The sequence below is a fragment of the Ovis aries genome, chromosome 10 (genome assembly GCF_016772045.2).
Source record: "Ovis aries strain OAR_USU_Benz2616 breed Rambouillet chromosome 10, ARS-UI_Ramb_v3.0, whole genome shotgun sequence".
Lineage (NCBI taxonomy): Eukaryota > Metazoa > Chordata > Mammalia > Artiodactyla > Bovidae > Ovis > Ovis aries.
In genome coordinates this window covers 19,252,547-19,509,726 of record NC_056063.1, presented here as the reverse complement: position 1 = coordinate 19,509,726, position 257,180 = coordinate 19,252,547, and the positions used below count along the sequence as shown (strand labels likewise).

General features: G+C 41.3%; 5 protein-coding genes, 1 non-coding gene and 1 pseudogene across 55 annotated transcripts; 4 read left to right on the top strand and 3 right to left on the bottom strand.

Moving 5' to 3' along the window:
* Positions 1 to 4,613: 4,613 nt before the first annotated feature.
* Positions 4,614 to 4,686, bottom strand: TRNAR-UCG (transfer RNA arginine (anticodon UCG)). Its single transcript has one exon. It is a non-coding gene; the product is annotated as a tRNA-Arg (tRNA).
* Positions 4,687 to 15,803: 11,117 nt separating this feature from the next.
* LOC101117088 (proteasome subunit beta type-6-like) lies at positions 15,804 to 16,616 on the top strand. The gene has a single exon (XM_042254745.1). It carries the CDS (start codon positions 16,168 to 16,170, stop codon positions 16,528 to 16,530), a length of 363 nt encoding a protein of 120 aa, XP_042110679.1. The 5' UTR covers positions 15,804 to 16,167; the 3' UTR covers positions 16,531 to 16,616.
* Positions 16,617 to 25,748: 9,132 nt separating this feature from the next.
* On the top strand, positions 25,749 to 90,720 carry RCBTB1 (RCC1 and BTB domain containing protein 1). Of its 13 annotated transcripts, XR_009595188.1 has the most exons (14): positions 25,749 to 25,805; positions 42,333 to 42,408; positions 42,521 to 42,690; positions 43,210 to 43,360; positions 51,222 to 51,388; positions 55,341 to 55,499; positions 58,198 to 58,305; positions 58,789 to 58,931; positions 59,927 to 60,117; positions 64,754 to 64,880; positions 66,930 to 67,081; positions 68,891 to 69,021; positions 76,455 to 89,106; positions 89,287 to 90,720. XR_009595188.1 is itself a non-coding variant. In XM_015098069.4 (13 exons), exons 3-13 carry the CDS (start codon positions 42,565 to 42,567, stop codon positions 76,593 to 76,595), a joined length of 1,596 nt encoding a protein of 531 aa, XP_014953555.2. In that variant the 5' UTR covers positions 25,749 to 25,805; positions 42,333 to 42,408; positions 42,544 to 42,564; the 3' UTR covers positions 76,596 to 78,740. The 13 variants fall into 13 exon arrangements, 12 of the variants coding, with proteins under 12 accessions (XP_014953555.2, XP_014953553.2, XP_042110669.1 ...); XM_015098069.4 differs by lacking the exon at positions 89,287 to 90,720 and having other exon boundaries at positions 42,544 to 42,690; positions 76,455 to 78,740; XM_015098067.4 differs by lacking the exon at positions 89,287 to 90,720 and having other exon boundaries at positions 42,524 to 42,690; positions 76,455 to 78,740.
* LOC101116843 (acyl carrier protein, mitochondrial) lies at positions 53,215 to 53,888 on the top strand. The gene has a single exon (XM_004012079.6). It carries the CDS (start codon positions 53,221 to 53,223, stop codon positions 53,689 to 53,691), a length of 471 nt encoding a protein of 156 aa, XP_004012128.5. The 5' UTR covers positions 53,215 to 53,220; the 3' UTR covers positions 53,692 to 53,888.
* SETDB2 (SET domain bifurcated histone lysine methyltransferase 2) lies at positions 77,854 to 162,160 on the bottom strand. 26 transcript variants are annotated; one of them, XM_060394339.1, is made up of 27 exons: positions 162,000 to 162,160; positions 161,423 to 161,512; positions 158,304 to 158,657; positions 153,699 to 153,815; positions 151,359 to 151,484; positions 150,278 to 150,343; positions 146,396 to 146,492; positions 142,120 to 142,683; positions 137,770 to 137,886; positions 134,576 to 134,745; positions 132,724 to 132,943; positions 132,099 to 132,198; positions 130,652 to 130,745; positions 128,184 to 128,509; positions 124,360 to 124,448; positions 119,432 to 119,654; positions 104,197 to 104,304; positions 99,518 to 99,651; positions 94,996 to 95,030; positions 94,728 to 94,799; positions 93,130 to 93,173; positions 92,240 to 92,407; positions 91,784 to 91,832; positions 90,635 to 90,766; positions 89,333 to 89,404; positions 80,318 to 80,414; positions 77,854 to 80,162 (listed from the first exon to the last, which is right to left on the bottom strand). In XM_060394339.1, exons 4-27 carry the CDS (start codon positions 153,718 to 153,720, stop codon positions 80,042 to 80,044), a joined length of 3,246 nt encoding a protein of 1,081 aa, XP_060250322.1. In that variant the 5' UTR covers positions 153,721 to 153,815; positions 158,304 to 158,657; positions 161,423 to 161,512; positions 162,000 to 162,160; the 3' UTR covers positions 77,854 to 80,041. The 26 variants fall into 26 exon arrangements, 25 of the variants coding, with proteins under 25 accessions (XP_060250322.1, XP_060250323.1, XP_042110646.1 ...); XM_060394340.1 differs by having other exon boundaries at positions 77,854 to 80,414; positions 142,120 to 142,337; positions 142,461 to 142,683; XM_042254712.2 differs by having other exon boundaries at positions 77,854 to 80,414.
* A 96-nt stretch (positions 162,161 to 162,256) lies between these two features.
* Positions 162,257 to 254,088, top strand: CAB39L (calcium binding protein 39 like). 13 transcript variants are annotated; one of them, XM_042254739.2, is made up of 12 exons: positions 162,257 to 162,319; positions 170,954 to 171,103; positions 171,736 to 171,807; positions 190,614 to 190,813; positions 203,620 to 203,760; positions 207,405 to 207,569; positions 212,895 to 213,013; positions 221,932 to 222,100; positions 227,434 to 227,493; positions 230,743 to 230,808; positions 241,732 to 241,875; positions 251,802 to 254,088. In XM_042254739.2, exons 5-12 carry the CDS (start codon positions 203,659 to 203,661, stop codon positions 251,979 to 251,981), a joined length of 1,005 nt encoding a protein of 334 aa, XP_042110673.1. In that variant the 5' UTR covers positions 162,257 to 162,319; positions 170,954 to 171,103; positions 171,736 to 171,807; positions 190,614 to 190,813; positions 203,620 to 203,658; the 3' UTR covers positions 251,982 to 254,088. The 13 variants fall into 13 exon arrangements, with proteins under 13 accessions (XP_042110673.1, XP_042110672.1, XP_060250347.1 ...); XM_042254738.2 differs by having other exon boundaries at positions 171,733 to 171,807; XM_060394364.1 differs by lacking the exon at positions 170,954 to 171,103.
* Positions 247,227 to 247,708, bottom strand: LOC114116600 (cytochrome b-c1 complex subunit 7-like; annotated as a pseudogene).
* Positions 254,089 to 257,180: the final 3,092 nt, after the last annotated feature.

The window sequence follows — 257,180 nt, the reverse complement described above, 5'->3', positions numbered from 1 at the left end:
TCTTTGCAACCCCATGGACTGTAGCCCACCAGGCTCCTCTGTTCATGGAATTCTCCAGGCAAGGATCCTGGAGTGGGTTGCCATTCCCTTCTCCAGGTTTAATCCAGGGGTTAAACCCAAGTCTCCTGCATTGGGGGCAGATTCTTTACTATCTGGGCCACCATATATATATGCGTATATATCTATAAATGAGTTGAGTTGATGACGGACAGGGAAGCCTGGTGTGCTGCAGTCCATAGGGTCGCAAAGAGTCAGACATGACTCAGTGACTGAACTACTACTATTATGTTAAAATTAGAAGTTTAAATTTTTATTTAAAAATTATAAAGCTGTGTTAATGTAGTTAAAATTAAGGACGATTAAGCAGCTTTGTTAATTTTTTTTTCCTGAACAGTGTCACTATATTTTTCCCAGTAGAAATGATGGCCCCGAAAAATAGAATTTTCAAAACATTGGCCAGTCAGAAGCCCTTGCTTCTGCAGCAGATCCTGATTTGGATCTGGAGCGTCAGTGGTTTGGCTCTCATAATGGGTGACAACTCCGCTTTCCGGCACATTCTTTCATTAAAATGTCAGGAACCAAGCTGAGGTTTGTGATTCTCTCATCTTACCAATGAAGAAACAGGCTCAGACGGGATAAATAATTCGCTCACGATCTTGCTGAGGTTTATAATTCATCTCTTTCTCTTTTATCACGCCGTGTTACTCACCAAGGAAGTGCTTTGTAAATGGCAAGCGTCTTATTGTGATGACTGATACCATCAGGTTGCTATGTTTAACAGGAGGAAGCAACTGGGAAAAACCAGAAACCTAGGCAGCACTGTGCTGTTGAGGTTACTGTTGCTTTGTTCTTTTGTGAGTCTGTGGTTGTGGCTCCCGCAGTCTTGCGTGGGCTGTGTGTGTGTGGTAAGGGGTACCACACCTTCCCTTTATCAGGAAGGAAATACTCCCCCAAAGCCTCCCAGTCAGTTCTAATATCTCATTGTCCGAGAGAATGAAATGACTTGGTTTGGCCAGGCAGGGTTCACCTCTGAACATACTGTCTGTTTCTCAACAGCTGAATAAAGTTGCACTATTCTAAGCAAGAAGGAAGTGAGAATAGTGTTCGGTGACCAGCAGCATCTACTGTATTGCCCCAGCATTCCATGGTAGAAGGGTGTCTTCTTACAGCGCATGCTTTCTTCCAAGATTGTCCTAATGAGAATTAACAGTGTGCGTGTGTGTGTGTGTGGCCGGGGCGGGGGGCGGGGGGATGCGGATTGGGGAGGGATGTCCCCAGTGTTCATACTTGGTTGCTTAGGTAGCTCGGTTGTCAAGTCCAAAGATAAGAAATCAGAGGAAATGCTGCAGTAATTCTTGCTTGCTGTCTAGCAAATGAGAGCGAGCAGAAGAGTGAGCCTGGAATCGTGAGGCAACATCATAGAATAGGAAGAAGGCAGATTGAGGAACTAGAGATCGGAATTCGAGGCCCAGATCTGCTGCTTCTTATCTGTGCTGCCTTGGGTCAGTTATTTAATCTTTCTGAACCCCAGTTTTCTAATCTGTAAAGCAAAAAGGTAGGATAGGTCATCTCTAAATTTCATTCTGCTTTAATAGTCTATAAATATGATGCGATTTTTTAAACTTTTTATTTTACCTTGGCATGTAGGTGGTTAACAATGTTGTGATGGTTTCAGGTGGACAGCAAAGGAACTCAGCCACATATATACGTGTATCCATTCTCCCCCACGTTCCTCTCCCATCGCCACATAACAGGTTCAATGCAACGCTTTATTGAGCAGCTATGAGCAGTGCTCTGTATAGTCTATCAGGTTTTGTTGTTTCTTTTTTTGGGCTTTACTGCTCAGCATGTGGAATCTTGGTTTCCTGACCAGGGATCAAATCCGGGCCCTTGGGAGTGAAAGCATCCTAACCACTGGACTGCCAAAGAATTCCCCAATTAAAAAAAGTAAATCTTTAAAAATGCACCTGCATGCTTTATGAATGGGAGAGGTCAACATTACTCATGCTTATGGAGACTAGGATATCACGTAATAGAATTAGATATAGAGTATAATATTGTAGACTCTTTAAATGTCTGTATTTAGCATTACAAATAGTACTTCGAGTTATCACTTTGGCTGACTTGTGTTTTACATTTACAGCACAGCTCATCTTCCAGACCTTTTCCATGTTTCTAGTTTCCATTTTACTGAAAACACCATCTCTCCACCGTGGTGGAGCTGGGGGAAATTTTTGTGCCTGTCTCTCTTTGCTCTCTCTCACTAGCTCTGAACAGAAATAGTATCTTGGCAGTGGATCTTTGTCACTTAAAAAACACACAGGAAAAGGAAACAGCAGTGGGTGATCTGCTTTTTGAAACTGTGAGAAAGATCCGAAGAATGTTAGCTTCGCACTCAAGCTCCTTCAGCTTCTGCTTTTACAATATTTGCAGGAAGTTTCCTGACACTTAAGGGGGAAAAGATACAGTGGCCAGAGGCTGCCTTGTGAAAATACACAGGAAGGCTAATATGGAGGCCAAGAGAGATGCATGTGGTGAGCTTCAGCCTTGGTCCAAACAGGGAGGTTTTGCTGCTTTTCTTCTAAGGTTGTTTTAATATGCAAAGTAGGTCGTTGGCAGCAGCTGCTATTCAATCAGCCACATTTCCTGAACTGGAGAGTGTATTTTTAGTTGGCAGGAAAAAAATCACTTGATTAGGAAGGAGTGTGAAAGGTCACTTCTCAGAAACTCCAATCAGCCCTTGAGGCTTCTCCATTTCCCAGATGACTTCCTGTCACTCTGGGCAGCAAGCAGCAAAGTGTTTTTCGATTTTCTTCTTTTTATTAAAAAGCATTACATAAGTGATGATGGATATATTCTTCTGTATGAGAGTCAAACAATATAAACGTCTACGAGGTGTAGTTCCCAAGCTCAACCCCCTAATCACTACTCGCCTTCTCAGAGATCATTAGAATCCACAGTTCAATGTACATTTTTACAGTTATCGTTCTATGATACGCTTATGTATTTTGGAGCACACGTCTATTTTATTATTCATTTTTGTTTGGTTGGGTCTTTTTTTAAAAGTAATTGTGATGTCTGCAACTTGTTTATTTCATCTAACAGTGTGTCTGTGATTTCTCCATGTTGGTACATGCACCTGATTATCTACTAGTTAGTCCATATACCTAGTTGTCTACCTAATTATCTTCTGTTATTATTTTAAAGAAGAATTTATTAAATAATGAGAAGGCTGTAAGAAGTATAATACTAAAATGCAGGAGAAATTATGTGACTCTGAGATTTGCTTGTCAAAGGAGAAGAAGTGGCTTGGAATACAAATATAACAAGATTGGCCATAAATTGAAAATTGTGAAGTGAGGTAGATCAGGGGTATATGGTATTAGTCTTTGCATTTTGCATACATTTGAACTTTTCCATAGGAAAATATTTAAAAAAAGTAGAAGAGGTATAAATTATATATAAAATTATATAAGAGATATAAAACCTCCTGATTCTGCCATAGCTCAGAAGCTTCTGGGACCTTGTCACGTCTCACAGTGTTTTTCTGCAAGAATTTGCAAGTTGCCCTCTCTGGAAGCCTCTGTTACCTGGGCAGATGCAAATTGCCCTTGCTTTACCCTCATTGTGCTTTGCATGTACAACCCTGAACACACAAAGCATAGTCACTCATATACTCACACCTCAAAGGAAATATCTTCCTAAACTGAAGTTTTTTTAAAAAGAGTTATCACTGATTAAGCCCCTCGCCTGTATCATACATGATATCTACATTAGTTTATGAAACAAGCACAGATCTCACTAAGAAAGAATATAGATGAGGGCTTCCAGGGAAAGATGAGCTATGGAGTTTCTGAACCTGACTTTAACTCCCTTGGGAGTTTTGTAAGAGCCCCTTCTGGGGCAGCTGGTGGGCATAGCCCTTCTTGGGAAGCATACGGCTCGCTGTGGTTGGGGTAGCTGGCAGGCCCTAAGTGTGGGCCAGTCTGGTTATCTGTGGTCACTAGGAATGGATGGCTCTGTAGTTTTAGTTCTCAGGAGCTGGCGAATCAGAATACCTCTTGGGGTATGTCCTCAGGGAGTGTCAGCTGATCCTGGCTGTGGGGCATAGAGAGAAGAGGGGAGAGACTTCATCAGCACGCATCCAAGGCCTAGCAGGTACAGACGTGAGTCTGAGCCAGGGTGGCCTGGGAGCATTTTCCTCCAGGTAAAGAGTGTGATGGCTGCAGAGAGCTTGATGGGAACAGCCCTCACTGAGCCTCTAAGTAACGCCACCTCAGTTGAACCTGGTCACTCTCCACTCGGTCCGCACATCCTCTGGGAGATCCCCTTGACCTCACTCCTGTGTTGATCCTCTGCTTTGGATTCTAGGTTTTCCCCTTTCTTGGGTCACTCTGTTGTCTTGATGGAGCACGTTTTCTTGGATGCGTGGGAGGTATCATTTTATGAGACCTTGAATCTCTGAAACTATCTTTGTTTTACTCTAGCAACTGATTTGACAGTGTGTCGATGGATATGAAAGTCTAGGATGGGATTATTTCCTCTCAGGACTTTGTTTTTTGGGAGGTTGTTGTTGTTGTTTTGGCCACATTGTATGGCACATGAAATCTTAGTTCCCTGACCAGGGATCAAACCTGTGCCCCTTGCATCGAAAGCACAGAGTCTTAACCACTGGACCATCAGGGAAGTCCCCCTCTTTGAACTTTGAAGGCATTGCTTCTTTGTGTTCTGGCATCCGCTGTCACTGTTGAGAATCCAAAACCAGACTGACTCTTGATCCATTAAGTGTGACCTTGATCCACTAAGTGTGACCTTGATCCATTAAGTGTGACTTTTTTTCTCTCTGGAGATTCATAAAATCTTCTCTTTGTTCCAGGAATTCTAAGATTTCATAATCATGTGTCTTGATATGAGTCTCTTTTCATCCATTACACTGGAAACTTAGCAGGTCCTTCACTCCGCTACCTACTCCTAGAAGTGAGTTACTCTCAGTTCTGGGACATGTCGATTCTCCTCTCCAATTTTTATGTCTCTTGCTGGAAATGTTATTATTTAGTTGTTGAGCTCTGACTTATTCTCTAATTTAAAAAAATATTTCCTTTTCTACACCTTTGCTCTTTTTTTGGCCACACCACGTGGCATTGGGAATCTTAGTTCCCTGACCAGGGATGGAACCCATGCTCCCTGAAGGGGAAGCTCGGAGTCTTAACCACTGGACCACCAGGACAGTCCCTTACACCTTTACCTTTCCACTCTACTTCCTGGAGGATTTCTTCAACATTATCTTTTAACCCTTCTGGTATATTTTCTGATTTCATCTATGATTTTTTAAAGTATTTTTAAGGGCTCATTTTTGTTCTCTGAATTTTTGAAAATAGCATGCTTATTTTGCATCATCTCTCTGAGCTTCCATGGAACCAAGCAGAATGACAACAGGAGACCCTGAATCAGAAGACAGATGTGGTAACAAGCAGAGGGGGCATGTTCTTATCTTTTGAGTTGGGGTCTGATTCCTTCAAGGGAGCGTGCAGTCTGTTTCCTAACAGGGAGCCTGCTTTTCCCTGGATCCTATTTGCCACTATGGAGCAGAATGCTGTCTTGTCAGTGTGCACAGTAATTACATGTGGACCAAGTGAAGGAGCACAGAACACTCACCAATGTAGCCCATGTGGTGGGCTATTAGGCATTCTAACATGTATACTATCATGTAAGAATCGAATCGCCAGTCTATATCTGACGCAGGATACAGCATGCTTGGGGCTGGTGCATGGGGATGACCCAGAGAGATGTTATGGGGAGGGGAGGTGGGAGGGGGGTTCATGTTTGGGAACGCATGTAAGAATTAAAGATTTTAAAATTTAAAAAAAAGAAAAAAAAAGGTCTCAATAATTATAAAAGAATTGGGGATTTCCCTGGCAGTCCAGTGGTTTAGGACTCTGCACTTTCACTGCCAAGGGCCTGGGTTCAATCCCTGCTCTGGGAACTAAGATCCCACAAGTTGTGCCTTGCAGCCAAGAAAAAGATGATAAAAGAATTGAAATCACACTGAGTATACTCCTTAGTGTGACCACAGGGCAAATAAGGTAGCATTCCAGGTGGCTTAGTGGTAAAGAATCCACCAGCCATCGTTCAATCCCTGGGTCGGGAAGATCCCCTGGAGAAGGAAATGGTAACCCACCCCGGTATTCTTGCCTGGGAAATCCCATGGACAGAGGAGCCTGTTGGGGCTACAGTCCATGGGGTCACAGAAGAGTTGGACACAATATAGTGAGTGAACAACAATAAGAAAGTAATGGGCTGATACGTAGAAAAGCACCAACCCCCCTACATTTTTGGAAATTAAACAACACACTTCTGGGACTTCCCTGGTAGTGCAGTGGATAGCAATCAGCCTGCCAGTGCAGGAGACTCGAGTCTGATCCCAGAAACAGGAAGTTCCCACACGCCGAGGAGTAACGAAGCCCCAGCGCCACCACTTCTGGGCCTGTGCTTGTGAGCCTGCAAGCTGCAGCTACAGAAGGCCACGAGCCCCAGAGCCTGTGCTCAGCAACAAGAGAAGCCACCGAATCGAGAAGCCCATGTACGACAACAAAGAGGAGCCCCTTCTTGCTGCAGCTCGAGAAAAGCCCACGCAGCAAGGAAGCCAAAAATATATAAATGAATATTTTAATGGAAAATAAATAAATAACGTACTTCTAAAAAACCCATGGAGCACCTAAGAAATTGCAAAGGAAATTAGAAAATATTTTGAGCCGAATGAAATACAATATATCAGGATTTGTGGGTTACAGCAAAAGCCTTGGAAAATGCTTATATTAGAAAAGAAAGAAAGATGTACAAATCAATGATCTGAGCGCCAGTCTTGAGAGAAAAAAATAAAAGTAGTTCAGTTCAGTTCAGTTCAGTTCAGTTCAGTTGCTCAGTCGTGTCCGACTCTTTGTGACTCCATGAATTGCAGCACGCCAGGCCTCCCTGTACATCACCATCTTCCGGAGTTCACCCAGACTCATGTCCATCGAGTCGGTGATGCCATCCAGCCATCTCATCCTCTGTCATCCCCTTCTCCTCCTGCCCCCAATCCCTCCCAGCATCAGAGTCTTTTCCAATGAGTCAACTGTTTGCATGAGGTGGCCAAAGTACTGGAGTTTCAGCTTTGGCATCATTCCTTCCAAAGAAATCCCAGAGCTGATCTCCTTCAGAATGGACTGGTTGGATCTCCTTGCAGTCCAAGGGACTCTCAAGAATCTTCTCCAACACCTCAGTTCAAAAGCATCAATTCTTCGGCACTCAGCCTTCTTCACAGTCCAACTCTCACATCCATACATGACCACTGGAAAACCATAGCCTTGACTAAAAGGACCTTGGTTGGCAAAGTAATGTCTCTGCTTTTCAATATACTATCTAGGTTGGTCATAACTTTTCTTCCAAGGAGTAAGCGTCTTTTAATTTCATGGCTGCATTCACCATCTGCAGTGATTTTGGAGCCCCCCAAAATAAAGTCTGCCACTGTTTCCACTGTTTCCCATCTATTTCCCATGAAGTGATGGGACCAGATGCCACGATCTTTGTTTTCTGAATGTGGAGCTTTAAGCCAAATTTTTCACTCTCCACTTTCACTTTCATCAAGAGGTTTTTTAGTTCCTCTTCACTTTCTGCCATAAGGGTGGTGTCATCTGCCTATCTGAGGTTATTGATATTTCTCCCGGCAATCTTGATTCCAGCTTGTGTTTCTTCCAGTCCAGCGTTTCTCATAATGTACTCTGCGTAGAAGTTAAATAAGCATGATGACAATATACAGCCTTGACACTCTCCTTTTACTATTTGGAACCAGTCTGTTGTTCCATGTCCAGTTCTAACTGTTGCTTCCTGACCTGAATATAGGTTTCTCAAGAGGCAGGTCAGGTGATCTGGTATTCCCATCTCTTTCAGAATTTTCCATAGTTTATTGTGATCCACACAGTCAAAGGCTTTGGCATAGTCAATGAAGCAGAAATAGATGGTTTTCTGGAACTCTCTTGCTTTTTCAACGATGCAGCAGATGTTGGCAATTTGATCTCTGGTTCCTCTGCCTTTTCTAAAACCAACTTGGACATCTGGAAGTTCACGGTTCACGTATTGCTGAAGCCTGGCTTGGAGAATTTTGAGCATTACTTTACTAGCGTGTGAGATGAGTGCAATTGTGTGGTAGTTTGAGCATTCTTTGGCATGGCCTTTCTTTGGGATTGGAATGAAAACTGACCTTTTCCAGCCCTGTGGCCACTGCCTAGTTTTCCAAATTTGCTGGCATATTCAGTGCAACACTTTGACAGCATCATCTTTCAGGATTTGAAATAGCTCCACTGGAATTCCATCACCTCCACTAGCTTTGTTTATAGTGATGCTTTCTAAGGCCACTTGACTTCACATTCCAGGATGTCTGGCTCTAGATGAGTGATCACACCATCGTGATTATCTTGGTCGTGAAGATCTTTTTTGTACAGTTGTTCTGTGTATTCTTGCCACCTCATCTTAATATCTTCTGCTTCTGTTAGGTCCATACCATTTCTGTCCTTTATCAAGCCCATCTTTGCATGAAATGTTCTCTTGGTATCTAATTTTCTTGAAGAGATCTCTAGTCTTTCCCATTCTATTGTTTTCCTCTATTTCTTTGCATTGATCACTGAGGAAGGCTTTTTTATCTCTCTTTGCTATTCTTTGGAACTCTACATTCAGATGCTTATATCTTTCCTTTTCTCCTTTGCTTTTCACTTCTCTTCTTTTCACAGCTATTTGTAAGCAAGCTAAAGACAAAATAAGTAGGAGGAATAATAAAATAAGAATGGAATCAATTAAATGGAAAAAACAGAGAAAATTGAGAAAGTTGAAAAGATTTATAAAGTCAATAAATTGCTGGTAAGACTGATGAAGAAAAAACAAATTTATGAGGAATGAAAAAAGAGACGTCACTGTCAATTTTAGACATTAAGAGGACTGATGAGATTAAAAAAAATTTTTTTACTTAAAGGATAATTCCTTTACAATGTTGCGTTGGTTTCTGCCATACATCAATACAAATCGGCCATTGGTATACATGTCCCTTCCCTCTTGAAGCTCCCTCCCACCCCATCCCACACCTCTAGGTTGTTACAGAGCCCTGGTTTGAGTTCCCTGAGTCATAGAGCAAATTCCCACTGGCTGTCTGTTTACACGTGGTACTGTATGTTTCCATGCTTCTTTCTCCGCTCGTCTCACTCTCTCCTCTCCTCCGTGTCCACAAGTCTGTTTTCTGAGTCTGCGTCTCCATTGCTGCCCAGCAAATAGGTTCATCAGTACCATCTTTCTAGATTCCATAGATCTGTGTTAATATACGATATTTGTCTTTCTCTTCTGACTTACTTCACCCTGTATAATAGGCTCTTGGTGCACCCACCTCATTAGAACTGACTCAAATGCTCTGATGAGAATATTATGGACACCCTTATGCCAATAAAATCAACAACTTAGATGAGCTGAATAAATGCTATTTAATGAATAAGCTCTCTTTTTTCCTGGCTAACTGAAGTATCACCTCTGTCGTATTCTAATTCATATATTGACATGGCAGCGTGGGTTTGAATGTTTCTGCCTTCTGTATTCCATTCCATCATTTGATTTCTTCCAAGAGCCAGAGTTCCAGGGAACAAGTAGGCAGCTGTATCACCCTTTCTAACCCAGCCTGAGAAGTCACACTAGGTCACTTCTGCTTTTTATTGGTTACAAGCAAATCATAAGCCCCACCCAGTTTCCAAGAGAGGATACACAAACTCCATCTGTCCATAGGAGAGGTACAAAAAAATGTGTGGCTATTTTTTTTTAATCCATGCTATCTTTAGAGGCAATACATCTAATGTTTTCATTCAGTATAATATTTTCTGTCAGTTTTGCACAAATATCCTCTTAGTAAAAAATGGAGGACCTCTCAGATTAGATTATGGTCAAAGGTATACATAAAAACGGTTATCATTTGTTTTTCTCATGGAGAAGTTAGCATACTTCACAGAGGATAGGTTTTTTTAACCATCTTATTTATTTATTCATTTTTGGCTGTGCTGGGTCTTCCTCTAGTTGGGGCACGTGGGGGCTACTCGCCAACCCTGGTGCTCAGGCTTCTCGTCTCGGTGGCTTCTTTTGTCGTGGAGCACATGTTCTAGGTACACAGGCTTCTAGGTCCACTGAGCTTGTGAGCTCAGCGGTTGGTGCTCCCTGGCTCCAGGGCGTGCAGGCTTCAGTGTTTGTGATGTACGGGCTTAGTTGCTCCGAGGCATGTGGATCTTCCCAGAGTGAGTGAAGTTGCTCAGTCGTGCCCAACTCTTTGTGACCCCATGGACACTTCCCTTGCCTAGAAGTCCATGGGATTTTCTAGGCAAGAGCACTGGAGTGGGTTGCCATCTCCTTCTCCAGGGAATCTTCCCGACCCAGGGATTGAACCCAGGTCTCCCACATTGTAGACAGAGGCTTTACCATCTGAGCCACCAGGATCTTCCGAGACCAGGGATCAGACCCTGCACTGGCAGCCTAATTCTTACCCACTCTACCGCCAAGAAAGTCCTGAACAACTTTATATATCATTTTTTTATATATCACTTTTATTTTGATAAATGCAGGAACAGGGGAGGGAAATGTCTGCCTGGCGAGTTACAACATATAAAGCTTGTATATTGCTGAAACTCTAGGAAATGGTGAACTCTGTCTAAATTCTGGCACTCCTTCTTCCCAGGGATGTGTTATCCATATTCAAAGAGTCTTTAGAAATCCCCATTGCATGATCAGGAATTCTGTCTTCTAATCTGGCTCATCAATTCACTTCTGAGTCGTTGTTGTTCCCTTGCTAAATTGTGTCTGACTCTGCGACCCCATGGACTGTAGCACACCTGGCTTCCCTGTCCTTCATCATCTCCCAGAGTTTGCTGAAACCCAAGTCCAGTGATGGCATCCAACCATCTCATCCTCTGTCATCCATCCCCTTCTCCTCCTGCCTTCACTCTTTCCCAGCATCAGGGTCTTTTCTGATGAGCCGGCTCTTTGCCTCAGATGGAGTAAACTGAGATAAATCTTCCTAGTTGTTAAATTTGTTGCTTTTTGTTTGTGAAACCAAAGTAAGTAACTCTCTTGTGAGAATGCCTAGGCCACGTTTTAAAAGTTGGTCACCCCTGTAGTAGGATTAGAAAGATTGCAGTGGTTTTTAGAAATGGATGAAGAAATGTATCCTGAAATTAAAAAGTACTTAAACCTATAGCATTGAGAGAGCTGAGTGTGAATTTCTTATCAAAAGCATCATCAAATCTAGGTTGGTTAAATAAACTAGAAGCAAACACAATAAATGCATTAACAACACAGTGAAAGCATTTAACAAATGTTGAGTTTTGGCCCATACCACACGGTGGCAGGCTTACTCTGTGTTACGCTTCCTGTTCATGAAGCAAATCTCAATGTTTGGATTTAAGTCCAGGAAACCACATCTTCTAGGAAGTTAACTTTTAGAAAGAATAGCATAAGTTGTTGGTTTGTCAAGACTATGTTTTCTTATAAAATGTTCTTTACAATCTTCCACAGGACATTCTGCCTTGAGATCTCAGTTTCTTCATCACTAAAAGTATGGGTTTGGATTACTTACAGTTCTAAAATCATCCTTTCCTTTTTTTTGAGCCTTCATTGGATTTATTACAATATGGCTTCTGTTTAATGTTTTGGGGGATTTTTTGGCCTCTAGGCATGTAGAATCTTAGCTCCCTGACCAGGGATCCAAACTGCACCCCCTTGGAAGGCAAAGTCTTAACTACAGGACCACCAGGGAAATTCTAATCAATTGCCTTTTAAACAAATTTAGATACCTTTTTTATTTTGATAAATGCAGGGAGAGGGCAGGGAAATGTCTGCCCTTTTATAACCTCTCTTAAATCTAAAAGAAAGCCTAAACATTCTTAATTTCATCCATATTGCAGTTAACTTGATAAGGAATATAACTTTTCAGTTAGATTGCCTAGATTTGAATTTGAATTTGTCCTTTATACTGTTCATGGGGTTCTCAAGGCAAGAATACTGAAGTAGTCTGCCATTCTGGAAACAGTGACAGACTTTTCTTGGGCTCCAAAATCACTGCAGATGGTGACTGTAGCCATGAAATTAAAAGATGCTTGCTCCTTGGAAGAAAAGCTGTGACCATCCTAGACAGCATATTAAAAAGCAGAGGAATTACTTTGCCAACAAAGGTCTGTCTAGTCAAAGCTATGGTTTTTCCAGTGGTCATGCATGGATGTGAGAGTTGGTCTATGAAGAAAGCTGAATGCTGAAGAATTGATGCTTTTGAACTGTGGTGTTGGAGAAGACTCTTGAGAGTCCCTTGGACTGCAAGGAGATCAAACCTGTCCATCCTAAAGGAAATCAGTCCTGACTATTCATTGGAAGGACTGATGCTGAAGCTGAAGCTCCAAGCCTTTGGCCACCTGATGCGAAGAGCTGACTCATCTGAAAAGACCCTGATGCTGGGAAAGATTGAAGGTGGGAGGAGAAGGGGACAACAGATGGTTGGATAGCATCACCAACTTGATGGACAAGAGTTTGAACATGCTCTAGAGTTAGTGATGGACAGGAAGGCCTGGCGTCCTGCAGTCCATGGGGTCGCAAAGTGTCAGACATGACTGAGTGACTGAACTGACTGAACTATGTCATTTGTTAACTGTGAGATAAGGGACCTGGCCTATCAAAATTCCAGCTTCCTCCTCTTTAAAGGACTATAAATTATACTCCTATCAGGTGGATTTGTTAGGATTATATGCGGGAAAATATATGTATGGCAGAGACTGGGCAAACTGTTCATTAAATCATTCTTTTTCTTCCTGGGCAACCAGCTAAACCACATTTCACATCATCACCTGCAGTTAATTGTGGTCCTATGACCACATTCTGGCTAATGGAATGTAAGAGGAAGAGGTTCCTGCTACTTCTAGGCTCAGCTCACAAAAACCTCCCATTGTGATCCTCACTGTTCTTTCAATTTCTGCAATTTCCCTGGAAGCTACTTCTTAAAGATGGCAGAGCCATCACCTTTAGGAAACGGAAGGGAGTTTGGTGCTTAAACGGCATAGAGGAGCGCTTCGTGCCTATTACCAACACTCATTATGAACTTTACGTGAGTGAGAAATAAACCTCGATTTTGTTAATCCACTGATATTTATATAATCTGGCAGCTGTCATTAACTAAAATAGCACTTAAAGCACTTATCACAATACCTGCTTAATTAATATTCAGTTCAATTCAGTCGCTCAGTCATGTCCGACTCTTTGAGACCGCATGAACCGCAGCATGCCAGGCCTCCCTGTCCATCACCAACTCCCGGAGTCACCCAAACCCATGTCCATTGAGTCGGTGATGCCATCCAACCATCTCATCCTCTGTTGTCCCTTTCTCCTCCTGCCCTCAATCTTTCCCAGCATCAGGGTCTTTTCAAATGAGTCACCTCTTCGCATCAGGTGGCCAAAGTACTGGAGTTTAAGCTTCAATATCAGTCCTTCCAATGAACACCCAGGACTGATCTCCATTAGGATAGACTAGTTGGATCTCCTCGCAGTCCAAGGAACTCTCAAGAGTCTTCTCCAACACCACAGTTCAAAAGCATCAATTCTTCGGCGCTCAGCTTTCTTTATAGTCCAACTCTCACATCCACACATGACTACTAGAAAAACCATAGCCTTAACTAGACAGACCTTTGTTGGCAAAGTAATGCCTCTGCTTTTTAATATGCTGTCTAGGTTGGTCATAGCTTTTATTCCAAGGAGTAAGCGTCTTTTAATTTCATGGCTGCAATCACCATCTGCAGTGATTTTGGAGCCCCAAAAAATAAAGTCAGCTATTGTTTCCACTGTTTCCCCATCTATTTCCCATGAAGTGATGGGACCAGATGCCATGATCTTTGTTTTCTGAATGTGGAGCTTTAAGCCAACTTTTTCACTCTCCTCTTTCACTTTCATCAAGAGGCTCTTTAGTTCTTCTTCTCTTTCTGCCATAAGGGTGGTGTCATCTGCCTATCTGAGGTTATTGATATTTCTCCCAGTAATCTTCATTCCAGCTTATGCTTCCTCCAGCCCAGCGTTTCTCCTGATGTACTCTGCATATAAGTTAAATAAGCAGGGTGACAATATACAGCCTTGACATACTCCTTTTCCTATTTGGAACCAGTCTGTTGTTCCATGTCCAGTTCTAACTGTTGCTTCCTAACCTGCATACAGGTTTCTCAAGAGGCAGGTCAGGTGGTCCTGTATTCCCATCTCTTTCAGAATTTTCCATAGTTTATTGTGATCCACACAGTCAAAGGCTTTGGCATAGTCAATAAAGCAGAAATAGATGTTTTTCTGGAACTCTCTTACTTTTTCAATGATCCAGCAGATGTTGGCAATTTGATCTCTGGTTCCTCTGCCTTTTCTAAAACCAGCTTGAACATCAGGGAGTTCACGGTTCACCTATTGCTGAAGGCTTGCTTGGAGAATTTTGAGCATTACTTTACTAGCGTGTGAGATGAGTGCAATTGTGTGGTAGTTTGAGCATTCTTTGGCATTGCCTTTCTTTGGGATTGGAATGAAAACTGACCTTTTCCAGTCTTGTGGCCACTGCTGAGTTTTCCAAATTTGCTGGCATATTGAGTGCAGCACTTTGACAGCATCATCTTCCAGGATTTGAAATAGCTCCACTGGAATTCCATCACCTCCACTAGCTTTGTTCATAGTGATGCTTCCTAAGGCCACTTTTCTTCACATTCTAGGATGTCTGGCTCTAGGTGAGTGATCACACCATCATGATTATCTGGGTCATGAAGATCTTTTTTGTACAGTTGTTCTGTGTATTCTTGCCACCTCTTCTTAATATCTTCTGCTTCTGTTACGTCCCTACCATTTCTGTCCTTTATCGAGCCCATCTTTGCATGAAATGTTCCCTTGGTGTCTCTAATTTTCTTAGTCTAGTCTTTCCCATTCTGTTGTTTTCCTCTATGTCTTTGCAGTGATTTCCTCTATGATTTCCTTTATGTCTTTGTATTGATTGCTGAGGAAGGCTTTCTTATCTCTCCTTTCTATTCTTTGGAACTCTGCATTCAAATGGGTAGCTTTTCACAACTATTTGTTAGGCCTCCTCAGACAGCCATTTGGGTTTTTTGCATTTCTTTTTCTTGGGGATGGTCTTGATTCCTGTCTCCTATACAATGTCGTGTACCTCCATCCATAGTTTATCAGGCACTCTGTCTATCAGATCTAGTCCCTTAAATCTATTTCTCACTTCCACTGTATAGTCATAAGGGATTTGATTTAGGTCATACCTGAATGATCTAGTGGTTTTCTCCACTTCAATTTCAGTCTGAATTTGGCAATAAGGAGTTCATGATCTGAGCCACAGTCAGCTCTCAGTCTTGTTTTTGCTGACTGTATAAATCTTCTCCATCGTTGGCTGCAAAGAATATAATCAATCTGATTTCAGTGTCGACCATCTGGTGATGTCCATGTATGGAGTCTTCTCTTGTGTTGTTGGAAGAGGGTATTTGCTATGACTAGTGGGTTCTCTTGGCAGGATGCTATTAGCCTTTCCCCTGCTTCCTTCAGTACTCCAAGGCCAAAGTTGCCTGTTACTCCAGATGTTTCTTGACTTCCTACTTTTATTAATTAATTTTATTTGTTTTATTAATTAATAAATTAATTAATATTAGATATTATTAATATCATGACTCTTAATCATATAGACCAAGTGGATTCAGAGGAGGGAGGAAGGGGAAGATTCTTCTGGAAAATATCTTTTCTTGCTCGAGGAAGATGGCGGCCACCCTAGTAGCAGCTTGGGGAACCAGGCCGGCACCAGCTTGGGGGCCTGAGGCTATTGCCCCCGACTGGGAGAACCGGGAAGTTTCCACAGGGACCACTATCATGGCCGTACAATTTGATGGGGGCGTGGTTCTAGGAGCCGACTCCAGAACAACCACTGGGTAGTACATTGCCAATCGAGTGACTGACAAGCTGACCCCTATTCACGACCGTGTTTTCTGCTGCTGCTCAGGCTCAGCAGCTGATTCCCAAGCAGTAGCTGATGTGGTCACTTATCAGCTTGGTTTCCACAGCATTGAGCTGAATGAGCCTCCGCTGGTGCACACAGCGGCCAGTCTCTTTAAGGAGATGTGTTGCCGATACCGAGAAGACCTGATGGCAGGAATCATCATTGCCGGCTGGGACCCCCAAGAAGGGGGACAGGTGTACTCGGTGCCCATGGAGGGTATGATGGTACGACAGCCCTTTGCCATCCGGGGCTCTGGGAGCTCCTATATCTATGGCTATGTGGATGCTACCTACCGGGAAGGCATGACCAAGGAAGAATGCCTGCAGTTCACTGCCAATGCTCTCGCTTTGGCAATGGAGCAGGATGGCTCTAGTGGAGGGGTGATCCGCTTGGCAGCCATTGCAGAACCAGGGGTAGAGTGGCAGGTACTTCTGGGAGACCAGATTCCCAAATTCACCATTGCCACTTTACCACCTCTCTGAATCCTGAGATCCTAAGATATAATGAGACACCCCATACATACCCCATTCAAAATTCAATAAACAGTTCATCAGTGAGAAAAAAAAAATCTTTTCTTGGCTCCAACACTTTGTGATATTTTAATGCTTTTGATCATGCCTATTCCTAGTTTTCTCTAATGAAATGCTGTCTATCCAGATCAAATGTCACATATTCAGTCAAAGATTTCCAAGACATCCTGGTTGGAAATGATCCTAGTTACACTGAACTGTAACAGTTATACAGTCCAAGCCTCTTCACCTTTGCTGTCTTCTACAGTAGGATGGCATCACCGACTCAATGGACATGAGTTTGACTGAACTCCAGGAGTTGGTGATGGACAGGGAGGCCTGGCATACTGCAGTCCATGGGGTTGCAAAGAGTTGGACACGACTGAGCGACTGAACTGAACAGTAGGGTTGGGCATCTCTGGTGGCCCAGTCGGTAAAGAATCCACCTGCCAATGCTAGAAACATGGGTTTCATCCCTGGGTCAGGAGATCCCCTGGGGAAGAAATGGCAACCCACTCCAGTACTCTTGCCTGGGAAATCCTATGGACAGAGAAGCCTCAGTTCAGTTCAGTGGCTCAGTCGTGTCCAACTCTTTGTGACCCCATGAATTGCAGCATGCCAGGCCTCCCTGTCCATCACCAACTCCCGGAGTTCACTCAGACTCGTGTCCATCGAGCCATCTCATCCTCTGTTGTCCCCTTCTTCTCCTGCCCCCAATCCCTCCCAGCATCAGAGTCTTTTCTAATGAGTCAACTCTTTGCATGAGGTGGCCAAAGTACTGGAGTTTCAGCTTTAGCATCATTCCCTCCAAAGAAATCCCGGGGCTGATCTCCTTCAGAATGGACTGGTTGGATCTCCTTGCAGTCCAAGGGACTCTCAAGAGTCTTCTCCAACACCACAGTTCAAAAGCATCAATTCTTCGGCACTCAGCTTTCTTCACAGTCCAACGCTCACATCCATACACGACCACAGGAAAAACCATAGCCTTGACTAGACGGACCTTAGTCGGCAAAGTAATGTCTCTGCTTTTCAATATGCTATCTAGGTTGGTCATAACTTTTCTTCCAAGGAGTAAGTGTCTTTTAATTTCATGGCTGCAGTCACCATCTGCAGTGAATTTGGAGCCCGCAGGCTACAATCCATGGGGTCACACAAAGTCAGACACGATTTACTGACTGAACCTCTACCACCACAGTGGAGTTTTTTTTCTGGTGGGTTTATATAGCTTGCTTCTCCCTAATTAGACTATAAACTACCTGGTAAGAGAGACTGTGTTTTTCTTTTTTTATTATTTTGTATTGCAACCAGAAAAGAGTATTGTGCAAATAGTTATTCATACTTGACTCACTGGTTAAAAAAAAAAAAAAAAAGCCCCAAGTAGTATATGAGATTCCTTCTAGCATTTTGTTTTTCTTTTGGCCACTGTGCAGTGTGTGGGATCTTAGTTCCTGGACCAGGGATGGAACCTGTGCCCCCTGCATTGGGGGCACAGAGTCTTAACCACCGGACCACTAGGGAAGTACCGCTCCCCAACATTTTCGTATATGTCTTTCATGGAGTTTTATAAGAATGAAGAACAACAACTGAGCACTAACTCATCGTTGGGGGACAATAGTGGTAGATGTGGGTATTTTATGGTCAGTGGTTTTGGCTAGAGGAAATTTATAAAGAATACAGTGATGCCTGATTTTCCATTTTGAAACAAGGATGATTTTATATATACTAAACTCTGCATATAGGTTAAATAAGCAGGGTGACAATATGCAGCCTTGATGTACTCTTTTTATTTGGAACCAGTCTGTTGTTCCATGTCCAGTTCTAACTGTTGCTTCCTGACCTGCATAGAGGTTTCTCAAGAGGCAGGTCAGGTGGTCCTGTGTTCCCATCTCTTTCAGAATTTTCCACAGTTTATTGTGATCCACACAGTCAAAGGCTTTGGCATAGTCAATAATGCAGAAATAGATGGTTTTCTGGAACTCTTCGCTTTTTCGATGATCCAGCGGATGTTGGCAATTTGATCTCTGGTTCCTTTGCCTTTTCTAAAACCAGCTTGAACATCAGGAAGTTCATGGTTCACGTATTGCTGAAGCCTGGCTTGGAGAATTTTGAGCATTACTTTACTAGCGTGTGAGATGAGTGCAATTGTGTGGTAGTTTGAGCATTCTTTGGCATGGCCTTTCTTTGGGATTGGAATGAAAACTGACCTTTTCCAGTCTTGTGGCCACGGCTGAGTTTTCCAAATTTGCTGGCATATGGAGTGCAGCACTTTGACAGCATCATCTTTCAGGATTTGAAATAGCTCCACTGGAATTCTATCACCTCCACTAGCTTTGTTTGTAGTAATGCTTTCTAAGGCCCACTTGACTTCACATTCCAAGATGTCTGGCTCTAGGTGAGTGATCACACCATCGTGATTATCTTGGTCATGAAGATCTTTTGTACAGTTCTTCTGTGTACTCTTGCCACCTCTTCTTAATATCTTCTGCTTCTGTTAGGTCCATACTATTTCTGTCCTTTATCGAGCCCATCTTTGCATGAAATGTTCCCTTGGTGTCTCTAATTTTCTTGAAGAGATCTCTAGTCTTTCCCATTCTGTTGTTTTCCTCTATTTCTTTGCATTGATCTCTTTAATCATGAGAAATGCTGGGCTAGATGAAGCGGACGCTGGAATCAAGATTGCCGGGAGAAATATCAATAACCTCAGATATGCAGATGACATCACCCTTATGGCAGAAAGTGAAGAGGAACTAAAAAGCCTCTTGATGAAAGTGAAAGTGGAGAGTGAAAAAGTTGGCTTAAAGCTCAACATTTAGAAAATGAAGCTCATGGCATCTGGTCCCATCAGTTCATGGCAAATGGATGGGGAAACAGTGGAAACAGTGTCAGACTTTATTTTGGGGGGCTCCAAAATCACTGCAGATAGTGACTGCAGCCATGAAATTAAAAGACACTTACTCCTTGGAAGAAAAGTTATGACCAACCTAGATAGCATATTGAAAAGCAGAGACATTACTTTGCCAACCAAGGTCCGTTTAGTCAAGGCTATGGTTTTTCCAGTGGTCATGTGTGGATGTGAGAGTTGGACTGTGAAGAAGGCTGAGTGCTGAAGAATTGATGCTTTTGAACTGTGGTGTTGGAGAAGACTCTTGAGAGTCCCTTGGACTGCAAGGAGATCCAACCAGTCCATTCTGAAGGAGATCAGCCCCGGGATTTCTTTGGAGGGAATGATGCCAAAGCTGAAACTCCAGTACTTTGGCCACCTCATGCAAAGAGTTGACTCATTAGAAAAGACTCTGATGCTGGGAGGGATTGTGGGCAGGAGAAGAAGGGGACGACAGAGGATGAGATGGCTGGATGGCATCACTGACTCGATGGACGTGAATCTGAGTGAACTCCGGGAGTTGGTGATGGACAGCGAGGCCTGGCGTGGTGTGATTCATGGGGTCGCAAGGAGTCGGACACGACTGACAACTGAACTGAACTGAACTGAACTGAATCAGTTAAACTTATTTTGGTTTTTTGTGGGAGCGGGGGTTGGTCATTTTTTCTTTTTTTCATATTTGCTTAAGATGTTTTCCTTAAAAATTTTAAAAGTTATAGGTGAATTTAACATTGTATATGCATCATAAGGAACTTAGAATATTTAATTCTGAATTTGCCTTTCATCTTCAATTTGATTGCTATGTAATATCCTAGTGTGTTTTATCCTCTAAAAATTAATAATGTTCTACAAGGATTGTTTACTTAGATTTACCAATGTAATCTACTAATTTCTTTACTCTTTTCGATTCCTGTATTCAAATCCTTCCTCCTTGGTTTATTTTTCTTCTTTTTGCAAGGGTCTGTCGGTGGAAAATTCGCTTAGTCTTAATTTGAAAAGGTCTGTAGTTTTTTAATTTTATTATCTCCCTCCTCACTGTCAATTATCACCTCTGAAGGTTTAGGTGACTTACCCAATGGAGGGACTCAGATTCTCAAAACTCATGAGTTCCAGTTACTGTTTATCACGCCCTTCTCAGGCTGTACCCACTGCTCTTGTCCATTTGTTATCACAATTGCCCAGGACAGTACTAAGAGAAGTTCAAGTTGATTCTCTGGTGCCCCAATATGGGTTTTCTTGACTCCATGGGCTTCCCTGGTGGCTCAAACAGTTAACAATCTGCCTGCAATGTAGGACACCTGGGTTCGATCCCTGGGTTGGAAAGATCCCCTGGAGAAGGGAAAGGCTACCTGCTCCAGTATTCTGGCCTGGAGAATCCCCATGGACAGAGAAGCCTGGCGGGATGCAGTCCATGGGTTGCAAAGAGTTGGACAGGACTGAGTGACTAAGCACAGCACAGCACACTGTGTAACAGCTGAGCACTAGCTCCATTGCCTCTTGGTGATGTCAGTTAATCTCACCAGGACCTTACTGTTGCCTGCTGGTCCCTGACACAGGGGCCGCAAGTGCCTGAGCGGTGGTGTAGCTTAAAGATCAATGAAGATGCTTGCTGTGTTCCCTGGTAGAAATGGTCCCCCTCTGGGAACCAAGACCTTCAAACCTGTGGTTATAGTTGTGAGGATGAGAAAGCAGAAATTCCCACGTGGGTCCCAGCATTGATGGTAAATAGGGACACTCCCGCTTCCACACACTGGCTCTCATTTCCAGGTTTCCTATTGAGGATAACAGCATCATATAATGGTGATTGATTTAGAGCATTTTGCATCCTGGAGGCGGTAGCAACTTGTCCTCACAGGGTGTCATCTCCAAGATGGCAATTCAGCCAAGCTTTCAACCGGCTGTTCTATTGTTTACCAGGCCATTCTCTTCTGGGTGCCATACCATGGGATAGGTCCACTGGATTCCATGCCCATGTGCCCACTGGTCCACCTCCTTGGCTATAAAGTGGTTCCTGCATTGGATTTCATATTTAAGAAGCTCCTTCATCTGACCAAGGGATTCCCTGGTGGCTCAGACGGTAAAGGGTCTACCTGCAATGCAGGAGACCCAGGTTCAATCCCTAGGTTGGGAAGATCCCCTGGAGAAGGCAATAGCAACCCATTCCAGTACTCTTGCCTAGAAAATTCCATGGATGGAAGAGCCTGGTGGGTTACAGTCCATGGGGTGGCAAAGAGTCAGACATGACTGAGCGACTTCACTTCACTTCATCTGACCAGGGACAAGGAAGCAATTCTAAACAGAGTGTGTTGGATCACTTGTATATGCAAAGGTGATCTTGTGTGGGAGTGGTGTTGACACCATGAGAGCAGCAGTCTCATGCCTGGTCTCCTGGCTGGTCCAGGGAGCGAAGCAGGTTTTATCTTTTTATGCCACCTGTTCAGCAAAGCATCTGCTTCAGCACAGGGGAAGATATGAATCAGGGGAGCCATCTCCTTCGGCCAGGGCTAAGGTGCTTATTTGTTTATTTAATGTGTTTGCGTGAGGATCACAGGGAAATCGTCTAGTTCCTGGGGTGAGGGTGAAAGGGAGTTAAAATTCTTTTCCAGGTCTCCATTACCACTCCTCTCAAGCTTTTCTCCCCATTTTATGCCATGTTTTTTCATCCCAACTGTAAGAGCAGAAATTACCCCCAAGGTAGTTTGATCACTAAGGACTGAGGTTATAGAGCTTGTTGTCACTGATCACGTTCACCTGCTTGGTTAAGCTCATTGAAGAATCTCCCTCTAGGTAAATTCTACGTTTTATTATATTTGCACAATCCTAGAAATTATGTCATCTCAAGTCTCATAAACAATGATGTTGTTTTTGAGAATGCCAGACAGATTTCCTGACTGTGTATTACATAAACAGGTAAGCAATCTTATATTGTGACCTAAATGTTCCCTAGTTAACCATTATAAGAGTTGGTGGTTCTCTGGTTTATTTCTCTGAATCTTGACTAACCACGAGAAGAGAGAGGGGCAGAGAAGAAAAGGCGGAGATAATCTGAGTGCTCCCAGCTGTTTTCCTTCTCTCAGGAGAAATAATATTCAAGTGTTTAAGGAAGTAAGTGAAATCCCTTTTAATTTTGCTTGCTGAATATCGAGAACTTCCCAGTGACCTGTGAAAGACACGTGTCTGCCTAGGGAACCTTTAGAAGACTTCCTTGGCCAAGAAAAGTGTGTAAGAGGTGCATTCAGTCAAGCATTAGATAGCCCAGCTGAAGGAAGTGGGGCTGGTTTGGCTGACCCACGCCTGACCCAAATTAGACTCGGAGTAGAGGAGTACAGGGGAGGGGAAGGGCGTAAACAAAAGATGATGTTCGGAGCTCCCATTTACCGAGAGATTGACTTTTGAAACGAAATTCTGCAGCCTCCGAGAGTGCTTAGAATGGCTCTCCTATGTCCCATCCCACCTTAAACCTTACATTACCTATATTTCATTAGTTTACTGACAGACACTTCTTATCAGCATAGTACTGTATTAGCAGGAACACCCGGATGGGGTATCCCCCCTGCCCCCACCTCTGGAGATAAGCGCCCAGTTTCTTCCTTAAAGAACTACTAGTGAATGGAGTTCTTTTGCCCTGCAGGCAAATTTAGAGGGCCCTAAGATAATCTCCTTTGGAACAAGTAATTTTGCTGTTTTTAGAAACAGTTACAGAGAGCTTTTGGAGCTGGAAAAAAAGAAATCACCCAGCACAGTGCGCAGGCCGATTTTAGGTGAAAAGACTGTAATTTGTCTGATGGAAACTTACTCAATCCAATAAATAGTCCTAATAAATATCTGATTCTTTCAAGTACCTTAATGTTAACCTAATTAGGTATCCTTTGTTCCAGGTGTAAACAAGGTCATCGAGTCCAGCTATGCAGGGTGACTCACTTTTCCTGAGTAAATAACACTGTTTCAGAGGCATCCCTATCTTTGAACACATTGCTCTCTCTTCTGGAAGGGCTTTCCTTCCCTTCTTCATCTAACTACTTCTTGTCCACCTGAATTTGGTCAAACTTTTTTCTTAACCCCCTGTCTAATTCTTGGTGCCTCATTTGTGTTCATTTAGCATTCTGTATCACACTTTCATCTTGGACTGGAATAACCAAACTACACCTTCCTTGAAACCCACAAGCATGTCTTACTAAACTTTTCATTCTCCAAGATTCTGGGAGCACAGCATCTGGCCCATGATAAGCAGTGAGTGCTCAGGAAGTATTGATGACTCAGACCCCAAACTCCCATTTTTTCCTCAAACACGTTTTACAGGAGAAACTGACTTCGGTGTCTTTGAGAAAAGTAGACCTCTTTTAGAGCACTCACTGAGTGTCTGCTACCTTGGGGTCAAGCCACTTCATTCAGTGCAGATTGAGGGTCTTTGTATAAACCTTCACTCAGGTACTGAGGATCTACCACACTGATCATCACTCAGGGGATACTGAGGGCATCAAAATAAGCCCAGAAGTCTTGCTTTAAAAGAGTTTATAATCTAGGAAAGAAGATAGGGATAGAGAATTTACTTCTTACCAGAATTGAATGGAACCTTTCTGAGTACTGTGAGATTTACGTATGAGAATAGGTACACTGTCCTGGAAACTGCAGCTGACACCTCTGCATGAACTTCAGTTGCTGTTTCATCAGGTGGAGGATGCAGGGTAGGAAGACAAGAGTGGGTTTTGACCTGGATTTTGAAAGATGAGTAGGAGACTGATACGTACTGATATGGGTTGTTAAAGATAACAAGAACTCGACAGTGGTTAAGGCAGTAAGAACAAGACTTTATTCAGCAACTACCGCAAAGGGGAAAACAAACCTCACTATAAAACTGGACTCAATTCCCTTGTGGCCAGAATCTGTTTTTACTTCTTTAACTACTGTTGGGCTCTGGTTTTCCTTATGGGAGGAGAGGGCATTCACGGCATCTCAGACTGAGGCCAAAGAATGAACAAAGAGGAGTAAAGCAACTTGGGGGGAAAAGTAAGTAATCCAAAGAAAACTGAGCAGTCAAGGGAAGCAGGAATTCTCTCCAGCCAGAGCATGGAGTCGTGTTGAGTTAGCCCTGGAAGATGAGGAAAAGTAGGCATCTTTTAGTAGATTAGCTGAGCTGTTTGGTGATGCTTAAAAAATGGTATGTTTTCCTATTTAAATGGGAAAAGTAAGTTTGAACAAAATTGTTTGGAAAGTTATGTTGTGCCAAGCAGTTGGGTCTTTATATTGTGGAGCCAGAGAGTTTCCCCAGAGCTGCGCAGTACTTTATAAAGGTGACTGCAGTCTCCATGCTTTCCCAGGTGGCTCAGTGGTAAAGAATCCGCCTGCCAAGGTAGGAGATACGAGTTTCGGATACCTGGGTGGGGAAGATTCCCTGGAGAAGGAAATGGCAACCCACTCCAGTATTCTTGCCTGGAAAATTCCATGGACTTGGCGGGGCTGGGGTGGGGGCTACAGTCCATGGGGTCACAAAGATTCGGACAGTCTGAACTACTGAGCATGCACGCGGGCACACAAACCACAGACGTGGTCACAACGGATGACAGGCTGGATGGAGCAGCAGGTCGCATACCCGCTCTCGGCCTCAGTGGTGGTGGTGGTGGTGTTTTTTTTTCATTTATAACAAAAATAAACTAATAAAGGGTCATTTGCCGTCTTAGGTCCCTTCGCATCCTGACAGCCTGCATCCGAGGTACCACTGCCTTGCTTCCATTACCGGGGCCCTGTACCTCCCTCCCTGCTTCCTTCTGATCTTGGTGCAGGGGTCACTTTATTCCTGGGCCTTAGGCGCTTGTCCACCAGTAGATTAAATGAGAGACGGATGCCTGGAGTTTGGGGGGTGCAGGGATAGACATCTCTGGCCTTTTGCTCCTGGCAGCACCCCCTAAGTAATGCCCCCGTGGGCAGGCGCGCTTTGGGCCCGGGAGAAGGGTTTCCAGCCGAGTATGTCCATCCTAGGTCCCTTTCGGATGGCTGGATGGCCCCCTCCCCACGGGCAATCATCCAGAGCGGGGGCGGCGGGAGCAGAAAGGCAGGACAAAGCCGCTGCGAGTGCCGGCAGTCACCGAGCGCGACCGGGACTCTCCGCAGAGCCTGGGGGCTCCACGCGGCTTCTCAGGAAACCCCGCGCCCGCTGGCCCGGGCCGAGAGCCTCGGGGCTCCCAGGCGGGCGGGCGGCGGCGTCACGTGAGGCGGCCCGGGCCGCGTGACCCGGCGGCCCGGCCCCCGGCGCCCCCTCCAGCTCCGCCCCTTCGCCCGCCACTCGCCGGAGGTTCTCGGGCCCCGACGCCTCAGAGGTCCCGGCGGCTGGGCCCGGCGGGACGGCGCGCGGCCGCGGCTGGCCTCCCAGGTACCCCGGCGGGGCGGGGAGGCTGGGCGCGGGCCCGAGCGCGCGGAGGCCCCTTCCCCTCGCTCCGCCTTCCCAGCGGGCCCGGCCGGCGCGCCGCGTTCCTCCTGCGCGCTCCCCCTGGCCTGGGTCCCCAGGCCCCCGGTCCGTCTGGCGCTGCGGCCAGGCGGGTGATGGGGCGGCCGGCGCCGCGCCGTTAGCGCCTCTGCTAGCGTTTCATCCGAGGAGGAGGAGGGACGGGGTGGGGGAGAAGCTCTGGAAAGTTTTCCCGGCTCCCTGTCTTTCGGGAGCTGCGGAGACGGCGTTTTGCTCGGAGCTGAAGTCTGGCACGGCTCTGGGCGCTGGTCTGCGCGAGAGGAGACCTCCCCGCCGACTCTCCCCGTCCTCCCTCGGCCCTTGCCAAGATCTTCGCATCTGTTCCTAAGCCTCAGTAGGTCGCCATACTCTGCACCGTCTCCCTTTCCTCCGCAACACGGAGTCCACCAAAGGGGTTTTATTTAATAGGGACTTTGGTCCGGGAGTGCGATGAACCGAGTGAAAAGACATTTCTCTAGTCCTGCGTCGGTTAAGCTGCCTGCTCTATTTAAGATGACCGTCTAGGCACGCTCTATTCTGCTCTTGTAAGTGACTTTTTATGTTTATTTGCACGTGAGACACTCCGAAATCATCTGCTGCAGAACTCTGCATCTGAGGATTACAGTTTTATAAAGCAGTTTCATAACATTTAAGAAAGCCCAGATTCATAGTCTTATTTGGTTTTGGCTTATTCTTTTTGGAGGGAGGATTATAGCTCTTGGAGGCAAAAACTGAGTTTCTGAAGCTGGTGTGTGTTGTGGGCTAGCACATGAGAGTATCGAGGTATATAATGCTGAAAGGAATGGGGAAAATGGTTTGAACCTGACAACAGTGTGTGGTGTGCTTTAAATTTTTTCAAGTATCTATTTGTAGTGAGCACTGGTGAATTTCACCTCTTTGGACTGCCTTCAGGGTTGAATAGGTATATTTAGAGTCTGTTAATATGGCAGTTAATCTGTGGTATGGATATCTTTTAATCCATTGTGCAAATACCAGTCCATTTATTAATACTTCTAGACTAGTCATTTTTTCCTACCCTCCCCAGCGTTTCTGTTGAAGAGGAAGGGTATTCATCTTTAAAGAGATTTCTTCTGCAGTGATTTTTATGTGATCCAAACGATCAAGTTCTGAGAACTTCAGAAAGCAGGTAGCTATAAAGATCAGTGCTATCAAGTTTGCGGCTTAAAAAATTCTTTAAAATTGTTTAAAGAGTTCGCTCTGTGTTCTCTGTCCAGCAGAAGCTTGGCTTCATCTTAATACTCAGCAGCTCAAGCTGGGAAGTCCAAGACTGTGTCTTCCTTTATCTGAAAGTCAGAGTGGGGAAAATGAAACAGAAGGGATGTGAAAGACCTTTATTATCATTATGACACTGTTCCTTCTGTGTGTCCTGCATTGAACAGTAAGACAGGCATGGAAAACAAGGTTTGGACCCTCAAGGAATGTCGAGTGCAGGCAGACATTAAGGAAGAATGTACATCACCTGTAACTTATATCATCTAAAGAGGACAAGTTAATATTTTGGGTGTAAGTCCTTTTTTTAAAAAAAAACAAAACTTTTTTTGAAGTCTAGTTGCTTTATAATGTGGTGTCAGTTCCTACCATACAGCAAAGTGAATCAGCTCTATGTATACATAGATCCCCTTATAAGTTCTTTTTAAAAACAGGTATACTGGATTGCTCTGTTCAGATAGTGAGATTTCATATTGTAAAAGGTACTGTGATACTCAAATTTAGTCCATTCCTGAACCTAGAAGAGCCAGTAGCAAGTTTGAGTATTGAAGTACTTAGCCAAATCTATTTGATTCTTGAGTTTGGATAGAAAGAGTTAAAATAGCTGGGGAGACCTCTCTTTATATATATATATATTTAGTATAGATATGTTTTTTAAAAATGAGATTGTACCCCTGCATACGTAATATATTGTAAGTTGTGAAATGACTTCAGAAAATGATGAATCACATCTAGGGAAGATTATACTTAGACCATTCCTGAAGTCTGATGGTCTGTCTCCATCCCACAGTCCTAGAAGAGAAGATTCCATGGCTTTTGTGAGCTTAGCATCCCAGGGGGGAAAAAAGAATATTTTTGCCCCAATATTCTTTTTGATGCTTAAGAAAAAGTTTGAGTTTTGGAAATAGATAAAGTCTGTACCCTCTCTAATGCTTCAATCCTGAATTCAAGTGGTATCTTGAAAATGTTCAGTAATACTGTCTACAGCTGTGGAAGAGTGTTCCAGAGGTGACTGCCAGCAATTTATCCCATCCCTCCATTATCGCCCCTCCTCCCCTCAAGAGATGGAGTCTGTTTCTGCTCCCTCTGAACCTAGGCTTTCCACATCACTCACTTTGACCAGTAAATGTGGTGGAAGTGCTGTGAGTCAGTTCTGGATATAGTCCTTAAGAGCCTGGCAGCTTGAGCATTTCCTCTCTTGGGGGCCAACAGCTGGTATAGAGGCTTGAGCTAGACTAGGTGGAGAAAGACCACCTGAGAAGGTTTATGTGAACAAGGCCTGGCCCGTTTCAACCCTGCTTAAGCGCCCAGTGCCTGCGATCCCAGCTGAGCCCACTTAAAACACAGCATTGAGTGAAATAACAAATTGCTGTTGTTTTAAGCCACCGAGTTTTGGGATGGCACGTTACTCAGCAACAGATAACTGAAACAGCGTAGCACCTTGTGCAGTGAAACCCTGGGTATGAATCCGGTTTGCGTATAAAGCTGTCCCAAGATGGGATCCATGAGCACAAGACTGTGGTCAACATACTCAGGGGCATGCTTTAAAGATAAGTCTCTCAATTAATTACATCTTTATTTCATATTACATAGGGATGCACTAGTTGAATTAAGTACAGTTTAATGAAGGCTATGGCTATGTCTGGGCTTCCCTGGTTGCTCAGCTGGTAAAGAATCCCCCTGCAGTGCAGGAGACCTGGTTGAATTTCTGGGTTGGAAAGATCCCCTGGAGAAGGGATAGGCTACCCACTCCAGTATTCTTGCCTGGAGAATTCCCATGGACAGAGAAGCCCGGTGGACTATAGTCCATGGGGTCAAAAAGAGTCGGACACAACTGAGCCACTAGGCACAGCATAGCACCTGGCTGGCTATATCTTGTATTCTCCTAGATGATGGTTAAGTCAAAAGACAGTTTCTTTTGTGTAATTGGGTATTATTTGTATATATGATCAGTCTTAAGTTAACACTTGGTGATAGCATTGTCTGACATGTTTTAGAGGAATTGCCCATTGTTGAGGTTGGATGTGTGGTGTTCCTTGAAGTTTGCCACTTGATGAACGTAGCACCCTCATGATCTCAGTCCTAAGTGCAGATGTAAGATCTGTTGCAGGGAACACAAGTCTGGGAAGTGCTTTGCTTTCAAGGGTCAAGGAGAGTGAATTGTATGCAAGCTGTCATTTCTAATGAATATGATATAGGACTTCAAAAATCCACTGATGGATTTTTCAGGGGCAGTTCTTACTGCCTTTTAAAATAATCATTTATTTATTTGGCCATGCAAGTTCTTAGTCTTGGCATACAGGATCTTAGTTGTGTGGCACATGGAATCTGTTAATAGTCCCCTGACCAGGGATGGAACCCCAGCCCTCTGCCCTGGGATTGGGAAGTCTTAGCCACTGGACCACCAGGGAAGTCCCCTTGTCTTTAAATGAAAAAAAAATCATCTGAGCAGCTTTTCATTCTAATTCTGGTTCAGTTAAAAAAAAAAAATCCAAAAACCCCTCTTTTCTGGAAAAGAAAATCTCATTGGAGATCAGGTGAGTGCTTTTATGGACTGATAGTCTCCACCTCTGCTGGACTCTGTATAACATCTTTGTAGGTTTCCCTGGTCAGTGTTCTTTCCCATCCTTCCTGGTGGCTACTTCAGTCTCCCCCCACCTCTTTTTTTTATTTTTTATTTTTTTGATGTAGACCTTTTTTTTTTTTTAAGTCTTTATTGAATTTGTTACAGTATTGATTCTGTTTTATGTTTTGGTTTTTTGGCCATGAGGCATGTGGGATCTTAGGTCCCTGGCCAGGGATCAAACCTGCACCCCCTGCATTGGAAGGTGAGGTCTTAAGCACTGGACCTCCAGGGAGGTCCTACCCTTATTTTTTATTGGTTCACTCCATCTTTTGTTGCTACCTCCCCTCTTACTCTCAGCCGAAAGCCTTCCCTCTTCGTTCACAGGGAGAATTTATGAAAGAGAATGCTCTCAGATGCAAGTCAAACCCACAATGAGATACTGCCTCACACCCACTAGGGTGATTATAATGACAAAGACAGACAATAAGATGGAGAAACTGGAACCCCCTACGTTGCTGGTGGAACTGAAAAATGCAGACCCTCAGCAGCCAAGAGAGGACAATAAAGAAGGAAATTACCTCCAGCCTTTTAAATTCCTTTTCATCAGGTCTGTCCTTCGCCTTTTACACGCTCTCAAACCATTGCAACCTGGCCTTATTCACCCATGGCCTCCCTGAGGCTTCTTACAATTGCCAGTAATTTTTGGTAAACCCAACAGACCGTTCTCAGTCCTCACTTTGTCTGGTCTCTCAGCAGCATTTGACCCAGACACTGCCTCTTGCGTCCCTAGGCTCCTGTGACACTCTCCTCTTGGTTTTCTTCCTGCGCTGCCTCTTCCTCCCGCCTCTGTCATGAAGCCCTGCTTGTCCCTTTCCTGTTGGAGTTCCTTTGAGTTTTTTCCAAGACCGTCCTGAGTGATCTCATGCCAGATTTCCAAGTCTCCAATACAGATCTCTTGCTTTTTAAAATTATTATTGTCATTTTTTGAACTAGGGTTGATTTGCAGTGTTGGCTTCAGGTGTACGGCACAGTGATTCGGTCATACATTTGGGTACGTATCTGTACAGCTCTCTTTCTTGATCTTCAGATTTATAAATCTGTCTATTCTACATACCCACTTTGATATCCCACAGGTAGCTAAAATGCCCAGAGTAGAATTCCTCATCTCCCCCTGAAACTTGCTGTGTTCTCTCCCACCATGAGTTGTTAAGGATCCCTCAGTGCCTGAGCCGAGCGTCTGAGTGTGAGCCTTGGCTCTCCCTTTCCCTTGTGTCGCCTCCTCCTCCCCCCGTTCAGTCAGTTATGCAATGCTTTTGAATTTGTCTCTGGGTTGTTTTCTCCACTTCCGTTTACCTGGCATAGACGTCCGTTCTTTCTTCCCTGGTTACTGCAGCCACCTTAGGCCCTGGGTGTGTCTCCTTCGTCATCCCCATCTAGTCTCTGCATTCTGTCGAAGTTTCCTTCACAGACACACATCTGATCATGCCACTTCCGTGCTTAAGTTCCTTTGGTAGTTACTTGTTGCCTTTTGGATAAACTAAGCTTTTCGGCCACCCTATGCGAAGAGCCGACTCATTGGAAAAGACACTGATGCCTGGAAAGATTGAGGTCAGGAGGAGAAGGGGATGACAGAGGATGAGATGGTTGGATGGCATCACCAACTCGATGGATATTAGTTCAAGCGAGCTCTGGGAGATGGTGAAGGACAGGGAAGCCTGGCATGCTGCGGTCCATGGGGTTGACTGAATAGCAACAAGCTTTTTGCAGCAAGTGTGGCCACGCTGTGGTTAGCATCTATTTCTGTGCCTCGAAACCGCCCCCCCTGCCACCCCGATTCCATGAAGTTCTGCTGGGGGAGAGACTGGCTCTGTGTCTTGTTTACCTAGAGGACATCCAGTTAACACTTACAGAGTGAATAGAGTGTGCTTCTGCCCATCCATTGCTGGAATTGTAGTTTGGCTTTAGGCCATCACAGGGCACAGGGATACTCTTCATGCAGTGGAGAGTAGTAGGTGAAATCATTTTAGAGATGTCCCAGGAGGAGAGGTTCATGACACCAGAGATAGATTTGAACTTGGGCCCATCCATTTCTTTAACTATTCACTTGTCTATTTTTACGTGGCCTATTTTGCTAAATCTGCATGCTTGATGCAACAAAGAATAGAAGCGTAGAAAAAAATTATTTGTAGTCATGGAGATTTCTTTTCTATTTCCTTTTGAAAATAAAAGTATGTCGTAAAAGCAGCATAACTTCACAACCCTGAAGTTATCCTCTTTTGTTGCTAGTGCCATGTCCACTTGGGTGGTTTGCTTTGCTAACCTGAGCATGTGGCTTCTGTAAAATGATTTCTTCACTTACAATGAATGGGCTGTCAGATTCCCAGGTGTCCTAGAATTGATTGCCTCAAGCTTCTGTGCAATGACATGAATGCAGCCTCTTGGAGGATGAAGCTTAAGAATCGCTTTCTGAGGCCATTATTGCACATTGAACTTCAAATCAGGTAACCTGTTGGGTGAGAAGTAACAGTTGTCTTCTTCAATGAGTAATGGACTTGAATGAAGCTGATGAGGCCAAAGGGAATCGCAGTATGTGTTAGGAAATTGCAACAGAGCAGTCATGTGGCCCTTCAATGAAGGTAGGAGGGTTACCTTGTCCCTTGCACAGAGGTGTCTTGAGGGATGGCAGAAACTCCTTTGGAGAACACTTCATTCTTAGGGTCCCATAGTCTTTGTGGAATTTATCAAGTATTCGGGGCATTCTTTCCTACTCTTTCATTCTTGAGTGAGTGAGAGTCGCTTAGTTGTGTCCGACCCTTGGAGACCCCATGGACTATAAGCCACCAGGCTCCTCTCTCCATGGGTTTTCCCAGCCAAGGATACTGGAGTAGGTTGCCATTTCTCTCTCCAATTTTCATTCTTGCCATACAGTAATACTGCAGAAAAGAGAAGTGAACGGCAGTTGCTCCAGCTGTTTCAGCATCAGTGTCCCAGCCAGTCTCTGAAACTTTGCTACTTTGCAAGATTTGTATCAGAATAGATGAAACAGTTATAGTGTATTTTTTAAAGGGTGAAGTAGTAAAAAAGAATACCAAATTTATTATTTTATAATTGTTTTTAATTTCTTATTAATTTGACTTGAATTTTTTAGCCAGTGCCCTTTCTTTCCCAGGATCAAGGCACCTGGGAAAGGTAATTATTAATGTTTCTTATGTGTATTAAATGATTTTAAGTAACTTTTGTTTCACAGAAGTAAAAGATATTTACCAGTTTTCATCAATTAATAGCCAGACAAAAAAATAAAAGATAATTACAATTGCAAGCCATGATGGAAACATGATTAACCTAACAGTATAAAATAATTACATAACAAAAGTGCTTTTGTATTTAAAAGATTTTTGAGCTCATTCTCTGGAGGCTTGTCTGGACCTGGGAAATACATTTGGTGTCGAGATCAGTGTTGTAGCATCTGCTGGGTCTCAAAAAGCTCATCAGAATAAGTGTGGAAGAAAATAGTAAGAGTAACATGCGGCTCTTCTGTAACTTCAGAGGTTTTTTGAATTGCTCGTGTTGTAGCATAGATACAAGACACAACAAGTTATAAAACTGTGCTTCAGAAAAGTTTACCCCGAGCCCTAGAATTCCTGTTTGAAAGCCTTCCTAGAATTGAAACATAATGTACTCCAAAATAGGGAAAGATGGCCACGCTCTGAATCTCTTGTGTTCAAATGGGAACTTACACGGGCGACAAGAGGAGGCTGTAAAGAAACACTCGTTCCTGCAGGAAACCCGGATGAGCTCCACCGAGGAAATGCTTTCATGTTGCCGTACGCTGGAGGGAATTTGACTTCTGGAACTTCATATAACCGGTTTCTGGGAGATGTACTTTTTATATAGTTGTAACTGCCGTGCACATAATTTTTTTTCCATTTACAGGTATCAGCTGGCCTGTGTTGCCGTGTTTGTCTCATTGCTTACTTAGTTATTCCACTTGTATTTGCATTTTAGCTTTCTACTTGCTAGGGTTGACTTCCCGTTAGTCCTAAAGTTTCTCAGAGACAGGGGTCATAATTGTATCGCTTTATGCTTTTCCCCAGCATTATTGGTATGTGGGGTCAGAAGAATGAATATATATTATCATTTTGTTGACATTATCAAATGGTAGTGCTTTCTTGTAAGACATCGTAGACTTTATCAGTAGCTCATTAACTATAAATAAATCCCTATTTTAAGATGGCCTAGCAACTAAACTGATAATTAAAATCATCACCCATCCAGTTTATGAAAAGACAGAAACCTTTACTAGGGATCTTCAGTTTATATATAAGTGCTCTAAAGATTTTTCAATTAAAAAATCATTTTTCATATTTGCCATGACTGTTTCTGGATGTCGTCTAAACCTGGCTATGGCTGGTATGGTGCGGAACACATAGGCCATTTTAGATGGATTGTTCCAATGCTCAGAGTCCTTCCTGTTTCCTGTGAGGATGTCAGCTTCCGTGATAAAGAGTGATGCAATCTCACTTCATGCCCGGAGGATGACGCCAGCCAGGGGAGTCAGAGTCGGGGAGCTGCCCAGTTCTGCTGCTGTCTCACTCTTATCATCTCTTTTCCTTAGGAAGCTTTCGGGTGAGCAGAAGACGGGTTGCAGGGGTGAAGTCCCATCGGTGACGTCAGTCTCTTTTGTGCCAAATACATCTGAGTAGAGTTCGGGGGTTAAGGTCTCTGTGGACACCAAGGGCTGGCTTACAAGGCAACCCCAAATTTCTGGTATCGTTTAGTATTGAGACCATTATTTGATCAGATGAAAGTTTTCCTGTATTATTTTCCTGTTTTTTAAAAATACTAAACATTTTCAAATATATTTTTGCTAGATCAGTAAAACAATGCCTTCCCCGCACCCTCCCTTAACACTCGGTTCTTAGGGGAAAGGAAAACAGACGTGCTTTTAGGGGAATCAGATGGGCTGCTGCGCACCCCTGTCTCCAGGTCTAATGCAGGTTTCTGTAATTGGAAGGTCTGTGTCTGTCCTCTTGATTGAATTTGCTTTCAGAGAGTACAATGAAACAACTTTTTCTTCCCCATGCCACCAACTCTGAGGGGCAGTGCCAGTTGCCAGGAAAAGCCAGCCCAGGGAATGTGATGCAGGTCTGTGGTGCTAGTGCATACAGAGTCAGTCCCTGGCAACACGGGATGTATATTATTTTTTTTTAAGGATGTGTTTTCTAGTGGCAGAGAGAATACAGAGATCTGAGTGGGTTGGCATATTATCCTTTGAGAGTGTGAAAGTGAAAGTGGCTTGGTCGTGTTCGATTCTTTGTGACCCCAGGGACTGTAAAGTCCTTGAAATTCTCCAGGCCAGAATACTGGAGTGGGCAGCCTTTCCCTTCTCCTGGGGATCTTCCCAGTCCAAGACCTGGATCAAACCCAGGTCTTCCGCATTGAAGGCGGATTCTTTACCAGCTGAACCATAGAGGAAGCCCTTGAGAGGGTTAAACTGTTTTCTAATCTCTGCTTCCATTTGTCTTTTTTGTTTTTTCATGTTTATTTTATATCCATGTAGCCAAGAAAACAAAACAAAACATTGATCCACCTATTAATGTACAGTGAATGATAATTAAGTCTGCACGTATCAGTGCTATTTATGAGAACGTATTTCCTAAATAAAATAATGGCTAAAAATAATGTTGCCAAAAAAATCACTGTCTTGTTGAACTTCATGAGTAACTGTTTAGCATAACGGGCATGCTAATTACAGCTCATTCTTTATGATTATCAATCAAGTCCTGGAAGGACCTGTTCATCATAGCAATTAGTTTGGTCTGGTTTGAAATGCTGTATGTACTGGAAAGTTCTAAGAAGGTTGTATTTCTTTTATGAGTAGAAATGTTCCATTCAGAATTTCCCTAATCTGAGTTTGCTTTTCTGAGACAGAATTATGACTATCCTTTTCCTAAACTCTTTTTCAGTTCTGAAACTCTTCTACATTTAACTTTTAAAAATACATGCTTGAGGTTATTAATACAGGCTTGATAAAAGCCCGTGGGACCTTTCTTTGATTTTTAAAAATTGTGGTTAAAACATGCATAACGTTAAATTTACCATTTTAAAACCATTTCTGAGTATACAGTTTAATGACATTAAGTCGTTCACATGGTCATGCCAGTGTCCCCACTCTCAATGTCCAGAATGTTCTCGTCATCTCTACTGAAATTCTGTACCCTGTTTACTAACACCCCATTCCCACCTCCCCCAGGCCCTGGCAACCTCTTTCTACTCTCTGACTCTGTGAATTTGAGTACTCTAGGTATCTCATGTACGTGGACACATACAGTGTTTATTCTTTTGTGTCTAGCCTGTCTTACTTAGCATAATGTCTTAAGGGTTCATCCTCATCGTGTGTTAGTATTTCATTTCAAGGCTGCGTAACATTCCATTGCATCCGTGTTTATTCATTCCAGTGGGTACATATTTTGTCTATCCGTTCATCTGTTGATAGACATTTGAATTTTCCATCTTTTGGTGGTTGTGAATAATGTTGCTTTGAACATTAGTGTACAGCTGCCTGCGACCCTGCTTTCAAATCTTCGGGGTATACACTAGCAGTGGGGTTGCTGCTAAATCACATGGTAGTTCTGTGTTTGATTTTTTTTGAGGAACTTCCATAATGTTTTCCATGTTGGCTGTTCAGTTCAGTCGCTCATTTGTGTCTGACTCTGCGACCCCATGGACTGCAGCACGCCAGGCCTCCCTGCCCACCACCAACTCCTGGAGCCTACTCAAACTCACGTTGGCTGTACCATTTCACATTCACACCTTCTACACTTAAGTTTATATTAAAAATTCATTTTACAGATTTGCCAGAAGCATTCTGTCCTCCTAGGTAGTGAATTGAAGGTACAAATACCTCTTAAAACTTGTAACAGATTAGGAGGATAAACATAGTTAAGATAACTATTATTTTCATTTAAAATGCTTGTTTATTTTTTATCACAAAATATGTATTACAGAAATTTGGAATATAATTAAGCAAAAAACAACAAAAAAAATCACCTCTATCTTTCCAGAGAAGTACATTGTACATGATACTTAAAAAATTATATTCTTCTTCTGTATACATTATACTTAAAATTGTATTCACATGGTACATATTGTTTTATTATATACCTAAGTCTTGCAGAGTGCTTTTGGGTTTTGTGGGTTTCCTGGTTTGTTTTGGTTTTTCTCTTGGAAATGAGCACATAGTTTAGCTTTTGTTAGCATCTTCCCTGAGTGCACACTGATGTCGGGCAGAAAAGCACTGGGCTATCAGCCTTAAGATACCTGCTTGTCACGGTTGTTGTTCAGTCGCTAAGTTGTGTCCGACTCTTTTGAGACCTCACGGACTGCAGCACGCCAGGCTCCTCCACTGTCCCAGAGTTTGCTCAGATTCATGTCCATTGAGTCAGTGATGCTCTCTAACCATCTCATCCTGTCACCCCCTTCTCCTTTTGTCTTCAGTCTTTCCCGGCATCAGGGTCTTTTCCAGTGAGTGGGTTCTTTGCGCATCAGGTGGCCAAAGTGTTGGCACTTCAGCATCAGTCCTGTCAGTGAATATTCAGGGTTGATTTCCTTTAGGATTGACTGGTTTGCTCTCCTTGAAGTCCAAGGGACTCGAGTCTTCTCCAGCACCACAGTTCGAAAGCATCAATTCTTCAGTGCTCAGCCTTCTTTATGGTCCAACTGTCACATCTGTATATGATTGCTGGAAAAAATGATAGCTTTGGCTAGACGGACCTTTGTCAGCAAAGTGATATTTCTGCTTTTTAATATGCTGTTTAGGTTTGTCATAGACAAGGAGGAGGTAATGGCAACCCACTCCAATATTCTTGCCTGGAGAATCCCATGGACAGTATAAAAAGGCAAAAAGGACACCCTGGCTAATCACCGCTGAATACTTAGCAAGGTACATTCCTATCCAGGGTGGCTTAGGTTGAGTGGACCTAGTGAACCTAACAGGTGTGAAGATTCTTCCCTATTAGTTACACATCTTCAGTCCATTCATTGGTGGAATAACTTCACAAGTTGCTATTTGAAGCGTTTAATTTGTTTTTGAAAACTCCGGAGTGATGATTTAAAGGAAACGTAGTTAAACTATGTTTATGTTCCTCTACAGTGAAGTCCATACGGTTAGATAAAAGCTGTTAACGCCTGTGCGTCACAGTTAGGCACAGTTGGTAGATACCACAGGACATCAGCATTGTCCTAACTAACTCCACTTTTCCTGTGATGGATCCTTGTATTTCCCAGTCATTGAAAGTCACAGGGTTCTTCAGTCTGATAAGTGCCTGGGTGCTAAGTTGCTTCAGTTGTGTCTGACTCTTTGCAGCCCTATGGATTGTAGCCCATCAGGCTCCTCTGCCCATGGGATTCTCCAGGCAAGAAGACTGGAGTGGTTTGCCCTGCCCTCCTCCAGGGGATCTTCTGACCCAGGGATCGAACCCGTGTCTCTTCGTCTCCTGCATTGGCAGGCAGGTTCTTCACCACTAGCACCACCTGGTATGTCTGATAACAGGTTTCATAAAAGGTTAAGTGGTTAATTTTTAGTTATTCTGCCTGCTTTGGCTTTTTGGATTAGCACTTTTATAATTTTGAGATAGAGGGTGGAATGTTAAGTCTTTGAAGTTGATAGAATGATGCTTCTTAGTATGATTTTCTTAATAACCAGCAAAGATACCACTGCCCCCAGGAAGAAGAGTAATTCAATGTCTCACCACAGTAAAGTAACTAATGATGATGGCGGTCATTCTGAGCTAATCAGAACATTCTGGTGGTATTTCCATTTGCATTGTGCTGCCTCAGTAAAGGCTCACCACAAGCCCAGGCTCAGGACTAATCCGTGTCATGGGCAGCACAGGACAAGTCCTGGGTTTTGATGGCTCCACAGAGCTCTTAGGGAACCTTGCTTCTGTTCTGAAGATCCCCTGTTCATGTTATCAGTTGGCCAGGTTGAGTCTAGTCTGATGAAGACCCACTCCATGCCTTAGTCCACAACCCAAGGGTATACTTTGTGCCACATGCTCTTGTGACCTCTCTGAGGATGAAGGACACATGTAGTCTTCAAGGCCTGCCTTCTCAGTGGTTTTGGGAGAATGAAGGTACCAATAACATTCCCAAGGTTTAACCAGGTAAATCCAGACAGAGGCATTTTGGGGAATTGGGGAATGGATTTTTTTTTTTTTTTTTTGGAGGTAAATTTCTTTTATATTTGAGGCATTTGAAAAGATGCTGGTGTACGTGTCTGAGACAAGGTAAAGACAGAAGGAAGCCGTGTTGGGAGCAGTTCAGCCCTTCAAGGACTGATGTTCTCTGTAAGAAGAGTCTCAGGAGTGGGTGTTGAATCCTGACTGCCCCTGACTGCCCCGTGACCTGGGGAAGTCATTTCACCTTTGAACCTCTTTCATTACCTGGTAAGCGTGGATTATGGTCTCTTCCTTGTGAGGCTATTGTGGAGATTAAATGAAATAATGTCTGTGAAGCTACCTAGCACAGAGCAGGTCCTTGATCCTTTTCGTTTCTGACTTCCTGCTCTGGCTGGTTTCATTACCAGGAGTAAATTGCTTGCTTGGAGTAAATTGCTCTGAAGCTACCTAGCACAGAGCAGGTCCTTGATCCTTTTCGTTTCTGACTTCCTGCTCTTGCTGGTTTCATTACCAGGAGTAAATCGCTTGCTTGGCTAGTGTCGCTGCCTTTGTGTTCAGAAATCCCTGGAGCTTATTCTTTGCATCTTGAACTGTAGATTTTTGCAGAGCAGCTTTTTGGAAAACCCAGGCTTAGGACGGTTATCACATCCCATGGATTGATTAAAAGCAAACCTGGGACTAAAACCCAGGCCTCAGGGCGCCAGTCCTTTCCACCAGGCCAGGGTTATTTGGTAATGCTTTCTGCTTTTCTGAGGAGTGTGGGCATGGAAGATACATGCTTTGACTTTTTTATTGACTCTCAAGTTACCAGCGTTTGGAGCAGTGTCTCATAAAGCTTCACATAATTTAAGCATGCATAAACTCAGTTCGTATGATGAGCTATCATTATGCACGTTAGCTTGATTTTTTTTTCTTTTTTTAGCAGATTACCAAACCCTTAGGGCAGAGCTGCCTGTAAACTGATTAATGACTGCAGAATAATTGCACTGCTGTCAGGAAATTGTATGACTTTGAATGGTAATATCCTTTTATGTTATAATTTTAAAGGTGGTGAATTGTATTTTTGGCTGATACAATTATTCCCCCCCTCATTTAAAATGTAATTGTATATTACCATTAAGTATTAAATTTTGACACAGTTTGGTACAGATTTTGATTTAGTTCATATTCTAGAAGAATGGTGTCTGGATTTTCTTGGAACTTATGTCCCTGCTTGTAGATATCCCCACTGGTTCATTTCTTGTGTTTTTCTCCCCTTGTTTTGTAAGGGGCACAAGGCAGACCATTTGCAGGGCGTCTTTTCTGTTACTTCTAAAAGCCTTTCAGACTGTCTTCTTAGCATGCAAAGAACACTTCTAAATCAGGAACTAAGAAAAGAATGAGAGTCCAGTAGAAAAAATACTGACTTTATGTAGTGGGATGACACCGGTCTCTTAATCATATGAGACCGAAAGGTGAAGGGTGCACACACTAGTTTGAGCAAGCTCTTAAAATCCCTTTGTCTCCATTTCCTCGTCTGTCAAGTGAGGATTAAATGAATTAAAAAATGTAAAACAACTTGGGACAGTATTTGGCACACAATACTCAAGAAGTGTTAGCTGTTGCTATGATTGTGATTATGTAAAAAAAAAATTATCCCAACCTCACTCATCCTAAGAGAAATTCAAGTTTAAGCAAAGCTGAGACACGTGAAAATACACTGTGAGCGAGGGTGCAGGTGAAGGGTGGTGCCGTACGTGGACGATTCTTTTATATGAATATATAGGTACTGCTTTAGCAGAGGACGAGTAAAAATAGCTGTTAAAGGTAAAAGAGCTATTAGATTTTGACCCTGCTGTTCCACTTTTAGGAATTTATCTTAGAAACATATATTAGAAAGACGTGTACGTATGCAAGCAGTAGTTTCAGTGTTGTTCATGTTAGCAACAGACTGGTAGGGACTCATCTATTTCTGGTGGGAGGCGTTGGAGTTGTTAAATTCATACAATGAAATGTGCTTGTGGAAGCACTGAAGAGAGACGACGTTCATGTGTTAATGATTCCAAAGATGTCCTATTAAGGGGAAGGGGGAAGCTTTCACCCCCACACCCCCACACCTGCCATGTAAGTCTGCACTGTCTCTGGAAGGAATTAGAATCGACTGTGGTAGCGGTTGCCTTTGAAGAGAGGGTCAGGGAGGGGTTGTAGGGAGACTGACTTTCCTGTATCCTTTTGTACCATCTGGAACAGGAAAATGTTAACATGCGTAAGTGTTAGTTTTTCCGCTCCCTGAAGTCCTTTGTGTGCTCCCACCAACACACACACGTGTGTGCGCATGTACATACACCCTCATGCACACTTTTCAGAACAAATGTTAGTCCAGGGGTCCAACTGTGCAGTGATAAGAACCAGCCTGTGCTGGTGGTGGTGAATGCTTACTGAATATGCGCTGTGATCCTTGGGGCATTGCAAGCATCTTACCCTTCTCATCCAAGCAGGTGCTGATGAGCAAAACCTCCCTGGGTGGTGGAAACTGAGGCCCTGGCTAAGTAAGCCCAAGACCCAGGGCTCTCCTGTAGTTGCTGGCAGAGGTGCTGGGGCCAAAAAAGACCTTGACTTGTGTGTCTGTTTTTAGACATCTGAGAAGAGAGTGAGTTGGAAGGACCATTAAGAGTTCTGTGCCTCATTAGGAAACCCTGGATGTGTCTATCAACTCTTTGATTCTATTTTCAGTTTCCAGAGGTGAGCGCCAGAATGGAAACTCACGAGGCTTGGTAGATTTTTGTGCTTCGTGCAGCCCCCTGGAATTTCTAGAAATACTTTTGAACCCTCAGAGAATTGGAGCTATGACCAAGATTCTTTGTGTGAAACTTCTTGAACAGATCAACTGTAGAGTTTTATGGAGATTGGTACATATCTCTACCTTGTATAGGATGCTCTTTAAGCTGATTGCTACTTGCCTGAAGGCTGTAGTTATCAGCTCTGACATCATGATGAGGGTGAATTGGCTTAATCCTTGTGCGTCTAACATTTCTCAATGCAGTGTGAAATGCAGTGTGGTCTGTATATATGTAGAAAAGGTAGTCATATAAATTACGCATTGAATATGGTACTTTCTTTTATGGTTTCATCCAGTAAATCTTAGGCTACTGCTTCTTAATATTTTTCCCATTCCAGGCTGTTGAGGGATGTTCCATTTCTATCAGTAAACAGTGGCTCATCCTGGGAGCAGTAGTGGAGAGTGGGAAGGTAGAGATAAATGATTCTGATTTTTATAACACACACACCCACACACACTCACACTCTCCTAGTTGAGATGAGAATTAACTCTCTTAGACAAATGAATATTGTAACCTTTAACTTTATCTCATTACCCTGGAGGCAGAAATACCTGATGAGACTGTCAGATTGCACGCAAAACATGTTCGTGACCTTTGAGCCCTGACTTGTAAGCAGGCACGACAGACAGCCGGTTCTAGCCAGTGGTTCTTCTCGTTACAGGAAAAGGCCCAGCTTCGAAGGTGGAGGAAGGATTCGACACTGTGCTGGGGAACGTGAGCCATCCATTTAACCGAGAGTAGGTGGTTTAATCTGAAACCAGCTTCCGTTTCCTCTTTATCAGCGTGGTCTTTTTCGGGTTCAGCGAGTGGCTGTTTAATCTCTTCTGGAACCCTCTCTGTTTGTTACAGCAGAGATGTCGGCTCCTTTGTAGGAATCACTTGAAGCCAGAGTCATGGTGGACGTGGGAAAGTGGCCCATCTTCACTCTGCTGTCGCCTCAGGAGATCGCGTCCATCCGGAAAGCTTGCGTCTTCGGCACCTCAGCCAACGAAGCGCTCTATGTCACTGACAGCGACGAGGTGGGCCTCTCCCAAACCCCAGAGCTTCCTTCTAGAGCTTTCCGGGAGGTTGAGTCTGCTGTGTGCAGACTGAGAAAAAAGGAGGGCAGGAGGAGAACCTGAAATCCAGAAAGATGGTGTGTCTTTGATGTAATTTGTCTTTTCCTTCAGTTTCTTGATTTAATACCCGTCATCCCTGCTGCCCTTCGAGTTTCATTGCTTGTTGCTCAGTAGCTTAGTCATGTCCGACCCTCTGGACTGCCGCACGCCAGGCTTCCCTGTCCTTCACCATCTCCCAGAGTTTGCTTACATCCGTCTCTATTGAGTCAGTGATGCCAACCAACCATTGAGTTTCACAGTACAGCCAAATACTATAAAACTTAAGTAGGCAGCAGAGGTTGGATTTTAACAGCCGTGTCAGTCTCTACCTATTTGCTGAGCGGTCAAGCTGAGCTGAAGCGCGTCTATGTTCAGGGTGGAGAAGGGACCCTTTGTGTAGCTGCAGGCCAAGTGACTCAGACAGAACTGTTTGTCTCCCAGGTCTTTGTATTTGGACTGAACTACAGTAACTGTTTAGGAACTGGAGATAACCAGAGTACACTGGTACCCAAAAAGCTGGACGCCTTATGTGGAAAGAAGATTAAGAGTCTTAGTTACGGGAGTGGACCCCACGTTCTTCTCAGCACGGAAGGTAAAGTGGCAACAAGTTCAGCGTCTTCTGTTTGTGGGAAATCGAGCGGTTAATTCTAATCTAAGAGGAGGTAGGGCTGTGCCACATACTGAGTTTCGAATGATTTGTTTAATTTCTGAGCGGAAGTACATAAAGCAGGTGAAAGTTGTTAAACACTTCAGGCTCCCCTTGGAACAGCCGTCGGACGACTTTCATTTTAAGCAAACTTGTGAGGTTTTAGGCGACTTCTGTAAAGTCGTGGAAGATGAACCGCAGCAGACGAAGTGGTCCTTCAGCCCAGTTTTTCAGTGAGTTTTGTTGTAGCGTGGCAACGTCCAGGTTTTACTTGGTACGTTTTTAAAAACACAGGTGATACTGCTTTTGCTTTACTGGTGTCATTTCTGTATCTTGAATTCAAGTCTCAGTTCATTTCCTGGCATTCACGTGGCCGCCATATAGGAAAAAGCTGGGGTACCTTCTTCCTGCCTCTCCGAGATCAGCAGAGAGGCCTCCGCGTTCTTCCCAGGCTGTTGATCTGTACCGTGGGCGCCCGGAACGCCCTGAGTCAGCCATGCATAACCCGGCTTCTTCCCTTCACGTTTGGGCACATGAGTTCCTGCTCTCTTGCTTTTGTTGGGTAAACTGTAGGGTGCACGGGAGTGTTTGCGTCTCTGCCTTTCTGTCTCTAGCCTGGGGAATCACGGCTTCCTTGGGTGTAACCACCAGTCTTAGTGTTGAGGTTTTTAGTTGCCTTTGACTCCCATTGGAATCCAGTTGGGTTCTCGGCATCTTCCTCAGGCTGTGAGGTCCAGATGTGAGCGTGAGTATCTAGTAAGAGTGTAACTGGCGTGGAGCATAATGAGGTGATTATTCCGTCTCTGAGTTGTGTGATCCGGCCTTCTGGCATCACATGGGCCCTTTCAAGCAGCTGCTTCTTTGCTGGCTGGCTCAGCTTGTCATCCATTGTGACCTAATGGTTTAATGTTTTCCTAACGCATTAATTTTTTAATGCGGCAGTTGACTTCCTACCATAAAGTACTGAAGCGGTTTTTTTTTTTTTTTTTCCCCCAAGAGCAAACTATTAAACCATATGCATGACCTTGGGGGGGTTAACTTTTGGAATTATTTTTGGAGTTCAGATCCTGCAGTTTTAAATATCTTGAATGTTATAATTAAGATATAAATAAGCAGAAAGCACAAATATAAGTAACTGATTTTCTTGTGGGAATAGTCTTTTTGTTTTTAATTCATTTTTGATTGTTGTAATACATTGTACATAACATATATGAGATATGTGATATATAGCATGTTTAATGTATGTATAATATATACATTTGTGTGTATTTTGTATCTGTTTCAAGTAGTCATATAGTTCAAACACAATTTAACACTTTAAACCATCAAATGTTGTATGACTTTTAGTAAAAACCAGCACGCAGTTTCATCCATCCTTACTCTTAAAAACCACTCCTTTTTAACTCCTTCAGGTGTGTTTTTCTGACTTAATCTCGTGTTTTTAAATTAATATGCTTATGCTGTTGGTTTTGAATTTTCATTTTAGACCTTCTCCTTGGACTTTCTGTATCAGCAGATAGGATTAGCGCTCTCTCTGATTAGCCTGATTAGCCTTCCCTCTGCTTATCCTGTCAGTATAGTGATGTCACCACGTCTCCATGTTCAGTTTCCACATTCCCAGGGCTCGAAAAGTGTTATTCTCAGCTGAGCCATTCTCCTTTCTTCCACGGCTACCTGCTTTCCTGGGCTTGCTTTTCTCTCCATCTGTCATTAGCACGAGCTGGAACTCCGCTGTATCGCAGCGTTGCTTCTGGGCACCTCTGAACCCGTCGGGCCGCTCCAGGTCATCCTGTGCCCCGGCTCCAGCTGGGACTGGTCACGCCAGGCTGCCGCACACCTGTCGTCCTAGATCCTCATGTCACCATCATCCTCGGAAGTCCCTTCACCTTTGTCCTTCTGAGTCACCTACATTTTGTGTCCCATGTCTTCCTCCTTGGATTATACCCTCATGTGGGTGAGACACATTTTCTAGCAGCTTCCCAAGAAAGGGATATGAGAGAAGTCTTTGAGACACCGTCTTAAAACGCCTTTTATCTTCCCCAGGCAATTGGTCCATGACTTGTCTGCACAAAAAAGACAAAACAACAACAAAACAGCCTTTTCCATTCCAGTCCTTTAATCGTGTTTTGAGCATTTGCCTCTACTGCCTGGTAGGCAGAGCTCAGTCCAGAATAAAGGGTCTCTTCCTGGTAGGACCCATTTATAGCCACCGGGGCTGCTGGCATTGTTCCAGCGTAATCCCCTTGCCAGCTCTGTTCGGGGGCATTTTCCCCATAGCCCTGTAGTCTCTCTTGTTGACAGAATGGTTCTTGGGCCTGCATTTTGTGCCTCTCAGGTGCAAGAGGAAGATGTCTAGATGCAACCTGTCTCTGCATCTCTGCAGCCCCTGACACCCACTCATTGCATGGCCCCAGGAGGCCACCCCAAGAGAGTGCACCAGACGGTCACTTGGTGGTTCCCGTCACCCTCTTGTGATGGGCGTTGACACGTCCTACTTTAATGAGCCTCTTTAATTCCCAGAGTGATCGCATAGGGCCATGCCCCATGTGGGCATCCCTTTTCCAGTCCAGTTTCCATTGCCCATCCACCTGACCACACAGCCAGGCCATTGGCTGTAGCCGGTGAGTTGGTAAAGACCCAAACATGGGGGGCTTTTCCGATTGCTCAGTTCTTGCATCACTGCTCGGAAAACAGCCTGCAGTTCAGCCACTGAGCTGATTGTTCTTGCCTCCTTCAGTCAGTCTTGCCATCCACTGGTTTTAATGTGGCCACTTTCCAAATGGGAGAGTGTCCATTTGCCTTGGAACTGCGTCTGTAAGGCCAGCAGCTCTTGGTCGCTTGGTTAGAGCTTCATAGGGCACATCTGTAAGGCAGAGGGTTCTAGCAGCTTCTCAGCTGGCTCCAGAGTTGGTCCTCAATGAACAGAGGCTGCCTGGTTCATGATATGGCGGGCACCTCCCCAGCAGCACGCCCCCTGGGTAAAACATTTCTGTTTTATTATGAAACCCTCTGGGTACTGCCTTCCTTATTAGAGTGCTTCTCCAACACCACCCAAGAAGTTGTGGATATCTCAAGTTTCATGATTATTTTATGTCCTTCAGTCACTGAGGGAATCTCAGTTACCACTCAGGCTACTGATTTCCTCTCAAACGGTGAGCAGCATCTGGGAAATTTCTGGTTTGAAATCCCAGTGGTCACTGCTGGGAGGTGCTCCAGGTTGGCTGTAAGCTCCTGGTGCAGAGTGCGGGTGGCGGATACTCTCAAGGTCATGTCTGAGTCAGTGCCTTCCCACCTTTCAGCAGTGGGAGAGCTGCCGCCCTCTGCTAACTCAGATATACCTGCTCTCATGCAGGACCCCACTCAGATCCAGCTGTCTTTTGTAATCTTGCAGATGGGGCTTCCCTGGTGGTTTAGTGGTGAAGAATCCGCCTGCCAGGCAGGAGATGCAGGTTCAGTCCCTGGATTGGGAAGATCCCGTGGAGAAGGGAACGGCAACCCACTCCAATATTCTTGCCTTGGAGATCCCATGGACAGAGGAGCCTGGTGGTCTACAGTCCATGGTGTTGCAAAGCGTCATACACAACCAAAGTGATTTAAAAAAGCCTGCTGTTAGTCCCCAGAAACCATCTGCCTTTCCCCCAGTGGCAAGCTTCAATCGTTCAGCGAGTATATTGGTCCCAGCGCCCCAGCTTGAATTACAGTGGTGAGCTCTTCTTGTCCACAGGGTGTTCTCTCTTTAAACACCTGTTTGGGCTCGGGCAGTTTTATGGGTTCCCAGCCAGCGCCCAGTTAAAACTGGCCTGAGGGTAGATTTCCACGCCTCATGTTTTAGGTAGGGGAAGCAGTCCCCAGTCAGAACTAATATCTACCCAATAATATCTTCAGGTAAGAGAGACGGGACCACCTCACACAGAGTCTGTTCCAAAACCCCAGTTTCCATCCAGACTGTCACTTGACTCCTGTCCACTGTGGCCTGTCCGCATCCTCCCATTCTAAGCTTGGCTGTTAAGACTTTACCCGCAGGCTGTGGAAGCACGGTGCGCTGGTCCTCTCCCCCCCTGGCTGTTTCACCCACACAGGTGCTTGTGCCTTTGGGTGCCTGGCCAGCGGTGGGGCCAGAAGATCCTGGCCTTTAGGTCAGTGTTCATCTTGATCATCTTCCTTATCCTCGCCCCAGGGCATTCTGGATCAATTTTCTTATCTTAATCATTACCTTCTAGCTTTTTGAAAAGTGAAAGGTTGCTCAGTCGTGTCTGACTCTTTGCGACTCCTTGGACTGTAGCCCACCAGGCTCCTTTGTCCATGGGATTCTCCAGTCAAGAATACTGGAGTGGGTTGCCATTTCCTTCTCCAGGGGATCTTTCCGACCCAGGCGTTGAACCCATTGGGATTGAATACAGGTGTCTCCTGTATCATAGACATTCTTTACCATCTGAGCCACCAGGGACGCCCTTCTAGCTTTTTAAATGCCTGTAAAACTGGGATAAGTAGAGTCGACTTGTTTGGGGCCCTTCGGTGTTGGAGACCAACATGGGGTCCCTTCGGTCCACCAGACTGGGACAGTGCCATGGGCATCCCTCGGCTGCAGTTCCATCAGCATCCCTCTTATTGACCCCGCTCGGTACTTGAAGACTTATTCTGCCGGGTTGGGTCCCTTGATGCTCTCGCTTTTGTCTTTCTCCATTTTCATAATTCCTTTCATGTTTTCTGTAAGATCCATATGAGGAAGTTGAGATAGCATATTGGATAAGGCATCTCAAGCTATTTGATTTTGTATTCAGGTGAATACCCCAGGTATCCTCAAGCCACAGTCCCACACGGCTTGCATCTCAGCTGCTTCATCTGGGATGTTCCATTTGCCATTAATAGGGGGAGCTGGGAAATCCGTCTTCTCAGGATAAACACACTACCATGGCTTTTATCCAGTTCACCACCCTGGCAGTTTCCTTGGGAATAACCTCCTGGGTCACGCACAGCCTTGTGTGATGGTTCAGTAAAGAGCAGCGGGTCCTGCCTCAACCCACACATGCTCTTCTAGCCTGCAGCCTTGAAAACCACACACACAGCCCTTACATCAGCTGCACGCACAGCCTGTGTCAGTAAAGGCTCCTCAGGAAGCCGGTGACATCAGCCCTCAGAATGAGCCAGTTCCTGCTCACTGTACCCCGTGCCTCCGGTTGTTTCTTGGTTTCCCCTTCCCCTACGTTAACTGTTTTCTCAGTTGACCCAGAGGTATTAGAGGTACTTTCCTTTGCTCCTGCATAATTTTCTTGGCAGCTTTGAGGAAAATGGCTGAAGCTCAGATTGACCCAAATCTGAGCTTGAATCAACGTCAAGGGCTCCACCCAGCACTTAATTTTCATTTTGGCTGTTATATATGAAATAAGCAGGAAATTGTTCATTTAGTATGCTTCTTACTTTGCATTTCCTTATGTATCTGTTGAGCCAGTTCCTTAGGAGTTGGCTCTACTCCCATTTCTAAATTGCATTGATAACTTTGACCTTTAGTAACTGATCACTAAAGATTTTTGACTGTGTGGATCATAATAAACTGTGGAAAATTCTGAAAGAGTTGGGAATACCAGGCCACCTGACTTGCCTCTTGAGAAACTTATATGCAGGTCAGGAAGCAACAGTTAGAACTGGACATGGAACAACAGACTGGTTCTAAATAGGAAAAAGGAGTACGACAAGGCTGTATGTTGTCACCCTGCTTATTTAACTTCTATGCAGAGTACATCATGAGAAACACGGCTGGACGATGCACAAGCTGGAATCAAGATTGCCAGGAGAAATATCAATAACCTCAGATAGGCAGATGACACCACCCTTATGGCAGAAAGTGAAGAGAAACTAAAAAGCCTCTTGGTGAAAGTGGAGAGTGAAAAAGTTGGCTTAAAGCTCAGCATTCAGAAAACGAAGATCGTGGCATCTGGTCCCGTCACTTCATGGGAAATAGATGGGGAAACAGTGGAAACAGTGTCAGACTTTGTTTTGGGGGGTTCTAAAATCACTGCAGATGGTGATTGCAGCCATGAAATTAAAAGACGCTTACTTCCTGGAAGAAATGTTATGACCAACCTAGACAGCATATTGAAAAGCAGAGACATTACTTTGCCAACAAAGGTCCATCTAGTCAAGGCTATGGTTTTTCCAGCGGTCATGTATGGATGCGAGAGTTGGACTGTGAAGAAAGCTGAGCACCGAAGAGTTGATGCTTTTGAACTGTGGTGTTGGGGAAGACTCTTGAGAGTCCCTTGGACTGCAAGGAGATCAGCCCTGGGTGTTCTTTGGAAGGAATGATGCTAAAGCTGAAACTCCAGTACTTTGGCCACCTCCTGCGAAGAGTTGACTTGACTCATTGGAAAAGACTCTGATGCTGGGAGGGATTGGGGGCAGGAGGAGAAGGGGATGACAGAGGATGAGATGGCTGGATGGCATCACCGACTTCATGGACTTGAGTTTGAGTGAACTCTGGGAGTTGGTGATGGACAGGGAGGCCTGGCGTGCTGCAGTTCATGGGGTCGCAAAGAGTCGGACACAACTGAGCGACTGAACTGAACTGATCACAGCACGGCTGCAGTTTCCTACCACGGTGACTAGGTAGCCATCCGGGAGTCAAAGTTTCCTCATTCTTTGCTCTTTAATCTCTTTGTCTTCAAAAAGCAAATGTCTGTGAGCCATTCGTGACATCAGCTAAATAGAGAGTTCTTGGTTGCAGTGTGTTTGTGAGTGAGAGACAGAGAGAGAGAAAGACAGGGAGAAAGTGTTAGTTAATTCCTAGACCCAATCTCTGTGTGCGTGTGTGTATATAGGCATTCCCACACCAAGAAGTAGTGCTTAGATATTATCAGGGTGTCCAGGAATTGCACACAGTTCTGATGCTGTCTACTCAGAGATAGAATCAGATTGCACAGGTGAGAGGCTCAGTCCTACGACACCGCCCTCCACTTGAGAGGCTGGTCTCGAGCCCAGGTTGTTCCCTGTGCTTCTGATTAACCTGCTGCAAATCCCAGGTTCCCTCTATCTCTCCTTGGGCTTTGTGGGTTTTTTTGTTTGTTTTCCACCATGCCATGTGGCATGTGGGATCTTAGTCCCTGACCCAGGGATCAAACTCAGGCCCCCTGCAGTGGAATCACAGATTCCTAACCACTGGACCACCAGGGAATTCGTGCTTTGGATTGGATTAATTTGCTGGAGTGACTCAAGGAACTCCAGAAAATTGATTTACTCACTAGATGACGGATTATTATAAAAGGATATGAATCAACAGCCTGAATAAAGGAGCCTCCGTCCTTGTAAGGCTTGGTGCCTAACACAGTGGCATGTCTAAGTGTTCTGGTTCTCCAACACGGAAACACTCTGAAAAGGGGCCAGAAAACTGTCCCCTGAGGTTCTTACGGAGGCTTCCTTACATAGTCATGACGGCTAAGCCATCGGCATTGGCAGTTGGTTCAGCCTCCAGCCCTCTCCCCTCCAACCCACTTACCTTATGGTTGGTTCTCCTGGCAGCAGAGATGCCAGGAGATGATGTTCTCATTATCAAAAGACGCCCTCATCATTGTCAACTCTAAGGAGATTCCTCCGGTTTTGGGAGCTGTGAGCCAGGGACTCTGGATGATGACCAAATATACAAGAGCAATGTATTTTTGTAATATGGATGCCCAAATACATACTTCTTACAAATCACAGTGTCACTAAAAGAAGTAAAGGTTGGAACACGAGTTGTACAGAGTCTGGGAGGAAAGTTGCGGGTCGGCTGTCTCTTCTCTGAGCTGATTGTGTGTGTGTGGCCCCCCTTGTGTAGATGGAGTCGTGTATGCCTGGGGCCACAATGGCTACAGCCAGCTTGGGAACGGGACAACCAACCAAGGCCTGGCACCCATCCAGGTCTGCACCAACCTCTTGATCAAGCAAGTGGTTGAAGTAGCGTGTGGCTCGCATCATTCCATGGCCCTGGCAGCTGATGGAGAGGTACGTGCCCTGCTCTTATGCTTTGTTTTTACTTTTTCTTATTTTTAATTTTTGGGGGGCCCATTCATCAAGGTATGGGAGATCTTAGTTCCCTGACTAGGGATTATGCTCCCTGTAATGGAGGTGCGAAGTCTCAACCACTGGACTGCCAGGGAAGCCTCTCATTTACTTCCCTGTAGCTCGAACAGTAAAGAATCTGCCTGCAATGCAGGAGACCTGGGTTTGATTCCTGGATTGGGAAGATTCTCTGGAGAAGGAAATGGCAACCCGTTCTAGTATCCTTGCCTGGAGAATCCATAGACAGAGGAGCTTGGTGAGCTACAGTCCACGGGGTTGCAGAAAGTTGGACATGACTGAGCAACTAACACACACAAAAGACATATAAAAGTTACCATCTTAACCATTTTTAAGTGTTTGGTTCAGTGACATTAAGTACATTCATGTTTTGCAACCATCACCACCATCCATCCACAGCACTCTTTTCATCTTGCAGAACTGACCTCTGTGCCCATTAAACACGAACCCTCTCCTTTCTTTCAGTTCCACCCCTGGCAACCCCCATTCTGTTTTCTAAGAATTTGACCCCTCTAGGTACCTCATATGAGTGGAATCACACAGTACTTGTCCACTGTGACCACCTTATTTCACTTAATGTCCTCAAGGTTCATCCACGTGGCAGCATGTGGTGGATTTCCATCCTTTTTTCAGGCTGACAGTGTTTCATTGTTTATCTGTTCTGTTTATCCATTTGTCTGTTGATGAACATTTGGATCATTTCTACCTTTGGCCATGTGAAAGTGCCTTGCCTTTTTTTTTTTTCTTTAAGACCATATTTGTACTTGAACTGAATAGCATGTGAACGTAGCTGCCCTGGGTACATAGCTAAAACCACCGTGAGAACAAGCTCCTTCTCTAACACAGCCTACAGTGTGTAATCTGGAGCACTGTTTTGAAGACAGTAGACTGAACTCAAGGCAGTTGAGTCTCGGTTTTAGCTCAGATTACAAATCAGATGTGTATGACAGTGTCCTGTACTGTCGTTTTTTTAATGACCTCTACCCGCCCCCCGCCCTCCCCAGGTCTATTTTGTTTTTCAGTAAATGTAGTGATGTTATAGCATCACTACCAGCATTCCAGTAGGTTCTGTACAGCTAGATTTCCTGCCCCACCCCACCCCCAACCAAGTTCCATGCATATCTTAACTGTTACTCATCCCGAGGGTTCTGTCGCCTGGTGCTTTGTGTCATTTCATCCGTCTCCATCTCTATCACCTTAGGTCGGGCTTTGCCATCTCCTGGACTGTTGCCATGGTCTCTTCTGTTTCATAGCTTTTTTTCCTTTTTTTAAATATTTATTTATTTATTTGGCTGTGCCGGATCTTAGTTGCAGCGTGCAAGAACTTTAGCTGTGGGATGTGGGATCTAGTTCCCTGACCAGGGGTCAAAGTCAGGCCCCCTGCACTGGGAGTGCAGAGTCTTAGCCACTGGCCCACCAGCGCAGTCCTCATCCCATAGCTTTTATGTTGGTCTAAATTGTGCAGTATAACTTCTCTGTCCACTGTGTCTTCTGAAATAAAATTCAGATTATGTTGTTCCCTGTTTAGACCTTCAGAGATGTTAGAGTGATTCCACTAAGTGGGGCAGGTTATAGCTGAGGAAACCAGAGCAGCTCGGTGAGATAAAGGTTTCGTGGCTGGAATGTGCTGGAGCCGGGCCTTGCGCACAGCCCTGGTGCATGGAATCTACCGTTCCCAATCTGTTTCTTGGTCAGTGGAACCCCAGTCCCCATTTTTTTTAAAAAAAAAAACAAAAGGCAGCTGGATCGGCGTAGCCATGGCGGCTCGTGTCCTTTGCGCCTGTGTCCGCCGACTTCCCACGGCCTTCGCGCCGCTGCCCAGGCTCCCCACGCTAGCTGCGGCCCGGCCGCTCAGCACTACCCTTTTCGCCGCGGAGACCCGGACGAGGCCTGGGGCTCCGCTGCCGGCCTTGGTGCTCGCGCAGGTTCCAGGCAGAGTTACACCGCTGTGCCGCCAGTATAGCGACGCACCGCCTTTGACATTGGAGGGAATCAAGGACCGTGTTCTTTACGTCTTGAAACTCTATGACAAGATTGACCCAGAAAAGCTTTCAGTAAATTCCCATTTTATGAAAGACCTGGGCTTAGACAGTTTGGACCAAGTGGAGATTATCATGGCCATGGAGGACGAATTTGGGTTTGAGATTCCTGATATAGATGCGGAGAAGTTAATGTGCCCACAAGAAATTGTAGATTACATTGCAGATAAGAAGGATGTATATGAATAAGATATCAGACCCTTTTTCCTCACTGAGAGAAGGCTCAGAAGATGCTGGCGAGTGTCTGGGAGTGAGAACATATTTCTGCATCACTGCTGACTTGGAGAGTAATTCTGTCTAGACTTGTATTTAAATTGTCTTAAGTGTTTTTGCCCTTTGAAAATAAATCTGTAAAACCAAAAAAAAAAAAACAAAAAAACCCAAAAGGCAGCTGCATTGGAAGAGAACTTGGGCTATTTGAAAAGAAGTGCAAAAGAACGACGGTTGAAGTTAGAACTTGCTAATTGCGCAGCCTCCATTCCTGGTTTATTGCAACCTTAAGCATATGCTACTCTGGGAAACTGGTAAAGATAAATATTTACACTAGCTGGTCCTGTGAATCCACTTAACAGGAAGTAATCACTTTCAGGGTTCTTTCTTTCTTTGCCTGTGAAATGAACCTGTGCCACACGTACTTTTTAAGACATCAGTGTGAGTTTCAAGACGGTCCGTGGGCAGCCTCAGACATGTGATCTTAGGTAGAGAATGCTGACAGAGGAGAGAGAACAGAGACTCATGGAAGCCAGAACTAAGGCTGTGTGAGGACCGCTTGCCACAGGCAAGTGAGGGGGCTGAGAGGGGTCCTCACAGATCTTCCTAGTGATGGAGGAAGTTATCTCCTCTGCAGCCAGCGTCTGCCCTTGGCTGATTCTTTTCTCTGGCCACACTCTGTTTGACAGGCTCAGTTAATAATTCACTTGAAGGGATTTTTCATTTTGTTTTTCATCTTTAGCTTAGAGATCCATCTGTGTCTCTCTCCATTAGGAATATGGTTTTCAGACTGTGGCTGATCACAGGCCAAAAGTAAACAGGATGCATTTGAGGGGAGCTGCTTGGAGATGACAGCCATGAGGACTCAGAAAACATTATCCAGAGCAACTCAACCTTCTAAAGCAGCAGTGCTACAGTTAGAAATAATTAAGAAAAAGAGCTTCTTAGCAACCCCATGTCATTCCTGTAGGGACAGACATCTCCTTAATACTTGTGAGTGTGACTGTGTTAGGAAGTGGAACTGTGATTAATAATTTTAGTGATGGTGGGCTTGTGTCATCAGGGAGGGTATATAGTATCGCGCACTGATGATTAATGAGATAGAGGAAAGTAAGTATTGTTTTGAAGGATTTTCATGGGGGAAAAAAAAAGACTACACCCAAAGAGTTAGGCTGATTTTTTTTCATATCACTGATACTTACGTGGCGCATAACCTCGTTTCCTTTAGATGCCAGATTTAAAAACCATAAAGAGCTACTGAAATTACAGTGGCGGTGTAACAGTGTGGAGAGCACTGCTAGACTGCTTGGGTTCGTATTAGTAATAAATCGTATTTACTAGCTGTGGCATCTCAAGCAAGTCACTTAACCTCTCTGTGTTCCCATCTACACGTATCCAGTGGGGATGATACTAGTATTAATACCGACCCCAGGGTCATCTTTCATCTTTTACTGTGAGGGTTAGATGGGTTCCTGTGTGTGAAGCACTTAGGACCATTAGCACACTGTAAGGACTCATTCAGTGGGTTTATTTTTGTTTTATGATGATTATTATGTAATATGATTATTGTGTGTTAGAATTTTCACCCTTACTCTTCTTTCTTTCTCTTTTCTCCTTCTGTTGCGTAGGTATTTGCTTGGGGCTATAACAACTGTGGCCAGGTGGGGTCAGGGTCCACCGCAAATCAACCAACTCCTCGGAAAGTGACAAACTGTTTACATATTAAGAGGGTGGTCGGCATCGCCTGTGGTCAGACCTCGTCCATGGCTGTTCTGGACAATGGTGAGGTGAGCGGTCTTCACAGCCCCCTTTCTCCTGTCCGTTTCTCTGTGAGGTACGGGCTTAAATCATGGAAGGAAGAGTGCTCTGATTTGATAGCTCCATAGATAGTTAGCTGATAGAGGTGTAACCACAGGCTGTTCGCTCCTCATTATGAATTTTTAAGTTCCAAGGTTATCTGCAAGTTGAAGTTTGAATGTGTTTTTGCCAGATTCACATAGCCTGATGCTTTCAGGCATTTGTTTGTGATTTAATGTAGTAGGTGAAAGAATTTGATGTTGCCTCTTTCTTCTAATGAAAGAGGACTCTTTTTTTTTTTTTTAAGTGAAAGCTGGTTTATTTAGAGAGATACACATTCCGTAGACAGAATACAGCCTGTCTCAGAAGATGAGACCAAGAGTGCGGCCACCTCAGAAGGTGAGAGGCGCTGTGTGCTCTTTAAAGTTAGCTGACGGTGTTTATAAGCACTGATGCTAATGGGCATGAAGGTTCTGTGCCTGCCTTTGTCTGCAATGCTTGCCCCCAGGAAGAAGCAACTTGCAAATGGAGAATTTTTCATCCTGATGGTTATTAGCTACTCTTAAAAAACCCACCTTTCCTCGACCACGGTCACCTTTGAGCTGATGGTGGTTTCTATAAAATTGTTCTGGTTGCAGCTTCTGCTTAAATGGACCTGTTACCACTTGTATGTGCCCCAGTGCACAAACTTTACTCCAGGACACTTCTCTGAACGCGAATGTACAGCATCCTGCATCGGGATGTGAGGGTGCTGTAGAGTTTACTGAGTACTCAGCTCTGTTAGCTGACTCTCTGAATCAAGCCTGATACTATGCTGGATGACTTCTGAATTCCTTGGGATAGTCATCCAACATCCTCCATCCCAGTATTTTCCACTTCTTTATTTATTTCTCTTTTTAAACGCTTTTTATTTTTAAAAGTAAATTTAATTTAAAAATTATTATGTGATTACTTCAACAAAGGAAAACAAATAAGACACGTGAAATAAAAAGTGAATACCTTTCCCTCAGTTTTTTAATGGTTTGATTTATGTCCTTTTGGACCTTTCTCTATAAATAGTTACATACAGGTGAGTATAATTACCTACCGCTTTTCTCTGCCAGTTTGCACCTTTTTTTGCTTAACAGCATAGATATTTACCAGAATCCATTGGCAGACCATTTATAGTTGCTCCCATTATAACAGTTGCTTAATTTTCTTGGTATGGATGTTCGTTTTCCATGACCCATATCCAGAACTCTTCTGATGGGCATTTCAGCTTTTTTTTTTTTTCATATTTGGTTATTAAAAACACTGTTGTGCTGATTTTCTGTTACTGTTTGTGTATATATCTTTGTACACACATACAAGTATTTCTATAGAATAATTTTCCAGAAATAGGGTTTCTGGGTCAGGGAATATACCGTTACATTTTTGGATAGCTCTTGCCAAATTTCTCCCCAGAAGGTTCAAACCTGTTAGACTTCCGACACTGAATGTGTGCTTCTGGCCATCCCTTGCTAGCACCCTGAGGCCTTGTCCCCTTTCCCCCTTTCACCCGGACGTGGAAGGCCCTCACCCGCGCCTGCTTGCCCTGCTTTGCCCTGGGGTGTGTTGCCACCACACCGCGTGTTTCTGATCTGAGCCAGGCCTTCAGTCTGTTCCTGGCCAGGACTTCACCCTGTCCCACGCTGGCTGTTCTCAGCCTTCAACACTCGCTGTCAGACCTGTGCCCAGCTCTGCTGCTTTGAGTGGTGACCCCTCTTGCTGCAGGTGTCTGAGGGGTCCCCACATTCTCCTGTGTCTCCTCCTTACACCTCTTTCCTCTGTCCCCTCTCCTGTGGTCCTGCCGTCACTGCCTTCGCTGGACCCCCATCAGAGCTCACCTATCTGCCAATGGGAGATGAGTTTATGTATTTGAGGTCTTCCTGCCTCTGGTCTTGCTCACCGCAGTCAACCCTTCATGTTGCTGCCTGCAAGATTGCTCCAGAATACAACTTTAATTATGTTAAACTCTGCTTTGGAGTATTTCAGTGGCAGATCCATGGATGCATTTCACGTTCCTTGATCTATGTTTGGGCACTTCATCCCTTGGCCCATACTTTTCCTTCTGGTCTTTTCCCTACCGCCACCCAAGGTGGGTCCAGCCAGCCCACCTGCTTGTCTCCTGAACCTGCCTCTCCCTGGGATACCTTCATCCCCATCTACCCTTCAGCCAGATCTGAGCATCTACCTTGCTCAGATTTCTGCTATCTGAAAAAAATCTTAACTTTCTTCCTATGGCTAAGTCCTTTCTCCTCTCTGTCTGCAATGCCTTGACTATATATGTACCCCAGCACTTGCTGTCTGGCTGCAGAAAAATTGCGTATGTCCATCCCCCTGTTCAACTGTGTCCAAAGATTTAATTCCTACTACTTTTCAAAAAATCCTGAAATACAGTAGGTGATTAATAGTTGTTAGTGAGCCTCAGGTTCCTCTTGTAGCAAGCAAGAATTACTGACTCGCCCAAGCCTATCCAGCTAGTAAGATCTGGAGCTGTCATCCCCACACCTGAAACATCTTCTGTTTGGAGATCAGTTGTAGGACCTCATTCAGTAGAATATGAGTGTTGGAAGTGAAAGAAATCTCTCATTTGTTTAGATGGGTTTTATTTTTATCTCTTTCCTCGCACCAGCAGTTTTAAAACCCTCTTCTCCCCCTTCCTCTAAGGTGTATGGCTGGGGCTACAATGGCAATGGTCAGCTCGGCTTGGGAAACAATGGCAATCAGCTGACCCCCGTGAGAGTGGCCGCTTTGCACAGTGTGTGTGTCAACCAGGTACGTGTGGTGGGCTCCCAGCTGCTGCTCCCTGTCTGTCTTCCCTGCTCCGACTTGGACTATCTGTGAGAATTTAGATCCCGGACCAGGGATTGACCTTGTTCCTCCTGCAGTAGAAGCACGGAGTCCTAATCATTGGACCGATAGGGAGGTCCCAGAAATTCACTCTTTTAATCAGACTTTTTGAACAGTGCCCTGTGGCTTCATCTGCCACATTTAATATTCTGTCCTCCCTAAATTCCCATGATGAGAAGCAAGGCCATGGTGCTGGCGCATCGGTCTTGATAATTTGAAAAGCTACTGGGAAAAATCCAGTAGTCTCAGGTACAGGCTTTTCTAATGCTTTTTTAATGTTCCGGAGAATGTCAGCCCACACCTGATGATGAACTGGCATTCTGCAGGAGCTGGCTGTAATCTTTAAGTAGATGTTTCCCCTGCCCTTCTGTTCTCCTGTTGATGGTAACCATGTAAATTTACTTGCAGATTGTCTGCGGCTATGCACATACTCTAGCACTAACCGATGAGGGCTTGCTGTATGCCTGGGGAGCTAACACGTATGGGCAGCTGGGAACTGGCAATAAAAATAACCTGCTAAGCCCAGCACACATCATGGTGGAGAAAGAAAGGTAACTTGGCGGTACCATGTCTTGGGACTGTGTGTGCGTGGGGACTTGGGCCTGTGTGCTCTGGAGCGCTGGTGTTTGGCTTTGTAACTCTTCCCGTCATTAACATTCTCATTGTGAACAAAAGAGTGCTGTGCCAGTCAGAGTGAACGTGAAGTTGACATGATTCTCTTGCAGCTTTCTCAGATGGCCACCCGAAATAACCACCGATAGGCATTCATGCATTTTGCTGTATTGCCTGCAGACTTCCTAGTAGGGTCTGTCACCATGTTGAAATTTAAAGCATATTATTTTCCCTTTGAGCCAACTAAACTTTTAAATAAATAAAATCTGCCCTTGAAAGGCCATTATCTGTTTAAATATTGATTTGATTTAATGTGTGTTACTGAAATAGATGCTTAAATGTTTTTTGAGCCATATTGTGAGGTCTTGCCCATTAAAGCTTTAGGATATTGACTTCTAATTCTGGGAGGCCACCTAAGAAGCATACAGAAAAATGTAGTAAGTTTGGCTTGATGTCCCTTTGGATTGGGATATTCAGAGCCCATGACCCCTGGACCACTGCTTAATCAGCCTAATGAGCGTTCTGAGCACCGATTGGGGGTAAGAGAGAAAGTTGTATTTGTAAGGAAATGGTTTATTGACTACAGGATTTTTTGCTACTGTTGAAGCCCCCAGAACTGCCAGGACATTTTTTTCAGTGTCTACTTTCCTCATTTATTTTGGTTGCTAGTCCGTTTTCCCAGGTTTTCCTCAACATTATGCATTACCTGTCCTAACTCAGAATGAGCTCCGGGTGAGAAAGGGGCACCAGGATGAGCGTAACCCAGAGCTGATGCCCCAGTCTTTTGGTTTTGTCCGTATGACCTGACAGCTAACTTTCCTGGATCCTGGGCTCTTTGAGGTGTTCCGAGCACAAAACTTTTTATTTACCGTGTGTGGTGCGCTTGGGCTTCTGCGAAGAAAACGTAACGTGCGTTTTTCTTAAAACTTTCCAGGGTGATAGAGATTGCGGCCTGCCACTCGGCGCACACGTCGGCCGCCAAGACGCAGGGCGGCCACGTGTACATGTGGGGCCAGTGCCGCGGCCAGTCGGTAACCCTGCCGCACCTCACGCACTTCTCCTCCACCGACGACGTGTTCGCCTGCTTCGCCACGCCCGCCGTCACGTGGCGCCTCCTGTCTGCGGGTGAGAGCTCCCGGCTGCCCGCCCGGACGAAGGGCACAGTCAGCCGAGCGCCGTGCCTGCGCGTCTGCTGGCTGTGGGCTCCGTCCGCTTCAGAATGCTTTACCCTCCTTTAGCTTTAATACCCTTCCCCAAATTAGATTTGCATGATACTGTTTATTAAAATGCAATGGAATATTATATGAATTTATTATTTCCTCCCCTTGGGTGTTTTCGGTTTGAGGTGAAATTCACATACAAAAATTAACCATTTTTAAAGTATACCATTCAGAGGCATTTACTGCCTTCACCGTGTTGGGCAGCCAGCATTTACATCAAGCTCTACAGCATTTCATCACTGTAGAAGAAGACCCTATACCCATTACGCAGTCACTCCCCAGTCTTTCTTTCCCCCAACCACTGGCAGCTACCAATTTGTTTGTTTTGTTTTGTTCCTATGGATTTGCCGGTTCTGGATGTTTCCCTTAAGTGGAATCTTACCAGGTACAACCTTTTGTGTCTGACTTCTTTTACTCAGTGCTTTTGAGACCCATCGAGGTAGTAACATAATACGTGTCAGTACTTCTTTTTATGACTGAGTCCTGTTGTATTATATATATAGACTACAGTTTGTTTGTCATCTATCTGTTGATGGACATTGGATGGTTTCCACTTCTTGGCTATTGTGAATACTGTTGTTTTGAACATTCATATACAGATATTTGAGTGTGTACAGATATTCTTAAGTCCTTTTGTTATACTAAATTTATTATATAATTTAATGTGAACTTAAAAAAATGAAGAGCTTGTTAACTTTGTGGAGTTAATTCCACTTTTTTTTCTCCTTTTTTCCTTTCAACCAGTCTCAAAAGTTTTTTTCTTTCCTTGGAGGAGAGCTAAGGAGAGATATTATGAAGGATAGTGGGGGACTTACGTGGTAGTTAAGACTCTGTGCTCCCTCTGCAGGGGGCCCGGGTTCGATCCCTAGTCAGGGAACTAAGATCCCACCTGCTGCACAGTGTGGCCTGAAAAAAAATAAAAGGATAGTGGAATTGAGTTATCTTTGGTTACGTCATCTGTCCCTTTTCTGAATACTGTCTTCCTTCACGGGCCTGTTGTTGATCGAAAATGTGAAGCTGTCATCAAGCTGAGTAGGCATTAGCAGGATAATCTTAGTCTCTTTTTATTTCTTATTTGTACCTTTTAGCCAGTGTATTTCTTCTAAATTGTTCTTTTGTTTATAGTGCAGAGGGAATAAAGTGAGTCATGATACCCTGTGCTTGAAATTTAATTCAGCTGTGACAGCATGGGGTTTGGACTGCTCAGCAGCTGATACTGAAGGTCTTGTAATACACATCCGGCTCAGGTGTGTCAGGTGGCTGGGGCTGTCCCATCAACAAGTGACCAGTCTTTGTGGTCATGGGGGCAAGATGTTTAGGGAAAGTAAAGCTGCTGCTCAACTTAAAGAAATGGAACCTTTCCAGGTTCTTTAACTGTAATTCAGTGATTGCAGTGCATGTTGTGATTAGAGAAAATTTAGTTCATAGGACGGGACTCCTTGGCCGTAGTCACACATACGTATAGACCTGTACACATCTTCAAAGTCTCATATACCTGTCTAACCTGGACCTGTTTATGAAAGGCTCCCCTCGGGTTCTTGCATCTTAAAATCCTCATCTTGAAAAGACATTCTTTTCAGACCAAATGTCCTACCATTTTCTACTATTAAGTTTGGAAAAAATACAATCACTAAGCATAACTCCCAGGTGACTGCTTTTCCTGTCCACCCTCTAAACGTCAGAAGTGTTTGTTTTCTCGCAGTTTCTGATCTCAGCAGGCCCCAGCATGGGACTTGCCCTGTTCATGTAGGCCACAGGCACCCTCTTGATGGGAAAAAGGTGCAGAGCACCTTCTCAAGAGGGTCTTAGAAGCCCGGGCAGAAAAGTGAACTCAGAGAGCTTCTGCACTCCAAGGGATCAGCCTGAAAAAGAAAGGGAGAGAGAAAAAATGACATGGGGTGACCAAGCTTCAGTGAGTGAGGCCCATAACTTTATTTTCAAAAGGAACTTTTATACCTTGACTTGTACATAGAGGGAAATGAAAGATGCAAAGTCATGCAGAGTCAGCCCAAACATTACATCTGTTTCGTCTTAATCAAGGTCAGGATTTTTGTACATTATCTTCTGGCCTTGGAGGCCTGTGGACATTTTATGACCCTCTTTTGATAAAGGCTGCTTAACCAGAAAACTTATTTTCCCTTGAAGTGTTTTTTCTTTATATTTCTAATCTATGTCAGCCTCAGAAAGTATTAAACAGAGTTACATTCTCATGGAGCAAAGGTACAGTGAGTTACAACAAAGAAAGAACCAAAGAGCTCAAAGGTCTGATGTGGTTAATTCCAAGGCTACTACTGTTTTTCTTACATTCCAGCTATGTTAACTGATGCACTCCCAGGTACACAGTAGATAAGGGATATGGGAACTTGGCAGCAAGCATTGGCTCAACAATGCAATCCTACACCAGCAGTACTCTTAATAGTTTTTAACTCTTTGGAAGGCTCTATATTTTTAGAATGTTTTAGGCTTCCCGTGTCTCTCACAGTTGGGAGGCTGTGGACAATCACATGCGTAGCTGCAAGAGTCTGGATAAACCTGCCAAGCAAGCTAGAATGCCGACAGAGGGGGTTTGAATTGAAATATTCCTCTCATGCCCTAGAGACTTATTAACTAAAGCCCTGAGTTGACTTTTTCCAGACAAAGGTGGTCGGGGATAGCCCCCTGTTAATGTCAGAAGAGTTGGTGAAAGGCACAAAATAGTAAGACAGACAGATTCTGGTTTTGGGGTAGATGCTCGAGCAGGTCCAGGGGGTCCCTTGAGTCCTGATCCGCCTTGTTCGTCAGGTCTCTTCCACATGACCTTGTGCCTTGTGAATGGGTGCCTCTGAAGAACAGTTTCTTCTCTGGAGGTTGGTACTAGTTGCCAGAAACCAAGGTGGTCCAGCCCTTAGGACGAGATGCAGGAGTTGAGGTACTGAGAAGAACTGTGCCTTGGGTATGGAGGGTGGGTAACAATCTAGGCTCTTGGACTCTTTGCCCATCTTAGTTATTTTCTGTCTTTTCATTCACTGGAGATTCAGATATCAGGATCAGGTTTTTGAGAGAATATCCACCTTTTCCCCAAAGCCAAGAGAGCTCGGCATCGTCAGGGTCGGAGGGAAGGCTGTAGATTAGAGTAACAGGGCTTAGGCAAATGGCATTTCCTTAGGAGAGTCTGATAATAGAGCTCATGGAAAGCTCGTTGTTAGGTTTCAGCCTAGCTTTTGGCAGTTGTCCCTCTGTAAGAGTTGCCCTGGTAACAGCAGCTGCTGCGAGTCTTGGGGGAAGTCCTCGTGTTGGAGGACTTGGAAATGGGTCTCCTGCATCAGTAGTGCCTTCATTCAGCAATGCCAGTGAGGGTCTCTGGAATTTTTAAGTTTTCCCGTTAGCCACCTTCTTCCTCTTTTCCTTTGTTCACACATGTAAAGCACAAGAAAGTGTTGCATGAGTTTGTACACCCGCCTTTAGTTTTCTTTATGATAACACAGTTCTACTTATAGGTAAGAATTATATGTCCTTATACCTTTTTATCAGGCAATGTGACCACGGTTTTGTAAAGCTACTCCTCTTAAGTACACATTCCTACTAAGTAAATTTGCTCTGCTTTTAGGTAGCGTGTAAGGATTATTGTTTGTGCTGCATTAATTTTTAAGGTTAAGAAGGATGTTTAGATGCCAGATAGAGAGGGAAAAGGGTCACCCTGGGAAACAACACCACTCTAGTGTGACCACTCAAATGAGGAATGTGTTTCTTAGGACTCCTTGAGTTGAATTTACCAGCTCCTTGAAACTACCTTAAAAGCAGAGCAAAGGTGTCCAAAGTGCTTCAGTGGAGGAAAACTGATCCATTCTCAGCCTTAGATGAATACTGCTCAAACTTTTGAGAGAAGAGTTTACGTAAAATGACAATCTATAACTTTTTCTTTGCAAAAAGACTTTTTTTTTTTTAATGTGGACCATGTTTTTAAAGTCTTGATTGAATTTGTTACAACAGTGTTTCAGTTTTATGTTTTGTTTTTTTTGGATTTTAGCTTCCCGACTAGGGATCAGACCCACAGCCCCTGAGCTAAAAGGTGAAGTCTTAAGTACTGGACTACCAGGGAAGTCCACGGAATACACATTTTTAATGTCTAGCTTAGTTTGGAAGACCAGTTTTTGGCCTTTCCAAATATACATTTTTTTAATTAATTTATTTTTTATTGAAGGATAATTGCTTTACAGAATCCAAATATACATTTTTTTCTTACAGTTTATACACTTGGCGACATTTAGGTATCACCAGCTGCTGAGACTCACCTTCTCATCTCGAGATGAGATCAAAAACTATCTCCTGTGTCTGAAGTACCTTCATTCAGTGCTGACAAGGGCCCCTGGAATTTTTTGTCTCCCTGTTAGCCTGTGAAATTTAATTTCTGTGACATTGATTTTAATACTGGAAAGTTGATTTGTCGAGTAAGGTGTGAACTCATGACAAAAATCTAATGGAATTATCCATCATGCTAGTCACTATCTTTGTGAAGTCTTTCAAACCTTGAGCACCTGTGTTAATGTGCTTGCTTCCTTCAGAGCATGAAGACTTTCTAACAGTTGCAGAGTCACTGAAGAGAGAATTTGACAGTCCAGAAACTGCCGATCTGAAGTTTCGAATTGATGGGAAATACATCCATGTCCATAAAGCTGTTTTGAAAATCAGGTATTTTCTCATGAGTTTAGAGTCATCAGTAACCTTACTCTTTTGCAATCTCCATTTCCTTGTTATTCCACACAATGGAGACTAATAGGAACTAATCCTGGGAGTAGGGTGAAACAGCGCACTTGATAATTTTGCATGTAGTATCAGTCCACTCATTACTGAAAAGTTTTGTGTGTATGTTTCTGTGTGTGTATGCGTGCGCGTGTACTCCTGTGCCTTTTAGAAAAAGCATAATGTGGGAGTATTTTTCTGTACTGTTTGTTAAATGAAGTAGCTCATACATAATTATTTCCATCAAAAAAATTGTATATATGTTTAAGAAAATACAAAGGCCCATCAGTGAAAAGTGTATATGTCTTCTTTTAATTAAAACTTCCAGAGAAGGCAATGGTACTCCACTCCGGTACTCTTGCCTGGAAAATCCCATGGACAGAGGAGCCTGGTGGGCTGCAGTCCATGGGGTTGCTAAGAGTCGGACAAGACTGAGCGACTTCACTTTCACTTTTCACTTTCATGCATTGGAGAAGGAAATGGCAGCCCACTCCAGTGTTCTTGCCTGGAGAATCCCAGGGACGGGGGAGCCTGGTGGGCTGCCGTCTATGGGGTCGTGCAGAGTCAGACACGAGTGAACTGACGCAGCAGCAGCAGCAGCAGTTAAAACTTCATTTTCCATAAGCAGAAAACTTAGGAATACTGGACTTTCTGGTCCTGAGAGACAGCTAATTCCCAGTTGAAGAAATATTCTCTAAATATGGTGCATGGCAGGAGTTCTTTGTATAAATGTGAGGAAACTTTGTATTTATTAATAACTGGATGATTGCTTACTGAGGCTGCCATTCAAGAGAGAGGCACATAAAATCTGACCATTGAGAGTTGAACTGGCCATTTATGAGTCTTTTTTCAAAATTTAGTTTAACATCCATTTACAAAATAACATGTTTTTAGGGAACTAAAATGCTATGTCATTCATTACTTTAAGGGAGTAAGTGTCTACACCAAAGTAGTAATAGAAAAGGGGAAGGGGAATTGTTTCTGTCTGAAGACCTGTGGTCAGCCCATCGGTCCCTTTCCTGCATAGTGTTCTGACCGAGTTTATCTATTAACCCTTGCCTAGACAACTGTAACTTTTTCCCTCCCAGATGAGGTAATTTCCTTTCTAATTGGAGCCATTCTTTCAGTATTCCGAATGGATATTGAAAATATATTTGTGTTTTTCTACTGTAACTCATTTTAAAAAGGATTTGTAAAGATGATTTTTAAAAAATTATGAAGTATGTTATACTTTAAGAAAATCAAATATTCAGAAATCAGTTCCTCATTTAGGTGTATCTGCACATGTAAATACAATACAAAAAGACCTATTTAGTTTTTCTTCAAATATGTGACTATCCTAGTGGGTGTGCTTTACAAATAAATTGGTAACAGGCTTGGGAGGAGAAGAAGGGGAGCGGATGAATGAAAAGGAACAAAGTTGGGATGGTGGCTGTTTTGAGGATGAGTGAGAAAAGAAGGAAAGTTGTCATGTATGGGAATGGAATAAAAGTCCTTTGAACATAATCCAGTTAACTCTTAAAACCATTTTAAGAATGTGCTGATTACAAAACTGCTGATTGCAAGAATGTGCTGGTAACATACAAACATTGAATCATTTGAGTGATATTAATACGTATCAAAAGTTTGAACAGTCACTTTTGAAGTTTTTTTCAATTTCATTGTTTGAAATGCCCTTCTGTATAACATCTTTTAAACAAAACAGGTAAGCAAAAACCTCAGTCTGAATGAGGTCTGTCAGATGCAAACAGTGGTGCTTGTTGAAGCGCTGGTTACTTTGAGGCTATGTGTAATTCTTACTGTTTTAATAGGCAATACCGTAAAGAATGAAAGTGAGTGTATGTAAAAGGTGAATATAAAAACCCTTGCATGTGGAATATATTTTGATTCTTGTACGTGGAATGAATGTACTATTCAAATAGGGTAAATGTCCCTGTAATACTTGATTATCCTTGCTCTCGCCGCCTTAAGCAGGTGAGTTTTGCTGTTCTGTTTCAGGTGTGAGCACTTTCGATCCATGTTCCAGTCTTACTGGAATGAGGACATGAAGGAGGTGATAGAGATAGACCAGTTCTCCTATGCTGTGTACCGTGCCTTTCTCCAGTACCTCTACACAGACGCAGTGGACCTGCCCCCTGAGGACGCCATAGGTACCAGCCATGCTGGGACTGGCAAGACACAGGGTCAAAAACATGTCTCCTCACACTCTTACTGGGCTCACCTTGTGGCTCAGCTGGTAAAGAATCGGCCTGCAATGCAGGAGACCTGGGTTCGATCCCTGGGTTGGGAAGATCCTCTGGAGAAGGGAAAGGCTACCCACTTGGGTATTCTGGCCTGGAGAATTCCATCGACTGTATAGTCCTTGGGGTCGCAAAGAGTCGGACACAACTGAGCAACTTTCCCATACTCTTATAGTTCAGTTCAGTTAGTTGCTCAGTCATGTCTGACTCTTTGCGATCACACGGACTGGAGCACGCCAGGCCTCCCTGTCCATCACCAACTCCCGGAGTTTACTCAAACTCATGTTCATTGAGTTGGTGATGCCATCCAGCCATCTCATCCTCTGTCATCCCCTACTCCTCCCGCTGTCAATCTTTCCCAGCATCAGGGCCTTTTCAAATGAGTCAGTTCTTCGTGTCAGGTGGCCAACGTATTGGAGCTTCATATTCAGCTTCAGTCCTTCAGTGAATATTTAGGACTGATCTCCTTCAGGATGGACATGTTGGATCTCCTTGCAGTGCAAGGGACTCTCAAGACTCTCCTCCAACACCACAGTTCAAAAACATCAGTTCTTTAGTGCTCAGCTTTCTTTTATAGTCCAGCTCTCACATCCATACATGACTCCTGGAAAAACCATAGCTTTGACTAGACGGACCTTTGTTGGGAAAGTAATACCTCTGGTTTTTAATACGTTGTCTAGGTTGATCATAACCTTTCTCCCAGGGAGCAAATGTCTTTTAATTTCATGGCTGCAATCACCATCTGCAGTGATTTTGGAGCCCCCCAAAATAAAGTCTGTCACTGTTTCCATTGTTTTCCCATCTATTTCCCATAAAGTGATGGGACCAGATGCCATGATCGTAGTTTTCTGATAGTATTGAAGGGTAAAAGGTTTCAGATTTATTGATTTTTAATGTGAATTTTAAGAACGATTTAAAGTACATGCCTTTAGAAATAGTATTTAATTTGGGTGAGAGATAAACTTCCAGTTTGGGGTTAGTAGATGCAAACTATTACATACAGGATGGATAAACAACATCCTACTGTATAGCACAGGGAACCGTATTTGGTGTCCTGGGATAAATCATAATGGAAAAGGATGTAAAAGAGAATATGTTGTTCAGTCGCCAAGTTGTATCAGACTGTTTACAACCCCATGGACTGCAGCATGCCAAGCTTCCCTGTCTCATGAATATGCTCTGGGAGATGGTGAAGGACAGGGAAGCCTGGCATGCTGCAGTCCACGAGGTCATGAAGAGTCAGACACAACCGAGCAACTGAACAATGACATGGTCGAGTACATAAGTGTGTAACGGAGTCGCTTTGCTCTGCAGCAGAAATTAACATTGTAAATCAACTATACTTCAATTTTTAAAAAGTTTAGAAAGTATATATAGATATCACAGTTTATTGTGATCTCATTTTACTCTTTTAATCTTGAAGTATAAGTTGCTAATGAATTAAGCACATCGTTTTGGAAACACAGGAGAATTTCGATTTTTTCCTCTTCCTTTGTACTATAGAAGAAATTGTATAAACGGAGTATAGGAGAGGTGTGTTTGGGAGGTGGAAAGGGGACGAACTTAGAGAATTTATTTAGTAAGATTCGGAGTACTGTTCCTTAAGAAGCTTCTGCTGACTTATCTGTATAAGTCTCTTCACCAAAATGAAATATGTATGTTTATAGATGATTGGAAACTATTAGAAGCTCCATTAAGCATCCCATACTTTACTTTCAGGTCTTCTGGACTTGGCGACGTCCTACTGTGAAAACAGGCTGAAGAAACTTTGCCAGCATATCATCAAGCGAGGCATCACCGTGGAGAATGCCTTCTCACTGTTCTCCGCCGCGGTCAGATACGACGCAGAGGTAACGTAAACCAGCACGCAGAAACACACACCGCCCGTAACTCCCCGTGGGCACCTTTCCCCCTTTTTTTCTCATGGGACAAGGAACATGATGAGGGACTTCACTTCTGTTTAGGGAATCATTGAATGAACTGACCCCTAAAAAAAGAAATCTGGCTGGCTTTATTCTCTGTTCACAGTTTCAAAAATGGTCGTTTCTCCTATTTCTACCTAAGATAGGAGACTGGAGTCCCAGCAGCTCCGCTGCAGGTTGGAATATAAAGAGCCACCTCTAGTGGGACTAGCAGACGGCACATGATACTCTCAAGTATTTCTCCAGGCGAGCTTAAAGTACCTTTTCTCAGGACCCGCTGTGCTTTCGCCCCATCTTTGCCCTGTCGTAAGCCGGGGTTGCCCTGTGATTTATACCTGTGTTTGCTCTGAAGTTCTGTCGTCATCTAACTGTCACTCACGGTTATTCATGGATGAAGAGCCTGCTCTGGACTCCTTTTTGTTTGGTGGTTTTTTATACTGGATTGATTCATGGATCTCTAGAGAGTCCTTGAGTGAATGGGCTGTTGGGAGCCTGAAGCTCTTTGACTGTGTGCATTTTCTGGACGTGCAGAGCCAGGGCACCATCAGAATGTAAGCTCCCTCTGAGCAGGAACTGGATCCCGTCCATCTGTGGCCTTGTGCCCAGCACATGGGTGGCCAGTGTTTGTTGAATTGAGTGAAGGTGGTGCCGTGGGAAGGATGCATTAAGCATAGCTGGGGAACTGAAGGCTGAGATGGTTGCTTTTATGTCTTCATGGAGAATAAAAGTCAGAGAGCAATAGCTTTGGCATCTGAGGTGTCTAGCCAAGGTTTGCACCCGAAATGACAGTCAGTCTTTCATCTTATCGTCATGTGACCAGGGAGATCACCTGGTGTCAGGATTTACCAGACTCATGCAAAGATCTGCAGCCACGGCCTTGGAGATGTGTTGGAGGACAGACTGCATCTTTGCCACATTTGAGGATCGAAATGGACCATTATGTCTTGGGTTTTCAAAATGCATCCTATTTTTATTTCAGATTATATTATGATTATAAATATTTGATAAGGTCACATATAGCTGATTTTCTCTGTGGCCTTTTCAACAGATGGAATGATGATCAAAGTAAATAATTTCTAATAGGAAATGGATGTCTAATTTTTTTCCTGCCCTTTCTTTGTCATCAAACAGCAACGCTCTTTCTTCAGATTTTATTTCCTCCCAGTGATATAATTTTAAATTGGTCTATGACTTTTCACTTCATTTGGCGGTTGACTTTGAACCTTCTGTGTCTCCTCCTCAGTGCTAATGAGGTCTGTGTTCTTGAGGTAAGGATCTTGCTGACCAAAACCAGTCAGGACCGCCTGTGCTGTGCTACGTCGCTTCAGTCGTGTCTGATTCTGTGCGACCCCATGGACTGTAGCCCCAGGCTCCTCTGTCCATGGGATTTTCCAGGCGAGAATACTGGAGTGGGTTGCCATGCCCTCCTCCAGGGGATCTTCCCCACCCAAGGATTAAACCCGTGTATCTTTTGTCTAACCTGCATTGGCAGGCAGGTTCTTACCACTAGCGCCACCTGGGAGCCAGGACCACTGGGGCAGCAACTCGACTCTAGTTGCTGGAAAGTTCTTCCTCACCTTCAGCTAAAATCTACCCCAGAAAGTTTACGGAAGATGCCTTATGCCTACCCAGGCCAGGTCATTCCCTTCACTAGTTTTCACTTTTCTGATATCAGGTGCATTAGAAGCTGTCCCTTGCTTGAGACCACAGATGTGCTTCACCAGAGTCGGTCCCAGTGCGGGCGTATAGTTGGCACTCAGAAATACATGCTGAGTCAAATGAACGAATCAATGTATTTGAAGCATGTCACCATAAAGTTGTACTTTAAAAAAAATTGTTAAACAGTAACTCATAATCCTGTAAATTTTATGTATTCAACGTAGAGAAATTAGAAAATAGAAGGCAAAAAGCCTTTTTTTTAGGTTGTATTATTTTTTATTCTGTTGGGAGTTATATAATTGACTAGTATAACTTTATATTTTATTTCCTTAATACTGTAGAATGTAGAAAGTAAATAAAGCTTTAGAATATAAAAATAAAGCCCACTTACTATATCTGTTAGTTGATGGGAAGCTCCTGCTAAGGGAGATTGGAAATGAGCTGCAAAATCTGTTATTTTCAGTGATTCAGCTTAGGGACCCTACATGACTTTTCTTTCATTCTGTGAAAATGCTAGGAGAGTGGAGACTCCCTGCCTCTCATATTTCTTCTTTTTTCTGTAAAAGTTACTGTGGTTCCTCCATGCTTCGTCAAGAGAATTTTGAAGCAAATGTACATATGTTAAAGGAACAAAAATGTATTGACTTAATAGTTGTGAAGATTTTTGAAAGTAAGCTAATTGTTGTGGAACCCGTATAGATGCATTGTCAAACTTTCTGCAAGTTTTTAAAAAGTGAAGAAGGACTTAGAGAAAGAAGACTTAAGTATTCCTATAGTACAAACCTGAATAAGTGTTGATATCAGGGGAGAAAATGTGAATAAAACATTGTCTCATGATAGTCCTGATCATGTTATAGGTATAAACATTTTGAAATGCTTCTATTTATACTGTTTGTTTTCAGGAAATTTTTGTTTTCTGTGTCTGGTTGAACATTAGAAGAAACAGTTGGGGAGGTTTTATTTTGTTTTGTTTAATCAGATTAGAGGACTTTCCAGAAAATTTTCAGAGCAACTATGTCTTAAATTTTTGCTTTTGGTGGGTAGAAATAAATATGAGCCAAGAATCTAATTACAGAATTGATTTTGGGATATGATTTTTTTAAAACTTAGTGCTAATGCCAGATGGTCAGCATTTACTACTTTTCTTAGAGGTTAATTAAACGTTTTTTGTAATCAGTAGACTACAGAATATTTTTTGAGTGTATATTCAGTCACTCAGTCATGTCTGACTCTTTGTGACCTCATGGACTGCAGCTTGCCAGCCTTCCCTGTCCTTCACTCTCTCTCAGAGTTTGCTCAAACTCGTGTCCATCGAGTCGGTGATGCCATCCAACCATCTCATCCTCTGTCGCCCCCTTCTCCTCCTGCCCTCAGTCTTGCCCAACATCAGGGTCTTCTCCAATGAGCTGGCTCTTTGCATCAGGTGCCCAAAGTATTGGAGCTTCAGCCTCGGTCCTTCCACAGTGAATATTCAGAGCTGATTTTCTTTAGGATGGACTGGTTGGATCTCCTTGCAGTCCAAGGGACTCTCAAGAGTCTTCTCCAACACCACAGTTCAAAAGCATCAATTCTTCGGCCCTTAGCCTTTTTCATGGTCCAGCTTGCACATCCATACGTGACTACTGGCAGAACCGTAGCTTTGACTCTACGGACCTTTGTCAGCAAAGTGATGTCTCTGCTTTTTAAAAATCTTTTCCAATATGGTGAGACACTGAAATACTTTCTAAAAGAGAAAAAACCCACTTTGATATGGAATGTTTTTGTACTTGATGTACAGTTGATCCTTGAACAGTGCAGGGGTTAAAGGTGTATAATTTACAGTCAACCCTCCATATCGGTGGTTTGTCCAAATCCCTGGAGTCAGTCAGCCTCGGATCCTGTAGTGCAGTTAGTATGCGCTGTTGAGAAATATCACCCTGGCCGAGTAGTCCTTCTGCAAAATGTCTAAGCACTCGTGTATTTTAGCCTTGGGCTTTTCAGACTGGATAAGAGCTCCAATTGAAAGCTGCAACATCATTTTAAAATGTGGGTTTTAAGACTGTCAATCTTCCATGTTTTGTTACTAAAGAAAATCTCTGGAAAGAAAAACTAAGTTATTTTCAGAGTGTGTACAGTGATTGGAATAATGCGATGTTTAAAGATGGAGAATGAATTTATAAATGTAGAATAGCAGTATTGTGTTTTGATCTTTTTCCTAATTACAACAAATCTGCTACTTGATCTACTTCAGAATCACTTTATAATAATTCCACCACAGAATGTCATAAACATGGACTTTGCTTTCTGAAACACCAAGAATACCATATTATGAGATTCCTTGAATTTACACCCTTGCCCGCTTTGATTTGATATTCCATAGCCTTGAGAAGGCACTTAGAAACTTTTTTTACCTGCTGGCCAAATACTCCTCGTCCTTCTTAGAATTTTTTTTTTTTTTTCCGTCCAGCAGTCCTGTTATAGTTGACTTGTTCGCTGGGTAAGAGTTGCATTTTTTTCCCTAGGTGATTGAAGATCTGATCATTTGCATATTGAGCTGAACAAATCATGTCGGTTCTTACACTATTTAAGAATTCTCAAGGGCATTTTTCTAATGCACATAGCAACATGAGCAGCACACGGGCTCAGGTGCTGATTGAATCTGCTTGACTGTGCAGCTCTCTGGTTCATGGAAGTGAACGTGCAGATTTTAATTCCTCCCTTCAGGTGTGTTCAGCGCTTCTTTTTCTGAAGATCTGCCTTAACCATAGTTTGATTAGTTATTTAGGCAACTCAGATTTAGGTTACTTTCAGTATTCTTTGGAGAAGGCAATGGCACCCCACTCCAGTACCCTTGCCTGGAAAGTCCCATGGATGGAGGAGCCTGGTGGGCTGCAGTCCATGGGGTCACTAAGAGTCGGACACGACTGAGCATCTTCAGTTTTAGTTTTCACTTTCATGCATTGGAGAAGGAAATGGCAGCCCACTCCAGTGTTCTTGCCTGGAGAATCCCAGGGACGGGGGAGCCTGGTGGGCTGCCATCTATGGGGTCACACAGAGTCGGACACGACTGAAATGACTTAGCAGCAGCAGCAGCTGTATTCTTCAGTTAGCGTTTCAGTGTTTGAAACTATTATTAAACATTTGTTGAATGCAGTTGACCCTTGATCAACATGGGTTTGAACTGCATGGGTCCACTTATACATGGATATTTTTCAACAGTAAATACTGCAGTACTGTTAGACCCATGGTTGGCTGAATCTGCAAATATGGAGGGCCAACTATAAATTATACTTGGGTTAACCCCCCTGTTGTTCAAGGATCAGTTGCACTGAGAAATCTTACTAAACTAAATGGAGGGGAAGACAAAGCAATTTGATAAAACTATTTTCCTAGAGTTGTGAACTGACAATTTAGAAGCCCCATTTGTATACCTGGGGTTTCCCTGGTGGCTCAGACGGTAAAGAATGCCTGCAGTGTGGGAGACCCAGGTTTGATCGCTGGGTCTGGAAGATCCCTTGGAGAAGGGATTGGCTACCCACTCCAGTATTCTGGCCTGGAGAATTCCACGGACAGAGGAGCCTGGTGGGATACAGTTCATGGGGTTGCAAAGAGTTAGACATGACTGAGCAAATAACACTTTTCACTTTGTGTGCCTGTATTATATAAAAAAAGTTCTTAAAAGTTTATATCCCAGGTAATCTATACAATTAATAAACTAAATAAACTCACTTTTTCATTATACTACAAAGACCTTTAATTCCAAATTAGCAGATATAGAAGTGGTAAGTTTTTGGGTTTTTTTTATTTTTTGCACTTCTTATTTTGTATGGGGTTATAGCAGAAGGGAATGGCAGAGGATGAGATGGTTAGATAGCATCACTGACTCAATGGATGTGAATTTGAGCAAATTCCGGGAGATGTGAAGAACAGAATAGCCTAGTGTGCTGCAGTTCATGGGGTTGCAGAGAGTTGGACACAGTGACTGAACAGCAACAACGAATAGCTGATTAACAAGCGATGCTGTGATGGTTTCAGGCGGACAGTGACGGGACTCAGCCGTACATACACATGTATCCATCTCCCCCAAACTCCTCTCCATCCAGGCTGAGAAGTGGTATGGTTTTGCAGTGTCAGAATTTAATTTCGCCTTTGAACTTGAAATTGTGTAATTAAAATTTAAATACCTAAAGATCCGTATCTGATATGTGACATGGTTTGAAGAACTTTTTACGCTGTGACTGGGTCCTTCTTTCTCATATATCTTATATGTAGATAAACTAGTTACATATTTTTTGATAAATTAAAAATGTGACTTTCATCTTTCTATGGAATATAATTTAGTCCCTAGAGCTGTTTAGTAACCATTGAGTTGTAATACCAGGAGTGTTATATTGCTTTTTCCTGACTAACAATGTGAGAGAGAATGTTTTATGTTGTAGGGCATTCAGCTTTCCATTTAGCTCACCAGGAATCTCTTACTTTAAAACAAAACAAAGCCATGGCTCCAGAGACTGCGCTAACAATCTAAATGTGTTTTCAATTATCTGGGAATAGAGCTCTGGCAGCAGCTGGCCGAGAGACTTCAGACGTGGTTTCTCTCTTCCTGGTTATGACTGGAGGGGGGGGCGCTTCTTTGAGCAAAGGACAGAGAGACGTGTAGAACGAGGAAGCATTTGTTTGCAGGGGTCTGAAAGGGGCATTTCTGTGTGGAAAGCAGCCCTTCCCCACCCTGCCTGATGTTCTCATTTGCTGGGAGCTGGGATGCAGGAAGCCAAGACCCTGCAGTTTAACTGTTGTTGGGATCCTGGTCTGGTAGAACCCTGAATATTTACCTTCAGTCTTGCTGGCCAGGTTGCAGAAACTGAGCTGTTAGACTTCACCTTTGTGTACATTCCAGGTTACCTGACTGGTGTAATAAATGTATGTTCCAACACTTGAAGGAACAGAGGTCACAGTAGCATTTTGCTGGGGGTGAAAGCATGTCTTAGCACAGGCCAAAATCAATTCTGAAACTGTTGGTTTGCCACTTGTGTATGAGACTTGCCCTGTGAATGTTGATAGCTGGTGACTCTTCTCCTCTGATTGACTATCTGAGAAATTAGTGTGGTGGAAATTATAGTATATTATTCCTTGTGGCTTTAAAAATGAAGACATTTTTATATAGGAGAGCATGAAAGTGATTTTAAGGTCTTTGGAATTTTTATTTAAAAAAATTTTAAATTGTTTTTTTAGAATGTTTAATGTGTCCCTTTAGGTTGACCAATTCTCTTCATCATTTTTCTGTTTCTTAAAAGTCTTTTCTTCCCTGGAACCAAATGACCTGCATCTTAAGGCTTTTCTCTGATGCTTGAATGTAGTAAAACATATAATATGGACTTAAGTTGCTTTCAACTCTTTAAAACCATGTCTTTGAGTGACTGGATTATGTGATAATTGTGAAGAAACTGCACCCCCACATCCCACAACTCTGTGTGTGTGTTTTGAAGAGTCAGACTTGAGTATGGGAACCATTGCTTTTACTGTGTGATGAGAAAATAAATAGTTTATATTTTTTCTGCCTTGTACCTGTGGTCACGTGTTTGCCGAGTTTGGGGTTTCTGGCCTCAAATCTCTTCTAGGGGAGGGTGAGAGCTTTGGGGTGAGGGATCTGGAGAGAAGTAATTCAGTCAAAGTTAATTAAAAAAAGGCCTCTTCTTGTTTTTATTTTTGTTATGTGTGTCCAGGATTTAGAAGAATTCTGCTTTAAGTTTTGCATCAATCATTTGACAGAAGTCACACAGACTGCAGCATTTTGGCAAATGGATGGCCCTCTCCTAAAGGAATTCATTGCTAAAGCCAGTAAATGTGGAGCCTTTAAGAACTGAAGCCCAAGACTGCTGGGTTTTGTGTGAGTGCTCTGGGGCTGGTGAAGGCTTGTCGTTTGTGCTCTATGGGGGATGTAATTCTGCAGGTAAAAAAAAAACAAAACCATCACATGTCTTGCTCACATGGGGATACAGTTCTCTGTGTAGGGATATGTGAAGAGTGCACAGCTCTTCCTGAACCCGATTAAAACTATTTCCAGACGTGTGTATTTTGAATGTGACCTTAACATGGCTGGGACATTGTAAAGGGGTGAAAGTTTTGCTGGTTGGTTGTTTTTTTGGTTTTGTTTGTTTCTGATTAGAGGAGCTTCTAAAGTTGGAAAGCGGATGTTTGTGGCAACTCTCCTGGCTCATGTATCAGCAGCCCTTTTGATCCCAGGAGTTGGGATAGTGCACAAATTGTGAGACGCGTAGCGGGGCCCACCCCCCACCCCCCCAGAATGAAAGGTGCTGGCTTGGGACTTGGCTGAAGAGCTGCGTTAGTTTCTAGGTCTGTAGCCTCACGTTGAAGGGATAGTTAAGATCGTTTGAGGTTTTGCTTGTGTTTTTTGCATCATTGATGACTTTTTTTAACTTCAAAATCATATTCAATTTAACATAAACCTATTGAAATGATAATTACGTGAAGACAAATTTCTCGGTTAGTCAGGGTTTCTCTTAAGACTTAAGTACGTTAAAGAGTAGTAATGTAGAATTATCTATGAAAAATTAATAATGGAAGGAACTTCACTTGGGTGAAGGTGAATATTTTATAAATCAGAGTCTCCACTTCTATCTAACAGTGTTTTATTAAGGCTAAATTTGAGAACCCAGATTTAAATGCCCCCACCTTTTCCCCTATAAATGCTAATCGTGTAAGAGGATAATAGTGATATATTCAGCATTCTCTTGCTTCCTAAATCATGGTTGCTGAATCATCAGATTTGCTATATCTGACTCAAATAAGTAGTTCTTAAACCCAAGTTTCTTACAGGACTTAACAGAGTTTGTTTTTATTGGTCTTTATCTGTGCCAAATACATTTTGCTTATTTGAAGTTTCACCAGCTTTCACATTTGACTTTCCTTTTGGTTGTGTTAGGTATAATATTTAGCACAACTTAACTTTGAAGAAGGATCTAAATTACGGGGCGGGTGGTCTGGTTATAAAATGTGGCTTTGGGCGTAAGAGTGTTCAGTGTGTGTCTTTTAAGCTTGCTTCATGTGTGTCTGTTGAGCTTGCTTTGAGAACAAGGCTTTGTTCTTCTCTCTGGTCAACAGACTCATTTCTCTCTGGGGAAGCTCCCTTGGTGAACTGTTTGCTGTTTGGAAGGTCTCCCATCTGAATCGAGACTAGATACATTTTCAGACTCAAATGAACAAGAGGGTGAAGAGATGCTGCAGCTACTGTTTTTAGCAAAGTTTCTGTGTGTGTGTTGGCGGGGGAGGGCCCAGAGATGGAAATTCATTGATGGGGGCAATAAACACAAGCCCAGAAATCCAAGCCCCCTTTTCTTGACCGTGTTGCAAGTGATCAAAGCCCAGTGAGTTACTACATTAGGATTATTACTGCAGCATGATAGAATTTTCTTACTAGGTTGAGAAATGTACATTAATTTGATTATTAGCTATGATGGGTAGTATTTATAACAATCACTGTCATAGGCTTATGATCCGGGCAAAACAAGAACTTCAGTGTGTTTACTATTGCTCTTACTTGAAAAAAAACACTTTAACAAAAGCACAAATTAACGTAGTATATCCATTTCCATAGATAGTTTATTCATTCAACAAATATTTGCCGAGTTCCTAATAGGTGAAGAACCACTTCTCAGATTACTGAGTTATTTGTATGAGTATGTATTCAGTGAAGAGGACAGGAAAAAGTCCTTCAGAAAGTACTTGTGTGTATGTGTTTTTTTTAAAATTATACTCTCTTATTTTTCTACCTGGTTTTGTTAATCACGGCAGGAGGCAAAAACTATTCTTTGAGTTGTTTTCTTCATCTGACATAATTATGAAAGCCGAAGTATTCGTATTTCTTAAAATAGCCCTAAAATGTACTCTTGAACTTCTTACGGGAACATTTGATACTCTAGTTATACAGGTTGTATTTATGCAGTGTTTAGAGTGACATGTTAATAAATAAAGCCGTCTGTTAAAATGGGCATCTAGAGTTATCTTTTCCCTCTCAAAAATCAATCATATGCAGCCTTAAAAAGGAAAGAAATTCTGACATGCTGCCGCTTGGATGAACTTTGAGGGTGTTATGCTCAGTGAAATAAGCCAGTCACAAAATGACAAGCCCTGTATGATCCCACTTACATGCGATCCCTCGAGCAGTCAAGGTAGATGGTGGTTGCCAGGGGCTGGGGGAAGGGGTCTGAGGGGTTATTACTTAATAGGTTCAGAGTTTCAGTTTAGTAAGATAAAAAGTGTCCTGTGCTCAGATGGTACACAACAATGCTTATGGACTTAATGCTGCCAAACTTAACCATGGTTAATACGGTAATGTGTATTTTGCAATGAAAATTTTTTTAAAAAGCAGTACTCTGATTCTTGGATATTATGCTAAAAGCAGGTATCACTGTGAGCATTTCCCTGGTGGCTCAAAGGGTAAGGCATCTGCCTGCAGTGCGGGAGACCCGGGTTCAATTCCTGGGTCAGGAAGATCCCTTGCAGAAGGAAATGGCAACCCACTCCAGTATTCTTGCCTGGAGAATCCCCATGGACAGAGGAACCTGGTCGGGCTACAGTCCATGAGGTCGCAAAGAGTCGGACACAACTTAGCGACTTTCACTCCACCATGAGCATGCTGTTTCTCAGCTATTTCCCAACCCCAGAAAATAGGCTCTAGTTTTATTCCTGCTGAAAGACACTACAGTTGAGCCGTCACAGCGGAAAAATATTAATAATTCCAGATCCTTTGGGGGACTAATAAATGAGGGGTGAGACATAGTCCCTGTCCTCAAGGAATGTAAAAATTGTTAGGAGAGAGGAGCAAGATTTAGGAGTAAACACGGTAACAACATTTATAAACAGCTTCTCGTAAGTCATTGAGAAGAAACCCAGTCTGGTTAGTGTGAGAAGTAGTTGTTCTGAAGGCCCTGTTTGTGTGGCACGGGGGCGCACACACAGTGGCCTTTTAGCTCATTCCCAAAACAGGTGAGCGGCCCAAGCAACGGCTCAGAGGTGGGGGCTAACACGCCTTCCAGGACGTTACCGTAAGCAAGCTTGTTTGGTCAGAATGGAGAAAATAAACCAGGGCTCCTCGGGCAGCAGTGTTGGCAAGGGGAGGGCGTGTGGACACGTGTGGTGTGTGCCTGTGTGTGATGTGGATGAGAGCAGTTATTTCCCACGATGCCAGGCCCTGTGCCTCACAAATACTTGGTTTTTGTTTTGTTTTCTGGCTGTGCCGAGTCTTCATTGCTGTTCGCGGGCTTCCTCTAGTTGCGGCGCATGGGAGCCGTTATTCCTGGTTGCGGTTGCACAGGCTTCTCATTGCGGCGGCGTCTCTGGCTTGGTAGTTGCGACACTGGCTTAGTCCGGCACAGGGAATCTTTCCTGGCCAGGGATCGAACCTGTGTGCCCTGAAATGGCAGGCAGATTCTTATCCACTGCACTACCAGAGAAGGCCCCTATGTTTTCTTTTTTAATGCCCACATTTTTGTACCATAGAGTAGGCAAAATTAGGCTCAGATTAAATAATTTTTTCAGCAGTAAGTGACTCTGCGAAAGTACAAACCCAGGTTCTGTTTTCACTTGTCCAACATCTGCCACTTGATGGCTGCCTCCTTGTTGCTCTGTTGTGCTGAGTTGCCACTGTGAATGACCAGTGAAATCTGAAAGTAAAGTGGAGGCCAGAGGGTTTTTTAAACGTCACAACATGAGAACTGTTCCTCAGATAAGCTTTGCTATAGGATGTAACATCAGGGAGGCAAGCTGAAGTTACAGCAGCATCTAGACCAGGGGAAATCTTTCTTTAGCAGGTCTAAGATGGAGTCTTGGCTTTTTTTATTGAGGTATAGTTGATTTATAAGGTCTGTCTAGTCAAGGCTATGGTTTTCCTGTGGTCATGTATGGATGCGAGAGTTGGACTGTGAAGAAAGCTGAGTGCCGAAGAATTGATGCTTTTGAACTGTGGTGTTGGAGAAGACTCTTGAGAGTCCCTTGGACTGCAAGGAGATCCAACCAGTCCATCCTAAAGGAGATCAGCCCTGGGTGTTCTTTGGAGGGAATGATGGTAAAGCTGAAACTCCAGTACTTTGGCCACCTCTTGCGAAGAGTTGACTTGACTCATTGGAAAAGGCTCTGATGCTGGGAGGGATTGGGGGCAGGAGGAAAAGGGGATGACAGAGGATGAGATGGCTGGATGGCATCACTGACTCGATGGATGCAAGTCTGAGTGAACTCTGGGAGTTGGTGATGGACAGGGAGGCCTGGCGTGCTGCGATTCATGGGGTCACAAAGAGTCGGACACGACTGAGCAACTGAACTGAATATTAGTTTTAGATATACAACATATTGATTCAACATTTTTATAGCTTATACTCCATTTATAGTTATTATAAAATCTTGGCTATACTGTGTATCCTAATAGCTTATTCATTATAAAACATAATAGTTGTAGCTCTTGATCCCCTAAGGTTGTGTTGTGTCCAGCCCCTTCTCTCACCCCACTTGTAACCTCAAGTTTGTTCTCTGTGCTTGTGAGTCTGTTTTTTTTCTGTTACGTTCACTAGTTCGTTTTAATTTTTAGGTTCCACATGTAAGTTGAAAACGTACAGCATCTGTCTTTTGCTCTGATTTCTCTTAGCATAATACCCTCCAAGTCCATCCATGTTGTTGCAGATGTCAGAATTTCCTTCTTTTTGATGGCTGTCTAGTACACAACACACACACGCCCCACACATCTTCATCTGTCCATCTGTTGATGAACTTAGATTTCTTCCATATCACGGCTATTGTAAATAATGCTGCTATGAATATTGGGGGATTGAACCTGGGCCATGGCAGTGAAAGCCCAAATCCTAACCAGGGAACTCCCCTATTTATGGTCTTTTTGAGGACAGCCATTCTGACAGGTATGAGGTGATACATCATGATACTTTTTGCATTTCCCTGATGAGTTAGCAGTGTTGAGCATCTTTTCGTGTGCCTGTTGGCCATCTATCTCTATGTCCTTTTTAATGAAATGTCCCTTTAGCTCTTCTATTTTTCATACAAAGTTGTTGTTTTTTTTGATGTTGAATTAGATGAGCCATTTACATGTTTTGTATATTAACCCTTTATCACTCATATCATTTGCAGATATTTTTCTCCCATTCTGTAGGTTGTCTTTTTGTTCTGTAGATGGTTAATGTGTCATTTAAGATCAGTGTTGCCTTATAGACTTTCTGTCTGGATAATCTGTCCATTGATGTAATTCAGCTGTGAAAGTTCTCCACTATTATTGCATGGCTGTCAGTTTTCCCCTTTATGTCGGTTAATATTTGCTTTATAAACTTGGTGGTCCCATGTTGAGTGTCTCTATATTTCCATTGTTATATCTTCCTTGATCCCTTGATTGTCATGTAATGTCCTTCTTTACCTCTTTAGCAATCTTTGTTTTAGAATCTATTTTGTCTGGTACAGTATTGTTTTCTTTTGATTTCCACTTGCATGGAACGCCTCTCCTTCTTTTAACTGTGTCTACACGTGTCTTTAGATCTGAAGTGACTCTCTTGTAGGAAGCATGTTTTTGTATCCATTCAGCCAGTCTCTGTCTTTTGATGAGAGCATTTAATCCATTTACATTTGTAATTACTGGTATGTTTGCAATTATTGCCATTCATTAATTGTTCTGTAGTTCTATTTGTAGACTGTTTTTATATTTTTTTTTTTTCCTTATTTTGTTCTCTTTCCCTTGTGATTTGATGACTGTTTTTAGTTTATGTTTGAATTCCTCTCTCTGTGACTGCTTTTTGGGGTTTTGGTTTATGGGTACCATGAGGTTTTTGTATAGCTGCTGCTGCTGCTAGGTCGCTTCAGTCGTGTCCAACTCTGCGACCCCATAGGTGGCAGCCCACCAGGCTCCCCGCCCCTGGGATTCTCCAGGCAAGAACACTGGAGTGGGATGCCATTTCCTTCTCCAATGCATGAAAGGGAAGTTGCTCAGTTGTGCAGTGACCCCATGGACTGCAGCCTACCAGGCTCCTCTGCCCATGGGATTTTCTAGGCAAGAGTACTGGAGTGGGGTGCCATCACCTCCTTTTGTATAGCAATCTATGTATATGTATATGTGATTATTTTAAATTGTTGATCTCTTAATTTCAGATGCATTTTAACAGCCCTACAGTTGTACTCTCCTCCCCTCATGATGACTGTTTTTGACATATATTTTGAGTCTGTTTGTCTTGTCTATCCCTTAACTTCTTTTTGTAGGCATAAATGATTTTACTGTTACTTTTGTCTTTTCTGGAGAAGGGCACGGCACCCCACTCCAGTCTTCCTGCCTGGAGAATCCCATGGACAGAGGAGCCTGGTGGGCTACAGTCCATGTGATCACAAAGAGTCCGACAGGACTGAGCAGCTAACACTAACACTTTCACTTTTTGTCTTTTATCCCTCCTGCTAACTTTGTTCATGAGTGATGTACTGTCTTTGCTGTATGTTTGCCGTCACCAGTGAGTTTTTTCCTTGTATAATTTTCATGTTTCTAGCTGTGTGGCCTTTTCTTTTCCACTAAAAAGTTTCCTCTAACATTTGTCGTAAAGATGGTTTGGTGGCACTGAACATTTTTGGCTTTTGCTAGTCTGTGAAACTTTGGATTTTCATCAGATCTGAATGAGAGCCTGTCAAGTGGAGTATTCTTGGTTGTAGGGCTTTCCCTCTCATCACTTTAAATACTATCGTGCTAGTCCCTTCTGGTCTGCGGAGTTTCTGCTGAAAAGTCAGCTGATGTCCTTGTGGGAGTTTCCTTATAAGTAACTTGTTGCTTTTCTCTGTTGCTTTTAGTATTCTCTCTCTACCTTCTGTTTTTGCCATTGTAGTTACAGTATGTCTTGGTGCGGTCCTCTTTGGGTTGGTCCTGTCTGGGACTCTGTGCTTCCTGGACTTGGGTGACTGTTTTCTTTCCCAAGTTAGGCAGGTCTTTAGCTTCTGTGTCTTCAGACGTATTCTCGGGCCCTTTCTCTTCTCTCCTCTGGATTCTCTATCATATGAATGTTGGTGTGATGGTTACTGCCTCAGCGATCTCAGCTGCCCTCTTTCCGTCCCTCTTTTCTGTTCAGTGTCAGTGATTCCCACTAGTCTGTCTTCCAGCTCATGGGCCTGTCCATCCGTATCATTTCAGTCTGCCATTGATTCCTTCTCGTGTGTTTTCATTTCAGTTATTGCACTCTGCATCTCTTTGCTGGTTCTTTATGTTTTCTAACTCTTTTTAAAGAACTTCTAGCTTCTCGCTCTGTTCATTGATTCTGACTCTCAGTTCTTCAGTCGTCTTCATGATCATGACTTGGAACTCCGCCTCTGCTTAGCTCTAGGATTGTATCTTTCATCTGAGATGGAGTGTTTCTCTGTCACCTCATTTTATTTAACTTCCTGTGTTTATTTCTATGTATTGGGGAGGTTGGTTATGTTCCCTGACTTTGGAAAAGTGGCTTTTGGTAGGGGGTGCCCTTCTGTGTGGGCTGTGCGGGTCTTCCTGCTGTGGCAGGCTCACCACTGTGGGCAGGGTGGAAGGTGTGGCTGGCCTCTGGTCTGATGGGTTGCCAGGCCCTGCCTTGGACGGAGGCAGCTGACCACTGGTTGACAGGTGGATCACGAGGCTGTGGAACCCTGCGAGGCTCGCCCAGGGGCTGGTGCTGGCTCGCTGGAACCAGGAATTGGGTCCAGGAGATTCTGGAGCTGGTTCCTGCCCCCTGGTGGCTGAAGCCAGGTCCTGGGGTCCCGCTTCAGGGTCCTGGGGTCCCAGAACTGGTGTCTGACCCCTGGTGGCTATGGTCAGTTCCTGACACAGCTGGCTACAGGGTCTGGGGTGTCTTTTTTTTTTTTTTTTTTTAAAGCTGTGCTGGGTCTTAGTTGTGGCATGCGAACTCTTAATTGTACCATGCAGACTCTACCTCTCTGAGCAGGGATTGAATCCAGGCCCCCTGTATTTGGAGTGTGGAGTCTTAGCCACTGGACCACCTGGGAAGTCCTGGGTCAGGGGTGTCTTGAAATTGGGTTTATCTCCTGGTGGGTGGAGCTTGGACCCAGCTAGTCCCGGGACTGGTACTGGCCTGCTGGGGGGCTGTGGTTGTCCTGAGGCGGGTGAGGCTGGTCCCCAGGCTGGAGCCGGCTCGCTGGTGAGTGGGCTGGGGCTCCGGGGAGTCTGGGGCTGCTGTCTGCCCACTGGTGGACAGAGCTGGGTCCCAGGGTGGTCAGGTCTGCTGTCTCCGCACCAGGGCCTGGCCCTCTGGTGGGCAGGGCTATGTCCAGGGGTGGCTCTGGGCTTGGGGGTCTTAAGGCGGCAGGTCTGCTGATGTGTGGGGCTCTGTTCCCACCCCAGTTGTTCTGCCTGAGGTATACCAGTTGCTGCTGCTGTTTACTCGCTGTGTCCAACTCTTGCAACTCCATGGATTGTAGCCCGCCAGGCTCCTTTGTCTGTGGAGTTCTCGAGGCAAGAATACTGGTGTGGGTTGCCATGCCCTCCTCCAGGGAATCCTCTTGACCCAGAGATTGAACCCACATCTCCTGCTTTGGCGGGTGGATTCTTCACCACTACACCCCCCGGGAAGCCCAAGGTCTCCCAGTACTGGTACCGATAGGCTAGCACGGGCACGGCTCATCCTGAGGCTAAAGCTAGAGGATTCCAGAATGGTGTTTGCCACTGCCAGCCTGCCCTGCCCACGTGGTAGAATGAGCTCCCAGAAACGGCCGGTCTCTGTGTTCCAGGTGAGCTCCAGTCGCCTCCCAACTCTCAGGGAGACGCTTCATGATGAGCAGGCAGGCCTGTCCTGGGCTCTTTTCAAATTGCTGCTTGTGCCCTGGAGCGTGCGTTCCTGTGTGCAGCCTTTAAGAGTGAAGCCTCCATTCTCCCCTGCCCCCTGGGACTCCCAAAGGCAAGCCCCACTGACCTCCAAAGCCGAATGTCCCGGAGGCTCATCTTCCTGGCACAAGACCCTTCGGCTGGGGACGCTGATGTGAGGCTCAGCCCGTCGTTCCTCGGGGAACCTCTCTGTGGGCCACTCACCCCAAGGGTGGGGCTTGACCGTATTGTGTTTTTGCGCCACGTCTGGTTTATGGTTCTTTATCTTTAGTTGTAGAAAAGACTGTTGGGTACCTTCGGTCTCTTGGATCCATAGTAGTGTGCGTGTGTTCACTCAGTCGTAGTCTCTTTGATCCATAGTAGTTCTTCGTGTGGGTGTGCACATGCTCAGTCGTGTCCGCCTCTTTGTGACCCTGTGGACTGTACCCTCCAGGCTCCTCTGTCCATGGAGTTTCCCAGGCAAGAATACTGGAGTGGATTGTCATTTCCTTCTCCAGGGGTTCTTCCCAATCCAGGGATCAAACCCACATCTCTTGTTTCTCCACCATTGGCAGGCAGATTCTTGACCACTGTACCACCTGGGAAGCAAGTTGTAATTTTGGTATACTCTGCCATCTTCTAAAGTGTGTGTGTGTGTATATATATATTTTTTGGCTTCTATAGTTTGTCCTCTGATGATTCTGATGTAGCCAAATTTGAAAACCACTGAGATTTTGCCCCCAGTTATTACTGGCTTGGGCTGGGGTTGCCATTACAGCAGGGATGGACGTGTTCTTCACTTACATCATATTCTTCAACAGATATTTTCTGAGTGTATTATGTGCCAGATACCGTGTTGGGGACTCAGACCAAACTCATGCTGAAATGTAGCACTGTTGTGGGTCAGACAGTGTGGTGAAAAGGTGGAAACGTGAATGTGAAGTTTTCAGAGGTCAGACGTGAATAGGACATTAACATCTGAACTATATATTGTTAGGTTGAGAAAAACCTCCAAAGAGGCCAGTTTTAAATGTTTATTTTGAAGAGGATATTGTACTCATGTGGTGACTGTGGATGAAAAGAAATTTCTAAAGCAGACAGGTTTGGTAATGTATAATAAAATTTATTATATCAAAGAGGCATTATGGGCTGGAACTAGAATCAAAGATAAAAAGTTTATGCATTTAACATTTACTGAGCATGCTAGCTGCTGGAAACGTGACAGGGAGAAAAACAGGAATGGGAGTTTCTGCCCACAGGCTGCTTACACCCCAGTGGTCTGATGTGCGACACAGTGGCTTGCACCGAGAAGAGACGTGAGGAGAAAGGACGATCTCGGTGAAGACCTCACAGCGGAACGTGCAAAGGCCCTGGGGCGGGAGCACCTGGCAGCCACTTCGCTCACTGGAGTGGGGGAGGGGAGGAGGCCACTAAGGGAATTTTAAGAGCCATGGGACACACGGTCTAATTTACTCGAGTAGACTCTGAGGAATATTTTACCAGTGGGAGAGAGGTAGAAGTGAGATGGCAGTAAGGAGGGGAGGCGGATGGGCTTCAGAGACCCATCAGCAAGAGCAGGTAAGAGCGGGCAGGGCCAGAGATGCCCCTCGGGCCCGGGGCTGACGGTGTGTGGCTTCACAGGCCGCTCTCCAGCTTTCACCCTGACTGCAGCTGTGCTCGACTCCTGGCTCAGGAAATGGCCCTTCTTAAGAAGACAGAGAAGAATCTGAAGTGGAACTTGACTGAAGCCCAGAGCACAAGGTTTGTTTTAAGTCCTGGAGCAGCTCAATCTCTTCCTTCAGCTGCCGTCGCCTCTCTTCAGATTCGTGAATGTGATTCTCTACTGCTGTGAGGAGGAGGTTGTTTCAGGTCATTTGGTAGTTCTATACATAACGTACCATTTCTAGCCTCTTTTCAAAGTTCTTAGTACACAGCACTGTGCCCCAGATGAACAGGGTCCAGTGTCCTGTGAGCCTTCATGCCTTTGCTCCTCTTCTAGTTCAGGATCAAATTCTAGTATTTATCACACTTAAGGCGGGTCCATACATCTTTAAAATTTTGTACACAATTAGAAAAGATAGCTTTTGTATCTCTCTGAGGACTTGAAAGCAGCGACTGTATAACCTTAATGCTGCACATTATCCATTTATTGGGAGAGGATGTGGTTAGATTACCGAGGGTACGGCAAACCTTTCAGACAAATGCGTTCTAGATTTAATGCTACAGAAAAGCTTCTGGCTTTATTTAGAAATAGGAGTGCTTTTATTGTGGCAACTTAGAAGCTACTTTAGTTAGGCTTTATGAATCTATAATAATATTCAATGGCAATGTCATTTTTTAAAAACCTGAAAATGGAAGAATATTAAAATATACATACATAACCTTTTCTTGGAGTATCTGTATATATGTAGTTAACTTTCTGGAACATTGGAAAGGCTGAATTAAGCATGAGAGTTACCCCTTGGAGTGTCAGAAATTAAATTAAATCTTCTAAGTTGGTTCTCATGCAATTCCAAATAGTGTCTCCTCCTAACAGTGTCTCTCCCTGGTGCTCACACCCCGCAAACAATACACTGTACTGCTCCCACCTGACTCACCTAGTGCTGACATGTGCTAAACGTGCCACTTTTATACGAAAGAAAAATAAACACAAACGAAAGTCAAAATACAAAAGAAAGCAGGTGCTTTCAAAAAAAAAGGTACTCCCATTAGAAGTATGCAGACATTCTCAAGAGACTGGTGAAAAAACACCACCACACCATTGTTGGTATATTAAAAACTTTCCTGCCAATTATAAATGTAACACAAAATTCAAACAGAAATGTGTATTATGAAAACAAAAATGAGAAAGGCTTATGCATACTGAGAGAGGAACATGAACCAATATTTTCTTCACGGGGAAAGTATTTTCTTAATACATTTGCTGGAAAGACAAATATACCTCCGGAAGAGAAAAGAGTATAGGCCATTGTTTTCAACTTCAGAGGGAGCCCTTTGCCCCAAACCCTCCGCTCCTGCCTGGGATGTGCAGGGCACAGCCTGCCAGCTGTGTGTGGCAGCCTTGGTGGAGAAGTCAGGCAGGACCCATCAGTGTGGAAACGTAGCCTCTTTCAAAGGCATCCGGAACAATGGTGAGAGGACCACTGCCCAGTGTCTCCTGGAAAAATTGTGTCTCTGTTTCCAGCAGGCTTTCTCAAAAATTTCTTGGCGGTTCTTTTTTGATGATGAACTTTAGAATCAATCACAACTTTCCCTCTCCTCCATTAGATTTGAAGATTGATGTTGGCAGAATTGAAATTTATACACGTCACACCAAGTGAGAGGGAGACGGTGGCTTCGTGATTTATCACAGCCTCACCCCCGTTCCTGCTGATGCCCAGGAATGGTGCCCAAATACTTCCATTCTGCAGTCAATTTTTTTTGTTGTTTCTACTTTTTTAAATGAGTTTTTTTCTGATGAGGGAAGTATTTTGTGTCTGTATTAAATGTGGAAAATACAATGAGCACTGAGACAAAAGAAGTTACTATAACCCGGCCACTTACAGGTAACTGCTGTTTCCCTCGCGTGCAGTCTCTGTGTGCGCGTGTGTGTCTCTGTGTGTCTATGTGCTCCTGCTGGGTGTGAGGGCACATGTTTGTAACGGGCTTTTTAACTGAATGAAGCGGAATCGAACGTTCTTCTAAAATAGGACTTTCATCACCTGACTAGTGTTGTATCATTTCAGTGTGGAAGTATTTATGAACTCTGCTGCTCAGTTATAACTCACATACCTGCTTGAAAGTTCACAAGTGTGTCTTCAAACAGTCTACAGTCAAAAAGTGAAGTCCCGATGTCCTCATAGTCTGGAAGGAGGAAAACATTTTCAGTTTTATACAGACAGAAACGCCTCACAGAGGAACCCCAAATAAGGAGCAGCACACACAGCAGGCACCCCCTGCCGCAGCAGCAGCCTCCCCAGGGACCCTGCTGGAAACGCAAACACCTGGCACCTTTACTGCATTAAAAAGGTCCCTGGCCCCTCCTGGGAAGGGGCTACCGTGTTAACAAGCCCCCCAGGAGGTTCACATGTGCTTGATCTAGAGACAAGAATAAACAAACAAAAGGATGTAATGAGTGATCTTTGGCAAATGTTTGCTTATAACTTCACTTTTTGGTTTTGTCCTATAGAAAAAAAAAATCCCTTTCAAATAATCGTATATTTTACATTGTTCCCTAAAATACAGTCAGGCCTTTCCTTTTAAGACAGCTATGCTGCTGACCTCCTGTGCCGTCAAAAATCCAGGCTAAACTTTATAGCCAGCCCCCCAAAATATGCGGTTCTTCGATCTGTGGTTTTGCATCCACAGATTGGGTAGTATTTTATTGTGTAGTATTTACTGAAAAAAAATTCAGGTATAAGTGGGCCTGTAAAGTACAAACCTGTTATTTGTCAGCTTTATTTATAATAGAGCTTTTAGGCTCCTAACACAGCTTATAAGACGGGTATGTGGTATATACCTGTGTGTACAGATGGAAACTTAACCTGCCAAAAGAGTTGTTTCTGAAACGCATCTTTAAACCAAAATCGACAAAAACGTTAAAATTTCTTTCTTCTATGTTTTATAGTTTAAAAAAGCAACTAGGTTTTTAATGAACAAAATCTGAGTCAAATCAAACCTATAGCTTTTTAATGAACAGAATCTGAGTCAAATCAAAACTAACATCATGAATGCCATTCTCAGATCTTAGTAGTAAACATGCTCAGTTGCGGGGAGGGGGCAAGTGTCTGAGTGAATCTAGTTCTGAGCTCTTGCTGGTCACTCTCAGTTATGAACCTCTGGGGAAAAAACATTAAAACTTCCAGGGCATCAGGCTATTTTTTTTTTCTTTTACTACATTAATGAGTTTGTGAATTACTTACATTCTGTTGACTTACAGAGATCTGGATCAATAAACTTTATTAAAGAATGAGATAAAGAAGGAAAAGAAAAACAGCATAGAAAGAAAATGTGTACTTTAGGGGGGTGTTTGTTTTGTTCCCGATGTAGGTCTGTGAGACATCTCTATATGTAGAAAATTTGTTATTTCAGTACCTGATTCCGCAGTGGTCTCATCCATGAGTCTTTCCTGAATCAAATGAAGTTTGTCTAATATTTCTTCAAATAAAGCATCAAGCAGCCCTGCTTCTTTACATTTCTTGAGAAAAGCAGCTTTCACAATTGCGTCTAAGAATAAGAAAAGAATTTCAGAAGGACATGGTACGTCTCAGGGCAGCCATCCTACACACACTCACTTCTTCAGACTTTCCCTAATGGTGGATGAGCATGATTAGATAACACATCACAGCACTTTTGGGCTTCCCTGGTAGCTCAACTGGTAAAGAATCTGCCTACAATCGGAGAGACCTGGGTTCGATCCTTGGGTTGGGAAACTCCCCTGGAGAAGGGCATGGCAACTCACTCCAGTATTCTTGCCTGGAGAATCCCCATGGACAGAGGGGCCTGGCGGGCTACAGTCCATGGGGTCACAAAGAGTCGGACGTGACTGAGTGACTAAGCACAGCACCGCACCTTTATCTTTTCTGTTAATTTTTCCATAGCTCGCTCTTTTTTTTCAAGCTGAAACAATGAAATGTTATAAAAAGGGAAAATAACTTCTCTGCTTAGAATAATGATGTAAATAGAATTTTCTAAACTTTAGCTTCAAGTCTTTGAGATAATAGTATCCCTCATTTTTTTTCTGTCACAATTGACTGTTTATCATTATGGAATATCTGTTTCCTTCACTGGACACTGGAGTAGGCAGCCTTTCCCTTCTCCAGGAGATCTTCCCAACTCAGGAATCAAACCCAGGCCTCCTGCATTGCAGGTCGATTCTTTACCAGCTGAGCTGCAAGGGAAGTCCATTTCCTTAACAGAAAGGTAAAATTACTGGCTTCAGCCTCCTGGGGTGAGGGTAGGGGATCACAGGGTGAGGGGCGGCCTGTCATTGGACTCTGAACTCGGGCAACCCTGGCTTCTATATCGGGAACTGTATCCTTTCCTAATACTGAAGAGCAGTGGGCCATCCCACCCCGTTACCTTGATCTGTTGAGATTCTGATGGAGTGGATAGTCAGGACAAAGATTCCCACTCTCACAGTTCACTACTACAAGTCCAGAAGAATAAAGTGGGGTACCAACTCTCAAATTCACGGTAATAAGTACTGTAAGTCATATTTGTTACCGAAAACTTATAGCAAACCTGTGTGTCTGCCGTCCTTTTCCTTCTTCAGTGCCATTCTCTCAGGTGGCTAGGAGAGAAGAATCAAGACTACTTAACACTGATTTTTTACTGCTGATATTTAATACAGTAAGTCCTCTACATATGAACAAGTTCCAGTCTGAGAGCACGTTCCTAAGTCCAGTTTGTTTGTGTTCCAACAGTTAGCCTAGGTACCCAACTAACACAATCGGCTATACAGTACTGTAATAGGTGTATAATACTTTCCACAAAAATAATACAGAACACACCAAAGAAACATTTTTAGTATTACAGTACCTTGAAAAGTACAGTAGTACAGAATAACAGCTGGTATACAGGGGCTGGCCGAGTGAAAGGAAGAGTTACTGACTGGAGAAGGGAGAGGAGGTGGGAGACGGTCTAGAGCTGAAGGGTCGGCAGCAGTAGGAGGTGAGGGCAAGCTGCAGCTTCACTCACGCCTGAGGTTGACGGCACAGGTTCTGGCTCCTTGCTGGGTTCAATTCTATCTACCCTCTTGAGAAAGCGGTCCAGTGTTGTCTGGATAGGAGCTCTCTGTTTCTCATCACAGGCGACAGCGCAGCACTGGACTGCATTCTGAACGGCTGCTGCAGCTACGTTCGGGTCCTGTGCTCAAAATAGAGACACTGTACTACTGTAGTCTCTAGTACTGTGAAGTGCACAACAGAACCAGCGCCTGTAGAGGCTGCACACAGGTGACAGTGTGCGCCAGACAAGTAAACCAGCTTATGTGACTGGACATGCTCACATCTTGGAAAGGGTGCAACTTGAAGGTTCATATGTAGGGACTTACTGTATTGCATAAAGTGAGAAATTTTATCAAATTCAGTGATATGCCTATGGTGAAAGTCATGTCTGTAGGCATAAACATCAAATGTATTTTTGTGTTGTCTAACAAAACCTTAAGAGGTGTAACAAGCCCCTCTTGTATAAAGGGTGAGAGGCGAAGGCTGCTGGCTCATATTAATTTAGCTTATATGAGCTAATGCAAATCCCCAAAACATTTTCATATGCTTTACCCATAACAGGAATCAGAAAATTATGAGTCATGTATTAGGGCAAATATGGATCCTGTAGCTGGGAAATACTTGGCTAGGTAAGGATGTTCCACTGTACCACGTGGGCTCAGATCCTCACTGATTTGGTACCAGGACACGTATTACAGGAACCATGGGATGGAGGTTATGTGCTTAGACACCCAAGACACATCTGACTTCTCTTTTGTATTCATCTTATCATGTATCACTGTGTCACCCAAAATTCAGAATGGTTTAAAAAAAAGACTATATGGAGAAAATTAAAGCTGTAATAAAATGAAGTCAAATTACCTGTACATGATGACGTTTACTTCTTCCTCTTTTTCTTTTCACTCCTGAAAAGTAGGGTGAAAAACACAAATTATGTAGACGTTGGAATTTGTAAAGGAAAAGACTAATGCTTGACTGCATAAAGTGTACAAAGTCAAACTTGGGTATGTCAGACTTAAGACTAAATGTCTGCAAAACAAACGCCAAAAGGGCAAATTTTAAAATGTAAAAAGACCATATAAATCAATATGAAAAAGGGAGCTTAGGTAGAAAAATGGGCAAATGGGGAGCTCTGGAGAAGAGGCTTCATTAAACAGAAAAACAAATTAGGTCATAGGACAACAGATGTAACTGATCAAAAGTAAGGGAAATACACTCAATTTCACCCAAAGTAAAGATATGCAGAGGAAAACAGAATTTTTCACTGGTCAGATTAAGATGAAGATGTTTAATACATAAAGTTTGCAAGGATTTGGGTCATTGTGTGTACTGCTGGTGTGGCCTCTAGAAGATAACTAGCCAACAGTTAACCCAGAGTTTCACTCTCCATACGCTTTGACCTAGCTATCTACTTACAGGAAGTCGAACAGTATTGTTACATACCTGCACAAGGATGATTCCAGAAGGTGGTTAACTACAGTATTTAATGTGATAGAAAAAGCTGGGAACAAGTGGTTCAGCTATACAACTGAGTAAGATACACCGTGGAAGACGAGGAAGCCCATTTTAAAAAATGAAGTAAGATCTACTCACAGCCACTGACGGAAGAATCTCTAAGATACATGAAGTGAAAAAAGCGAAGTACAGTATATGTTTGTATACACAGAACACTTTTGGAAGAATTTTAAAAAAAAAGATGGTTTCATCCAGGGAAAGGATTCATTACAAATGGTGTTACAGTTTGCTTTTTGAAATACATTATGGTCATCTTTTCCTGTCGATAAACTTTGATTGACAGCAGTATTTTTTATAGTATATCTGATCAGTTGAAAGGCTGATGGTTGAAGAATGAGGGTAGCTCTTTGGTTTAAAGAGCATTGTTTACCACCACACAGTGCAGCCGGCAGGACAGGGAGCTAAGCCTTCACCCGAGAGGGCTGACTCCCATGCAGACAGCATTCCAGATAAGTGTTGGCAAGACGGCTGTTCCAGCAGTACACAAAGGCTACCTAACTCTAGGCAGCCAGGACCCAACTGGCCTCAGAACAGAAATGCTGACCATGCATTCTTAGGGAAACTGCATTCAGAGAACATACAGCACTTTGTCAGTTTTATCTACTGAAAATTGACAGTCATTTTATAAGATGAATCGGAGAAGGCAATGGCACCCCACTCCAGTACTCTTGCCTGGAAAATCCCATGGACAGAGGAGCCTGGTAGGCTGCAGTCCATGGGGTCGCTAAGAGTCGGACACGACTGAGTGACTTCACTTTCACTTTTCACTTTCATGCATTGGAAAAGGAAATGGCAACCCACTCCAGTGTTCTTGCCTGGAGAATCCCAGGGGCGGGGGAGCCTGGTGGGCTGCCGTCTATGGGGTTGCACAGAGTCGGGCACGACTGAAGTGACTTAGCAGTAGCAGTTAGAAGACGAATAGTCATAAAACCCACAGCTTTTACCGTGTCTTGGTTTGGTCTGCTCACTGTAGTGAGAATGGAAGACACCAGACAAAGGCTTCATCAATGGTAGATCTAGTTACAAAGAGAAATTTAGTCCATTATATACTGCACACCGCACAGGGACCAACAACTTAATTTTAAAAGTATTTAACATTTTAACTCAAAAACTTGTATTTTAACTTACTGAGGCCAGTACATCAGGTTATTCCATGTCTTACCTAAATGTTTACCTTTTTTAAACTCACAACACTGAATTCTAGATACTTACCATTTTGAGGGTCAGCATGTTGTTGGCAAAACACTCTGAAAACATGAAATTTCAGAGAGTCAGATATTTTGATTTACACTTTTCAAGTATTATGCCTGTTGCTTTGTAACTTAAAAGGGAACTAACCTGTTTTTCATGAGGGCTTAACCCTAAGTATTTATTTTAAAAACAAAATTGCTGGGCTTCCCTGGTGACTCAGTGGTAAAGAATCTGCCTGCCAATCCAGGAGACACGGGTTTGATTTCTGATCCAGGAAGACCCCACATGGCCTTGGAACAGCTAAGCCCCTGTGCGCCAGAACTTAAGCCTGTGCTGTAGAGCCTGGGAGCCACAGTTCCAGGCCCCTGGGCCCCAGCTGCTGCGGCCTGCTTGCCCTACAGTCTGTACTCTGCAATGAGAGAAGCCAGCACAGTGAGAAGCCCCCGCTTGCCACAACTGGAGAAACGACCCTGCGGCGATGACGACGCAGCAGGGCCAAAAATAAATAAATATAATTATTAAGAACAGAACTGCTGGGACTTCCCTGGGTGTCGAGTGGTTAGGACTCTGCGCTCCCAACGCAGGAGGTGAGGGTTTGATCCCTGGTCAAGAAATTCAGATTCTGCATGCTACGGAGCACGGCCAAGGAAAAAAACCCCAAACAAAAAATGGCCGCTCAAGCCTGTATTCACAATTGACGCACATCAAGTGCAGATGGAGCCCATACCAGCGTCCCCGGTGCCCTTGAACCACATGGACCGTCAACGTGCTCTCTGCAGGGGTGAGTGCTGATGACATATTTCAAACAATATGCTTATTACATAGGAGTCAGTGGGACTTTACTGTATAAAGATCCCGAGCAATCCGGCAGCTAAGGCACACATTTTCATCTGACTATACAAAGTTCTGCTGCTTCTCCACAATAAGCACAAAGTTGGACTTCCCTAGTGGTCCAGTGTGTAAGAACCCACCTGCCATTGCAGGGGACACGGGTTTAATTCCTGGTCCAGGAAGACCCCACATGCCGTAGGACATCTAAGCCAGTATCCCCCAGCCCACGTGCTCCAGCTGCTGAGCCCACGCCCCCAGAGCCCGTGCTCCGCAACAAGAGGAGCCACTGCGATGAGAAGCCCGCGCTCCGCACAGCCAGGGAAGAGCCTACGCAGCAGCGAAGCCCAGGCGCGGCCAGAAAGAGACCAGGAACTGAGGCCGCAGACTGCACGCAGCAATCTGCGGGGCGAGGCGCTTTCTCACTCCACAGGCATCGCCCCCAGATCTTTGATTTGAGCTGCACAAGCCTGGAATTGATCAGCCATAGAAGAGAAGGAAGAAGTGAAGCTGCAGCAGAGGAGTGCTCTGAGTGAAGGAGCTGCTCTGGCTCCATTTTTTTCTGCAGCCTTTGTTCCTCCTCTGCCCCCAGATCTGTGTCTTTAAGGTGCTGACCTCCAGATGCAGGGTCCCCCGAGCCTAGGAGAATGTATGAATTCTTCCCGTCTTACCTATACCAGTGCCCGCTCCTCCATGCAGTTCTCCCAGCAAATCACCCTCCATCCCCAATCAATATTAATCTCATCCTTCGGATTCTGGTATCTCCAAGCACTTTTGTTTGCCAGGTATACTTAATTTTTTATGGAAAATTTCAAACAGAGAGAAGTGGAGGAGATGTGATGAACTCCCATGCCCCCACCCATTTTCAACAATTACCAACTGAAGGCCAAGCCAGCTGCATGCAAGTCCCATCCTGCCACAGGCTGATAGTTCTGACCTGGCCCTCCTATGAGGTGAGTTCCTCTTTACATCATAGCACCTAACAAGGGGTCTTGTGCGTGACAGGCACTCTGAATGTTTCAGTTCAATAAAAAAATCAAGGAAAGTTCACCTGATACTTGATAGTGTTAGTCGCTCAGTTGCGCCTGACTCTTTGCGACCCCATGAACCACAGCCCGCCAGGCTCCTCTGTCCATGGGATTCTCCAGGCAAGAATACTGGAGCAGGTAGACATTCCCTTCTCCAGGGAATCTTCCTGAGCCAGGGATCAAACCTGGGTCTCCTGCATTGCAGGCAGATTCTTTACTGTCTGAGCCACCAGGGAAGCCTGATACTTGATAAAAACTATGACAAAAAGGATTACTTTATGGAGTCTCTCTTCAGTGGTTCTAATATATGATCAGTATTTTTTCAGACTTTAAGGTATAGCAGGAACTTCTTTTTGTTTGACCTTGTAGCTCTGCTGATAATAGTCTTTCACAGTGGGTGTTTCAGGACTTTGGAGAAGTCATAATAAAACAAGCTCTTTGGGAAGGTAAGTAATAAAAGTGAAGTAGAATATTACAACCCATGGGTTTCTCCGTAAATCAAATATAGAAAGAATATAAAATTAACATATTCATACATTTCCTGTCTAGTCTCAAGCAAGAAAATACCTATGGAACTTGTAAAATCAGATATCAAATTATAAATTATTTTACACTTCTTGGAATGTTAGGTTTGCCCATATTTTAGCATATATGACCCCTAAGCTTAAAGAGGATGTGGTGGCAAAGAGCAAAGTCTCTGGAGCCCTTTAGCCCAGCCCTGCTACTTGCCAAAAGTGTGGCCTGGGTACAAATTACTGTCCCTCAGGGCCTCAGTCTTCTCATAATAGTACGGAAATAACAGTATCTACCTTATTGGGCTATTATATGAGTTTTAAATGAATTAACCTTTGCAAAGTACTTTGAAGTATTCCTGGCAAAAAGTAAATGGTTAATAAAGTAATAAAATAGTGTTGGAAGATTTTGATAAAATTGGGGGGGGGGCAAGTCTACCCTCCATATGGAATTTTAAAATATCATTTAGGAATGTAATAGATCTTATAAAAATTGTATTAAAAGTAACCCTCTGGGAGGGATAAATTAGGAGTTTGGGATTAGCATATATATACTACAAGGACCTACTGTATAACACAGGGAACTCTGCTTAGTATTATGTAACAACCTGTAAGGAGAAAGAATCTGAGAAAGTCTGAGCTGACTCACTTTGCTGTACACCTGGAACTAACACACCACTATAAATCAACTATATCCAATGATAAAATAATAATCCTCTCAGCACTGATCCTATTATTCAGACACCATGACTGAAAAAAATGTACATATCTCACTGAACTTAGAAATGTCCAGGACTTCCTTGGTGGTCCAGTGATAAAGAATTCACCTGCCGATGCAGGGAACACATGTTCGATCCCTGGTCCTGGAAGAGTCCGCATGCTCAGGGGCAGCTAAGCTTGTGCACCACAACTGCTGGGCCTGTGCTCTAGAGCCCGCGTACCCGGGGCCCGAGCTCTGCAACGAGAGGCCACCACAAAGGGAAGCCCTCTCAGCAACTCGAGAGTGGCCCCCCATCGTCACAACTAGAGAAAGCCTGTGCGCAGCCACGAAGACCCAGCACAGCGAAAATAAAATGGTTTGATCAGAATCTGTTCACATGCCCCAAAGAAGTGACAAGTGTCTGCCTTGCTTGCCCACGCTAGACCATCAGTTTCTGTTTTATTCCATCTCATAACATTAAAAAGGTCAAAACCGTTAAGACCATTATATAACTTTCTTCACCTTTATATAACATATTCTAGACCGCATCTATGTATGAAAGAGTTCACTTAAAGTGACCTGAATCAATTAACAACTGGCTTACTGATTTCCTCTGACTAAACTGTATAATGACTTAACTGACATCTTTCATCAGAAGGAAGATCAAGGTTCTCCGGGTAAAACAAATACACTTGTAGTAGACTTGAAATACGCCTCACTGCATAAAAATTAACATGACAGAATTATTTAAAGACAAGGAGCAGGATTTCAAAGCCAAAACAAGTTTTTCTTCAAGGACTTGATGTCTGATAACTTGCTGCCTAGTTTTCATTTTCAGAGGCTGTTTATAGTGAAGAGGGTGGTGACATTAGTGGGAAAATGCATCCATTTAGAGACAAGATGGGCATAGCGGGGACCTGTGACTAAGAAGGCTCCCTTCTGTTTGCAGACAAGCGAGAGTGAGAACTGGTTCCCAGCCTCGTGGCCAACTGTTAGGTCACTAGCGCCCCTATGACAAGCAGCACTTTCTACCAGGAAAGACACGATGCAGGGAGAGCAAACTCCAGACAGAGCCAACCTTGCTTCTTTCCTTCCTGTGACTATTGTTGCTGCTGTTCAGTCGCTAAGTCGTGTTCACCTCTTTGCGACTCCATGGACTGTAGCCTGCCAGGCCCTCTTGTCCGTGGGATTCTTTCTCCAGGCAAGAATACTGGAGTGGCTGCCATGCCCTCCTTCAGGGGATCTTTCTGACCCAGAGACTGAACCCACATTCATACACTGGCAGGTGGGTTCTTTACCACTGAGCCACCTGGGAAGCCAGGGATGGTCTTCTGAAGTCAGGTTCCTAACTGGGCATCTCCCAAACCACATTCCTACTTGGAAACAATTTGTATAAAACTAGCTTTAAAAAATCTTCTCTTACTTCCAATCCACCCTTCCCCCAAATGTGGCTTTAAAACAGTTTTATTAAATACTTATAAATTCCTGTACGTCCATCAGCTTGCAGAACTGCGTGGTCATTCTTGGCACAGAAAAAGTGGTAATTCTTGAAACAGGATTTTAAGTCACATCCCACGGTGGCTCCTTTTTTCCCACAAAACGTGCATTTCTACAGAAAAGGAGATTTACTGAGTAAACACCTGCTTTTTCAGATTTTTATAAAAATTAAAAGGCAAGAGGTCATCAAGTGCTATTTTTAAGCTGGCTGCCCTCATGTCCTCAGTTACAAACACTGGGTCCTGACATCTGGCTGCTCGTTTTGGAATCTCAGCACAACCTCAGCTAAATGGAATGTTTTGTAATGATCTGATTAAAAGCAGAAAACTCCTGTCCCCTCTCTTTAAGAGATTTCTAAAAAGCAGGGCTGGCAACACTGCCTGGCTCTAGGCAAGAGGTTCTGCCGGTGACACAGCCTGTGGCCAAGGGCAGCTCCAGGGGGTGCCCTAACAGCTGTGTGATCTCGAGCAGGCCCCTTCCCCTCTCCTAGACATGCATTCTTCCCTGGGGATAACAGCACGTGTCTTACAGATGCTTGACTGAGGAGACATGAGAGAGAGGAAGGGAAACCTCTTTGGCATCTGTGCAGAAAGGCCAAAAATGTAAAAAAAAAAAACAAACATAAAAAAGCTTCTGAAGAGTAAGTTTTTTCCTTACTTCAGTTCATTTGATCTCTTGCCTCTGTATTAGTCTGTTGGCCTGATAGGAGGGTGGGGTAGAGATGGCTAGAAGGTCCCGCAAAGGTCCCGTTTGCGGGAATCTGAGCCATGACCAAGGCTGGTTTATATCACACTCTGGCTGCACGAAGTACAAGCTCAAGGTAACCACCTAGCAAAACAGGAGAAAGCTCACACAGTATCCCAAGAGCAGCACAAACAACTCTAAATAAAATGCAAATATGGGAGAGCAATTAGATTGTGCGGAAGGCCGGATGTGAAGTCAGAGTACAAAGAAGGACCATTTACCATTGGGGGGGCATCTAACTAGATGTACAGAAAAGAAGTAAGAGGAAGATCCCTACCTCACGATATATTTCTCAGTAAATTTCATGTGGAAAAGGCTTTATATAAAAAACAGGTTATTTTTAAAAACGTACTGAAACCTGGAAAATATGAGAAAGAAGAAAAAAGTATAGCACTGAGGTCAGGAAGGCTGTCTAAGCAAGGCAGGAAACTCAGAAGCCACAAAGAAAAGACTGATCTGACTACATAAGAGAATGTAAGCGCCACCTTTAAGGTGATAAGATACCATAAAAAGAAGAAAGGAAGACTGTTTGCTGCCCAGTTGATAATGGGTTAAGAATCTACTAACCCACAGAAAAACAGGAAGAGGCAAATCACACCAGAAATACAATCAGCTAATAAACATCAAATTAGAAGACGCTTGCTCCTTGGAAGGAAAGCTATGACAAACCTAGACAGCATATTAAAAAGCAGAGACATTACTTTGCCGACAAATGTCCACATAGTCAAAACCATGGTTTTTTCCAGTAGTCATGTACAGGTGTGGCAGCTGGACCAAAAAGAAGGCTGAGTGCTGAAGAACTGATGATTTTGAATTGTGGTGCTGGAGAAGATTCTTGAGAGTCCCTGGGACAGCAAGGAGATCAAACCAGTCAATCCTAAAGGAAATCAACCCTGAATATTCATTGGAAGGACTGATGCTAAAGCTGAAACTCCAATACTTTGGCCACCTGATGTGAAGAGCTGACTCACTGGAAAAGACCCTGATGCTGGGAAAGATTGAGGGCAGGAGGAGAAGGGGACGACAGAGGATGAGGTGGTTGGATGGCATAATCAACTTAATGGACATGAATCTGAGCAAACTCCAGGAGAGAGTGGAGGACAGAGGAGCCTGGTGTGCAATTCATGGGGTCACAGAGTCAGACATGTCTTAGCAACTGAACAACAATAAACACTGACTCACTGAAAGTCCACAGAGTAGCTGCTGACCTGGCAGGCTCTCTTCTAGGACAGGGGAAACCGGAGTGGATAAGGCACCTGCCATTATGAAGTAAACTTTGTGGTGGAAACAATGATCAAATAAAGCCAACTTTAAAACAATGACATATGCTTTGTAGAGAATTAAGGCCACGTGATACAGTGTCTCTGGTTCCCTACTTCAGATTGGGTGGTCAGTGATACACAAGGCCTCCCTAAGGGCGTGACATCATAAGGGCTCCTAGTCTACATCAAAGCAGAGGTAAGGACATTGTCAGCAGAAGGCCTTGTGTTCTTGTGACAGGAATGAGCTTCCACACTGGCCAGCTTACAAGAGGGACGAGTAGTGTTGCTGGAACAGAGGGGAGGCAAGGGGGAGAGTGTGAACTAAGATCCAGCGGGTAATTGAGGGCTTGACATAGGGGCCTTATGAACCACAGTGATGAGCTGCAGTTTCATCTTCGTGCAAGGGGAGCATAAACTGGCGCATAAAGACACTGTTCTGGCAGCTGTGTGGAGGATGGGCTGGGAGGGAGACAGCAGGATGGGCACCTGCAGAGTTCAGCAACCGTTGAGAAAGCGGGGTCAGACCCCACCCTGGTGGATGGGTGGTGGTGAGAGAGAAGAGGAGGGCGCAAGGTCTATAGGGTGACGCTGATGGGCCGGATGCTGGGCTGGGGCTGCGGAGCAGATGATGGCGGACAAGCAATGTGCCGTTTGCAGAGGAGAAGCGGACAGGTGTGGATGGACCATGTGCAGGAATGTGCAGGGGGTGGAACTATTTTTTTCTGGGCCAGTTTAACGGGAGATGCAATTAGACATCCAGGTAAGTATGTCAGGCTGGTCTTCAGGGCTGGAGATAAGAGAGTCCAGGGACAAGAGTGGTCCTGAAGCCACGTGAACTGGATGAGGTCATGGAGGAAGGATGTTCAGATTGATGAAGGAGCCCAGGCCAGGGCCTCGGGCACTCCAAACCACAGAGGGTGAGCAGAGGAGGAAAAGCAGCCCAGGCACCTGGGAAAAAGCAGCCTGAAAGGTAAGACATCCCAGCAGTGTGTGCCCGGACGTGAGGAGAAAGTGCTGCAAGACGCAGGGCAGGGACCAGTGTGTGAGGGTCCTGCCGGAAGGGCACCTAAGTCAGACAGGTGACCCTGTAACTGACCAGCTTTTGGCGTATGAAGGAGGATTTTTTTAAAAAAGATGACATGATCAGTTGATCATGTTTATATGCTGACGGGAATAATCAAGTAGAAAGAGGGGACACTGATATGAAGGGGCGAGGGAGGAAAATGCAAGGAGGGGAAATGGTCAACCTCTCCAGGGGTCAGGGAAACGCAATGTAGAACTTGGTGAGACTGGCAAAAATCAACAAGGTCTGCGACCCTCATTTCTGTCTAGGACTGGGAGAAGCGCTCTTTCATCCACTAAGAACAGACGTGTCAAGTGGTACAGTCTTCCTGGGGGTCATTTTGTCAGCACATTTCAAAGATTTTAAAGGGAATTCTCTCTGACTCAGCGGTTTCTAGGACTGTGCCGTACAGTACCCCTCACACCAGCACACAAGGGTAATGCACAAAGACATTTACTACGGCTTTGTTGTTCCAGCGAAAACCAGAGTCAACTCACTATCTAAGGGCAAGGGAATGGCCTCACACCTTCTATTACATCTATGTAATTCTGTGAGGTCAGTAAAGAGAATGCCAGGGAGAGTCTTATGCTTGTGGTTCTATGAACACACCGCATCTTCTTTCCGGCCTTCCATAAGCTTTTGCACACCCTGTCCTCTCTCTCTGGAATTCCCCGCCTTCATTTTCACCCCCACCCCCAGCGCGGAAGGCTTCCTGAGCCCCAGCTGTGCTGAGCTGCCTGCTCACTGAGCGCCCAGAGCAGGCACATCTCAAAGTGCATCAGGTGCTGCGGAAACTGGCCCCGTATATGCTGACATCGCACAAGGACTGAAAGAGTTTGCTCTGGATCACTAAGCTGATTGTGGGTTGTGGTGGTGCTGAGCGTGTCAGTGCTTACGGTTGCTGCACTGCTGACTAAGCTGTGAAGGGTGCTGTCACTGGGGGAGTCTCCTGCAGCAGCCCCGGGAGGGTAACTACCCAGGGTGCTTCCTTCCCAAGGAGCTGACCCCAGCTCCAAGGGTAGATCCTGTTTATGTATGGTCGCCTCTAGCAACTGGTGCAGAAAGAGAAATATGGCCTAACTCAGCTTTCAGGAGGGCTCTTAGGCCATGCTTGGGGAAGAACTTTTTATAGACAGGAAGACGAAAACCCGATGCTTCAGCAGCTACCTGTGGCCACCCTAGATCACCAAGGGACCAGCTGATGCTGTGGACAGCAGGGTGGAAAGGATGATAGGCCCTTGATGATGTCATTGAGCCCCTGAATCAACCAACTCTGAAGCCAGTTTTTCCTCGGGCTAAGTGAGAAAATGAGCGTTCTTTTTTTTAAAAGCCAGTCTCAGCTGGAGTTCCTTCTTTTAGCCAAAGCATTCTGACTCCTTATCTATTGATACTTTTTGCTGATGAAACACATTGTAGCTTATTTTAAAATATTAATATATTCAATTGAATATAAGTTTCCAATACAGATCCTACTTCTTTCAGCTCTCCAAGATACATCTGTATCCCTGCTTTATTAATCAAACAGACTTTCTTTTGAAGGTATCCCCAAGCGTCTGTTCATCTTTCTGAGAAAATGATTCATACTTACCAACTTCCTTCCTCTCTTGATTTCTTTCTTTACTGATTCCACATCAAAATTTCTATCATTATTAGATGAATCATAGTCCTCACATTCCACAAGTGCAGAGGAATACAGCTGCATATTGGGAAAAGAAAAACAATCCAAATTATGTACAAAGAAATGTTGAGAGCTACAAGTCAGAAAATGGTACCAAAAAAGTGTTCATCAGGAATGGAAGCTGACAACCTTTTGGGGTATGTGAGCAGACCTCAAGCCAGCCAGCTTTTCTCTGGGAAGAGTCCTGATCCCTGGGCATGTTTCACACTGCCTAACCGGAATTGGTCAAGGCCCAGATCCCAAGCTGGGCCAACCAAAGTTCCTATTCTAGGAAAGTTAAATAGGCTCTGAGGCTCATGGTCAGAGAAGAGAAAGTCAGTCTATTGAGAGAGGGAAAACAAAAAGTGAGGGCCGGACAGGATATCCCAGGTTCCTAAGGGCTTCTCAGCTCCTGTTTCTTGGCTGCACCTCTGGACCTGCCTTCAGGAGCCACACAGTGGCCCTGCACCTCACTACGAAGCCGCTTGTGTATTCAGGTTGGCTCGAGTTTCTAAGAGCTTCTTGAGACCAAAAGAATCCAAACTACTTCCTAATGAAAGACCAACGTTACAGTATACTTAAATCATAAAGTGCATGGAAAACATAAGAAAAACATTCTGACCTGACAAGGCAAAGATTTCTAATAAAAGCAGAAACTATAAAAAAGGTGTCAAGTTGGTTGGGACTTCCCTGGTGGTCCAGCGGTTAAGAATCCACCTTCCAACACAGAGGACATGAGAGGACAGGGATCGACCCTGGTCAGGGAACTAAGATACCACGTGCCATGGAGCAGCTAAGCCCGTGAGCTGCAAAAAAAGGCTCCACATGTTGCAACCAAGACTCAACACAACCAAGTAAATAGATTAATATTTTTTAAAGTTATCAAGTTGGAATTCATCAAAATTAAAAGTTTTTGCTCTTTGAAAGACATTGCTAAGAAAAAAGAAAGGCAAGCCAGAAATTAGGAGAAAATATTTGCAATTCATATATCTGACAAAAAACTTATATCTAGGATATAGGAAAAACTGTTGCCACTCAATAAGACGATACAATTAAAAATGGCCAAAAGATCTGGACAGACACTTCAGAGAAGAAGAGTTACAAATGGTGAATAAGCACATGAAAAGATGCTCAAAATCGGTAACCCGCAGCCACAGCTATAATGAGAAAGCAATACACACTCACCAGATTGGTTAGAATTAAAAAGACTGAAAAATAGCCAAGTGTCAGTGCAGGTATGGAGCAAATGAAATGCTTACACATTGTTGGTAGAAGTGTAAAATAATGCAGTCACCTTTAAAGTTAAACATACACTTACTTTATGACCCAGCATTCCTCTTCTAGGTATTCACCCAAGAAATAAAAGCGTATGTCCACATTTAAAGAAGGCAAGAATATACAATGGAGAAAAGACAGTCTCTTCAATAAGCAGTGATGGGAAAATTGGACATCAACACGTTAAAAAATGAAATTTGAACATATTCTCATCATCCACAAAAATAAATTCAAAATGGATTAAAGACCTAAGTGTAAGATGGGGCACCATAAAACTCCTAGAAGAAAACACGGGCAATATTCTTTTTTATCTCCAAATGCAAGGACAATATAAACAAAAATAAACAAATGGGACCTAATTAACCTTAAAAGCTTTTGCATCAACAAACCATCAATAAGACAGAAAGACAACCTATTGAGTGGGAGAAAATATTTGTATATGATAATGACCAGTAAGGGGTTAATATACAAACAGCTCATAAAACTGAAGATCAAAAAATAACCTGATTAAAAGATGGGCAGAAGATCTGAATGGATATTTTTCCAAAGAAGACATGCAGATGGCCAAAAGGCACATGAAAAGATGCTCAATATCACGGATCATCAGAGAAGGGCAAATGAAAACCTGAAAGAGATGTCACCTCACACCTGTCAGAATGGCTGTCATCAAGGAGATTGCACACAAATGTTGGTGATGATGTTGGGAAAAGGGAACCCTGTGCACAGATGGTGGGAATATAAGTTGGTGCAGCTGCTATGGAAAACAATATGGAGGTTCCTCAAAAAAAAACTGAAAATAGAACTATCATATGATCCATTAATTCCACTCCTGGGTATGCATCCAAAGAAAATGAAAGCACTAATTCAACAAGATGCATGTACCACAGTGTTCATAACAGTATTATTTACAATAGCCAAAGTATGGAAGCAGACTGTGTGTCCATCAACAGATGAACGGATAATAAAGATGTGCGGTGTGTGACTCTTTGTGGCCCCATGGACTGTAGCCTGCCAGGCTTCTCTGTCCGTGGGATTCTCCACGCAAGAATACTGGAGTGGGTAGCCACTTCAGAAGATCCCTTCTCCAGGGGATCTTCCAGATTCATGGATCAAACTCGAGTCTGTCACACTGTGGGCAGATTCTTTACCGTCTGAGCCACCAGGGAAGCTCCTATATATATACACACACATATATGTATGCATGTATGTGTATGTTTAGTAGGTATACACACACACACACACAAACACACAATGGAATACTATTCAGCCATAAAAAAGAATGAAATTTTGCCATTTGCAACAACATGGATGGATGTGGAGGGTATTATGCTTAGTGAAATAAGTCAAAGATAGTACATGTCATCACTTATATGTGGAATCTAAAAAAAACAAACCAGTGATATAATACACAAAAAGCATGTCTACATGAAGACACATATTCAGATGTTCACAGCAGAGTTATCTTAAAATCCCCAGGTGATGCTGGTGGTAAAAGACCCACCTGCTAATGAAGGAGACACAAGAGAAGCAGGTACCATCCCTGGGCTGGTAAGATCCCCTGAGGAGGGCATGGGGACCCACTCCAGTATTCTTGCCTGGAGAATCCCATGGACAGAGGAGCCTGGCGGGCTACAGTCCATGGGGTTGCAAAGAGACAGACACGACTGAAGCAACTGAGCACAGCACATAGCATAGCCCCACAATGGAAATAATACCTATGTCTATCAACAGACAAATGAATAAACAAATTATGATAGATCCATACAATGGAATACTATGCAGAAATAAAAAGGTACAAAATACAGAAATGAGAAACACCATGGAAGAATCTCCAAAGACTGTTAATGAGCAAAAGATGCCAGACACAAAGCATACACACTGCTTCCTTTCATACGAGATGGAAAGACAGGCTCAGCCTAGAGGTGCTGGGGCTAGGGGGGAAGTGGTTACAAGGAGGCATGAGAGAACCTTCTGGGGTAATAGAAATGTTCTACATCTTGATGGTGGTAGCGGTTACATTGGCAAATACGTGAATTAATACTCTCTGAACTGTACATTTAAAATGAGTGCTTTTTAATGTAAATTATACCAGCAAAGTTAACTAAAAATAGAAAATGAACATTAAGAGTATATTAGGATAAACATCACAATCAAATAGTGTTATTCTCAAAATGGCTTTACAGCAGAAAATAAACACATATCTTATAGTAACAAATTAAAAGGAGAAAACTTGAGACATGAAAACCAAACATAACCGAATCTTCTGTTATAAAGCAAGTTGTTAGGACACTTGAACCTGAAACCTGAGTGGTCTGAGGATCAGGTGATAGTCATATATTAATGCTAAATCCCTGATTTTGATGTTTACATTGTGATTATGTAAATATCCTTGTTTGTAGAAAAGGTGCACTGAGTGTTCAGGAAGGACATCGTGTCTCAATTTCCGATGGTTCTGTCAATGAAAATAATCAATAAACCATCTATAGTAAGAATGGATTTGAGCCAAATGAAGGCCTAGCCCGGAAGTCCATTTCCCAGATTACTGTAAGAAACTGCTCTGCAGAAGCACTGTTTCTAGTACAGTTTTATACCTTGTCAGAACAAAGAAGGTTAAACAAGTCAGCGTTATATTTCTTCAAAATTATTAAAAAAAAAAAAGAAGAAAAAGAACAGACCAGCACATACGCAGTGAGTCAGTATGACCTTGGTACCTGGGAAGGGAGGTTTATCATCAAAGAAGGACCGAGGTTGGCATGCCAGGAAGAAAGACATTTAATTTTTATTTTTAACATGGACATTCTTTACTTCTGGTCAATGTGCCCTTATCTCTAACAAATAAACCAGATGTACAATGTATATTTGATAGGCCACAGAAAGACTATTTTAGTTAGCATAAAATTCTAGTTACCTCATGTATAAGCCAGAATGACTTTCCTTTATCTCAATATGTGAATATTTCTTTGATCAGTTCCAACAAAAAAGATTCTTTGTACTGTATGTGCAACTTTTCTATAAGTTTGAGATTTAAGAAAGTCAAAGTGTGTATGTAAAAAAAGAAAGCATCTAGCATTGTGCATGGCCAGAGAAAGAGAGGGAAAGAGCCCAGAAGAACATTACAATAGATGCAGAAAAAAGCACTTCATAATATTCAACACTTTAACTTGTAGAAAACTAGGAATAAAACGGAGCTATCTAATTTTAATAAATTGAAAGTATTAAAAACTTAAAGTAAATACAAATTTAATGATAAAACCTAGAAGCATCCCAGTAATATAAGAACAATCAAGGCTCACTAACATGCTTCTAATCACCAGTATAACACAATGTTCTAGAAAAATGTGGTAAAATAAGAAAAAGAATTTAAGAGGCCCAAAAATTTATAGGAAAAAAAAAGTTTTCATTTATAGATGAGGACTGTCCAAATAAAATATCCAAGTAACTGATTTTTAGATGCAAGAGTTTGGCAAGATTTTTGGGTGAGTTAAAAAAAAAATCAATAGTGTTTGTGTATATCAATTATGCTGTTGTCTAGTTGCTAGACATATCCGACTCTTTTGCAACCCTGTGGACTACAGCCTCCTCTGGTCATGGGATTCTCCAAGCAAGAATATACTAGAGCGGGCTGTCATTTCCTCTCCAGATTGAACCTGCATCTCCTGTCTTGGCACGTGGATTCTTTACCTCTGAGCCACCTGGGAAGCCTGTATACCAATAATAGTCCATTTTAAAAATGTATTAACAAAAACAAAACAAAAACCAACACAGGAATAGACCTAACCCAAAGTTCTGACAAAAATTGTTGGACATTTTTGAAATTCATAAAAGACCTGGCTAATATGTCTTCCCTGTTAATGGAAAGACATATTGTGAGGGTGTCTATTTTTTCCCAAATTTATCTATAAATTCCATAGAATTCCAGTTAAAATTCCAATAGAAATTTCTGTGAAACCTGATAAGCCGATCTCAAATTCAAAGTGCAAAAAAAAAAAAAAAAAGCTAAGGCTTATTGTAAAATCATAGTAATTAAGAGCATTGTACCAGCTCAGGGATACATTAGTGGCTAATGGAACAGAATGGACAGCCAGAAAGATATCTGTGCCTATATGACAATGCTGTTAAGAGCAACAGGTAAGGATGAAGGTTCAAGAACGAGACATCTAGGCGAGAGTCCTGGCTCAGTCACTTACAGCCCTGTGACCTTGGGCAAGTCACTTAATTTCTCCGTGCCTCAGTTGTTCCACCTTTAGTTTGGGCGTAATTACAAAACCTCCGTCTTAGGGTAGTTGTGAGGATGAATAGTTAAACACAGGTAAGCTCCCACCCAGAGTATTACCTTACACACACTGGACACCAAATCATAATAACAACAGTTACCGTTATTATCACTACAAATCAGTAAGGAAAGGATAGTTTGTTTTTTTTAATAACAGTGCAGGAAAGTGAAAGTGTTAGTTGCTCAGTTGTGTCTGACTCTTTGCAATCCCATGGACTGTAGCCCACCAGACTCCTCTGTCCATGGGATTCTCCAGGGAAGAATACCGGAGTGGGTAGCCATTTCCTTCTCCAGGGGACCTTTCCAACCCAGGGATCAAACCTGGGTCTCCCACACTGCAGGCGAGATAGAGCTGGGAGAAGTAGTTAATCACATGGAAAAAACAAAAAGAGGTGAGAGTCAATTCCTAGGCAGGTTGATGAGATGTCTGGGGTACTCAAGGAGGAGAGTGGGGTCTGGAGTTCCCAAAGAGGAGAAAAGGACAAATGTTTTTTCCTACACTGCTTTGTCTTAGTCAATGTAACAATGAATCTTGCTCAAAGACATGTTTCTCCTTAACAAGAACCTTCTGACTAATCTTGTTATCTTAAGATGTATGTTGTGGGAATGCATCTGGTAAGACCCTTTATTGTAATAAGGTATATAGCGCCCTTGCAAAGACCAGTGAGCGGGGTACTCTCCACCCCTCTTCTGATGTCTGTGTCAGAAGCTTTCTCTGTCCCTTTTTCACTTTAATAAAACTCTGCTACACAAAAGTTCTTGAGTGATCAAGCCTGGCTCCTGGTCCCAAAGCTACATCATCTTCAGATACCACGAATTCGACATTGTTCACCATTGTTCACATTGTCAAAAGTAGATCCTTGCTTTATATAGTGATCCAGATAAATTCAGTTGCATCAAAAATATCACTTCCCTTAATTATTTCGATCTTTCCTTTAGCTTTCTAATATGTTGTTGTTTAGTAGCTAAGTTGTATCCAACTCGTTTGTGACCCACAGACTGTAGCCCAACAGGCTCCTCAGTCCATGGGGTTTCCCAGGCAAGAATACTAGAGAGGGTTGCCATTTCCTTTTCCAGAGGATCTTCTCAACTAGGGATCAAACCCACATCTCCTGCATTGTCAGGTGGATTCTTCACCAGTGAGCCACCTGGGAAGCCCATAGCTTTCTAATTTACCTCAGTCCCAAATGAGCTGTTTCTAAATCCAAAGGCATTCTTATTATCAACAAAAAACTGATTAGCATAATTTTAAAAAAAAGCTAAATGAGAACAACACAATTTTTGAACTTTTTGGGAAACAGAAACTTAATATGGAAAAGAAATTCTTAGGGTGAAAATCCTACAAATTATAAAGGAAAATGACGAATGTTAATTACATTACAAGCTTCCATGCAACAGGAAGCACCATAAATAAAATCAAAAGCCAAATATATGATAAAGCATTGAATGTATTTTTATGTAAATAAACATATATAAGTGAAATTAAGATCTCAAAAATAAAATGTAGTCTCTGAACAGAAGTCATAGAATCAACAAACAGAACTGCATAAAGAAAGCAAAACAGAACCACACAGAAGAAGGAGGTGCAAGCCCACAAAGTCACCCAGGAACTGCAAATACAAACAAGAGACTATCGCACACCCATCTGAAAGGAAAACATTAAATTTCATAGTATCATGACAGACACCAAACCACAGATCCAAGGAGGAACTGTGAAGAGAGAAAAGAAGAGCTACAGGTTGGGGGCAAATACATAAAATATATCTGTCAAAGGACTTCTATCCAAGATATAAAGAGCTCTTAAAACTTAACAACAATAACAAGCTAATTAAAAACTGGACAAAAGATGTGAACAGACAACACCAAAGAAGATATACAGATGATAAATAAATACATGAAAAAATGTTCAAAATCTCATGTCATCAGGCCATTACTGATTAAAATACAAACAACATGAACTCACTCATTTCAGGTGGGAATGTAAAATGGTACAGCCACGTGGAGGACAGTTTGGCAATTTTCTACATAATTGCACACACTTTTACCAGACCAAAATGAATAAATAAATAAATCACACAGAATTAAGTGTTGACAAAGAAGTAAGAACAGTGGAAGTCAAACTTGGCGCAATCCCCTTTGGAGAGCAGTTTGGCACATTTCGTGAGGTGCAGAATGTACTCTTCCTGAGCCCAGCAGTTCTGCTTTTTGCTAAGTGCCCCCCAGATCAGAGGAAAGCTCCCATGAATTAGGAGACCTATCCAAGGATATTCATGGCAGCTGGTCAGTCACACAAAAAACTGGAAAACCCCAAATGATCATTCACTTTAATAGTGATTATGGGGACTTCCCTGGGGGTCCAGTGACTAAGAATGTGCCTCCCAATGCAGGGGACTCGGGCTCGATCCCTGATCCGGGAAGATCCCACATGTCTTGCAACTAAGCCTGTGCACCACAACTGCTGAGCCTGCGCCCTCCGGAGCCTCTGCTCTGCAACAAGAGAAGCCCCAGCATGGAGCAGCCCACGTACCGCCAACTAGAGAAGCCCCTGCCTGCTGCAACTGGAGAAAGCCCAGGCGCAGCAACAAAGACCCAGCACAGTCAAAAGATAAACAAACACTAAAGAAAGAAAAAATCATTTTAAAAGATAGTAATTATAGTCATAAAATGGAATACTGTAACATTTAAAATTAAAGATTAGAGGGCCTATCAACATGGATAAGTCTCAATAATCCACAGAATTTGATAGAAATTCTGTAAAGTCCAAGAACATGTAAAACAATATCATATTATTGTTTAGAAATACTTAAATATGTGGTGGAAGCATAAAATTAAAAAGAAGATAATAAGTACCAAACTTGTGTTGGTGAAGGAATGCCGCGAATGGGACAGAGAAGGGAGAGTCCTTAACTATCTACGTTGTTTTTCCTTTAAAAAAACAAAAAAGCTGAAGTGAGTATCATATAATATCATTTTATAAATCTGGGGTAGACATTTTATAAATGTCTATGGGTATCTGTTATATTTGAAATATTTAATTAAAATATCTTTAAAGAAGCTTCTTCACCATAATTCCTTACGTTTGATCAGTTATAAATAAAACCAAAAGTAATCAAAAAGTGTTACTATCTAACACTTTAAAAAGAGAAAAATATGCTCCCCAAATCCCCACTTCAAAGCCCAAATCATGAGCAGCCAATGTGTTGTTCTTTGTTGTATTCAAAGTACATTTGTCTATTTCGGGATGTCCTTCCCTGAAAGGACTCATGTGTGTTCAAACTTACCAAACAGTTTTCATGAGCAGCTATATTCTCTGACTGTGCAAAGTACAGGACACTACACTCGAGGTCTTTGGGGCAGAGCGCGCATATCCTTTTTTGCAACCTTTCTGCAACCTGGAAGACACCTACAAAGTAACATCCCTCGTGAGAAATGGAAAGTGGAATTTCTTGGTCTGCAACTCCTCCACCCATCTTAAAGGAGAGGGCCGGGCACTTGTTTTTAGAAGAGTCTCTCAGCTCCCGGGGAGAAAAAATTTGGGACCCAAGTAGAAAAGCACCTTTGCAATTTTTAATGGATTAATAAAAAAGAAAATGTTTTATTTAAAATGTCCAGGGACTTTCTATAACAAAACAAAAATAAATAAATAAAAGATTGAAACATGAGGAACAATGGGGTTCCCAGATGGTGCTAGTGGTAAAGAACCCGCCTGCCAGTGATGGAGACATAAGAGACACCGTCTGACCCCTGGATCGGAGAGACTCCCATGGAGGAGGGAATGACAACCCACTCCAGTCTTCCTGCCAGGAGAATCCCATAGACAGAGGAGCCGGGTGAGCTAAGAGTCCACAGGGCCACAGAGTCAGACACGACTGAAAAGCCTGAGCACACACAGGAGGAAACCCTCTGCCTAACAAACAGAAGTAGGAATTTAAATACAAAGTTCTCACATCACTTCCCTGCCCACAGGAAGCTCTCAATTATAATCGCTGACATTATAAATCAGTTGTATTCAAGAAATAATGCTCTGATTAACTACCTATAAAAAACAATTTAGATCCTTATACTATATTCAAAAATAAATTTGGGGTGAATTAGAGGTAAATGAACAATGTACTTTAATGTGATGTAATCTAGTATAATAAATTAGGAGAGTAAGATACATGATAGGAAGCAGTTTTTGTTTTTTTTCAAAGAGAAGAATGAAGAAAGGAAAGAAACAGAGAAGGAGAGCTAGGAAGAACAGGGAAGAGTCAGAGATGGAGAAAAAAGCCAGCTGTTCCCAACATCCCACTTGGACGCACCTGGGGGAGACAACCTTTACTTGCTAATCTATTAGTTTGCTGTTAGTTTGGCCACAGGCATCCATGTAATATTTCTTTGCCCTTTCCAATGCTCATCCTCTTTATTCATCTGGTTTTCCATAGCAGAAAGCACTTTCAATTTTACCTTCAAATTTTAGTTCTGAAACAAAACTTCATTTAACGGTGAAAGGGTTCAATTTAGATGAGGTTAAACTGCTTAAGCGCGTCTTAAAAGTCTTTTTTGGTTACTCCAAAGCGTAAGATCTCTCAGCACCTCTCTTAAATTAGACTTTTACGTCTCACACTGTCCAAAGTCCTCACTTTGGAGCTAGCATTTGTTTCACGTTCAGATGAGTTTCTTCTTTAATTATCATTTGTTTCCTGGATTGGAGTCCTGCTTAGTGGGGCTACAAACGAGTGATCCTCCTGCTCCTATCAACCAAGAAAACAGGAGTGGGGGAGACTGAGAGGAAACGCCTCAGATGAAATGGAACCGGCGAACTGCTGCTTTTCATTCCTCTCAAACTACCACCGAGCCGGGAGCGCCTCTTTGTACAAGAGTCACTGTGTTGAGGGCTCTACACCAGCGCTATCCGTAGAAACACCATGTGAGCCACAGGTGCAGATGAAGAATTTCTAGAAGCCTCATTTAAAAAAGCAAAGGAGGGACTTCCCTGGTGGTCCAGTGGCTAACACTCTGCTCTCCATGCAGGGTGCACGGGTTTGATCCTATTGGGGATCTAAGATTCCACATGCTACATGGCAGGTCCCCCTCAAAAGGAAGTTGGTGAAATTAATAGCCTTTATTCCATCAAATATATCCAAAATACTACCCTTTCAACATTTAATCAATAAAACAATTAATTCATCCTTTGTACTGAGTTTTGAAGTCCAGTGTGTTTCGTGGTTACTGCACGTCTCAGCTGGACAATCCACATTTTCAGTGCTCCAGACGCATAGGCAGACGGTGGCTACCAAATGGAAGATATGGTACAGATGGAAGAAGGCACAGCAGATGCTATAAAAGAAACATGAGACAGAACTGTTGCCTGCAAGAAGCTGACAAGGTAAACAAGGAGATGAAGTGGCAACTGGGAAAGTAAAATAACAGAATACATGGCACAGCGTAATGTAGCTGCTGAGTAGGAAATAAAATACATGCTATGGTCAGAGGAGGAAGTGCTCCCGGTGGGATGGGGTGCTGTCAAGGAGCCGGTACAACCTGGAGATGGAAAGGGGAGTCAAGGTGGGGGGGACGTTGCAGACAGAAGCACAGATGCGGGGAGAGGCCAAGAGGTGAGACTGGGAGACAGCTCATCAGCGGGACTGAAGAGGAGAGTTCATGCAAAGGAAGCGGGAAAAGAATTTGAGGAACAGATGGTGAAAGGCTGCCAGGAAGGATTTTTGAGGAGGGGAATAACACGACGAAAGAGTTGTTTTAAGCTCCATTTCAGTACAAGGAGAGAAATACGGTGCACCTGGACAGAAGGCTGGATGTCATAATGCTGTCTGTTCTAGCTCAAATAAGGGCAAACGAAAACATGCTGCCTGCCATCAAGCCATCAGCCACGGCAGCAATCCCCAGCCCCTAAAAATCCATCAAGCCACCAGCCACTGCAGCAATCCCCACCCCCTAAAAACGGTGTGCCCTCAGGGGGGTTCAGGATGGCAAAAACGGAATACTTGCTCTACATACTTAGGATGCACTTCTAAGGAATAATTTCCATGAGCCCAGATTCTTGCATCTTCCCATACTTAGAAAAGCTCTAAAATCATTAACTTAGCAGTAGCCTTCTGATGTTCAACCACATGTTTGTTTCCAGCAAAAACTTTATATCCTGGCTCCTCCCTCACCTCTTCAAAGCAGTTCCCCAGAGTCCGGCTCCCAGGCTACAGTCCTGAGTAAGGTCCCCACAGGAAACAAAACTTGCAGTTTTTAGGTTGTGTTTTCCTTTGGTTGGCATAAGTTTTAGATTTAATGCCATTTCAAGTTAAATCTCAAGAAGGTTATTTTCAAGAGGTTGAAAAATATATTATTTGGAAGAATAAATGATTATGGGCAGTGAACAAAACTTAGGGAAAAATGAGAGAGAGTCTGTCTGATTTTAAAACATACTATAAAGGTATAGCCGGGACAGAAAGTTAGATGACTGAGTCAAAAAATAATACAAAGTGCAGAGAGAAATGAATCATCATCTCTAATTGTGAATATAGGATATCACAAGGTGGCATCTGCATTTCTCCTCTGGCACTGACATCCTTAGCCCATTTTTCTACTGGGTTATTCACTATTTCCTGATTTATAAGAGCTGTACTATCTCCTGATTTATCCAGGCTCACCATCACACACAGGAATGACCCCCAGCAGACATGTTTGTACTAAGTGACTCTTTCCCTATGCACAGCTGACAGTCCTAGAGGACCTACCTGCCCGTCCCAGATATACAGAATTCAGAATAGAAGATTTTAGTTCAGACTGGGCTGGCTTCTTGAAGGAGATGTAAAAACCTGAGAAGCTGTGAGTGTGGCCATCTTCTATCCCATTAGCAGGAAAACTGGACCAAAGAAAGAGAAGAACAAAGCAGATATGCTGAGTGCTGTCAAAGTGTATGAAGACTTTTCAGGCCCTGGTTCCTGGCTCTTTCTGGAAAATACAACAGCATCCATGCTCCTGGGATGAGTCTGGTCTCCCTGCTTTCCAGTAACAAGCATCCCCGTTGCTTAAATGGTATCAGGTTGATTTTGCACTATTTGTAGCCAACAGGCCCTGATTAACACTGGCACTGCCATGACCTGATCTCTGTGTGTAGGCACACGTGCACCTGAGAGTGAGCTCTGGCAGCAGTGTGGGAAAGCCTTGCCCTCACTGTCTTTTATCTGGTCCATTCTGATAAGCTCATGGCCCTCCTCCTGCTTTCCCTTGTCACGCCTCCACTTCCTTCGTCACACTGCTGCCAGAGTGGGCTATCTAAAATGTCCACTGTCCGTGTTTCCTGCTAAAAACTCTTCTCTATCACCTGGAGAATAGAAGCCAAGCTCTTTACATGCAGACTCACCGGTTTCTTTAATACGTGATGAGCACCTATTAAGCATCCTTTTAGGCACTACAAGTAAAGCAGGGAATAAGATGTGAATTTCAACACTCATGAAACTTACATCCTAGTAGTAGAGATAGACCCTCAAACACATTATTTTCAGGTAGTAGTAAGTGCTATGAAGAAAAAACGAGCAAGGGAAGGAGGGTGAGACTGATGAGGGTCGGGGGAGGGCTCTTCTAAACAGGGTGGGCAGGCAAGGCCATCTGTGGAGGTTACCGCTGGGCAGAGATTTGAATATGGTGGGGGTTTAGAGGACTCGCAAGGCAGTGAGGGGTGGCAGTCATCAAGATGGGTAGGGATTGGATCAGATCAGACACGGGGTACACAGTAGCCACAGTAAGATTACTCGGAAAGCAATGAGACTACTGGAGGGCTTTGAGCAGGAGAATCACATTTGCTTTTGTTTTATAAGGTCCTTTTGGCTTCTGTGCAGTCCTGTCTGTATGACAGGCTACAGCGGAAGCCAGGAAACCCACAGTCTAGGTCTGAGATGATAGTGGCTTGGATGGTAGTGATAGAAGGGGCAAGAGGTCAGGCTCGAGATATATTTTGGAGACAGAACTGACTGGTCTGACTAACACGTGAGGTGGGAGGCAAGGAGGAGAGAGCGGCACCGAGTGTGGAACTAGGGTCTTGGCCTGAGCACCTGGGTGAACGGAATGGGAAGGCTGCTAGCAGTTGGTTGAGCAGGTCTGGAGAATGTGGGTGTGTGCAGGCAAAAAGGAGTTTGAGATCGCTCCAAGCATTGATTAAATTGGTGATAGGAGTCTGGAGTTTGGGGAAAAGGTCGGGAAACAACCTCATCTCCAGTAACTCATCTTGCATTCTGTATGATCAGTAGTGCTAGTGTTAAGTCACTCAGCTGAGTCCAACTCTTTGCAACCTCATGGACTGTATGCAGCCCACCAAGCTCCTCTGTCTATGGGATTCTCCAGGCAAGAATAATGGGGTGGGTAGCCATTCCCTTCTCCAGGGGATCTTCCCGACCAGGGATCAAACCCAGGTCTCCTGCATTGCTGAAAGAGTCTTTACCATGTGAGCCACCAGGGAAGCCCACTAGCTAAATGCTCGCCGGCTAAAATGAAAGTCAACATGTTGCTTCACTTGTGGCTGCCACATTTGATGTTTTGTGGCTGGCGCCTTTATTCGAGTCTTCATCTCTGGACTGCCCTTTCACCCTTTCTACCCCTGGGTGACTGACTCTTGCCTTTTAAAACGAAGACAGGGTGTCCCCTGAACACCAGGCTGAGCGGAAGGAGCCCCTCATTTGTGCCTCTGTGGTTCTCAGCAGCTCACACCCGAGTTGCCTATTAGATTCTCTAGGGCAGGGTCTGCCTAGCTCATCTCTGTATTCCTGGCACCTGGTCCTGAGCATGCACTGGGAAGAAGATCTACACGGGTTAGAAGATCCACACCTGTTGAACTGCAAGAAAGGTGCCCCCTCAAGAGGCTGCTGTCTCACTTAAAGACAGGGCCACAGACTTGAACTACTAAATGGAAAGGAGGGCATGGTTCCAAAATATCGCATTCTCTGTGGAAAGTTTCCAAACTGCTTCTTAAACCCAGCCAGCCCGCCCCGACCCCTCCTCCCCGCCGGGCTTCTCCGGTGGCTCAGCGGTTAAAAAAAAAAAAAAAAATCCGCCTGCCAAGATCCCCTGGAGGAGGGCATGGCTACCCACTCCAGTATTCCTGCCTAGGGAATCCCTTAGACAGAGGAGCCTGGCGGGCTACAGTCCATGGGGTCACAAAGAGTCGGACGCGATTTAGCGACTAAACAACTGATCCTGAGACCCAACTGGCCAGTTCTCTTCAAAAGGGGTCCACCTCCAGCCTAGCTCCCCTCTCCCCGGGGAACTTCTCCGACCGCATTGTTTGAGAAGCGGGCGGAGCCGCGCTGGGAAAGGAAACCCACAGGCTTTTCTTTCGCTTTCCCCAGCTGGCTGCATTCCTAGCGATGTAGGACCGCAGCAATGGGCTTTCCCATCTGCAGTGGGGAGAGGCAAAGCACACGGCAAACGGAGGCAAACGATCGCCCCTCCGAGGGGCCCCGGGTAGTGGTCTGGGCTCGGGGCCGCTGGCGGTGGACGCCCGGGGGCCGCGGGGCAAAGACTTCACCGCGGTCTTGGAGACCGGGCCGGCGACTCCCATAAGGCGGCGACCGCAGAGCGGCCCTGGGCCACCACCGAGCCCCACCCGGCCGCCCCCGGCGCGGTACTCACCGGTCGGGAGCGGGACTGTGTCCCGCGCGGCGTGGGCCTCGGACCAGCTGGCGCCGCGGGTCGACTCGGGCGCGGAAGGCCCCGCCGGATCCATGTCTGCGCGCTGCTTCCCCGCCGCCGGAAGTCCGCTTTGGCGAAATCAAGCTGATGGATTTCCCCTGCCGGGGAAGCGCACCGAGGCTTTGCAGACAGCTTCTCTACCTCCGAGTCTGAATTCGAACTGCTTTAAAAAGAAAAAACGAATCACGCCAGGCGCTCCCCACTCTGCGCCCACTTATCCGATGGTCGGAGGGAAGGTGGCCGAAGTCCCTGGACTCAGCTGGAGAAGTGATGGGTCTTCCTGAGGGATTACCCGTTATTTTTAAAAAGCCGTTATCACGTGGGGCTTCCCTGGCGGTCCAGTGATTGAGACTCCACACTTCCACTGCAGGGGGCCCGGATTCAATCCCTGGTTGGGGAACTAAAATCCCACATGCCATGCGGCACAATCAAAATAACACTCCACACACACCCACCCACCCAAGTATTAACCGAGTGCAATGCCAGTTTCCAGTGGTCAGCCATTATTTCACTCGCACACCCCCCAAGTTTGGGCTGAACAGGTCTAGCATAAGCGGAGGCAGAATTAACTGAGTGCAATGCCAGCTTCCAGTGGTAATTCTTTATTTAGCACCCGTAGTGTACACAGCACCATACAAGATGAGGTTTCTGGCGCATGGAACAAACACACAAAACACAGACGCGGGTAATTAAATCGCAGTTACAAAATAAGTTGCTCTGTAAAAAAGAAACATGTAATAGCTGGTGGTTTGCTGAGGCAATCAAAGGAAAAACTTCTCGAGGTCTTGCTTTTTGAGCAGGTTTTAAAGAGAGGAAAGGAGGCAAATTGGGGACAGAAAAGAGAAACTGTTAAAAAGGATAACTTAGTCTTGCCCAACACACATGAATTACAGCAGCAGACGTGCGGAGCAGCAAAACGAGAGAAAAAAGGGCAGGTTCTGCCAGCAGTGTTTTGCCTTCAAGCAGTAAGACTGACTCATTGCCAGGCCAAAAAGAGTCCTAAATAAGAGATTGAATAGCTCAGCTGGGCCAAGTGAAGCAGGTGAAGGGCCCCTTCCCCCACTCTCAGATCCTGATCTCAGCTTTTCAGTGTTCCACTCTTAGGGAGGAGCAGACTGCCAAGATCACTAAGGAAAGCCTAGAGCCTGAAAGACAAAGACCAAAGGAAACATACAAAGAAAACAGAAATCTTGGAGGTCACAGATACTCAGGAAGAAAACATAGGCATGAATGCCTGTGTGTGATGTACTATATAAAGTGTTTTCCAAGCGACAAGATACTGCAACCATGAACCAGTAAGTTACTACTGAAGAAAAACAAAATATTCAGAGAGCTCTAGAAATAAAAAAAAAAAGAGACCCTGCCCCCAAATAAACTAACAAACTGTCTTGTGAGCGTATGTTCCTCAATTCTTTGTCTCATCACAATAAAGATTTGGAGTGATGGACATTAAAGCCCCCTCGGCGTGTCGCAGCTCTTAAGTCTTGGATAGACCGTGTTATAGCTCTCAGGTCTCGAATGGACCATGTTATAACTCTTAGACAAATCAGTGTTACAGCTCAGTGTTACAGCTCAATTTTATTTAGAAGATGGCAGGAAAATCCATCTTCGAGGCGTGAGGGCACGTCGATCTAAAGACACGAGAAGAGTGCCCCAGAGCGCGGGAGACAGCGAGCTAGCTTTGGCTCCTGTATTTATGTTTCTCTCTCCCTGGGCCTGTCCTATATAAATTGGGCCAGCCAGGAGTGTTGTTTGTTTTACCTGAGGTCCTCACTCTGGTCCTCGGACCTTCTTTTGTTTCATTTTCATGGGCTTTTCCCTTCCTTGTCTTGTAGCCACTGCCATTTTGGACTCCTTTTCCCTGTTCTACCTACCTAACAAAACCAAAAAAACCACCACAATAGACAAATTGGAAGATTACGTTGAGGAAATCTCCCACAAAGTAGAGCAATAACACAGAGCTGGAAATTAACAGAAAAGGTAAGAAAATCAGAGAACCAATTCTGGAGGTCTACGGTCTGGGTAACAGGAATCCTAGAAAGTGAGAATAGATGAGGTATGATTAAAGAAACACGTCAAGAAAAGTTCTCTGAACCAAAGAACAAGGTTTTCAGATTAAAGACCCCACCAAACACCTAGTATCAGGTGTAATAATAGACCTTTACTGGGAACAGAACACTGGGTCAAAGAGATTGCTGTAACGTTCGAGAAAGACTGGTCACAAATATAAAAGAGAAAGAATGGCCTCTGACTTCCAACAGTCACTCTGAAGGCCAGAGGTGAGAACATTTTCAGATTTCAAAGCAGCAACACTGGAATGTAGCATGTATGTTCAAAATTGGGTATGAAAGCTACTCAGGAACTCTCTGCCCTGCCAAAACAGCAATCAAGTGTAAGGGCAAAAGAACATATTGAAACATATAGTCTCATTTTTTCCCTTTCAAAAGGTACTGGAGGATGTGCTTCACCCATAAAGTGAAAGTCATTCAGTTGTGTCCAACTCTTTGTGACCCCATGCCTATATGTGGCAGTAAATCAATCAAAGGAGAAATAAGGGGATTTAACTAGAAATAGACCTGACATCGGAAAGACAAAGGGAATCTCTAGGATGCTGACGGGAGATGACAGCTGGGAACCAGTACAGATGGAGGAGATCAGGATGTCAGATCTCTGTACAGATTTCCCATACTTTTCAAGTGTCATTTTATTTCAGTGCGTTGCCTAAAATTCCTGCATCTTTACTGTGAATAAATGAACTTCTCAGCTTTGCCCATTTGTCTATGGCTGTCTGGTTACAATTTCTTGCTCCCTTTCCTAGCTCTTTGGTTTCCCACTCTCTAACCCACCTTCAAGTTAAATTTTTATTTAGTTCAGTATTTTTAAGAAACTAAACCTAGTACAAATTTAAATTCTTGTTTGAAAGGTGCTGCTGCTGCTGCTAAGTCACATCAGTCGTGTCTGACTCTGAGCGACCCCACAGATGGCAGCCCACCAGGCTCCTCTGTCCCTGGGATTCTCCAGGCAAGAATACTGGAGTGGGTTGCCATTTCCTTCTCCATTGTCTGAAAGGTAACCAAAGGTAATTAAACCCAGAAGCTGAGAAAAAAACAAACCCTAAAAAACCCAGAACTACTTCAATTACTCCTTTTTGAGCTAGTATTCCCATGCTGGTTCCAGGGGCGAGGAGAATTTCCTGACAGCCAAATGTACATCTTTGTTTTAACTCTTGGAGACTCTCACCCCCTTTTCACTAGATGATCATGGTCAGGAAACCTACAGCAGAGTAAATCTTTCCCTTTTTCTCTAGGAAAATAATTTGCACATCATGCCCAGGAAACTCCAACGGTCTGTTTCAGACTCTTTCAACAGAATTGTTTTAAGTGAAATTCTTACCCAGCACCATCTCTTCTGGCAATAAATAAGCCATGTCTGACTATTCTCTTAAGTTTCCTTTTCTTACAGTTCTACTCTGTCTAGAACAAAAATATTTCAGCTCATCCAAATTTCTATTCTCGCTTTTCCTGTGTTTGTATAGAAGGAGTGAAAAGAATCTGTGGAAAAGAAGTTTCATTTCAAAAAATGTGCCAAAACTTTCCCCTAGGAGAGTTTCTCTTCTTTCTCATTCAAGTGGACTGATGGGACACTATTTCATGGAACTTATCCAATTAACTTAAAATACTTGGAAGTAATTTGCATAATATTAATATTCTTCAGGCTCTGATGCCCATCTTATGGCTCACAATGGTAAATTATTTGCCAGGAACTAAACATAAATAAATTTTGTAGGTAAAGAGGTGAAATTTGGCCCTATGGGGCCTTGAAAGTCAAAGATAATAATTACAAAAGCAGTAAGAAGTGCTGAAATCAACTGTGACATCTGTTTTTCTGAATATATAATTTACAAATAAGTTACAAATTATACAGTGGTGTTTCATATAAAATATACACATCCATTCTACTCATGTACAGTTGAAGAGCAGTAAGAATAAAGAGATAGGCTATGCATATGAAAATGTCCCTATTTTGTTCCAAGCATTTCTAAGTAATGCAAATAAACACTCCCAATAAGGGTAAACTGGGATCTCTTGACAGATCGTAATGTAAATTAATTCCACTGGCCACAGGGATTTCTTTTGCATGGCCCTAGTTTCAGCTTGATCAGCTGATTTCATGAGCAGGTATTAACTACAGATTTATAATATTTTTTTTCTACACTTATTAACCCCACATTGGCAGAGGATTTCTTTCTCAGGCATAGTTCCAGCTTCATAACCATAATCCCATGTTAGTTCTGTTCTTGCTTTCACATACCTAGAAAGTAGAAATTTTAAAAATAATCATAAATTATCCTGAATGAACCAAATTTGATTATAATCAATTTTCATATTAACATCATTAACCCTCCTCAACAATATCGTTTTCTCTCTCCAACATCCACTACTTAGGAATGCTCTATTTGAGTTTTATTTCAAATCTACTAAAATCCCAAATAAGAAGAAACTTGTCAATATCCACAAGGGAGGAAGTGTGTTTTTAAAAAGAATGGGCCCCAGCAAAGCACTGAGGCCCGGGGAAGTAATCAGGGGTAGTTTTGACTTAAAGATGTAGCATTCTGCATCATTTACTTTCTGAACTGAACTGGCTGAGACCTGTCATTCTTAGCCTTTTTGGACATTAATTCTAAGAGGAAATAAGAATTAAAATTTCAACTATTTAAAATTTTATTGCCTCTAAACAGTTTGGGATGACTGAGTATTCTAGGGTACCAGAGAGTTAGGGCTATAGCATATACCTTCTTTTAATATTTTTGTACTGTTATTTTTAAAGTCACAACTTCAAAATTAATCATATTAAAAAATTTTTCAAACCTGTTGGTGAAGAACGCCACCAAAGGAAAACTTCTGTCATGTGTTTCTACAAAAACATTCTGTACCAAAAGATTTGGGCAACAACTATGCTGTTAACAAAAATAGACAAACACATGTTAGATATAGCATAAACTCTGATACACTGTTCTTTGAAGCATTAGAACACCATTCTGTTTCCAACACATCTTATTTTTATTTTTTTTTTCTGACTAGTATGCAAAATATCATAGCTCATTACAATTTTGTTGATAGTAAGAATTCATTCAGAAAGCCCTGTTTTGACATTCTTACATCTTGCCAGTAGAAACGCAAAATAGTAAAAACTCCTATTTATCATTATTATAAATGCATTTATCTTTTGATTCAACAATCCAGTATCTGGGAGTGTATTTGACAGATATATCTGCATATATATCCATGTAAGATTATTTACTGAACATTGTTTTCAACAGTAGAGGTTTTGAAGCAATGCAAATGTCTATCTAAAGAGGATTATTTAAACTTCTGGATAGCCACACACTGGAATCATATGCACCTATAAACAAAAACAAATGAGGAGCTCGGTGTACTCATACAGAAAGATCTCCAGGGTATATTGTTAACTTAAAACACAAGGTGTAGGACACTGAATGTAATATGCTGTCTTTTAGGTAAGGGGTAGGAATAGGAACACATCCTTATGTTTACTTGTATTTTCATAAAGAAACACTGTAAGAATACACCAAAAAGTAATAAAAAATGATTTTACTATAGAGGGTGGATTGGGGGCAGGGTGAACAGGGGCAGAGTACATTATTTTTAAAATAAAACAAAAAGTTTAATATGAAGAATATGTTATGACCTGAATTTTTACATCAAACAGATCCTTTGGAAAGGGTATCTGTGTAAGTAATTGATTTCTCTGCTGAACACAAGCATTATTTATTGTTTTTCCAAGGCTTCTAACATGGTGATAACTATCTCCTATCACCACCATTTCAGTGTTATTTTGCTGCACATGAGCTGTTATTGCTACACAGTCATCTATCACCAGATTCATAAAGGGATCGAATCCCAGCAATATTCCTCAGACACATTTACCACTGTTAGATTTCAGTAATAACTTCCTATCATCCATACATTTTTTTCAGTTTGAGCCTGGTGAGCTTTACTCAGGGTACCTCCTTGGCAGGGTCACAGCTGCTGTGAAACAATTCTGTTTGTATGTATTTTCTAAGGTGTTTTATTTAAGTTTTTAAATCATGAGAATGGATTATCTATGTAGAAAATTAAATTTAAAAAGACAGAAAGGCCTTGTTTTTCTCTTCCTATAAACAACGGGAGATCCAGCTAGTGAGACCAACCATATCATTCCAGTGCAGCCACTATTCAACGTAACTGACTGGAAAGAAAGCCGCAACAGTCCTTTGCTAAGGATCATTCTTTACTGATCTCCTGGCTCTCCTGGCATGTTTAGTAGCTTCCAGCAGTTTGGCAATAGTGTAGAAGTAGTGAAAGTACAGGAGACCCAGGTTCCATCCCTGGGTCAGAAGATCCCATGGAGAAGGGAATGGCAACCCACTTCAGTATTCAGAGAGGCGTCTCTTGTTAACCAAGTATCCTTCTAACTAGGAGAGCGAAAAAGAAAAAGGCCAAACAGATTTCTCTAGCAAAGAAAAAAAGTTCTTTGGTTTCAAAGATTTTCTGACTTGAGAGTACTTTTTCTTCTGATGGCACATGAATTACATTTAAAATTATCACTAAACAGCAATTTCAAACCATTCAAATGTCATATTTTAAAGAGGTGTTGAGGGAATTCCCTGGTGGTTCAGCTCTTAGGACTCTACTTTCACTGCAGAGGGTACAGGTTTGATCCCTGGTCAGTGAACTAAGGTCCTTTGAGCCAAGTAGTACAGCCACAAATAAATAAATAAATAGGTCTTGAGTTTAGCAAAGGAAATACATAAAAGAATCTTGGGCTATGCATGCTTCCCATTATTTTAAGGGAAAAGTCAAAGCTGCCCATCCCACTAACTGAACCCCAGAGAGAGGAAGAAGCGCTCTGATGCAGAGCAAAGAGAAAAATTAAGGCCACATCCAGAAATCAGTGAACCTGAATGGACTTTTCCAAAGGATGTGTGGAGGTTATCATAAAGTTCCTGTCCTGCTTCCACGACTCCTCGTCACTCTCCTGGGTAGGGTAAGTCAGAACAAAGTGGAGCCCAGAGAGGAGGAGGAATGCAGGTGGTTTCTGCATGGTCTGGCTGGCCAAAGACAGGGCAGTCTATACAGACACTGGGACTAGTGGAGAAGGTATTTCTCTTTTTTCCCCTGGAAAATTTCTGGGACTATATACATTCTTTGAAAAGCATGTATGATGGTAGGAGGCAGGAGAGACGAGACTGGCAGTCTGATGGGAAAAGCTAACTCCAATTCCACCCTACACAGTAGTTATGGCCAACAATGCAAAGTATCCCTCTCATCATGAAGATGCCAGGAGTCTTAAGTGTCAATGAACCTTGTGAAGTGAAAGTCGCTCAGTCATGTATGACTCTTTGCAATCCCATGGACTATACAGTTCGTGGACTTCTCCAGGCCAGAATACTAGAGTGGGTAGCCTTTCCCTTCTCCAGGGGATCTTTCCAACCCAGGTCTCCCGCATTGCAGGCAGATTCTTTATCAGCCGAGCAACAGGGAAGCCCAAGAATGCTGAAGTGGGTAGCCTATCCCTTCTCCAGCGGATCTTCTAGACCCAGGAATAGAACTGGGGTTTCCTGCACTGCAAGTGGATTCTTTTCCAACTGAGCTAACAGGGAAGCCCAATGAACCTTAAATCAGAGAAATCATAAATATTCCTCTATATAAATGAAAATAAGTCTCATTACATATATCCCAAACATACACAGAAACAGCAAGTGACTATGGCTTAGGAATAAGAAAAGAGTTAGATAGTAAAATGCAATATTCTGATAAATGTACTGGTTTTCTGTACTAAGCCACTGCTGCCACTGCTGCTGCTAAGTCGCTTCAGTCGTGTCCGACTCTGTGCGACCCCACAGACGGCAGCCCACCAGGCTCCCCCATCCCTGGGATTCTCCAGGCAAGAACACTGGAGTGGGATGCCATTTCCTTCTCCAATGCATGAAAGTGAAAAGTGAAAGTGAAGTCGCTCAGTCGTGTCTGATTCTTAGCGACCCCATGGACTGTAGCCTACCAGGCTCCTCCGTCCATGGGATTTTCCAGGCAAGAGGACTGGAGTGGGTTGCCATTGCCTTCTCTAGTACTAAGCCACTAAATCACTCAAAACTTAGTGAGAGTAGTAAAACATAAGTGCTCCCAACTAAATTTTTTTAATAGAGGTATTTCTGAATAAGACATTGTATTATATGAGACACAAAAGAAAAACTTATTCTATGTGTCCCGTTGTTTTTTTGAAGGAATGCATCTTAAAAGCCTTTCAATAAATATATACGATTTTCTTATAATTCCTTATAGTTCCTTTAAGCAAATGTTTACTGTGTGCTAGATAGTTTAAGCACTTTATATATAATACATTTATATATAAATGGCCCAACAGCAATAACTACCGCTATGGGTTTTGTATATGTGTTTTTGCTAGATGATCATTCACAACATTCTGGACAGTTATTTACTCCATATTATTGAAGTGGGAAATACAGCATGGAGAGGTCAAGTAAGATGTCCAAGCCCATGTAAGTAGAGGCCTGGCATTCTAATCCAGGTAGTGTGGCTCTGGAATTTGTCAGTCATATTTTCCTCATGATTTTGTGAAGCAGCCTAGGGGAGAAATGTTTAGATATAGGAATCTCAGCCCATATACTCACATTAAGGAAGCGGCCCACATTTCCTTCTTTTGTGGCATCCAATAAAAACACATTGCCTTTATTGCACTTCTCTAGAGAATCAGATGAAGCATCCTTGATTTCATTTGGTAACTCTTTACCAAAAAAGACCTGCTGGTTTTGACATGCTGGAGATTTTTCCTCTTGGGGCTTTTGTATTTGAACCTCATTCTTGTTATCCAGTGTGACTGCTTGGTGACATGTGTCCCCTGGTGGAGTGTCTTCTCTACACTTGGTTATATCTATCACATCAGATTCAATCACAGGCTTGTCTTCACAATCTTCAACTTGGTTTGAGCTTGAGTCCTCTAATAAACATTTCGGAAGGAATTGTCAGGGAATATAAATGGCTGAGCAATACTGCTGAGAGTAACAATACTAATTAAGTGCAAGTTGTGTTAATTATTGCTAATCCGTACAATGTATTAAGGTACACAGTACTTCAATTTTACAAATGAAAACTCTGAGCTTCTGAAGGCTTAAGGGATTCACTCAACTAACTAGCAATAATAATGAGAAGTGGGGTAAGAAACCCAGAAATATCTGATTCTGAAGTCTACCTTCTTTCTACTACCGAACAACGGCTTTTTATGAATCTGTATACATGTTGCTTCCTGTTACTATAGTTAAGCTCTACTCCTTACAAATTGACTTCTCTTCAACTTTGTACTCTGCATTTAAATATATTCTAAGCAGCTGGAACAGAAAGGGTTTAGGGAGCATTTTAGGCCTTTATGATACCAATGAAAGGCTGGGGAGACCCTGATTAAGTTACCCGCTCTAAGGCCCAGTAGCAGTAACTACCGCTATGGGTTTTGTATACGTGTTTTTGCTAGATGATCATTCAGTAATCACACTTCTACAAACAACAATACTTTGACGAACTGCTTATTTTTCTTATCCAATAATGCAAGTAATTTTCCAAAATATTCAAAAGTATGGATGCATGTCAAATGGAATAAGTAAAATTATTTATTGTTAAAAAGTCACTTGTGCCTCCTAATTCAGTGGCAGAAAGAAATTACACTTTTCTAAAATTAATGTTGTTGATGTAATCATCACTGTTTCTGGCTGCTTTTTCCTATCATAGGTTACTTGCAGTAATATTAATAGTATATAACTAATTTTGTAGTGCCTGCTATATGTACTGTAGTGGTCAATGAAAACAACAAAAGAACCAAGAGCAACAGGACTCAGATGACTTTCATGCATTAAACGGTGATATATTAGAATGTTGTCCCCAAACACACATCTTTGACATAAGAACTATTTTGAGCTAAGGGCAATTTGAGCTAAGCAGTAATACAGGAAAAGCTCCAAGTCCTCTATTTGAGCTAAGCAGTAATACAGGAAAAGCTCCAAGTCCTCTCCCCTCTCTGCCTAAAAATAGGATATAAATTTACAAAGGTGTCCTTCTATTAATACTAGGAAGGTGGGGAGTTGGGGGTGTATATGTCTAGGAACCCCAAAGGGAGAAGAGGCCACGGTCAGTCAGTTCTTCATAAAGGGTCATGTCTCAGCAACATCTCTCCCTGAGGGATATACTGAAATGCAAATAAACTAAAGCCCAGTTTTGTCAGGTTTTAATATTAAAGTGGGCTTTCCTTATGGCTCAGCTGGTAAAGAATCTGCCTGCAGTTGCGGGAGACCTGAGTTTGATCCCTGGGTTGGGAAGATCCCTGGAGAAGGGAAAGGCTACCCACTCCAGTATTCTGGCCTGGAGAATTCCATGGACTGTATAGTCTATACCATGGCAAGACTGGTAACACTGAAAGATGAGCACTCAGGGTAGCAATATTTTCACTTTCTGCTAAGCATCCTCTGGGGCAGCACTGGCTGGAATACTGCAGGAGAATGTCATGTCTTTATTTTTAAAGGAGCCTAAACAAAGAGGAAATGGCTGCACCGGGCAGGGCTTCCAAAGCTGGAAATGGACTGTGAGTTGTCCATGCTATTCTCCTGCCCAGCATCAGGTCACGGTTGGCATCTAGACCAGGGGTCAGCCAACTTCTTCTGTAAGGGGCCAAACAGTAAACACTGTGGGCTACACCATCTCTGTTTTGAGTATTCAGCTCTACTATAGTGTGCAAGTAGAGACAATATGTAAATCAAAGAGTGTGGCTATCTTCCGATACAATTTATTTAGCAACACTGAAATTATAATATCCTGTAAGTTTCGAGTGTCACAAAGCATTATTTATCTTCTCATCTCTTCTCAGTTATTTTAAAAGGTAAAAATTATCTTAGCTTACAGGCCATACATAAACCGGTGGTGGGCTGGTTGTGGCCCACAGATCACGGTTTGTCGACCTCTGATCTAGACATACAGGAAGCCTTGTGCTGAATGCAGCATTTTTGTAATGGTGTCTGAAAAAATTAGCTACGAGTATTGAGCATGAGAGACAAAAAGGCAGAAGAGGCAGGCAACCACAGAATGAAACAAAGCCTACTTCTCATTTCCTTGGCTTTAGAGTTCAGATGTTCTTGAGCTGGAGTAAGTTCCCCATTATCTTCTGAGGTGACAGCCTCTGAGGAAGTAAATCCCTTAAAAGAAAACAAGGAAGATGTCTTCACTTTCTAGGTTAGGAAAAAGAATTTAAGTTAGCAGTAAGGCCTCTTTCATCAAGTTATCAATCTCCATAGGCTGCAGCAATTAGATTTGTTTTCAAAGACTCAAAGCTGATAGGCTGAGGAATCTCTGACACGTCAGAGCCCTTTCAGCTGTGTTCTACTCCCAAGCACTTTCGTGAGCCACAGCTATGAAAATTATAAGGACTGTCAAGACATTCTTGAGGCATTATAAATTCAAAATGAAATACACATGTATCTGTCGGTATTCCTCAATTCTGATACCAGATGATAAATTTAGCTTCCACTATAAGATGTGCAAAGATTAAAAACACTCTTTGGCTAGTTACTTGAAAGAAAAGGTTAAAGGAGCTGCCTATCTCCATGAGTTGAGGACACTGCAGTCACTTTATATGGTAATGATAACTTTCAAAAAGAGGTATTAGGTTTAGCACAATGCTTGGCACGCAGCACATTTGACCACTATTCTTCTTATCCATGTACTTCAACGGTCAACATGTGTTGAGCACTGAGCTGGGTGTCAAGCATTGTGCTACACTAAGTTTCTGACGTTATCTCATTTAACCCTCTTAATTCTGAGATAGATACTATTATTATAATTTTTCAAAAAAAGAAATGCAGACAGATGTTAACCAGCTAGTTAAGGTGCAGTGTTGGAGGGCAAACTAGGTCTATGTGATCTCCTGGCCCAATCTTCGCATAATGATGTGGTATTAAGGAGTTATCTTCTGTATGCTACTAGGCAGAGGGCAAGTATTTGTGTACCACCTACGTTAGTATTTTTCACTATGAAACTACCATTTTGTCTGCCTGTTCTGTTTCTTGCATCATTCTCTTAAGTTACAGTCTCTGACTAGTTATTCTTCTCAGGACAGACTGAAAAGTGTATCTTCAGAGGCTATCATGTAAAGCGCTGCTTTCTGGATGATCCTCTCATTAGACTGCTTCTGTTCTTTCTCCTACATCTCACAACCGTACCTCCTCAACCTAAATTACTCCATCCTTCTTTCTTATGTAATACTATCACTTCAGCTTCTTCCATGAATTCTTATACTGTATAGCTCTCAGTCTCAGTAGAATACACAGTCAGATCATGATCAACATTCTCCTTCTATATCTAAGTTGGGAACATGCCAACCATTACTTAGGATACAAAGTTATTAAAAAACATAGTCCTAACACTTTTAACAGCACCACATTACAAAATAATAAAAGAAATCCTACACATTATTAAGTAACACAAACAATTTGAATTAAATAGTAGTTAATGTTCTCAGAAAGGCACCATCTATGTTTTGCACTTTTTACCATATTTTTCCCATTGTGTTGAATAATGACCGTCTTGGTTTTAGGACTCCTAATGACTGAATGATATCGAATTCTTGCAATACTGTTATACTTCATTCCTCTGAAAAGGAAAACAAAGTTATTCTGTAAATAACTAAAAACGCTCTTTACTGTGCCCTGAAATATAGACAGCATCACTGTTATGTAAATATTCATTAGAAATTAATCTAAGCTATAACACTTATGCCTACTCCTCACTAGAATAATCATATTTTAAGGTCAATCATTCTGGAAATATATTTAAAAAATGAAGAAAATCTAAGAAAACCTTTGCAAATAAAATGGTGATAGAAAATAAAAAGAACTGCCAAAGTCATGACATCCATAAACAATCTGATGAAAGTCAAAGTTTTTAAAGATGAAGTTCCACAGATGGAAACTGAGGAAATTCAGTATGTTGGTTAGATTTTAAAATTTAAGTGCCCTAGATTTCTCAATGTGAAACATACAACTGGGAAGCAAATTGATATATAAGAGATCCAGAAGTTGGAGTGGAAAGTAAAAAATAAGAAAAAGAAAGAACTACTCTTAATTGGTACGAAACAGTATAGATCAATCTTGACTGGGTTCCTATGATCTCACTCACATAATAGGCTCTTTGGTATTATTATGGAACTTAGGTGGATACTCCTGAGTCTCCATACTTCTCGGACGTGCTTCCAGTTCTATTGGGATAACTTCAACCTCACAATCTGCAACTTCTATTTTCCTCTTTTTGGAAAACATATTTTTCATAATATTCTCTTCTTTTCCATTTTCATCAATAGCATCAGGTTTCTCAGTGTCAGATCTGCTTAGTAATCTTCCTAAAAGAAAAAGTAAAAGAGCTAAATATGACAAAAAGTAATAAGTTACTAGGCAACAAAAGGGCATCTCTTCTGCTCTATTACAACGGTGTATGGTGTACCTCATTTCTAGAATGAAGATAAACATTAATTCATCCTAGAAAACTACTGTGAGAAATAATAAAAATAAAAGACCAAGAAGAGATTTCGCATCTTCCAGTACATGAAAAAACATAGGAATAAGTATTTGTCTGAAGTGGGATAATACAGAACACAGGAGATTCAGCTACAATAATATAAAACAAAAATACAGATCAGAAAGCACTCTAGAAAATTAGAGAGGTGAACTCTAGTCTTACAATTATAGCTTTTGTGTCTAGTTATGAATGATCATTTAAAAACTTTATTTATAAAGTGATGTCTTTAAATCTGTGTTGATATGTGCCTATTCTCATCTTAAGCCTTAATGTAATCAAAATGTTAGTCTGAAGTTTATGCATTTTCTTTCAAGGAACTTCAAATTACAGTTAACAAGTCAAAATTAACAGCTAGATTAGAGAGATACCCTTAGGTGCATTTCCTAGCAATGCAGATAAAGTCAATAAATGACACTTCCTGGACACCATCTGGCATTTTATGGTAAGCTAACTTTTATCAAAGAGTTATTTTGAGAAATATGAGACAAATGTCCAGGCAAGTTGTGCAGCATTTGTGTCTGTAAGTGGGATGTGGCAGGGATCCAGCTGTGACTGTTCTGAACCCTGAGGATTCTTGCCCTCACTAAAGGGAACCTGAATTCCAGATAAGGAGGACTGCTCTGGTCCCTGCTGCCTGGCACATTTCCTTCAGACTGCCTTGAGAGCCACATTTCACCAACCTTTCTCACTTCGTGGTACACACAGAAAGTGAGGACTTTTGCCTGACACTCTGGGGTAAAAGGAAGAGACTACTAGAGATGGACCTGTCTGGCCTGTGGGCTATGGCCTGAATGAATCAGTAATTTGCACAACCGTAACACACAGTGGGGAGGCTTTGCTCAGAACATGGGCAACTCTCTATAGAATCCCTGAAATGGAGAGAACTGCCTTGACTGACTTGGAGAAGGCAATGGCAACCCACTCCAATACTCTTGCTTGGAAAATCCCAGGGACAGAGGATCCTGGTGGGCTGCCGTCTATGGGATCGCACAAAGTAGGACACGACTGAAGCGACTTGGTGGCAGCGGCAGCCTTGACTGAATCATTACCTAAAGGTATTCATTATAACATTAACTTGCTAAATTCTAATAGCTCAAGATGTTGACGAAGACAGTCTCTGACCAATAATCTTTACTTTAGTAAATCAGTCACTTTTCTATTTGAAAGTTTTCTTACTTTACCCCGAAGCATCTGCAGCCACAGAGACTAAAAAACACATCTCATGCAGTAACCCAAGTTTTATCCTTCAGCCTTTCTTTTCTGGAACACCTGGTACCTCCTAATGCACGTCATGCCTTCAGGGCTCAATTTCCCAGTCACTTGCCTTCCTCTGACAGTCCTCCTATACCGTCGCTCTTGTCCTTGCTATAAGATCTCGGTGGCCCTGACTAGTCAATGGAGATTCAGAAATGTAGATCTTACCACAGCGTAACGCGAAAGTAAGCCTTTGCTTTACCTGAATAAATGCAAACAAACGTCCCTCTGTCAATGTCATCTAGACAGCGCACTCCCCATCCCTTCTTCTCAGTTTTGAACACTTGTAGCCTCACTTGAGGTCCGTGCTGGACAACTCGGTTTTGACACATTCGTCGATCACACTTGCATAACAGGCTGCATTCATAAATGCTTGTCAATAAAACATACAAGAGAAAATCAATTAGACAAATTAAAAGCAAAAGCACTTTCTATTGCTACCTTGCTAATAATCACTGAGGGAGAGAGACCAAGTGTGAAGGCTCCCAGGGCTAGACTGCCTAGTTCCCATCACAGCTCCAGCACTCACTAGCTGCATGCCCATGGATTTAATCTCTTTGTGCTTCAATTTTCCATTTTTAAAAATGGGGATTATATGGTACTACCATATAACATGGATTATATGGCATAGGGTGGTTTTGTGAAGATTAAATGAATTGGGTAAGTCAGACAAAGAAAGACAAGTATCACATGATAATCTTTATATGTGGAATTTAAGAAAATGGTAAAAATGAACTTATTCACAAAGTAGAAATAGAGTCAGAGATGTAGAAAACAAACTTAAGGTTACCAAAGGGGAAAGTTGCAGGGCGGGGAGGGGGGATAAATCGGAGATCAGGGGTGACATATACACACTACTATATATGAAACAGACAGCTAATAAGGACTTCCTGCATAGCACGGGCACTCTGCTCAGTACTCTACAATGACCTATGTGGGAATGGAATCTAAAAGCAAGTGGAGAGATGTATAACTGAATCACAGCGCTGTACAGCCGCAACTAACACAACATGGAAATCAACTATATTTCAATAAAATTCAACTTTAAAAAAAGATTAAATAAGTCTATTTGCAAGGTGCTTGAGACAATGTGTGGCACACAATAAGGGTTAGCCCTTTTAAAATGTCGCCCAATGTCTAAGAAGGGAAAGTCTAGGAAGAATACTTTTCTGTTTGTCTTTTAGCAGTAACAACCTTGAAAAGAAAATTCCCAATTCTCAGACGACCTCTGCACAGTATATGTCTTAATGGGGAAACGTCTACCCAAAGTAAGCTAACCCAATAGGGCTAAGAGTCAGAGGCAAAGCAGATGAGTGTCAAGTACAGTCTGCATGTTACATGTGTGTACTCTGACTTCCATTTCCAAAAATGATATACAGGCTTTTAAAAAAAATTCTGTAATTTAGATTTTTGGTATAAGAAACTAATTCCAGCTGAACTATTTAAAATCCTAAAAGATGATGCTGTTAAAGTGCTGCACTCAATATGTCAGCAAATTTGGAAACTTGCCAGTGCCACAGGACTAGAAAAGGTCCGCTTTCATTCCAATCCCAAGGAAGGCCAATGCCAAAGAATGTTAAAACTACTGTACAAATGTGCTCGTTTCACATGTTAGTAAGGTAATGCTCAAAATCCTTCAAGTCAGGCTTCAGCAGTACAGGAACCAAGAACTTTCAGATGTACAAGCTGGATTTAGAAAAGGCAGAGGAACCAGAGATCAAATTGCCAACATCTGTTGTTGGAAAGCAAGAGAATTCCAGAAAAACATCTACTTCTGCTTCATTGACTGTACCAAAGCCTTTGACTGTGGGGATCACAACAAACTGTGGAAAATTATTAAAGAGATGCAAATACCAGACCACCTTACCTGTCTCCTGAGAAATCTATATGCAGATCAAGAAGCAACAGTTACAACCAGATATGGAACAATGGACTGGTTTCAAATTGGGAAAGGAGTACGTCAAGGCTGTTTATTTTCACCCTGCTTATTTAACTTATATGCAAAGTATATCATGAGAAGTATCAGGCTGGATGAGTCACCAGCAGGAATTAAGAATGCCAGGAGAAATACCAACAACCTCACATATGCAGATGATACAACTTTAAAAGCAGAAAGCAAAGAGGAATTAAAGAGCCTCCTGATGAGGGTGAAAGAGGAGAGTGAAAAAGCTGTCTTGAAACTCAAAACTCAACAAAGATCAAGGCATCTGGCCCCATCATTTCATGACAAATGCATGGGGAAAAAGTGGAACACTGACAGACTTTATTTTCTTGGGCTCCAAAACCACCGCTGATGGTAACTGCAATCATGAAATTAAAAGATACTTTCGCCTTCAAAGGAAAGCTGTGAAAAACCTAGACAGTGTATCAGAAAGCAGAGACATCACTCTGCCAACAAAGTCTGTATAGTCGAAGCTATGGTTTTTCCAGTAGTCAGGAATGGACGTGAGAGGTGGACCGTAAAGAAGGCTGAGGGCTGAAGAATTGCTTGAAGAATTGATGCCTTTGAATTGTGGTGTTGGAGAAGACTTGAGAGTCCTTTGGACTGCAAGAAGATCAAACCAGTCAAATCCTAAAGGAAATCAACCCTCAATATTCAATGGAAAGACTGATGCTGAAGCTGAGGCTCCAGTACTTTGGCCACCTAATGCGAAGAGCCAACTCAATGGAAAAGACCCTGATGCTGAGAAAGACTGAAAGCAAAAGATGAAGGGGGCAGCAGAGGTTGAGATGGTTAGATGGCATCACCGACTCAATGGATATGAATTTGAGCAAACTCAGGGAGACAGTGAAGGACAGGGGAGCCTAGTGTGCTGCAGTCCATGGATTTGCAGAGTCAGAAACAACTTAGCAACTGAACAGAAACAACAAATAAGAAATTCAGCATTCAGTTCGGTTCAGTCGCTCAGTCATGTCTGACTCTTTGCGACCCCATGAACCGCAGCATGCCAGGCTTCCTTGTCCATCCCCAACTGCCGGAGTCTACCCAAACCCATGTCCATTGAGTCGGTGATGCCATCCAACTGTCTTATCCTCTGTCATCCCCTTCTCCTCCTGCCCTCAATCTTTCCCAGCATCAGGGTCTTTTCCAATGAGTCAGCTCTTCGCATCAGGTGGCCAAAGGCTTGGAGTTTCAGCTTCAACATCAGTCCTTCCAATGAACACCCAGGACTGATCTCCTTTGGGATGGGCTGGTTGGATCTCCTTGCAGTCCAAGGGACTCTCAAGAGTCTTCTCCAACGCCACAGTTCAAAAGCATCAATTCTTTGGTGCTCAGCTTTCTTTATAGTCCAACTCTCACATTAAGAACATTTAGAAGACTAAATAGGCCACAGTGATAAAGCACCCTCCTTCAAAGGTATAAACACCCTGCAACAAATCCACAGTGTATCTTACCCAGTAGGTATCTGTCTCTCTAGTCTTTTATATTTATATCCAGTGGTTATTTTATTACTTGACAAGGGGCAAGTCCTGGCATTCCTTGCTGTCAGTTGAAGACATGCGCATTTTGTTCTAAGAGGAAGACAATGGATGGAGAAGTCAGAATAAAAAAGCATCAAGTTATGAGGCTCTCCTGACAAAAGTATTAAGAATATAATTGTATTTAAAACAGTTATTTGGCTCATGGATTGTCAAGACGTCTTCCCTAAATAAAACAGACCTCTTTGAAAGACAACATTTACCAAAAGTTTATAAATAATTATAAACTGCCCTGTATCTCGACTTGCTCATTAAATAGTTAACTATATGAGTTTTAACATTTCAAAATGAATTCCTTTCATTTCCTATTCAGCAGAAGCTTCACTGTAAGAATTCTCCCAGGTTTGCTCTCCTACAATGGATAAACTTAAACGTGTCAAGCTCAAAAGAACTCACATAGTTTTGTGTATGTTTTATATTATCTCTCTCTCCAATGACATAAAAATAGATTGAGGAGACTGATGCCACGTATCTGGCTGTTTTTCGTAGCGCTGCTAAGCAGTAAACATGAACACCTAAAAACAAATTTCCTCTCTAACTACTGAGATGACTACCTAACATGACAGGGACTTAACACTCGATAGGAGTAAGGAACCTGGGTATCTCAGTTATAAACCAGATGTGTGACTACTGGTTAAAAATCTCTGAATCTCATCTCCTGTGTTAAATGGCAAGTGACTTTAAGATTGTTTCCTCTATGATTCACTTCAGTATTTTTCTGTATATATACAATACGTGTCAGAGTGGTAACTACCGTTTGCAACAGACAAAATAAACAATAAATTGACTGACTTGGATTCTATTTACAGATGTAGAAATCTATTGTTGCTTTTTCAATACGAGTTTGTTTACAAAGTTTACAAAGTACAGACAACACAAACAATAACAAACACTCATTCTGACCAGACAGAATCAGCTGTCATCATTTTGTCTAGTCCTTTCTCTTATGTATATACAGCTGACCCTTGATCAGCACAGGTTTCAACTACACAGGTCCACGTATATGTGGATATTTTTCAATAGTAAATAACACAGTACTACATACATGTGGTCATGTATGGATGTGAGAGTTGGACTGTGAAGAAGGCTGAGAGCAGAAGAATTGATGCTTTTGAACTGTGGTGTTGGAGAAGACTCTTGAGAGTCCCTTGGACTGCAAGGAGATCCAACCAGTCCATTCTGAAGGAGATCAGCCCTGGGATTTCTTTGGAAGGAATGATGCTAAAGCTGAAACTCCAGTACTTTGGCCACCTCATACAAAGAGTTGATTCATTGGAAAAGACTCTGATGCTGGGAGGGATTGGGGGCAGGAGGAGAAGGGGACGACAGAGGATGAGATGGCTGGATGGCATCACCGACTCGATGGACGTGAGTCTGAGTGAACTCCGGGAGATGGTGATGGACAGGGAGGCCTGGCATGCTGCAATTCATGGGGTCGCAAAGAGTTGGACACGACTGAGCGACTAAACTGAACTGAACTGAACATAATCTACAGTTGGATGAAAACTTGGCTGTGGAATTATGGATGCGGAACCACTTATGTGGAGGGCCAATTATGTTACATGTTATATTTTCAAGGGCTGGCACCCCTAACCCCTGCATTGTTCAAAGGTCAACTATAATTTACAACATATATACTGTATATATGATCTTCCTTAAAAAAAAAAAGATAAAACTAAGCTCTCAAGAGGTTTGGTGAGGCATCCTTTAAACTTTTACATATATATTTATCCACAAACAATACAATGTATTGTTTTAAAAAATTACTATAGTTATTATCCTACAACTTGTCTTTTCATTCAATATAATGCTTTTGAGATTTACCTTTTTAACTTTTCCATAGCATTTAGAATCACAATTAAACTGCTTCTAGCTTTAATACAACAATGCTGTAATATCCTTATTCTTATGCCCTGTCTAAGCATCGCTTGGGTAGCAGCTTTCAAATATTTTTGACTATGACTCACAGCAAGAAATGTCTTACATTTCTAAGAAAAGATCCTACAGAGGCAGCATATTTATGTGTGTGTATATGTAAAGTAAGAAATAGCAGTCACATATTAAGTACCTTATCACTGTACTTCCTGTACACATGGTACTTTCTGTACAATTTAATTTTCAAGATTCTAGTTACAACCCTTTAAGTGATTTTACATCCTACTAAACTTAAGAGCTTGGAAAACAATGCTCTAGTATAAAAATACTATTGCTGAAAAATAGGAATGCATATCTTCAACTGCTGTGTAATTGTCTGAATACCCTCTTAACACCCCCACCCCCCACCATATAACTGTCTGGCTTGTTACAGAATTCTAGTTTTATATTTATTTTCCTTCAGCATTTTAAGCTAATATGCCTTTTTGTCTTCTATTATTTTTGATGAAAACTGCCTTGTCAATATATTTTTTCTCTTTTCCATCTGCTAGCATATTTATTCTTTGCCCTAGATACTTGCAAAGTTGCATCGTGATATATTTAGATGTACAGTTATTTTATTTCCCTTCCTAGGACAGTCGGATAGACTGAAGCGACTTAGCAGCAGCAGCAGCAGCAGTACACAGCAGGCTTTTTCACGCTGAGGACTCCTGTCTTTCTTCAGTTCTGGAAAATTCTCAGCTATTATCTCTTTGAATGATGCTCTCTTCTCAGAGGTATGTTGGAATTTCCCATTGACCTTTCATATTTTTCAACCTGTAAACTTTTCTTCCTTGTATTTTTATCCCTTTGCATTCTGGGAGAACCCTTTAGTTTTGCTTTGCTATTCACTGATTGTTTCTCCAGCTATACCAATGCTACCACTTAGTCCATCTACTTAGTTTTTTATTTCCATAACCATATGCTTTATTTCCCGTATTTCTAAATGGCTCTTTTACTTATATAGTATAGTTAAAAATGATCACCTCCTCATTTCATGGATATTAGGATCTTATCTCTTTGGACATTTTAGACACACCTATTTTAAAGTCTCCTTCAGTCACATTCTCCATCTATCTCTGACTCCTCAGGCGGGATCTCTGCCGTCTATGGGAACTTACGCTGCCTTCACGGTCCTGCCTGCCTGTGTGATCTGACTATGCGAGGTCATGCTTCTGCCCAGGTCACTCCTGGGCGCTCTTCTACACTGGCTGCTCTGGCTCCGACCTACGGGTTTCACAGCTCTAAGCCTGGTTGTTATCAGTACAGTTATACAACCGCAGGCCCTGTGGGTTATCAGCCAACCTCCTAGTCTTGGGTAGGTCCCTGTTTCTGCCCCCTTTCCCTGAGAGCTTGGTGCCCACTCTCCACCATGCATGGGACACGTTTAATTCCCATTCCCGTCAGGATCAGAATCCCTGGCCACAGTGCTCATGTCCAATTCCAGATTCCCGTGAGCCTCAGCTTTTTGCTTATTTTGTGACTTCTCTTGTAATTTGTGACCAAAAAACGAACATATGTGTGCTGGTGGTGCATGTTACATGGGGATTAGTTTCTATGGTCTAAGGCAAAAATCACACCCCATCAAAATTATGCTTGAAAAAAACCTTGTTAAACTAACCATAAAGTTCAGTAAACACTGTCCAACCCAACAGTTACTTTTCTCCTTTAGCACTGAAGGAGACTGGGCTTGGCCAAATGTAGACAGGTTAGAAGCAATGCTTAAAAACAACAACCTATATTTAAACAGAATAAAACTTGGCACAGTGAGAGGTTTCCTCTATGACAAAACCTAAAGGAAAAGGCAATGGCAACCCACTCCAGTGTTCTTGCCTGGAGAATCCCAGGGACGGAGGAGCCTGGTGGGCTTACGTCTACGGGGTCGCACAGAGTCGGACACGACTGAAGCGACTTAGCAGCAGCAGCAGCATAGGTTCAAATCCTGGTGCTTAAATTTGTTGACCTTACATTTGGTTTCTCAACTTCCTCATTTGCAACATGGAAATAATATTAACTACTCCATAAGACTTTGTGAGAACTAAACAAGAAAATAAATGGAAAGCACTTGTCACAATGTTTGGCACAGTTACACGGCATTAGCCCTAATTGTTGCTATCAATAGTTACAGTAACAGATTAAGGGAAAAACTTATCTCTGCAAGAAATAATTCCCCGATAAACAAAATAATAGGTGAAGAGTTTCTTTCCTACTGCTAAAGGAGAGTGCATCTATTTTCAATTCTTGATGAACTGGTTTTAGATAAGATAGACAAACTGATACACAGCAGGATTTCTTGACAAGTACCCCTACATTCAGAAGATTTTTTTTGAAATGCCATGTTCTTCTACTCACATGTCTACGCAGCCCTCAGAACAGTCACATGAATCAGTAAACATGCTGGAAAAGCTGTTTAGATAATATGCTCGTGGCCACATAGTCTTTCTGTATTTAAACTGTGGAAGTTTTCTATTGTCAATTTCATTACAGAAAGAAATGGGCACCGATTCCACTCCATTGCTAATATCCACATCAGAAACAATTTCTTCTTCCTTTGGGTAATTCCGAGTCAACTGAACATAGGTATTGAAAGAAAAGTTATCTGTAAATAGAAAGTTACACTCTGTCTCAAGCAGGTAACGAAAAACTTCCTCCATGTTTCGTAGACTCCTTCCACAAGGGGTTTTATAACTCACGTGGAGTGCTGAAGAATGAGAGTTTGTCTTTGCGTGTCGTCTTTGGAAATGGCATTTGACTGGTAGCTGCAGAGGGTTTTCCCCCTTGAAGGTAAATGGCATTTTCATCAGACAGGTGCCAGAGCACTCATGCTTTTGGTAAGATAAATTTAAAGAAGATTCTTTTTCTCTAAAGTCTGCATCTTTATTTTCCATAAGGGGAATTTCTTGGTTTTCTGTAGATCTGTTTAAAATTAATTATTTATTAGAACCTCAAATTTATAGCACAATTCCCCATATTTTAAAAAAACACTAAGATGATATTTAATTCCTATATTAGTTTCTTCTCAGACAACATGAAAATAAGCCAGACCCTGAAATAAATCTATGTTTTACAGTTATATAAAGTTACGTTTTTTTAATCTTCTGAGCACCAAATAGGTGGTGTTTTTTTTCTAGCACCACTTCTTCAATGAGTGTCCAATAATTCAGTTCAATTCTGGCATTATCCACCTGGAGTCAGCATCAGATTCCACAAATTAAAGGGTTCAGTCCCACAAAACTGCCCCTAATCCAGATGCAAAATGCAATTTCCAGGTCACCACACTTCCGACCAATCCATGAGTTTCCACAACCTCCTCCTCTTTGTTAATGGGCTGGAAAGACTCACAGACTTCAGGACAGCATTTTAACTACTATTACCAGTTTATAATAAAAGATGCACTCAGGAACAGCCAAATGGGAGAGAGGCATGGGGTAATGTAGGTAAGAAGGGGCATGGAGTTTCCATATGCCCTCTCCAAATGCAGCCCCCCTCCCAGCACCTCAAAGTGTCTGCCAACCAGGAAGCTCCAAGAGCCCTGTTGTTTTTTATAGTGGTTTAACTGCTTAAGCATGAAAGATTAAATCACTTGCGACTGGTGATTATCTTCACCTGCAGCCCTTCTCCCCTCCCTGGAGGCTGGGAGGTAGGGCTGCAAGGGCATCAAAGATTTCTTGAATGCCTGCTATGTGCCAGGTGCTATGAAAACAAAGATGAGAGCTCTGTAATCAAGGAACTTACATTCGAGGCAGAGAATTAAATATTTATAATAAAGTATAAATGATATTATGAATAATGCCATGTTAAATAATGTTATAGAAAGACATCTTTTATTTTTCTGACTTTAAGGGTTCTAATTTTATAACTAATTTTTTGGGTTTGAGAGTTCAATTTCATCTGGAGTTTATATTGATGTAACATGAATATCTAACTTAAATTCTCCAAATGATATCCAATTGTTCTAGAGTCTTTTACTGAATACTGTCAAGAGTCCTTTCACTTAACTTTGACTTACTAGCTTAATATCTCAAGTTTTTATAAATACACAAAAATGTTCTCTTATTTTCTATACTCATTTCTTTTCTTCTGGCCATGCTGTATGGCATGTAGATCTCAGTTCCCTGATCAGGGAAAAAACCCATGTCCCCTGCACTGGGAACATGGAGTCTTAATCACTGGACAATCAGGGAATTCCCTAAATAACAAATTTTTAAATGAAAAGCATGTATTTTCATTTTCTAGTTGCTGGAACCATCCTGAAGCCTAGTTTAGATACTGTGATTTCCTTCACTGGAGCTATGAGCAGCAGCACAGTGGCCCTAACTCTATCGTCTTAGCTTGAAACTCTTAACATTTCTAAGAAAACATTATAACATGGATAATCCAGAAAATATTTCTATAGTGTTCATTAAAATCATTGGTTTTCTGGTAATGGTTTCTTTTTTAAGAACACTATTCATCATTCTCTTCTTTTTCTCATCCATTTGCCCTTTTCTTCTACATTTTGGGTAATCTTATAGATTCCAGACTATACCTTTGAGTTCCTTAATAGCAACTTTCACAATGAATACTTCCTTAAAAGAAAGTTTAGGGTAAAACTGATCACTGTACTACTATTTACATTAGGTAATATTTGGAATGATCTATCCATCCTTAAAGGGATGAACAAATAAAATGTATTTTCACATTATGGAAATCCAAACAACAGTTAAAGGGAATGAAACAGATCTATAACACAGCAAGCAACATGGTTAGATCTCAAACTAATGCTGAGTAAAGTAAGAAGGTACATATATGAATATTTATGTAAAATTTAAAAACTATAAGTAATAGCACTAAATATTACTTATGGCTATGTAAATATTTTAAAAATGAACTAGAGAAATAAGTGATGACAGTGACTGCTCTTAGAAAGGCAGAGAGGAGAACAGGGTGAGAAGTTAGATATGGCTCAAAAGAGACTACAGTGTTTTGTTTTCTTTTAAAAAAAGACACTGGAAGCAAATACAATGAAATGTTAATAGCTGTTAGTTCTGGCTGGTGTTAGTATAGTTTTTGCTATATTCTTTTATATGTTTCAATCTTAAAAACTCTCAAAAAGATAGTAAAAAATATTGAATGACAATGCAGCTAAAAGATCAATGCAAATCTATCATATCCATGGACTACAATGCAATAGCACCTAATACATTAAAAACGACGGAAGGAACAACAACAAAAAAGAGGTAAGGTTATGTTTTCCCTTAAATAATTTCAATCTATTTTAGTAGTTTTTGAATAATACTGGGGGTACATTCCATAGTAAAAATATAGTCTGTAATGCATTTTTTGCTTTGTTCTTCCATTTTTCTTTGTTTTTCCATTTAATTTCTATCTTCTTAGCCTAGTCCACTTTAATAAGTTTTTGATTTATTTGTTTACTTTGGTATTCAGTATTTCCTTCTTTTTTAAAGACTGTGCCTGGAATTACTCTTTCCTTATTATTAAATGCCAAGTTCCTTTCTACCACTTTTTCTTATAAAGCATTATAGTATATTCTGAGCTATGAACACTACTATTTGTCTACCTGGGACATATATACCTTTGGTTTCATTCAGTACTTACTGAAATAAATTCTCTTAAGCTCTCATAGCTTTGTTCTTTGTTTTGTTCTAGACTAATTTACTCTTGAGTGATTTACATAGCTACAGTGTGGCTGAGAGGGTAAAGTGTCTGTCTGCAATGCAGGAGACCTGGGTTTTATTCTTGGGTTGGGAAGATTCTCTAGAGAAGGAAATGGCAACCCACTCTAGTACTCTTGTCTGGAAAATTCCATGGATGGAGGAGCCTGGTAGGCTACAGTCCATGGGGTCGCAAAGAGTCGGACACAACTGAGCAATTCCACTAGTGTTGGATAACCAGTAAACTGAGTGTTTCATTTCCCTTTTCAACTTGATTTTGAACTTTAAAACAAATAAATTATGTTTCAAGCTGGGTTCTGTGGCATTCTTTTCTACAAAATGTCATCAGTTCATTTCCTCTATTTTTGGGGAAAGGGAATATGAAATACTGATGATTCAAGAAGTTCTTTGTTATGAAGGGATTAACTCAGCATATATTCAAGAGAAAAAATTTTATCTGGGGTATCCTTAGTTCTAAAGTTTATTAAAAGATTTTATTACTTACAGATTTAACAAATAACCTATGTAGAGAATTATTAAGCTACATAAAATATACAACTTTTAAAACTTTTCAGGAAGGTCAGGGGAAATGGATAGTTAGAGAGTTTGGGATGGACAGCTATACACTGCTGTATTTAAAATGGATAACCAACAAGGACCTATTGTAAAGCACAGGGAACTCTACTCAATGTTATATGGAAGCCTGGATGGGAGGGAGTTTGGGGGAGAATGGATACATGTATATGTATGGCTGAGTACCTTTGCCGTCCACCTGAAACTATCACAGCCTTGTTTGTTAATCAGCTATACTCCAATACAAAATAAAGAAGATTTAAAAAAAAAAAACTTTTCATGGGAAAGAATCCTTTTTTAATATATTTTATCTACTCTTACGTCAAATGATTAGCAACAATAAATCACTTTCTGGGAGCAAAAGCACTAACAACATAAATAAATTTAACTTCTATACATACAGATAGGTGCAGTCTTTTGGAAAGAAGTCTTCATATGATGTCGAGGGCAATGAACTTAATTTGTTTTCTTCTGCATTCTGGGTCACAGATGTATGATCTACATGAAAAAATTACAAACAAGTTAAAAATGAGTCACTGTAATATCTAAATAATAACTTCATTGACTAGAGATATAAGAAGCCCTTAAATCTGAAACCATTAAGGTTTCAAAATTGAGGCAAAAATTAGGTATCAACATTTTTAAAAATATTAAGAAAATAAGATAGGATAAAATGAGATGTAGAAGAAATTTCTACTGCAGATATTCTAACTTGGCCCAAACTTTATCTGAATTTTAATCATCCTTTAAAGCAAACATCAGGTATCCCTATTTCCGCTTGTATTTTACAGAAAAAATAGTGTAACTCTCAGAGACTATTAAGGTCACAAAATGGGAGGCCTTCACATTTCTCTTGCTTTCTTGTTATTCTATTACTTTCTATTTTTGTAGAGGGAAAAGTATTTGGGTTGCTCTTTTTGTCTTTTCATTTGTTCCTTCATAGTTCCCTTAGTTTCCCCTATATCTTTCTGCACTTAATTTCATCTTGAACCAGGACGTCCCTGGTTCATTCTTGTCTCTGTGTTTTCCAACTTCACCTATTCTTACTCTCTAACATAACTTCACTATACAAATAAGCTATGCAGTTAATGAAAAAAAGTTATAGATTTCCTGCTCTTATTTTGGAAAAAAAAAGTGAATAGGCAGAGTAATCTGTTTTTAAAAAAATTGTTTTTAATCATGCTTTTTCCTATTAAGTGGTGGACCTTAATAAAAAAGTGATTCTCTTCCTGCCTTATTATTAACTTGCATTGGTCCTTTAGTGTAGACCAGTCTTATTAAACAGAAAAAAAAAGTTTAAGAAAATAAAGGAATAGTTTAAGTTATAATCCAGGGTCTTGTGTGCAGACAAATGCGTCGCTTCAGTCATGTCCAGCTTTTTGTGTCCTTAGGCCACCAGGGTCCTCTGTCCAGGGGATTCTCCAGGCAAGAATACTGGAAATGAATACGAGAATATTTGCCATGCTCTACTCCAGGGGATATTCCTGACCCAGGGATCGAACCTGCATCTCATGTTTCCTGCATTGGGAAGCAGGTTCTTTACCACTAGTGCCACATGGGAAGCCCTAATCCAAGGTCATCCTTGGCTAACTGGAAAGCAAATATCCCTCTTTAGTTATGGAGGTAAAGAAAGAAGATTTAAAATCTGACAGATGAAGAGAGCTACAATAACTGATTAACAATTAGTTTCGGCCGGTGGTTAAGACTGTGCTCCCAACGTAGTAGAAGGCAAAGTTCAATCCCTGGTTGGGGAAGTAATAACCCAATGCCATATGGCACAGCCTTTAAAAAAAAAAAGTAAGTTTTTCAAATTAAGAATTTCTGATTTTTCCCAGCAAATTTCTTTGAATGAGCCATATAACGCCATACTAACAGATACAAAGATAACAAAGGTGTATAAGCAGAGTCGGAAACAAGATTTACTAAAAAACAGGGAGATTTGATATCAACCATTAGATAAGAGGAGAAAGGAGTAATAATAATTTCTTTCAAGAAAACAGTATCCAGTTCTTTGTATAGGGATACAGCAAATATTTCTAGAATTACACACAAGCAAAGAAAAATCAAACGTATATTAGTGGTTTGGGGAATTCAGGCTGGATCTGGGATGGCTTGTTTTGACCTCAACACCAAGTCCTTTTGTTTCTCCCAGTCTTAGTATTCCTTTAAAAATAAATACTAATATGAAACCTAAAGTTTAATAAAGTTACTGCTGCTGCTGCTGCTAAGCTGCTTCAGTCGTGTCTGACTCTGTGCGATCCCACAGACGGCAGCCCACCAGGCTCCCCTGTCCCTGGGATTCTCCAGGCAATAACACTGCAGTGGGTTGCCATTTCCTTCTCCAATGCATGAAAGTGAAAAGTGCAAGTGAAGTCACTCAGTCGTGTCCGACTCTTAGCGACTCCATGGACTGCAGCCCACCAGGCTCCTCCATCCATGGGATTTTCCAGGCAAGAGTACTATGAAGTGTTTAATCCCTACATTTGCTAGCAATGTCACAACATAATTCCCTGATTACTTTAAAAACATTTGCTAGCTCTACCACTAGCAAACATATACTTCTATTTTGATAAATTAATTACACTTCAGATAAACATATAAAAATATGGAACTAGAATACTCTGCATTTCTACTAATGAAATCATTACTTTAAAAGAACCAAGACAAAAACCCAACTTACTTTCTTTTACTGGGAAAGATTATTTAGAAAGAAAAAAGCTGTTTAGAATTATTTCTTCTTACCACCTCTTGCACTTATAGGCTTCTCTCTTAGAAAACTAATCTAACCCTTAAGGTATGTTGATTCTAAGTGCTACTGTAGGCTACTGGGAGAAAGACTGTTTTCTTGAAAGAATGTTCTCTTTTCTAAAACTTTACGTTAGCGACTGAAACTGAAAACATTTCTGAAAAATAAAACCTTTAAAATAAACTGATGCATGTACACAATGGAGTATTACTCAGCCATTAAAAAGGATACACTTGACTCAGTTCTAATGAGGTGGATGAAACTGGAGCCTATTATACAGAGTGAAGTAAGCCAGAAAGAGAAACACCAATACAGTACCCCATATATATGGAATTAATAAAGATGGTAATGATAACCCTGTATGAGACAGCAAAAGAGACCAGTCTTTTGGACTCTGTGGGAGAGGGCAAGGGTGGGCTGATTTGGGAGAATGGCATTGAAACATGTATAATATCATATGTGAAACGAATCGCCAGTCCGGGCTCGATGCATGATACAGGATGCTTGGGGCTGGTGCACTGGGATGACCCAGCGGTATGGTACGGGGAGGGAGGTGGGAGGGGGGTTCAGGATGAGGAACAAGTGTACACCTGTGGTGGATTCATGCTGATGTATGGCAAAACCAATACAATATTGTAAAGTAATTAGCCTCCAATTAAAATAAATAAATTTATATTTAAAAAATAAATAAATAAAATAAACTGATGATGTTAAACCATATTTTCAAAGATTTAAAACTCTAAGGCTCTAAATTATGACAGTTAAAATGATTACAATCTGTTGAAAATATATGGCAGTATTAACTAAAATTTAGAAAATGTACTTCAACACTTTAGCAAATTGGTGACAGTCTAACATTTATAGGCTAGTGATTCTGATAACTTTTTAATAAAAAAAAGTTTTTTAATTGAAGGAAAATTGATTGACAGTGTTGTGTTTGTTATATAGCAATGTGATTCAGTTATATACACACACACACACACGTATGGTCTTCTTCATATTCTTCTCCATTATGGACTATTATAGCATATTGAACATAGTTCCCTGTACTATACAGTAGGATCTTGTTTACCTAAAATAACTTCTCAATTTTTCTTTTTCTAATCCTAGTACATTATCTTTGTTCAATTCCTTTAAAGTTGATACACTGATGTTCTAATAATAATCTAGAAATGAAAAAAGTTTCCATCAATTTATCTATACCAAAATATATCTTTGTAGCATTGTTCTTTACACAAAGCAGGTTTACAGTGGTTTGGAGTCTTGGAATTCTGTTTGTGCTTCTTATAGGAGAACCTTTTTTGAAGAAGAGAGACATTTGTTCTTCCCGAGAGGTTTAACAGGGTGTGCATTTCCTATCTCTGGATGGGCAGGACTTTTCATTGACTAGGAACACTGATTTCCATAACTTACCTATATGGATCTTGCAGTTTTATTTTAAACTGTCTTTGCTTAATGCAACATAATTAAGGCTGGCTTGCTTCAAAGCAAGAAAACAGCAGAGAATATTCTAGGTTAGGATTAGAAATGTACATACCCTTTATCAATGTTGAATTGTGGTTTATAGTTGCATCTTTTACTAGAATCATTGCTTGGATGTATTCTGTTAAGGAAGGGAAAAAAGAATGAAAACAATTGGCAACAGCATCACCTTATTCAAGATGTCAGCTACTGTGCTATGCAATTCACTGATACATACTTTATCTCATTCAATCTTTGTAACTCCTCTGAGAGGTTTTTATGAGTATCTACTTTAAAAACAAAGAAATTGAAGCTTATAGGTTAAGCTGTTTACTTCAGATCAATCCGATAGGAAGAGGTAGAAGTGAATTCAAACCTACATGTATCAGATTCATGAAGGAATGAGAATATTAAAATGAAAGACAGTATTAATTTTGCAGACAAACACACAACAGATTAATGTCATTGAATATCCAAAAAGAATTAAGAATATCCTGGGGAAAAACAAAGAATAGGAGGGTGGACGTTTTGCTTGAAAATCATATATTCTGATGTAACAAAGGAAGTTTCCATATAAAAGTCTATATTCTACAACTACCTGGGCTGAAGACAAAGAAACAGAAAAAATAAACATGTGGATGACTGAACCGACTGCCTATGTAAAACACAAGACTTGCTTTCTGAAGACTACTAAGGCAAATTCTGTTTAAAGCAGGCAAAACGTATCCATATACATCGAAGCTGTCTCTGAAAGACTGGGTGATGGGTAATCTGTTATATTTTACTGTATGTACCAAATGTTCTACAAGAAGCACATACTGGTTTTGTAATACACCCCCTCCACCCTGCATAAAGATACAATGAGGGAGAGAAAAGTAGCCTGAGATAAAGAGATTTATTTATTCATAATTTATTATTCAAAATAATCCTCTTCATCCACTTTTACAAATGTTCATAGTATGATAAAAATGAGTTTTTATAGAAACAGAGCATATACACAAAAAAAGCAAACAGAACTGATGTCAGGTTCTTAGAAAACAAAAGAAAATATTTTGCCAGTTAAAAAAAAAAAAAACACACTGGAATTAGAACTAAACTGTATTGCCAGTGGGCAATAGTTAGCATTAAATGTGTTGAAAGTTTTTATTGCTTCATACCTTTATTTGTGGCAGACCCATCTTTGATCTTTTGTTTCAGTGACTGCAGCACATTTTGCACTTGTTCAAATATGAAATCCACTTTCCCATCATCTTCCAGCTCCATCCAGAAAGTTTTTGCATCACCTAAAGAAAAAATAAGTGAATAGCCTAAGAGCTCAACAGACATAGGCTGTAACTTTCCTAAGGCACATGCTACTAAAAATCCACTTAGTTTCTAAATAAAATCAAGATTTAATTGGGCTATTACTTTCCTTCAGGAAAAAGATTTTTGTCACTGTTTCTTCTTTTCTCTTTCGGCCACATGATCTTAGTTCCCTGACTAGGGACTGAACCCAGGTCCTTGGCTGTGGAAGTGTGGAGGCCTAACCATTGGAGTCCTTGGTCACTGTCTCTTTAGAAAGAATGAAAAACAAAGATGACCTGGGCATCTCCCTTATTTCTGCTAACTAAAGAAACAGGTGTTGAAAACTGTAGTGAAACTATTTCTTGACTAGAAAACAGAAGGAATGACTTCACTCTGGGGTGGAAGCGGGCGTACCTATGGACAACTATACATTTAAAATTTTTCAAGGACATAACCTCCAATGAGTATCAAGTGGATGATTTCAGAATGAAACATCTCAACAACCGTTGAAATAATGAAATATCTAACACTAACGCTTTTAAAAATCTTTGCTACCAACTTTTTAATGGTTATGTTGACTGAAGAAAAACAATCTAAAAGCTGCAAATTATGTTTTATTTGGGGACCTACTGAGGACTACAGTCTGGGAGAGAGCCTCTGAGATAGCTCTGAGAAACGGCTCCCAACAGGTAAGGGAGGAGTCAGGATAAACAGTTTTTGCTGAGAGGAAAAAATAAAACATGTAATTAAAGATTGAATGATTACTGCCAATCACAAAGAACAGATGTCTCAATTTAATGATGTTAGTGCTTTTTTATGTCTAGGGAGATACAAGAGTCTGGGCTCGCTGAAATTATTCTTCGGATATGCATCTTAACTATCTGCGGTCAGTACCTAATTTTTCTACCTTTTCAATTCTCCTCAGGGAGTGCCACTGGCGGGGGGATGCAGATGTTGGCTTGATGGCAGGCAGCACTATTTTCTGAAGTGGCAGGCAATATTTTTTGTTCACAGAGACATGAGGCAAAATAATGTTTAAAGCTTTTATAAAGTTATATAGATAAACTAACATTTCAGATGCTCAGCAAACTAACACTGTAATCAAAAATTTCCATCCTTCCACAGTTGAACAGAAATATGAGAAATGCAATGAAAATAAACTGACAAAAGTCAAATCTCACACTATGTTTCAAAGTAACAAAAATACCCAAAATGTTAAATACAAATTATTTCTAAAATAGATAAGATTAATGCATACAATGCTTAAAATGAACAGGGCCTTAAGCAAAGGAGGAAATGCACTGAAGACAGGTCACTTGAGAAGCCACTGGGAGGATTAATGAGCAGACAGCACAGTAAGTTCACCAAAAAATACATTTTCCTTCATAAAAATTAAACCTAGAACCTCCCAGTTAGTAACAGTGGGGAATTCTTCAGTCTCTACTCTCCCTGGCAGTCATCTTACCCCAAGGGGACCTCTGGCTAACGAAGCGGCTGCTCTCCAGCAGCCTCAGGAGGAGCACTGCTTCCCTGTTACCTCTCTGGCCTATTGTGTACTACACAAGACTAAGCCTACTTTTAATTCCCCAAAGCACAGTTCAGACAAAGGTTTCAACACTTGAAAAAAAAAAAAAAAACACAATGTGAAAAGGCAAAAGGGATGAGAAATGTTTTAGAGAAAGGTAGAGGCTGTGACATGGAGGGCCTTGTGTGCCACACTAAGCAACCTTATTTTTATATGGAAAGCAATGGAGAGCCACTTGAGAGGCTTAAGCAGCTTATCGTTATGTCATTAATTTGTTTTTAAAAATATCACTCATGGGGCAGTGGGAAAAGGGAGTCAAGACTGATTTCTCTGTTCCTGATTTGGTCAACCACATGTACAATACTGGTATTATTTGCAACAGTGAATAAAGGCAGAGCAACAAGGGGGAAATTCAAGCAGCACAGGTAAAGTGGATACATAGGTTCCAGAGGAAGATCTGGTCCAGACAGACAAGTTAATTTTGGAGCCAATAATACAAAAATTCTTGATTGAAGCCACAGAGGAGATGTGATTAGAGAGAATGCGTAGAATGAGAAGGGTTTTCTGTAAAACATCAACATGTAAGTGATGTGAATAAGAGAAAGGAATCATGGAGACTGAGAAGGAATATAGCACCAGATACTTAAGCTGAAACTCAAATCAGTAAACGAATACTGCTGCTACTTGCCTCTAGAAATGAAGAATATCATCTTACGACTCCACTGTCTATCCAAGCTTGCTCCATTATTCAGCTAGATTTAAGATTTATTGCAAGAACATAATCATGAAGCAAGAGGTACGGCACCTTTGCAAAGAAGGAAGACAAGTAAACTATACAGTTATACTATGTCTTCCAATCTCACATGAGATAGAGTCTTTGTAAATAGGCAACAGTCATGAATCATGTTGACCTGAGCTCATTTAGTAGATGAATATTTACGGACTGCTTACTAAATACACTAATAATGACCTAGGTACATGTATATGTATGTATTTATCTTTCTCCATCCATTCCTTGAAGAGCTTCAGGGCAGTGGTCCAGAGAATCTCTAAGACACATTTGAGCCTGTTATCAGCAAAGTACAGTTTATGAATTCTTGGATGTTGGGGCTTCCTTGGTGGCTCAGATGGTAAAGAATCTACCTGCGCTGTGGGGCACCTGGGTTTGATCGCTGGGTGGGGAAGATCCCCTGGAGAAGGGAATGGCAACCCACTCCAGTATTCTTGCCTAGAGAATCCCCATGAATAGAGAAGCCTGGCGGACTATAGTCCATGGGTCAAAAGAGTCGGACACGACTGAGCGACTAAGCACAGCATAGCACAAATCTTTTCAGACAATACACTAGGTCAAAGTATTGTAACAGTAATACATTATTTGCCTTTTCTTCCCTATATTGACATTAGCTGATGGTTCAAAAGCTCTGGTGAATAAAAGTGCTGGAGCCTTAGTGTGAATCAAGGCAGTTGCACCAAACTACCAGTTAGCCATTGTATTGTTTACCACCAATTTCACTTAGGGTTCTTGATAAGGCAACATAAATAATTACCACAGTACAATGGCTCTTTCAAGGAAAACCACTAGTGAGACCGTTTTGAGTTTAAGATAAACTAGCTTTCTTATCCTCCCATCAGTTCAGTTGCTCAGCCGTGCCCGACTCTTTGCAACCCCATGAATCACAGCATGCCAGGCATCCCTGCCATCACCAACTCCCGGAGTTCACCCAAACCCATGTCCACTGAGTCGATGATGCCATCCAACCATCTCATCCTCTGTTGTCCCCTTCTCCTCCTGCCCTCAATCTTTCCCAGCATCAGGGTCTTTTCAAATGAGTCAGCTCTTCACATCAGGGGCCAAAGTACTGGAATTTCAGCTTCAACATCAGTCCTTCCAATGAACACCCAGGACTGATCTCCTTTAGGATGGACTGGTTGGATCTCCTTGCAGTCCAAAGGACTCTCAAGAGTCTTCTCCAACACCACAGTTCAAATGCATCAATTCTTCGGCGCTCAGCCTTCTTCACAGTCCAACTCTCACATCCATACATGACCACTGGAAAAACCATACCCTTGACTAGACGGACCTTTGTTGGCAAAGTAATGTCTCTGCTTTTTAATATGCTGTCTAGGTTGGTCATAACTTTCCTTCCAAGGAGTAAGTGTCTTTTAATTTCATGGCTGCAATCACCATCTGCAGTGATTTTGGAGCCCAGAAAAATAAAGTTAGCCACTGTTTCTGCATCTATTTGCCATGAAGTGATGGGACCAGATGCCATGATCTTTGTTTTCTGAATGTTGAGCTTTAAGCCAGCTTTTTCACTCTCCTTTCACTTTCCTCAATAGGCTCTTTAGTTCTTCACTTTCTGCCATAAGGGTGGTGTCATCTGCATATCTGAGATTATTGATATTTCACCTGGCAATCTTGATTCCAGCTTGTGCTTCCTCCAGCCCAGGGTTTCTCATGACCATGGAAAACCATTTTTAGTTAAAAGAAACACTAATAAAAATTATGGTTTTCTGACTGGGTGTTTGGTACACATTTTCTCAAACTTGAAGTACAAAACTAACTGCAGTCATTGCTAATGATAAAATTCAAGCTACCAAATTAAAATTGAAAATTTAGAAAACTTTCATCTGCCATGGTAAGTTTGAAAGGTTCTCACTAATTTATCAATTTTAGATGACTGATAGCGATATTAACAAATGTAATTTTAAAATACTGTGATTAAATGTGTCAACATTTAGAAAAATCTGCATAATTCATTGCACCAATGTTTTCCAAGTGGCCAATGCATGATGTTATAAAATCATGCCTGTGTAAGAGACCCATTCAAAGTGCAAGGCAAATCAATGGATTTTAACGTAACAGTGTAAAGAAAACTCACTGATATGAATTCAGATTTCACACTATAACTAATCTTGAAGGAATGACTACTTTTTGAGTTTTGTAGTTGTATCAAATAAAAATTTCCACGATTATCTGAGAGGCTATTAAAATATTCTTCCTTTTTCCAACTTCTTGTCTGTGTGAAGCTTCATTTTCTTTATACATTTACACTGAAGCCTCATTTCACAACAGACTGAAGGCAGAAGCAGATATGAGAATCTCTCTTCTATTAAGCCAATATCAAAGAGATTTGTAAAAATAAAAAACAGTGGTTTTCTAATTTTTTTGTTTCAGAAAATAGTTCTCTCTCACGTAATTTATATTAACATGTTGGGTTTATTATTTTAAAAATATAGATCAATTACCATTTTTGAAGCTTCTCAATTTCTTAATATAGTAAATATGAACAGATATGAACCACATAAACAAAAGCTATTGAGGGCTTTAAATACTTTGAAGAGCATAAAGTAGGCTTTATACTCTTTATACTCTGAAACCAAAAGAAGGCTTAAAACCACTGGCCTAGATAACTGTCCAGTGAAATAGGTACTACAATCTGTTTAGCAATTCACCTATTACACACACGTTAAAGGGTGGTGAAACTATTCTGTATGATACTGTAATGGTGTATACATAACATTATGCATTCATCAAAACCCACAGTACTTGAAAGCACAAAGAGGGACGAGGGAAGCTTAATGTATGCAATATCATTTAAGAGATCAGGGATCCCAGGAAGGCATGTATACACAACTTTGCTGAAGGGCTGGGTGGAAAAGATGTTGGTTGAAACAACTTTGGAAATAAGTGGACTCTGTAAAACTACAGGCAAAAGGAACTTGCACAAGCACTGAGGTTTCCCACCTCTGAATGAGTTTATACTTCTGATACTGCTATACATATATATTGGAATTAAGCAAATAAATAAGTGGGTAACAGATAATGGGAATTTACAGATAAGCAAGGAGACTAGGTTAGCATACCCATGTGGTAATGGATTAGAGCCAGAAACATCAGTATAAACTCATGTTTAACTTAATATAGTTAGAGATGGTTACATACAGAAATATTTATAGATACGTATAAATACAATTTATATATATCTTGCTCTGTCAGTTGAGAGGGCCTATAATCAAGACACCCCAAGAGCAACAAACACACCTACTGCCCAGATCTTGGTTTGTAATACCATTCTCCAATAAAAGGAACCTGGTAGGCACATTCAAGAAATGGCTCATTCTAGGAGGATGGCAGGAAATACATGAGATTAACTTGGAGCATCTTTTAGTATCAGAAAATAAGAAAGTGCTAAAAACCAAAAACGAAGAACAAAACAAAAACCACCTGCACTGATGGAGTATGTCAAAGGGGGAGGAGACTGACTGAAAGAGCTCCAAATGCCCAATCCTGGGATAATTTGAATAACAAAATAAAAAAGTACTGGATTAGAACCCAAAATATAAAATATGTATTCACGAATCTATACTGATATAAATACATGACTGATTAAATACATATATTGGAGAGAGGAGACCAATCTCCTTTGTAGAATTTTGAATAATAGTGTGAGTATCCTACTCTCAAAGAGGAGTATGACTTTCCGCTCCTTAAGTATGGGCTGCACATAGTGATTTCCTGTCAAAGAGTAAGTAGGGAAACGGAGGGGAAAGAGAGCAGTAATGTACAGTGGAGAAATCACTGAACACAATTCAGCCAGGATCAACAGACAAGAAATCATGTTGATAACATGTACCCTTGACATCATTTGGTAAAAAATGACACTTCACCGCTATGGTCTTCCTCCCCCAAATAAACAACCCCAGGTCTAATCATGAGAAAAAAAAATATCACTCAATAATTCCGATAGAGGAGCGTCTTCTAAGACACTTGGATACAAAATCTTACAAAAACAAGAAATGTCTGAGAAACTGTTATATCCAAGAGGACCCTAAGGAGACATGACAAGTAAATGTAATGTGGTATCCTGAATGGGACCCTGGAATAGAAAAAGACATCATGTAAGGAAATAAGAATAAACTATGAGCTTTAGTTAACAATAATGTGTCAGTAACAATAACTAACAAATGCATCAGTCAAATGTTAGATTTTAATCATAGGCAGAACTGGGTGCATGGAACTCTGTACCAGCCTTTCAATTTTTCTGTAAAGTTTAAAGTTTTCTAAAAAAATAAAGTATATATTTTAAAAGTACATTTAAGTACTGACTAAGCATTACAGATACACAATTAATTATAAAGAGTCAAAACTGTTGTTCCATGAGAATGAATCCTTAATTGTAATTCAGGAAAGTCACATGCAATGAAAAAACTTGAAAATTCGACAATTCAACTTCATTAAGAAGTCTATATACTTTTAAACATAAAGGTTAACAATGGTTTTTCAACCTACCATTTTTTTCTCCCATCTTTTGGTGCTGTTTCCAAACATCAAATTCTTCAAAATTAACTGTATCAAAGAACTGAATCACTTTGATTGTAGAATATAACTGGAATCCAACTGTGGTCTCTGAAATTTGCAGTACTCAGAGAAAATATATCATTATACTGTTTTAAGCCGAATATTCTTTGACACCTGAATTTTAAACTGTGCTTGAAGAAACTTTCCGAAATGATTACTAGTCCAACTTCATGATCATTCCATGAATCTTTATCAAGTGAATACGTACAGTTGTATCAAATCAACAGTATCTTTTTAAAAACAAAAATCAACTCCATCTTTTGGTCCATGAATACATGAAACATTCTGTAAGGAAAACAATAAGGAATGGTAAAAGACATATTTGAAAATAATAAAATATATCAGAAAAAGAGGGTTGTTGTAACAATAGCTCTATCTTTTAAAATAGCATGAACTATCATGAAAAAAGAATACATATTAACTGGAAAAATATGTAAAATATCAATATTAGGAATATTATAGGAAAATTCAAAATTACCTATTTAAAATATATGTTAATTAATATAAAGTATCTCCATTTCATAAACCTTTAAAAACTTTTAAATGGGGCTAATAATGTTAACTACTTCAAAAGACTGTTGTGAGGGTGACTTAATCCCTTAGAATAATACCTGGCACATTACAAAGGACTCGACGAACGCTAAGTTATTATTATTCTTTCTGTATATATACTTTAAAAACAAAATTTGAATTTTAGTATATATAAATTTTTATGATCTTTCATTGATAATACATCTTGCACTTTCTCTCATCATTGTTTTTCTATAATATGACCTTTTAAGTGACTGCACAATATACTTTGGTCAATAATCCATTAAGTTAAAGTATACTAAAGAATTTAAATAATTAGAATGTAGCAAGTTATTAAGTCAACCTCTATATCAGACGTTTAGATTATTTCTATTTTCCCAGTACAATGAATAATGATGGAACATACTTTACACCTATCTCTGATTATTTCCTTAAGATACACACCTAGAGGTGAAACTAAGGTCAAAAAGAGGTCAGCAGTTTTAGTCTCAGGATGTTAGTCAACGCATGGTGAATTCTTCTCCTACTCCCACACCAAATTCACAGAAACCTTAAGTTTTTAAATTAGAAATATAGAATCATGCTGAAAATAAAAAGGAAATTATCTATAGACTGAGTCTGTGGGACCTCTCTGTGGAAAGGAAACAGATGGGAAGTTGCAAAGATAATGCCAACCACAAACGGATCATGGCAAAATAAAAAGCAGATCCTCCCAGAGGAGACGAGTATGTACAACCAAGAGTCACCAAACAGCTGAAAAAAGTCACACCATGGAAGAGACTTAACAAGCCCACCAAACTCATGAATTGAACTGAATTAAAGAGAATTAACTGAGCATCCTGAAAATAATTTTAAAACAAGTATTACTGTATTTAATATCAAAGAGCTAAAGAAATAACATACAATTCTGAAAAATAATTAACTGGATATCTTGGATATAAAAGTAGTTGTTAAATAAACTCAATAATTAACGTTCATAGTAACAGATTCGGATAAAGAGCCAGGAGACAAAGTTGAGTAACTCACTCAGAATGCAGAGCAAAGAACTGGCAAAAAGAGGGGTAAGCAGAAAGAAGACAAGGCAATAATGATCAAAAAATTCTTATAACTGGACAACACATAGGCCACTAAGAGTCCACTGAGTAACAAAATAAACTTATTAATACAAACCACTAGACAAACCATGGATAAACTTCAGAATATCAAGAATAAAGACAAAACCTCAGAAACTTTCAGAAAATCTAGATGATCTAAAATGAACATTTATCAAACTGGTAATCAGACTTCTCATCAGAAATGTCGATGCAAAATGTTAAGGGAAAATAAGTCTGAATCCAGAATACTATTTCAGCCACCTTATGTTTCAAATAGCCAGAGTTAAAAAAAAAAAAAAAAAAAAGACTCTTACAGACATTCAAAGAGCCATCAGAGACTCTGAAAGAAATGAAGAAGTGCTTCATTAATAAAACTAACCTAGAGGGAAGTGCTGAGGTAAAAGAAACAAAAGTGAGCAAATTCAGAAATAAAACACATTAATGCCAGATAAAGAGAGATTAAAAGTGGGTTTTCATGACGAATGAAATAATGCTAGAAAATAAAACCACAGGAAATTAACGTGTTTTTTTGGAGGAGGGATGGAAGGGGATTGTTGTAAGATTACAGAAAGCAAAGTAAATCATACTAAGTTCTTTGTAGAGAGAATATCAATACGAACTAAATGTATGAATTGCATTAAAAATATAAAGGTGACACATTGTAAAGCAACTATCCTCCAATAAAAATTTTTAAACATGTAGAAGTACAGTATGAAAAAGAAAACAGAACAAAGAAAACTTGGGGCTAAGCTCATTTAAAAAGAAAAATAGAAAAATACAAGATACGAATAGAAACATGGTAAATAAAGAGGACGCGAAAAAGGCCAATTATGTTAGTAATCACAAAAAAGGTTTTCTTCAGTAAATTTGCAGAATATTGTAAAGCATAGAGACGAAAATTTAAATCATTCATAATTTCATCATCCAGAGACTACCAATTTAACTTTAGATTGTCACAGTATTTAAAAATTTGTTCATATTTTTCCCCCTTCTCACTGTTTCATTTTGGCAGAAAAACAGTTTCGCTTCGATTTATGGTTCGTTTTCACCAACAGGCTTTTGTGAAACTGTGACCATTTCTTCTGCTATGTTTTACCAGTGATGACAGTAATGAACATTCATTGAGTATAAACCATGTGTCAGGCAGGCTTCTAAACACTTGCCGTGTTACTGACCTGCATAACAATCACGAGGGACAAACTGTAGCATGCCTGGGTTTCTCTCACAAAGAAGCTCAAGCATGTTACACTGTAAATAGCAAAGACAAACTAAGGAACCAAGCAGCCTGGTTTCTGAGCCCGTTTTTGATCCTTCTAATCTACCGCCTCATTCGTAACACACACAACTCACTGCAGGATTCCACTTGCTAATGAGCACAATTACGTATTGTTTCCTATTTCCTACCTATTGGGAATAACTACTTACTGGGTTGTGGTTAATGAAAGGAGCTCTGAGGATCTGCTCTCAACTCCGTGATCTTGGGGAAATGATTTTACTTATTCAGCGTAGTCTTACCTGTGAAATGAGTCAGTGGATAAACCGTCAAGCTCTGCTTCTGGATTTTGAACCGCAGTTCATTTTCCGCAGCCCCCTTTACAGCTTCAGGTTCCCAGCTGCTTTAGGAATCACCGGATGTCAAGAGACTGAAATGTGGCGGGTGGGAACTCAGGGCGCCCGCGGTCCCCCTCTTCAGCCCGGGACTGTATGCGGGCGAAAGGGAGATGGGAGGTCCCAAGGGGTGGGATCCAGGCGGCAGAGAGCTCCGCCGCGTTCCGTGGTCCTGGGCCGAAAGAGCCTTCGGGAGGGCCACCCACGGCAGCTCCACTAGCTCAGCTAACGGTTTCCACGCAGCCCGCGACAGCCGAGAGCTGCGCTCCGCCCGCCCCACTGGCGAGGCTGAGTTCCCCGCGGGTCGGACTCCTCTCCCACTCCACGCCGCCGAGAACCCGCGGCCTCAGGTGCCCCCTGGCCGGGAAGTACTTCACCGTTTACTAGCCCTCACCTCAGCCAACAGTTCCGCCTCGCCTCAGCCGGGTAGGGAGGACCGCCCATATTTCTAAGGTCCATGAGCCCCAAATGGGAATAGAACACCGACAGCTCCCACTTCCCAGGCTCTAGCTCATTGGCTGCACACCCCTACCAGGTTCACGCCTTAGAGGTTCCGAGCGCGTACAGCCTGCAACGCGACCGCGCTTCAGCGCGCCGTTTTCCGATTGGCTGTCAGAGTTCTCGGGTTGTCTCGCGCTCTCCGACTGGACCAATGCGGATATCCACAGTCTAGAGGCCGGCATCGCTGGAGTGGTGGTTCGTCTGTTTCCTCTGGTAGGTGTTTGGCTGCCATCTTGTGTGTGGCTGGGACTGGGCTGCTGGGCCTTTGAAACCTACCTTAGCGGCTCAAGCTGTAGAGATGTCCTGAAGAAGCACTGGAGGAAAGAAGGGGCCTGAGGAAACAGACCTGGAAGCTTCTTACCTCCCTGAAAGGGAACGGTTTTCCTGGTCTGAGTCTCAGCCCTGGCTGGAAAGAGATAAATGATGGAGGTGATTAGGATCACAGGCTTTGGTTGGTTATTGTCATGGCTTGGCGTGGACTCTGATGTTTTAGCAGTGATCCCTTCGGTTCCAGGGAACTATTCTAGTAATCGTTGTCTGCGATTCTGACCATCAAACCGCTGTACTCACAAGGAAGGTTGTCTGATGGACTGCCTGATTGAGAAAGAAACAAGACTGGTGATGGAAGAGGAGAGAGGGAGATACGACTATCTTTACTAGTCGGAAGAGACGTCTTCGTTTTCTGTCGTTTGCGAGGGAGTGACTACTCGTGTTTTGCTTAACTTCTAAGGCCATCCTTTGAAGCCGTGCCCCAGCTTCTGGGTTAGGGCAGTTTTATTCATTAGTGTACAGCTGACACTCCTGCAGTGGTTTTTTTGTTGGTTTTTTTTTTTTTTAAGCTAGAACATGGATGGCCTTTGCAGAAACAGTGGAAGCAAAGGAAGAATTTTGTCAAATCTTGGTTTTCCTGATTACGATCTGCTGAAGATTTGGGAATCTCAGGGTTTGCTTTGGCATGCTTGGTGGCTTCGTCCTGGGTAGGCAGAAGTTTGTGTAAAAGAAAGTGTTTTGCCCAGAGTCCGAGTCCCCAAAACTGAGAGAACAAGACATACCCACCAGTGCAAAAGCATGAAAGGGTTTTATTTCTAGCTCGAGCCAGGGCCCCCCCACCACAGTGGAGTGGAGCGGAGCAGAGCAGAGCAAGAGCCCCGAGCCCAGATTTACAACAGTATTTATAAGTTTAGAACAGAGACAGGGAGTTGGCAAGGGTTGATTGGCTGCAGGGGTTTCCTGGTATTTACTGATTGGCCAGTTATCATCCCTCTGATTGGCCAGAGTTATCATCCCCGGAAGCCCCGGAAGCCTGACTCAGGGATTATTTTTGGCCTAGTGCACCTCTCTGAGCCTGTCATGGCTCTGGTGAGGTTGTAACAAAAGCATTTTTAACTCCCAAACTCTTTGAGATGGGAGGACGGAGGCAGGAATTACCTCTTTCTCCTCTTTATTATTTTTAAAAATCAAAGTAGAAAGCTTGCTTGGTTATTCATTTAAGGGGGAAATTATCTCGGATCCGAAAACCTAGCTAAAAGGCTAGTATTTTATGATTAATGTTACCAGTTTTGATACTCATGAGAAGAAGCGAAGATACTGCCTTGAGTTTAGAAATCAAATGGCAACCCACTCCAGTATTTTTGCCTGGAGAATCCCATGGACGGAAGAGCCTGAGCAGGCTACAGTCCACGGGGTCGCAAAGAGTCGGACACGACTGAGTGACTTCACTTCACTATCAAGGTTAACTGGTAACCCATTCAAGTCAACAGTGCCTTGTATTTTGTGGCAGGAATATCAAGGAGAACAGCAGTAAAATGTAAAATAAACAATTGAAAATTAATTTTCTTTAAAAATTTTACTTTTTATCCATGAATCTTAAAAGCTTAAGTTATAAGAGTTCAAATATCATTAATTTATTATGGAGTTGATGGCTTAGGTACTAGGTGCCTAAGGAATTTTGATGTCTGTGGGGAGTTTTGGAACCAGTCCTTGGCTCTGGAGAACTATATAGGCTATCAAAGGGATTGGTGGCTAACAAACATCAATAACAAAGTACCAAAAACAAAAAACAAAAAAACAAAGTACCTGCTCAGTAAATGTTTGTGAAAGCCTTTGGGTAATGATAACACGGTAATAGTTCTTGGCATATATTCAAAAATATAATTGTTGAATGAATGAATTTAAAAATATAGCAATTGGGAGGTATGGGTATACTTTTTTTTTTTTCAGTTCAGTAGTCACTCAGTCGTGTCTGACTCTGCGACCCCATGGACTGCAGCATGCCAGACCTCCCTGTCCATCGCCAACTCTCAGAGTTTACTCAAACTCATGTCCTTTTTTTTTTTTTTCTTTAGCCTAACTAAAAAATAACTTTTTAATCTGCTTTTCAAAAACTTGACCTTCAGTTTGTTTTTCTCTTCCAATTTATACATTAGAATAATACTAAGGACAAGTTCATAATCCTTTTTTTCTGAGGTCTGTTTATGAGATCCTACAGTAGAGATAATGAAAATGAACCCTTAAGTAATAATGCTCTATTTGCCATTTTTTTCTTGAAAGTATCCAGTCAGGGTAAATGATGTCAAACTTATTGCTTTCAGTCTCTTCTGCTGAATAAAATTTGTTACTCTACTATTTTCTTTTTGAGACAACGTAAAGTCAAAATACTGTGTTTACATTTACTATATTGCATAAATATGTTCTGTATATAAGTAATTTTAAAATAACAAATTAGGTATCTGCAGACTTTTGTTTGAAGAACATAATTCTCTAGATTTCATAATGATCTGAAGATCCATAGAAATGTTTTAAAATAACACTTTTGTGTGAACAATGTCAAGTGATGTTAAGTAAAAGTGATTTAACTTTGATTTAACTTGTATTAAAAGTTAAAGCCCTGGTGGGCTGCAGTCAATGGGGTTGCTAAGAGTCGGACACGACTGAGCGACTTCACTTTCATGCATTGGAGAAGGAAATGGCAACCCACTCCAGTGTTCTTGCCTGGAGAATCTCAGGGATGGGGGAGCATGGTGGGCTGCATCTATAGGGTTGCACAGAGTCGGACATGCCTGAAGTGACTTACCAGCAGCAGCATATATACAAATTTAGATTTTTTTCCCATTATCAAGTGATACATAGTTTCTAAAAGAAAAAATTTGATGACACCTTTTAAATATGTTTTGTAACTGAATGTAGATTAGAATATCACAGTAATCCAAGTCTATGCCCCAACCAGTAACACTGAAGAAGCTGAAGTTGAACGGTTCTATGAAGACCTACAAGACCTTTTAGAACTAACACCCAAAAAAGATGTCCTTTTCATTATAGGGGACTGGAATGCAAAAGTAGGAAGTCAAGAAACACCTGGAGTAACAGGCAAATTTGGCCTTGGAATGCGGAATGAAGCAGGGCAAAGACTAATAGAGTTTTGCCAAGATAATGCACTGGTCATAGCAAATACCAACAACACAAGAAAAGACTCTACACATGGACATCACCAGATGGTCAACACCGAAATCAGATTGATTATATTCTCTGCAGCAAAAGATGGAGAAGCTCTATACAGTCAACAAAAACAAGACCAGAAGCTGGCTGTGGCTCAGATCATGAACTCCTTATTACCAAATTCAGACTTAAATTGAAGAAAGCAGGGAAAACCGCTAGACCGTTCAGGTATGACCTAAATCAAATCCCTTATGATTATACAGTGGAAGTGAGAAATAGATTTAAGGGCCTAGATCTGATAGATAAAGTGCCTGATGAACTATGGAATGAGGTTCATGACATTATACAGGAGACAGGGACCAAGACCATCCCCATCGAAAAGAAATGCAAAAAAGCAAAATGACTCTCTGGGGAAGCCTTACAAATAGCTGTGAAAAGAAGAGAAGCGAAAAGCCAAGGAGAAAAGGAAAGATATAAGCATCTGAATGCAGAATTCCAAAGAATAGCAAGAAGAGATACGAAAGCCTTCTTCAGTGATCAATGCAAAGAAATAGAGGAAAATAACAGAATGGGAAAGACTAGAGATCTCTTCAAGAAAATTAGAGATACCAAGGTAACATTTCATGCAAAGATGGGCTCAATAAAGGTCACAAATGGTATGGACCTCACAGAAGCAGAAGATATTAAGAAGAGGTGGCAAGAATACACAGAAGAACTGTACAAAAGGATCTTCACAACCCGGATAATCACAATGGTGTGATCACTCATCTAGAGCCAGACATCTTGGAATGTGAGTTCAAGTGGGCCTTAGAAAGCATCACTACGAACAAAGCTAGTGGAGGTGATGGAATTCCAGTGGAGCTATTTCAAATCCTGAAAGATGATGCTGTCAAAGTGCTGCCCTCAATATGCCAGCAAATTTGGAAAACTCAGCAGTGGCCACAGGACTGGAAAAGGTCAGTTTTCATTCCAATCTCAAAGAAAGGCAATGCCAAAGAAGGCTCAAACTACCGCACAATTGCAGTCATCTCACACGCTAGTAAAGTACTGCTCAAAATTCTCCAAGCCAGGCTTCAATAGTTTGTGAACCGTGAACTTCCAGATGTTCAAGCTGGTTTTAGAAAAGGCAGAGGAACCAGAGATCAAATTGCCAACATCCTCTGGATCATGGAAAAAGCAAGAGAGTTCCAGAAAACCATCTATTTCTGCTTTATTGACTATGCCAAAGCCTTCGACTCTGTGGATCACAATAAACTGTGGAAAATTCTGAAAGAGATGGGAATACCAGACCACCTAACCTGCCTCTTGAGAAATCTGTATGCAGGCCAGGAAGCAACAGTTAGAACTGGACATGGAACAACAGACTGGTTCCAAATAGGAAAAGGAGTACGTCAAGGCTGTATATTGTTACCCTGCTTATTTAACTTATATCCAGAGTACATCATGAGAAACGCTGGACTGGAAGAAACACAAGCTGGAATCAAGATTGCCGGAAGAAATATCAATAACCTCAGATATGCAAATAACACCACCCTTATGGCAGAAAGTGAAGAGGAACTAAAAAGCCTCAAATGAAGATCATGGCATCCGGTCCAATTACTTCATGGGAAATAGATGGGGAAACAGTGGAAACAGTGTCAGACTTTATTTTGGGGGGCTCCAAAATCACTGCAGATGATGATTGCAGCCATGAAATTAAAAGACACTTACTCCTTGGAAGGAAAGTTATGACCAACCTAGACAGCATATTCAAAAGCAAAGACATTACTTTGCCGACTAAGGTCCATCTAGTCAAGGCTATGGTTTTTCCAGTAGTCATGTACGGATGTGAGAGTTGGACTGTGAAGAAAGCTGAGTGCTGAAGAATTGATGCTTTTGAACTGTGGTGTTGGAGAAGACTCTTGAGAGTCCTTTGGACTGCAAGGAGATCCAACCAGTCCATTCTGAAGGAGATCAGCCCTGGGATTTCTTTGGAAGTAATGATGCTAAAGCTGAAACTCCAGTACTTTGGCCACCTCATGCAAAGAGTTGACTCATTGGAAAAGACTCTGATGCTGGGAGGGATTGGGGGGAGGAGGAGAAGGGGATGACAGAGGATGAGAAGGCTGGATGGCATCACTGACGCGATGAACGTGAGTCTGAGTGAACTCCAGGAGATGGTGATGGACAGGGAGGCTTGGTGTGCTGTGATTCATGGGGTCACAAAGAGTCAGACACGACTGAGTGACTGAACTGAATTGAACTGAACTGATGGCTCAACTTAATGATTGTTGTATATGAAAGATACAGTTGTAAAAATCATAAATAAAGGGAGTTAGTAAATGAATAATTTAAAAATAGTAAGAGTGTAAGACATCAAATAAATGCAAATTTTTTAGAAAGCAGGGTTCATTATCTTAGTATTAGACAAGGCAGAATTTAATTGAAAAAGCATTAAGATGAAGGATATTATAAAATATCCCTTATAAAGCTAAGGGCTATATTTACAATAAATATTTTAAAAAATATCTGTTTACCAAATGACATATCAATAGATATGAAGTAGAAACTGCTAGAGATGTAAGAAGGAACAGAAGCCTGCTAATAATAGAAAACTTTAACACGTATCTCGACGTAAGTCAGGTTAAGTAAACCAACAAAATCAATAAAGTAGCTCTTACAGATTTGTATCAAAGTGAATCCATTAATAGAGGATATATCTTCTCAAGTGCACATGCTGCTGCTGCTGCTGCTGAGTCACTTCAGTTGTGTCCAACTCTGTGCAACCCCACAGATGGCAGACCACCAGGCTCCACTGTCCCTGGGATTCTCCAGGCAAGAACACTGGAGTGGGTTGCCATTTCCTTCTCCAGTGCATGAAAGTGAAAGTGAAGTCACTCAGTCATGTCCAACTCTTCGCAATCCCATGGGCTGTAGCCTACCAGGCTCTTCCATCCATGGGGTTTTCCAGTCAAGAGTACTGGATTGGGGTGCCATTGCCTTCTCCGCAAGTGCACATAGGACAGTTATAAAAATCTATATTAGACCACAAAGGATATCTTGGTTCCAGAATACAAAAGTCAAAATTTTGATCACACATAGTAAGTCAAGAAAATAATTCAAAAATTAAAAAAATAAAACTTGGTTCAGGGTTTCTGTAGCATGATGGTAACTTTCTAAATCCAAATATCCTTTTTGAAAACCACATAGATCTATAAGGAGAGCAAAGTAAACTACCACCACCCTTGCCTGGCTAACATAATCTCAAATTATGGTTATGTAGGCAACTTAACACTGAGACAAAACAGCATCAGCTCTAGAACCTGTGCTCAGAATGACAAAAGTGAAGTTGAGACTTCAGAACAGAGGAAAGGGAAGCAGGACCTGGGGTCAGTAGAATGCAAGTAGAAGGGAAAAGCCTACCCTAAAGAGGAAAACCCTTGGTGTCTCAGGGGGTAAAGAATTCACCTGGGCTTCCCAGGTGGCAGTAGTGATAAAGAACCCACCTGCCAGTGCAAGAGATGCGAGAGACATGGGCTCAACCCCTGGGTCGGGAAGATCCCCCTGGAAAAGGAGATGGTAACCCATTCCAGTATTCTTGCCTGGAAAATTCGGTGGCCAGAGGAGCCTGGTGGGCTATATAGTCCATGGAGTCACAAGGAGTTGGACACACCTGAGCATATATGCATATTGCAAAAACAGCCAAAAATGATTCATGTTGACATATGGCAGCACCAACACAATACTGTAAAGCAATTTCTGTTCAGTTAAAAATAAAATTTTAAAAACAGCCACAACTGATTAATTATCTTAAAAAAGCCTTTCTCACCCAAATCCAAAGTTATATAATATAGTCTATGGACTGTGTGAGACCAGCACTTTGATGCCTTTCTGGTAAGAATGCAAAAGTGCAAATCCCAGGAGGAACTTTGACAATATCTTATAGAATTACGTATGTATGTATCTTTTGACCCAGACATCTCACTTTTAGGAATCTGTTCTAAGGACACATTGGCATAAAATATAAACTGGCATTTGTATAAATTTAGTCAAACAATTACTTGTATTAGCAAAAGATTGGCAACAATGAAATAATCTCCAGGTTGATGGTATCCCTTCCAAGCCGCCCTTTTCCTCAGAAGGCATAAAGAGACTGTAGAAAGTCTCCATGCACCAATATATGGTGATATGCAGAGTATATTTTGAAATGGAAAAAGCAAAAGCCCAGAAGAGTCTATAGATTAATCTATAAGTAGAAAGGATGGTGCCAATGATGGAGAGATTTCCCTATAACTTGTTTATATAGTTTTGATCTTAGAATCATGTATGTTTACATATTCAAAAATAAAATAAACAGGTAGAAAGAGAAATCTAAAAAGGAAATAAATTTACATAACTATAAAGAATTTTGATGACATAGCCACTCAAGAAAAGGAACAATTTTAGTAACTTTATTTTATCTTTCAAATTTATTTATGGCTGCGTTGGGTCTTCATTGCTGCTGAAAGGCTTTCTCTAGTTGCAGTGCTTAAGCTTCTCATTGCAGTGGCTTCTCTTGTTGCAGAGATGAGCTCTAGGGTGTGCAAGCTGAGTAGTTGCAGCTCATGAGCTTAGTTGTCCCACAGCATGTGGGATCTTCCCAGACCAGGGATCGAACCAATATCCCCTGCATTAGCAGGCAGATGCTTAACCACTGGACCACCAGGGAAGCCCTGATTTTAGTGACTTTAGAACATAAATTCTGGACTGTACCTTGGCCCTCTGCATCTGCAGTGTCAACCAACCACAGATCGAGCGTGTTCCGGGAAAAAAATTCGAGAAAGTTCCAAAAAGCAAAGCTTGAATTTTCCCCAATTTATAGAGCATGTACATTGTTAAATAATGTAGAGATGATTTAAAGTATATCTGTAATGTTTATGTAAGGGATCTAAGCATCCATGGATTTTGTTGTCCATGAGGGGATTGTGCTGGAACCAGTCCCCCATGGATAACAAGAGATGACTGTACCTTAGTGGGATATACTCAGTAGTATAATTGTTGTTGCATTGCTATTTTTGAAGTAGTTTATGTCTATTGTTGGGTAAAATAAGTGTTGCAAAATAAGTGTTACAGAATATTAATTCTTGAACAGAGCCACAGTAGTTTATCAGGGCTATGACTTAGAAAATTTAGCTTGGAAAGTCCTTTGCTAGATTGAGCAAAGTGGAAATGAAGTACAAAATTACACAGAAAGACAGCTAACATAACAGAGTGCAGGTAACATGGCAGGCTTTGTGCTAGGCACTATATATATATGTATATATATAATTTGACTCTTAAGAGGTGTCCTTTGAGTTTGTGATACTATTTTCATAAGAGGGTCAGAGATGTTGAGATTTAAACCCAGATCTATGTGATTCCAAAGCCTGTGTTTTTTCTACTACATTATTGTAGGATATATACATCAAGTATTGAGAAGAAAGAATATCAAGAGCTAAATGTTCTATTTAAACTGGTAGTTGCTGCTCAGAAAATAAAGATGCAGACCCAGAGTCAGTGGTTTATACGTTCTTCATGCAAGAGCATTATACTGAAGGAGAGAGTGTAAGTTTTCTCTTATTTCTAATGGGAAAATGTAAACATATACACACGTACACGTGTACACCATCATATAGATGTTGAGAGAGAAAAATTTTATAAAAGTTGCCATTGATGACTGAAATTAGTGAAAGATATGAACTAAAGCTATGGCAAAGCAGAAAAGAGAAAAGAATCTAGTAGTCATGGGTTTTCATGGTGCTTTTATCAGCAAAAAAACCTTTCAAAGCTTCCCTTTGATATTTTAGAGCTCTTCTAAGCTTTGCACAACTTTTTGTACATATTGAAGTTGTGTAGTTTAGAAAATACTAGTTTAGATAAAGAGGTTTTCTCCTGTGTAAGGTGAAGGCTGATAGAGATTTCAGCCGTGTTAGAGTTCCTCTCATCCATACCACCCTTTCACATTTCTACTTATTTCCCCCAATGTTAAAATATTTTTATTTGGTTCAATACTACTCTTTTAAACGTCTACCAGTTAAAGTAATCGGAGTAGGCTATTTTAATTTATTTGTATTGATCTATGGTGATATGAAAATTCAATTTATAATTCTATGTACCTGATAACAATAAGAAAAAACTGTTAAAATTTCTATAAAGATTTTTTAAATTAAGTTTTTAGCTTTTCTTTTTGTCAGAAGCTGTGTTGATCAGTGACTGTGGTGAAGGCTGAGAAAGTTGAAGCAAATCTGCAGGTGATACAAACTTCTAAGGTAAGCTAACATACTGGATTGGCCAAAAAGTTCATTTGGGTTTCTCCATATCATCTAACAGAAAAGCCTGAATGAACTCTTTGGCCAATCCAATAACTCAGTCAAGATTATAGGTGCCCTTGACAGACTTGTAGACTACCCTAACACACCAAAACAAGATTTATCAGGAATAATTATAATATCCCAATTTAAATTGTGCAAAGCAATTGCAGAAGTATTTAATAGATTTCCATTTCTGAGAATATGATAGACAAAAGAAAGTGAAGTTGCTTAGTCATGTCAGACTCTTTGTGACCCCATGGACTGTATGCAGCCTGCCAGGCTCCTCTGCCCATGGGATTTTCCAGGCAAGAATACTGGAGTGGGTTGCCATTTCCTTCTCCAGGGGAATCTTCCCGACCCAGGGATCGAACCCAGGTCTCCTGAATTGCAGGCAGACTCTTTACTGTCTGAGCCACCAGGGAAGATCATGATAGAGAAGACATCCATAAAATATGTAAAATAGTAGATTCCATATTAAAAAATCCTTTAAAATAAATGGATGAACCTATAAGAAAACAAAGGAAACTTTCTGGGGCCAGAAACCAAGCAAGCCTATTCTGTGAGGTAAACAAGTGCTGAAATCACTGAATACTTTGGTGGCATCCATCAATTTCTGTTGGCATAGAAACTTGTACATGGAGAAAAATGGAGACTTGGAGAAAATCCTTTGCATTCTGCGAAGTGTAGGGGGCTTGTTAGAAACCATCCTGGAGAGGCATACAACTCTAGGTGGAGTTAAAATCTCCCTGAGCAATTCCTGGTTACCAGGTCACATTTACTTGGATTTGAGGCCTTATTTTGTACTATTTTCATGGTCTCTAAACTCTACAAGTAGAGAGTTTTAATTTATAATAGATGTGGGTCTGTGACAGTTTTCAGAAACCGTCACAAATCCTCCATAGAGAGGGTTACCAACCTAGTTATCAAATAATCATAGTCAACATTCTAAAAAATAAGCTCATACACATTTTTTTAAAATCACAAAACATAACAAGGGAGAAAAAATAAAATACATTGAGCTAGAGTCAGCAGAAACCAGAACTAAAACTTATCTACAGATATTTCAGCTATTAGAAGTATCTAAGATAGAAGATAAATGTATTTAATAAAAGAGGGATTTTTAAATATAAAAAGTAACAGACTATAAAAATGGCCAGGCACACTAAAATAAGAACAAATTAGGATATCAGAAATTATAAACCCCATAATAAAACTAAGAAGTAAAGATGTTAAACCCAGCATATAAGGCACAGTTAAAAAGAGAAAGAAACTGTGGTTGACCTTGTGAATTTTTTTCAAAAAGTACCTACTACAGTACTACATGATCTACGGTTGGCTGAACCCACAGATGTGGTTACTGCAATTACAGAAAGCTAATTTTAAAGTTAAACATAGATTTTTGACTGCATGGTGGTTAGTACCCCTAACCCTCCATTTGTTCCAGGTTCAACTGTGCATAGAAGGCCATACACAAAGAAAAAAGATACAGAAAAAATAAAAGAAACTGTGAGATGAGTTAATCAGAATAACAGGATACAATTTGTGCAAGAAAGTTAATACTTAAGTAGAAAAGATGAACTTCTCTACAGAGAAAGCATCATCCCCTTTGTAAGGGGATAAAAGAAAAAAAAAACACCTAATTTCATTTAGTGAGTTCCTCAACTCATCACATAAAAGTCAGCACTTTCTCCTTGTCTTACTTTTTGATTCAAGATAAAGAACGTAGTAGAACAGGAAAGTGATTCATAATTTTAAAAAATCAGTTGTAGATTTATTCACAAATATTTGCTGAGAATAAAGCAGGATAAAGCAGTGAACAAAACACACAAATTCCCTCCCTTCAGATTAATTTATGTTCTAGTGTCCTTAAAGTCATTTAGGAAGTAAACATCAAGACAACAGCATGCTTTTTCCTTTCCTTTTCATTCATAACTTTCCTCAGCATGGGATTAGAATGGAGATCCAGGAGTCTGCAGACTTTATCATATTCAGAGGATACAATAGTGTAGAGTGTGTACATTATATGTATCAGAGCCTACATTTTTTAAAAAATGCCTATCTAAAGAGAAACATAGCTGCTACTTTTTAAAAAGTGAAACTTTCTGCTTACAAATGCTATGGTAGAAAGTTCAGTGTTTTTCTTTTTAAACTAGAACATTTATTGAGCAACTAATTATCAAAACTCTTAAGATCTACTGGATGCTGCCACAGCTGCTGTTTTGGGATTAGGTGATGTTGTTCAGGAACTCAGGCCTGAATCTGCTGTATACACCTTTTAGGTGCCTTATTCAGCTAGTGCCAGTGGCATTTCTTTTAGCCTTGGCACTCCAGTTATATCTTCTCTTGCACTTGGCAGGGTAGTCGCATTTGCCACAGATCGGTTTATGTCAGTGATAGGACTTAGAGCTAGGACAGCAACACAACATGTGTCTTACTGTGACATTTTCTGAACAACGACGTTCCCTTCCTCACCTTGCTTCTGATTATTACAGAAAAGAATAGAGGGAAAAAAAGTAATCCTAAAAACAAAGAAAATTGCTCTAAAATTTTCGTTGTATTTCCTTCTAATTTTATCTGGATAAAAATTATATGTGTATATGGACATGCAAATGGCTGTGTGTATTGTGGTTGTTATTGTTTAGTCACTCAGTTGTGTCCAGTTCTTTGCGACCCCATGGACTGCAGCCCACCAGGCTCCTCTGTCCGTGGAGTTCTCCAAGCAAGACTATTGGAGTCAATTGCCATTTCCTTCTCCAGGTTGTATGTATATATGTAATTAAAAGCGAATTTGATGTATGTATATGGGCTTCCCTGGTAGCTTAATCGGTAAAGAAACTGCCTGCAGTGCAGGAGTCCCAGGTTCAATTCCTGGGTCCGGAAGATTCCCCGGAGAAGGAAATGACAACCCACTCCAGTATTCTTGCCTGGAGAACCCCATACACAGAGGAGCCTGGTGGGCTCTAGCCCATGGGGTCTCAAGAGTCAGACACAACTTAGTAACGAAAGCACCACCACCACCATACATATATGATAGCTGATTCACTTCATTGTGCAGCAGAAACTAATACCATATCGTCAAACAGTTGTAGTCCAATAAAAAATGAATTTGAAATACTCATATATTTTATCATTTAATTTTTATTTAGCATATTTTTCTTATATGAATATATGACCCTTTCAAATGTTATTTTGACATTCTATTAAATTCTATAATAAAATGGTAGCATAGCATAATTTATTCAACCATTTCTTTTTTGTAGCTATTCTAGGCTTTCCTATCATAAATAACATTGTATAACATCACTGAATATCTGGTCATATTTCTGATTACTTTCTCATACTAGCTTTCTGTTAGTAGAAATGGTGTGTTAAAGAGCATAAACATTCTGAAAAATTGCTTCCTACAAGTATTCTTAGTGATTTTATTCTGCACAGCAGCATATGAGACTTTGTCTTACCACCTGGTGGTAGTCTATGTTTTAAAAAATCTTTCTTCTATTCCTTAGGAAGATTCTGTTTCTTATAACAGTTATGCTTCTTTTACTAAGGTGAAAACTTTCATCTACATTTTTGTTCTGTATTGAAATGGAGAAATTGTCCACCTTTTAGTAGTTGGCACAAGAAATAGTTCACATTTCCTTTGTAAAACAAGAGACCGTGTGTGTTTATATTTATTACAGATTTTCCCCCCCTGTGGTCAGTAGTTATTAATAGATTGTAATTATTTCTCCTATTCTAGATCATGTTTTAGAAGTCTTTAGAGTTACAGTAAATGTGTTTTATAAAGAAAATGGAATCCAACTATAGTTACTGAACTAATTCCATAGAGATTTTTCCATTCAGTGTGTATGTTTTATTATAAGTTCTATGTATTTGTTTGCTGTCAATGGATTTGTTAGAATCTGAAAATTAAATATCTTGTTTAAAAGGACTTTCCGTTATTAACAAGCTTCAAAACATAGAAAGGGATACTCTGAGACAAGTTCCCCTTGACATTTCAAACTGAGTAATTTATAACTCAAGGTTTTCTTTCTCTTCATTCAGCCTTATCTTTCTTTGTCCTTTCTGTGTTCTTTTTAAATCCTGTTTTCTCCTTGGCTCTAGAGCACCAGCTTACAAATTGTACTTTTAAAGATTTATAATAGAAATAATATGATTTTCCAACATAAAATTTTTCATGTAGTTCTAATTTCAATAATTTGTAGCAAAGTGAAAGTTTGTAAAAACTTGGAAAATTAGAAGATGACATACTTTATAAAAAGAGCAAACATGGGCTGAGAGTTGTTTAAAAGCTATATTGTGTTCATAACTGATTCAAGAAAGAACTTTTCATAGAAGTATCGACTGTGGAAAAAGTAGAAAATAGCTCCAGCAAAGAAGGGCAGAGAAATATGAGACTCATCACCATCTGACTCTAGTTTTATAGCACTGAGCCCATCTTTGTTGGTTATGATGCTATTGTATATTATACCTGCGGATTCCATGATTTCTTTCTTTTGTCATTCTCTGTTAGTCCTTAAATTGGGAAGCTGGAGGAATACCATAGCATGTTTCTCACCTAGTTAGTTTTTGTGGTGCAACTGTAAGTGAAAGTGTACCATTGGACGTAGAATTTGATGTACATGAATCATAGCCTTTAGCATTTCTTGCTACATTTATGTGTTTTTGTAACCTCACTTTTCACTCTGCCCCAGCGCACATTCTGTTACTTCACTCTTACTCTCTTGAGCTGATTTTGAGTCCTTCTCTTCTGAGAAAATGGAAGCAATCATGTGCTTTGTAACTTCATTCCTCTTTACCCGGACAGTTTCTTTACGCACTCTTTCTCTTCCTTTTTCATTTTAGAAAAACATATATAATTCTTTGTGGGGGTTGAACTTTCCACTTATGGTCTTGATTCCATCTTCTGTTGTGGGCTTAAGACTCTTGCCTCATTAATTTCCCTCTTCTTATCTTGCATCTTCCTCCTATCTGTTCCACCCACTCAGTCTACTGACAGTTCAAAGTTAACAACAAAAAAGCAACAAAAATCCCTTCAAGCTCTCCTTCTGATCCTTATCAAATGCTTGGAAACAGTGTGCCTTCATCAGCTCATCCTTAACCTCTTGCAATCCTACTTTTGCCCTGGACTTCTGTTGTGTGTCAGGTACTGCGAAGACTCTGACCTTTCCATTCAGTGTTCTAGGTGAGGCAGCTGAGCCATGCTACCTAGCTCTGAACCACAATTACCAGTTTCCCAGAAGGACTGGCTAGGAGTCCTCTTCCTGCTTTATGATTTGCTATAGTGCCCACATGGGGCTTCCCAGGTGACGCTAGTGGTAAAGAACCTGCCTGCCAATGCAGGAGACCTAGGAGATGCAGGTTCAAGCCCTAGGTGGGGAGGATCCCCTGGAGGAGGACATGGCAACCCACTCCAGTATCTTGCCTAGAGAATCCCATGGACTGAGGAGCCTAGCGGGCTACAGTCCACGGACTCGCAAAGAGCTGGACACGACTGAAGCGACTTAGCACGCATGGTGCCCTAAGATCTGGTGATCGCAACCTGGCTTTTACCTCTCTATCGAGAAAAAGAAACACAAAAAGGCAAAATGGTTGTCTGAGGAGGGCTTACAAATAGCTGAGAAAAGAAGAGACGCTAAAGGCAAAGTAGAAAAGGAAAGATATACCCATTTGAATGCAGAGTTCCAAAGAATAGCTAGGAGAGATAAGAAAGCCTTTCTCAGTAATCATTGTAAAGAAATAGAGGAAAACAATAGGCTGGGAAAGACTAGAGATCTCTTCAAGAAAATTAGAGATACCAAGGGAACATTTCATGCAAAGATGGGCTCAATAAAGGTCACAAATGGTATGGACCTCACAGAAGCAGAAGATGTTAAGAAGAGGTGGCAAGAATACACAGAAGAACTGTATAAAAAGGATCTTCACAACCCAGATAATCACAATGGTGTGATCACTCATCTAGAGCCAGACATCCTGGAATGTGAAGTCAAGTGGGCCTTAGAAAGCATCACTATGAACAAAGCTAGTGGAGGTGATGGAATTCCAGTTGAGTTATTTCAAATCCTCAAAGATGCTGCTGTGAAAGTGCTGTACTCAATATACCAGCAAATTTGGAAAGCTCAGCAGTGGCCGCAGGACTGGAAAATGTCAGTTTTCATTCCAATCCCAAAGAAAGGCAATGCCAAAGAATGCTCAAACTACCACACAATTGCACTCATCTCAACACTAGTAAAGTAATGCTCAAAATTATCCAAGCCAGGCTTCAATAGTTTGTGAACCGTGAACTTCCAGATGTTCAAGCTGGATTTAGAAAAAGCAGAGGAACCAGAGATCAAATTGCCAACATCCGTTGGATCATTGAAAAAGCAAGGGAGTTCCAGAAAAACATCTATTTCTGCTTTATTGACTATGTCAAAGCCTTTGACTGTGTGGGTCACAGCAAACTGTGGAAGATTCTTAAAGAGATGGGAATACCAGACCACCTGACCTGCCTCTTGAGAAATCTGTATGCAGGTCAGGAAGCAACAGTTAGAACTGGACATGGAAGAACAGACTAGTTCCAAATAGGGAAAGGAGTATGTCAAGGCTTTATATTGTCACCCTAGTTATTTAACTTATATGCAGAGTACATCATGCAAAATACTGGGCTTGATGAAGCACAAGCTGGAATCAAGATTGCCGGGAGAAATATCAATAACCTCAGATACACAGATGACACCACCCTTATGGCAGAAAGCAAAGAAGAACTAAAGAGCCTCTTGATGAAAGTGAAAGAGGAGAGTGAAAAAGTAGGCTTAAAACTCAACATTCAGAAAACGAAGATCATGGCATCTGGTCCCATCACTCCATGGCAAATAAATGGGGAAACAATGGAAACAGTGACTTTATTTTTCTGGGCTCCAAAATCACTGCAGATGATGGCTGCAGCCATGAAATTAAAAATCAGTTGCTCCTTGGAAGAAAAGCTATGACCAACCTAGACAGCATATTAAAAAACTAAGACATTACTTTGTCAACAAAGGTCTGTCTAGTCAAAGCTGTAGTTTTTCCAGTAGTCATGTATGGATGTGAGAGTTGGACTATAAAGAAAGCTGAGTGCCGAAGAATTGATGCTTTTGAACTGTGATGTTGAAGAAGACTCTTGAGAGCCCCTAGGACTACAAGGAGATCCAACCAGTCCATCCTAAAGGAAATCAGTCCTGAATATTCATTGGAAGGACTGATGCTAAAGCTGAAATTGCAATACTTTGGCCACCTGATAGGAAGTACTGACTCATTTGAAAAGACCCTGATGCTCGGAAAAATTGAAGGCAGGAGGAGAAGGGGACGACAGAGGATGAGATGGTTGGATGGCATCACTGACTCAATGGACATGAGTTTGAGCAAGCTCTGGGAGTTGGTGATGGACAGGGAGGCCTGGTGTGCTGCAGTTCATAGGATTGCAAAGAGTTGGACATGACTGAGCGGCTGAACTGAACTGATCAGCCTATATTTCAGGATTTTAGGGGAATATGAATAGGTAAAGGTCCCCTTCCTTGTCCTACTTCTTTGGATATCACTGTTTCCGCTAATACTTTTGGTTTGGAAGAATTGAAAGCGACCCCTGGCAGTTGAATTACAGGTGTGCGCAGGTGCTCATCCCTGCTGCACAGCGTTCGGTACTGTTATTGCACCCTTCATATTCTTGATGCTCTGACTTTTGGTCATAGTGGCAGTATACTCTTCTGGTTCTCCTTTCCTTCTCTGACTATGATTTCGTTAGTCACTGTTTTTTTCTACCACCACCTGTAGGTGTCCTTTAAAGGTTTGTTCTTGTCTTTCTTGTTGGTCTCTCATATTGCATTGACTTCCCAGGCGGCACAGTGGTAAAGAATCCGCCTGCCAGTGAAGGAGACATAGGAAATGAGGGTTCGATCCCTGGGTCAGAAAGATCCCTTGGAGTAGGAAATGGCGACCCATTCCAGTATTCTTTGCTGGAAAATTCCATGGACAGAGGACCCTAGCTGCTAGCGGTCCATGGTGTCGCAAAGAACTGGAAAGCGTGAGCAGTTGAGGAGCATACATTGCATAGGCAGCATGATGTGTGTCTCTGGCTCTATTTTCTCTCCTAGTTCTGTGTGTTCAGCTGCCTCTGTAAACATCTATATCCAGAAGCCTTGCTGGCATCTCAAACTTGTTACATAAAAGCAAGTTGTTATTGTGTAAAGATTTGTTTTTTCTTCTTCGGCCCTTATTTACTCTGAAGATATTACCCATCTACTCTCACATAGGCATGGAAACTCATCATCCTGTTTGTCCTCTCCATTACCACCCACATTTATTCAGTGGCCGAATCTATTGTCTCTGACAGTCAGGTAGTCCTCTCCTTCCCACTGTGTACTTAGTTTCATTGTCATCCTGCTGCTGCTGCTGCTGCTAAGTCGCTCAGTCGTGTCCGATTCTGTGCGACCTAATGGACTGCAGCCTACCAGGCTCCTCCGCCTGTGGGATTTTCCAGGCAAGAGTACTGGAGTGGGGTGCCATTGCCTTCTCCACATTGTCATCCTGCTGCTGCTGCTGCTGCTAAGTCGCTTCAGTCGTGTCCGACTCTGTGACCCCAAAGATGGCAGCCCATCAGGCTCCCCCATCCCTGGGATTCCCCAGGCAAGAACACTGAAGTGGATTGCCATTTCCTTCTCCAATGCATGAAAGTAAAATGTGAAAGTGAAGTCGCTCAGTCATGTCTGACTCTTCATGACCACATGGGCTGCAGCCTACCAGGCTCCTCCGTCCATGGGATTCTCCAGGCAAGAACACTGGAGTGGGTTGCCATTTCCTTCTCCAGTGCATGAAAGTGAAAAGTGAAAGTGAAGTCGCTCAGTCGTGTCTAACTCTTCGTGACCCCATGAGCTGCAGCCCACCAGACTCCTTCACCCACAGGATTTTGCAGGCAAGAGTACTGGAGTGGGTGCCATTGCCTTCTCCACAGTGTCATCCTAGGCTAGTACAACTGCCTTTCATTTCATCTCCTCCTATTTCTCTACCTTTTTGATTCATTTTTACTCTTCTAAATTCATACTCATGAAAGAGTTTGATTACTTCATGGCTCTCCTTTGCCCACAAATTAACAGGTAAACTCAGTAGGCTAGTATTACAAACTCTTCATAATCTGGTCCCAATCCGGTTTTCTTTTTACTGTCGTTCACATAGCATTTGCTTCTGATAAACTAAATTCTTGTTTGTTATTTACATCTTGCACTTCCTAAATCCTCTGTTCCTATCTCCATGTGACCAAATGCTACCCATCATTCAGAACTGGGTTCAATGTACCTTTTCTCTGAAACCTTCTGTGATTCCTCAAGATATAAGTACGGTTTGGCTTTCCTGAGTTTTTTGGCATTTCATTAGTCTTTTCATTTGTGATTCATAACTTTTTGCCTTACACTGTAGTGATTTTTGGTACATGTATTATACCCCCTAAGAGAATGTGAATTCCTTTTCACTCTGTAGCCCCAAAGAGCATATTTTCCTCAGATGGTTGGATGAATGAATCCTATATATGGACATGATAAGAAAGTTGTAACAGGGCCTTGCCATTGTGTTCAGGGCCATTGCATGTTAATTGTATGGTTTGTCCACTAATCAAAACTCTTGGCTAGGAAAGTGAGTAGGGCCTGAAATCCAGCTCACATTCCCCTTTCCCTCCAATCAAATTACGTGCCAGGGTGGTGCAGGGTTGCATCTGCCTGAAGGAAAGAATGCTTGCTCTTTGCATGATGATGCTGTAGTCTGGTTAATCTGTGCACCTGCTTGACTGCACCTGTCCCTTTTCCTGACTCTTACCGAAGTAAGCTAGTAGCAACCCTGAAGTACCGACAGTATTGACTGAAGTTCATTATGGAAACTGCCTTGGGGACTTCCCTGGTGGGCCAGTGGCTAAGTCTCCCTGCTCCCAGTGCTGGGGGCCCAGGTTCAATCCCGGGTTCAGGAACTAGATCCCACACGTGGAAACAAAGATGAAGATCCCACGTGCGGCAACTAAGACCTGGTGCAACCAAATAAATAAATAAATATTAAAAAACCCTACTTTGTATCACATAGAAAGTACCCAAGATTTGTTTGTTGAAATGAAAGATGTGGATTAATCAAGTGTAAAAGCATTGTTATAGACAGTCTCCTTGATAATTTGCAATTAATCTCAAATTCATAAATATTCTGGAACCCCTGTGATATTTCTAGAACCTTTGAGATTTCTTGTAAGATTTTACTTAGATCAAATGGCTAATATCCCATTTCCCTTTCCCCCACCTCAACTCTTATCTTTTGGTTAGAGTAAATTAGACTAGACTCCAGAGTTTCTGTGCTCCTGTCCTGTGCTTTTTTAAAATGCTGCATCCAGGGAATTTCTTGGCTGCCCAGTGATTAGTAATCCATGCTTTTAATGCCAAGGGCAGGTTCAGTTCCTGATGGGGGAACTAAGATCCCACAGGCCATGTGGTGTGGCAAAAAAAAAAAACCCCAAAAGACTGCATCCAGAATTTTTTTTTAATTTTAATTGGAGGCTAATTACTGTACAATATTGTAGTTGTTTTTGCCATACATTGACATGAATCAGCCACGGGTGTACATGTGTTCCCCGTCTGGAACCCCCCTCTTACCTCCCTCCCCATCCCATCCCTTAGGGTCATCCCAATGCACCAGCCCTGAGCACCCTGTCTCATGCATCGAACCTGGACTGGCAATCTACTTCAGAATTCTTTTTTTTTTTTTTTTTTTAGTTTTTTATTTTTTAAATTTTAAAATCTTTAATTCTTACATGCATTCCCAAACATGAACCCCCCTCCCACCTCCCTCCCCATAACATCTTTCTGGGTCATCCCCATGCACCAGCCCCAAGCATGCTGCATCCTGCGTCAGACATAGACTGGCGATTCAATTCACATGATAGTATACATGTTAGAATGTCATTCTCCCAAATCATCCCACCCTCTCCCTCTCCCTCTGAGTCCAAAAGTCCATTATACACATCTGTGTCTCTTTCCCTGTCTTGCAATTGAATTATTTTGGCCTGGTTGGTGTATAAGGCTTTTTTTTTTTCTTTTTCTTTTTTGGACTTCCCTGGTGGCTCAGATGGTAAAGCGTCTGTCTACAATGTAGGAGACCCAGGTTCAGTCCCTGGGTCGGGAAGATCCTCTGGAGAAGGAAATAGCAGCCCACTCCAGTATTCTTGCCTGGAAAATCCCATGGACAGAAGAACATGGTAGGCTACAGTCCATGGGGTTGCAAAGAGTCAGACACGACTGAGCAACTTCACTTTCACTTTCACTTTTTCTTTTTTGGACTGTGCTATGGCAAACTCAATGGACATGAGTTTGAGAAAACTGCAGGAGATAGTGAAACACAGGGAAGCCTTAGGGTGCTGCGGTTCATCAGGTCGCAAAGAGTTGGACCCACCTGAGTGAATGAATAACAAAAGTGTCATACAGGATCTTAGAACCTCAACCCGGGGTCACCCACCCTTCCTGCAGTGGAAGCACAGAGTCTTAACCACTGGACCACCAGGGAAGTCTCAAGACAAATTTAAAAGTCCTTAAACACAGAGTTAATGACTTGGTGTGTGGGTTATGTATATCTCAGGGGCTCTTACTGTGTGTATCTACTAAGTGTTTTATGAATGAGATTGACTACAAACTACCTGTGACCCCCTCCAAAGGATCTGCCTCATCTGAGAGTAGTCACAGAGAAACTTCAAGCTGGATGATGTACTTTTAGAATGTAAGAGTATTTTTTTTAATTTTATGAGTGGATCAGTGTCTAACATTTAACAGTTAACTAGATCCCAGGCATGCATGTATAGTGTATTTCACTTGATCCTCTTTAGTGCTGGAGTGTGTATGGTTGTATCCAACTTAAAGATAATATTGCTTATATACAATTTGTTTTCATTCAAGTCTGGGTCAACCTAATTCCAAAGATTCTGTGGCCTATGAAACTAGCCACTTGATATGAGAAGAATGTTCACAATAGTTTATCACATAAACCCCTTCAGAGGCTATATAGCTATATTCATTTATTAGTGAATAGATGTACGTAGAGATATATCTTGGCATTAGGGAAACAAGGTGGCCCTTCCTTAGACGGGCATGGTAGAGCTCACTGCTGAGACCTAAGTATTTCAGCTGCCACTGCAGCGCTGTACCAGCAGGGGGCCAGAGTAGTGCTCCAAATTGAGAAAAGGTCTGATGTTCTCAACTTAAAGATTGCTCCAGCGTTTAGGAAATACAGCCAGTGGGCAGGATTGTCACCTAAATTCTGTAATCCAAGCTTCCTCCTGCCTAAAAAAAGCAGGAAGAGATGGAAGCAGAGTTAGCGTGAGAACAAAAACAGACTAATGAAGTTTTGTTATCTTGCTGAAGATCTTTTAAAGCTTTCCAAATTTAGCCAAGGATTAGCAATCAATGGATAATTGGAAATGTGTTTTCATTCTATCAATTAACCCCCATTTCACTGCAGCTTGGACACCTCTAAAGCATTTCTCATCTAGCATTTCGTCTATATTCTGCTTTTATGAAAACAATTTGAATATCTTTAAGCAAGTTCCAGGGTAACAATTCTGCCTGAAATGGGAATTATGAAAAGAACTTGAGGTATCTGTGGTACGTGGATAGCATGGCAAACTCCTAAGGTAGTAAATAGATTCTTTGCTTTGGGGCTTTCTTTTTGGCTTAAGACCATTGAAGAATAAGTCAAATGTTATTCCTAGGCTACCTGAATGTGTAGCTGTGGTATTAATATTTTGTATTTATACTGTAGTCTTTCAGAAGAGAGAAAAATAGAGAAACAAAAGCATAAATGAGAAGTGAAAGGGGGGGAAACAAAGAGACAGGTAAATACCACTTAAAAAAATCTTTAGTTGCCCAAATTAGCAAAATAATAGCAATAAATTCACAATACTTGTTAGCATATTCAAATAAGGGCTTCCTGGTAGATCAGACGGTAAAGCGGCTGCCTACAATGCAGGATACCCGGGTTCGATCCCTGGGTCGGAAAGATCCCCTGGAGAAGGAAATGGCAACCCACTCCAGTACTCTTGCCTGGAAAATCCCATGGACGGAGGAGCCTGGTAGGCTACAGTCCATGGGGTCACAAAGAGTCGGACACGACTAAGTACCTTCACTTTCACTTATTCAAATATATATATATATATACATATATTTTATGGTGGTGAAAGTAACAGTCATTTCTGCTTTAACACATTTTGAAAACACAGGTTTGTTCCAATATCATTGATGTATTAGGAAACATTTAAATATAATGCAGATTTCTCATTTGCTTTTGTATAGTCTCATGAATGCAGAAAGCCACCCAGCTGAACCAAGCCATGGAGAAATACACAAAACATAGACATGCACACATCTCAAACACATACCAGCCATCTCTGTATACCTCAGGTTATGTGAGTCATATTCATCCACCTTTGGTGTTACAACTTTACAGCTGATAACAGACAATCCTCCCATCCAAGTACTCAGTTCAGTTCAGTTCAGTTGCTCAGTCGTGTCCGACTGTTTGCGACCCCATGAATTGCAGCACACCAGGCCTCCCTGTCCATCACCAACTCTCAGAGTTCACTCAGACTCCCGTCCATCAAGTCAGTGATGCCATCCAGCCATCTCATCCTCTGTCGTCCCCTTCTCCTCCTGCCCCCAGTCCCTCCCAGCATCAGAGTCTTTTCCAATGAGTCAACTCTTTGCATGAGGTGGCCAAAGTATTGGAGTTTCAGCTTTAGCATCATTACTTCCAAAGAAATCCCAGGGTTGATCTCCTTCAGAATGGACTGGTTGGATCTCCTTGCAGTCCAAGGGACTCCCAAGAGTCTTCTCCAACACCACAGTTCAAAAGCATCAATTCTTCGGTGCTCAGCCTTCTTCACAGTCCAACTCTCACATCCATACATGACTACTGAAAAAACCAGTCTTGACTAGATGGACCTTAGTCGGCAAAGTAATGTCTCTGCTTTTGAATATGCTGTCTAGGTTGGTCATAACTTTCCTTCTAAGGAGTAAGCATCTTTTAATTTCATGGCTGCAGTCACCATCTGCAGTGATTTTGGAGCCCCAAAAAATAAAGTCTGACACTGTTTCCACTGTTTCCCCATCTATTTCCCATGAAGTAATTGGACCGGATGCCATGATCTTCGTTTTCTGAATGTTGAGCTTTAAGTCAAACTTTTCACTCTCTTTTACTTTCATCAAGAGGCTTTTTAGTTCCTCTTCACTTTCTGCCATAAGGGTGGTGTCATCTGCATATCTGAGGTTATTGATATTTCTCCCGGCAATCTTGATTCCAGCTTGTGTTTCTTCCAGTCCAGCGTTTCTCATGATGTACTCTGCATAGAAGTTAAATAAGCAGGGTGACAATATACAGCCTTGACGTACTCCTTTTCCTATTTGGAACCAGTCTGTTGTTCCATGTCCAGTTCTAACTGTACTAACCAGGCCCAACCCTGCTTAGCTTCCAAGATGAGATGAAATCAGGTGCATTCAGGGTGGTATGGCTATCAACAAGACAAACCCTATTTCTACTTTTGACATAATTCACAAGCTATAAATCTTTTAACATCTACCTCCACAAACAAATATCAGGTCTTTTTCAAGGAAAATGCCATATTTATTGTGGTATTTATTTTATGTATTTGTTTATGCCATATTTATTTTATGTATTTCTTAAACCGCTTGCTGTAAAAAAAATGTGTTATTTTTATTAGGTTCCTACTTTAAGAGAAATAAGTGTGTTTCTGATGACATTATTGAGTATTGGGCTCCAACCCAATTTCCCCCACAATTTCTTTGGTTCTTACTACATGATACAGAGCTGTGTAACGGGGTGATTTTTTAGGAACACTTATCTTGTTTTGTAGTGAAACTGATTGTACATGTTAATTATAGCATATTTGGAAAACACTAGAATATATGAATGTAATCACCAGTGTTCCGGGACTTCCCTGGTGGTCCAGTGCTTAAGATTCCTCACTCCAAACGCAGGGGGCCCAAGTTGCATCCCTGGTCAGGGAACTAGATTCCACTTGCTGCAGCTGAAAAAACAAATTCACACACGCTGCAACCAAAGGTCACACATGCGGCAACCAAGACCTGGCACAGCCAAGTTAATAAACAAGTAAATGAAAGAGATGTTTGAAGAAACTTTAAAATATATTTTTAAAAAATTACCAGGGTTCCAACTAATGTTAATACTTGGTATTATTTCCATATCCATATAAAAAGAAATGTTTGTGGAAAAATTAGGACAAAAATTGTGAGCTCATATTCTTTTTTAAGCTTAAGATCTTGGATTTTTTAACTTGATAGTATGCAATAAATATATCCCCATTTCTTTAAATATTCTTAAGCAGTTTGACTCTGATAATCTGTATGGATGAATGAACTCCACTCAGTATGCAGCAGACATGCTGAATGGCCTGGGACTATGCTAGTTGTTCGTACACTTGCTTCGGTCGGTCAATCCCCATGCTACATGGAATCCAATGATTAAATATAGTCAATCACGTAGTTTTGGACTTTCTGGGGAGGGGTGTTTGCTATACGTAGTAGTAATGGCTCAGTGGTAAAGAATCCACCTGCAATGCAAGAGGTGTGGGTTTGAGCCCTGGGTCGGGAAAATCCCCTGGAGGAGGGCGTGGCACCCCAGGCCAGTATTCTTGTCTGAGAAATCCAGTTTACAGAGGAGTCTGGTGGGCTGTGTGTTCATGGGGTCACAAAAAGTTGGACACAACTGAAGCAACTGAGCACCCGCAGTGTAATAAATATCTCTGTATCTGCTTCCTTGCATATTTGTTATTCTTAGAATGAATTTGTAGACATTGAATTACTAAATGAAAAGGAATATGAATATTTTAATATTAATATTAATATTTTGCAACTTATTGTTAATATCCCTAGAGGGAAAAGTTATGTTAATTTACACTCTGTGTCAAAGTACTAGAGTTCTTGTTTTATTTTACCATAACCAACCTAAGAAGTATAATTAAAGCAAACACAAAATAAACTTTCTTATCTGTTTAGGTAACTAGAGTGTTACTGATCAGGAGGGAAGACTGTGAGGAAAATAGAGGCTGACCCCTTTCTGTAGAGAGTTAAATACAGAAAGATGTAGACCATGGGAAGTGGAGTGATATACAGAACTAATAAATAGGAATTTAGTTAAGTAATAAGAGGTCTTTTAGAAAAATGCGTGCAAGATAAGGTGAAAGGAGGCTGTAAAATTTCTGCCTTCTTGCAGTAAAACTTGTTGGCTGACCCAATGATATAAATAAAGTAGAAAAAGAGAGAAAGTCTTATTTAAGACCTTCCAGATATCACTTCCAATTGCCAGATTTTAAGCCACCCTCCTCATAATATTGTAAATAAGCAAAGTTGCAGGTAAATGAAATGATCATAATCACTGAAGTGAAGTAATATGTGATTTCACAGCATTCTACCTGGGTAGAATTTGAGTCACAGGATTTTGAGTAAAAGATAATGAACTCATATGAGAAATCTGAGCAATTGTTTTGTGTGTGTGTGTGTGTGTGTGTGTTTAAATTTTTGGCCACACAGAGTGACATACGGTTTTTTAGCTCCCTGACCAGGGATTGAAACTGTGCCCCCTGCAGTGGAAGTGAGGAATCTTAATCACTGGACTTCTACAGAAGTCCCTGAACAATTGTTTTAGATTTATGTTATACATTGTTATAGGGCTTCCCAGGTGGCTCAGTGGTAAAAAAAAAAAAAAATCTGCCTACCAAGGTAGGAAACATGGTCCCTGGATTGAGAAGATCCCCAGGAGAAGGAAATGTCAACCCACTCCAGTATTCTTGCCTGGGAAATCCCCCAGACAGAAAAGCCTGCCAGGCTACAGTCCATGGGGTCACAAAAGAGTCTGACACAACTGAGCAACTAAACAACAACAACGTATACCATTGCAGATCCTCTGGCACTTGCTTGTCTCATTTCAGCTCTGTGCAAACCCTCATGCAGGTACAATCTCATAGCTTCATCTCTTGTCATTCTGCAAGCCCTTTGCTACCTGCCCCAAGGCTTCCCTGTGGCCACTGCTATGAGGTCTCCTCAAGGTCCAGACCACACTTGTGCAACCCAGAAGCACAGAGGAGTTAAACTCAAGGGTAGGGGATTTAATGCCCTTTGGGGAAAGCCTTTGATCAAGAAAAGATGAGAGCCATAGGTAAATTCTTCCCCTTCCTTTTCCACCCTCCCACCCCCAAGCCCTAGGGGTGATCCTGAAATGCACTTTATATGGCTTCTAAGAGGCTCAGTCTGATAGATTTAACAGGTGGCCAGCTTGATGAGGCATTGTCATATTGGCTGTCCTCCTTTGCTTTATTTCCCTATTCCCTCATTCCTGCTCACTGTGATTGGATTTCTTATTAAAATAACATTACACGAGCTTTTTGCTTCAGACTCTGCTTTTGATGGGGGCAAAAACACAGGCTACAAGGACAGCAGCAAAAAGAATAGTGCCTGTAACTGACTGAAGCATATTGAATATATGAAAATTTGTGAACCTAATACGATAGTGAAAAGAAGAGAAAGAATTCCCCTACCAAAAAAACCCAGTCTCTCATTTGCCGCCATTGAAAGTGAATATTATGAGCCTCCTTCTCTCAGAATTGATAATCAGGACTTTCCTGGTGGTCCAGTGTTTAAGACTCCATGCTTCCGCTCCAGGGAGCGTGGGTTTGATCCATGGATCCCACATGACACACAGCATAGCCAAAAAAAAAAAGATATTTTGCTCTATAATTATACATGTATAATAATGAAAAAATGTTTTTTATAAGCTTTAGCTTTTAAAATTCTCACTGAAGGGGTGTTACATATCCTGACCGATAGTGCTTGTATGTGATGAAGTGGGGAGGGATGGGGAGCATTTGGTTTGCACATGAATGGTATAAACCATTTTGTGTTTGTTGTTTCTCTGTTCTATGTAATTTCCTTTGTATAACTAATATTGATGCTAAATTTCAAAATATGCCATATTTAAAAAATTTTTTTCACAAAATTACATTGAAATTATGAATACTCATTCTAACACCTCCCTTGCTTTTTTAAGAATCTTCTGACCTATAGTCAGATGCATTATCCATTGCCTCACCGACCCCCCATCTCCCTTGCTTTTTAAATCTCAAGATTAAATTACTAATATTGGTGTGTTTACTTCCTACACTTTCTTATTATGACTGAAAATAGCATCTGCCCAGAGGAACTAGCATATTGGCAGATAAATCTGTTATCACTATCAACATGCCTTTGTTATTCACATTTTGAAACAAGATGGTCAGGGCAATTTAATCTGTTGACAAAACCCCATGCAAGTATAGGACTTAGAGGGGGAAAGATGTAATGAGAAAAAGATTTTGTTTATCCCTAGACTTTTTTTTTTTTTTTTTTTTTTGGCCAAGAATTAAATTTGCCTCAACTTAATTGCTTTACGCACATTCTTGTGACATTGCATGATTGGGAGGGAGGGAGAGAGAGATGGAGCTGTGACTGTGTGGAATGTGTCTAAAAGCGTGCATTAGAGGAGAGGAGAAAGCACAAGCAAGCTGGTTTGACCAGAAACAGAACTGCCTGTGACAGATTAAGAGACAAGCAAGGCTGGGAATCTGAGAGCAAGTAAAGAGAGTGGAAATTTACAGCTGCCCGGTGTGAGTGTTCAGTGAGCATTTTCTGCTAACGTTTTCCGGTGGTAACTGTTACTCTTCAAAGAGAGAGACAGAAAGTCAAGACAGATCGTGGAAAGTCTTTTCTCTGCCATGCTTTGGTAAAAGGAGGCACCCTCTGTTAAATGGAAGATAAAGGCTACTTCATCTAAAGTGCTTTGAGCCCCGGAGAGAGCTGTCTTCAGCACCTCACCATGGGTCTACTTTTCGCTGCTTAGACAAGCCTGGACTTTTCTATAACATTGGGTGAGTAATCAACCAGGTTACCTATCCTGGTTCACAGAAATGGAATTAATATGATAAACTTTTCATTTAGTTGAGGTTTTACAATTACTGCTTATAAATTTGTTTTATAAACCAAGCTGTTACCTCGTTTCTTTGTGCATGATGAACTGCTGTTACTAGGAGAGGTTTAAAAACACAACAACTACAAAACAATACTTCTCTGTTGCCTGAGGCACTTGAATCATTACCAACTATTCTGTGTCCATGGAATATCTTATTTTGGAAATGGGTTTTTATTTACAGCGTGTTTCCAAAAATAAAACAGTGGCAGGATACCATTTTTCATGTTTCTCTTTCAACTGAATGAAAATTCCAAAGTTACCTCTATCTGTTTATTGTCAGTAAATTTAATATGATCATTGTGATGTTTGATAGTATCAGTTATTATAAATTGAAGCATTCTCTCATAATTCAATTAGGAATGTTAATGAGGCCATTAATTAAAGGGATATGAAATTTGAATGTTGAATGCTTCAGTTAGACTCAAAGTTCTGTAGTGAAAACAAAAATTAGATAATTTACATCTCAGACTTACCATTTGATACAAAATGAATGCAACTTTCAAATTAAGGAATAAGGAATAAGAACAATTATTTTTTTCTCATAGGTGGTACATAATATAATATAATATTGTTCTGGTGAAGAACTATTTTAACGAGTTGCATTTATGTATGTAAACAGCAGAGCAGAGAAAAAAAGAGTAAACTCTTGAAATATGTATTCATATTCCAATAAACTTTATTTTACAGTCTTAACAGAGGAGATTGTATACTAATTTTACACGTCTTTTTAAAGGCACCCATGGAAGGCATGTAATCATTCTTCTGTGGGAAGAAGGAAGTATATATTGTTAACTGCTAAAGTGAGTCATTGCTTAAAGATGCATCTTTCTAAGCAAAGTTTCTAATCTACTCTGCCAGCCTCAAAAAAGATGTCCTTAGTTACTAATTCAAGTGAGTCCTTTAAGGCAGAACAACTTAGCAGAAGTGAAAACTTAAGCAGAGTGTCAGTGAACAATGAAAAGGGTTTGTACTCAAGGTATAATATAAACTGGCTGTACTTTCTCTAATAGTTCCTGTATGTGTTCAGAAGCGTATAGAACAGGTTTTGTTTCATGGGTGTGTGTGTGTGTCTGTGTGTTTTTGTTTTTTTTTTAAACCTGTTGACCTGTGTATAAGAAGAAACTTAGCTGGTCTGTGGAAACCTTTTCCAAACTAGTATCTTGTTCTTGAAGTCAAAAGTAAATCCAAAGCAATTATATTTATATCACAAACCAAGTTTTACTTCTTTACAGAATTCCCCACACTCAGTGCTTAGACTGATGGAAGAATTGCATATAGCGTCACAATCTTCAGAATAAGCTTTTATTTTGAACTAGTATTTCATTGATATTATCTTAGTAGGGGTACCATTTCTTAAGCCTATAGGAATGTAAATATATAGAAATAGGGAATAACTCATCCTCAGATTCCAAGTGTTTTGTACCTTAGAAGTTTATTTGTGAGTGGGTTGTTGGGAATTTAGGAACCATCTTCCCTGGGAAACAATTTAACAAATGATTGCTTGATTTTATTATAGTCTAAGATTATATTTTATTCACACTATAGAAAAACCATTGCCACCCTGAAAAATATCAGAAAATCAGTTATTGCAAAGATTCGGACATGACTTAGCAACTGAAAACAACAACAAAAAGTGATGAAACTAAATCTAGAAACAATTCAGGGTTGAATAAGGCATTTTTATTTTTCCTAAATGTTAATACATGAAGGAAAGCAATATGTTTATAAATAGCATTTCTATGTACTTTTCAGAGCTTCTAAGATTAACTGCACTGTTTATGAGCCCTAATCTTACATTAATATCAGTGATTTTTCTTTTCCTTGTTACAGAAATATTTCTAGCTGATTCTTTTATACTTATCAGCCATTTCTAAGATCTAGCCCAGTATCTGGCACGTAAGTAGGTAGCTAATAAATATTTACCACATGGAGACTGAACTCTTTCTTTGGTTTACAAAAATGGAACTGAGTAGTTTTTCCAATGTACCCCAAAAAGGAAACGGGTTTAGGGGCACACAGTTTTTATTATGAGAAAGAGATGGCCTGTCAAGAATTGAATTTTAAGAAGCAAGCAAAGCAATAGTAGTACAGAATAGGCCTAACTGTTAAAAGAAGAAGAAAAGACCAGGGTGTAACTTAGTGACAACCCTGAATGAGTAGGGATGGTGATGAGGGGGGCAATTTACAAGCTTGGTATCTTGAATATATGGGACATTCTGAAGTAAGGCGTCAACTTCAGACTTATTACTTATTGCATATATATTACAGATCACTCTTACTTCAACTCAACAAATAATGGCATAATAACAATAATGATGTGCTTTGTAATTTATTATATCTGGGAAGGCAATTCTAAGTTATGATTTTGCAGTAGGGAGAGGCCTATTTGGGATATAACAAATACAGGAGAACTTTTATGTGTACCTTTTTATTTTAAAATTTACATTTATTCAAATGTACCCATTTTAAGAGAATGTTTCACTGAATGTTGAGAAATATATATACTCCTGTAATCTCCGTCCCACTGATTAAAAAAAAAAATTTATGTACCTATTTTTGGCTGCATCCGGGTCTTACTTGCTATGCATGGGATCTTCTCTATGGCAAGCGGGATCTTTCCGTTTGCTCAGGTTTGGTTGCCCTGAGACATGTGACATCTTAGTTTCCTGACCAAGGATCAAACCCATGTCCCCTGCCTTTGAAGGCATGTTCTAAACCACTGGACTGCCAGGAAAGTCCCCATCCCATTGATTTTTAAAAATGAAACTTATTGGCCCAATTAGTTTCCCCCATAGATGTACTTTTTCACTGCGTTATTTCTATCTGTTAGTCGTGTATGGAATAAAAGATAAAAGAATGGGAATTTCTGAACTTTCCTGAAATTTTCTTTAATGTGGTTGTTTACTTTTTTTTTTTAGTTGAGAGAAGGTAACTGTGACTTAAGTTTAAATTAGCAAGCTCTATGGAAGACTTTTGGAAATGTTCCCCTCTTATCACTGATTATAAAAGAAACCTATATGAAGGGGAAAAAAAGGCTCATTAAAAAAAAAATTTTTTTAATGGAGGATAATCGCTTTACAGTGTTATGTTGGGTTCTGCTGCACAACAAATTGAATCAGCTGTATACTTTTATCTATCTACCCCCTCCCTCTTGCGCGTCCCTCCCACACAGCCCCCCACCCCGCGGGTCCTCACAGAGCGCCAGGCTGAACGCCTGCGCTGTGCAGCAGCCTCCCGCTAGCTGTCTAGTTTACACAAGGTGGTGTGTATACGTCAGTGCTGCTCTCTCAGTTCGCCCCACCCTCTCCTTCCCCGCCATGTCTACAAGCCCATTCTCTACGTCTGTGTCTCTATTCCTGCCCTGCAAATAGGTTCATCAGTACCGTTTTTCTTGATTCCATGTATATGCATTGATATGTGATCTTCATTTTTCTGGCTTATTTCACCCTGTATAACAGACTCTGGGTTCATCCACCTCACTACAACTGAATCAATTTCGTTCCTTTTTACGTCTGAGTAGTATTCCATCCTATATAGGTACCACAGCTTCTTTTTTCATTCATCAGTTGATGGACAGAAGATACAGTTTACCCATGGAAATCCTGAGACTTTTCTTGTCTTCAGAGAGAAATTTCCCACTCCCTTAAGATTTCGTGGAAAACCTTTGAAGTTAGAACTGTTATTGAACAGTACAGTTGGAGATTAGACATAAAGGCCTAGAAATTCTCATTATCTATTTCAGTTCAGTTCAGTTCAGTCGTCTCCGACTCTTTGTGACCCCATGGACTGTGGCACACCAGGCTTCCCTGTCCATCACCAACTCCCAAAGCTTGCTCAAACTCATGTCCATTGAGTCTGTGATGCCATCCAACCATCTCATCCTCTGCTGGCCCCTTCTCTTCCTGCCTTCAATCCTTCCCAGCATCAGGGTCTTTTCTAATGAGTCAGTTCCTCACATCAGGTGGCCAAAGTATTGGAGCTTCAGTTTCATCATCAGTCCTTCCAATGAATATTCAGAACTGATTTCCTTTAGGATTGACTGGTTTGATCTCCTTGCAGTCCAAGGGACTCTCAAGAGTCTTCTCCAACACCACAGTTCAAAAGCATTAATTGTTCGGCGCTCAACTTTCTTTAATGGTCCAACTGTCACATCCATACATGATTACTGGAAAAACTATAGCTTTGACTAGACAGGCATTAGCCATTTATTCCCCTTTAAAATACTTTAAAGGATACCATGAGGGCATTTAAGGCCCCAAATGACCTCTTCTCCTAGCTTCTCCTTCCCCCTTCAAATGCACTCCTCTCCACTTACATCATAAACATGTTTAGATGAGTCATTGGAGTGACTGACATTGGGTCATCTGTAGAGGCGCACACACGGAAATTAGGAATATGAAATATTTCACTGTGTCTTAGGAAAAGGAATGCTGCCAAAATCTACTAAAAGTCTACAGGGCCTGAGTTGCCTGGGAGCAGAGCTGAATAATTTTTTTTGGCTTTCTCTCCAGGATCTAAGCCAAGTACAACTCTTTAATGAAATTTCATAGCCAGAGTAACAGAAATCATTTGTTTGACTAATGCTTTGAAAAGACATGATGATCAAATATTCCACAGTTTGAACTTTAAAAACACGGTTATTTAGGCATTAAAATTTTCATTTATGAGAAGGTGTTTCCATTGTAAATGCATTTACATGATCTATTAAAGTTTGAAGAAAAGAAGAGAAAATGTTAAGGAAGAAAATTAAATATTCATAATCCAGCTACCCAGAGGCTATCATTGTTAAATTTTTAAAATTATTTCTTTCTGCATAAGTTTTGCGTATTTGTGGGTTTGCTTGCTTTTATGTAGTTGTCGTTATACTCTGTATTATGGGATGGTTCTTTTAGCAGCCTGTACATTTTATTTCACATTCTTTGTAAACATTTTCATAGCCATATACTGTATTCCATCAAATCTAAGAAGTCATTGGTTTTAAGGCATACACTTTATGTATCACTAAGAAAGAAAACAAACAAATGAACAAAAATACCCTGCCAGTTAGTATAAGGTTCCATAAATTATTAAGACACATGCACATTTTAGAGATGTTGAAATGTGGAAAAAAAAAAAAAGAGTTGTAAAGATAACCATTATTAGTTTATTTTCTTAGGACAAACTGATAGAATTACTGCATCAGAGGTTTTGATATTTAAAGGCTCTAGACCCATGTTGCCCAATCCCACCAATAAGAAAAGAGAGAGCCTGTTGCATTTCACCATCAATAGCTAGACTTTTCTCGAACCAACAAAGACACTGTGTTACATCATGAGCAAAATAGTCCTTCATTTTTAACTTTGCGTGTTCCCATGATAGAAAATAAACATTTACTATGTGTTTAACTATATTTCCTCCTTTGTGGCTTTCTAATATGTATACATTATTTTTTCATGATTTTCTTATTTGTTTTAGATCTCCTTTTATAATGATTTTAGCCCTCTGTCTTTCGTATTCATGTCACAGGATTCTGTTATTTGTTGTTTGCCTGTAATGTTATTATTATATCCATAAAAATTAAAAAAGTTTTAATTAAATTTGTAGCATATTTATATTAACTGATTTGTCAGTCTTTTTTTTTTTTTTTGAGATTTACTTTATCACTTGTAAAATTAGAGAAATTATTTTATATCCAGAAGTTTAAAAGTCACTTACAGTCAGTTCTGTATCTGGCCTGTTTTGTTCCATTGGTCTGTTTTCCTTGTCTTACTGTTTTACTTATAGCACTTTATAACACTTTTAATTTCATTCCCCCGTAAGAAATCTTCCATTTTAAAATTTGTTATCCTGTTCTTTTATATTCCTGACTGAATTCATTTACTAAAAACTTTCTTGGATTTGTGACTGGAATTGTATCAAATTATGGACTTTAGGAGTAATTGACATTTTAATGATATTTAAATATTTAATATTTGATTTTTCTGTTCAAAAACAAAATGGGTTTTTCTGTTCAGTTCCTTGCTTAGTTATATGGATTTTTTTCCCTGAAAAATCTGTTTATTATTTCAGGAAAGAAGAAATATGCTCATTATAGGTAATACAGAAAAACATCAAGATAACAAATCTCATTCGGATAATATGAATTAACATTAATTGAGCCACATTCCGGGAATGATTCTGTGGTTGTATACAGTTAAAAAGGTGGCTTGCTGAAGCATTGAATAGATAAATAGACATACTTTGTACATGTTTAAGTACATCTTTCATTTGTTAGTTTTCTGCCTCAGGAATAGTAACTATCCTTATGTTGGATTATTGCTGTCAATTTTCCATAGTGATAGATTCTTTACTTTTAACTTTTTATTTTGAGATAGCTATAGATAAGAAACAATACCAAGAGATCCTGTGTACCTTTCATCTAGTTTCACCCATAATGACATCTTGCATGCTAATTAGCAGTTAGTGAAAGTGAAGTAAAAGTCGCTCAGTCGTGTCCGACTCTGCCACTTCGTGGACTGTAGTCCGTCAGGCTCCTCTATTCATGGAATTCTCCAGGCCAGAATACTGGAGTAGGTTGCCATTCCCTTCTCCAGGGTATCTTCCCCACCCAGGGGTCGAACCCAGGTCTCCCACACTGCAGGCAGATCCTTTACCATCTGAGCCACCAGGGAAGCCCAACTAGCAGGTAGTGAATTAATTTAATGGATAATGATCAGGACTCTTTTTTTTTTAATGATGTAGGATAGAACAGATAGAATGGAATCTATCCAGAGTTCAGGTATTGTTTCATGAGACAATTATACGACCATTTATACACTCCTTTGCTCTGGGTCACAATATAAAGTGCATTTTTTACTATATGTCACTATTTTAAAAGGTGAAGGAGTTTCCTGGTGGTCCAGTGGCCAAAATTCCTTGCTCCCAAGACAGGGGCCTGGGTTCGATCCCTGGTCGGTCAACTAGATCTCACATGCCGCAACTAAACATCCCCCAGGCCACATCTAAGACATGGAGCAGCCAAGTAAATAAATAAAAATTTAAAAAAAATTGAAAACAATTAGAAGTCAGAGAGTGAGTGAAATTTACTCAGTTGTGTCCGACTCTTTGCAACCCCATAGTCCAGGGAATTCTCTAGGCCAGAATACTGGAGTGGGTAGCTGTTCCCTTCTCCGGGGAATCTTCCCAACCAAGGGACGGAACCCAGATCTCCCACATTGCAGACAGGTTCTTTACCAACTGAGCCACCAGGGAAGCCCACATTGTGGTATAAGTGCATGCTAAGTCGCTTCAGTTGTGTCCAGCTGTTGGTGACCCTATGAACTGCCAGGCTCCTCTGTCCATGGGATTCTCCAGGCAAGAATACTAGAGTGGGTTGCCATGCCCTTCTCAAGGGGATCTTCCTGACCCAGGGATCAAACCTGCATCTCTTGCATCTCCTACATTGGGAGACAGGTTTTGTTTTTTTTTTGTTGTTTTTTTTTTTTACCACTAGCGCCACCTGGGAAGCCAATGGGATGCTCTATAGCATGTAAGATAAATGTGAGATTTGTATCAATACACAGATCTCATAAACATAATGTTGGTGGGGGAAAGAAACTGACTTGTAGTACCATTTCTGTAATGCTTCAAAGCACACACAACAATATCACATATTATCTGTAATATTAGTAAAAGTGTGAAAGTATGCATAGCTAGGGTACATGATAAATAGATACAGTATGAGCCAGAGGTGAATGCGATCAGAGAACTGAAGCTGCCAAGGTGGTAGCTTGGGTTGTTTTGATTTTTGACCTGGGTGGTAAATACACAGGAACTTGTTACATTGTTCTCTATTTCTTCTTCCAGATGCCCCAAATATTTTATTTAAACTAAATTAATACATCTAGGGGGAAAAACCGAGTTGAAGGGTATTTTGATTAGCTTGGTGGTATCACAAGCCGTTTGTGAGCCAATTGCTAGAGCCAGGGCGGTGGAAGAGATACTTGGCCTGCCTGGGTCATGTCCTCACCCTCTTGCTAGAGTAGGTGGGGTGGTGTGTGTGAGGTGGGGTGGGAAGGAGAACAGAAAGGTCTATCACCAGAAAAAAAACCAGGCACCCAAAGTACCAGAGATTTTCTTTTCCTGTTTTGATTCGGTTATTTCTAATTTTATTGTTATTTCCATTCTTCTTTTTCTTTGAGATTTTTGAGGCAATCTCCTTTTTGACATGAATGAATTGTAGGTTCTCACCCTCCCACCTCAAGGTTCCCTTTCAAGAACTATTTCTGGTTTTCTTGAGCTTTTGTGGGTTTGACTCCATCTCAACTTTTGGTAAAAATTTTATGAAGTGTACACAGTCTATCTGCACATAAATATGTTGGCCAGAGATTTAATTATGAGGTTATAGACTTTCCTTTCAGAACTCTAGATTTCTCCATGGCTTCATGACGTGTAGTTTTATGAAAGTCCAAAGACAGCTTAATTTTGATCCTTTTTGTTGTTACAGTCATTTTGCAGGAATGAGCTTTCAGAGAAAAGTGTTGGTTTCTTCTGGAACCGCACTGAGTTTTGTTGATGTTGTTCAGTCGCTCAGTCGTGTCCGACTGTTTGCGACCCCATGGCCTGCAGCACGCCACAGCACAGTGAGTTTGGGGCCTCATTATTAGTCTCAGCGAGAAAAATCCTTTCAATGATCGCATTTAGATCTCTTTTCTACTTAAGCTGTTTTATCTTTGTTGCTTCTACTCCATGTTTTAGTTCCTTTTGCACTTGTTGGCTTCCTCCACCTGTTTTCATTGTCATAATATGTGTTTTTATAGGATATAACACTGTATCTTCTCCATATTTCTATAATACCAAAACGTTCATTCAGGTTTTTCCAATGCAGGATATACTACACACACACACACACACACACACACACACACACACACACACACACGAGTATCTTATCTCCATCATTTTAGTTTGAGCTTTTCTGGTGTTCTGGCAAAATCCTTCTGTGTGGCTGTGTCTCCCACTATATCGAGCACTCTCTGAGGCTTATTAACGTTTGTATTTAGTAGTGCAAGGCCTCGAACCTTATAGAAACTCAGTAAATATTTTTTGACTGAATAAATATGGACTAATTGTGTACCTTTCAGTTGTCCTCAGTCAGTGCTCTATGGGGTCACTTCTGCCCTGTGCAGATCTGGATTGCTATGCTCCGTCTGGGGGTGTTTCTGTATGTGTGTGTGTATATTATGTGTTCATCTTTTATCTTGACCAGTTCTCCTCTCTGTCTTAAGTCCTTTCCTTTCCTACCTCCCCACCCTCAGTTATCTCTGTTCTGTCTCCTAAAGAGAATTAATTCTGGAAGTTACCTTTCCTGTTGAAGTCCGCAGGACACTTATCCCCTTTTCTTGTACTGTTGTAAAAAAAAAAAAAAATAGCACCTGTGTTATTTGTTGTTTATTCTGTTTAATTACTTTGTAAATGGGAAAAGTACAACAAGGCCCGTGTCGGTCATCTGGTATTTGTGTTGCTGCGTGGCTCACTGTCACCACTAACCTGGAGGGCAAGTTGATTTTCAGTGCCCCAGGGGCATTCGTCTGGGCAGTGTGGGTCTGTTGGACCTAACATGGCATCTTCTCTTGTTCCTGCTTCTTGTGTTGCTGAAATATAATGCATGTTCTAGAAACTCTGAGGTAGAATTTATGGAAAAATTACTGGTACCATATTATCCCAAGGAGGCATCATTTTCAGAACTCCCCCTTACACCCTTTATCTTTGGCCTTGATAGATACTAAGAATTAGACTCAGAATGGGTGTGGGCCAGTGATGAATAAGAGAGAGCTCACCGTATTTGGCCTATCTAATTTGAAAATATGATGCTCTATCTTTCTTTATGAATCAACCTTACAATATAAAGGTTCCTCAAAAAATTAAAAATAGACTGACCATATGGTATGAGTACTTACCTGAAGAAAATGAAAACACCAATTCATAAAGAACTACGCACCCCCATCTTTATTGCAACGTAATTTACAATAGCCAAGATAATGGAGACAAGCTCAGTGCCCACCTATGGATGAATGGATAAAGAAGTGCTCTGTGTGTGTGAGGTGTGTGTGTGTATAGAACAGTATTATTCAGCCATAAAGGAATGAAATCTTGCCATTTGTGACAAGAAGGATGGAACTTTGAGGGTATTATGCTAAGTGAAGTAAATCAGAAAAAGACAGATACCATATGCTCTCACTTATATGTGGAATCTAAAAGACTAGGAAACAGAAGCCGAGCTTATAGATACACAGAATGGATTGGTGGTTGCCAGAGGCAGAGGGCGGGGTGTGGATGAAATGGGTGAGGGGGTCAAAAGGTACCAACTTTCAGTCATACACTAAGTAAGTCATGGGGATGCATTAAAAAATAAAATAAGGTAACTTGCTTGGTACTAACAGAATGTATGTGGGCTTTCTCAGAGCCTTTGGCAACATTTGTCCTGATATCTTCATAAGTGAGATAGAAAAAATATGAGTTAAACGTTATGACAAGGTGAATTTGCAGTTAGTTTAAAAAAACACTTATTAAAAACTTACATGACATGTAGACAAGCATGATAACTTCTGAATCATAGTGGATCAGTTACCAAGTCAGAACTAGATTAGGATTTAAATACCTCATGTTTGTTTAGCAGATACGTTGAATGCCAGCATTATAACTCTTGATCACAACAAGTACTGAAGAAAATTTTTGGAAGGATCTCAAGTAACTCAGAGATTGGACAGGAATCCTAGGGAAGCAGATTTGGGGAGTAGGAATCCAGGGGATGTAGTGTTTAGAACCGTAACCAAGGTTATGCTGGGTGCATAACTGGTTAGAGTATTGCTGTCGTTGCTGTTATACATTTGTGTGTAATATTCTTCACTGATTAATTGCATTATTGTTAATAAGAAAAATATGAGGAAAAATGGAGTTGACCCAGAAGTCTTTCTGTAGAGGTATTGGTAAAGTAAAATTTAATAAGAAATTACCAAATACTCCTAGTAATTATATGTCTGTATAATGGATGTTGTTGTTGTTCAGTCGCTCAGTTGTGTCTGACTCTTTGTGACCCATGGACTGCAGCATGCCAGGCTTTCCTGTCCTTCACTATCTCCTGAGTTTGCTCAAATTCATGTCCTCTGAGTTGGTGATGCCATCCAACCATCTCATCCTCTGCCGGCCCCTTCTCCTCCTTCCCTCAGTCTTGCCCAGCATCACGGTCTTTTCCAGTGAGTTGGCTCTTCACATCAGATGGCCAAAGTATTGGAGCTTCAGTTTCAGCATCTGTCTTTCCAATGAATATTCAAGGCTGATTTCCTATAGGATTGACTGGTTTGATTTCCTTGCAGTCCAAGGACTCTCAAGAGTCTTCTCCAAAAGCATCAACTCTTCGGTGCTCAGCCTTCTTTATGGTCCAGCTCTCACATCCATACATGACTACTGGAAAACCATAGCTTTGACTAGACAGACCTTTGTCAGCAATGTGGTATCTCTGCTTTTTAATATACCGTCTAGATTTGTCATAGCTTTCCTTCCAAGGAGCAGGCATCTTTTAATTTCATGGCTGCAGTCACCATCTACAGTGATTTTGGAGCCCAAGAAAATAATGTCTGTCACTGTTTCCATTGCTTCCCCATCTATTTGCCATGAGATGACAGGCCCAGATGCCATGGTCTTAGTTTTTTGAATGTTGAGTTTTAAGCCAACGTATTCACTCTCCTCTTTCACCAAGAGGTTCTTTAGTTTCTCTTTGCTTTCTTCCATTAGGGAAAGCCTAAAAAAAAAAATACTATAGCCTGAAAAATACTGTTTTTAGTATTATTATATTTTGGTTTTAAAAATACATTTTTATATATAGAGAGAAAAATTAAGGAGGAATATGTATAAAAGCTGATAACAGCTGTTACCTCTGTATCACTGGTTAATGGGAGCTTTTGATTAATTACGTCATATTTCTGTAATGTTTGACATATTTTTACTAATTAATGTAAAGCAAATGAATATGTTTCTCCTAACTGGAGCCTTTAATTTAGATCTTTTTCCCTAGCATATTTTTAGTATAAATAGGGTGATAATAGCTATATTTAGCTTTTTCTGCTCTATGCAAATAGATGTTCTCAAAAAGAAGAACTGATTTTTCTTTTCCCCTCCTCCTCACCTCCCCACTCCCACCCATCATGGTAATCCTCATTTCATCAGTGAGTATGGCCAGCTGAATATTTGAAGAGTAAAAAAAAAAAAAAAGATTCTAAATAATTTTACATTGTAATTTTGTTATTGCTATGGAGTGGAATGTTTTAAAATATTGCTTTACTAGAGCTTGTGGATCCTAGTCTGACTTTTGTTTTACATGTTCTATTTTATTTATCATCACTAATATCACCATCTTCCTCACTCTGTTTAGTCAAAATATCTAGTTTTAAGTATCAGCTTATTCTCTAAGAATACTCCTTTTCCTATTCTTGTATAAATCTTTAATTTCTTTTATAAGAAAGATATTAAACTCTGAGTAAAAACTTTTAGGTAAACCTTTAAAAATATCTTTCTTGAAATATTTTACACTAACTTAAATTTGACATGAAACTTAAAACTTGTTTTAGTTTAATCGATTTTAATGTTCCATATTACTGAATTGGTTGTTGAAAACATGACATTTTGGTATAACAATTTAATCATGTTAAGAATTAAAATAGTAATTTTTGTTTGTTTACTTGTTTTCAGCATTCTATATTACATGAAGAGATTTCTATAAATGAAAAAATGCCTCTGTTTAGTAAATCACACAAAAATCCAGCAGAAATCGTGAAAATTCTGAGAGACAACTTGGCCATTTTGGAAAAACAAGACAAAAAGACAGATAAGGTATGAGCTGAAACAATAATGTTATTATTAAAATACATGAACAGACCAAAAGCCAATGTAAAAGCTTAATGAAGAATCCTAAACATGGTCTGCGATGCACTCTCAAGGTCTTTGTGAATACATTTAAATTGGTTTCAGTTCTTAATGCCATTGATAATTATTGAATCTGTTGTCTTGAACTCTTCTTTCATTTTCTAAAGCCCCAGACCAGCCTTGGATCCTCTAGACTTAAGGAGTAACGGAATATTACTCAGTCATAAAAAGGAAAGGACATCTTGCCATTTGCAACAACTTGGGTAGACCTAGAGGTTCACTATGCTAAGTTAAATAAGTCAGAGAAAGACAAGCACTGTGCAATTTCACTTATATGTGGAATCTAAAAAACAAAACAACATTAAGGAGAAACAGTTATTGTCAGAGGAGAGGTAGGGTTTGGGTCGGGGGAAGGAATTGGTGAGGGAGATTAAGAGGTACAGACTTCCAGTTGCATGGGTATGAAAGAGTGTGGAGAATAGAGTCAATAACTAAGCAGTGTCTTTGTTATGGCCACAGATCGTAACTAGACTTATACATTTTAGAAATTTATAGAAATGTCGAATCACTATGTTGTGTAACAGAAACTGACATAGTGTTACAGGTCAGTTATACTTCAAAAACATATGAACAAACAAACTCAGAAAAAGAGATCAGATTTGTGGTTACCAGAGGCAGGGGTGTTGGGAAGAAGGAATTGGATGTAGGCAATCTTCCAGTTGAAAGGTAAAGAAAGTACTAGAAATATAAGGTGCAGCATGATAAATGTGATCATCACTTCTGTATGTTATATGTGGAAGTGGGTAAGAGAATCCTGAGTTCTCATCACAAGGAAAAAATTTTTTTCTCTTCTGTTTCTTTAATTTTGTTATCTGTATGCAGTGATGGGTAAACTTATTGTGATAATCATTTCATGATGTATGTAAGTCAAATCATTATGCTGTACACCTGAAACTTATACAGGACTATATGTCAATTATATTTCAATAAAACTAGAAGGAAAAAATTTAGAATGAAAAAAAAAATCCGGGGTTTTACAGTTAAACATCTAATGGGTTATACTATTGATACTTATACTGTGTATAATGTTATACATGAAGGGTAAAAAGTTTGTGTTTAAAGATCATCTGACAGTTTCTACTACGATGCCGCCTTTTTTCTCGTTTTGGCCACACCACAGCACCATGTGGGATCTTAGTTCCCCAACCAGGAATTGAACCTTGTACTGGAAGCATGGAGTGGTAACCACTGCACTGCCAGGAATACCCAGTGCAGCCTCCTTTTAACATTGTTTTTAAGTCCTACCCAGCAGCACTTCCTCAGAGGAAGTTCTTTTTAGTATCTTAGATATTCCCTCAAAGGGACATTGAATCCGACATATTCAGTACAATACCTTTAAAGTGACTGGGGCTTCCCTGGGGTCTCATCGGTAAAGAATCCGCCTGCAATGCAGGAGATGCGGGAAGTGTGGTTTGATCTCTGGGTGGGGAAGATCCTCTGGAGGAGGAAATGGCAACCGACTCCAGCATTCTTGCCTGGAAAATCCCCATGGACAGAGGAGCCTGGCAGGCTGCAATCTATGGGGTCGCAAAGAGTTGGACACGACTGATCACACCTGCACCCCTGCACCGCACTGCATGCGTGCTCTAAAACCCTGCAGTTCCCTCCTAGTGTAAACTCTAGAGATGTTCTTGCACACGTGCACCGGGATGTGCTGTCAAGATCGTTCATAGCATTGTTGTGCATAGTAGCCCATCAGTGGAAACACCTCGGTGTCCGTCAACAATGAAACCGAGAAGTTGCTATCAGTCCAGCTATCAATAGAATACTATAGAACAGTGCATTTAAAGAAGTGCCGCGACATACAGCAGAAAGAATGAGCCTTACAAATACGGTGTTGAGCGAAAGAAACAAATCATAAGAGGGTACAGGTGCTATTCCAAGTCAGCAGAACTAAGCTATGTTGTTTTGGGAAACAAACATAGATGTTAAAATAACCTGTAAAGAAAAATAAATCAGTGATTATCATCAAAGACATAAAAGGATTTACTTCTAGACTGAAAAGAAGGCATTCAAAGTGGCTTCTGGGATGCTAAAAATGTTCTCTTTTTTGACCTCTGTTTTGGCCACACAAGTGTTTGCTTTGTAATTATTCTAAACTCTATATATGTTTAAAGTAATCTTCTATAGGTATATATCACAATTTAAGAAAACTTCTTACCTTTAATAAATTAAGGATTTCTTCAGTCATATCATGAAACGTACCTGGAAATTAATTTTTAATTAACAACTACGATGAGTTAGTTTTTTTATTATTTTGCTGTATTCTATTTCCTTCTTTACTTATAATGATTAGAGTACAATACTTGAAAGTACTAAAACTATACCTACTTTAAAATATTCAGCAGTGTTAACTAATTTGCCTGTTTGTTTTGCTTACCTATTTTTTAAAATTTTTGCTGTAATTTCTTAGTATAATTAAGATACTATACAATCTACCATTTTAAAGTGTGCAATTCAGTGGTTATTAGTTTATTCAGAAGGTTGTGTACCCATCACCACTGTCTAATTTCGGAATATTTTCAGCACCTCATTCTCCCCTCCCCAGGCTCTACTCACTGATATACTTTCTTCCTCTATAGGTTCTCCTATTATTCTTCTGATTAATTAGTTTGGCTGCACTGAATCTTAGTTGCATCACATGGAGTTTTTAGTTGTGGCAAGTGAACTCTTGGTTTCAGCATGTCGAGGGCCCCCTGCATTGGGAGGGTGGAGTACTAGCCACTGGACCACCAGGGAAGTCCCTCTCCTATTTTTCTTTAGAATGTAGTGAGATTTTTGCTCTTTTTTTTTTTTAAGTTTCATAGATAACAAAAAGATAATGGTTATGTGTGAGGGATCAGTGGATTGACAAAGGTTATGGGTTTTGACAATATATGATTTTGTACCTATTTCGTTAAAAAAATCAGAATTATAGGGATTTGTTGAAAATCATTAACAAATGCTTTAAATAAGACTACTTGCTACTGATAAGTCTTCAACATGAATTGAATTGAATTTCCAAGAGTTAAATTTATAATTAATTACTAGCAAAGTTCACTATGAATATGATTTAAAGAAAGATCATTTCAATTATATTAACCAAGTAGAAATACTAAAGATCTCTCTTTTATAAATTAATTTCAGTAATATTTTCAAAAAAAAACAAAAACAGTGCCTACTACATGGCTTTTGTTTGTTTGTAACTGTATTGAGTTCTTTAATCATAAATAAGCAGAAAATAGGTAACTAGTGGGAAGCTGCTATATAGCACACGGGGGCTCAGCTGAGTGCTCTGTGATGACCTGGAGGGGGTGGGGGTATGGGGTTGGTGGGGTTTTGGCGGGTGGAAGGGAGGTTCAGGAGGGAGGGGATATATAGCTGATTCATGGTGTTGTACAGAAGAAGCTCATGCAACACTGTAAAACAGTTATTCAATTAATAAAAATAATAATTATACAGAATTTTAAAAGTAAATAAATAAGCAGGGCTCAAGAAGTGGTTTTTGTTTGTTTGTAGCCTGAAATTTTTTTTTTTCACTCTTAACTGTTAGCGTATATTTTGGTCCCTAGGCTTCAGAAGAAGTGTCAAAATCACTGCAAGCAATGAAAGAAATTCTGTGTGGGACAAGTGACAAGGAGCCCCCAGTGGAAGCCGTGGCCCAGCTCTCACAGGAGCTCTACAATACCGGGCTGCTGGCGACTCTCATAGCCGACCTGCAGCTGATAGACTTTGAGGTACACTATCTGCCAAAGGCTGACACTTGTGCTTTTCAGTTTTTATACACATGACTACCAGTATCTGACTGTCATTTTTTCTTACTGTTGTTGTTGTTCAGTCGCTAAGTTGTGTCTGACTCTTTACGACCCCATGGACTACAGCATGCCAGGCCTCCCTGGCCCTCACTTCCTGCTGGAGTTTGCCCAAGTTCACGTCCGCGGCGTTGGTGATGCTATCCAACCATCCCATCCTGCTGCCTTCTTTTCCTTTTGCCTTCAGTCTTTCAGGGTCCTTTCTAATGAGTCGGCTGTTTGCATCACATGGCCAAATTAATACTATTTATATACTATTTAAAATCCCATTTTCCCCACTAAAACTTCTAAAATCACCTTAATCTTTAAAAAAAAAAAATCAAAAGGTATACCATAGTTAAGTTTTATGCAGCCAAGTTGTGAAGTTAATGGTTAATAATAATAAAAGATAACTTGTTGAGTGCTTATTGAATGTTGTACAGTTTTTAAGCACTCTTCTAGTTTAATTCTTTTCTTTTTAAGTTTTAAAAAATATTTATTTATTTGGCTTGCCAGGTTTAATTGGGGCATGTGGGATCTAACCCTGACCAGGGATTGAACCCAGACCCCCTGCATTGGGAACATGGAGTCTTAGCCACTGACCACCAGGGAAGTCCCTCAGTTTATTCTTAAAGCAACCTGTATGTGATCAGTACTATACTATTGGCCTTGATTTATAGATGAAGACCCTAAAGTTTAAAGGTATTAATTTCCCCACAGTCACTCGGTCACTAAGAGCCTAAGCTGAGGTTCAGATGTAGTATCTCCCAGGCCTGTTTCTTTAATTAAAACATTTATACCAATGATTTAAGAATTTTGTTAAATGCTACTAATATAGGATATTTCTCTCATTTTTTGAAAGCAGTTATACCTAATTACTGAAATAATATGTAAAACAATAATCTAGAAACATAAGGGGTGAATGTGTGTAAGCATTTTATTATCTATGATATATCTAACTTAGAACAGTGGTTTCTCAATGAAATGTGTGGTTGTAAGACACATTTCACGATGGAAATCTTGGTTTTGATTTGATTGTTGTTTTGCTACTACTGTCAGGCTTCAGATAATGTCAGGTAAGCACTTGGATCTCCATTAATTTTCAGAGATAGAAGAGAATGGAGATTTCTGAAGTAAATTGCTTTAGTTTTGTCACTGAGGAAGTGAAAGGAGACTCATTACAGTGATGGACCAAGATAAGGTCGCGGCTCTGGGGATGTGTGGAAATACTAGCTCACAGTTCTCTGGATGGCTTAGATGGAAGAAGATTTTGGCCAACTAGAGCTGAGGGGGAGGAATGCAGGGCAAGACTTCTCTGTGTGCTTGACTAGAAACAAGACTGACGGAGGGCCCCACAGGGCCCAGATTTCAACTCAGCCTTCCTTTTAGAAACCTCTGTCTTGTTGGCCATACCACTCTGAGCGTGCCCAATCTTGTCTGATCTCTGAAGCTAAGCAGCGTTGGGCCTAGTTAATACTTGGATGGGAGAAACATGTGTCTTTTTCTTCCTTCCCTCCCTTATTTGTTTCTCTAACTTTGACATTTTCTGCTCAATTATCTCCTTTCTTACTTTTCCCTCTTGCTTGGCTTGTCATTCTCCCTCCCCATCTTACTCCCTATTTCCCTTTAAAAAATATTTTTATTTAGTTATTTATTTTGGCTGCACTGGGTCTTAGTTGCAGCATGTGGGATCTAGTTCCCTGACCAGGGATCAAACAAGGGGCCTGTGCACTGGGAGTGTGGAGTTTTAGCCACTAGACCACCTAGGAAGGCCCTCCCCATTTCCTTTTTAAAACCAGACTTAATGGAATTAAACTGTAGTTTTATCATTGTGTTTATATACTTTCATGTTTCCTCAATTTAGTTTAAAATGAGTTATTATGGGCATTTGTAGGAGCTGTGCGTAGTAGGAAAACCCTTGACTTAGATTTAGACTTGTTTATGGAGTCCCTGCTCTGCCATTTGGTAGTTAGCAACATAACCTCTTTGGGACTAAACTTTACCATCTATAAAATAGGAATAATATGAACTTACAGCATTGTTTTTAAATATTAAACTAAGTAAAATATACATACATATATGTGTTATGGAAGAACACTAAATACATATGCAAATATATAGATGCCAAATAGTATATTCTCATCTCTCCTTCTCAAACTTAAGTTAGATATAATCTGGTTTATTTTTGTTATAACCCTTGATGTCTGTTTCTTTGTTTATTATTTTAGTTTTAAACTTGGTTGGTGAGTGACCGTAAATGGGAAACTCCCCTGCTCTTAGAATATGGTGTTAGATTTCTATAAATCTATTGTTTTGTGTGTTTCCCTGAAAGCAGCAGTGTATTAAGCTATTATCATCATTAATTTAGCTTGAGTTAGTTTATGAGATTAACCTAATCTGCAGTGGGATGCTGGAAGGACTATGACCAAGGTTGGCTATGTTTTGAAGACTGAGTCAAGGGTGAAATATTGTTGGGTCCGGTGACCTTGTGAGGCCTTGAGCAACCACAGAATGGCATAGGCTCAAAGTGCTCGCCAAGAATTGAGGAGATGGGAATAGACCAAAGAAAAACTTTGTATGTTTCACATCTTTGTGCTGCATTGACTTAGGTAACAAAAGAGGAACAGTAAGAAAGTTTGCTTTAAAATTATTTGGGAATTAAGTCATTAAATTGCCTAAAAATGGACTTCTACATTATCAAGTAGAGTAAAATTTTACTCCCTAAAATCCTTGGAGAAAAATACTTATCTTTCTGAATATTTGAATTTTCCATGTAGCTGAAGATTAAGTTAACTCTTCAAATGGAGAGAGATAAGTAGATAAGTAGTACTTTTGTGGCTTACTTTACATTTTCTTTGTAAAATGCATTGTAGACGTGTCTGTCCTCCAAAATGATGTACTAAATGTAATAATTTTTCCTGGTGACTCAATACTATCATTACGAAGGCTTGCTGTCATGATAATTGCAGGCAGTTTTTTTTCTCCCAGCTTTATTGAGGTGTAGTTAACCAGACAGGTCTTGACTTTGTTCATTCAGTTGTGACCTAGAACATAGTTATAAATGAACGTGATATTCAGTAGGTGAGGCTGTCCTCCTCAGTCAAGCCCACAGACAATAAATACTTATAAATGCTTCTTGGTTGAATGAATGAATGAAAAGCAGTTAAAGTTGAGAACAGTTTAGTTTTAAGCATTCCACTGATTACATACAGTATTTTCAGAAAGAATGCACCATTACGAGCATCATTAGACTACTTGCAGAAATGTACTATCCATTTCTATGGACTAGAAGTGTTAAAGATCAGCCTGCGGGCAGCAACTTTTCTTCTCACGTGTAAAGTATCCACATTAAAAAGTGCGTTTTGCTTGTTAAGTCACTTCAATCATGTCTGACTCTGTGTGACCCCCATGGACTGTTGCCCTCCAGGCTCCTCTGTCCGTGAGATTCTCCAGGCAAGAATACTGGGGTGGGTTGCCATGCCCTTCTCCGGGGAATCTTCCCACCCAGGGATCGAACTTGCATCTCTTTGCTTGTAAAATCTTCGGTGTATTTTTATAACAGGAAAGGAACATTATTTCTTTAGGGATGGGCTGCAGCTTTTGCCAGATAGCCTAGAAAGATGGAGCATTGCTTACAGAGAAAAATAGACCTTCTGTTTAGAAGACACCTACATGGGCTTTTTTATTCACTGTGAAAAGTGAGGTCTCCAGGCAGTGTTGGGAAGGAAAAGACTGAAAGGAAAGAGCTTAGATTCCTTTTGCAGAGTAAAATGGCAGAAATTTGAGAAATGTCCTCTCATTGGCTAATTTTGATAGTAGAAGGAAATAGAAGATAGGAAAAGGGAATGGAGCAAGGGGGATTGAAGGCTCCAGAACCAAGACAGAGGAAGGGGCTTAAGGAAAAAGATGATCAGAAATGCTGAGGAATCTGTAATAATAGTGATGTGTGGGATTCAGTTGGACGTTGTTTCTGCAGTGTGCTGTAATTACCCTTTGTTACCCTTAAACCCTTGATAAAAGAACTATGTACTAATAATATGTTGAATGAAGGAGAAGAGGCAGTTTTCTACACTTGAGATAAACTGTGTATAAAATAGCTGGTTGAGGAAATAACTGGTTGTAGAAGGCAAGACAATGAACAAGGGTTGAGAGGAGGTAGGAGCAGGGATTTGAACTTCAGAGCTGACAGCGATGATGGTGGCCCAAGGCGTTGGTTTCCGTTGAGTAGCAGAGACTGACTCAGCAATCTGTGTGACAAGCCCACTTCCTTCTTCAGAAACCGGGAGGAGAGTAGTCCAATGGGGTGAGAGAAGAACTGGAAGACCCTGCTGTGATGTGAATAAGGGCTCATTAGAAGACAGACCTTTGGGTTACAATTGTTTAAAAAGAAAACTCATTACTTTATAACCATAAATTTTTCTCTAATCTTTTAAGCCTTAAAGATGCTGACAGAAAAAAAAAAATTACTTCAGCGTATTCTTATGAGTTCCAAAAAAAAAGAAAGAGTTATGGCTGAGATTGCAAGCTGTCTGCTTTATGGGCTCAGGAACAAACTCAGAGCTATGGTGTTTGAGGTTTGGCCAGTATTCAAGACACAGCCTTAGACTCTTTGATGTTTTGAAATACAGTGTGATAAGAGATCAAAGGATGAAAACGTATTGTATGTAAGAGTCCATGCATTCATTTTAAAGGCAGGTGTGCCTTGCAAAAATAGGGTGGATACAGTCAACTGTTCAGGTTAAATTAGAAGGCGGCTCCAAAATGCAGAAAACTTCCTACTGTGATAATTTAATCACTAATGATTATTTCTTGCTACAAAAATAAAAAGCAAAAAAAAGCCCTCTAGAATCAGCTTCTCAATAAGCCAGGTTATGGTCCTGTTTTTGAAACTTTCCATCCCCTTAAGATCTTTTTCTGTTCCCCAACCCTAATTAAAAAGTGGTCCTCAACCTTTGGTTTTATTACTGTAAAAATAGAGATCATAAAGCCTTTAGACACAAGCTTTGACTGTACTTCATGCATTTAATGATTTGAAATGCTTACTAGGTGTGTAGGGCATGGATTTTATTTGGCCTTCACTCTGATTATTTGTTTATTTTTGTACCTATCTTTAGACAAATGAAGTCAAAGAATGCACAGGTGGGAAAATATCATATTAAATGGACTGAGTATGTGTGTGTTTGTATATAAACAGCTTTTGAAATAATGTACATGCCATACAATTCACTCATTTAAACTATACAACTTAACGGATGTTTGTTTCTTTAACAGGGAAAAAAGGATGTGACCCAGATATTTAACAACATCCTGAGAAGACAGATAGGCACTCGGATTCCTACCGTGGAGTACATTAGTGCTCATCCTCACATCCTGTTTATGCTCCTCAAAGGGTAGGTGCATGCTTTCCTTTAAAGTAGGTTTGAGTTTGGAAAAGTTGTTAAAAGTGGATGGCATCAGCATCATTTGAGATATGATCAGTTCCCTTTTAGATTCATATTTGCTATGCTTGAAGTCAGCCCTCCAAATCTATGTCTCTGTGATTGTTCAGGCTGCAACAAAATGCTTTCTAAGTAAAATTCCTTCCACCTACTGCCCCTCTTTCCTCCACTTTCCTTTCTTCTCTACCTATTACATTATAGCTAACACTTCCCAATCCACCCTCTTTCTGGCTGCCCACTTACCCTCTTCGCTTCACTAGTGGCTCAGATGGTAAAGAATCTTCCTACAAGAGACCCAGATTCAATCCCCAGGTTGGGAAGTCCAGTATTCTTGTCTGCAGAATTCCATGGACAGAAAAGCCTGGTGGGATACAGTCCACGGGGTTGCAAAGAGTCGAACACGACGGAGCAACTAACACTTTCACATTCACACTTTACCCTCTTTACATAAAATTGAATCCCCTCATTACACAAATATACACAGACACGGACGGATACATACAATCCTTTCAATGGTTAGCTTCTACTCAGGCGACATGCTTTCATGTGGGGATAGAATAAATATCACTGTACATATGTGGGACCACAGGGCAGCCAAAAACCTAAAGTCTAGTCGGATAATAAAATCCTCAATTATGACTCTTTTGTGTTTGCTCATTTACAGAAGTTTCTTGGGCATTGTGAGGCTACTCTAACTCCTAGGATCAGGAATATGAATGTAGCAGGACTTGGGGATAGTAGCCCTTTGTCTTTGGTCTCCCCTTCTCTGTCTTTCTACTTTACCATTTTGAACTTCACATGCTATTCCATACCTAGTCCATCTCATCTGTTTTCAATTCCCAAGTCCTTGTGCATTTTAAAATATTTAATTGTATCAAAATAATACGTGCCACATACTTTAAAAACCAGGTATAGGGACTTCCTTGGTGATCTGGTGACTAAGACTCCACCTTCCCAATGCAGGGGGCCCAGATTCAATCCCTGGTCAGGGAACTAGATCCCACATGCTGCAGCTAAGACCCAGTGCAGCCAAATAAATAAACCAGACACAACAACAAATAGCAGCTCTTGGCTTCTTCCTTCTCCATTCCTCAGTCCCATTTACCAAAGACAACCACTTTGATTTTTTTATTTGTTCATCTGGTATTTACCTCTGTATTATGAATTAGGAGCTTTTCCTAAGTTTTGATTTGCCTATTTAAAAATATATCTGTTAAGTTTCTCATGGACTAGGTGACAATTTCGTTTTTCCACCACCACCACCACTACTCCATTTTCCTTCCCCTCACCCTCCCAATATCCTTTATCACAATTTTTTATCTCATTTAAAAGTCACATGTATATTATTATAACTATGTAGTATACTATTACTTTGTTTTTCCATACAAAATATTGTTTTTACTGGAGAATTAAGTCTTTAAATTCTGGAAAGGGCAATATACTTGTATCATGTATGAGGGTAGTTTAAAATTATAAGAAACCTTAAGCTTTATAACAAATAGTCCCCACAATGTAGTGGCCCCACTACAAGATAACTGGATTTCTCACGTAATAGATGTTCTAGGTCAGCAGGGGTTCCTTCAAAGTGTGCTTCCTAAGAGCACTGTGTTGATTGCCAGTTCAGCCCACAGGAAGGCAAAAACACTTGGGAGAATCTATGAGCCAGGCCTGGAAATGGCTTGTGTTACTCCCACTCACATTCCATTTGAGAGCACTTAGTCACTTGGCCTCTGAATTCTTAAGGGAACCTGAGAAATGCAGTGAGCACCCAGGAAGACAAGGAGAAGGGATTCTGCAGACAGCTAACATTCTCTGCCCCTTAGTGTTTCTTTGAAAATGTATTCCCTTCCATATTCTCTGTCCTTACTTTCTAGACCTCCTGTTAGTCAAAGCAAAATCTCTGAGATTGATTTCTTAACTCTTCTGTTTTCTGTTTGTCTTTTTGTCTCACTGGTCAGAAGATGTTCTTAATTGTATCTTCCATTGAAGATAAACTCAACTGAACTTTCAACTACCCTATTTTTAATTTATAAGAACTCTTTTTTTGTTCTCTGATTATTCCTTTTTCTGGTCTCTTGCACTTATCTCTGTGACCTTGGGCAAGCCTCTGCAGCTTTCCACCAAGTCTCAGTTACCTTATTTGTAAAGAGTAAAATTTGTAATATTACCTTTGCACAAAATAATGTTACATTATATGCATTGTCAGACAGATTTTTGTGTACAGTCAGGGTTCTGCTATTTACTTGCTAAGACTTTGGGCAAGTTACCTAACTTCCTTAAGTCTTGATTTCCTCCTTGCAATCTGAAGACAATAATAATACCTACTTCAGTAGGTCATTATGAGTCTTTTAGTGAGGTAGTTTCTGCAGAGTTTAGCACTGAGCACATGGTACTTTACTTGGTAACTACTAGTCTAAGAAATTATTATTACTATCCCTCTTAAGAGCTGCAGTTCACACTGAGTAAAAGTTTGAACAAATATAATTAAGACCATACATAAGTGTCAGAATAATACTGTAAAGGGAAGTGTTCATTTCCAGTTCAGGTATATCTACAAGATTTAATGGGGTATGATCCTCATACCTGGTTATTGGTGGAAAAGGCTGAAATGATCCATTTTTACTCCCATCTGGAGATTCTAAAATGTTAAGCTAAAGCATTTGACATCATCCTGTAGGAAATGGGAAGCCATTGGATTGTTTTGGGAGAAAAATATCAGATTTGTGTTTCAGCAAGTGAAGACAAATTAATTTGAAGTTGGCTTGCAGGACTTCCCTGGTGGTCAAGTAGTTAAATTCATCTCTGGATTAAATTAAATCCCTCCATGTTCGATCCCTGGCCCAGAAAGATTCCACATGCCATGGAGCAGCTAAGTCCGTGCGGCACAGCTGCTGAGCCTGCACGCCCTGGAGCCTGTGCTCCACAGCAAGAGAAGCCACTGCAGTGAGACGCCTGAGCGCTGCAGAGCAGCCCGTGCTCGCTGCAGCTAGAGAGCGCCCAGGCACAGCAATGAAGACCCAGTGCAGCCAAAAATAAATAAGTCGTTTCAAGTTCACCTCCTTCAAAAAAATTAAATGGAGTTAGCTTGCAAATAAGTGATCCCTTGACAATGCTGAAATATGTTGTCCTCCTAAAAATATGTTGGAGAGCACGTCAGCTGATGTTGAAGAGAAGTGGTGTGGATGGTTTAAAACGGTATCTTCCGCAGTGAGGTCATTATGTGAAAGGAGACACGCACCTCCACGAACTGCATTCTCGGAGTGGGAATTATTTGTTTGGAGGCTCTCCTTTCTGTAGTTGCTGTCACTGAATAGCAGTCAGATGATGGCAACCGTCTCTATTATAATGATTCTTCCTTTATTTTGTAACCCAAACTTTAAACTCATTCCTTCACGTCCCGCTTTATAGACATCACTTATTGAGTGTTTGCTATGTGCCAGGTGTTACATTCAGTGTCTTTACTTATGCTGTTTCATTAATCCTTCTATCAATACTCTGAGGACTAGGTATTATCCTCACCATTTTACAGATGAGGAAATTGAAACTTAGAGTAAGGCTATTATTGCTCAAGGTTATATGTACAACTGAGTGACAGCCAATTTTTCAGTGCAGATCTGATTCTAAATTCCATCTTAACCACTAATACATCCTTAAAAAGACTTGAAGCCCTTCAGATAGGAAGGGAGCGGGAATTATAGAAGACCCAGAGGACAGAGTAGACAAAAAGAAGCCTTAAATGGAACCAGCTTTCCCCATTACCGTTTTCTAGGTTAGCTTGAAATGCCTGGAGTTTAGCTAGACATTTGGTAAAGGTCAGCATTTTTACTGAATTATCTCTTGCAAAGTTGTGCAAAAACTTAGAACATAACTTTACTGGTGCACTCATAAATCAAATAATGATGTTATTTAGGGATATGGTAGTAACATGCTATATTGGACCTAAGTTGAACCATAAAGAATTAAGACAGAAAGAAGTTGATTCTTGTCTATCAAGGAAAATCATTTGGGTATGGGATACAAAACTTGGTAAAAGGATTTGGAGCCCAAAGTTTATGAAAAGATTATTTAAAAGGACTTTCTTACTTTAGACAAACTTTTTTCCTGGCCCATGCAAATGACATTCCAGGATACTGAGGGGATTTGAGAGTGAGGTTGCTAAACTGCTCTCACTGATCCATAAAGAGCCACTGCCAGTGGAAGCTGTTCCAAGTCCAATATTAAAATAGTAAATTTCTCCTAATAATCTTATTTTAAAAAATTTTATTGCAAAACTTTTTTCAACCATATACAAAAGACAGAAGAAAGAAATCCCATGTCCCAACCTTCATAACCATTGATATTTTGCTGTGTTTTTTTTCTCTATCTTCCCAACACCTCTCCCTTATTTTTTCTGTTTTTTTTTTTTGTAGTATCATTATGAACTAGTGGACTTAATGTGTTTTCATACATCTTATATAATTGTACTTTTAATCAAGCATCAATTTTTTAAGTACATCTATATAAGATATATAAAAAAACGCTAGGAAAAGCTTTATAAAATATCTTTCAGCAAACATTTGGCCTCCTCAATATAATCAAGAAGTTTTGCTTCTAATCTAGAAACATTTGCTAACTTTAAAAGTAGCAAGCTAACACTGTCCACTGAAAAGGCCTAGAAGCAGTAATGACCCAATGTTAATGAGTATCCCTAGCACTCAGATTGTAGTTTCTAAGAACCATTTCTAACTAAAAGGAGCCAGAGTCCTTTGTTCAGTTCAGTTCACTTCAGTCGCTCAGTCATGTCCGACTCTTTGCAACCCCATGAACCGCAGCACGCCAGGCCTCCCTGTCCATCACCAACTTCCAACTCCCGGAGTTCACCCAAACCCATGTCCATTGAGTCAGTGATGCCATCCAACTATCTCATTCTCTGTCATCCCCTTCTCCTCCTGCCTCCAATCCCTCCCAGCATCAGGGTCTTTTCCAGTGAGTCAACTGTTCGCATGAGGTGGCCAAAGTATTGGAGTTTCAGCTTCAACATCTAGGACTGGTCTCCTTTAGGATGGACTGGTTGGATCTCCTTGCAGTCCAAGGGACTCACAAGTCTTCTCCAACACCACAGTTCAAAAGCATCAATTCTTCGGTGCTCAGCTTTCTTCACAGTCCAACTCTCACATCCATACATGACTACTGGAAAAACCATAGCCTTGACTACACAGACCTTTGTTGGCAAAGTAATATCTCTGCTTTTTAATATGCTATATAGGTTGGTCATAACTTTCCTTCCAAGGAATAAGTGTCTTTTAATTTCATGGCTGCAATCACCATCTGCAGTGATTTTGAAGCCCCCCAAAATAAAGTCTAACACTGTTTCCACTGTTTCCCCATCTATTTCCTGGGAGAAATATCAATAACCTCAGATATGCAGATGACACCACCCTTATGGCAGAAAGTGAAGAGAAACTAAAAGCCTCTTGATGAAAATGAAAGAGCATGAAAAAGTTGGCTTGAAGCTCAACATTTAGAAAACTAAGAGTCCTTTGTAGAAACAGCTAATTCCAGGTCTGTGTTAGGAAATGAACAGGATGGCCAGAAAGCAAGGAAGTGTTCACAAACTAGTGGGAGTGATGTCAAATGGACAGGGGTCATCTGGAAAAGACCACTTTTGTTTTTGATGCTTTTCCTAGTGCTGGCTGCCCTTGTTTCTTCTATCAGGAGCAACAAAAGTCATTTTTCTCCTTACATAATATAATCTGCATTCTTAAACTGAGATATTCTTGCACAGGATCTTTCTTCAAATCATTTTATGTATAATATTTATTGTAGCTCACCACCAGATGAGATAAGTGCTCTTATACTTTGGCTTTTATTAAATTTGGAACAGATCTTCCTTGCTATTATTTGAATAAGCATGCATATAAAATAGTGTGCCTTCTCCACACTGACACAGTTAACTATACGGTCCAGACTTCCCATGTGGTTTCCCAGATAGCTCAGTGGTAAAGAACCTATCTGCCAATGCAGGAGATGTAGGAGACTCGAGTTCAATCCCTGGGTCAGAAAGATCCACTGGAGTAGGAAATGGCAACCCACTCCAGTATTCTTGCCTGGAAAATTCCATGGAGAGAGGAGCCTGGTGGGCTACAGTCCATGGGGTTGTAAAGAATTGGATATGTCTGAGCGACGGAGCATGCATGTGTGCATATGATCTAAACAGCAAATCAGAAGGAAGATATGGTTCAGTCCTATAAAATAACGATTTACATTCATTGGAATAACTTTTATCAGCAACGTGCCACTAGGTTAGTTGTTGTGGAGAACATAGTGATTTGTCATGGTCCTTGTCCTTGAGACCCTTATCCACAAGTAGAGTAAAATAGATGAGGTAAATATTGATTCTTTACCAAACCTAAGGATATTAATGTTCTTGGGATTTGAAACTTAAGGTACTTAACTTACGGAGCACTTCTTTTTATAGCCAGCAATAAACTATCAAAAGGCAGTATCCTGGAGGATAGTCAGTTTGAAACATGTGAATTACAAGTTCCTTACAGGGTACTGAGGAAAATTAGGAATTTCTTTATATATCCCAATATATTCCTAACTGTAAGAAGTTGTCAGCTCAGAGGAATGACCGTTCCTCTCTTGGGCACAAACTACTAGGATGGAATGACCGATGTTCTGACCCAGAGTAGCATTTTGAAAAATGCTCTCTTGTTTCTCAAGAATACATAGTCTGTGCATCACAGATGGTTCCGATAAACTTCACCTAATGAAACAAAAAAAAGGAGCTAATTATACACGAAAGTTTCGAGTAGAAACTTTTATTCTATAGTTTCCATTTGATTAGTTAAGAAATGAGAATAGCTAGAGATCATACAGTTTTTCCTGTAAGCCAAAGTTTGTGTCTCATTAGAGACTCCTCGTATTAAGAAGTTTAATCAGAGTTTGAAGTTTGCTAAATTCTTTATACACTTTTGTGAAAGATGTTATACTAAGCAGTCTTTGGAGACTAGGGTAAAGATGGAGGCAGGTACCAGTAAATAAGACACAGATACCCCATGGAGATTCACATAGAGGAGGAGAGAAAGTGACAGGGTGAGTAGAGCATATCCTTAGCAATGAAGCTGTTTGTGGTAAGGTTAAGAAAACAAATATATAACAATCTATTGAAACAGGCCACACTGAAGAATGAGAAATGTGTTAAAGTGGAATTACAGACAAGCTATTTAGGAGTCTGAAGGAGGGGAGGGTGACTCTGAATGGTAGGTGATTGGAAACACTTCAAGAAGGAGGTGGCATTTGAACTAAGTTTTGAAAAATGAGAGAGAATCTTAGAGGTGAAAACTTACGCAGCAGGGCATTCTAGGTTGAGAGAAGGCCATATCCCAAAAAATTAAGGGAGGTGTTGGCAGATGAAATTGAAAGGTTAAGTTTAAAGCAAAATTATGAACGTCCATATGTATCTTACTAATAAGTCATTTTAGGATTTTAATTGTGTGCCCCTTACGTTTTTTCTCTAGGTCAACAGTCTTTTTTTTTTTAATCACTTCTTCAGTGCTCTATTAGTAAATGACTGTTCTTCTCCTTCACATTTCAGAAAATGTACCCCTCTTTATGAAGTGGTACATCTTTAATAAAACCCACCTTATAACTCTCCCATTTCATGCCAATAGGCTGATTTTCAAATTCTTCTGATAAGAGAAATTGCTAAGACTATAATTTGGCATTTTTTAATATTCTACAAAGAATTGTACCTGTCTGAATATATTAGCATTTAATGTTGACATGAGTTTTTCAGGAAATATTCAGATGATATTTGTGAATATTATTCCACATAAAAATGGGACAAAATGAATAAATACCGCCCTGGTTTAATAACTTCTCTCAGAGACCTTTCTTTGCTGTTTTCCCTGCTATAGTTATCAATTGGAAGTTGCCAAGTAGCCTGTTTCCTAAATTGTGGGAAAGAGATTTTATTCTCGAGTCTGAAATTCATGTAAATATTCTTTTGTTATTCTTGAATCCTCAGTTTCCCTCAGCCCAAATTTATTCCTCAACCTACCTCTGTTGACTCTTCCCCTGAACAATATCCGTGACCTGCCCACAGTCCTCTATTCTACTTCCATCGCCCAGCCCAAGCCCCCGTCATCTAGCTGGGCTGCTGTTCCTCCGCACTAGCTAGTCTCCCTGATTGCCCTTTAGCTCCACAGCTCATTCTTTTCTGTTTTACAGAATTCTCCACAGGGAGCCAGAATGATCATTGTTAAAGTATCTGATCAGCTGTGTTAATTGCGTATGTTAAACTCAGCAAAGGCTTCCTACCACGCTTACTTGGCTTACAAAGCTGCTGGTTCTTTCCTTGGACCTTTTGCACTTTCAGTTCCTTTTCCTGGAATGCTTTTCTCCTTCCAGGACCACTTAGCCTAAAGTAAAACAAATTAAGGAGTCACACTCTCTAGCGTACCTATTTTATTTTCTTCAGTTTCATCGCCCTGAAGTATATGAAATTATCTGGTCATTGTTTATAGTCTGTTTCTTCTCCCACCAGACGCATTTTCACTAAATTGTGAATGCTAGGAAGGCAGTGACCTTGTCTGTTGACTGTTGTATCCCCAACAAAAGATACTGTTGCATCTTTTCTAATCAATTCCAAGATTTCTTTAAGTCTGTTGAACTGTGAACATTTGATATCGCTTCAGATGCCTTTGCTACTTTTAAGGTATCCCCAGCATCTGAAATAGTGCCAGGCACATTGTAGATATTTAGTAGGTATTCAGTGAGTGGTGTTTGAATGAACTGTGACAAATGGTACCTATGCTTCCATTAACAGCAGTATTGAAATGGTTCTTTTAATACCTAGTTCTCTTTCTCTCTCGTTTGTGCTTTAGCTATGAAGTCCCACAGATCGCCTTACGTTGTGGTATTATGCTGAGAGAATGTATTCGACATGAACCACTTGCCAAAATCATCCTCTTTTCTAATCAGTTCCAAGATTTCTTTAAGTATGTCGAACTGTCAACATTTGATATCGCTTCAGATGCCTTTGCTACTTTTAAGGTAATTCCCTGCCCCTCCCCCCTTACCCACCCCCACCCACCCACCAGAATCAGCAGGGTTATTTAGTTTCAGTACTTAAGTCACTTGGCTCTAGGAGGCAGTTTAATTTTAAAAAGCAGAAAATTGTATTTCTTAGACCTGAGCATAGCCAACCATGTATGATATGGATCATAAGAGAATTCAGTAAACAGAACACAATCTACTAGACCCGTCTGTCACATTGTGGAAAGAGCAACTCAACGTGCTTGTCATGGGGCTTCCCTGGTGGTCTAGTGATTAACAACCCACCTTGCAATGCTGGGGACTCTGGTTCAACCCTGGTTTGGGGAAGATCCCACATGACATGAGGCAACTGGGCACATAAAAAGTCTCACCTGGCCAAACAACAGTTGTACAGTGGCTACAGATGAAGCCCCCAGGAGTCTATCCTAGAACACATGGTAAGAGAGACCTTGGTGCGTCAAATAAAAAGGACATTTAACGCAAAGGACCATTCCATTTCTTTCTAGCAAATATTTGTGCTGAAATAATTCAGGTGTTCTCTATTAGTAAGTACTGTAGTGCCTTTTTCTTTCCCCCTTTTCTTTTTTTTTTCCCCATTTTCTATCTGATGACCCTTTGCCATCACAGAAGCAAGTTAGTTCCTTTATTGAAAAGCCATCGATAAGACTTCACAAATAGCTGTACACCTACAGCAGCTTTAAAGAAGGGGAGAAAAGCAAACTCAATTCAGCATGTATTTCTGAAAATTTACCCAAAGATTTTTCAACATTTAATAGAATAAACAAATGTAATAATAATGTCTTAACATCATATGCTCGACCCATTTTAACTTTCACCACAATATTGAAGCACAAAGATAAATTATAGCAGTTTGTACTTGAGCATATTTTTTGTTGAACTTAAGTCTCTGAGAATCTAAGTAACCTTAAAAAAAATAAACTTTCCTAGTATGCTACTGATTTTGAAAATGCCAATTTTCTACATTTTACCAAAATGCTATGGTCAATATAATGTAATGAACGCAAGTCTCTTTTTAAAAATCAATTCATTAATTTATTTTTGGCTGTGCTATGCCTTCATTGCATGTGTGCAGGCTTTCTGTAGTTGCAGCTAGCAGGGGCTTCTCTTCCTCGCGGTGTAAAGGCTTCTCATTGGAGTGGCTTCTCTTGTTGAAGAGCACAGTTTCTAGAGCTGGGGCTCAGTAGTTGTGGCACACGGGCTTAGTTACTCCGAGGCATGTGGGATCTTCCTGGACCAGGGATCGAACCCATGTCCTCTGCATTAGCAGGCAGATTCTTACCCACTAGGCCACTAAAGAAGTCCCACTTTTTTTTTAAGTAACTGCTTTCAAAGGGATTTGTTAGCTTGATTGCTTGGCTGGTTTGGGCTTTTGTTTTTAACTTCCTAGGCTTAGCCTTTTTTTTTTTTTTTGACCTGTAGGATGACTGTTCTTCAGTTTAATTATTGATGTTTTACCATTATTCGATTATATTTTCTCATGGCCTTGTCTGCAAATTTTCCATTCCCCAAAGAGATTCCTTACAACCACAGTCTCTTCCATGCCCACCCCCCCCTAGGAACTGACATGCTAAAAAGTGGTTTGAATTCCATCTCTGTCTGCACCTGATTTGCTGTATGTCCTTGAGCAAGTTAGTTAACCCTTGGGCCTCATTTTCTTCATCTATGAGATGAGGAACATAATCCCTGTTTTTGCAGAGTTGTGCAGATTAGAAATAACCTATGTAAAGTGCAAAGCACACTCTCCAGCACATAGTAAATGCAGCTGCTGTGAGCTGCTGTGATCTTGAGTCCCTGCCATGGAATGTGTGTCTCTGTCATTTCACCCCGAGTTCTTCCAGGCTGTGCAGAATTCACTAAAATACCAATATCAATAATTTTTAGCATAAGACTTAGACCATGCAGAAGCTAGTCCTGTCAAAACAGAATTGTTAGGAAGTGGGATGAAAGAATACACTATTTTGAATACTTTTTAAAATTTTTAAAAATTTGAATTTTAGTTTTCTTGGCAATTTCCTGGCTTTTTCATTTTTTGGTAGAATCCTAGCTATTTTTTCTCCCACTCAGTTCTTTGATCTTTAATAATGCAACAGCTGTATTTGTCTATGTATTGTGTATATATACATGTGTGTATATATAATATATTATATATAATATATATTATTATTATTATATAATACTTGGATTTTTCTATAATATCTCATATATGTGTGTCTGTGTATATATATTATATATTAGGAATATATATATAATATGTATTATATATAATATATATAATAATTATATATTATTATATTAATAATATAATATATATATACAGACACACATATATGAGATATTATAGAAAAATCCAAGTGAACATTTTGGCCCACCCTATATGTGTATATGGGGGCTTCCCGGGTGGTGCTGGTGGTAAGGTACCCACCTGCCAATGCAGGAGATGTAAGAGACACAGGTTTGATCCCTGGGTCGGGAGGAGGGCATGGCAACCCACTCCAGTATTCTTGCCTGGAGAATCCCATGGACAGAGGAGCCAGGCAGGCTGCAGTCCATGGGGTCACACGGAACTGGACACAACCGAAGCGACTTAGCGCACATATATGTATGTGGGGCTTCCCTGGTGGCTCAGACAGTAAAGAATCTGCCTGCTATGCAGGAGACCTGGGATCAATCCCTGGGGTGGGAAGATGCCCTGGATATGGTACACTCCCTCCAGTTTTGCACTATTATGTGTATAAATGTGAGGGTATGTCTATGTATATATAATGTGTACACACTCACTTATTGTCTCTATCCACACACATATGTGCTGGAGGAATTTTTCCCTACCCTATTATATATTCTATTGTTGGATTTTAAAGTTATTTTTTCCCTTAGAATTTGAAGGAGCCGCTGCCCACAGAAGCCCTCCTTATTCCTCTTTCTTTGTGTAACACTAATGTAGGGCGAATGGAAAACCTTCGCAGGCAGCACTTACCTGCCAGGTACTCTTTCCCGTGTCACCGTCGTTGCAGGTGTAGGGCCTGAGGCCACGGCAGATTGTGATCCTTGTACTCAAGGCTGATGACTGGCATCACAGATGCAGAGCTCCATGGGTGCAGCCATCCAGAGTGCCCGCTGCAGCCCATGCGGAGACCTTTCTAACCTGAGTCAGCTCAGAAAACCACTAGCAACGCTCAGGAGATTGGGGACGTGAAAACTGAGCATTCCAAATATCCACTTAGAAAAAGACTAGGGACTCCAAAAGGATGCTGTGGAACTAGGAGGTCCCTGATGTAGCAACCAGTTTGAATTTTGACTGGGATGAACTCCTTAGAGGGTTTTCCCATTTTAAAATCCCAGTTCCAGAACTGTACTGTTACGTTCTCCTGGGGAAACAAGTACGTGTCTCCATTGATAGGTCCCGTGGTCAAACAAGTTGTGACGACAAGTAACAGGAAATGAAGTTAATAGCCAGTTTCATTATTTTGGGGCTTGAAAATTGTAGTGCAAACTGATGAGGACCTACCGTATATCACAGGGAACTCTACTCAATACTCTGTAATGACCTATGTGGGGAAAGAATCAGAGAGTGGATATATGTGCACATATATAACAATATATACAGCAGAAACTGACACAACATTGTAAATCAATTATATGCCAATAAAAATTTTAAAGAAGAAAACTGTAGTGCAAAGTACTTTAAATATTTTACCTTTTATTGAAATAAAAATAAGTGGGTTTTACAACCCAGGACTCAGTGGCAACCTGGAGGGGTGGGATGGGATGGGATGGGAAAATGGGAGGGAGGTTCAGGAGAGAGGGGACGTATGTATACCTGTGACTGATTCATGTTGATGTATGGCAGAAACCAGCACAATATTGTAAAGCCATTATCCTCCAATTTAAAAAATTGTTTTAAAAAGAAGTGAGTTTTACCGTTGCAGCTGCCTTCTTTTTCTCTGTGAGGTTATGTTGTGTATCTTGTATATACTTTTAATTAAATTAATAGTTTTAATTAAATATGTATTAAAGCATAAGAGTTTATTTTGGAAAACTTGAAAATTCCTGTTGTTTTTAATTAAATTCTGCATAGTACCTAGGCAAGGCATTTAGCCTTTAAGCATATTAAGAGGATTAGCTGGGGCTTGTTTTCTTTTGACATCAAGGTGACTTAAGGTTATAATTTAGGTGTGAATTTCCAATCAAACGTTCCTTTATGCTTTTGTTCAGTTTCCTGGGAGTTAGGTCTATAATTAGATCAGGCTACTTGTCCTCAACTTTGAAAGGGTGCATTGTGCTACTTAGTAACTGCACAACACTTCACAGCCCACTAACCCAAGCGCAGGACTAGGACAGTGCTGAGATAAATGTCATTCTTGTGGGACTTCCCTGGCGGTCCAGTGGCTGAGACGCCACACTCCCAATGCAGGGGCCCAGATTCTATCCCTGGTCAGGGAAGTAGATCCCACATGCCATAACTAAGAGTTTGAATGCTGCCACTAGAGATCCCACGTGCCACAACTAAGACCCAGTGCAGCCAAATAAATAAGTAAAATAAACATAGTTTTTTAAATGTCGTTCTTGTGCTTCCGAGAATCTTGCTGCTGCTGCTGCTGCTAAGTCGCATCAGTGGTGTCCGACTCTGTGCAACCCCATAGACGGCAGCCCACCAGGCTCTCCCATCCCTGGGATTCTCTAGGCAAGAACACTGGAGTGGGTTGCCATTTCCTTCTCCAATGCATGAAAGTGAAAAGTGAAAGTGAAGTCGCTCAGTCATGTCCGACTCTTAGCGACCCCATGGACTGCAGCCTACCAGGCTCCTCCATCCATGGGATTTTCCAGGGGGCACCTCCATTTCAAAAGTGATCAAGAAGAAAACTAAAGGTCAATCATTGAAAATCTGTTACCTTGTGAGATATGGTTTTAGTCCATTCAGTTTTTTGCTTTTAATAGTTATTAATGACATTTTAAAAGATCATCATAAGCTTTATTTGAATGTTTATTGTATCATATTTACAATGTATAGTTATGGGCTTGAAGAAATATAATGTAAGCTTGTCTCTTTGGTGACATTTGTTTCACTAGTTAAATTATTTCTATAATCTAACAATGATGAATTTAAAGCACTCTTTGTTGTTTTTACCATGAAACAAATTGTATTTCACACCTTAAACTAAGAAATGGAAATAATTCTGGGATGTAAATAAAAATATTCTGAAATTGTTGTGTTTCAAATTAATTGACTTAGAAAATCTTAGAAGAAAAGAATAGATTTGTAAAATTTATTACCTATAATAATTTTGTTTCATTGACTGTTCTTTTTCTAGGATTTACTAACCAGACATAAAGTGTTGGTAGCAGACTTCTTAGAACAAAATTATGACACTGTAAGTAGAAGTCATTTTTAAGTCTCTATCTCCTTCTTCCTTTCTCTCTCTCCTTCTTAGATCTCTTAGCCCTTACTTCTATTTATGAGAGAAGTTGAAACCAACCATCCACCCCCTTGGTTTATTACCCGGAAGTCAGATCATTAAGAAGCTATGAAAAATAGAGGATAGCAGGAGATCAGGGCATCCTTGTTTTTCTTATCTCTTCCTGTTGTGCTCTGGAGCTCCAGGAAACAACTAGCACCAGCTCACTTTGACCTTGACTTAAGAGCATCCATGTTTCCCTTAAGAGGCAGTGTATATGTATGTGCCAAGTCCCTTCAGTCATGTCTGACTCTGTGCAACCCCATTATAGCCCACCAGGCTCCTCTCTCCATGGGATTCTCCAGGCAGGAATACTGGAGTGGGTTGCCATGCCCTTCTCCAGGGGATCTTCCCACCCAGGGATCGAACCCATGTCTCTTACGTCTCCTGAATTGGCAGGTGGGTTCTTTACCACTAGTGCCACCTGGGAAGACCCAGAATACTGGAGTGGGTTGCCATTCACTTCTCCAGGGGAATCTGCCTGACCCAGGGATCGAACCCAGGTCTCCTGCATTGCACCAGAGGCTTTACCATCTAAGCCATATAGGGAACCCCACCCTTAATAAAATGAATCCTTTTACATGGTTGATAACTAGTTTCACTGACTAGTAGAAATACCAAAATATACATCTGTCTTCCAGCTCCCTTCTCTAAGGGTGAATCCATCTCATCCTTTTGATAATCAGCTATCATTGTTACTGACCAAACTTACCCAGCATGCAGCAAAGCCAGTCTGCTGACACCGGGTTGTGGTGAAGGAAAGTCCAGCATTTACTGCAAGGCAATAAATGCTCAAAAGACTCAAATCCTGAATAGTTTTCCAGGAAGAGGTGATGGTTGTGAGTGGACCATCTTCTGACTGGTTGGTAGTAAGGTGACAAGGTGGTATATCAGGGGTTAACATCATCAACCCTTTCGTTTCAACCAGTATGAGGTCTTCATACGTATGGTCAGTATATGGTTAACTTCTTCCACCTGGTGGGGATTTCAGTCTCTCTTAAACAACTCAAGGATATGACTCAGGATATTATCTATAGACTTTATGGAGGAACTGAAGATCCCTGACTTTGTTTTTGGCTAAACTGTTACTGTTTTGTCTTGCTTGACTGTTGTCCTTTGTTTCTGCATTTTCTCACTTCTCTGATTAAATTTGCTCTTGGAATCTGGGCCTTGAAGGGTAAACATTTCCTAGAAACAAGAAGTGGGAGACTCGGGAAGGTACATCCCCGGGATTGCCCGCAGGGTCCTGCTTGGTTTCATCATGTAGCTCTTCTAGAAAGCTTTCCCTAACATACACTCTAACCCCCTCACCCCCAAACACACACAAACACACACACACTCTTCTCTCTCTCTCCCCCTCCCATTCTCCTTCTTTCTCACACGTTTCCCACATTGTCTAATATTATTATGGTGTGTCTTTATATCTTTCTGTCTGGTTCATAAGCTCCCTGGGAGGCAGGAATCTTATTGGTCAAACACAGGGGTTCAGAATGCAGTACAGATTTATGTCCAGTTGCTTTGCTGCAGAATCCTGCTGTATCTCTTACTAATTATGATTCTGGACAAGTTATTGTGCCTACTAAAAAATGCGGATATTAATAATAGCTACTTCATAGGGTTGTTGTAGGAATTTGACAAAATTTAAGGTTTTGGGGATAGCACCATGGATTAATTTTTATCATGATTACTTACATCCCTAATACCTAACTCAGTACCATATATTTGGTGGTGTTAAATGAACATTGAATAAGCATACCCAACCAAGAGCTGCTATGCTTTTGCTAAGTGTATCGGCAATAGAAACAGCATCCAGTTCAGTTCAGTTCAGTCTCTCAGTCGTGTCCGACTCTTTGCGACCCCATGAACTGCAGCACGCCAGGCCTCCCTGTCCATCCCCAACTGCCAGAGTCTACCCAAACCTATGTCCATTGAGTCGGTGATGCCATCCAACCATCTCATCCTCTGTCGTCCCCTTCTCCTCCTGCCCTCAATCTTTCCCAGCATCAGGGTCTTTCCCAATGAGTCAGGTCTTCGCATCAGGTGGCCAGAGTATTGGAGTTTCAGCTTCAACATCAGTACTTCCAGTGAACACCCAGGACTGATCTCCTTTAGGATGGACTGGTTGGATCTCCTTGCAGTCCCAGGGGCTCTCAAGAGTCTTCTCTAACACCACAGTTCAAAAGCATCAGTTCTTCAGTATTCAGCTTTCTTTATAGTCCAACTCTCACATCCATACATGACCACTGGAAAAACCATAGCCTTGACTAGACAGACCTTTGTTGGCAAAGTAATGTCTCTGCTTTTCAATATGCTGTCCAGGTTGGTCATAACTTTCCTTCCAAGGAGTAAGTGTCTTTTAATTTCATGGCTGCAGTCACCATCTGCAGTGATTTTGGAGCCCAGAAAAATAAAGTCAGCCACTGTTTCCATTGTTTCCCCATCTATTTCCCATGAAGCAATGGGACTGGATGCCATGATCTTCATTTTCTGAATGTTGAGCTTTAAGCCAACTTTTTCACTCTCCTCTTTCACTTTCATCAAGAAGCTCTTTAGTTCTTCTTCACTTTCTCAAATTATCCAAAGACTAATAGCTACCAGCAAGACTACATAGATGCATTTCTTTAAAAATGGCATAAAATGAGTTATTCTGCAGCTTATTAGATGAGGTAATAGATGCTTTCTTCAGGACTTCCCTGGTGTTCTAGAGTTAAGAATCTGCCTGCCCATGCAGGCAATATGGGTTCCATCCCTGGTCTGGGAAGATCCCACATCTGAGGGGCAATCAAACCCATGCACCGACACTACTGAGCCCATGCACAGCAACAGAGACCCCACACAGCCAAAAATAAAATAGATGTTTTAGTCAAAGTGATTTATTGGGAGGACTCAATTACTCCATTTTTCTACTCAACTTCTAATTTGCAGAACAGAGGGAAGCATGTCTCTGGTATCACCCGCCTCCTCGTCCTCCAGTATCTCTATGAGTAAGAGAGGATGGAGAAACGGGGAAGCCTCCCAGTGGACAAAGGCAATCCGCCCAGAGATACACAGCACAACCGCTGGGCTGGGCTGAAGGACTGGGGATTTACTTCTGAAGCAAACAGACTTAATGCAGAGAAATCACTGTTGGGTTTCCATTCTTAATATTTCTTTTCTTTTCATTAGATTTTTGAAGACTATGAGAAACTGCTTCAGTCTGAGAATTATGTGACTAAGAGACAATCTTTGAAGGTAATGTCAAATTTCTTTAGGTTAGAGTCTCCAGAAGTTGACATTCTTGTTCCTAAATAACTGGTTTAATAGTGGACAAGTAGGAAATTCTCTGGTGGTCCAGTGGTTAGGACTCTGAGCTTCCACTGCAGAGGTCAGGTGTTTGATCTCTGATCAGGGAACTAAGATCCCTCAAGCCATTCGGCACCACCAAAAATCAAACCAAAAAATAGTGGGCAAGGAAATACAGAAAAATTATTCTCTTTTTTTTTGTAACTTGAGAAGCATTTTCTATGTTATGATCGTGTGTATTGGTCACTCAGCTGTGTCTGACTCTTTGTGACCCCATGTAGCCAGGCTTCTCTGTCCATGGAATTCTCCAGGCAGGAATACTGGCTTGGGTTGCCATTTCTTTCTCCAGGGGATCTTCACTCAGAGATGGAACCTGGGTCTCCTGTATTGCAGGTGGATTCCTTACCATCTGAGCCACCAGGGAAGCACATGTTGACAGTACTTTGTAGCAAAACAAGCTAAGTGCCCTGCTTCAAATACTTTTTGGAAGTAACAGTAAAATTATTAAGTACAGCATAAGCACAGGATGAGGAGTCTGTGTTTGTATGTAACCAAACAGCATTTGTGATATGAGATTCTGTCCGATGAGATGCCTGTAGAAATGCCTGTCCCTCATCAGACAGGGACCCGGCAGAGTAGAGCCATATCCGTCTATGAGGGATCTCCCCTTCCTCAGTGGAGAGGTGCCTGGAGGCAGTCCTTTTGCCCACATGAAGAGGGACAGCTCCTGAGGGAGTGGGCATTGGCTGGAACTGTATCTCTGCCCTTCAGATCCTACTCAGAGCTTCAAAAGAAAGTTTTTGGCAGATAATAATTTGATGTCTTTTGTCAAGCCATTTATATGATGCTTGAGCTTACTCAATATTATTTTATATTATTATTTTATTTATTATTTCTAAAATATATTATTTTTATATTATAAAACAGTGCATTTATTTCTAAATGTTGGATATAGTTTTAAGCTCAACATATAAATCTATATAGTATTACATATTAATATTCTATATAGTATTTCTAAACTATACTGTTTTTATATATTGACATTATAGAATAGTACACTTGTTTCTAAATATTGGATGCAGTTTTAAGCTAAAGCAATAAATTAAATCTGCCTTGTAGCACACATTTGTCAGTTCACTGTCCCCGTGGCTATATCAGCCTTGACCATGCTCCCCTGTACCTGCGCCCTCGCTGCTCCAGCTTTACCTGTTGAGGGGGAGATCAGGGGACTATTTCCAGCCAGTCATTCAGCACTCTTTATTGAGTTTCTCCTTGTGGAAAAACCCATACATTGTGATCCACATTGAGAAAAACATACCATGGGTACGCTGCTGTCTGTACTGGAGGTGAAGTAATGAGACGGAACTTCAGGCAAAGGCCATCAATGCTGTGTTCTCCCATGTCCAGAAGGCTTGTTAAAAGCAGTTGAAGGGGCTTCCCCGGCAGGTCCAGTGGTTAAGAATCCACCTCGAAGTACAGGGGACATTGGTTCAATCCTTGGTCAGGGAACTAAGATCCCACATGCTGTGGAGCAACTAAGCCTGCACACCTGCAAGTACTGAGCCCACACTCCGTACCTAGGGTCAGTGTGCCACAGTGAAAGACCTTGCACGACATAACTAAGACCCTATGCAGCAAATAAATTAATTAATTAGAAATTTTTTTTTTAAAGAAGCAGTCAAAGAGGAGAGTACATCCTGTTGGCATAGCCATGTACTGAAAGAGTCAAGCCAGGGAAACTCTGTGTTGCAGAGGTGGAGGACTTTGGAACAGGAAACAGAGCTCTAAAGGGCCAATGTACAGCTAATCTCTCATGAATTTTCCAAGTCCTTCCTCTTTTCGATGGGCATCTGTCAAATACTGGACCAAAGTAGAGAGGTTGATGTGAACTAAGATGCTTGAACAAATTTGGATCAAGAAAGCTGGGGTCATGGGCTTGGAGTTGATCCTCGCACCATTTCCCACAGTGATGAGAACTTGTGGCAGATTTTTCAGAGATTGACAGTCTCTAGGGCTTTAGGCAAAGTTATAAAGCTGACATTTTTTTTACCCAGATATCTCCCTTCTTGGACTTCTTCCTGCTTTTCTTTCCCACTGTCCTGTCTTCCCGTTGTACGCATGTGCCCTCATTCTCTTCTCAGGATGTTTTCAACCCTACCTGGTCCTGTTCCCTTGTTAATATTTGTAAAATGGTTAGAGCAGAACCCATCAAATGGTAAGGGCTGGATATATTTGCTAAAGAAAATTGAAGTAAATTTCATTAATAAATATTCTTCATCATTGTCCTCAGAGTTCAGTCTCTGGAAGGCACTGATCTATTCTAAATAAATAATTGGGACTAGGGTATGAGTTAGAGGGCTTCCCAGGTGGCTCAGTGGTAAAGACGCTGCCTGCCACAGCAGGATATGCATGAACAAAGCTAATGGAGGTGATGAAACTTCAGTTGAGCTGTTTCAGCTCCTAAAAGATGATGCTGTGAAAGTGCTGCACTCCATATGCCAGCAAATTTGGAAAAGTCAGCAGTGGCCACAGGACTGGAAAAGGTCAGTTTTCATTCCAATTCCAAAGAAGGGCAATGCCAAAGAATGTTCAAACTACCGCACAATTGCAGTCATCTCACAAGCTAGCGAAGTAATGCTCAAAATTCTCTAAGCCAGGCTTCAACAGTATGTGAACTGTAAACTTCCAGATATTGAAGCTGGAGTTAGAAAAGGCGGAGGAACCAGAGACCAAATTGCCAACATCCATCGGTCATCGAAAAAGCAAGAGAGTTCCAGAAAAACATCTATTTCTGCTTTATTGACTATGCCAAAGCCTTTGACTGTGTAGATCACAACAAACTGTGGAAAATTCTTCAAGAAATGGGAATACCAGACCACCTGACCTGCCTCCTGAGAAATCTGTATGCAGGTCAAGAAGCAACAGTTAGAACTGGACATGGAACAACAGACTGGTTCCAAATTGGAAAAGGAGTACGTCAAGGCTGTATATTGTCACCCTGCTTATTTAATTTATATGCAGAGTACATCATGAGAAATGCTGAGCTGGAAGAAGCACAAGTTGGAAGCAAGATTGCTGGGAGAAATATCAATAACCTCAAATATACAGATTATTCACCCTTATGGCAGAAAGCAAAGAAGAACTAAAAAGCCTCTTGATGAAAGTGGAAGAGGAGAGTGAAAAAGCTGGCTTGAAACTCAACATTCAAAAAACTAAGATCATGGCAGCCAGTCCCATCACTTCATGGCAAATAGATGGGGAAACAGTGGGAACAGTGGAAACAGTGAGAGACTTTATTTTGGGGGGGCTCCAAAATCATTGCAGATGAAATTGAAAGAAGCTTGCTCCTTGGAAGAAAAGCTATGACCAACCTAGACAGCATAGTAAAAAGCACAGACATTACTTTGCCAACAAAGGTCCATCTAGTCAAGGCTATGGTTTTTCCAGCGGTCATGTATGGATGTGAGAGTTGGACTATAAAGAAAGCTGAGTGCCAAAGAATTGATGCTTTTGAACTATGGTGTTGGAGAAGACTCTTGAGAGCCCCTGGGACTGCAAGGAGATCAAACCAATCAATGCTAAAGGAAATCAGTCCTGAATATTCACTGGAAGGACTGATGCTGAAGCTGAAACTCCAATACTTTGGCCACATGATGCAAAGAACTGACTTCCTTGGTAAAGCCCCTAATGCTGGAAAAGACTGAAGGCAGGAGGAGAAGGGGATGATGGAGAAGGAGATGGTTGGATGGTGTCACGGACTCAATGGACATGAGTTTGAGCAAGCTTTGGGAGTTGGTGAGGGATAGGGAGGCCTGGTGTGCTGCAGTCCATGGGGATGCAAAAAGTTGGACATGACTGAGAGACTGAACTGCACTGGGTTTGATCCCTGGGTCAGGAAGATCCCCCGGAGAAGGAAATGGCAACCCACTCCAGTGTTCTTGCCTGGGAAATCCCATGGACAGAGGAGCCTGGTGAGCTATACTCTGTGGGGCCGCAAAGAGTTGGACATGACTGAGTGACTGATCACACACACACACGTGTATGAGTTAGACTTTTTCCTACCAGGATGCATTTGCATTTAAAAATCCAAGCCTCTTCACCCAGTAGATGTATGATTAGTACAACCCATAATATACATTTGGTGGGTAACAAAGGTGAGAAAGACACATTTCTCACCACCCTGCTCTCCATCATCCAGCTTCTCTTCCTCTTTTTCCATGGTTCTGCAGCTGAAGACCTCAGCACTGTTCCCAGTGACTCTGGCAAAGAGCATCTGACTTTGTACAGTATCTGGTATAGAAAGTCTCCTTTAAACTCTCCCCTTTTCGGAACTTCCCTTGCTGTCCAGTGGTTAAGACTTTGCCTTTCAATGCAGGTGGTGCAGGTTCGATGCCTGGGTCAGAGAGCTGCAACTAAATATCCTGCATGCCACACAAGACCTGGCACAGCAAACAAAGGCATTAAAAAAAAAAAAAAAAGCTCTTTCCTTTCAAACTGATTGTTACCTGCTTATTTACAGATGCCCCAGCCCACTCATAAGGTCTCTTTCTTGTTCATTATTAATCTACCCACACATACTACATGAGCCACCATTTCTGCCTAAAATCCTTTACAGCTGACTGTCTCACCAATATTTGACTTACAACGTAGTAAAACCGAGCATTGGTCAGACATTGAAAAGCGCTGGTAAAAGGCAGATAAAGCATATCAAGAATGCAAAAATTGTTCAAATCATTATTGAAGATATCCTTTTTGAATGCTAGATTCTAGGTAGAGGTATTGCTTAGATGGTCTTGTATCACTCTGTTCAAGGAATGAACTCCTTAAATATTGTTTGCTCTTGTCTTCAACCGAAGAACATGGTTCTGGAGAATTCCCCCATGCGCTGGTGGGTTTTCCTTTGGGAAATTAGATCTGTGGTAGCAGTGTGTCCTGTTTTGATGTAACAATGTTTATATCTCTGGATTCTGTAGTATTCTGTGATATTTCATAATTTTAGAAAACAAGAGAGGTTAGATTATCATAAGTATATTTACTCACAGTACCGTGTAAGTAATAGACTGAAAACTAGGCTATTTTCTGATTCCAAAGTATTTGCTACCTGCTGCTTATTGTTAATCATATTCTAAATTTTTTGAACTATCTTGAGGTGCTTAGATTCTTGGTGTCAATAAAAAGAAATTAACAGAGAAATTCCTTTCACTCAGGTGACACAGCTTAGGATTTATTTCTTATCTTCTTCAGAGGCCTGGTATTTAATTACTAGCAGGAAAGATTATAATTCAGAAGAAGCTTGGTGGAATTTTGGGTTTGGGGATGGCTCTGATATAAGCGTCTGAATGCAGAGTTCCAGAGAATAGCAAGAAGAGATAAAGCCTTCTTCAGCGATCAATGCAAAGAAATAGAGGAAAAGAACAGAATGGGAAAGACTAGAGATCTCTTCAAGAAAATTAGAGATACCAAGGGAACATTTCATGCAAAGATGGGCTCGATAAAGGTCACAAATGGTATGGACCTAATAGAAGCAGAAGATATTAAGAAGAGGTGGCAAGAATACACAGAAGAACTGTACAAAAAAGATCTTCATGACCCAGATAATCACGATGGTGTGATCACTCATCTAGAGCCAGACATCCTGGAATGTGAAGTAAAGTGGGCCTTAGAAAGCATCGCTATGAACAAAGCTAGTGGAGGTGATGGAATTCCAGTTGAGCTGTTTCAAATCCTAAAAGATGATGCTGTGAAAGTGCTGCACTCCATATGCCAACAAATTTGGAAAACTCAGCAGTGGCCACAAAACTGGAAAAGGTCAGTTTTCATTCCAATCCCAAAGAAAGGCAATGCCAAAGAATGCTCAAACTACTGCACAATTGCACTCATCTCACACGCTAGTAAAGTAATGCTCAAAATTCTCCAAGCCAGACTTCAGCCATATGTGAACCGTGAACTTCCTGATGTTCAAGCTGGTTTTAGAAAAGGCAGAGGAACCAGAGATCAAATTGCCGACATCCGCTAGATCAAAACATCTATTTCTGCTTTATTGACTATGCCAAAGCCTTTGACTGTGTGGATCACAATAAACTGTGAAAAATTCTGAAAGAGATGGGAATACCAGACCACTTACCTGCCTCTTGAGAAATCTGTATGCAGATCAGGAAGCAGCCGTTAGAACTGGACATGGAACAACAGACTGGTTCCAAATAGGAAAAGGAGAATGTCAAGGCTGTATATTGTCACTCTGCTTATTTAACTTCTATGAGAAACGCTGGACTGGAAGAAGCACAAGCTGGAATCAAGATTGCCGGGAGAAACATCAATAACCTCAGATATGCAGATGACACCACCCTTATGGCAGAAAGGGAAGAGGAGCTAAAAAAAAAAGCCTCTTGATGAAAGTGAAAGTGGAGAGTGAAAAAGTTGGCTTAAAGCTCAACATTCAGAAAACGAAGATCATGGCATCTGGTCCCATCACTTCATGGGAAATAGATGGGGAAACAGTGTCAGACTTTATTTTTTTAGGCTCCAAAATCACTGCAGATGGTGATTGCAGCCATGAAATTAAAAGACGCTTACTCCTTGGAATAAAAGCTATGACCAACCTAGATAGTATATTCAAAAGCAGAGACATTACTTTGCCGACTAAGGTCCGTCTAGTCAAGGCCATGGTTTTTCCTGTGGTCATGTATGGATGTGAGAGTTGGACTGTGTATAAGGCTGAGCGCCGAAGAATTGATGCTTTTGAACTGTGGTGTTGGAGAAGACTCTTGAGAGTCCCTTGGACTGCAAGGAGATCCAGCCAGTCCATTCTGAAGGAGATCAGCCCTGGGATTTCTTTGGAAGGAATGATGCTAAAGCTGAAACTCCAATACTTTGGCCACCTCATGCGAAGAGTTGACTCATTGGAAAAGACTCTGATGCTGGGAGGGTTTGGGGGCAGGAGGAGAAGGGGATGGCAGAGGATGAGATGGCTGGATGGCATCACTGACTCGATGGACGGGAGTCTGAGTGAACTCCGGGAGTTGGTGATGGACAGGGAGGCCTGCTGTGCTGCGATTCATGGGGTCACAAAGAGTTGGACACGACTGAGCAACTGAACTGAACTGATCAATTTTATTAAAATATAAAGTTTTTATTTTTAAAGCTCTTATTACTTCTACATGGTTTCACTGTGGCCATGTTTCATTAAGCCTGTAACATGAAATTTAAAGAAACAGAAATATGAATCTTTTGCCATTTACTTAGTACAGTATTTCTTTATAATGCTTTGTATTATTATGAAATGGAACACTTTTACTTACTATCAGTATTAATGAATAGACTAATATCTAATGACTGAAAGACTCAGTGTTTTTGGCCAAGTGGTTTGACACAATTGCTTGCTTCTGAAAAGTAGTGAAATTATATAAGGAGGATAGATTGATAGAATTTATATGTAGGCATCCCCATGTAATAAAAATTGAAATGACTTTACCTGAACTTAACTCATAAATATCACTACAATAAATTTTTATTGAATGTGTGTGTGCGCACAAATTTTAAATTTTTTAAATGAAATTTCTCTGTGGTCAAAAGACCTTTTGATATGTGTAGGAGTATATGATATATGTGTACATATTATACATATTATATTTAAATAAATATGTATCTACATAGAATTTATAGTTACACAGAAGCTATATATTCATATGTGTGTGTGTGTGTGTGTGTGTGTGTGTGTGTGTGCGTGCTCAGTGGCTTCAGTTGTATCTGACTCTGTGCGACGCCATAGACTGTAGCCAGGCTACGTAGCCCGCCAGGCTCCTCTGTCCATGGAATTCTCCAGCAAGAATACTGGAGTGCGTTGCCATTCCCTCTCCAGAGTATCTTCCCAAGCCAGGGATAGAACCTGCATCTCCTGCACTGCAGGCAGATTCTTCACCACCGAGACACCAGGGGAACCCCTAAGTGTGGGTATATGTGCAGAGGAATATATGTGTGTGCATATCTGTATGTATATCTTTAGAAGCTTCTTGTCAGTTTTACAACCTAGCATAATTTTTTTGAGAGTCTGGGAGCCGTCCCCCTGGAATGTGAACATCTAGGAAGATAGCACTCCTGCCTCTCCATCACAGGAGAATTTAACCTTGGTCCTGCTCTCCAAGCTGTAACCATTTGCTTGTCAGAGCGATAAGAAGATTTATTATCGTCTTCATTAGTTGGATAAAAGCAGCTAGATAAAACAAATGGCTACTTCCATGGCTGGGTGAATTCAGAGTGGACTATGAAAGGGTGCTGTCAAGCCCTCTTATAGGAGAAAGAAAGGAAAGTGAGGTCACTCAGTCGTGTCTGACTCTTTGTGACCCCATGGACTGTATGTAGCCCGCCAGGCTCCTCGGTCCATGGGATTTTGCAGGCAAGAATACCGGAGCGGGTTGCCATTTCCTTCTCCAGGGGAATCTTCCCGACCCAGGGATCAAACTCAGGTCTCCTAAATTGCAGGCAGACTCTTTACTGTCTGAGCCACCAGGGAAGGTCTCTTAAAGGGGAGTGACCAGTTATCTTTCATCTTGAGCATATATGTATGTACTGGATTATGACTGTTTGCCTGTATAAATGAGGCAGGATTGTATATCTTTGAAATGTTTTCTGTGTAGAGTGCCTATAGCGTCATGCTCTGGATACACGTATTCAGTAATAAAACTGCTTTCTTTCTTTTTACACTTTGTGGAGAGGATTCTGTGTTGTTTGGCCTTTATTTCCCCAACAGTATCCACACACCTCACACAAGTTGTCAAGGCTACCGACGTGAGCAGGATTTGATACATGCCCTTGTGAAGCTTGTATTCTAAATAAGTTTACCAGTAACTCTGTTCTGCAAAGCAGAGTAAGTACAGCTAGGAAAAAGCAAAGAGCACAAAGGCAGGAGGGGAGAGTCAGCTGGGAGAAAAGTTGAGGTTGAGCTATAGAAACAGAAGGTAGAATGGTGGTTATAGGGTAAGGGGCAGGGGGATGGGAGATGTGGGTCAAAGGGTACAAGCTTCTGGGTATAAGGTGAATGAATTCTGAAGATCTAATGTACAGCATGATGGCTATAGTTATTAATACTGTATTGTAGGACTTCCCTTGTATTCCAGTGGTTAGGACCCAAGTTTTCAACGCAAGGGGTGCAGGTTCTATCCCTGGCGAGGAACAGTGATATCACATGCCACGCTTACAGCCAAAAAAAAAAAATTCATAGTAATATTGTAGTGTATGCTTGAAAGTTGCTGAGAGTAGATCTTAACTAGTCTCACCGCAAAAAGAGGAAAGGGTAACTACATGAGGTGATGGATGTGTTAATTCAACTGATTGTGGTAAATATTTCACAGTATGTACTCCTATCAAATCTTCATGATGTACACTTTAAATGTATACAGTTTTGTCAATTACACCTTGCTAAAGCTGGGGGAAAATTGGAGCAAGGGGAGTTATGCCACAGAAGCAGAAGAATGAGAAAAAATAAGTGAGGTAGTGGAGGGAGGGATGGAGTAGCAATGAGTCCAGTCACAGTGGGTTTTGTTTTGGGTTGTTAAAAAATATTTTTATTTGTTTATTTCGCTGCACTGAGTCTTAGTTTTGCTGCCACTATGGTGAAAATAAAAGTTCAGCTATTTCCTGCCAGAGGGTCTTCAACTATTCCCGCTTTTGGCATTTTTATTTTGTTTTGAAGTGTCTTAGTCTGTTTGGGCTGCTATAACAGAAATACCATAGACCGGGGGACTTAAAGAACGTGCATTTGTTTCTCACAGTGTGGATGCTAGGAAGTCTGAGATCAAGGGGCCAGCAGCAAGAAAGCTCCCGGGGTCTCTTGTGTGTTAGCACCAAACCCATGCATGGTGGCTCCACCCTCATGTCCTGTTGACCTGCCAAAGGCCCCACCTCCTAATACCATTGCGCTGGGGATTATGATTCCAACATATAGACTTACAGGGACAAAAACCTGCAGTTCATAACGCAGAGTAATGCTGCATTTTAGGAATTATTATCCCCAGAAAATGTTCTGTTTTACTTTTTGATAAAAACTTGCTATACGTATTAAATTTCATATGGACTCAGGGTCAATGAATTTTTTCTCTTCTGGCTCTATATCAGGTTTTGTCATAAAATTTAGGAAGAAGGTAAGAGTCACTTAATATTATCTGTTTTTCCAGCACTACCAAAGTATATTTATTCAGATAAGGGAGAGATCATTGTTGAGTCAGTTTTATTATTCTTATCCTATCTCAGTGCCTAAGGAGCAATACATTAGTGAGAATCACATTAAAGCAAAGGATAAAAATTAGAAACTAACTTCTGGCTAACTTGATGAAAGCTGCAGAGAGAGCTTTCTGTTTGTCTGCACTGGGCCTTCGTTGCTGCGTCTCTCTAGTTGTGGCGAGGGGGAGCTGCTCTCTAGTTGTGGGAGGTGGCCTTCTCGACGCGGTGGCTTCTCGTCACAGAGCACAGGCTCTAAGGTGTGAGGACGCAGCTGCCACTGAGCATGTGGGATCTTCCTGGACCAAGGATGGACCCCGTGTCCCCTACTTTGCAAGGTGGATCCTTAACCACTGGACCACTAGGGAAGCCTGAAAGAGCTTTTTTTAAAGCTGCAACAATGAATGGCATAAAAAAAAAAAAAAAAGACTCAGAAATGGATTAAGCACTGACTTTAGCAAGACTATATGAAAAGTTTAAAAATAACAAGGATGACTACAGCTTCCATGCCTGCACTTTAAGATGCACTTAAGGACTCTGATTTTTTTTTTTCACGTCAACATTCATAACTTACATTTTGTTTTCTGGTGAGAAAGGAGTGGGATATATTTTGAATAAGAGGACTCTCAGATTCTACTTTGGTTTTGTGTTTTTCTGTAGCTGCTAGGTGAACTGATCCTGGACCGGCACAACTTTGCCATCATGACCAAGTACATCAGCAAGCCAGAGAACCTCAAACTGACGATGAACCTCCTCCGGGATAAAAGCCCCAACATCCAGTTTGAAGCCTTTCACGTCTTTAAGGTAAACAGCACCCTGCAGAAATAATGTGGACATTCCTTTTCCAGTTTCAAATGGCAAAATCCCTATTTTGGACCTTCCTTTTGACTTGAGAGAACATGAACTAAGCAATCTGTCGGTTTTGTGTGACTTAGGTGAGATTCTAGAGTTATTTGAATGGATGCCCATTTGTTTCAAAAAGATTCGCTGATGAATCTATATCTCGAAATGTTTGCATCTTTTTCAGTAAGAAAATAGGTGGATATTGTTTCCCAGAAGTTACTAAGATAATCAGTGATTGAGCTAAAACCCAAACCCTGAGTGTCAGAATTTGAATGTTTCACTTCTGCCTTAAGTGTTCCTTTGAACTTTAAATGAAACGGAAAGAAACACAGTGTACTACTTTTATTCCTTGCTTAGAAATATTTTAATGCATTTTAAAAGAAAACTAGTCTATATAATACCTACTTTTTCGAATATTTTTTCTGTGATGTAAGAGTAATAAAATCATCTCCTAGAAACTTTAAGCAGTAGATTTGTTTAAAAGTAGAGTGGGGGCTTCCCTGGTGGTCCAGTAGTTAAGAATCCACCTGCCAGTGCAGGGGACATGGGTTCGATCCCAGGTCGGGAAGATCTTGCATGCCAAGGTGCCGGGGGCCAGCGTGAGGAATTCCGCCCATGGCAAAGGTCATGAGGAAGGAGGCTCGGCATACGAAAAGGCGTGATCAAGCCTCAGGAAACCCCCTGTTCCCGAGCATCTAACCCCAAAACCAGAGTCTGTTTTATGCTCCCACCTACACCTCTGACTTTACGGGGGGTTCTCCCCCATAACCGTTTCTCTTGGAGAAGGAGTAAGCGTGCAGCTCCAAGGCGACAAAAATTCTTGGGCGTGACAAGAGTGTTTCAGCTTACGGACTCCTCTGAAGGTTATCTAGCCCACTTGTATAGGTTTGTCCAGCCACATGTGATTGTTTACAGCCTCCCAACCTGAGAGGCATGAGATGTTTTAGACTTACTAAAGGCAAAATCTTTTGGGGAGTTGGAAATTATTAGTATAGTTGGTTAGGAATTATATTAGTGAAGGGTTCTTCATTTGTTGTGTCAATAATTGCTGCTAATTCCCTGCTCTGGGTGGGACAAGGATGTCTCAGGTCAAACCTCTCTGCTGACAGACTAGCTTGTGTGACAGGATTATCCATACTGCTGCCACTAGGCACATGATTGTTTACTACCTCTTAACCGTAAACAGCACAGAGAGTTTTGGAGTATTTTGAGAGTCTTAATTAGCATAGGACTTTTTCTTCTTGTTGAGTCAATGACTGCCGCCAGGCCTCCATATCCTTAGGCACTTGAGAATATATTAATCAATGTATTTGGAATATAGTAAAGGAAATATAGTAGTTTGATGTTAGCAATACTAGACTTTTTGAGTTAATGGATTTTCTCTTTTGTAATAGATCACTGTACTTTGTTATAAATCACTGTGTCCTTGCTATCTAAAAATGTAACTTTATCATATCTTAAGACTAAATAGATCTTAAGGGGAGCGTTGGTGAAAGGATTTTCATTTGTTGGGTTGATGTTTGCTGCTAAATCTCCATGTTCCCTACCCTTATAATGAATATAACTAGCATATAGGAAGAAATAAGTATTAACCTTTAAGCATATAGGAGAAATAAGTATTAACCTTTAAGACTAATCATGTTAACCTTGGGTTGAATAAATTCCTTTCTTGATTGTAACTCACTACACCCTCACCCTATAGGAATGTAACTTTATTTGGAGGGTGGTGCCTGGTTTAAGAAAAAACACCCTTGGAAGAAATAAGTTTTTGGTTATCAGAAAGAAAGGATCATAAAATGTCAGCAGGTCTCACTCATGGCCAGAAGATGATGTAATATTCCTAAGACCTTTTTTATACATTTATGTGAAGCACCTGATTTTGATAAAGGTCAGGACTGCTGACCCCACGTGACTCTGTATTCATCCCTATGTGTAACAAAAGGTATATAAGCAAACCCCAAAATAAAGAAATGGGATCAGTTTCCGGAAAGACTGATTCCCCCATGTCGCTTCTCTCTTGCTCCCGGTTTTTCTGGCTGAATTCCCATCTGGAGCATGGATGCTATTCCACGTAATCCAAGTTATTCAGCCTCCTTTTCTCCACTAATCTTCCTACTACACTATCCAGTTCTAATCTCTCTCTATCTGTGATTAAATATGTATTTTTCCAAAGACGCCGACTCCGTCCCCACCTTCGAATCACCCTGGATCCACCGGGGCTGGACCCCGGCACCAAGGAGCAGCTAAGCCTGTGTGCCACAACTGCCAAAGCCAGGACGCCCTAGAGCTCGCTCTCCACAGAAGAAGCCCCTGCAGTGAGAAGGGCGTGCACCGCACCTAGAGAGTAGCCCGCTGCAATTTGCGAAAGCCTGTGCGCAGCAGTGAAGACCCAGCACACCCCAAAATAAATTTAAAAAAATCTTTTTAAAAGAGTGAAAAGAAAGTGACATCACTCAGTCATGTCCGACTCTTTGTGACCCCATGGACTGTATGTAGCCTACCAGGCTCCTCCATCCATGGGATTCTCCAGGCGAGAATGCTGGAGTGGGTTGCCATTTCCTTCTCCAGAGGATCTTCCCAACCCAGGGATTGAACCTGGGTCTCCTGCATTGTAGGCAGATGCTTTACCATCTGAGTCACCAGGGAAGTCAAATCTTTTTAAAAATAAATTAAAAAAAATAAAAGTAGAGTAGGTGAGAGAAATCTAATCTGTAATCCACTAACCATGACTTAACTCTTGTAAAGATTTTAGTAAATTTTATTTTCCTGTGCACATATGTAAACGTTTTTTTCTGCAGCTGAATTCACATTGTACGCAATATTGATACACTAATTTTATCACTTAATGCTATACCGTATGTGAACACTAATTCATTATTGTTATATATAGCTTTTTAAAAGAGTCAATAGTTTTACTGGTATCATAGTTTTTCACTGAGTATATTTAGTTTTCTTAAATATTCCCCTGTTGTTTATAATTAGGCTGTTTTCAAGTTGTAGCTACAATGAGCATTTTATGTTTCTAGCTAATTTGTTTCCAACTTTAGGATTATTTTCTTAGGATCAGTATCTAGAATAGAATTAAGGGTTGAGAGAGTTCCAACCTCTTTTTCTTTTTTAAATCTTTGTAAGGTATATTCTGTGATTGAATTTACATATATAAGTCAGAGACACAGCAATTTTTAAGGTGTGTGATTGTTGCTTTGAAAGGTAAAAAAAATTTTAGTCGATTTTTCAAGCCACCAGATCTTTATTGTGCAAAAAACCACTAGAGCCATTCAAATCCCATATTAATTTATAAATTCTATTTAATTGCAGTCAGAATCCTAGCAAGTCTTTTTCTGGAACCTGACTAGCTGATTCTAAAATTTGTATGATAGAGCAATGGCCTGGGATTATCCGTGACAATTTTCAAAGAAAACAAGGTAGAGAAATCCACTCTACTATATATTAAGACTTCCTCTGGGATTTGTCATAAGTGGAAATAGTACTGTATTGGCATGGAGACAGATAAATAGAGCAACAAAACAGAGTAAAGCCCAGAAGTGAGCCTGTGCAAATATGAAAATTTGATATTTGGTAGTGGAGAAATTATAAATCATTAAAGAAGGGGTTACTGTTTCTTAGTTCAGCTCAATCACTCAGTCATGTCTGACTCTTTGCGACCCCATGGACTGTAGCACGCCAGGCTTCCCTGTCCATCACCAACTCCTAGAGCTTGCTCAAACATGTGTCCATGGAGTCAGTGATGCCATCCAACCATCTCATCCTCTGTCGTCCCCTTCTCCTGTCTTCAGTCTTTCCCAGCATCAGGGTTTTTTCAAACAAGTCAGCTCTTCACATCAGGTGGCCAAAGTATTGGAGTTTCAGCTTCAGCATCAGTCCTTCCAACGAATATTCAGGACTGATTTCCTTTATGATTGACTGGGTTGATCTTTTTTCAGTCCAAAGGATTCTCAAGAGTCTTCTCCAACACCCAGTTCAAAAGCATAAATTCTTCGGTGCTCAGCTTTCTTTATAGTCCAACTCTTACATCCATACATGACTACTGGAAAAACCATAGCTTTGAGTAGATGGACCTTTGTTGGCAGAGTAATGCCTCTGCTTTTTTAAATGCTGTCGAGGTTGGTCATAGCTTTTCTTCCAAGGAACTAGCATCTTTTAATTTCATGGCTGCAGTCACCATCTGCAGTGATTTTGGAGCCCCCCAAAAATAGTCTGTCACTGTTTCCATTGTTTCCCCATCTATTTGCCATGAACTGATGGGACCTGATGCCATGATCTTAGTTTTCTGAATGTTGAGTTTTAAGCCTACTTTTCACTCTCCTCTTTTCACTTTCATCAAGAGGCTCTTTAGTTCTTCTTTGCTTTCTGCCATAAGGATGGTGTCATTTGCATATCTGAGGTTATTGCTATTTCTCCTGGCAGTCTTGATCCCAACTTGTGCTTCATCCAGCCCGGCATTTTGCGTGATGAACTCTGCATATAAGTTAAATAAGCAGGGTGACAAGATGCAGCCTTGACTTACCCCTTTCCCAATTTGGAACCAGTCTGTTGTTCCATGTCCAGTTCTAACTGTTGCTTCTTGACCTGCATACAGATTTCTCAGGAGGCAGGTAAGTGGTCTGGTATTCCCATCTCTTGAAGAATTTTCCACAGTTTGTTGTGATCCACACAGTCAAAGGCTTTGGCATAGTCAATAAAGCAGAAATAGATGTTTTTCTGGAACTCTGTCTTTTTCGATGATCCAGCGGATGTTGGCAATTTGACTTCTGGTTCCTCTGCCTTTTCTAAATCCAACTTGAACATCTGGAAGTTCACAGTTCATGTACTTTTGAAGCCTGGCTTGGAGAATTTTGAGCATTACTTTACTAGCATGTGAGATGAGTGCAACTGTGCGGTAGTTTGAGCATTCTTTGGCATTGCCTTTCTTTGGGATTGGAATGAAAACTGACCTTTTCCAGTCCTGTGGCCACTGCCTAGTTTTCCAAATTTGCTGGCGTATTAAGTGCAGCACTTTCACAATATCATCTTTTAGGAGTTGAAACAGCTCAACTGGAATTCCATCACCTCCACTAGCTTTGTTCGCAGTGATGCTTTAAGGCCCACTTGACTTCTCATTCCAGGATGTCTCACTCTAGGTGACTGATCACACTGTCATGGTTATCTGGGTCATGAAGATCTTTTTTATATAGTTCTTCTGTGTATGGTTCTAGGATAAAGGATTATTAATATAGAAAACTCCCATCCACTATATTCAGAAATAAATTATCAGTAGAGATCTACACTTGAAAAGCAAAACATCTTTTAACTTTTATTTTTTTTATTTTTTTTTCCAACAATAATTATATTTATTTAAAGTAATACATTTACAGCCCAAATAGTTCTACATTGTACGTTTCAGGTTTAACCAACTTCATAAAAATACTTGAGAACAGCTGAATTATTTTTTTGCCCATTCTTCTCTCTCTTTTCTTTCCCGAATAACCTCTTTCAGATATGGTTCAAGGTAGAATTTATCCTCCTCATATTTTGTCCACTGCTCTTTAGGCAGGATCTGCTGCCTCATGCTGAGGTCCAGTGCTCTCTTAATGTGAAACACTCTGTCATTATAAAGGTTCTCAGGAAGCCTTCTTATGGCTTCTTTTACATCGTCATTCTCGTGTATTGTGTCATCTCACATTAAGCCCAGTTTATTGAACCCGGCAGCGTTTGTAATACCATTTTCGAATACCCTCCAGCCACTTGCTTGATGCTGAAACAGCTGGCCGGCCCGCCATGTTGACCTGAAAACTCTTTTAACTTTTAAAAGAGAAAGTAAACCTTTTATGATGTTGGGGAAGGAAGAATTTTTAAAAAGAATTTGAAACCACAAAGCATAAAAGGAAATAATATTTGACATTTAAATTTAACACCTATTTGAAAAGACATCATAAACAAAGAGAGAGAACAGGACAGAATGTGGTACAGAGAGTTGACAAATCGTTTAGAAAAAGGCAAACAATTAAACAGAAAAATGGGCAAAGGATACAAGTTGGTAACTTGCAAATGAGGAAACCCGTTTTTGTTGCTGTTTGTTTAGTCACTCCGTTGTGTTTGACACTGTGACCCCATGGGCTGTAGCCCGCCAGGCTCCTCTGTTCGTGGGATTTCCCAGGCAAGAATTCTGGAGTGCGTTGCCCTTTCCTTCTCTGGGGGAAACCTGATTGGCCAACAAATAAGTAAAGATGCTCATCTCAGTGGCAATCATGGAAATGGCCATTAAAATATCAATGAGATGTCACGTTACATTTTTCATATTGCCAAAAATGTTTAGGTCTGACAAGATCAAATTGTGGTAAGGTTGGGGGAGCAGTCAGTTTGTACACTGTAAATTAGTATTAATACAAGCACTTGGGAGAGCAGTTTAGCAAAATAAAGTACTGAAAGTGTCCATACTCCTGATTCCTAAAATCTCATTTCCTGGACAGTCTTGCTCACAGGCATAAGGAGTTATGTACCAAAATGTTTATTGCACATTGTTTAGCATGAAAATGAAAAAAAAATGGGTATCTGCAGAAATCTAGGACAATAAATTGTGATATATTTATATAATAGCATATTAGTAATGGGTTAAAATTAATAGAGTTATATGGAATCAATGTAGGTAAGTCTCAGAAACGCTGAGTGGAATTAAGCAAATATTAAAAGGATTTTATTTATTTAAAGTTTAAAAACATGAAAAACTATACTATGTATAGATTCATACGTATGTAGTTAGTGTCTAGGAGAAGGCAGTGGCACCCCACTCCAGTACTCTTGCCTGGGAAATCCCATGGACGGAGGAGCCTTGTAGGCTATAGTCCATGGGGTCACTAGGAGTTGGACACAACTGAGCGACTTCCCTTTCACTTTTCACTTTCCTGCATTGGAGAAGGAAATGGCAACCCACTCCAGTGTTCTTGCCTGGAGAATCTCAGGGACGGGGGAGCCTGGTGGGCTGCTGTCTATGGGGTCGCACAGAGTCGGACACGACTGATGTGACTTAGCAGCAGCAGCAGCAGCAGTTGGTGTCTAAAAACCTGCATGGAAATGATAAATACCAAATTCAGGATAGCAGTCACCTCACAGGAGAGAGAATAACATCAGGAAAGAGAATGACATCAAGAAGTGTCTAATGGCCTTTAATTTTATCTGTAATGTTTTATTTTATTCAGATTCTGAAGGCACATATGGCAAAAATGATAGAGCTGATGGTGGGAACTTGGAATCTGCAGTGTTACTGCTGTGCTCTTCTCTGTATTATTTCATAAGGAATAAGCACAAATTGGATGGAATAAAAATAGGCTCTTGCAGGACAGGAAAATGCCTGCACAGTATAAAATGATAGACCCTCTTAAGATCCTTCCTTTTTGACTGAGGAAATTATAGAAGGCTTGCCATTGTTTTGTCATTCCAGCTCCCACAGAGTTTTACTATGCCATCCTAGATGAAAACATGCTTCATATACTTTTGTTCCAAAATGCAGTATTGTAGAAGTATTCAGTGGGTGGCAAAATAGAAATAACCTACTTCCATCCTGTGAGATCAGAATTTGGATTGTCTCATTATTGGACAGAGTACTTGCATGTGTATAAACTGGATGTACCCCAGACCCTGACTTTCTTCCTTCCACTGAAGTGCGCACTGAATTACTTGCCAAAAATAATACTTTGTTATTTAGAAAAATAAGGTTATTTTTCACAGGTGTTTTTCAGTTCTTTATTAATAGTCTCTTTCCCCAAGTACCTTCCATAAGATACAGAAAATGTGGTCTAAAAATGTCTTCACCGGATTATTAATGGCCAGTTTTCATTAGCTTGCTTGAATCTTTCAAAGACTTGAATGAGATGCCATTTCATGTTTTCTCTGCTATTGACAAACAAGATTGTATGATGGGAAAGGACTGGCCAGAACTCAAGAGACCTGGGTGTTTATTGTGGCTCAGTTGCCATCAGGGACTTTGGGCAAATCCATTTGGATCTGTATCTTCACTTGCAAAATGTTAAATTAAAAAAGTTGAAGTTAGGGACTTGCCTGGTGTTTCCTAGTGACCTAATGATGTTGAACTTTTTTTTCACATGCATATTGATAATTTATATATTTTCTTTGGGGAAATGTCCACTCAAGTCCTTTGCCCCTTTTTAAAAAGCATTGTGTGTATTTTTGTTGTTGCATTAGAAGAATTATTTATATATTCTGGATAATAGACACTGGTCATAGGCACGATTTGTAAATATTTTCTAACCTTCTTTATGTTGTCTTTTCACTCTCTTGATAGTATCCTTTGATGCACAAATGTTTTAAATTTTGATGAAGTTCGCTTTACCCATTTTTTTCTTTTCTTGATCATGCTTTTGATGTAGCTATGAAACCAGTTAAAGGTCATGAAAATGTACCCATATATTTTCCTCTAATATTTTTATTAGCTCTTATATTTAGGTCTTTGATCAGTTTTGAGTTAATTTTTGTTTATGGTGTGAAATAAGGATCCAACTTAATTTTTTTTGTGTGTGTGTGGATTTCCAGCTGTCCCATGTTGAGTGTTTGCTTTTTTTAAATTATTATGAAAAGGTATTGAAGTTTGTCAAATACTTTATCTGCATGTGTTAAAATGATCATATGGTTTTCTTTCAATGTAATCACGTGTCATATTGACTTCCTAGAGCTGGTTTAATGAAGTTCCATAGGCTAAGTGTCCTAAAACAACAGAAAGTCGTGTCTCTGCATTCTGTCAACTAAAAGTCCAAAATTGAGGTGTCGGCAAGCTTGTTTTCTTTTGGCGCTTTCAGGGAAAATCTGTGCCTCTCTCCTAGCTTCTGGTGGTTGCCAACAGTCCTTGGCACTCCTTGCCTTATAGATGCATAACCCCAGTCTCTGTTTCCATCTTTTTTGTTTTTCTTTCTAATTCAAGTTTATTCATTGTATCTGAAGTAAAGCTGATTTGGCAGCATTCCTGTCTGTCTCCATCTTCACATGGCATTTTCCTCTGCATATGTCCGTGTGTTTCTGTGTCCAAAATTTCCTCTTCCTCTAAGGATACTGGTATTAATAGTGGGATTCAGGCCCAGCCTAGCCCAGTATGAACTCATCTTAATTTGATTACATCTCTGCTTCCAAATAAAGTCGTATTCACAGGTACCGAGGGTTAGAGCTTGAACATTCATCTTTTGAGAGGATGCAGTTCAGTCCAGTACATGTGGTGTATTACATTGATTGATTTCATTATGTTGAGGATGCTTGTATTTCTGGGATAACTCCCAATTGGTCATAGTGTGTAATCCTTTTAATATTATTCTGGACTTCATTTGCTTGTCTTTTGTTGAGGATTTTTGTATCTTCATTCATAAAGGATATTGATCTGTAGTTTTCTTGTGGTAGTTTTGTCTGGCTTTGGTAACAGGGTGATGCTAACCTCATATAACGAGTTAGGAATTATTCCCTTCTCTTTTATTTTCTGGAACAATTTGAAGTAGATTTGTGTCGATGTTTCTTTTAAAATGTATAGAATTTACTGTGAAATCATCTGGTTCTGTCTGGACTTTTGTTGAGAGGTTTTTGGTTCCTGATTCAACTTCCTTAAAGAAATAAAAGATCACAAGAGAATACTACAAATAATTGTACATCAATAAATTAGGTAACCTAGATGAAATGGACAAAATCCAAGGAACATACAATCCACCAAAAAAGAAAGAGAAAATCTGATTCATGGACTCTCATTCCACCTACACCGTAATTTTCTTCTGAAAGGGAGTAAAATCTCAGGCTTTCTGTGTTCAATAACTCAAGTAACAGATGAGACGCGGGAGGGACCCGTGGTTTCCAGGTGTGCCCCCCTTGACCTGGGTGTGTGTTTCCCCATGTTTCAGGTGTTTGTGGCCAGTCCTCACAAAACACAGCCTATTGTGGAGATTCTTCTGAAAAACCAACCCAAACTCATCGAGTTTCTGAGCAACTTCCAAAAGGAAAGGACCGACGATGAGCAGTTCACCGATGAGAAGAACTACCTGATTAAACAGATCCGTGACTTGAAGAAGGCGGCCCCTTAAAGCCCCACCGAGATTCCTGCCACCGTCGCCGTCTCGTTTATTCCGTTCGTGTGACAAGTGTCATTTCAGAAAGTAGCCATTCTTGGGAAGGCTGTGGAGGTGCCTGCTTTTCCTCAATCTGTCATTCAGGGTAGGTGGGATATAATCATTTGAATGAAAAAAATTAATTTAGAATAATATATTCATTGTAACCTGTGATTATTTATATGAAATCAGAGCCATCGTATTGGGGAATTGATGAAAGCAACTTTAACACTTTCTTAATGGAAGGCAGCAAGGCTGTGGGCTTGCAGATGAGCCCTCAGTCACCACGAGCCACCAAGTGCTGGGAACTCGAAGGGTGGATGTCACCCAGTCCTCAAGGAGGATTAAATTCTCAGAGGAGAATTGGGAGTTGGGGCAAGAGACACAAAACTGTTTTGCCTATCTGCCCATTTGCCCACAAATTTCTTAAGGCACTAAGAAAATAAGATCCAGTATTTTCAGCCATTCCATATTCTATTCCCTGCCCACATCTATTAACCATAATCATTCATTCGTAGCTTCCTAGGAAACGGCTACCCTCCTTTCTGCTTATGACCCCACATTCCATCTCAATGAATCTCCTCTGCACACCTGACTCATGGTACACACACACACACATACACCCTACTCTGACCAGATTAGTATGGAACCAACTAGGTATAAACAGGATGGTCTAACAAGGATCACAGGCATGGAGGACCCACTGGGGTAGGATCTGCTCACTTGAACACTTGTAACCGATGGTTAAGAACCACAACTCTAGCAGAAGTAATTGCTGTTTCACAGACTTCTATAGGGTTAGTGAATATTTGGGATATTTCATTCATACTTCTTAATTTGGGAAAGAAGTTTTGTGGTGAAAGTGTTTTTCAGAGTAAGAATCATTGCATCGAGATGCCTAGTGTGTGTAAAACCACAGGTCCAGAGGTCACACAGGGCTTTAGACCACTTATACATAAGGGAACACTGCAGTTGGGAGGGCAAATGATTACACGCATGAAACGTCCTCAAAGGACTAAAGCAAATTTCACTCTAATTTCTGATCTGTCATGGTAATTTCACATCAGATTCTTCACTGAAAAGGTTTCTGTGAAAATGTTGGTCTCAAGTACTCTCTTGCATACTAGGATGATTTAGGAATTAATTTGTGTGTTTTAAAATAAAGGTCACGGTTTGTTTTCAGACATCAAGTGTACAAAATGGAATTTTAAAGCTATATTTACAAGACATTAAAAGTACAATTGTTAGTCTGTACTTTTTTTTTAATGATTCTTGTTTCCAGATCATGAATTAGTGCCTTCCATAGGAATCTTCACTTTTTACAATATAGGGTACTATGTTCTTGAACCAGATATTTCTCCAGCCAGAGAGGGGAAGATCCCTCTCCAGGATCCACACTCTTGTAGATTTAGCATCTGAAGCATTACCTGGCGTGGTTTCATCCTTCTTGGCTGCGTTTATCCTCGCCCCCAGCCCCAGCGTTGAATTCTGAGGCAGATGCTATTGGATCTGCTGGAGATTCTTGTAGCAGCACTGACCAGTGCTGGACCATCTGATGGCCTTCAATCTTGCATTGCTGAGGTCAGATTATTTTTATAACATTCCCTGACAGTCCAGAGTCTCTTCGAATCTGACTTTTCTGGTTTTGTTTGTTTAAAAGAGATGAGTATAAATATTAAAAAAAAAAAAAAAAAGGAAGAAAGAAAGAAGGCGCAGCAATGACTATTGGAAATTTATTTCTTTGCTTAAATACTGTCCCACACGTCATGTGGACAAGTGGAAAGCAAAGCCTTGTTAGAGTTCTTTTTTGATAAGTAAAACATATTTTATTTCCCCTGAGCTTGAATTAGCTCATTCCTAGCAAACCCCCGTAATAAATGAAGTAGCTGGGGTTTTGCTGTGATACAAATTTGTAAATTGTTAACGTGAGAAAGAGGGAGCCAAAAGCTCACAGTTAAAGTATGTTTGCATAAAAGTCACTGTAAATATTGTGAGATTTGAGTTTCAAAAAGGTCATATTTAATAAGCCATTTCAAAAGCACACATTTAAATAAAGACTGACTAAATGAAAAGGTGCCACATACTCCTTGGTTGGTTTCGTTTCTCTCTGCGTGTCCCGCCCCTGTGTTCTTGTCACCGCTCCAAACAGGGAAAGCACCGGCTGCCGGGAGGCCCCACGTCCCCCCGCCCTGTGAGGCTCACTGCCCTTGACCAAGGGCTGCCTGTCAGGCAGTAGACATTTCACGGGTGCTTCACTACAGCCAGAGTCATTCCCATTTTATATTTGAGGAAACCAAGGCGCTAAGGAGTTTACCCCAGACAACATGGACCAGAGCTGGGGAACAAAGCCACGGTGGCCAGAGGCCAAACTCCTACTCTTATGCTTTTTTTCATCCCCAGGGCTGTGAAGGAGGGGCGGGCCTGGGGGTCTGGACTCACGCTGTGCCCTCCCCCACTGCCGCCTGGCAGGCTCCCAGGGGTGAAGGCTCCAGAATGAAGCCAGGATGGATAGAGTTCATATTGTTTTTGGACGGGGCTCTGGCTCAAGCCAGGCGTTTGCCCAAATTTTAGGATTATTACCGTGGGAGGAAAGGCCAAGAGGCACGCGGTCTTTGAGCAACCATTCTGCCAGCCAGCCTCTGTGGCTGCCCGTCTTTGGGAGGCTCTGGGGAGCAGTACCTCCTGGAGGGGGGTGGGCAGCGAGCTTCCCAATGCCTCTGTCAGCAACCGCACTTGCTGGTCCATGTGACACTCAGCTGCTCTGAGCCACGGTGCGATCTGGAAACGACATACGACCTGAAAGTGACTGGAATCATGTGAAGGAAAATGAAATTCAAAAATCACTAGGATTTTTAAAATATGAAATGATGGCTGTTTTAAAGTAACTCGACGGGTCTTTCTAGTCTTAGAGGCACTTGAGATTTATATCTTTTACTTTTTTTCTGTGTTATCCAAAAGAATATTGCATGTATGGGTGAATCACCACCATCTTTTCATGCCTGTTCTTTCAGGAAGGTTTGGGCTATTTTAATGAGGGCCCATAATTAGATAAAGCCCGAAACAGAAAGACCTGGAAAAGCTAGACTTAGTCTTCCTAAGAAGATTGAAAAGACAGAAGATGGCTGTGAACACAGGTGTGATTTTGTATTTTGGGTGGTTTTTTTTTTTACATAATTTATTTTTGGCTGTGCTGGGTCCTTGTCGCTGCAAGCAGGCTTTCTCTGGTTGCTGCAGGCGGGGGCTACTCTAGTTTCAGTGTGCGGGCTTCCCACTGCGGCGGCTCATGTGGACCAAAGGCTCAACAGCTGGGGCACTCAGGCTTAGTTGGTCTGTGGCACGTGGGATCTTCCCAGACCAGGGATCAACTGCATTGGCAGGCTGATTCTTTCCCACCCTGAGCCACTAGGGAAGCCCGTGATTTTATTTCTGACGTACAGAAAGTGCTGGTATGGGGCTTCCTCGGCGGTCCAGTGGTTAAGGCTGTGCTTCCAGTTCCAGGGGCGTGGGTTTGACCCCTGGTTGGGGAACTAAGATCCCATATGCCATTTGGGGTGGCCAAAAAATTAAAAAATAAAAATACTAAAAAAGTTATTTTAAAAAGAAAGTGTTAGTACATGACTACCTAATGAAAGCAAAGTACAGCAAAATGAGCAGCCTAGCTGACGCTAAGCCTCTTCAGACACACCTTTGTATCAGTCCCAGAGGTGATGGAGGAAAGCACTGACTCACAGAAAGGGTGAGTAACTTCACCCGATCAAACAGCTGGCAGCAGAGCCAGGATTGAGGGCCAGGTCTGACCCCAGAGTCCAGGCTGCACGCCTGGGCCGTCTCCCTCCAAGCCTGCTCTTTAGCTCCACCCCCAGGACAGACACATCCTTCATCATGGCCCCCAAGGAAAAGAGGAAATCCTGCTGAAGGAGAACTCAGCAGGAAGATTTCAAAAGCTAGCTTCACTTCAGGGGGTAGCTTTGCTCCACGTGGTTGTCTGATCTTGGAAGAAGGCATTAGATCTACACGTGGGACAAGAGATTCCATCCTGAACTTCTGGATCCTTTGGAGCAATCTCTTGCCTCTGAAAAAAGAAAGTGAAAGTGTCAGTTGCTCAGTCCTGTCTGACTCTTTGCGACCCCATGGACTGTAGCCCACCAGGCTCCTCTGTCCATGAGATTCTCCAGGCAAGAATACTGGCATGGGTTGCCATGCCCTCCTCCAGGGGATCTTCCGACCCAGGGACCAAAACCCGTGTCTCCTGTGTCTCCTGCATTGGGAGGTGGGTTCTTTACCACTGGCGCCACCTGGGAAGCCTATGGTCGACTGCAGGATGGTGCAATTCACTGTAGAGCTGCCTTGGCTGAGCCCAGATTTGGAGCAGCTGAAGGAGAGGGTCCCCGGGGCCGGGGCGGGGGGGCTGGACCCCGACAACAGGCCCAGCCAGGAGGCCTGACCTGCCATGCCTCCACCTGCCCAGTGAAAGGGTGGCTGCCACCTCACTTCCATTTGCAAGGCTGCCAACTTTCTTTTGAGCCCAACCAAGCAGGAGAGGAGACCCTGGAAGCCTGTTGCAGCTCAGTTAAATGGACATGTTCAAAACTCCCCGTGTAGGTGCTGTACCGGGGGCTGTGTTCTCACATCCTCTTAGCATCTTACCCCCTTGAAGACCTCTGGCTGGTTTTCCCTCTTAAATGACACCAAAGTGTTGTGTGGAGTTGCTGGAACTACACAGACAGTGGGGACAACCATACCTGGACTTCATCCCAGCTCCACGACAAGGATTCGATCTTGAGAATCACTCACCTTCATTTTCCTAACCCGTAACATGACGGGGAAAGAGAAGCTGCTTCACGGAGAATCAATGAGATAAAATCTGTGATGTGCCAACCCAGGGTCACTCCCATGTTGACTCCCAGCTACCCCTTGGGGTTCACGGCCAGTGGGGGAGGGAATCACACTCCAGTGTGGAGTCCAGGTGGAAGGGGCCACAGGCATGAAACACATGTGCAGAGATGACAGGTGTGTGCCCTGAGTACTGAGCGTGAGGACACGGGGAGGGATCTCGGAGGGGAGCCTTCAGTGGCACCTCAAGGGTTTAGGGCCATCATGGAGGCAGCTGGCTTTTCAGTAGGAAGTGACCTGCATCCTGTCAGAGCAGTGTCAGTCTGGGGGGCAGTGGCCTGG

Coding starts and splice junctions, on each gene's coding strand:
- LOC101117088 (XM_042254745.1), top strand. CDS start 16,168: ATGTGTTGCCGATACCGAGAAGACCTGATGGCAGGAATCATCATTGCC.
- RCBTB1 (XM_015098069.4), top strand. CDS start 42,565: ATGGTGGACGTGGGAAAGTGGCCCATCTTCACTCTGCTGTCGCCTCAG. Junction 55,500..58,197: donor CTGTTCTGGACAATGGTGAG/GTGAGCGGTCTT, acceptor CCTTCCTCTAAG/GTGTATGGCTGGGGCTACAA. Junction 60,118..64,753: donor GTGGCGCCTCCTGTCTGCGG/GTGAGAGCTCCC, acceptor TGCTTCCTTCAG/AGCATGAAGACTTTCTAACA.
- LOC101116843 (XM_004012079.6), top strand. CDS start 53,221: ATGGCGGCTCGTGTCCTTTGCGCCTGTGTCCGCCGACTTCCCACGGCC.
- SETDB2 (XM_042254712.2), bottom strand. CDS start 153,720: ATGATATTCTTCATTTCTAGAG. Junction 137,887..142,119: donor TCTGAGGGCTGCGTAGACAT/GTGAGTAGAAGA, acceptor TCTTCCTCTTAG/AACAAAATGCGCATGTCTTC. Junction 99,652..104,196: donor TCAAGAGAGGAAGGAAGTTG/GTAAGTATGAAT, acceptor CCTTTTCTGTAG/AAATGCACGTTTTGTGGGAA.
- CAB39L (XM_012184464.4), top strand. CDS start 203,659: ATGCCTCTGTTTAGTAAATCACACAAAAATCCAGCAGAAATCGTGAAA. Junction 227,494..230,742: donor TAGAACAAAATTATGACACT/GTAAGTAGAAGT, acceptor TCTTTTCATTAG/ATTTTTGAAGACTATGAGAA. Junction 241,876..251,801: donor AAGCCTTTCACGTCTTTAAG/GTAAACAGCACC, acceptor CCCATGTTTCAG/GTGTTTGTGGCCAGTCCTCA.